Raw genomic sequence first — 288358 nt, forward strand, 5'->3', positions numbered from 1 at the left:
TCAGAGGTATGGGTTTCTGGGTCCTTGAAAAACCTGATACCATGCAGTATACAAGGAAACTGATGCTTTTTTCTTCCGTCTCCAGGTACATCGGTCCTCAGCATGTGTTTTCCTCTCTACATTGTCAAGACCTTTCTTTCTTCAAGTTTTTTTTAACTCTCCCATCTAAGGACAATTTTAAAATAGCCCTAGCCTTTAAGATTCCCTTTCTCTGGAATCAGACTTTGGTTTTCAGCCCTATAAAGAATCCAACAAAAAGATACTACTACACACCTATTAGAATGGCCAAAATCTGGAACACAGACAACACCAAATACTGGTGGAGATATGGGGAAACAGGAACTCTCACTCATTACTGGTGGGAATGCAGAATGGTACAGCCACTTTGGAAGACAGTTTAGTGGTTTCTTACAAAACTAAATTTATTTTTATCATATGATCCAACAAATGCTCTTCTTGGTATTTACCCAAAGGAGCTGAAAACTCATAGCCACACAAAAATCTGCACACAGATGTTTATAGCAGCTTTGTAGATAACTGCCAAAATGTGAAAGCAAGCAAGATGTCCTTCAGTAGGTGACAGATAAGTAAACTCTGGTACATCCAGACAATGGGATATTATTCAGCACTGAAAAGAAAGTGACTATCAAGCCATGACATACATGGAAGAAACTTAAGTGTATGTTATTAAGTGAAAAAAGCCAATCTAAGAAGGCTATAGCATGAGTCCAACTAGATGGCATTCTGGAAAAGGCAAAACTACGGAGACAGTGAAAATATCAGTGGTTGCTGGGGGTAGTGGGTGGTGGAGAGAAGAGAAGAAGCAGAACACAGGAGATTTCAGGGCAGAGAAAATGCTCTATGGAATATGCCGATCGGTATACATTTGTCAAAACCCATAGAATGTATGTAACCAAGAGCGAACCCTAAGGAAAGCTATGGACTTTGGGTGATTGTGATGTAGATTCATCGTTGATGAAAAACACACCCTTCTGATGAGTGATGTTGGTAACAGGAGAGGCTGTGCACGTGTAAGGGCAGAGAGTACCTGGGAGGCCTCTGTGCCTTCCTCTGCATTTTATTGTAAGCCCTCAACTCCTCTAAAAAATAAGGTCTTTAATAAAAAAAATAATCTATATCAGAAATTCCTAATGTTGTGAATTTCCATCCTGACTCTATACATACTTATAAAAATAATGTGAAGTATAAGCTATTTGAGACATGACACAGAGCTCTTTGAGGAGAAAGGCAATATCAAACTCATCTTTGTGTCCTCAAGAACTGAACAGGATCAGGATCTTCCAAGTAATCGGAGTTTGTCATAGTTTTAGTGAACAATAGATGAACACTAAATTAACACTCTTAATTTGCAAATGATAGTATGCTTCAGGATATAGCAGTTTGTACACAGCGTGACCAAGCATCCTGGTTTACTTAGGACTAAGAGGTTTCCCAATAGGTAAGACTGTCTGTGCTAAAACCATCCTAGGCATAGAAAGGTTTGTCAACATATTTGTACACAGGACATGTGAGACAGAGAAGGGAAACTAGAACTCTTCACTAGATCGAAGGAAGGTAAGGTCTGCTTTGGTAACCTCCCATGTAACCCTTCTTTCTTGATTTATTTATTTTTAAGCTCCCCTTGACCAGGGACTCTTGACTCAAGCTACTTCCTACCCTGCCACTTCTCCTCTTTCACTTAGGTAAGGCCCCTTCATAGGACACAGAAATCCAGAGGGGAAGTGCCCTAACCAGCTCCAGCCTCTAATACTCTTTTTCTTCTTTCTGTGCATTGAAATTCACCTAATTTATTCTATTTCTTCAGAAATTATACTTGTACTGTAATAAATAATGCTGCCATACATTCTAATCCCTGTTTACATACATTTACATGTTATTCATTCAACGAATATTTGAGTTACTGACTTTGTGTTAAGAATTGTTCAAGACCCCGTAGACAGTATGAAAAAACAGAATAACAGCCCTCAAAAAAATTACCCATGGGGCTCCTGGGTGGCTCAGCGGTTGAGTGTCTGCCTTCAGCCCAGGGCGTGATCCTGGAGGCCCGGGGTCGAGTCCCACATTGGGCTCCCTGCGGGGAGTCTGCTTCTCCCTCAGCCTGTGTCTCTGCCTCTCTCTCTCTCTCTCTCTCTCTGTGTGTCTTTCATGAATAAATGAATAAAATCTTTAAAAAAAAGAATTAACCAAAATAAATGAATGACCCCTGATGTCAGATTTGGGACCAAAATGGAGAGAGGGAAAATTTTGGATGTTGCCATTGGCCAAAGCAAACAATACGAGGTCACATGTTCAGATATGCTTCTGTTGCTTTGAGATGAATGGTAAATCCTGAAAGTGACAGCTAACAGAAATTTTAGCATAAGAGTTTAGGAGAAGAATCTTAGTACAGATGCCTATTTGGGAATCTTAAGAGTAGAAATGGCAGGTAGAGCTGAAAGCATAAAATAAATTGCCCATGGAAAATTATAGTCACAGTGAATCCTTACATTGCATTATGTCATGATATTGGTGTTATCCTCAATTTACAGGTGGGCCACAGAAAGGATACATAACCTTCCTCAAGTCAAACAGTTCTCAAATTATAGAGCATGGATGTGAACCGAAGTGATATGGCTTCAGATAAATGAGAGTCTTCCCTGAGGTATGTAATAATTTAAGAACTACACAAGATAAGAAGCTGGAAAAGACTTTAAGAAGAATGGCATAGTAGAAGCAAGAACCAAAAGAGACTCATGTAAAGTAGCAAAGATGAAATTAATTTGATGTCAGTTATCAGTGCCGGAGGTGGTAGATCAAATAAGAGAAGAGTAAAAAGTATGGTCACCTTTGGGTCACTGGTTATCTTAGCAAAACGCCAGTTCTTGGTGATTTGGGAAATATGGGGAAGGAGAAGAAATAGATGCAGAAATTGTAGTAACTTTACCTTTAAGCACGACTATACAAGAAGAGATTGGAAGAGATATGACCAGAGAATAAAACTGAGGAAGAAGTGATGTTGAAAATAGGGAAAAGAAGAAGAACTGATGTAATGAGTCCTTGGTGAAGACAGAAATGGATGAGACCCAAGAGTACAAGTGGACAGGTTACCTTGAATACTAAGGTACAGTTAAAGGCCTAAGAAAAGGTGCAGGTGTAATAGAGATAAGAGGGAGGTGGAAGAAATTTGGACCTGGTCAAGTTTTTTCCTTTGAGAAATAAAAGATAAATTTTTTTAAAGGAGATAAATGGCCTCATACTTAGAAAATACAAAACCTACATTTCTAAAAGTAGAGATGCTGAACATCATGGCAGATGAGTAGAAGCAATGGTTCTTTGGTCAGAGGAGAGTTTGTAATGCAGTGTATTAAGGTGTCAAGACGACTGTCAACTATACCTGGGAAAGAGTAGACTCTTTACCAGAACTTATGTTATTTTGAAAAAAAAAAAAAGATCAGTGCTAGGAAGATTTCCTAGGGATGTTTCACTTTGGTTACCTTAAAACAGAGAGTCTCGATCTTCGGTGATGAAGGGGGAGGAATGAGGTCTCCACTCACCCAACGGCTTTAGCTCTGTCCTTCATGCTTTCTTGCCTTCAACGTAATCCCCCAGCCGCTGTCCCCTGGATGTAAGAAATACCAGCCTTTTCTTTACATAGTGGCTTTCATCCCTGTTCTTACTGGGTCCCTCCAGCTGAGGATTACTTCTTCCCCTGGAGCAAAAACCTTTGCTGACCACAACTCCACCGCAGTTCATATAATTCTCCCTGTCGAAAATCCCAGCTTCAGATGTTTTTCTATCACTTCCAAATCAATCTCAGAAATTGAGTGCCACCTTTTCGGCCTTTCTTTGCTTTCTTTCAAGACTTTCACTCAGTTCTCATGTCAATTTCCTACTGTAAGCTCTACTACTGTTGGGGTTACTGATTCAACCTTCCTTTTAGTCTTATCCCACTCTCATTGCTCTTTTCACCAGCCTTCACTTCTTCACTTTGCTTCTCTTAATTCTCGATGGATCACAATCTCTTAACATCTGTTAGATGTGGACACACTGTGTGTGTTTACAAATGGTTATAATGCACAACTACACATGTACTTGATACCCACTCCTCAGTGCATGGGTTCAAATCTACCCAGGAGAGGTATGTGTTAGGTCAAATGAGTATATGGTTGAACATTTCTGACAGGCTAAATTGTGGAGACACAGCCAGGAAGTGTATTGTAAAAGTTCTCCTAGGCGAAAAGAAATGATAGAAATCATATGGGAGATGATTCCAGAAAGAGCAAGAAATAAATCTCTGTCAAACTCCTAGCATACTGAGATCTTTATAAACAACAACAACACACTTTCCCATGCACTTCTTGCTTCTTTTGCCCAGCCAGATTAATTTCTTACCTCAGAGATCTTCAAAACAGAAAAAGTCTGAATGATGAGTAAAAGTTGTCTACACAGGCACACACACACACACACACATGCACATCTGAAGAATTTAGACCCTGTTTATAAAGAGATTATTGTTCTAATGGAATATGTCTGATCCTATTGGTTTAGGGATCTCTGCACTTCAACAATGACATGGAAATTTCCACAAAGAGGTCTGAGAGTGAAGAAAAGATACAGTTTAATAAACCTGCGTTGCTCCACTTTCTTATAATATTGGATGGTTATATAGTATATATTAATCTACAATGTGTTCATATAATAAATATGTCTAAAATAAAAATTTAATAGGACACAATTTGAGATAAGAATATTGGTGGAGTGATGCCAGGCTTCTACTCACCAGACATTTATAAATTGGAATATCACTAATCCCTACTCCCTTTACCTTTTATTTTTATTTTTTTCTATTTTTGCTCCTAGTCAAAGTCTTAAGACAGGCGTTCTCTGTAGTTCACTGCTTTTATAAATACCCATGCTAGTAACTGCCTGCAACTTCCTATTGGAATCCACTCTTCTGTGTGCAATCAGTCCTGTACCTTGGTCAGCATAGAACACGCAGATGCGGTTCTGGAGTGAAGCACAGCTGCGTCTCCTGGTAGTGTTACCTGACAAATGTCCCAATCACAGACTCGCCTCTCTGGAGAGAAAGCAATCTGCACCAAAAAGAAAAAATGGAATTGAGTCCTTTGAGCCTCCAGAAGCGGCTTTCTGTCTAACATGCCTTGTAAATGGAGCCATAGGTCATTACGTTGTACAGACAGCATCACTCTTTACTTCTACGCAGAAGAGCGGTAACTTCTGACCAACAGACCCTTTCAGATTCAGCAAAGAGCCTTGATTTGAGATTTATTTGATACTCTGGAAACCACAATTTTTTTAGCCGACAGGCTAATGCGAAAACACAAAAGCAACTAAATATCTCTAAAAGGGAGGTCTTCAATTTTATGAATGTGAATGAATAACTAGAATGCTATTGACTGATTTTATTAAAGTACATAATTGAACTTGGTGCCACAACTACCACCCAGTTCATTCCACACCATCTTCTAACTCCATGATTGTGTTTTCTAACTCTACAGGAATATATTAGTTTGGAAAATCGTAAGAATGAGACATCACCTCAGGCGAAAGAGAACAAATGGTTAATAATTCTTACATGGCAACATGGAAAATTACTATAAATGTTCTATTATTGTCATCTAAGAGTCATCCTAAGTATAATTTCTTGACTGTGATAATGTAACATATGGCTGCTTCTAGAACAGGGTTTATGGGCTACCCTTGAGAATCAGTGCTTGCTTTTATCAATTTGCAGCTGCAACACAGAACGATTCAGAGCCAACCAACTTGGGTTCAAACACAGTGTCTGCCTGCATGTGGCCTCGTGCAAGTAATTTATTCTCATGGTGACTCAGTTTCCTCATTTGTAAAGTCTGGATGAAAACAGTACTGGTTTCACAGGAAGCTGTGGGAATTAAATGAATTAATATTTCTAGAGCATTTAGAACTGGCACAAAGTATGTCTATGTTAGTATGAGTGAAATAAAATATCGCTGGAAAGTTCATTTAATCTCTGGAATTCCGCATCTTTTCATTAGGAAATATAGATTAAATTAGCATTTACTTTATTAGGTCATTAAAAGAATTGCATACAGGTTGCATTACCTAAATATTAACTTCCATAATGATTAGCTATTAATAAACAGAAACAACTAAACCTCCGTACAGCAGTAAGGAGAACACTCATTAGAGACATTTCTAATTTACAAGCGGGCCAAGAGTCAGGATTGCTGTTATTAACCACTTGGAATTCAGAATCAAACAGCCAGGATGTGACTCTTGGTTCTGCCACTTGTTGGCTTTATAACATCTGTCTGGACATTAGGTCACACATTTATTCTCTGCCCAGTCTCAGCTTCTTCTGAAAACTGTGGATAATAATTCCTAAGTCTAAGTGCAGCCGCGGGCATTAAGCGAGGCCACGTCTGCGAGGCAGCCCGCGCGCTGGATACGCACAATAATTGCTGGCGTAGTAACTCCCAGTTTTGTTGTGTTCCAAAGTCTGAAACTCAAATCACATTTTCCCCAAGAAGCTACCTTTCAAATTGTGGCCAATACCTTGGGAAAGCCCACGTAAGTGTATTTCACTAAAAATGAACACAGCAGCAAGCCGACAGCGAGACCCAGATCTGAAGTCCTCAGGTGCGAATCCTGCGCTGCGCTGCGCTGCCGTGCCAGGGCGCGGGCCCAGCTCCGCAGCGGCGCCCACGGGGAAGGAGGGGGAAGGATCGCCCCGCGAGGGCAGCCGCCGGGGCCGCCCCAGGCAGCCCCCGCCCCGGAAACCTCGGCGAGGAGGCTCGGGCCGGCGGAGTCCGCGGCTGAGCACCGGCCGTCGCGGGGCGGTCGCGGGGCGGGCAGGGCCGCCGTCTGCGCTCCGCCCTCGCCTCCAGGCCGCCCGCGCCCTCGCCGAGCCCGGCAGCGGCCGGTGGCTCTCCCTCGGCCTCCCAGCCTCGACCGGGACTTGGGGCCACACACCTGCTCTCCATCCCCCGTCCCTACCCGCCCTGAACCCCGGGACGTCGGACTGACAAGCCTCTTTCTGACAAGCTCCCCCAGGCCCTCTTCCCGACCACACTCTGACCTCGGGCTTCAGTGTCCATCCTGCACGCCCCGCAACGCCGGGTTTCCTAAGAATCCGGTCGAGTCCGTTCATCGAGACTCTCCCACCACCCTGGGACCCCAGCGCGTCCTCATCCTGCACCCCCCCTCGTGTCATTCGGTGACCCCGGCCCGCCCTCCCCCAGAGTCCTGCTAGGTTGGTTCAGCCTTTTCCCCCTCTTACCTCTGAGGTGTCCTCTTAGGAATATTCTCCCCAGCGACCCTCTCTCACCGGCTTGCCCATGGTAAATTTGGAATTGAGCCCAGTTTTTCTTTTTCTAAATTTCTATAGAGGTTGTCTTTAACTCAAGACACACAGTCCTACTACTTCACTGCTACGGATTCCTTCCGCTTACCTATACTCCTCCCTCGCTCCAGTAAGACAAGAAGAGGACAACCTCTATCTTCCTTTTGGTCCCCTCACACCATCACATTGACACTAAAGAGGAATGAACTGGAACCCGATCCAGGTTGCCAGCTTGGCAAGAGACCCGCAAACCACTTCTCCATGTTGGTTGCTCTCTTGGGAAGATAAAGCGGAAAACAAAGGACACTTGTCTCAATGTGTGTGGCGCCGAGCTCCTTTGTAGGTTCCTCAGATACACAGCTGTATCGTGGAAGTCTCAAACAATTCCCTACATTCCCAGAAATAAGTACTTCTGTATTTTTGTTACTTAGATCATTTGTATACCTGATATGTAAAAACCTGTTGGATACATACATTTACAAATAGCTTTAATTTACATTGTGTCCAAAAGAGGGGAATGTAGTTTGTTTTTTTTTTTTGTTTGTTTTTGTTTTTTTTTTTTTAGCAAATAGTTCTAAATGTGGCTACAGCTAGGAATGTTTGTTTTTCAGGCATGGGGACTTGAAAGCTTGATTTCTTCTGCGAATTACATACATCATTCTGGGTTCAAATTAAAATCAAAACTCCTATATGTCACTATTTCGTTTTTTTTTTTTATTTTTTAAAAAGATTTTATTTTATTCGTGAGAGACACGGTGGGGAGGGGGAGTAGAGGCACAGGCAGAGGGAGAAGCAGGCTCCATGCAGGGAGCTCCACGTGGGACTCGATCCTGGGACTCCAGGATCACACCCTGGGCTGAAGGCAGGTGCTAAACCGCTGAGCCATCGGGCTGCCCAGTATTTTGCTTTTAAAATATATAACGCATCTTTTTAAATTTATTTTTATTTTTTTAATTGGAGTTCAATTTGCCAACATATAGCATAACGCCCAGTGCTCATCCCGCCAAGTGCCCCCCTCAGTGCCCATCACCTAGTCACCCACACCCCCCGCCCTCCTCCCCTTCCACCACCCCTAGTTCGTTTCCCAGAGTGAGGAGTCTCTCATGTGCTGTCTCCCTTTCTGATATTTCCCACTCATTTTCTCTCCTTTCCCCTTTATTCTCTTTCACTATTTTTTATAATCCCCGGATGAATGAGACCATATAATGTTTGTCCTTCTCCGATTGACTTATTTCACTCAGCATCACACCCTCCAGTTCCCTCCACGTCCAAGCAAATGGTGGGGATTGGTCCTTTCTGAGGGCTGAGGACACCCCGCTGTATACAGAGCCCACATCCTCTATCCATCACCTGTCGGTGGGCACCGCGGCTCCTCCCACAGTTGGGCCACAGTGGACATCGCTGCTATATAACGCATCTTAATAGTACCTAAGTGACCGAAATTTCCTTTGCTGCGTAAGAGATCAAATGTAACCAATAGATCTAATCCAATCACATTTTCAGGGTAGAAAATGGACAAAGAACAATGTTAAAATTTTGGTTTGCTTTTATTTAGCCCTTGACTCTAAAGGTCTAGTAGAAGATTTCGTTTAACACTTACATGCTCTTACGTGTAAAACAAACAGGACAAAACTATGGCAAAAATAAAATATCATTTACCAAAGAATATCTGTCAGAGAAATCTATATTCTTATTTTTTTAGAAATCTATATTTTTGACTATGCTATGAACTTAAATCTTTCAAGTTTTCTTTAAAGATTTCTTCAAAGTCCTTGTGCTTAAACAAATCATCCATTACAGATTACATGGACCTTCTCTCTATCAGTTTAAATCATGTACTTTGTGGCATTGAGTCCACCTGAATCAAAGAAAAGCCCCAACGACATGAGTTTGTAACTGTTGTTTAAAACAGACGAACATTCAAAATGAAAATAGACCTTCATCAATTTACCAATTTGATTTAAAAGGAAGCACATGGTGTAGGAATTTCTAAAAATGCTTCCATTTGGTGGAATTTTTTTTTCTTAATAGTTCCTTAAAGAATCACAATAATTTTGAGGGAAACTCTTGTTGTTCCACAACACTTGTTTAAGTCGTTTTCAGTCACTAACCGCGGCTAACTGTAGAGAGGTAGTTCTCAGGCAGTTTGGCTTCTGTGGAAGAAATAAGGAAAATTCATAACTTTGTAAGCTTTTTAGTACTTGGGAAATACCTCACTAAGGTACAGAGAAGTGCATGAGTCCCTAGGTCAGGACGCACGGATCCCGCCTTGCGCCCGCAGCCCGCAGTCGGCGGCCTGAGCACCAGGCTGGGTGTCAGGCTGCCCACGGGCGTCCTTCGAGCCGTCTCGACCCCGTGTGTGATGCCGACACCGCGAGCCCCGGCCGCAGCTTCGCAGCTACACCCCCCACCCCAGACGCGGGCCCCCAGGCCCACCCGGCCGCCTGCGGCCACCTGCAAGCACAGTGCTGAGCCCCTGGAGCTAGGGGCCCTGGGCCCACTTGCGGCCACCTGCGGCCACCTGGAGCCACCTGCAAGCACAGTGCTGAGCCCCTGGCGCTAGGGGCCCTGGGCCCACTTGCGGCCACCTGCGGCCACCTGCAGCCACCTGCAAGCGCAGTGCTGAGGCCCCGTGTGCTAGGGGCCCCCAGCCCACCTCTGGCCACCTGCGGCCACCTGCAAGCGCAGTGCTGAGCCCCAGGCGCTAGGGGCTTCTTTCCTATAGTATACAGAGGAGAGAGTCTAGTTTACGTAGTGGGCACAAGACATTAACGCGATAATAAAATAGAGCAAACATAGCAACGCACCGTGATAAAAGCTGTGGCTCTGGCGGCCCCCGAGCCCCCGACGGCGGCCTCCGAGGCCCCTTGGGCGACGGGGCGGGGGGAGAGAGGGAGTCGCAGCGAGGGGGCTCGCGAGGCAGCCTGGGCCCCGGGGCACCTGCCGGCTCGGCGAGGGCGTGGCACGGGTCACCTTGACGGGCGTCCCCGCGCCCACGGAGAGGGACTGCCCATGACGGACCTCGCTGGACCTCCTTTCTTTTTTCTTTCCTTCTTTTTTTTTATTTTTTATTTTTTTTACTTTTTATTTTTTTAAAGGTTTTATTTATTTATTCATGAGAGAGAGAGAGAGAGAGGCAGAGACACAGGCAGAGGGAGAAGCGGGCTCCATGCAGGGAGCCCGACGTGGGACTCGATCTCCAGGATCACACCCTGGGCTGAAGGCGGTGCTAAACCACTGAGCCACCCCGGCTGCCCCATTTCCTTCTTTTTTTTTTTAAACTTTCATCCACCCAGTTGCAAAACATGGAAATCGAGAGGTCATTTTTTCACTCTGTGTTTATTTCTTATATGAAAATTTGATGAGAATTTCATTCTGTCATCTCTCTGCTTAAAAATACCAAGATGTCCCCCTCTGCCTACAGGCTTAACTCCCTAGCCATTCTGAACCCTAAAATTCCTCATAATCAGGCCCTTGGCGTCCTGTCCAGCTTCCCGTGATTGGCACACAGGAGGAAGTTAGGTGATCCTCATCGTTCACTTTGCTTGTGGCCACTGACACCCAAGGCTGCTTCCAGATGTGTGTTCAGACTAACCACATCAACCACACAAAACCACAACAGGGGATTCTGTTTGTTTTTCAATAGTAAAGATGACCTGTATGAGAGGGCTACAATTAGAACACAATTCAGTAATTGAAAGATAACTGTCCCATCGTACTTGTTTCAATATATTCAAAGCTTAGAGGAATATGGCCCATTAAATAATCCTTTTCCTGATTCTAAATGATAACCTCCCATCCTGTCAATTGGTTTCATGCTCTCCTTATCCAGGTTTAGGTAGTCTAAGCGAATACTCCCTGAATATGCCCCCATACACTCTTGCAATACATATTTAAATATACTAGCCCCTCACTAACAGGCCCCAATAAAATTGAGAATTCGTAAAGGGTAAAATGTTGGGCTACATTTTGGCCTATCTCTACACATAAAGAAAACATCCATAGTAAATTAAAAGGGCAAATTATATTGATATAAAATCTTTCCTACAGAAAATCATGATCTATGGGATCATTTAAAGACATTTGCAAGTTATAAATATTTCTCTTCCTTCTCCAGTTACCTAAAGAGCCTAAGCCGGTTTATAATTTTGATACTTAAGCCAGAAAGAAGAAACTCTATATTTTAAATATCAACCTTGAACAGTGTTCAATGCAAGAAAGGCCAACTCAGCTGTTTGGAGTCTTTTTGGCATATTAAGCACATAGTTGGATATCCCAGTTGCCTTAGGCATTTCCATAACAATAAGGTGTGGCTTTGAAAACTAGACATTATCCCAGGGTCCCTGAGGCCAACCAAGGTCCTAGCTGTCACGTTTTTTAAAAATAATCAGGGTGTCCAAGAAAGTCCATAATGTAAGCCTGGAAGGCTGCATCTATTATGATGGCTGAGTATCTAGTGTTCCGATATGCTAGTTTCTCTTTCCCTCTCTCTTTCAAATTGACTCTTGAGTAATTCGTTCTGTGAGATTTAGAACCTTAATTTACTTTTTATTGTGAAATATTTCAAGCACATTGAACTGTATTGGGAGTGATATATTTAAATTGCAATCCAATGCCCAACTTTGTCAACTATTAACATTTAAATATACTAGTTCCTACGAATGTGTGTAATAGAAATGTAACACTGGGTTTAGATATGTTTTTAAGAAAATAAAACATTATTAAAACAATGGTAGCTCAAATGTTTTTGAATTTGGTTCCTAACTTTTTCTGAAATGATTTTTTTATATGTTTACTACTTACATATGAATGTATGCATCCTTAAGCAGTATCATTTACTTCTTTAAACTTGATATACCCAATATAATTCTGTTTGCATTCCTACACTTCTTGATTTTACTCATTTGACATTGTTTCTGAAATTTTTCTATGTTGATGAACACAGATCTCTTTTTAATTTAAACTTCTGTATCCATTTATCAACTGTACTTCAATTTATCCATTCTCCTTGTGTAGAACATACATATTGTTCTCTTTTTTTCTAGTATAATTAATCCTACAATAACTATTTTTGAAAATGTCTATTATTGCACATGTGGAGAAGGTTCTCAAGGGTATGCACTTAATTGTGAAAAGATGGTTCTTGGTGTATGTGCATTTTAAACTTCATTGGGAATATCAGGTCACTCTCCAAGAGGAGTGTTTGTACCAATACACACACAAAAGACAAGTATATGAACTTCTGAAAGAAACAATGAAGTTATTTGCAGCTTCATCTTCCCAGACAAGACTTTCCAGGGCTAGAAACACTGCTAATGCAGGTAACAACTTGTGTGGTTATAGATACTTTTATTTCTCAAATGTTAAACTCTTGTTTCTTTTGTCTTGAGAATGCCTCATGCACTTTTCTAACTAATACAATTGGAATTTTCTTCATTTTCAATCTTGTGTTATGCCTTATTTACAGTAACGACTTGGACATGACCCTACTAAGGTCCTACTAAGAGTGCCCTATATAAAATTATGTTTTTCTTTTATTCTACATTTACTGTACTCTCATGTTTAAAGATTGTCAGAACACCACAAAACCTGACATTTTTCTGTATAATATCTCTATGAGCTATTTGATAACCATGTTTGGGGAGGTATTATATGTTACCTATTAGAAATATATCTTTCACAAATGTACTGAATTGGCAAGAAATATAATTTTCTCTAAAAGAAATGTCTTTCTAAAGCAAAAACAAAACCTCAGCTAACTCCTTTAATAAGTTATACTCATTTGGCTAAAGATACAGATGAGTATTTTCAAATTTCACTTATTTGGTGATCACTGGAAATCTTAAAAGTAGTTACTTGTGGTAGTAATGTTTATGTCAGTCTGCCAACGTCTAAATTTAGATCACAGTAAAGTGCAACTATATAATTGTATTGGTTGGGGAAAAACATATATTCTTTTCTTTCATAAGAGAATTTACTGCAAACTTAAAATGCAAAATATATTTACTGAATGTTATCAGGAAATATTTTCTTAGGTATTTGATTTAGTGCAATTCCGTGTATAAAATCCAGTTACCATGTTTAGGGTTTGAAAAAAAACTTGCACAAAACCAACATTCTGTTTATAACCATAGAACACCAATGTTTGCGTTTTATTATAATACAACCAAAATATACATTTGACAATATTCAATTATTTTAGATTACAAGACTACATTTCTTTTAAAATACCAAAACTGTAATTCGAAATTGATTGGTAACCACTTACAATACCAGAATTAAATTAAATGATTAACTGATAGATTGTTGCCCTTTCCCAAAAAATCATCTATCTCAAACTTACCATAAATACTTTACACTACAAAATATTTAAATGAGAGGTATAAGTCATGTGCATGTTCCTGTCTTTGCGTTGTCAATATTTAGAATGTTGGAATTTTAGATCTTATATTTTAACCTCAGATGTAAGCTAAGTTATTTAAATATTTTGGTCATTTCCTGTGAGAAAAATATATTTCTATAAAAACATTTCAAATATCTCTTTTTTCCCCTTTAACTGTCCATTCCCAATAAGGCTAATCAATTTTCCAACATGCTAAGACAAATGTAACATTCTAAAGAGAAGCCATTTAGGTTTTAATTTTCATTTGTATTTATGATATATGTATATATAGCTTATATTTAAGTTTAAAATATCAGTGTGTAACTAATGATATTGTTCAACTTAATATTTTGTGGACATCTGGATAATACAAAATTGTCTTTGAAAGTTTAATTTTGATAATGTTGAAAAACAGGCACTGGCCACTGTAAACTTATTTTTTAATTGAGTCTATACAATTCAGCAGGAACGAAACTTAATAGCATAAAAGAACTGAAATACAGACCAAAGACAGAGTTCAAGAGTAAGACCGTTTTGTAAGCAGCATATTCTAAATGAGCATCAGTAGCCAACAGATTGATGAGATTTGGTGAAGATTGCAATTCTTCTACTCTTGTAGCTTTTGCAAATTTCTGAATTTCTCTATGACTATTTTTTCCATCTCTTAAGTAATTTGGTTGGTTTTCAGACTGTGTATTCCGAAAGTAGGTAATATAAATGTAGTGTTTTGAGCTTTTTTGGAGGAAAAAAAAGTTCTACATAAATTACTTAGACTCTTCAGTTCTAAGGAAACTCTTAAAATTCCCAATAAATTGAATGTAAATGTATGCAGAAAGGCAGGATTTCATTTAGCAGCATGAATAGCTGGAATGAAATGCAAGCGAGAATATGCAAGTTAAAGACCGATGTATTTAAAACGGGAGGAAAATACAAAACCAAGACTAGGCAGACATTGTATAAGACCTCTCCATTGATAGCTAATTCCTTAATAAACATACTTGAAGCTATTAACTGTAATTTTATTTTTAATTATTTCAAGGATAATTTGGTAAAGCCTTCAGGGGTGAGGAAGTATATATATTGTGTCTCATTTCTAGACTTAATATATTCATACTGTCCTGCTAAGTGTTCTATGGCAATTAAAAGGTTAAAAAATTAAATGTAGCTTAGATGTCCTCTATCTTTATAAATACACAAAAATCTTTGCCCATATGTTTTTTATTATATGGCATTTTGTTTTACTGAATATTTACTCAATATTTCAAACATATTTTAAGCAATTATCATAAATTAATGTTTTAGATCCAAAGCAGCCAAAATATTAGCTGTAAAGTAAAAGAGGTTGCCTAAATTTTATCTAAGTAATTAAGAATAGAAAGGAGTAATTAAAAAATGGCTTAAACACTCATATTGTGATGAAAACCAAATTTATTACACAAGTCAATCCTAACATTTGAGCTTCATGAAATTTTCCAAAAGTCACCTCTACTATGATCATTACTGTCTGATATACAAATATTAGGAAATCTTAAAAATAAATCATGCTCCCATTTACTTCTTTTGAGCTTACCATGAGTTCCTGGAACATTTAAACCCAGGAAATCAATAGTTAGAAACACTCTCCTTGTGATATTCAAATGGCAGCCTGATTCTACCCTAGAGCTAATCTTATGCATCACTTTTTAAGAGTGATTGTTTCTGGTTCATTTTTAGAAGAAGAAGAAAAAAAAAAGAGCCTTAGTTTTCTGTAGAGTGAAACACCTACAAATATTTACGGGTATCATTTCAAAAGGGGTACCTAACCTGCTCCAGCCATGTGGCTACTTTGAGACAGGTAAGCCAGGCGAAGAGAATGAACCTACGAGCGAATGCTGGGAACACAGAGGCAGTCAGACCTGATGCTGAAACTCCTCTAACCACACAGGTTCTCACAGGCTCTTCTTTCAAGACATGCAGAATCCATGAGAGACGAGCAATGTCTGCTATTCAGTTTTCTGAAAGGCTGCCTTCCATGTGAGGAAGTGACTAATTTTTCATTTCACACTAAAAAGGGCGTGAAGAGGCAAAACAGAAGAAGGCAAAGGGTTTTGTGTTCCAAGAAGGAAAGGTGAGTTCTGCTCCAACAGGCAGGAAACAGCATACGTACGCAGAGAGGGAAAGTTAAATTGGAAACATTCAAAAGTGCTAACAGAATATGAAAAATGTTTATGTTAATGCTGTGAGTTCAGTTTCTTTACATGCATTAGGCTTATTTATTATTAAATTACTTAAACGAGGCTACTTGAATTACAGCATACAATCTCAGAAATGCAAACAGATTGTGTGAAGAAAAGATGTCAAAGAGTTAATTTAACTCTTTCCGTTGTCAACATTTTTGCATTTGTTCTATTGTTCAACAAATACATATCCCCGCTCCCCATCACTGTCTACCTAATTCTATCTTTCTCTATATGTATATATTGTTATTTTGTATTCACTCAAATAAAATCCAATATTCAGGAGAGAATAAAGGCAGTAAATGGAAATAATTTACAGAGTATAATGAAATTTTAGAAAAAAAAGAAGTACTCCTGAAATCCCATTGGTTGTAAATAAATTTGTGTTCATTCTTCCCATGATCTTTTAGAAAATTTACTTTTCCTCAGACTTTCACTAGCAGAATAAGGTAGAATTTTTTCAACAGATGGATTACAAATTGGCACCTACTTATACCCTAGTGAATAAAGCTACATTACATTTTGCCCACTTTATTTGTGATTGTTCTTCCTTTTTACGGGGATATGAGTTTTCCTCAAAGCCAGAATTTATGGCTGTCTTTCTTTCTCTCAACAAATCCCATCTGCATGCCTTCCCGTTAGGACACAGTATACATCATAGTGTTTCCCTTATTAAGATGTTTTCTCATGTGCTATTAAAATATTTATGAAGCGTTTCATCCCTGTGAAGCTCAGCATATATTCTAAAAACAATAACGGAACACCAACTTCTCTCTCTGTGAACCTGCTACTCTTGACAAGTCATAAGAAATCGCGGGAGGAGCATGTAGGTCCTTCAGTGAATCACGCTGCAGTACAGGGAAGGTCACCCCCGTGTCTGACACAACGCACCTCTCCACGTTCCTAAACCGTGTGCCAGGAATGACCGGCTCGCTGGGAAGGTTCCTGGTGCCGGCACGAGCTATAGGAATCTGCGTCTGCCCTCCAATCCCTGCCACAAGGTCGCCAGTTCTAGAGGGGAATGGTGTATCTGTTCCTAAGAACACATACCCAGCACAGTCACCCCACGCTTAATGGTCGTACGAGGAAAATGAAACACCTTATTACAATGTCAAACTGGTTGCTTGCTTAGCTCAATTACTTACATGACATAATCGATTCAAAAACTCAGCACATTGAACGTTTACCCAAGTAAATGTAAAGCCCCTATTTTGAGGATAATTCTGATACTTGGAAGGGACATGTTTCGTTCTTGGAACACGGGTTCAGATGAACGATTCGCCCGCACTACAGCAGGTTCCCTGCAGGCAGTCTCATTTGGATTCTGTTCCTGTGTCCCTTGCCTTAGCAAAGCTCCAGGGAAAGCGCCTACGAGTTTGTATACGGGGTGTACAAAACAGAAGACGGTACGTTTGCAGGTAAAGAATTCTTTTCTTTAAATTAAATAGACAACTACGTGTCCACAGCTCTAGGGAGCTCATCCAGGTTTCTGTGATGTCTTCGATTTCGTTTCTTCTTCATTTCCTGCATGTGCTTCCACTTTGGGCCGCCCTTGTTCCGCTGTCTTCGCTTCTCCCTGTGCCACATCTGCTCGCAGTACTGGTCCAGGCTGAAGTTTGGGCTGCTAAGGATTTGGATGTAGTCTTTGTATCTCAAGCGTGACTCAGCCAACAGATCCTTGACCTGCCCCTCCTCGTGCTCTGCCCTCTGGGTATTTTCCATCTGTTCGTTCTCAATGACATTCAAAGTCAGCCTCACTATGGTGTGGATAAAGGTGTGCTCCTGTGCTTTGCAGTGATACATCCCAGAGTCCTTCTTCTGCAAACTTCGAATCAGTAGCCCATATTCTGTTTTGATGATCCTTTCATCAGGTTTCAACTGCAGAATTGGAAAAAGGTAGGTAATAAATGAAAAACAGAGAGGGCCAGGAGCAAATGAACAGAGGCCACATAGTTTTACTTCAATGAACATAAGAGATACCTTTCCATCTCTGTCATCAAGCATAATATTATCAGCCATAGCTGAAGACAGTAAGAAAAACTCCACTGAAGTAACAGCCCTCAAAGATGCATGTTTGCTTCTCATGATTACCTAACCAAACCCTTGGAATATAGTTAGTTTTTCTCCCAGTCTACAGATAGGAATGAAAAGCTATAAAAACCAATGAAGTAAAACTGGAAACTATCAACTGACCATCTTTACAGAGATTTCAGATACCAAGTGGCATATTAAGAACACCAGTTGATACTTAAATCTCAGAGCTACAAATGAACATCGACAGCCATCGTGTAGAAAAAGCTCTTAGGGCACACTAGTCCTTGTCATGTGGAAATAGAACAATGATTTCAAAAGGAACGTGCTCTGCTTTCTGGATGTCACCCAATAAGTGAGCAGAATTCATATGGAGACTGTAAGTGGTGACTTGTTAAAAGTGTAATGGAAAAGCATGGGTACAGCTTCTTGGACGCTAGAGCTGTAACTGAGTAGCACCATAGTCAGAAGGTTAGCAACATTTAAAGCTGAATTTCCCTTTTTACTATGGATTGAATTTTGATACTGCGGGTCTATGTGATACTTTAAATTATGTCATTTGTGGAAATATTTGCCATACCTCGGTATACTATAACAGAGTAATGTGATTTCAAATGTGAGAAAACTCAGGGAACAAAAAGAACCCCTCCTGAAATGTGATGCTCTTGACCCTTTGAAGCAATCGTACTGAAAGACAATTCAAACATTTAAGCTTGCCTGGCCCGCAATCTGGTGTGAAGAGCAAACCTACCTTCAATGAAACTGGAGGCATGTTTACCGACACAAGAGCCCTGTTTAATGTGGAATATTGCTGAGCGTCTCGGCATTAAGTAGAATAACAACAACAACAAAGAGGTCTGGAAGATTTCCCAGTTTACACATCTGCCCCTGTATTGTAGACTTTTCGTTGATGGAAATCAAGGAGGCATAGAGGCAGCTAAATTAAATTTATTCACAGTGGGTGGACTCTACTCTGCATCTTTATGTGAAAAATATGTAGAAAAAAATCCCTCCGATCCTGGAAATATGAGAAAAAGGAAAAGAAACATCTCTGGCTACCAGCCCAGTTAACTAACAAGTCCATAGCCAACCACCCTCTGTGCCAGAGAAGTGCAGCTGGCGGGGTACCACTAGAGGCCAAAGGCAGGTCACAGCCCAGATCCCTGGTTAATGAGGCTGAATGGTCTCCAGCTTGCCTTCGTTCTACACCGAATCCACTTCACCAGGGTTTTGTTTGTTTGTTTGCTTCCCTTAACTTTCTCCATTTGGTGATTTGGGCGTGCGCTACTCGTTTTGTTTTGTTTTTTTTGTTTTGTTTTGTTTTTTTTGAATGGAGTTGTTCTGAAGGCCCAGGCATTTTAAAACGCTGGTGTAATAAAAACTAACGTTGAATTCACCTAACATTCTCAGAAATTTGGGGAGTCTCGTGCCTAAAATAAATGTGAACTTGAATCGGTAGGATTCTCAAGGGCTAATCTTCAACAGAAATATTAAACCCAAACTTAACACACTACATATACCTTTTCCTTTAAATAGTTTTATTGTAGGAATTATTCTTTAAATTTTAAATAAATCTTGGATCACAAAACTCTGGCCCCGTAGCCAGGACCTGGTCCATCTCTGCAGACTCTACATCCTATGATGACTCATTTATCTTCCCCTACAGGTCTTCCATTTATCAAGTTGGTGACATAGCATATGGTGTATCTGGGGGGTTAAAAGTAAAGCTCTCTGAAGGTTAAAGTGTGAAGTATTATTGGCAATGTCATAGACTACTGCCGGGTTGCTGGCAAGCCGGAGAGGTGAGGTTCAGAAGCCTTTATTTTTTAATTCTTTCAATAGAAAATGGCCCCTGGTTATTAGCGTGACAATCAAAGTTGGTGAGTTAGTTCCAGGCCATCTCTACATCTCCTTTTCATCACTGGGATTCTTGCTGATGCTCAAGCCGCACTTTATGTGGCTTTTAGAGCCGGTCACAGCTCTGACTCACTACTTTTTATTGTTCTCTTTAATCTCCTCACAGGAAGAAATCAGGACTTCGATTTCGCACACATTATGTAACACTTCATCATTATCTTTGCTGCTCTCTTTTTGTATCCTGTTTATCCGTTTTACTCTGAAGTCTGGCTCCCCTTCCCTCCTTTCCAGGCCTGTCCGTCACTACAGGACTCAGAGTTTCATAAACACCTGGCACCTCCTTACTCCAATGCCATCCTGCCTTTTTCCTTTCCTTGTGGAACGCTGAATTTTTCTTTGTTTTTTGAGCTACAGACATAAAACTTGCTGCAATAAATTTCTTTCTGGATTTATCTAATGTTGATGAGATCACTGAAGTGCTTTTTTTCTTTCTGAATCTTCAAAAGTAGGCCTGGATTAGAAATCGTACCTTTAATAAAATACAGTTTGGGATTGATGTATGTTTCTCCAATTTTCTGCGACCTAGAGACAGGAACCTGTGCCGCAGAAATTAAGCGGCTGATTAACATTTGCCTACTTGACATTCCCATTCTCTGTGTTGCTCTATTCCGTGCTGCAATAGGATGCATTATGCACACTGGATCTCGACAGTGAGATGTCAGTACAGCCCATTTAGAAAAGTCAGCTCCTTTACAAAGAGATAATGTAATCTGTGGCCACTGATTTAAACCCATGGAATGTTCTCCACTCTAAAAGTGATAAGTAAAAACCGCTCAGCTAAATCAAAACCATGCTTGAACTGGGGTCAACTAGTCATTTGCCTAATGTGAACAAGGGTAATATATTTGGCATTATTAAATGTAGATCTTCAGTGGAGGGCAGTTCATTTAAAATGAGAAGAGAACCATGGAGAGGGACAAAGGACGTTTAGGTCCTAAGCAGCAGGTAAAGGTCAGGGACTCTGCTCTCTGATAATAGCAGCCTAATGGTAATTCCTCTGCAGATAATTCACCTGTCAGTTCTCTCATAGCTAAAGCATTGCATGTGTCTTGGAAGTGACTAGGCCTTCAAGAATATGTCCCTTCTCCAACAAACACAGAAGGAAGACTTATTTAAAAATAGGGCAGAGGCAACTGACTCATTACTTAAAAGAAAAGAAAAATTTAATGTATACATTTCTAACCCCTAGATTAATTTGGTATCTTCAAGGAAATAGAAAATGTAAACTGCGAGGGTAGTAAAAACATCATAAAATAACTAGAAAAATATATATTTGCTGTTTCATTGGGGAAGGAGTTTCTAAGCATAATAAGTGAGAAATCATAGAGATATAATTCCATAGATTTGTCTAAATAAAATGTAAGACTTTTTGTGAGGAACACACAAAAATTTAGAGATGTAAAACATAACAAGTTACTTCTAATATGTATGAAATTAGAATGTTAACATGTTAACTTTTATATAATATATAAAATATATATATATTTTTATAAAATATATTTATATATTTTTATAAAATATATAAAAGTCTTGTGAAAATCATTTATTTTTTTCAAGATTTTATTTATTTGAAGAAAGAGAATGAGAGAGAGAGAAAGAGAGAGAGCGAGCACGAGCAGGGGGAGGGGAAAAGGGAGAGGGAGAAGTAGGCTCCCCGCTGAGCAGGGAGCTTGGTGCGGGGCTTGAACCCAGGACCCTGGGATCCTGACCTGAGCAAAAGGCAGACGCTCAACCAACAGTCACCCAGGCGTCCCTGAAAATCATTTTTAAATGAATACTTCAATGTAAACCAAGCAAATGATGTGTAAAGCACTTCACCAAATATAACTGAAACCAAGAGTTAGGAAACATAACAAGGTAAATTCACATCTACTCATTTTTCAAGAAATACATATTTACAGGGGCTTCTGGGTGGCACAGTTGGTTAAGTATCCAACTCTTATGTCAGCTCAGGTCGTGATCTCAGAGTTGTGAGATTGAGCCCTGTGTTGGGCCCCACATGCAGCTAGGAGTCTGCTTAAGACACTCTCTCTCCCCAAATCATAAGAGACTCTTAATCATAGGAAACAAACTGAGGGTCCCTGGAGGGGGGAGGGGGTAACTGGGTGACGGGCATGAAGAAGCTCACGGGATGTGATGAGCACTGAATGTGACCTAAGACTGATGAATCACTGACCTCTACTTCTGAAACCAATAATACATTATATGTTAATTCACTGAATTTAAATAAAATTAAGGAAAAAAAGACTCTCTCTCTCTCTTTCCGCCCTTCCCCTCATGCTGCTCTCTCTAATAGATAAATCTTTAAAAAATAGATATTTATATAACATGTTCACATAATATGACATTTTTCATATCAAACTTGTAATTATGTTCTTAAACTGTAATACACAATTTTGCCTCAGGAGTTCAGAAAAAGTACTGATACGGTGATTTTGATGAGAAATTAGCAACATACTGTTGCTTATCAAAAGCCATAAAAATAATGAAAGCCTTTCACGCAGTTATTTTACCTCAAAAGATCTGTCCTAAGAAAGCATTTATGGGCAGCCCCGGGGGCTCGGTGGTTTAGCGCGACCTTCATGATCCTGGAGACCTGGGATTGAGTCCGACGTCAGGCTCCCTGAATGGGGCCTGCTTCTCCCTCTGCCTGTGTTTCTGTGTGTGTGTGTGTGTGTGTGTGTGTGTGTCATGAATAAATAAAATCTTTAAAAAAAAGCATTTAGGAAGGCAGAGGAAGATTTAGATATTAGAAAGTTGACTACTTTTTTAAAGAGGAAACGTGCTATTTAAATAACATGGAATAATCATGAATGACTATGGCATCAGGGTAGCAGGTATAAGGGACAGGAAAAATACAGTATTATAATTGCATCATAAGGAAAAATGCCCACAGTGTAATCATCAGTGGAAAAAAAAAGCTGGAATTGACATCATTAGAGTCTTTGTAATTCTTTATGTGTCACTCTATTTTCAAAACCATTTGTATGGCTTTTCTAAGACAAAGAATAACAATAAAACAAGGACCTACAAGGAGAAAAACACAAATATTTGAAGATATTTTTAAAATGTATTTTAAAAGACACACACACACACACACACACACACACACACACACACACAAATACTACCACAAATGGCATAAGGTACTACCTCTTCTAGTCATTCTGACCCCAAAAGTTCAACAGAAGCCCAGGGACTGCCGATTAACTCGTTACTTACAGCAAAAACATCATCAATTTCAAGAATAGCTTTATAAGGAAGTCAGCAGATAACTGACTCACGACCTCCCCACGGCACCCAACTGTGAAACGGCTCAGTGAGGAAATGTTCTCCTCCTGGCCGAGAATAGGCTGGTGACAGCCGCTGTGCCATGGGAAATGCTAGGCCCTCCCACAGGCCTTCGTTCAGTGGGGGGAAGATTCCAAACTGTGACCTTCTTGGTAAGAAGCAGAAGGCAGCCTGCTGGGAAAAGTGTTTCAGATCTAGTCTGGATCTTGCTCCTTTTCCTTAGCCCAGGCAGCAGGATTGCACACCCCGGACAGTGTGGTAACTCCCTAATTACAAAGGTAGATGAAAATACCAGCTGGAATACTACAGCTAAGATATTTTGAAGTAAAATATGCTATTTCTGCTCTATTAAAATTCATGGAGCATGGTACCACCATGACTCTGTGATACATTCTTAAAAGGTACATTAAAGTAATGCATTGCCTTCTCTGGAAGATGAAAGATGTGAATGCAAACATGAATAGGCAAATGTATGTATCTACAACTAGGTGATTACCCCAAGCAGAGTACCATATTTTTTTAGAAGTCGGATTAAATTTGCCATGGAAGAAACGTAATTATCAAAGAATTATATTTAGCTGATGAGAGATTATCAAAATTTATTGACTGTAAAATTAAAATACAAGTTTGGGACATTTATAAGTAAAATACTGTAATGTAACTAAAAACCTACATGTTGAAAAAATTCAGAAACCATTACTCCAATATTTCTTTGATGAAAAGTTAATGCTTTATGTTTCAAAGTTACATAACCACTTCCAGGTCAGATAATACTTTAACATATGTTGGGAAAAGTTGGGCCCTTAAAGTAAACATTTAGTATAAATATGGATATGCTATAATCTTAGAATTTATGGATGTCAGGAATGATCAAGAATCAAGTTTTATTGAAGAAATCTGACATGACAAACATTTGAGAATCTCCTTGGTATTAACTATGTAAAGAGTCAACATTTCAATTAAAACGTTCTCGGAGATTTCAGATGAAGAAAAAGATACTCCTACTGTATTGGTGGAACATATGTTTATGTCAATTTCTTACGCTAAAATTTGGTTCTTCTATTGTAAAGCTTCTCAACTTCAGAACTACTGAGATTTGGGGGCAGAGAATTCTTTATTGTGAGGGACTGTGAATTAAAGAATTAAAGAAAGTTTAGCATCATCCCTGGTCTCTAACCACGAGATGCCAATAGCATCCTCCACTCCCCCCATCCAGCCATGACAACCAAGAACGTCTCTTGATATTGCCAAATGTGGACACTGGAGCAGCAAAATCGTCTGTGGTTAAGAAACACTATTTTATATTAATGTCTGATTGATTACATATATTATTTTATTTTAAAAAATATTTTATTTATTTATTCAAGAGAAGAGAGAGAGAGAGTGAGTGTGAATGAAGGGAGGAGGAAGAGCAGAGGGAGCAGAGCAGAGGGAGTAGCAGACTCCCTGCTGAGCAGGAAACTGAAGTGAAGCTCAATCCCAGGACCCAGAGATCATGACCTGAGCCAAAGGCAGATGCTTAACCGGCTGAGCCACCCAGGTGCCCCTTAAATGTTTATAGACTTATCAAGGAGGCTGTATCTTAGAGCATTTGGTCTGCCTATTTATATGACAGAGAAACTAAGTGTTAAGAGTAGTGACAATCTGCTCATAAATCCTTAGCAGTCAAACTGAACATGTGATCAGTGCTATTTTATATTTCACACATCTTCCTGATAGAGTGTCTTCAATTTTATATATGTATTTTACACTTGTGAATAATCCTCTGCTTTGAGATTCACATTCCCATCTGTATTTTCTCATTTTATTTTCATAGTAACTTTTGTGTTTATTTTGTTCACATTAGAAAATTCTGGCCTATATGGGCTCAATGATGTTAGTTTTTTTTTTTCACATGCACAGTTAGTGTTTTATTATTTGAAGAATGGTTATGAAACATTACACTAAGTCAGGCTGAAAGGTAAAGTTTAAAATAGTTTTGTAAGGATATAACATATGATTGTTCACTCCACAAAATTTTGACCTTAGAGCTTATGATACACCTAGTTGGCAGTAGCACCCAGGTTTTTCCAAATAGTCATCATTTTTCTCTTGTCTGCATAGAGAGAGACAGGACCAAAGGACAGGACTGTAATGTAATTGAACATCTAATTCTGAATGCCGAGTTCATTCCATTACTCACTACAGTGTTCTGTTTAATACTGAGAATATTAGAACTCTCTACTGTGTCACTGGTTTCTCTTAGGCACTGAAAGAGAAAAATAAAAACTCTGCTAATTACCCTTTGTTTCACAGCACTCAAATAATAGTACAGGATTTCTCAGGCTACCTGAAGTTGTCTTATTAAATTCAATAACATATATAACCTATCTACCTCACAAAATTTCTGTGATTGCTTTAACCTCTATGTATGTCCTAGAAAGAATGAAACAGAAAAAGTCAAAAGATGAAGAGAATAGCCATGTTACTTCTCTCTCTGTTGATTTAATTTTAATACATAAGAGTGAATGGTACATGTCCAGATAGTTATCCAATTTGTTTTATATGATATAATTAAGGTTGATTTTCTATTGTTATATATATTCAAACTTTCACTTTATAAATTAAACACAATATGAGTTAAAATTTAGTCCTTATCCTACTCTACGGGAATATATTATGTTCTTATTTTGGATCAGGGAATTGTTCTAAAATATAGACAATCTATGAGAATGAAAATTTGAAAAAAAATATGTAAATTTCTTATAAAAATCAAATCTGCTTTTAAGTATACTTTATTAATGTATCTGTATTAGGGCACCTGGTGGCTCAGTCGGTTAGGCGTCTACCTCAATGAATACTTGGCTCAGATCATGATCCCAGGGTCCTGGGGTCAAGCCCTGTTTCAGGCTCCCTCTTCTCTGCCACTCTCCCCGTTTGTTCCCCCCTGCCGCCACCCCCCCCCCCCGCTCTCTGTCAAATAAAGAAAATCTTTTTAAAAATATATCTGCATTAAGTTGTCCTATTCTTATCTCAAATGCATTAAATGTCATGTTAGTGAGTATAAATTGTTATTTCCCTTTTTATCAAATAGCGGTAAGAACACTGTATGGCACTAAACATTGAATATCTCTTGCAGCCAAAATTTGATTTAACTTTTACACTGTTTTCTTCAAGGTGATCATTCTCTGATGACTATAACTTACCTCCTCTCGATGCTCATCTCCTGACCGCTGGATATACCACTTAATAGATGCTTGTTGGGATTTAGGTATACATTCCAGAAAGGTTGAATTAAATTCAATGCCAAAAATCACCTTTTCATCAGCAGTTTCATGACTAATGCCTGGAAAGCAAACATGGAATAGGAGATTAACCTTGACCTTATTTTAAAAGCAATGGGAAAATAGACTGATTTAGAACAGATGCTATGGGAGAAAGATTCGTACACCTTATTAAAGAGAAAGGAAATTCATGTGATAATATTGTTACCTAAGAGTCAAATATTATCTAATAGATTGATTTTTAAAACTCTATCCCTGCATTGCAATTTTCCCTCTTTCATGAATATTTGCAACTGTTTTTTTAAAAAAAGAATTCTTAAGACCTAACTCTAAACATTGAATCTCTTTATCTGAGCGAGACGGAATAAAACCATAGTATCTTTTAATGCTTTACACTTTTTAATTTGTATAAAATTTAAAAAGAGGGATACTTAAGCCCAACATGCATTTGCTATAAGATAGTTAATGGGATGCTAAAGCAACAGTGTTTCAGACACCTTATTCTTGTAAATCAACTGCACCATCTGAAATACATTCCATCCAGAGTAGCCAAAGGCTGTGTCCCATGTGTGATCTTAGATCTGTAGCTCAAATTTGATCAAATAAAAAATGACGGCTGCTCAGTCTGGCTCAAACATGCACTTTTTCATCATATATTCAGATGTCTCAATTCTGCAGATGGGCCTACTTAGCATTTTAGGCATAAACTAAGGGTAAGGCGTAAGGGACCTCTGTGAATCCTAAATATAAGCACACAAAATTATCAGCAAATGGCATGAATGCACATTTATTCAATAGTTAGACTTTCCTTTGAAGAAACTTCTTTTGAACTTGTTTGTACTTTACCAACAATGATTAAGTCCAGCGTGCTGACACCATTATGAATTAACCTCATCTAACCTTCAAAATGTGTGGATTCCATTTGAAACTTGTAATATATCCACTACCCCTGCAATTCCATTGATTATATCTATGGTTTTCACAGTTAATAAATTCCTAATGCACAGAAAGATCACCAGTGCCAATCATGGAAGAGAAAGACAGGCATCATTTCATAGCAACGGATGCCATTTTCCTAAGCAAAAGAAGTTCATGAACAAAGCCGGGAGGTTGCAGGCTGATTGTCAGGTGATGGGGCAAGGGCTGGGGAGAAACTTAATTAGACTGATTCAACCAAAGAACTGGTCGAGTTAGGAAAAGATAAATTAGCGAAGGCAACTGGAAAAATGAAACAGCTGATTGTACGAAATCTTTTTAAAATCAGGAAAAACAATGACCCTTTGACACAAAGTCATCAATATGTCAGTTTGACAGGAAATGAATTTATTGTTGTTACCAGTAATCTCTGTTTTATTTCTGACTTTTAAAAAATTCCTATTTTAAACAATCTCATTTATAATTGCATCAACAAGAATGAATACTTGGGAATTTTTTTAAGAGAATACTTAGGAATTAATTTAACTAAGGAGGTGAAGCACCTGGACACGAAGAACTATAAGGTATTAATGAAAGAAGTGTAATAAGGCACAAGTAAATGGAAAGATATCCCCTTGCTCATGGATTAAGAGTTCACATTGTCAAATGTCCACACTACTCAAAGCGATCAATGCCATCACAGTCAAAATTCCAATGAAAATTTTCACAGAAAAGTAAACAATCTTAAAATTTGTATGGAACCATAAAAAATCTCTGAATAGCCAAAGCAATCTTTAAGAAAGGACAACAAAACTGGAGGCATCATGCTCCCAATTTCAAACCATATTACAAAACTATAGTAATTAAAACAGTATGATTTGGCATAAAAATAGACACAGATCAATAGAACAGAATGGAGAGCTCAGGAATAAACCCACGTGCAGGTACTACATTATTTTACAACTCATGAGTTGATAATATACAAGAGGGAAAGGATGGTCTCTTCCATAAATGGTGTTGGGAAAACTGACAACCACGTGTCAAAAAATGAAACTAGACCACTGTCTTAACACCAGACACAGAAATTAACTCAAAATAGATTAAAGTCCTAAATGTGAGACTTGAAACCACAAAATTCTTAGAAGAAAACATAGGCAGTAAGCTCCTTGACATTGATCTTACTGATGATTTTTTAAATTTCATGCCAGGGAGCAAGTAACACAAAAATAAACAAGTTGGACTATATCAAGCCAAAAAGCTTTTGTACAGCAAAGAACGTCATCAACAAAATGAAATATCAACTTACCAAGTAGGAGAAAATATTTGCAAATTATATATCTGATAAGGGCTTAATATCTAAAATATATAAGCAACTCATACAACTCAATAACTAAACTCCCCAAATTATCCAATTTTAAAATGATCATAAGAACCTAAGAAACATTCTTCCAAAGAAAACAGAATAGATGGCCAACAGGTACATGAAAAGACGCTCAACATCATTCATCATCAGGGAAATGCAAATCAAAACCACAGTGACATATCACCTCATATCTGTCAGAATGGCTATTGTCTGAAAGACAAGAAATAACAAGTGTTAGTGAGGATGTGGAGAAAAGGAAACACTTGTGCACTGTTGATGGGAGTGTAAATTATTGCACCCACTATGGAAAACAGTACAGAAGTTTCTAAAAAAATTATAAATGTAACTAACATATGATCTGGCAATTCCACTTCTGGGTATTTACTTGAAAAAAATTAAAATAAAAACACTAACTCAGAATGATATATCACCCCATGTACATTCCAGCATTATTTACAATAGCCAAGATATGAAAACAACAGTGGGTGTCCATCAAAGGATGAATGGATAAAGAAGATATGGCATATAGCTACACAATGGAGTATTTCTCAGTCATAAAAAAGAAGAAAATCTTGCCATTTGTGACAACATGGATGGGTCTTCAGGACATTATGCTAAGTCAAGTAAGTCAGAGAGGCAAATACCACATGATCTCACTTATATGTGGTATCTTTAAAAAGGAAAAGAATGAGCTCATAAATACAGAGAACAGATTGGTGGATGCCAGAGGTGGGAGGTGGAAGGTGGGTAAAGTGTGTGAAGGGGATCAAAAGATATAAACTTTTGCTATAAAATAAATGAGTCCTGGTATCTGAACGTTGCCAAGAGAAGTTCTCATGTTGAGAAAACAATGTTTTGTAACCATATGTGGTGATGGATGCTAACCAGACCTATTGTGGTGATTGTTTCCCATGTATGCAAATATTAAATCATTATTGTTGTGTACTTGAAACCAATATAATGTTATATGTCAAATTATAACTTAATAAAACAATTCCTTCAGATTACAAATACTTTAGTTTGTAAATACCCTCATAATTGCTACTTTAATTCCTATAGTTGATTCTCAGTCTCTGGCTTCTATACAAGTGTCAATTCCTTCTATTTTTTTTTAAATGATTTTTCTTAGAAATATGAAATAATTCCTTATAATCTACAGGAAAAACAAACACTCACAAACTTAGCCCAACCTATGTGAGGTCTTTTTCTGATTTTTATTGTCGCTGCTTCATCTACTTTAAAATTTCTTTCCCCTACAGGGCAGCTAGAAGCTAAGTATCCTCCTCTTTAGCCACGCATTCCGCAAACATTATTCTGTGCCTACAATACAATGTACATTCCAGAGACAGAGACAAAGTCATCAAGTGAATGAATTAAGTAAAGAATATAGTATTTGGCAGTGTTATGCACTACATGTAAAACTAAGGCAGATTAGAGAATAAGAGGTAAAATGAGGAGAAATGTATTTCAGTGAGGATGGTCAGAAAAGGTGTCTTTGAGAAATTAACTTTTGAAAAAAGATTTTGTTTATTTATTTGAGAGTGAGTGAGTGCACAAACTGAGGAAGAGGCAGAGGGAGGGGGAAAAGCAGGCCTGGGGCTCCATCCCAGGACCCGGGGATCATGACCAGAGCAGAAGGCAGACACCCAACAGACTGCGGCACCCTGGCGCCCCAGAAATTAATATTTTATTTTATTTTTAAATATTTTACTTATTTATTCATGAGAGACCTAGACAGAGGGGGAGACATAGGCAGAGACAGAAGCAGGCTCCTTGCAGGGAGCCGGACCTGGTACTCGATCCCAGGACCCTGGGGTCATGCCCTGGGCCAAGGCAGATGCTCAACTGCTGAGCCCCCCAGGCGTCCCCAGAAATTAACATTTTAAAGATACATTTAAATAATGTGAAGATGGAGCTACGTGGACACTTGAAGGGAAGAGTTCTTTAGGTACAGAGGAAATAAATGCAAGCCTACCTGCAGCAGGAACCAGCCTGGGGCTTTAGAACAAGAGGAAGCCAGTGAGTGAGCCAGGTTACAGCGACGTGAGAGAGGGTCAGAGCATGCATCGGGACTAGATCAAGTAGAGTCTGTAGGCCACGGTAGATGCTATGGACTTTTTTCCTAATTGTTCTAAGAAGCTAGCAAAAGATTCTGAGCAAAGGGAATGGTGTAATCTGGTTGAACTTTTTGAAAGGTTACCCTGGGTACCAAGTGGATAGAGATGGGCCAGGGGCAAGTCTGGAAGCAGGAGAACCAGATAAACAGCTCCGGAACGGGGATGGTGGTGCTGGTTGAGAGGGCGTATATGGAGGTAATAAGAAGTAGGAGCAGTTGTGGCCATAGAGCCATCAGGACTTATTGGGAGGTTGGTACTAGGATGTGAAAGAAGGAGGAAAATAAAAAGATGATGCCTAGCTGCTTTTTTCTCCCCCCTAAGCAGTTGGGTAAATGGGCGTGCTATGTATTAATATGGGAAAGCCTGTAGAACAATGGAGTTTAGGAGAGAGCACAAATTCTTTCTCAGATATAATTTGGGATGCTTACTAGGCATCTAAGAGGAGCTCTTGTATGGGCATGCAAGTCATACAAGTCTGGCCCACAGGAGCAGGTTTAGGACTGGATTCAGAATTTAGGAGCCAATTGCCTCTAATCATATTGGCATTGATGATGTTAGGCAGCGAAGAGGCAGAGATTTTATGTTTAGATGACGGGATGAAAAGGAAAGTTTGAGAACATTTGGAAGGAGCAGCCTGTAAAGTAAGAGGAAAACCAGAAGGATGTGTGGGCCATGAAGCCCAACGGTGCTGAGACACCATCTCTTCAAAAACAAAAAGCCCTGATACGTAGAGCTTGCCCATTTTCCTGGGGTAAAAACTCCACCTATGGCTGAAATCGAGCCACAGATGGTTCAAAAGCAGCTCACAAAATTCCTAAATAATAAGCAATCAGCTCTCATGGGACCCGAAGAATTGGCTCTAGCACGTCACTGCGTGGAAGTCAAACGAAGAATGTGTTTTGAGGAGGAGGGAGTTAGACATTAAGTAAATCATGAGAGCTGAAAACTGGCCATTGGATCTGGCAAGGAGGAAATTCTGGGCACCTTGATAAAAAATGGATTGGGGGCAGTGAGGATGACGACGAGCAAAAAGTGGGCGTGGTGGGTGGTGGCAGGAACAGGATACGGTGAGACACCATCTCCACCCTCAGCAGGAACTATGTTTTGTGTCACTTTCTTTTTTTTTTTTTTTAAAGATTTTTTTATTTATTCATAGAGACAGAGAGAGAGAGGCAGAGACACAGGCAGAGGGAGAAGCAGGCATCATACAGAGAGCCTGACGTGGGACTCGATCCAGGGTCTCCAGGATCATGCCCTGGGCCGCAGGCGGCGCTAAACCCCTGCACCACCGGGGCTGCCCTTGTGTCACTTTCTTTACAACACTTACCACTATCTGACATAGAATCTATCTCACTTGTTTTTAAGTGTACTGCCTGCTTCCTCCCTAACACAGCCTGAACAAAAGTTCCACGGATGCGTGGGCTGTTCTCTTTCTTCCTCACGGTGTATCCTCAATACCTATAATGGTTCCTGACCAAGCTCACGTGCTCGAATGAAAACCATATCCACAGCAGCACATGGTCACGACTGGAGACGTCATGAGCGACACACTGGACACGACAGGGAGTCACCCAGGCCTTAGAATAGGAAGTCCAACATACTATTGGACCAGAGCTTATTTTTCAGAAGAATGGAATTATGAATTATAAATAATTGTTTTGTTTTTAACCTGTAAAACTTCTGGGCCTCCTGTTAACTATGAAACTTGGGTTGTCTATTCACAGCTGAGGTGGTCCCTACCAACGTGATGAAGGCAGGGCAGTTTCCTTCCTCCAACTGTGTGGGTGTGCGTGTGCATGTGTGTATATTTTCTATATGAAGGGAGAGCTTGGGAGTGGAAAGTAACCAAAGTTTTGGAATATATACTCTGGGTATATACTCTTATAGATTGTTCTTTCTCTGTGATCCAACTCTCTCAACAGAATCCTCTCTATTCTCCACTCTGTCCCGTTCATACTCAGGCTCTCAAGATCTTTCATGAAATTTTCTCTGCACAATAGAGCCTCTGGTGATCGCTCTCTTTGTTAAACTCCCATATCACTAATTGTGCCTTATGACATCTCCCCAAAGGATCCCAAGCTCTCTAAGGAGTTTCTTTGTCCCAGAATGTACTCAGGACAATTACATACACATGGAAGTCACCTCATAAACATTTATTGATTGAATGAAACCATGAATTGATAACATGAATTCAAATAAAGCATAACAAGTACCTACAGTCTCTTTAGACTTTTCTAGGAGAGTCTCCAACTTTACCCTAAATGTCCATATGTTTTGGACTATATCCTGTTTTATCTTTATTAGCGGTTTTTAAACTTTACAAGGATGGATAAGGCAGTAAAAAGCACCCAAAAAAGGACAGGAATTTTAAAAGACATATGAAACAAATAATGATATAACAAAGGATTATTCACTTAGGCATGTAGATGGGGGGTCAATTTATAAAATCTCCTGTTGCTTTTTCAGAACATAAGCATTATATAAAATAAGAGCTTCCTATATAATAGATATTTCAAGTCATATAATAAAAAGACACACAAAGAGTAGGCTTAAAATTTTAAATGGGAGAAAAGCATATGAAGCCTGTACTTACTGTCTTCTATGTCCCAGCACTGCGTGATTGGGTCTCCATATTTCACATCTTGCCGTCTAGCTCGCCTATGGAAAAGAGATTAAATGGCAAAGAAGGTTGAGCATGATAGCCGGAATATATAAGGTCTGCATCTAACACTAATAACAGTGGCGGAAGCAGAACTATGTTTGTCTTACTGCTCAGCTTAAATGCTGAACAATATTCCCATCACTCTAACATCAATTCAAACACTACTAGCAAAAGAGTCCTAACAGAGTGAATCCTGCTTTGGAAATAAGTTGAGTTGAATTTTACTCAACTCCTCTGACTCTTGATAAATTATTCAACAGTCAACAGGTTGACTGTAAATATAATTCAGGTTTGAGATACATCCAATGGGGACAACTCTCCCTCTCCTCTTTTTTTTCAATCAGTCAATGGGAAAGTAATAAGATATGAAAGAGCTTTACTTTGTGGGTAGGAAAGTAAACACAAATGCCCAATTCCTTACCATATGAAGATGCATATTACATAGATTTGATTAAGCAATAAATTAAATATTGTCAACTCAAATGGGAGTACAGGTTTGACATGATATAAATGGCTCGAAGGAACTCTTATCTGCTGACAGGTTGTTCACACTGTTCTTCCGAGAGTAGAGGCAATGATCATAATAAATAATTCTGTTGGGCATTATTGTCACATATTTTCCTTTAGAGAAAATAGTAGCTATTGCATAAAAAAAGAAGAAACTGCTACATCAAAGTTAAAGTAGTCTTAAAACTCTTGCAGCGTATTTTCATTGGCTTTGGCTATCATATGTTGCTGCGTCGGCAACTATAAAGTCACAGTAAACTCTGCAATATCCAGGGTGTTCCTTAAGGGCATTGCTGACCAGGTGATAACCCCGTACAAGTTTCATCTATCATACACATTTTTGGCTCACATGCACGTTATGTTAAGGTAAGGGAAAATATCACAGCGGCATGTCTGTAAGATCAGAGATACAGTCTTGGGAAATATAAGAAGAAAAATTATGATGGTATAAGGCACATAAGATCAAGAATGTTTCTAAATCTTGGCTTCTTAAGAAACAGGGTCAATTCATCAAACTGAAGGTTCATTACCAACTAATGAGCACTCTTGTTTTTTAGCTTCTAGAAAAAAAAATATATTCCCCAAGGACTCACTCTGATAAGTATATCCCAAGCCAAAAACTGTAACAAAATATTGATGTTTTTTACTTTCGACTTGTAATAATGGTATCTCTCCGTTCACAGCTAATGCAGACATTTCAAGGAATATAAAACGTCTCCCAGTTCTAAGCAGTATCTTCTGTGGTATTATATATTCAATCTGTGACTCCTGGAATTTGAAATTTGACTGATTTGTCAAACAAGAAACAAGTGTGTATGCTCTAGTGTAACTCATTTGTTATCACTGAATTTTGTTAATTTAGACCTAAAGATTAAAAACAAATCCCATATACAATTTGCTGATATTTTACCTAGAGGAAAAATACACTTTGAACAATACTATAGAATACATTTAAAAAATTATTATCATAATATATTTAGCCAGCATCAGTCATGTTGATGGCATTCAGGTTCTTTCTAATAATTTTGCTTTTGCAAACAGTACTGAAACGATCAGTGCTTAAATGACTTTGTGGTGCTTGTGTCCATGTGTGCCTAGAATAAATTTCTAGCTGGGTATCATTGGCTCGAAATAGCATGATTTTTAAGAGCAATGAACATAAAGCAATGAACAACAAACAGCAGGGCAATGTTGGCAGAAGCTGACCAAGTTAGAGTTATTGTAGTAAAAATAAAATCGTACCAAGTCACTGAGATGTGCTGTGAGCTGTGTGTAATCCACACTTCTACAAACACACATACTTGTATATTATTTGCAAAACAGTAAGGCTAAGTATATACATATTTTAAAATAAGGGAAGAAGGGAGGAATGTAAGCAAGGGGAACGTGGTCAAGAAAGACCTTTAATGGTGTTTAACGTAGATCAAGGAAAAGAATATACACAATTTCTCAGCACTTTTAAAGTTCCACATTTCAGAATATCAGAACACTATTATATCTTCCTTCAACACTGAGTTTCATGCAGAAGTGTTAAACAACATCTAATTTTAATATTCTTGCCACAGACTACGTTTGCTATATATTTTCTCTTTAAACCAGAAGACAGGTATTCATGTGACATATTCACTGTGTAGAAAAGCCGGCTTCCCCTGAGCTCGACGTGCCTCTTACCTCTTTGAAGTGGGTGCGTACCTAGAGCATGCATTTCCGTCCCAGGCACAGTAGGGGTCTCTGGCCAGACAACAGTCTGCACAGGCTTTCCCATAAGTGTCGCATCTGTGCAAGGAGAGCTGAACCAATCCATCTCGGGAGCCAATGTACAATTGTTGCTACAAATCAGGCAAAACAAATGAATTGGAAGCATCTTTCAGACTAGTCTTAGGAACTTCCCTTTCTTGAAAACCACACCACAGCCCTAAATCTGCCTCCTCGGGTGTCCCTAGTCCAGCACATGAGCACTTGTGTAGAAACAGAACACAGAGTAAGATAAGTCAGGCACTTCCACTCCTGGCAGGACGGTGGTTTGATGATGTTGACGCTGAAATGGGCAGCATTCTAGGGCTAGAATAACCTTGGCAGTAATTTAAGAAGGTCAAGAACCAGCTGTTAGACTGAGGAATTAAGACGTCAAATTCTTTCCCAATGGTGGAAAATCTGTGTTAGTAGATTATATTAAGCACAGATGCTATAGGCAACGTGGATGGGCCCCCTCTGCTGCGGTTCTTACACGAGAGATGACTGAACAGGGATTTACCCGACTTTCTTGTGGTTTGAACCATTTCATTTGCTAATGAAATATTTACTGACCCCTGAAGGAAAATGGGTTATAAGATGGGATGCCTGGGTGCCTCAGTGGTTGAGCCTCTGTCTTTGGCTCACGTTGTGACCCTGGGGTCCTGGGTCCACTCCCACATCGGGCTCCCCACAGGGAGCCTGCTTCTCCCTCTGCCTGTGTCTCTGCCTCTCTGTGTGTCTCTCATGAATAAATAAATAAAATCTTTTAAAAAATGGGTTAAAGGAGGGAGAGAAAATATTGGGGATCACTTGTGAAGAAAGTATTAAGGAGGCTTGGAAGATGCCACATCTCTAAGGGAAGGTTTCAGGATACTACGACACTTGGCACACACAGTCCCATCCTGAAAAGAAGTCCTGAGAGTAATGCCTTGCTCTCTAGCTGCATTTCCTCGAGGGAATATGTTGGAGGAGGCGGGAGAGGGGTGATGCAGCTGGAGAAGCCAGAGTCTGTGCCTTCGGGGAACTCCGGGTAAATGCTACTGGACCATATCAAACATTGAACAAAGGAGGGAGATCTGACAAAGAAATATTGACACAAACAACATGCATATCCTGGGCCCGTACAGATCAGTCTTCTCCCTCTCTGGCCCATTAAAATGTCATTAGGACTTCCTGGCTGCTGAGCGCAATGCATCCTGCTGAACACTTGTTTTACTTCAATTCCCCGTAGGGTTTGACACCAAGAACGAACCCTCCTTGAAACTCTTCACTTTTCCTCATTCTCCTTCTTCAGTTCTGCCCGAGGCTCTGATCCACTTTGATGATTCCTTTCTTTGCATTCAATGTTAGGTGTTCCCTCTTCTCTATCCTCATTTCTTCACCTTTCTTGGTGTACAAAGTCAGTGGCCATCCTAAAGTGGACGTCCTGATTGCTCTAAATCTAGCCCTGCTCCCCTGCCTCGCTGAGAGGCAGCTCCCCAGTCCCCCCGGGACACAAAGGGGGCAGTTCTCCCTCAGTCAGCCACCGTCTCCTTCCCATTCCCTTACATCCAACTCTCCACCTCCCCTTCTTCCTTCTCACTGGTTCTGCCATTGTCACTGCCTTAGTCTTGGTCCTTATCATTTCTGTCCCAATTAGGTCTAAGTGTCCTAAGATTCCCACTGGCTTCAGCCTTGTTTTCTGGCAACTCCCAGCTCAACCCCAGGACTCAGTCCATCCTCCTGCCACACTAGATGGATCTTCCTAAGAGGAAAATCTTATCACAACATATTCCTGTGGAAAATCTTTAAAGGTTTTCATTGTCCTTACATAAAAAGGATGCATCTAATTTGGCTCTGTCTTAAAATCCCAGATTCATTTCTAGCCTCCTGTGTCTTGCATACACAAATGCCCTTTGCTCTAATTGTCCACAAACTTGTTAGAATAAGCCATGGGCTCTCACTCTTCCCACCTTTCCAGATGTTCTCCTCTTCCCCTTGGCATAGGCTTCCTCATCTCCCTCTTTCAATTTATCTGGTTAACTGAACCATCCTTCATAGTTCAGGTACATGTCTCCTTTTTGCTGTCTTCACCCACTCCACTTGGCTCCCTCAGACTAGCTCCCAGTACGTGCTTCCATTATTGCTCCGCACTCTTAGCATGCCCCTTCATCTCCTGGCTCCGCTGTGAGCTTCTGCAAATTAAGGGCTATTCCATTCATTCATTTCTGTCTCCAAGGACAGTAGTAGGCCTCCAAGAACTAAATGTTGAGGAAACAAATTAATGGAAAAAACCAAAGAAGAATTCTACTTAGATCTTTTCCCTAATAATCTCTGTATCATTTCTATGGCATAGTAGATTAAGACAACGTTAGCAGTACCTAACATATTAAACATATTGTCCCAGAACTTTCGTATCCTAATGCAAGTCTGAACTTCTTGAATCAATCGGGATTTGGAGTATCATATCTAAACTCTGTGGAATCTAATACCATTATTGTTGTTATTATTAGCTACTACTTACTTCACACTTACAATGCACCAACTCTCTGTCTAGAATTTTGCATGTAGCATCCATTTATTAGGAGGCAGATTTTATTTCTCTAACTTCACTGTTAAGGAAATTGATTCCAGGAGTCAGATACTAAGTGGAAGGCTGGAGGTTGCTGTTGGGCTCTTCGCCACCACAGTCCATGGTCTAACTCCTAGACTCCTTGATTAAAAAAATACTTTTAGTGATTAGGGCTGGTGTTCTACATTGATTTCTTATGGCCTTGATAGAAACACATCTTCATGAGACACAGAAAGTGAACTCAGTTTTCAGGAGCCCAGGGAAGGGGGGAATACATCATTCAATTCATGATATTTGATTCTACATCTCCTAAGGCAAGACTGCAACAATGGCCTCTAATCAGTTCATAGAAAACACAGATAATCTAGAGCTTTGTACATCACTTATAATTTAACTTCCAATTTTGATAGATTTTCCCCAAAATGAACTTGAATTCAAGCAATCTGTTGCTTTTGTAGTTAATTTTTACACAAAAATTAGAAAGTACCTGCTTCAGAGACAATTCCATGTTCAAGATGATTGATGAGTGCTGAAAATAAAAGTCAAATGTTAATAAAGACAATTATTAACAGTTTTTTATAGTAGCTAATATGTTGTTTTGTCATGTACCAAAGATCACTGCAGTAAACTTCAAGGGCCTGTTACATAGTGGGGAAAAGGATCTTAATGTTTGCAATTTCCTTCCAATGTGTTGTAATTCTACCTTAGTAGAAATTATCAAAGTAGTTATTTTAAAGTGTATTATTACAAAAAATTACCTAAATGTATGAGGAAATACTCTGCCTTGAAAATCTCCCCCAGTTACCCACAAGGCTTCTCCTTCTAAATCTGCTTATCTTAACTGCTTCCATATAATTCAAACTAGCGTTGACAAGAACATCTCCATAATTATTTATTACCTCGTTCTGTTCTTACTTAGATCAGTAGTTCAAAAACTTGCTCAAGTAGCAGAGTTCTGAAAAGTTATGGGTGAGCATATTCTTTATGCAACACTGAAAGCTACTGATGCACATGATTTTGTGATATGAACTAGGGCTAGCTTTATTTGTAGAAACTATAAATAGTTTGTGCATGCAATATAAAATTAGAAACATGAACACAAAAGCTACCAAAGGATGGAATGCTTGAAAATTTTTTCATCTACTTATCATCTACCTATTTGCTACTCATTCATTTCTTACCAGCTGCTATTTACATACCAGTAAACAGAAGCAGGTATCCAAAGGGTTTTTTTTTTTAATGCATAAAAAATGAAAGAAAAATGTTAAAATGAGAAAGTTTTATCCAATAGCCCTGGGGTTTTTTTGTTTTTGTTTTTTTAATGAAGGAAAGAGGGTCATGGTCTAATCTTAACACTGGAATCCAAACAATTGCTCTTGACCACTAACAGCCAACAAGTAAAACTTATTCTAATGCGACCTATGTATTGTGGGGGTTTATTTTTGGCTTCTGGGTTCACACTTCTATTTGACATGGCTTTTCCCTCAGGAACCACACAAGACTTTGTTTTTGGTAGATGCCAGATAGCGGATCTTGTTCTAGTTAACTCCTTGACCACTATTATCATCACAATGTAAAGGATCCTGTGGGACTTAGCATGTTAATTACCTTGAGCTCCTCACACTGGAGGGCTCTGCTCCATTTTGAGGCAATGGATATTCACAGAGAAACAGCCCATTTTAATGAATTATCTCAACAAAAACGTTATAAACAACATATTTTTTAAAAGCCCCTCTCAGAGATATAATTTTACTTCCAATGTTATTCTCAGAAAACACTTTTAAAATAAACTTCACTGAGCATCTACAAAGAACGCCACAATTCAAATGTATTGTTAAAAGTCAAAGACATTCCCCAAATCCGGAAAACTATTATTTTAAATCTACTAACTCTTTAGGGGAATGTAGCATACATAAAGAATGAAGACTTACTCTCATGAAACCTTAAAAAAAAAATTCCTTACAGAAAAGCAGGGACATGTGATTTATACAGTCTTCCAGTTTTCCCAAATTCAATTGAGGAAAAGTTGAAAAATAAAATTTATAAAGTAGAAAAGCATCTGGATAGTCAAAGAGACCCCAGGCTTTCATCTACTGTGGCGATTTGTCTGACCACATGCTTGGAGAATAAAGTAATGAGGGGAATCCCAGGAGCCCTGAATTTAGTGGCATTCTACAGAGAAATGGGGGTCCCATTACCAGTTGCTTTTAAAACTTTTTTTCCATTGCTAAGGAAAAGGAAAATAAGGGAGTGAGATGCACAGACCTGTTCAGAAGAAACACACTGTCCTGGGTACCGGAGGCTACTAAGTTTCACCATGGCTTCTGGAGCTCTGGACTGTCTTACCTTGAATATCTGCAACTCCTCCAGTACTACTTCTTCCATATTCCACTTCTCCTTTGAAATGCTGACCACTTTGAGGACTGTCCCAATGTCTGAAAAAATACATCACCTATGATCCTGCTGTTTCTGCTTCAGTGTTTGGCTGTAAGTATATGCCTAGCAACCTTCACATTGTTCCCCTCATGTTTCAAGAAGTCAGATAAATAAAAATCCAAGAAGTGAAGCTTAAGTGATATGATTCCCTCCTTCCAAAGCATGGTAGTTTTTAGCCCATAAAACACATATTTATAAAGAAAATTTTAAAAGAATGCACTTGAAGTATATTCCTAGCAAAAGGAATATATGTCTCACTTAAATATTGGTAAAAATTATAACTAAAGTGAAATAACCTTTCTGTAACTTAGTTGAAAGGTAAAAATATGCTAAAATAACTTTTTTTTCTCTCAATGTAAGAAATATTTATGCAGTTCTTATATCCAACTTACCATGAAAGGTAAGATATATACAATTTAAAATCATGTTAACAAATGGAAGAGAAATCACTGAAGCCATCCATATGGGGAAACTGTAGCACACTCATCAAACATTTATTTACAGAAACATTCCTAATTGGCTAGAAACTGAAGTTTTGTTTAAAATTATTTTAGTTTACTTTAAAAGATTAACCAAAATTTGAAAGACTACACACCAAAAATTGACATTTAGTAAAGATGCCTTAAATGGAGGATCCTGTATTGCAGTTTACAAGGTGGCATGCTATTGCAGTAAGTTAATCAAAAGAAGGTTTTAGAAAAAAGAAAAAAATCTCATTTGGAAATTAACTTATACAAAATACATGCTGCCACTGTGGTTGAAGAATATTCACATGTATGGCAATGATCCTATTTGCAAAAAATAGTCTGAATTATTTAACTCTGTTTTTAAATGATTCTAGGATCTTTGAAAAATATTGAATATACATTTTCCAAATGTCATAATTGAAAGTCAATCCATCTTAGTCGGCTACAGTTTTCTCAGTGAAAGTCAGGTAGTACCACCTAGTGGCTGAGTGGCATTTATAACGCTGGAAATGTTGGCCTAGGAACGCTCTAGGTGGGGACTGCAAATTAAGTGGCAAACGCCTTAAATTTATGAAATACTAATTATTTCGAGTTTTGTCGTGTCAGTAGCAATCTCCATAGTCTTGAGAGCATCACTTACTTTCCTGGGTCTTGGCGTTGCCATCTGCTACATAATCAGGCTTGACAACTGGTGATCCTGAAAGCCCTGAGCCTGTCACACAGGCTCCGTAAGAAACCCTACTTTGTAAAGCCAGTGTATTTTAAAAAATAAGACTGTTCTGTAGTTCTGAAAATCTATTTCAGTAAAAATATCCATTTCTTGAAAACCCATTAATTTCTATTTCTTTATGCAATGCCTGATTCATTAAATCATGTAACATTATCCAGGATGGAGTACTTCTGTCTAAATGGTGCATGTTACCTTTACTGCCATTAGAATTCACATTATATTCTTAGAGAATTTTCTTCTTTTTCGAGACATACTAAATAAGCAATACTTCTTTTTCTGGAAAAATATTTTTAATCATTTTATAATTATTGAGTTGAGAGACAAAAACAAATAAAATGGGCTCTAATAATGAAAGTGATACTTAATCCACAAAATTCAGAGACAGGAGAGATAATTTCCAACAAGTTTCTGCTTAAAGATCTTTACAAACTATTGTGTAACTTTTTGAAAAGCCATCTTAAATCAACTTAGTCAGCCATTCTCAAAATTAGGTGAAGGGATCCTTTGAGGTGGCTTATCAAATATCTCCCCAGAGAGAGGAAAATGTGAAGTTCAAAAATAAACATTGCTTAACCAAACTTGTTTAATTTTAGTTAGTCCACAGTCAACCAACAAATATGTGTTGAGCACCTACCGAAGCAGGCATATTATAGCATCTACATGTATATTGTCTGACATACAAATATATCCTGAAATCTCAAATAACTCTAAGGGAGGCTGGGGATATTGACAACTGTCACTTCAAAGCATGTGTTCTGCAATGTTAAGAAATACTGACTAGATATTAGCTAATAATCACTCAGTTTGATTTTGACCAGTAATCTTTTTGAAGTTTTTGTTTTGTTTGTCTAATAGTGAAAAATTCTTTGGAAAGAAAGCATAATCTGGCTCTAGCATACCTGTTCCAAGGAACATCACGTCGTACTGGCCATCTTCTGCAACAACATGATCCACCACGATCTGGGTCAGTCTGTAGTCCACATTGATCCGTTTGAATGTTGGCCCTCCCGCAACTGGGTATATTGGTTTAAACATCACAGGGTGCCGCTTTATGAAACTGATGACGTCATCTGGGAAATCTCGGGTAGATTTAATCAGTGGGTCATAGGTTTTGCTTGGACACTGAAAAGAAATGAGGAGAGGAGTAAAGATATTGTTCATGCACCTGAGGAATTTATGCTTACTTATAATAAAGTGTTTAGGACTTATTATTGATAATATAAAAGGAAAGGTCAATGGGATCAATATACATGTACTTGTAAATAAATGCTGTTTACCTTGAATATATCTATAAACAGTTTTCTCTCTCAAAAATATTTTGATTATTAAGATGGGGTATTATTCAGCTATGAAAAAGAACGGAATTTCGTCATTGGAGACAACATGCATGGACCCAGAGAGCATTATGTTAAATGAAATAAGTCAGATAGAGAAAGGCAAATACTGTATGACCTCACCTATATGTGGCATCTTAAAAACAAAACACCAAACTCATAGCTACAAAGAACAGACTGGTGGTTACCAGAGGCAGGGAGTGGAAGGATTGGCAAAATGGGTGACAGGGACCAAAAGGTAGAAATTTCCAGTTATAAAGCAATCATGTCAGGGGATTTGGTGGATGCCATGGTCACTAGAGTTAGCAACACTATACTGCGTATTTGGAAGTTGCTAAGAGGATACATCTTAAAAATTCTCATAAGAAAAATTGTGTGACTATGTAAGTGATGTATGTTAACTAGACTTACTGTGTATATTTCAAAAGATGCAAATATCAAATCATCACTTAGCACATCTGAAACCAGTATGTCAATTATACCTCAATTTAAAAATTACATAAGTTTTAAGTCCTTTATCTATGCCCAATTGGGATTTTGCTTTTGAAATACTCTTTTCAGCTTCCCTAGCACAAGTGAAAATGTATAATTTCAATCCCAAGCCAGTTGTCTTTTCTTCCAAAAAGTCTGACTTCAGAAAGCTGAATATAAAACCCCCATGCTAGATCTTGCTGTTGTCTTTGGAACTGTTCTCTTCTTGAATTAACTTCGGTTCTCAAAAGACTACCGTCTTTCCTCATCGGCAGGTGAAATGGCTAAAGGTTATCAGAGAGAAACTAGTAAAACAGTATTTTGTTTATTCAGGATTCCCAAAACCTCTCAAAAAAATCCTAAATTACATATATTTTTCTGTATTTTCTAACGTTTCCACAATGATTTCTTTCTTATCAAGATTACTGTTCTTGGGCATGCCTGGGTGGCTCAGTGGTTGAATATCTGCCTTCGGCTCAGGGCGTGATCCTGGGGACTCGGGATCGAGTCCCACATCAAGCTCCCTGCATGGAACCTGCTCCTTTCTCCCTGTACTTGTCTCATGAATAAATAAATAGAATCTTAAAAAAAAAAAAATACTGTTCTCTATGAAGATCTATGAGATTTGAGTTGAAATAATTACGAAGAGAGTGATCTGTAAACAAGGGGATATATGAGAAACCATTATTTTCAATTTATTTCAATTCATTTATGATTGCAGTTTTAAATTAAGCTCATGATTATTAAAAATTAAATGGGACAAATCACCACATCATAAAAATTACTTATAAGAGAGATTTAATAGTTTTCCGCTATAATTAGTCGATTTTTTAAATAACTGGTGTGAAAATTATGCTGTGAACAATTCAACAGCTCCTTCCCTAAAGGATCTGTGGAGAAACCATTCAGAGAATTTTCACTTCTGTCTGAAGTTGCCTCTTCTGCACTTTTGTGTTCGCTGATTCAACAGTTAGCATATCCTGCCCCCTGGTGCTCAAATGCAAAAGTTCAAACTAGCACCAAATGAATGAATTTATCCAAAAAAACATGCATACAAAGAGAATTCTTTTCTAATTTGACTTTTTTCAGCAAATATTTACCCTTCCACATACCAAATCTATTTCATTATTTCAAAATACTGCAATTCAGAAAGTTAATTCGGATAACTTCTGTTATCCCATTTGAATTTTTCATGGCCTAATACATTCTGTTGGAATGGAAAACTTTGGCTCTACGTTGCAGGCATAGAGAAGAAAATGAGTGACATTAAGGAAAGTCTGTAAGAAAGTGCTTTTTCCCTATTTTCATATTTAGACAAGTTGGAAACATAATCTCTACTGAACTGAGCTATTTACACCAGGCACTGATTAGAGTCCAGTCAAGCCTTCAAACTACTTCTCTGGTCCTTAAACTCAAGGGGATCATTCTTGGGGAATTAAAGATACTGGAGTTAGTGACAACATATGACCTGACCTCCAATTTTATAGGAAGAAAATTATAATGGGTCACTGAATTACAAGAAATATCAAACAAGTCGTACTAAAAAATTGTTAATGATGTTCCTTTTGTAATATGAGAATATATCTTTTACAGAAATCTTACATGTCTGTTTTTTTAAAAAACTAATCTTTTCCTGATATCTGTTCATTTGTCCCAGGTCTGCACCAAAGAGGTGCAGAATAGTAGCCATTTGGTGATTACTTAGTATATTCTTAACTGGAAGCTGGTCTAAAGATCTAAGTGCCTTTAGTTCTTGTTCCAGCATTTAGCCTCCGGCCAAGTGGAATCTGTCAACTGTATAATGGAAGGAACCTTGTATTAAATAGATTAAGCTACAACTCAGAAGGATGCGGAGCTCAAGTGATACAAAGCTCTCGCCCAATTACAGGCTGCACGTCTGAGGCTCTGTCAAGGCGACTCGGAGTGGGTTCAAGGCTTACACTGCCTGAGGTACAATCTGGTGGGTCTATCATTAAAATCAAAGCAAAAGCATGATTTTTCTTGCATTACATTTTTGAAACAGCCCTCCAATTTAAGAAAACATTTTTTTTTTTACTTTAACTGTAGTTATGCAAGTAGCCAAATTTTCAAGAGAAATTTCATGACATTCAAGCCACAGTTTTTGATATCAAAGTTTCAAACAATTAAAAATGTTAACATGAGGGACCCCTGGGGGGCTTAGGGGTAGAGCATCTGCCTTCGGCCCAGGGCATGATCCTGGGGTCCTGGGATCACGTCCTTCATCAGGCTCCCTGCATGGAGCCTGCTTCTCCCTCTGCCTGGGTCTCTGCCTCTCTCTCTCTCTCTCTCTCTCTGTCTCTCATGAATAAATAAAAAACAAATCTTAGAAAAAAATGTTAATATGAGAAAAGTATAGATGAATGAAGGCATGAATGATTTAGAAAAGAAGCAAACGTGACAATTTTTGGGCTTGCTCACCTCTGACAAAAAGGTTTAAGGGTAATAGAAGAAGAAAAGAAGAGAAGGGAAACCTGGTTTCTATTGACTATTATAAAATGATCTTTGGAAATGTATTTTTTCCTATGGCAGCGTTTCCATCTGGCATGCTGCCACTGTTTGGATAAGGTCTTTATCCTTTAGGTTGCTGCGTGTGATCTCTGAGGTCTGCGTCTCCACTCTGCTTTCACAAATGAAAATGATTTGGTAGAGTTGCTCCCTGAGGGCTAAGATAGTATAGTTCGAGCTAAATATTGTTATTTTAGCACATTAAAAACAGTGGACTTCTTCCTTTGATATCGTACAGCTGTGCAGCACACAGATCTAAGAAAAACTGGCGATGCCAAGCAACTCAAGCAGGTAGGAGAGTAAGAGGAAAGAAAAATCCCATTAAAAAAAGGAGAGAGACAGAGAAAGTGTGGAAAGGGGCAGCTGGGTGGCTTGGTCAGTTGAGCTTCCGCCTCTCAACTTCGGCTCAGGTCATGATCTCAGGGTTGAGAGATTGAGCCTTGCGACTGGCTCTGCACTTGGTGAGGAGTCTGCTCGAGGTTCGTGCTCTCCCTGCACTCTGCTCCCCACCCCCACTCCTGCTCACTAGAAGTAAATAAATGAATGAATAAATAAACAGATAAGGGTGCCTGGGGGGCTCAGCGGGTGAGCGTCTGCCTTTGGCTCAGGTCATGATCCCAGAGACCCTGGATCGAGTCCCACGTCGGGCTTTGTGCACAGAGCCTGCTTTTCCCTCTGCCTGGGTCTCTGCCTCTCTCTCCCTCTCTCTGTGTCTCTCATGCATAAATAAATAAAATTTTAAATAAATACAATCTTTAAAAAAGAAAGTGTGGGAAAATGGTCCATCTGAAGTAAATGATCATATCAATTAGTTTCCTGCAGAAAACCCTAGGAAACGTTCCCATCGAAGCCATCTATCGAGGTATCAAAGATCTCATGAATTTTTGTGTATGTGTATATCCTCTTAATTTCTACCTAGTAACACAGCCCATCTGACTATAACGTATATAACTATACGGTAGAGAATCATTTATTTCTGCGTCCAGCTTCCTTAACATTTGCCTGATTTCCAACACTTCAGTTCCTGTGAAAGAAATCTGGGAACTTATCTGTATTTCCACCTCCTTACTGAAAAACTCAAGATAGTTTCAACTTTGAGAAGGAAAGAAAGGGCTATCCCAACATTTGAAAATGTATCTTGCTGGAAACAAGAGCAACAGTAGAGTATTCCAGAAAAGGGACCTTCCAGGCTCTCGGTGAGAGGCAAGGGGTAGACCTCCAGCAGGCCGCCCTGGCTCAGCGCTCATCTCCCTGGGCTGGGCGCTGGGACCGTGTCCTGCTCGGCCCACCTGCCTGCTGGTCCAGGGCCTTCAGGAGTGCAGTGGCAAGTGATGCGTAAGAGGAGAAAAATGGGTTTTATCCAAGGAGAGAACTTTGCCCCTTGGCAAGGCACCAGACGGCTGTTAAAAGTTCTCTACAGGTTGCATTTTCCTTTTAAACAAATCAGAGGGTTGACTAACACAAGGGAAGAAAGGCATGGCACTGGGAGGACTAAACCAGGCTTTCAGTTTTAGCAAGCTGAGAAAGATAAGCTATAGATGTAAAGGAAGTCTGACTTTCATTTATTAAAAAAATAAAAAATGTGATTCCGCAGGTGCCATCCCCCTGTTGACTCACCTGAGCTTATAACATGGACGAGGGGAGATCCTATAGTCAACGTCAGAGGCAGAAAGGCCAGGGGTGCAAATAGAGAGGTACGTTCATCTCTCTCTCTGTTTTTTTGCAATTAAAAAACAGCCTTACTGCTGTTATATTGGAACCTTGAATATTCTGCTACGTTTAAAAGATTAAAAAAAAAACAAACCTCAAGCTTCTTCTTTATTGTTCAGTGTCTAATAGAACAGTATGTCTTCTAGCATTTGAACAATGACTTTCTCAGTCGCAAATCTCCATTCAAAATTGTATCTAGAATCAGCAAATGAATTTTAACCTTGGGATCTAAAACTGTAGTAGTGAGCTCCCAGCTTGCACGAAGGTTGGGTTCTGTCTACCATAGTCGGGCAGTAATGAAAAGACAACATTAAATCAACAATTTTGGATCATTTACTTTCTAAATTAAATAGTTTTCAGCTGAATTTAATCTTCTGAGATATTTAACAAAAGCTATAGCACTTTCTCTTTTTTAAAGGTTCCTTTCTTTTAGAGGAATTTCTATAGGAAAAAAAGGAAAACACTACTGAACCAAGTAAGTGGCTTGGGATTTGGAGAACTTCATTTTAAAATAAAACGCTGGCTCCGTGGGAAAAAAAAAGCTGAAAGCCAGCTGAAAAAATTAATTGAAAAATGTTAGAAATGAGCTGCCTCTCACCGTTTCACAGAAACAGCCTGCGTGCAGTTCATGGGAACTGACAATGATGTCACACGCCCTGCGGGCCCTGAGGCGTAGGCAGGTTGGGCACATAGGGTCAGGAGGCCCAGATACACCTGCCTCTGCTTCTCCCTTCTGGAATCAAAACCCTGAAGAGACAGAATTAAAGATATCTGTCGTAGTTTAGGGGTGGTGAAAGTAAACCGTTCATTATCCAATGAGAAGAAAGCCACGCAGGGAACAGATGCTGGGGAGAAAATAAAACTGTGAATTTAAAATAATTGAGGCCTCGATGAGCTAGTGGTGCACAAAACGAGACTTCCCCAAAGTTTCCGCAGACTTTTAATGAGTTAGGAAAGCCTTCCTGAAAGCCACCAACCACCCGGTGTCCACCTGTGGGCAGGTGCGGGGAAGCAGCGGGAGGCGCTGAGGGAGGCCTCCGTGACTCGTCAGGCCCCTCGCGAGGGCCATGGCAGCAACACTGCACGCGTCCAAAGGCGGCTTACGGCACTATTTCTTCATTAAGGCTTTTTGTACGACTTCCAGGGGAGTTAACGTGCAGTGTTACATTGGTTCCAGGTGTGAATATAGTGATTCAAGGATTCTACACAGGTCGCGGTGCTCAGTGGGAGGCGAGCGCCTCAGCTCCTCCACCCGCCTCACCCTCCGGTAACCATCGGCTCGTTCTCTACACTTAAGTCTGTTTTTTTTTTTGTCTCTATCCTTTTTCTTTTCTTCTTTTGCTTTGTTTCTCAAATTCCACGGATGAGCGAAATCACTTGGTATGTCTTTCTCTGACTCACTCACTCTGCTAGCGTCATACTCTCTGGCTCCATCCTGGCTGCTGCAGATGCAAAGATCCCATTCTTTACTATGGCCAAACAATATTCCACTGTTTGTATGTATGTGTGGAGAGATATAGGCACACATATCTGCTTTATCCACTCATCTGTCGGGCTGCTTCCAAAATCTGGCTCTTGTGAATAATGCTGCCATAAACATAGGAGTTCCGTGTATACCTCTGAATTAGCATTTTTGTGTTTTGGGGGGTAGATATGCAGTAGTGTGATTACTGGAACATAAGGTAGTTCTATTTTTTATTTTTGGAGGCACCTCCAAACTTTTTTCCACAGTGGCAGCACCAGTTTGCAATCCCACCAACACTGCATGAAGGTTCCTTTTTCTCCACATCCTCGCCAACATTTATTGTTTCTTGTGTTGTCGATTGTAGCCATTCTGAGGTATAAGGTCATACAGGATATTATTTTTGAATTATGTATTTTTCTTTTTGCATATTATATTTGAAGTTAGCCTTAAAACATTTCTTTTTCTACAAGAAGAAAATCCTTACTTAATTGGGCCAGCTTACATTACAATTCAGAGGTGATTTAGATTAATGAAGACATACAATTCTAGAATCTTCAGCTATATGAAAAAATATATTACAGGAATATGTCAGTGCTCCAGCAGACAGTTTCAGTAGATCAGAAAGAGAAAGAAGATAGGACGCCCATAGAGTTTTGGAACTTGTGGGTTCCATGGTTATACAAGCCCCTTCTCTTGAGAACTTAGGCCAAGGCAAAAGTCGGAATGTCAAAACATTCAGTCTAGTTCTAGGTGAAGTGCCACTGCATACAGCCAGTCTGCTATATACATCAAGCTATTAACATTACGTATTATTATTCTATGATACTATTCCTCTGGGATTTGCTTTTTTGAAGCAAAATCACAAATCAATCTCAGTCAAGGCAGTGATGCTTTGACACAGTAACGTAAAAATGGTCTTCTTAGCACAGGTGGCTATGCCAGGACCCAGAACTAGTCCATGGCAGCATATTTAGTAAGACAAAGTTTCCAGTCAACCTGGAATCAAAAGAATTTTGTGACTTTTTGATGTCTTTTACAGTGTTAGAAAGTTTAATAATTTGGTGGAAATAAATAAGGACTGTTAAACATATCCATACCTACATCCATAGTTTAGGAGATTTTATCTCATAGAAGGGGGGAATGTTTAGCCTTTACCTCTGGAGGAAAGCCTGTATGAGGAGCTGTACACGATGGGGTTACTTATTTAGACAAGGATTCAAAATATTATAGAAAGGAAGAGATTTCATTATCTTACATTTGGTGCTGGTAGTTGAAAAATCACTTAAAGTTAAAACAATGTTAATGTTAATATTTCGTAGTGGGTTGGTTAAATCAAATAGCTAATTGATTAACACACATAAAAAAGATGTCAAATTTCTTTAAAGATCTAAATTCTTAAAATAGAATTGAAGAGGGGAGATGTTTATTCAGTGATTACTGGAATTCTAACAATTCTTAGTCAACTTTTTACAAGATATGAGGGCCAATAAATAGGAACAAGGAGGTTAGCTTAGATTTGATATTTCATGTCACTTAAATGCACCCATAGTCAAATCAAATTATGGAATTGAAAGAGTGCCTGTAACAACCTCTTTTTGCTCCCTACCAAAAAATGGAGACTTAGCTGGGAAATTCATGTGTACATTTTGATCTTTGAAAGTAAAATTAAGGGGAATACTGGGTGGCTCAGTGGTTTAGTGCCACCTTCAGCCCGGGGTGTGATACTGGGATTAAGTCCCACGTCGGGCTCCCTACATGGAGCCTGCTTCTCCCTCTGCCTGTGTCTCTGCCTCTTTCTCTCTCTCTCTCTCTCTCTGTCTCTGTCTCTCATGAATAAATAAATAAATATTTTTTAAGAAAAAGGAATAAAGTTAAAACATTTAATAGTAAAAGCAGTAAGTAGGGGAAAATTTTATTTAAAAAATGAAGTGATTTTTATAAAATGAGAAGTTTAGAAATTGTTGAAAACTGTGGCAAAATGATTTGAGAATAGTGAAATGGACATTTCTTAAATATTTGAACTTCAAAAACAAGTTCTTTCCCCGTTTTGGCTACTGTCAAAAGTATAGCAATGAACATGGGAATGCTAATCTTTTTTCAAGACCCTGATTTCAATTCTTTTGGATAAATACCCAGGAGTGATATTGCCAGATCCTATGCTAGTTCTATTTTTCATATTTTGAGGAACCTTAACACTTAAGGTGGAAACAGTCTAGATGTCTGTCAACTGATGAACAGACTAAAAAATGTAATAGATACATAGGAAGGAATTTTACTCAATCTTAAAAAGGAAGGAGGCCCTTCAGTAGGTGCCAGCATAGAAGAACCTAGAGCCCATTATGCCAAGTGAAGTAAGTTAGTCCAGGAGGTAAATAGAAGTGCATACCTCTGCTTACAAACACAGCCAAATTCCTAAAAGCAAAGGACGACCCTGCGGTTGCCTGTGCAGGGGAGTGCACACTGGGAGGTCACTGATAACAGGTACCCAGTTTCTGGAACAGAACACGTTCCAGTGGCCTGCTGCTCAGCGTCGTCTGCAGGCCATACTGTCCTGTGCACCTAAAAATCTGTTAAAAGTATAGACCTCGCATTGAGTGCTTCTACCAGCATAAAAATTTTTTAAAGCACTTTCTTCTCACCTTTTTGATATGGGAACAATGGCTTACAATCTGAACCTGGCTCCCTAGTGAGCACCTGCTAACCTTTACCACTTGGGCACAAATGAGGACATTCCTCATCCACAGACACTGCAACTACCAAGTAGACCTTTTCTTTTTCTTTTTTTTTTTTTAAGATTTTATTTATTTATTCATGATATATAGAGAGAGACAGGCAGAGACACAGGCAGAGGGAGAAGCAGGCTCTATGCAGGGAGCCCAATGTGGGACTCGATCCCAGATCCTAGGACCACGGCCTGGACCAAAGAAAGGCAGGCACTAAACCGCTCAGCCACCCAGGGATCCCCCCAAGTAGACTTTTTCTAATTGAAACCTTCCGCCTTCAGAAATCTTCCTGGGGGCACCTGGGTGGCTCAGCCATGACCCTCAGGCCAGGTCACGGGCTCGTCGGGGACCCAGCACCCAGGTTTCCGGCTCAGCGGGGGCCTCCACCCTCCCTCCACAGCCTCCGCACCACCCCTCCCTCCCCCCTCCCTATTTCTCAATCTCCCATATAAATAAATACAACCTTAAAAAACAAAATATCTTCCTGACGCCGAGTTTCCAAGCAGCCTGCTGGGGTGGGCCCGACCTCAGACGCCACCCGCCTCCAACCCCGGGACCCCGGGGCAGGGGGCAGGGGACAGGTGACAGGTGCAGGGGCCTCGGGGTACACAGCCCCCCCCCAAGCCCTGCACCTGGGGGGGATAGGGGCCTCACGGGGTACACAGCTCCCCCTGAGCCCAGCACCCAGTGTGTGGGGGGGGCATCACCAGAATTCACCAAAAAAGAATGAAGCAAAAACGGTACACTCCACCACAGAGTTACAGAATGGATTTAATACGATGTCAGAAATTCAATTCAGAAGCACAATTATAAAGCTACTGGTTGCTCTGGAAAAAAGCATAAAAGGTTCTAGAGACTTTGTTACTTCAGAATTGACATCTAATCAGGTCAAAATTAAAAAGAGATTAAATGAGATGCAATCCACACTGGAGGTCCTAACAATGAGGGTTAATGGGGTGGAAGAGAGAGTGAGTGACACAGAAGACAACTTGATGGTAAGGAAGGAGGCTGAGGAAAAAAGAGAAAAAAAAACAATTAAGAGACCACGAGGAAAGGCTTCAGGAAATAAATGATAGACTGAGAAGGAAGAACCTATGTATAATTGGGATTCCTGAAGAGACTGAGAAGGAGAGAGGGAAGGAGAGAGAGAGAGAGACCACAAGGCATATTTGAACAAATCATAGCTGAGAACTTCCCTAATCTGGGGAAGGGAACTGGCATTCAGATCCAAGAGACAGAGAGGACCCCCCCAAATCAATAAAAACCATTCAACACTTCAACATTTAATAGTGAAACTTGCAAATTTCAAAGATAAAGAGAAAATTCTTTTTTTCTAAGATTTTATTTATTTATTCATGAGAGACACACAGAGAGAGTAGAGGCAAAGACACAGGCAAAGGAAAAAGCAGGCTCCATGCAAGGAGACTGCTATGGGACTTGATCCCAAAGTCTCCAGGATCACGCTCTGGGCTGAAGGCAGCACTGAACTGCTAAGCCCTAAAGAAAAAATTCTTAACGCAGTGAGGGACAAGACAACAGCTTCCAGGACAGGCAGAAACTGAAAGAATATGTGACCACCAAACCAGCTCTGCAAGAAATATTGAGGGGGACCCTGTAAAAGAAAGAGGAAGCCCAAAGAAATAATCCACAAAAACAAGGACTGAATAGGTATTATGATGACACTAAATTCATATCTTTTAGTAGTTACTCTGAATGTGAATTGGCTAAATGATCCCATCAAAAGATACAGGGTATTGGACTGGACAAAAAAAGCAAGACCCATCTATATGCTGTCTACAAGAGACTCATTTTAGACCTAAGGACACCTCCAGCCTGAAAATGAAAGGCTGAAGAACCATTTACCATTCAAATGGTCCTCAAAAGAAAGCAGGGGTAGCAATCCTTATATCAGATAAATTAAAGTTTATCCCAAAGACTGTAGTAAGAGATGAAGAGGGACACTGTATCATACTTAAAGGGTCTATCCAACAAGAAGACCTAACAATCACGAATATTTATGCCCCTAATGTGGGAACTGCCAAGTATATCAATCAATTAATAACCAACATAAAGACATACTTAGATAATAATACACTAGTACTGGGAGACTTCAACACGGCACTTTCTGCAAATGACAGATATTCTAAGCACAACATCACCAAAGAAACAAGGGCCTAAATGATACACTGGACCAGATGGATTTCACAGATATTTACAACACTTTGCATCTGAACACAACTGAATACACAGTCTTCTCAAGTGCACATGGAACTTTCTCCAGAACAGACCACATCCTGGGTCAGAAATCAGGTCTCAAGCAACACCAAAAGACTGGGATTGTCCCCTGTATATTTTCAGACCACAATGCTTTGAAATTAGAACTCAATCACAAGAAGAAATTTGGAAAAAATTCAAACATGAAAGAACTTCACGGACACTAATAAAAATGAAGATACAACCATTCAAAATCTTTGGGATACAGCAAAAGCAGTCCTAAGAGGGAAATACATCACAATACAAGCCTCCCTCAAAAAATTGGAAAAAATTCAAATACACAAGCTAACCTCGCACCTAAAGGAACTGAAGAAAGAACAGCAAACAAAACCTACACCAAACAGGAGAGAGATAATAAAGATTCGAGCAGAACTCAATGAAATAGAGACCAGAAGAACTGTAGAGCAGATCAACAAATCCAGGAGTTGGTTCTTTGAAACAATTAATAAGATAGATAAACCCTTAGCCAGCCTTATTAAAAAGAAAAAAGAAAAGACTCAAATTAATGAATCACGACTGAAAGAGGACAGATCACAACCAATACCAAGGAAATACAATTTTAAAAACATATTATGAGCAGCTGTATGCCAACAAATTAGGCAATCTAGAAGAAATGGATGCATTTCTGGAAACTCACAAACTATGAAAACTGGAACAGGAAGAAATAGAAAAACTGAACAGGCCAGAATCAGGGAGGAAATTGAAGCAGTCATCAAACCCCTCTTAAGACACAAAAGTCCAGGGCTAGATGGCTTCCCAGGGGAATTCTATCAAACATTTAAAGAAAGTGGCCCTCCAAACAGTGAGGATCACCAGCTGCGAAGTCTGGAGTGCTACCTGGCTGAGATGGAGAATATTCAGGCCCAGTTGAGGAATGTGGTCTAGAACCTGCAGCTTCTTCCCAGAACGTTGGGATCCTGGAGCCAGTCCCTACCCCTCAAACTACCCTGCATCAACAGAGATACCACTTGAGCTGCCCACCCTGTTCCACGTGGTCTGGGAGCTGTCTTAAAAGGCCTGTCCAACCCCTGCCTCAACCCTACAGTGGCCTATAGTGGAAAGTGGAGCCATATGTCAACCAGTCTGGCATTGTGAGGTTACCCAGTAAAATTTTTACTTCAGTAAAAACAAACAAACAAACAAACAAACAAACAAAAAACCCCAAAACATTTAAAGAAGAAACAATACCTATTCTACTAAAGCTGTTCTGAAAGATAGAGAGGGACAGAATACTTCCAAACTCGTTCTATGAGGCCAGCATCACCTTAATTCCAAAACTGGACAAAGACTCCACCAAAAAAGGAGAATTATAGACCAATATCCCTGATGAAACAGATGCAAAAATTCTCACCAAGATACTAGCCAATAGGATCCAACAGTACTTTAAGAAGATTGTTCACCATGACCAAGTGGGATTTATCCCCGGGATGCAAGGCTGGTTCAACACTCGTAAAGCAATCAATGTGATAGATCATATCAACAAGAGAAAAAACGAGAACCATATGGTCCTCTCAATAGATGCAGAGAAAGCATCTGACAAAATACAGCATCCATTCCTGATCAAAACTCTTCAGAGTGTAGGGATAGAGGGAATATTCCTCAGCATCTTAAAAGCCATCTAAAAGCCCACAGCAAATACCATTCTTAATGGGGAAACACTGGAAGCCTTTCCCCTAAGATCAGGAACACGACAGGGATGTCCACTCTCACCACTGCTATTCAACATATACTGGAAGTCCTTACCTCAGCAATCAGGCAACAAAAAGAAATAAAAGGCATTCGAGTTGGCAAAGAAGTCAAACTCTCCCTCTTCGCAGATGACATGACACTGTACATAGAAAACCCAAAAGCCTCCACCCCAAGATTGCTGGAACTCATACAGCAATTCAGCAGTGTGGTAGGATACAAAACCAATGCCCAGAAGGCATTTCTATACACTAACAATGAGACTGAAGAAAGAGAAATTAAGGAGTCAATCCCATTTTCTTTTTTTTTTTTAATTTTTTTTTTATTTTATTTATTTATGATAGTCACAGAGAGAGAGAGAGAGGCAGAGACACAGGCAGAGGGAGAAGCAGGCTCCATGCACCGGGAGCCTGATGTGGGATTCGATCCCGGGTCTCCAGGATCGTGCCCTGGGCCAAAGGCAGGCGCCAAACCACTGCGCCACCCAGGGATCCCCTCAATCCCATTTTCAATTGCATCCAAAAGCATGAGATACCTAGAAATAAACCTAACCAAAGAGGTAAAGGATCTCCCTAAAAACTACAGAACACTTCTGAAAGCAATTGAGGAAGACACAGAGAGATGGAAAAATATTCCATGCTCATGGATTGGATGAATCAATATTGTGAAAATGTCAATGTTACCCAGGGCAATTTACACATTCAATACAATCCCTTCAAAATACCATGGACTTTCTTCAGAGAGTTGGGACAAATAATCTTTTGTGTGGAATCAGAAAAGACCCTGAATAGCCAAGGGAATGTTGAAAAAGAAAACCAGAGCCAGGGGCATCACAATGCTGGATTTCAGGTTGTACTACAAAGCTGTGATCATCAAGACAGTGTGGTCCTGGCACAAAAACAGACACAGAGATCAATGGAATAGAATAGAGAATCAGAAGTGGACCCTCAACTCTATGGTCAACTAATATTCGACAAAGCAGGAAAGACTATCCACTGGAAAAAGGACAGTGTCTTCAATAAATGGTGCTGGGAAAATTCCACAGCCACGTGCAGAAGAATGAAACTAGACCACTGTCTTACACCATACATAAAGATAAACTCAAAATGGATGAAAGATCTAAATGTGAGACAAGAATCCATAAAAATCCTAAAGGAGAACATGGGCAACACCCTGTTTGAACTTGGCCACAGCAACTTCTTGCAAGATACATTCATGAAGGCAAAAGAAACAAAAGCAAAAATGAACTATTGGAACTTAATCAAGATAAAAGGCTTCTGCACAGCAAAAGAAACAGTCAACAAAACTGAAAGACAATCTACAGAATGGGAGAAGATATTTGCAAATGAAACATCAGTTAAAGGGCTAGGATCCAAGATCTATAAAGAACTTTTTAAACTCAACACCCAAGAAACAAACAATCCAGTCATGAAATGGGCAAAAGACATGAACAAACATTTCACGGAGGAAGACATAGACATGGCCAACAAACACATGAGAAAATGCTCTGCATCACTTGCCATCAGGGAAATACAAATCAAACCCACAATGAGATCCCACCTCACACCAGTGAGAATGGGGAAAATTAACAAGACAGGAAACCACAAATGTTGGAGAGGATGTGGAGAAAGGGGAACCCTCTGCACTGCTAGTGGGAATGTGACCTGGTGCAGCCACTCTGGAAAACTGTGTGGAGGGTCCTCCAAGAGTTAAAAATAGAGCTACCCTATGACCCAGCAATTGCACTGCTGGGGATTTACCCCAAAGATACAGATGCAGTGAAATGCCAGGACACCTGTCCCCCAATGTTCACAGCAGCAATGTCTACAATAGCCAAACTGGGGGAGGAGCCTCGGTGCCCATTGACAGATGAATAGATAGAGAAGATGTGGTTTATATAAACAATGGGATATTCCTCAGCCATTAGAAAGGACGAATCCCCACCATTTGCTTTGATGTGGATGGACCTGGAGGGTATTATGCTGAGTGAAGTAAATCAATCGGAGGACAATCATCATATGGTGTCACTCATATGGAGAATATAAGAAATAGTGAAAGGGATTATAGGGGAAAGGAGGGGAACTGAGTGGGAAAAGTTATAGAGGGAGACAAACCATGAGCAATTCCTAACTCAGGGATATAAACAAAGGGTAGTGGAAGGGGAGGTGGTAATGAAGGTAGATTGTGGAGGTTAATGGCATGTAATTTGGAGTCAAGCAGCGTTAATTTTTCTTTAAAGATATTACTTATTTATTCATGAGAGACAGAGAGAGAGGCAGAGACACAGGCAGAGGGAGAAGCAGGCTCCTTGCAGGGAGCCCGACGTGGGACTCGATCACAGGACCCCAGGATCACACCCTAGGCAGGTGCTAAACTGCTGAGCCACCAAGGGATCCCTCAAGCAGCGTTAAATTTAATCCCACTCTTACACTGCAGACCAAGAAAGAACCTCGCTTTTAAACAAAATAGTAAAACAATATAAACCGCTTCTGACAGTAACGAGGATAGTCGTTTTCATGTGTCTAGTTCTATGGAAAGGACACCATCTTCCCAATCAAAGACAGTACTGTTCTGATGGAGACTTTCTGGAGTGTCTTGCTGTTTCCATTACCAATACGGGCCCGAGTTTGGGCTATGAGTAAAAGTTTACAGATCTTCCTCGACTTGCAGTGGGGGGACTTCCCAATAAACCCATTGTAAGTCATAAATATCGTTAGGTCAAAAGTGCCTTTACTACCCGTAACCTGGCCAAATGGCAGCATAGCCTAGCTGCCCAGCCTGGCTCAGGACCCTCACCGTGCTCTGCAATTGGGCACGCTCTTCCAGCACAAAGCCTATTTTATAATAAAGCATTGAGTATCTCATGTAACGTACTGAATACTGTACTAAACTGAAAAATGGAGTGTTTTTAAGTGCGTGGGTTGTTTACCCTTGTGATGGTGCGGCCGACGGGGAGCTGCAGCTCATTGCCCCCCCACCAGCTTCCCCAGACTCTCGTGCTGCATATGAGTAGCCCATGGAAAGACCCAAATTCAAAATTCTAAGTGTGGTTTCTACTGAATATGCATTTCCTTCGCACCATCATAAAGTCAAAAAAAAAAAATCAGAACTCAAACCTTTATCAGTTGGGGACGGTCTCTAGTCACAAGGCATAATTCTCAATGCTTTGCTACAGATGTGAATGTGTTTACACATTTAATAAAGCTTAGGAATTTCATGAGAATTACTGATGTTTGGAAAAGATAAAGGAAGAACTCTGATAAATGGCACTTTCTTACACCGGATAATATTTTTCCATTTCTAAGTTGTTAAAAAGAAAGAAATAAAGCAAAAACTGGTATGTTTAGTGTGATGAGCTGCTTCTTTCCTCATTGATGAAGAACTCTCCTCACTGACTTTTATGCATTACTATGGGGTTGAGGGGAGGTCACCTGTTCAGCTTTCAGAGCAGTGGCTGTGTCCTCATGAGGAGAATCCTGTGACCTGTGATTCGTCTTTTTTTTTTTTAGTTTTTTTAAATTTTTATTTATTTATGATAGTCACAGAGAGAGAGAGAGAGAGAGAGAGAGGCAGAGACACAGGCAGAGGGAGAAGCAGGCTCCATGCACCGGGAGCCCGACATGGGATTCGATTCCGGGTCTCCAGGATCGCGCCCTGGGCCAAAGGCAGGCGCCAAACCGCTGCGCCACCCAGGGATACCCCTGTGATTCGTCTTTAAGCCTTGTATGGCATTTTCATGGCTCTTCAGGCAGGAGCAGTGAAGTGGTGACAACAACCCCCTCAGCAGCTTTTCTAACTTACACTGTCACCTGAAAAAATATGTAATCTGGATGCATTGGCATGTGATCCTTTTCATTGTTAATTTTAATTCTTTAGTATTATAAGAATCAGATACTATATATATGTATGTAAATTATTTTCTGTAGGGGCACCCGTGTGGCTCAGTTGGTTAAGGGTCTGACTCTTGATTTTGGCTCAGGTTGTGATCTCAGGGTCATGAGATCGAGCCCCACATCAGCCATGCTGGGCGTGGAGCCTGCTTAAAATTCTCTCTTCCTCCCCCTCCGCTCCTCCTCCCTTCTAAAAAACTGATATTTTGCAATTAAAATGTAGATGATTTTAGTCCTAAATTCTCCAGTAACATCCAGATAACTGAAAAAAAATTTAATGGCCTGAATAGTCATAGTATTTTTTTAAAAAACAAACTTATAGAAACAGCTCAGAACATGATAGTCCATGATACTTAACCCTATAGTTCTAGTATGGTGAAATTTCTTCAGCTAGAGTTCCCTGCGAATTTTAACTGTCCTCCTCAAAAAAGCCCCGGATATGTATAATATAAGTTGAAATTCTACATATATTCATTATATATATACATACATATATTCATATATATATACATACACTACAGTTCAGTATACATGTATATAGAATATATATTCAGTAAAAGATATTCTATCGAAGATGAAAATAAATATAATTTAACATAAAAATATTAATATATCATAGTACAAAGACTAAGAGCTTGGACTCTGCTGCCAGAGTATCTGGATTTAAAATTCAGGTATACCACTCATTAGCTTTGTGACCTTGTGCAAGTTACTACACCTATCTGTGCCTGAGATTGCTCATCTGTAAAATGGAACCAACATCAATAGCTCTTGTTTCTTAGAATCATTATGAAGTTAAGATTTGTAGAACCTTTACCTGCATACCCTAACCTACACCTTACATTACTGTTGAAGAAATAAATAAGACAAGTGAGTACACTTTGATGTTCAAAGAAAATGAAAAAGTGAGTCCTACAAAGAAGATGTAGTATGTATCTTCAATAGATTATTACTCACCCTTCAAGAAGAATGAAATCTTGCCATTTGCAATGACGTGGATGGAACTAGAGGGTATTATGCTAAGCGAAATAAGTCAGTCAGAGAAAGACAAATACCTTATGATCTCACTTATACGTGGAATTTAAGAAACAAAACAGATGAATATAGGGGAAGGGAGGGAAAATAAAATATGATGAAAACAGAGAGGGAGGCAAACCATAAAAGGCTCTTAACTCTGGGAAACAAACTGAGGGTCACTGGAGGGGAAGGAGTGGGGGATGGGGTAACTGGGTGATGGGCATGAAGGAGGGCACGTGATGTAATGAGCGCTGGGTGTTATACGCACTAATGAATCACCAAATTCTACCTCTAAAACCAATAATACATTCTATGTTAATTAAATTGAATTTAAATAAATGACTTTTAAAAAATCATATTATTTGCAAGATATTTTTTCCACAAAAGTGAGATCACCTTATAATTAGTCCAGAAAGCATATTTGAAACATATTTCTATTGGAGAATTATGAAAGGGAAAATAGACATAGTTGTAAAGTGTGTTTCCCAAGTTTAATTAGGTTATGTAACCAGAAGATGAAAAGAGAATTCAGAAAGCCTGGCTACCAACTGTGTCCTGTTTAAGAACAAACATATGAAGAGACAAAATTTAGGAGAATTGGATGGATTAAGTCAATATTTTTGACTTACTTATTTTGATAATTATTTTAGACCTCCTGGTAGAAATATTCATACTGAATCTTGAGTGAAAAAAAGGCATTTATCTCTTTTTATCAGATTGATCAGCTAGTCCTAAAGATTTAAACAACTTAAACTGTTTTAATCACATCAACAACAAACAAAACAAAAACTTTCCATTTATAGTGCAAATACAGATTATACAGTGTAAAGTCTTTTTTTAACAGATGCAACATAATAAAGAAATAAATAAACCATTGTAATTGATGTGATCTTTTAAAAGTGGAAATGAGGACCTGAAGACTCTATATAGAGAGCTGTATGTGGGAAATAAATACTTATTTGACATTTTCATTTAACTTGGAATATTTGTCATTCTAGATGTTAAATCATCTTGATTATTATGTAGACTCACTGAGGATAAGCACATGGGATCAGCATAGTCTGCTCCTTAGGATATAATCCATTGTTTCCTTTACTACTTAAAGCTCTTATTCGAAAGAAGAAAAACATTAAGTTCCAGTAAAGGATGGAAGTGCTAATACATCACTGTGAATGGGTAATAGGCATTTTTAAAACCACAGTACATGTTGCTGTGGTGAATAGCATCGTTTGTTAGAATTAGGAAGAGGATATGGGCTTAAGAAAATAATGTGATTATCAAATTGGATACATACTGTGCCAGGTCGGGGATAAGGAATTCTCCCGTCGTACTGCACCCAGCGATGGTCTGCACTTTCCTTGTGAGCATAAGGACCATTGAAAACTGCTCTGATGTCAGCCATGCTGTACACACAAACCGCCGAGCCTCTGAAGATGGAGCTGAAAACCAGCAACATGATCTAATCACTCCCTGTACATCAGGCACTGGACGTTTATTGAGAAGATAAACCGTGTGTGGACAAGCTTAAGCAGCACATTCCATTTAATAAGTGCTGCAGACAAAACGTGTGGCTGTCCTTAAAGAGCTTATAACCAAGTAATCCTGACAAGAGGGTGATAGCAGTTACATTGCAGATAATTATAGTAAACGAAGCAAGCACATAGACGGGTCCCCATACACGGCTGCCTGTTAAGCTTTCAGACAGTAGGTGGCATCTACAGGGACATCTGATGGATACCTAGGAATCACCTAGAAAAACTGGAGGACAGAAGGAAACATGCAAAAAAGAGTATCTCATTTATATATATGCTTTTGAATTTTATTTGAAGGTCTTACAGTGTAATGCCTTCTAAAACCTTATAAAATAAAGAAGTTACATTACCTATTTTTTATAGAGGAACACTTTAGACACATAAGTAATAAATATCTCATTTATGTTTTCTTAAAGTGAGTGAATGTCCATAAATATTGGCTATTAATAACTTCCTCATACTTTTACTAATTTAAAAAAATGTTAAAGCTATTTTGTGCTTCTTCCTGAATTTCTGAATTTCTTGATGTATGCAACTTATTTGCTACTTAAAAATAATCTTAATCACACAGGAGTGGAGAACACATAATTAAGAAGTGGAAAAGCTCCATGGGAATTCCACGAATTTTTGCAAATTAGTGGTGAAAACTGTTAACACTGTCATCAGATGTTTCTTTTTTTTTTTTTTAATTTCTGGAAAATAAAAGACATTTTCTCTGCATCTGAAACTTTCAGGGATTCCTGTTCATAAAACCGAGATCATCCTTTACAATCTAAGAAACATATCATCCCAGCACTACTCAAGTGAGCCAAGGATTCTCTAGCACGAGTAACTCAATCATTAATATTCTTGGAATGACATTAACGGGAAACAGTGGGAGCTGATGGCAAACAGGCAGCTGGAAGGAAACTAGCTGCTAAGAAGGGAGGTAATGCCCCCATAAAAATCACATCCTCTGGCTAGGATATTTTAAAGGAATAATGCATCATGCTCTATGGTGTTGCTCTTGTTGCAGATTGTACTTACATCTTTTTATTGGACAATGGATGTGGCACTGCTTCCCAACATTATCTCGGTCCTCGGGGCGGCATTAAAAATAGAATAATAAAGTACACCCAGAACAAAGAGTTGACTTGTAACTTCGCACTCTGGGTGGGCAGAAAACTTGGTAGGAGAAAAAAGATAACTATCTTGGGGCTATATTTCCCTGGCACATGTCTATGCCTTGTGTGCGGAACACACAGTGACTTCAAAGACAGTTTTGAGGATGGAAAGATGCCAAGAGGACTAGCGCTGAGATACTTAACTTGAGTAACTACGGGCACTTGTTCTTCCTGCATCTTTTTAGCTCAGATATAAATTAGCAGAAAAATGGAATCCAAAGAGCAGCATTCTTAGGCTATCTTCCTTATTTTCATTTTAAATATTCACATTCTCTGGGTCACCTGGGTGGCTCAGCAGTTGATCATCTCCCTTCAGCCCAGGGCATGATCCTGGGGTCCCGGGATCGAGTCCCACATCGGGCTCCCTGCGTGGAGCCTGCTTCTCCCTCTGCCTGTGTCTCTGCCTCTTTCTTATGAATAAATAAATAGTCTTTAAAAAATATAAGTAAATATTCACATTCTTTATCCAAATAACATTTTGTTTTCTGTTATCTTCTGAACTGACACAGTTGGTATAAGGTGTGAGGTGAACTGAATGAAAGCAATGCCACAGAAAAGACTTACAAATTGCCTACAAACTGTTTTAATAATTTATTCAAAAGGAGGCAGTAAGCCCATTTCTCTTATACCAATACCAATATTGCCAATTCTTCCAATACTAGTATCAACATAAACCACAGAGATTGCAGAGCTGCAGAAGTAAAAAAATAGTTCAAAAAAGGTATTGCAGGCAGTAATATGTAACAGAATAAAAGTGTCCCATGTTCAAATGTAAGTTACAAATTAAATGAAATTAATATTAAATAAAATTATGTAAGGTCCATATAATCTTTGAGAAAGCTTCGTGGATGCTAGGAAGACTTTTAAGGAAATCACAGAGTCTCAGTGACAAGTACGGGACAGTATTATATCGGAAGAGGACAAAAATACAAGAGTGGATACTAAGAGAACAGCTTTGGTTCTAACTCACGCAGAGAACAGCCATACGTACTAGTTTAGGCACTGAAGCATTATGCACACCACCAAAGCCCTGGAAACAATGGAGATGTTTATGTATAGGAAGCTGAATAAATAAATTATGGTAATTGATATGGGACTACTCTGCTGCTATAAAAAGAACAAGAGACATTTTATGTATTGATATTAAAAGATTTCTAGGAAACACTAAGTGAAAAAATAAAATGAAAATGTGTTTTTTTCACACAAAAAGAAGGGACAAAGAAACACATAACTATTTCTTTACATGTACATTACAATTGTATAGAAGAATTACAAGCATTTTTTTAAACATACCTGGTTGTGGTAAAGACTCCATATACTACAGGATTTCTTTCATCTCTTGTGGGAAGCAAGTAAATATCCTCTATTAATGGAAAAAAAATCGTTATATTTTTATATTTCAGTATTACATATTTGCCTTTTCTTTAAGAATACAGTATTTCTGAGACTCTAACAATATGTAAAATTGACATAACAGTGAGAGTCATTCTATTATGACATCAGAAATTATGGGCTAAAGACTGATTTTCTCTCTAGCTATGTGCCACTGCACTGGGTGTCTCACTTCCTGGGTGTTTACTCCCATCCCCTGCAGATGGGATTATTTGCTTGCTAATCTCCATGACTATTTCCAGTCAGAGGTATGTGATTTCTTACAGAATAGAAATTAGAAACATACATTGTTTTAACCCTCCAATGTAAAAAAAAGTCTTGTCCTGTAACTGTGCCAACTTACTAATAATTCAATTACCTACTTGCTAGCAATATAAAAATAGCTACCCACGTTATTGTGCAGAATGACGTCTGTAATTACTTGTTCAGTATCTTGTTACTACCTGAGCACTACCGACACCAGGGTAGGTGTAAATAACATCCACTGTAAGGTCGTTGGAGATGTGAGCACGCTTACCTGTAACGTCGGGGATCCACCGTCAAAACTGAACATATAATAGACTTCAACATATAATATACTTTAAATACCATATGGCAAAATCCTTCAATGGTAAAATCATTTTCACATTGCAAGGCAAAAATAGCCCAAAAATAAGATTTGATGATGCTAACTTCATATATCACTGAAAAAAACCTCCTAGAATTAACTTTGGGAGCAGTAAAGAGGGGATATGAAAGAGAATAACCCTTCTGGCACTTGGTCGAGCATTCTTTTTCCCACCAAGTCAGAGGGGCCAGTTCCCCAGTCCCGTGCTCTCCAGCAGAGGGCACCGCAGAATAAGGACGAGTCCTTGCTGCCTGCGAGCAGCTGCTTCGCAGGTGAAGGCCACAGGAGGAGGGGCGGTTCTGCAGAGGCACTGCCAGCAGCTCTGTCTCCTGCTGCAGCCTTGTTTCCTCCTAATTTTGAGGAGGCTGACAAAGAGGGGAATTGCTTCAGGACAATATGCCCCGAGACCCGGAGCACACCCGTGTTCTTCGTGTGTGTGTAAATTCAGTAATAACACTCCCGCAAGCTGTCCTCTGCTATGCTGGGGGCGAAAATAAAGGCCTAATGTATTCATCAGTAAGTCATTTTTAAGACCAAAAAAAAAAAAAAAAAAAAAGGAGCCTGTAACTTACGAAGCTCATCAAAATGAGTATCGGCTCCATCATTTCCAGGAATTGAGCAAATCAATCTGGCTTTAAGGAAAGTCGTCCATTTGTTTATCAGGCTGCGCTGTCCTCCAACATCATTCTGAAAAAAGGAAAATAATAAAGATACAGAGTTAACATCATTGTTTACAAAGTCAGGGAGCCCAGATTCAGGGCCTTGAACTTTCCAATACAGGAAAAGGCTCCTTAACACTGCATGCTTTCCTCATGGTTGGATGAACGGTGTATACAACAGGGCTATACTGAATGAGCAGAGGTGAGTGGGGCGACAGTGTACATGAATGAGGCCTGCAGTCAAATCTCACCTCTGCATATTTTTGCCCCATGGCCAACAAAGGGCTATTTAACTCTCCAAGTCTCTGTTTCCTCATTGAAAAAATATAGCTAATGCCTTGAAATTGGTTATTTTGATGATTTAATGGAAAAATCTGTGTACAGTGCCTAGCACAGGGCCAGACAACATGTGTTCCATAAATACCAGCCCTGACCTGTATATTATACACATGATGAAGATCATGATATACAGCCTTTAGAAATATGCCTTCCTATAGACTTAAAAAGTCTTTTTTTCCAAAATTAGTGCCTTACCAATTAAGCAATAAGGCAATGTAAACATACATATAAACCAATCTTGTTTTAAATGCTAATTGATGTTTTTCTATACTTTGACTCTGAAATATTTCATTAAAATGTTCTTTAGACACTTACCAAACATAAGCACTTAAATCAATTCAGTAAAATAAATTCAATAATTCAGCATAAAAAGATCTGTGTCTTATTTTTAACTTAATACGTTTCTATGAACATTAAATTAATACAATTTGTTATCTGACTGGACTTGATGTGCTATGTTTACAATAAGTAAGATGACACTGTTTCATGGCATAAATACAGGAAGTACTTAAATTAAACTTTCAAAAATTACTTTTAGAGTCACTATTTCCTTTAATGTATTTACATCTAAATGTAAATTATATAAACATTTTTATCCTTCATGCAATCTATGTTTTATAAGATTAATAAAAAGTTCACTATCAAATACTAACTCTGAATATTTAGGAACTGTATTTCCTGTGCTTCTTTAATCTCTGAAAATTAAATGAAATTACAGAAAAGTATGCAAATGACTACTCCAAACAGGAGAATTCAAAGTCATAGAATTACTTGCTCTTCTTCAAGAAAGTGGGGGGGAAGAAAAGGAAGGGGATGGAAGACAGAGAGCCCTTTGAGTATTATCTTGGGTGATGTGGAAATCCAAATTCCAGATGATATAATTTTAGTAACAGAGCAAATTTCAGAAAGCTATAGATTTGTGGGGGAGCTCAGAAGACAATGAAGTCCCTGAGACCACAGGCTGCAGCCAGCCTTAGCCTTAGCACCTAACACCAGGGGTATCCCAGGGCACCCAGAGTGAATGAATCTCATTTTATTTTGTTTTATTTATTTGAGAGAGAGAGAAAGTACTGGGGGGAGGGACAGAGGGAGAGAAAGAATCTCCAGCAGACTCCTCCCTGAGCATGGAGCCTGACTCGGGGCTCGATCCCAGGACGCCGAGATCATGACCTGAGTCAAAAACCAAAGTTGGAGGCTTAACCAACTGAGCCACCCAGGTGCTCCATGAATCGCACTTTATTTCCCCTCTGCTAAACACCAGAATACTTGTCAGTAATAACTCTGTATAAATAAGTAATAATTTTTATTTTTTTGATGTGTTCTTCAAGTTTATAACAATGTAAAAGGGGAAAAAAAGAAATTCAGGACATTTAAATTCAATATTTCACGTATGAACTAAAGTTTGCACTTGAACAAAAAAATTGCACCTCACAGTTTGCACTACGTCTCTCTCTGTTTTAAATTTTAAATGATCCAAATCGATGTGCACTTAGTCTTGGAACACGTGTAACTGAGTTCATGTGTGTTGGCAGATACATAATATAAACTCAACGATAAGTACAGCAATTGTTTGGAAACTGGACCAACAAAAGACCTTTCTGGTAATAGTATTTTGACACTGATACTGTTTAGAATTGCTGACACATGGTGATAATACATAGCAAAGGAACATTTAGTTGATTTTCTCATAATTATTCATTCTTTCCAGAAACCACACTCCCTACTCTTTTCATCCAACACCTACTGTACATGTTACTAATGTCCTGCTTATCAGGTGTTTAATAATACATGTTTGGTTATTAGTGAGTAACTAAAAATACAAGATAAAAATGATAAATATCCTTAGAAAGTATAGATAAATGCCAAAAAATTTAAGTTTCCTTTGAAATGCCTTTGTAGTGGAAAAAAAGAGGACAGGCATTGCTGTGGAGGTAGGTTCAATGTTATTTTTAAAATGAGAGGTGAATTCAGACATTCATAGATTGGAATATTCAGGAAATATTCTAGGTGCTAGAAATTAGAGAGAAAGGACAATAGGTGGAGCACTTCAGAACATGTATGGAGACCCAGGACAAATTTGGTTTAGATGAAGACTGGGATAAAATGAAAACAGGGGAGGAAAATGTTATAAAAGGAAATCGGGGTGCAATCCAGGAAGCCTTTAATACCAGACCAAAGCATTTATATGTCATTTAATAATATGCTATGTAGTACAAAGAATTACTACAAAGAAGTGGAAGAAAATGAATACATAATAGATTTCACACAATAACCCTCTAAAAACAAACATGTCTGTAATTGCTGTTGAATTTAGGTTTTGTAAATGGTGTTTCCACTCTTGCAGTATAATTGCTCAATAATAAAAATAACCAATATTTCAGCCAGCTATTGGATGATTAATGATGGCTGCAGCTGTGAAGACAGATTTATCTAGACATGACCTTTATTTTTACTGCTCACATCCTCAGATCATTTAATAAATATAAATCCAGATGTTAATATGAATAGGCAAAAACACTAATGCTTCCTTCTAGTAATGGTAAATTCTGTGTTAATGTTTAGTAGGATTTCAGGGAGAAATATGTTACCTAGAGTCACTCAGAAAGAAAGAGATTTTTAAATAAATTTAAAAATAAAAAGTAAGATACCTCCCCATCTTTCTCATGAACTTTGATTTATATCTTTTTAAATTCACATGTTTTTTATAAAAATATAAAATATTTTTATTTTAGCAGAGCCCTACCTGTACTAAGCCAAGTTCTAGTTAATATATTTAAATTTTAGTGCATTCTTCACACACATGTATAATATTTAAAATTTTTCATTGCCCATATTTGCATATTTTGAGTCAGCAAGAAATACTAAAAGTGTTGATTCAATATACACAAGGGAATTTATCAGCTACCATTAATTTAATGCCAGGGACTATGTTTGGTTCACTGCCTTACCCCTAGCAGAGTAGTTGCTTGAATTATTTTGTTAAATGAATAAACAGATACATAATATGTGCTTTACAACATTCCTTTAACAGGTGTATACATCACTACTTCATCATAAAAATTAGCAATGGCATTCTCTTTTAAACATTTTGTGAGATAAAAAGTAACAATAAATGTCCATTTTCAAACAGCACCCTCTTTCTATTTGCAGTTATCATCCTATTTAAGACAAACTATGACAAAATTCTAATGATTCTAGGTTCAAATTTGTTGGATGGGAAAGAGTCTCATACTGTAGCCTGCATACTGTAGTCTCATACTGTAGGCTATATATATATATATATATATATATATATATATATATATATATATATTTAACCTGACAAATGGAAATTGGAATCCTTTGAACAAAAGAATCTTTAAATGTTCCTGCCTATCCATCTAGCAGCCTTCTCTGGCCTCAAGGAATAAAGAAGATAAAAAACAAGCAAAAAAAAAAAAAAAGGTCCAGGTCAAAGATGAAAGCCACCTGCTGTCAGCAGGGAAACAAGTATAATTTCTGGGATACACATTCTCAGGAGTGGATTATAAGCACTTAATGACTGGATAGTAACTCTTACAGACATCCAAGAGCATGACCTGGAATGGCAAAGTTCAATTCACAAGGAGTTGTATTTCTCCTGTAGGCAAGGGTCAGTTGGCTGACTGCTGACCAGCTCTCAGCCCCTGGATTTGTTTGGAAAGCCACAAAATCCCCTGAGAACTTTAAGCCCAGAAGAGGGCTAAAAGGGAGGTAACCACTTTTGTACTAAATTGTCACCTCCTTGCTTATTTTTGTGAAGTTCTAAAGAACGCAACTATCTCACTAACACAATAGATTTACTATTGAGATGTCAGAATCAGCAGCTGAGAGTCACAGGCCACTTCTGTGCCTCTACTCCATCACAGCTTCTTTGTGGTCAGATTGCCAAAAGCCTTGACAGTCTCTACACAGAAATAGAGATGAAAGTAACAAAGAAATTAAATGTAAACCAGCCAGACCACATGGGTTCCATCTGGGTGGTGAGCACAGAGGGTGACTATTTTCTTATTCTCTGTGGCTTTTTACATGTTTGTGACATTTCTTAATTTTAAAAACAGAAAAGATGAAAGATGAAACAAAGAACAATTTACAACCTTTCAGCAGCTTTAAAATAAACTCTCTCTGAGTTGGGTGATTGAGTGACGGCTGCATAGTATAAAATACTATGATCGCTACTTGTAGGCTACTAATGGGTAGATGAGTCAGAAAGCAGGTTAATGGTGATTCCATTTTGCTTCTACTGTCCCAGCAGATTCAAGGTCTTATAAATCTTACATAGACACATAGAGTAGCTACAAACTGTCACACATGAACTTTCATTGAGTATGTCTTTTGACCTTTGGGTCACTATGCTGGGTTCATCTGCTAAACACAATGTTATCTGTATACATCATCCTCTTTGAGGATCTCTTAGGATCTCTCTTTATAAATATGGTCCTTTTCACCTGAATCTCAGGAAAAAGAAGTTCTTGGAAAATATAAGAATTGACTTTCAGCTCCAATGCTCTTCACACCTAAAGACTTTATAAATCAATGAAATCACCGACCCTTCTGTGGACATGTTGTATTCCATTATAATATGGGTTAGCATTCAGACATCTGTAACCATACTAATGAGTTTAAGTTGAAAGACACCAGGCTTTTCTGATCAACAAATACTGAAGAATGACCCATCTTAAGCACTTATAAAAAAGAAAAAAAGAAAGAAAGATTTGATGCTGGAGTCAGACTGGTTCACAAATTCTTCTTTGCTTAAAATCAGTTCTTTTGCCTAATGCTTTTCTGCATCTTTGTGCAGTCAAGAGAATGGAATTCCCAAAACGCTTTGAAAACCCTCATCTATACATCTTTTATGCACACTTCTCCCCAGTTCCAGCCATTAATGACATTTAATGTCAGAGATTAATTAATGAATCAATAACATCTACTTCTTTTGAAGTGTAATCTAAGTACTACAATATTGTAAATCAATGAACATATTTCTTCCATAACTGAAACTGCCCCAATTGAGGTAAACACACAGGCTTCCTATTGATCCTTTTTTACGCATTCAATAAGATTAGAGCAATTTGATACTTTTGTGTTTTCAATGTAAGGTCTGCTGTATTTCAATACATCATTCATATTCTTTATCTGATCTGTCATTTGTGAAAACAGCTGTCCTTTGTGGGGTCTAAACAGTGTCCTGCTGGGATGTGGCTCCTAATCGCCTGAAGACCTGTTACACCAAGAAACACTGGAGATGGGACCACAGCAGCTGACATTTCAGAGCAGCTGCCCACTGTACTCCCCCCGTGCTCCCTCAAACTTCACGCACTTATTTCTAGAGACTTATTTAGAATTTTTGTAAGCCTCAATCCAGATGGTCTGTATGGGGCTGTATAAGTAAATAAAAATGATAAGGGTAATCCAAACACAGAATGGCCTGTTTAGAAGCTGGAAACTATAATGGTGGGTGATGAGACAGAAACAAAAAAGTAGAATCTGGAATAAGTGGTTCCAAGAGCCTCACAAGGAAAGCGTGCCATATACACTAAAGGACAGTATTATTATACTGACAGCAGAGCTGAAATGGGGACATTTTTAATACATTAAATAAACTAATGTTAGTGAATTTACATGGACTGAATCAAATGACAGGACCGTATCATTGTATTTTCCTTTTCAGCCCGGATCTTCCCTCGCAATGTGCTGTAACTACTTTTCATCTTGTTAGCTGTTTCATTGATATGCAAAATAATAATAATGATAATAATAAAGTCATGACCACTAAGAAATAAAAGCAAAATCAAGAGTCTTCTACTTCACCTACAAATAATCTTGAATCTCTCAGTGATAAAAGAAACAAAACTATACAAACTCAAACGTCTCAGACAAAGGAAGAGGAGAACAAAATAGACAAAAAAAACGTGTATGGCAGGTATTAATAAGCATGATAATTTTAAGGCATCCATTCTGAAGAAGCTTTCAAGGTAACCTATATATGTTTTTTTATTTTTTTTCTGGAAAGGACTCTAGCGTTTAGCGATGATTGTTTTCAATTTGCCACTGGAGAATCAAAGTGGAAAACATGTTTTTCGAACTACTCCAAAAGCCTGTAAAGATTATTAGACATGCTGGACCTGATGATACACTCTACTAAAAATCTCAGTATATTTCTAAGAATTTAATAGTTAAAATTAGGTAAATCTAGGCACGGTAAGCAGTTTTTTGTTTTGTTTTGTTTTTCAGGTTAGATCAGAGCTTGGTAAATTAAAAAAAAAAAAAAAAGAAAGAAAGAAAAAAAGAAAGCCACAGGCAACAGTATAAATTCTTGCCTAGGAATTTCTGACAGGAAAACAGATGGAAGTGAAGCAAAAGCACATCTGTAGCTCAGAGCTCTAAATCTCTCATTTAGGTTGTAAGTGACACGTTAAAAGTAAGCAAAAAAAAAAAAAAAAAAAAAAAAAAAAAAAATCCCACAACCCGGCAGAGATCAATACACACAGAATGTGTCATCGGCCTAAAAACACAAATCTTCAAAGGCAGCAATTGTCCAAATAGGACCATATATCAACGTGGACAATGCAAGTGGAATTGAAGCAAAGGTCTATTAATTAGCCCCCCAGGCAAGTGCTGGGAAGGACCATCCAGACTGAATTCCTGGCTGGACAGTGGGAATCCTGCAGAGCAGAGGGGAGAGCTGGCCTAGCCTAGGCTGGCACCCAGAGTGGCTTGCACCTCTAAGCAAGCTGCCCACGGTGCTTCCAACGGTGAAGAGAATCCAAGAGTAACGCGAAACAGCCTCAGGCGAAAAGTTGCAAGCAGGCCCCCCTGGGGTGACTGGCATTTCCACCTGGAACTTGAATTCAGGGACTCACACGGGCAGTGACGACCACCCCCCCCAGAGAAGCAGTGTTCAGGGCGGTTTCACCTGTCCTTTTAGGTGGCATGCACCTTGCCGCAGAGACCCGTGGGACCCACTGCTGGCAGGAGCGGACCGGAGTGGCAGGGGCACCGTTGGGCGCTTGAGAATATTGACCCTATGACAGGATCAAGAATCACAAAGCCAGGCGGGTCTTTAGAGACCATCTAGGCTCAGCCTCATGTGATAAAGATGCGAAAACGGAGTAAGAACTTTGCCTGGCAGGTGGGGACACCCCTGAGAAATAAATCATCAGTAAATGAGTTCTCACACATACAAAGATGGACATGCTGAGTTGGAAAGAGATTCCTTAGATGAAGGTACTTATTCTCTGTCCTTGATCAATATTTTTCTAAGAAATGATACCCTAATTCGGCTTCTTTACTGTTTTGAGGGTGTTTCCCTGTCCATGCCTCTTGTCTAAAAATTTCATAGTTCAAATTGTCGACATATCTCCAAATTCTTTTGACTACGTCCAGCAAGAAGATCCACCCTCCAAGTGCAAATATTGCTAAAAAATGAAGGCAAAATAAGAACAATTTCAGACACTGACGCTAATTAAGTTTGCAGTCTTCCCACTAACCCCTAGTAACTGACCTGTCTCTAACCAGCACCTGTCCCTAACATGCACACACCACCCTTCCACTCCCAGCAGCTAGTTGCCCTGGTCCCGAAAGTGTGAATGTGTATGCGTGATGTGTGCGTGCATGTGCCTGTGTGCACATGATTTTTGATATTTAACTCTCTGTAGTATGACAAGGAACTTACTTATTCACACATCAATCTTCTGCATTATTGACTGCTTGAAAATAGAGACCTACGTCACTCTGGTTTTCCAGTACCTTCCTCAGGATCTGCCATATCCCAATGCATACGATCTCATTTAAGTCTTTCATTTGTTTGGTAACGCAGTCATGGAAGAGACAGGTGCCCCCATTTCCTAAGTTAAGGAGCAGAGCTAGGAAGGCGTCTACACCTAGAGGTGGAAGCCTAGGTCTGCTTTCACATTGAATATCCAACCACTCACACTAAAGGTATTGACGATATCCTTACTGCCAAATCTACTTCCTGATTTGTAATCACATTCTTATCTGACTTCCTTTGGGTGTGTGACCTTACTGACAAGTGCTGTCTTCTTCTTCTTTTTTTTTTTTTTAAGATTTTTTATTTATTTATTCATGAGAGACACACAGAGACAGAGAGAGGCAGAGACACAGGCAGAGGGAGAAGCAGGCTCCATGCAGGGAGCCCGACGTGGGACTTGATCCCGGGACTCCAGGATCATGCCCTGGGCCCAAGGTGGCGCTAAACCGCTGAGCCACCCGAGCTGCCCAACTGCTGTCTTCTTGAAACAACTTTTGCCCTTGACTTGTGACACCACTGTCATCCAATTCCCCACCTAACTATCAAGCTATTTTTTTCTCAATTGCCTTAACAGTCCACTGTTTTTTTCTTAAAAATCATTGTCCCTCAGGATTGGGTCCTTGCTCTTTGATCTTGTACTACGTATTTCCCTGGGGAACTTCACACACTTCCATGACTTCAAGAACTATCAGTATATTGGTGATTTCCAAAGTCATGATTCCAGACACTACTGAGCCTCAGGTTCCTATTTTCCACTGACTATTTGGAAAGCACATCCCAGAGCCAGATCAACTTTAACATATCCAAGTAGAAAATCTCTGCCCATACACTGGTTTTGGTGTTTTTTGTCTCAAATGTCAGAAGATTTCTCTTTTTGAATGTTCCTCATCCCTGCTTATCTTCTGGAAATCACAACGACCAAGAATATAGAGGTCCTTGTCTATAGGCAAGTATCAAAGCCTCGGGGGCAGCAGTAAGAATTAAAATGCATCCAGGATCCAACAGCCTTTCAGATGCATCATGAGGTCCATACTTGCAATATCAGTCCTAGATACAAACGGGGAAGATAAGACTTCCTAAGACTTGAAATTTTATGATATTTTAAAGGGGAAGCAATCACTATCCTAATTTTCCATGTATTCATTATGCTTCTGTCACAGACCAGCTCTTTTGACTTCTTAAATGTTTTTTCCCGCCTCTGAGGTTTCACACGTGCTTTTCCTTCTGCCTGGAATATTCTTCTCTATCTCTGTCAGCTTTGCCCTGCAACTCCTTGATTATTTTCAGTATCTGTTCAAAAGTTACTTTCTCAACAGATCTTTCACAGCCGACCTAAAACCCACCCATTTTTCCTAACCACACCCTGTGATGTTTTTCCCAATTTTAGCACTTAACATACTTTCCGATCATACATTAATCTGTGTTTTCTTGGCCAAGGCATATGTTATTTATTAGGCTGCAAACTCATTAGATACAAGTATCACTTTTTATCTTTTATAAAACTACTGTTTACTTAGCATAGAGTTGTGCACAGGGTTGTTAAGTAAGTGAACACTCTGATAGTCTATATTTATACTGTAGCCAACGGCCATGGGATATCACTTATTTATTTTTATTATTTTAAGTTTTTATTTTAATTCGTTAGTTAACAATACATACGATGCTATTTAAGTCAGACTTATTTAGGGGCTCCTGGGTAGCTCGGTTGCTACCAAGGGCTGCCTTGGGCTCAGGTCGTGATCTCGGGTCCCGGGACCCAGCCCCACACTGAATTCGGCATCCGTCTCCCTGCTCCATGGGGAGTCTGCTTCCCCCTCTCCCTCTGCCCCTCCCCACTGTTCCTGTCCTCTCTCTTTCTCTGTCTCACATAAATCAATCAATCAATCTAAAAATCAAGTAAAATTGGTTAAAATTAAATAACATTAAAAATCAGTCTTCGGTCACGCTAATCGAATGTTAATACAGCCACACGGCTACTGTGTGGGAGCCTGTGCATATGTAATAGTCCCATCATCATGTAAAGTTCAATTGGACAGATAGTCGACACTAAGCAATTAATAAGACACTAGCAATAAATTACGGACTTATTAGACATCTACATCTAGATTCTATGCATTCACAGTTCTACTCATTCCTATCGTCTTTGTGGAACCACCTAACAGGTCCCTAGTCCCAGATATTTCTTAATCCAGATGCGTTCCTCAATTTATTGCTAAGTATATCTACCCATCAAGTCACTTCTCTTCTACTAAACATTTATAACTTCTCGTTGCCTACAAGATAAAGTTGAAACACCTTCATATGGAAACAAGACTTCTTTTCTTCCAATTTACCACTCCAATCTCCAATGACATTGCTGCTCATATACCCGCCTTGAGTTCTACTTAGGAGATTTCATCCTTCTGTAAACCAAATATACCCTGTCACATGCTGCCGGAAAGCCCTATCCTTTCCTTTCCTTGATTTAGTCCTCCTCCCTCTGTAGGATTCAATGTTTGAGCTTCACCAAATACACAGTGTTCTCTGCTCCAACCTCTGTCACATTATACTGTGATTATCTGTTTCTATTTCCATTTCCTTCACTGTACTATGAGGTTTCAAAGAACGGGGACAGTGTTTCACTTATCTACCAATGTCTAGTGTATTGCATTTTGTACAGAACTCATATTTTGTTATTGTCGAAATAATGAAATGATATAATAATGAAAGAGTGGGTTATAGAATTGGAAAGACTCACCCTTATTCTATAAACAATTCTTTGCTAAGTTTTGTATAATTTGCCTATTTCCAAAACCTTCTTTTTATCAATTACTATACGCTACTCAGTCTAATAATATTATCTTTGACAGGTCAATAAAATAAAATAACAATAAATAAATTGAAAGTTGTTAACAATTTAAGAGCTTCCTCCCTCTTCAGCTACTAAAGTATAAACAATTTAGGGGCCCAAAGTCATCAGTTACAAATGGAAACAAATAAAAACAACAAAACCAGAACATTTCTAAGTAAATGAGCTGTAGGAATATCCTGGTGGAAAAGACAGTATAAAGGACTCCCACATTACTAAAAGAATTTGTAAACTCAGTAAAGTATAGACAGTTCACTCTTAATTCTCTCTAATATGACCTCTGACTCCTTGGATCTTTGCTTCTATCTATTGAACTAAATTTTGTTTCATAGCATAGACATACATTTATTATTTCTTAAAAACAGAAAAACAATATTGTAATAGCCCCATGGGGGTAAAGAAAAAATGAACCAACGGAGAGAAATAATATGTTCTGAATAATGTCAGAAGAACATTTCTATGTGAAGATAATATATAACAGCAACAATGATGATGCTCAACAGTTGTTTTCTTTAGTTAAACTTGTTACCATTCTGACATAGTTTTTAAAAGACTTCAAGTCATTTTTAATCTTGTCAGTGCAATCTCCACTTACAAATGCTCACTTTTTGCCACACTTTAATCCTAAATTATTAAGAAAAGTTAAAAACTGGCAAGACATGCTGCAATTAAAAACTTTGAAAGATGCATGCAGAACCAAATATTGCAAACATTTGACCAATGGGTCATATGTGTAGCAGGAAATTCTGAAGATGGTACTAACTGGAAACAGTGCCTGGGTGAAGAGATGTAAGAGGGACCTCCCTTCTTTTTTTTTTTTTTTTTTTTTTAAGGAAATTCATCCATCACATGTCCTTATTTGATCTCACAATTTGTTAGCTTTTTATCCAAACACAATGGCATGACAAAATCTTGCTGTGTGGCCTTAGAGTTTTTTTGTGGTGGGAAGATTCCTGTACTACAATTCTCTCAGCCTTTTCAATTCTATAGAAGATTGTTCATAATTAAGATATCCCAGGGCTGATAATTGGAGTTTATATCATATTTTGAGTACATAAGTTTATAAACAGGGCATCTAAATTTTTCTTTAATATATTTTTCCATCTTTAACTTAGCTTTCAGTATATATAATAATGGGGTAAAAATAGCATTTTGTAATGAATGATTTTCTATCAAATGCTTTAGACCTAGTAAGAAATAAGTATTGAACTCATTCACAAAACCTCACTTGTTATGTATGTTCATCTGAAAGTGACTTGTAAATCTTTTATGACATATATAATGTAGCAGATTTATATAAATGATGTCAATGCACGGCCCAGGTTTTCAGGGTGGGGATGCTGTTGTTATAAAGCATGCTTCAGTACACTAACACACTACAGCTACTCCAAGCAATAGCCATTCATCTCTAGGCAAGAGGCTTCAAGAGAAATTACTGTGAATTCTTGGACTCTGAAAGAATGAGGATGCTTTTTAGAGAATTCTGTCCCCTGGGGGTGAAGGGATCAGTGGGAGACAGCATCACTGGCTAGGACACTAACTAGGTAAAGAATGATGTGTGCTCACAAGCTGGCCTCATTCAAAAGCCATGTTTTCATTAGCACTTTTAAGTGCTGTGATGGTTTGTATTTCTGTCCCTGGAAGTGTTCAAAAGCCTGAGGGTACAGACTGAGACAAAAAAGTGATAGGCTCAAATGGAAGAAAATGAAAAGTTTGTACAAGACCAAAAAAAAGCTTCCTATTGAGAGTATTTATTAACTTAACAGCTCTTCTTCTGAATAACAAGAGTTTATGTGGAAGGTGTCTGGCTATTTAAGAAAAGTTATTTCAAGGAAGATAAAACCAACTAAAAAAATAATATATTGAAATCAAAAGTGTGATTCCAGTAGCATTATTATTCTATAAAGCCTATATTCACTCAAATTAGAACCTGAATGGAAAAAAATGGAAGTGTTTCATAGAATTGCTTTCCTATAACTTACATAAAATGGCAATCTTAAAAAATGAACTTCAGTGTTCTTTAAATGTTTTGCATTTCGGTTTATTTGTTTTTCTCCCTCCTTATCTCATTTATTCTCAAAAACCTAACCTAGATAAATGCTCTAGGAAATATTTACTGTAGTATTACTATAACCATATTTTCAACTTATTTGATCCCTATACAGATACATAATTTTACATGTGTGACGTGTTTTCATAAAATATCAGATCTGATTCTGTTAGTGTTCAAAGTACTACAGTGATTATGTTACTTTCAATTTCAAAATCAAATTTAATGCATAAAAGCATTTTAAATTCCATTGACCAGGAAAATGCAGTGATCTTACTGGGAATAGTGAAAAGTGGCAAAGGGATAACCTGTCAACATAAGGAGCAAGCTGCCAGAGATATAACTCAAACCTGAGTAATAGTTCACACTGGGAAAAAAAAAAAATCCCTATAATACTGGAAAATTTTGAATCTTCTTTTTTCTTTTCACTTTTGGATCCGAAAAATTATTCATGTAGATAGTATGAATTCATCCTACTTATGAATGATGGACGTTAACTTCTTCTTCAACATCACACAATTAATTGTTCATACATATACATACATGCCTTAAGTAACATAAATATATCTTGCCTTACAAACTCTTCCAACTCGAGAAAGGATGGTCTTGTCAGAAGTGGTGCCTTCCTGAGATGATTCCCGAAAGAAGAAATATATTTTATCATCATCTGGATTATAAGTGTCTGGTATAGGGAAAGTTCCAATGAATTTTGCTCCTGTTTGAAAGAAAAAAGCTACAAATTAAAATACTGAAACAGTTCAGCCAAAATAGCGCTAGTGTCTTTGAATGGAAAATAACAGCAGAATAAACAAAACAAAACAAAACAAAAGAATGGAATGTGGGAAATGAGACATATAACAAATAAACATGACACAATGTAAAAATATGTATTAGCACACAGAGGTCTGGAACAAGTTCTCTCGGAACTCCAGGTACTCCAGAGAATGGGTGACAACATGACTGGCTGATATTCACGATTGTTACAACCCAACTAAGTTACTTAGAAATTCCTTTCATATCAGGAGAATCTATGACTTTATATTTTCCTTTTATTTGATGGAGTTATTGTTTTTTTTTTAAAGATTTTATTTATTTATTCGTGAGAGACAGAGAGAGAGGCAGAGACACAGGCAGAGGGAGAATCAGGCTCCATGCAGGCAGCCGGACGTGGGACTTGATCCCAGAACCCCAGGATCACGCCCTAAGCCAAAGGCAGGCACTCAACCGCTGAGCCACCTAGGCATCCCGTAGTCACTGTTTCTTAAATCCTATCTCTCCCATTTACTACAAGGGTGGCCTTATATGAATTTTTTGTCTTCTCTATGCCTCAATTTTTTCATGCCTGATATGAGGCTACCACACATACACCTAGTAGGATAACTGATACAATAACCAAATGAATGAATATATGTAAAACTCTTGCTATATGATAGTGCTTGATACATAATAAGGGTTCAATAAATATTATATTATTAAATAAATCTTGAGGATGATAATCATTATTATGAACACAAACAAGAGAATGATAGAAAATTTAGCATATCCACACACTTGTTTGGATAACAGGTAGCTGATAAAAATAAAATACACAGTTCTAAATGTATTAGCATGGAAATATGTCCATAATACATGACAAGTGAAAAAAATATTAGCAACTCAACTAGCCCCTTGGCATTGCACCAATGAGAAGCCAATTTGTGTTACTAATCCTTTGTTTAAAAAGTATTGGGCATTTTTAAGTCTTGGTTTTATAGAATTGTGAATGAACCAGGTAACAGATCTGTAATGAGGTGATACTAATTCAGAAATAGTTCCTTTGATTAAGATAAACAAAGAGAGTGGTTATTGAGGAAGGAAGGATCTCAATTAAGTAGAAAATATAATATGCCTGGAAGGAAGCCCCCCAGAGCACTCTTTAGGAAGTGAAGCAGGAAGCAAGAGAAGACAAAAAAGTTTCAAACCACAACCATCAGCACAACAAACAAAACAGAGAGTAAGTGGTAGGTGAAAAAGATCAACATTGCCTTATTTGTCATGTACCCCAGGAATCCTGAAAATCATCCCCCTGCTAATGTAGAGCAGTAGGTCAACAGCCCAGTAAACAAAACTTCATAATAGCTCTCTTCAATAAACAAAAGTTAATGTTTGATTCCAAGTGATGGGTAGTTCAGTGTGTATCATGTCAGCTACGCTTGGTCAACTGGGGTCTCCTATCCAATCTCTTCTCCACATAAATGGGAAACTTTAAGAAAGTGAGGGGGAATTATGTGCATGAACTTTCTCTCTTTTGTTCTTTATTATTTCCCTGTTCTTTCCCTGAAGTTTAGAACTCCAATGGATTCTTATGCTCTTGATAATCTCACTTTGATATAGTCCTAGGTTACATAAAAATAAATAAATAAATTTTAGAAAACCATGTAGAGTTTTGCAGCTCCTGGGAGGCTCAGTCTGTCAAGTGTCTGACTCTTGGTTTTGGCTCAAGTCATGATCTCAAGGTCCTGGTATCAAGCTTCACAGTGAGCTCTACGCTCAGCAGGGAGTCTGCTTAAGGATTCTCTGTCTCCTGCTGCCCCCCCTCCCCCACCGTGTAGGAGCAGGACACAAAAGGGATAAACTGAAAATACACATAAATTATAGAAATACGATTGGCTTGTTTTATCTTAGTAAATATTTGAACTTAAAATGGGGATTCACACAAGTAGAATTTATCATAGCACTCAAATATAATTCAAATAAAAGTTCAACATGAAGCATGTCACCCTGTAACATTTGTATCTTATCACTTTAGTGATTGAATTTACAATTTAAAAAAACAACATTGTGGTACAGAATTTACATAGTATCTAGAGAGGAAATAAGAATTTAGTAATGTGAAACAGAAAATCATTACAGGTAAAAGTAATTCCAGTGTGAAACAGAGTTGCTTATAAAGCTTTCCTCAGATACTCAGATGGGCAAAGTGGTTAGAGGAGCCAATTGTTAGGTCTTCACTTGCTTAGAGTTCAACAAAAAAATCAATTCTACAACAAATTAGAATATAAACAGTCTGCAAATAGTCCAAAAATATATGACAATTCATATTCTTCTACTGCAGAAATACACAGAAAAACCTACTTTGGATATTGGAAACCTTATCCAAGTGCAGGTATCACCATGTGAAATGGTCAAAGGTAGACTATGACACTAGTCTAACACTCCAGGTGCTTTATCATCAGTGGGGGAAGCAGAGTAGATATTTTCCCAATGTATATTTCTTTTACCTTTCAACCAATATATCACACAGATGATCAAGAGATCCTAGATGTTCACAGATGAACAATCACTTTATTCAGTGACCAATGATTTTATCGGATTCTCTTTTAAGTGTTGGTTCTCTTTTAAGTACCATAAGACAACCATTTTGGAGTACTGTAAAAAACTGAATGATGGAGTTTTTAAGCCAAATGTTTATTATATGAAGAAACATAATCCTGAAAAATGAGTTAGTATCAAATAATACTCTACTGTGTGATTTAAATAATAAGAATACACATGAGTTAAAAATAAATACATTTCGAGAATACAAAATATTTTTCTTACAGATTCAATTGAGGTCCTGTCTTAGAAGAATATTGATGCTAGTATTTTAATATAGAAACTCTTTCCTGAGCTGCTGCCAAGTTTGAGTAAAAATAGTTATCATTTCATCAGCGTATGACGTGCACAGTTGCTACATTAAATAATTTAAAATGATACCAATAGACACCTGGGCTTTATTATAAGAGCACATTTTTCCCCCTTTGGCATATAAAAGACATGCTCTAATAGTGACGGAGTTTGAAATCATGCATTTTCACAAATGAGCTATTAGCATTAGTACCAACCCATGGAGCCTGCAATACGCATCACTTTCGTTTCTCCCTATAAAGCTCTTTGCACACAGATGAGTTAACAAGTAGTGACTGCCTTAGTTTCCTTTACTCCTTCTAGTATCTTTTTTTTTTTTTTTTTTTTTAAGATTTGATTCATTTATTCATGAGAAACACAGAGAAGAGGCAGAGACACAAGCAGAGGGAGAAGCAGGCTCCATTCAGGGAACCTGATGTGGGAATTGATCCCAGAACTCCAGGATCATGCCCTGAGTCAAAGGCAGACAGACGCTCAACCGCTGAGCCACCCAGGGATCCCATCTTTCTAGTATCTTCTTGCTACCACTTTTTAAAAAGTTACCCTTTTTGGTGGAAGGAGAATTTGGAGACAACAGAACTGTCCAATAAAAATTTCAAATGAAAACTGCCTCCATATGTTAAAAATAAAAATTTAAAACAAAAGTTCTTTTCCACTCCAGGAAAGAAAACAAAAACATATGCATTTGAGGCATCTTTGTTTGTTTTCATTTTCCAAATAGTCATACTTCTAAACTTTATCTTAAAATTCTCACAACAACTCAACTGTATTTGAGTAACCACTCTGATTTGTATTTCTTGATTGTTCTAAGATTAAGTTGATAAAGGAAAGTGAAAAAGAGAAGTGTGGAACCATCAAGGCTTCATCTAGAACTGCCCATAACATTGCATCTTTGCAATTTTTCATGCTCCTGGTGAGGTATTTAATAGATGGATTAGTCTCTCAAAGAAGGAGTCAGGATACCTACTTCTTAAGGCTACTGAAACTGGATTAGACAAAGTCCTAGAGAAATTCTGACAAGGATCCCTGGACTGGCAAGTGAAGAGGATAGCTCCTGGTTAATCTCTGCAGGGCAGAGAACAAAATATGACAAATACACAAACATAAAGGATTCTTTTGACTTATGTAAGATTCACATAGGATCATATTTCTTAAAAGGTTAATTATTTAAACATACTCAATTGCAAATGTAATTTTATTCTTGTATTTCACTTTATCTGAATGTAATAATCTACAAGAGTTTATTCCCAAACAGCTAAAAAGTAGGATTTTAAACTAGATGTGAAAGCATAGAGGACAAAATTTAACAGGAAAACAACTCTCAAACTGTCTAACCAGGAATAAAGCACACAACGATGTTACAACACAGGCGAAATGATCTGACACGGACGCTGACTCCATCGTCTGCAATCCCGAACGTGTGTCAGTTCCTTCTACCTGGCGACACCTTTAGGAAGCTGCTGCCGGAGCGTCACGCACTTGCTGCGTGAACAGGGAAGCAAACCCCGTGGCGGTGGGAGGCCCGGGCCCCCTGCAGACTGCACGGCCGACCCTCCGCTCCCGGGGTCTCAGTCAACGTTGCGGGTCCGGGGCGCGAATCCGTCGGAGGGCCCGGGGGCCTGGCGCGGGATCAGCCGGGGAAGCCACACCTCCGCTCCCGTGGGTGCCACCCGGAGGGGCCTCCCACCCGGGACCGCGGGGCGGCACCTCCCCCTCGGGACCTCCGGTTGCGCTCGCACGACGACGCGGCAGGTAGGCACGGACCCCGTAAGTGGGCCTCCTAAGGCAGGGATGTACACTCTAAAGTGCAGAATTTGATCATGAACTACATGATAAAAAGAAAAAGTGTCTAGAGCAAGAAAGACATCCTGAGTTTTAATCTCCCATCTACTAGCTATGAACGATACATCTGGTTTCTAAGCGATCCCCAACTGTAACATGGGAATAGTAACTCTCTCAGTAAATAGAACAATACCTTAAAAGTGCCTAAAGTAGTGTCCAGCATGGCTGCTATATAAAAGAAGTTTGAAGTACAAGAAATTAGCAGTAAGAAAATGAATTAACGAACAATAACATAGTGGCAAGAACCCAGATGCCAAGTGATGAAGACCCGTGGAAAGGTGGTGGCCATGGCAACAACAAGGCCAATAGATATTTTGACGGAAGTAAAGGCTCCTGGTGATAGATAAGATAAAGGGGGTGTGGAGAGGAAGGAATCAAAGATAACTTCAAGGTAACTGGGTGGATAACGTTCAGAAAGTTAAGATAGAAGTCAGGAAACTGGCATTGAAGGCTAGGTTAGAGAGGGAAACTAAGATAATTTTAAGTTAGACTCACAGGATTTTAGATTTTAGATCCAATTAGTCTTTCACATATCTATATCTATATCTGTATCTGCATATATTTAAAGAAACTCAAGCAAAGGATTGCAACCTAAGGAACATGTAAAAAAAAAATCAAAACACATTAGTGGCACTATCAGGGCAGAGGCTTCGATACCTGTATTCACATTATAGAACAATCGATTTTTTTAAAAATCTGGGATGAAAATGTAAGACACCAAATAAATATTTTTAAAGGCTCTGAGTGGCAGAAAGAGGTTTGGAAATACAGTTTCAAAAAACACGAACACAGGAAACAGTTGGAAATCTGAGAGTGGCTGAGCTCACAGAATTATGAAATGTATGGAGAGAGAAATTAAAAGGGGTCAATGGTTACAAATGCTAAATAGATGTCAGTCAACCACAGGGCCTTCAGGGTTTTAGGACCACCTCCCGCCTTTCTTACCTTTAAGAATAATGACAATGAGGGTGATGACAGCATTGACACTGAACTGCTCTTAAAATTGTCTTCCATCAGACTTCCCAATATGACCCTCCCTATACGATCTAAGTTAATCCTCAGAACACCCTGTGACTAAGCACTATCATTATGATGAACTTTTGACAAAGAATGTAGATGCACAGAAAGGTTTGACCAGGGTCACAAATAAGTGATACTCAGGACTTAAACCTCGGTAATTAAATTCCACAGAAACAGAGCTGTGATTTTTGTCTAAACTCGGACACTTTAAAGAGTCATAGAACATTAGAGGCAGCCTGGAAGTGTCCAGAACAAACCAGGGTCTATGGTCTCCTGGCATCAATCACTAAACATTCTTCCATGAATGAGCCATAAATGTTAGTTCCTGATTCCTAGTCATTCGACTGCATTCTATCCATTGAGACTTCTCTTCTATGTATCTTGTCTGCTTTCTTCCTTTCTACTGACTTCTTTAACTGCAAAGTTTTCTCAGTATCTAAAATCTTCTCTTGAATTCCATTCTCATATCGTTGGATTCTTCTCCTCCCAAACAAGTATCTTCTATTTCAAGTATTTATTGCTGTATTTTCTCACAACTGTCTCCACTGTCAAGACCTATCTTCTGGTCCCACCTTTTTCCTGTATCCTTGCTATGGCTACTTTTTCTATCCTCATTCTTAGTCTTCTCTTCATGCTACTGTCAGTTACCTTTATAAAAAACAAAGATCCAGTTCCCTGATTAACATCAGGGCATGGATGAAGGGAGTGAAAAAGCACAAACTTCACCAGTTAAAATGTAAGTCTTGGGGAAGTAATGTACAGCATGGTGACTGTAGTTAATATACCATATTGCATATCTGAAAGTCACTAAAAGAGTAGATCTTAGGCACACACAAAAAATTTCCATCTATGTATGGTGACAGATGTTAATAGACTTATTGTAGAGATCATTTCGCAATATTATCATTTTGCAATACAAATATCAAATCATTATATTGTACACTTGAGACCAATATAATGTTATGTGTCCATTATATCTAAAAAAAAAAAAAAAAACTAAACCATAGCAGCTAACTTCCTTGTGATGTCAGGATAATATTTACAACTTTCCAGCCCCATCTCTCTCTCTCTCTCTCTTCTAATGCTTCATGCAGTCATCATCTATGAGGTCAGTAACCCTCCCAGGGTCCAAGTCCAGGAACAGAACAGCATTCAGTATGCCAAGGGTCCTCAAAAGTTGTTATTAAATGTTAAACCAACTCAAGCTTTCCTACTTTGTAATTCCCTTCACACAGCACTAAGAAAAGCCCATTAGTCAAATAATAGTTGAATGAAGATTTCCTACATTTATTAATTTAGCAATGCTCCACACTTCTTTACGGACATATCACTGTTATGAAATAAATAGAATTATCTCTGAAAAGAGTGGCAAAATGATGTTATTTGCCATTTGAAGATTAAGAAATACAATCTATAGTTAATTTTAAAGTCATAGCATATCTTGTTACCTAAACAGGTAAGTTTTTCTATTTGGTAAAATCCATAGAGTCACACTCTCAAACCGAGTATGTCCACAAAAACATCACTGCTCAAGAAAGATAGTCTTGCCCTGTCTGAATGTAGAGAAATTAATGAGAAATCACATTGAGATATCTTCCAAATTTGTTTTCCCTATTAATAGGGCTCTTTTGGTCCACAGAGATCCCACTGTTGGGTAAACAAATGGATCTGGAGGTTCTGACTAAAGAAATGTTTTAAAGTGTTTTCCCCTTTTGTTTACATTGTCACTGCTTAAATGATACTGAGAGATAGAGAGATAGCCCCCAGCAACTGCCTACCCAGGCCGCCTCCACTGAAACCCAGTATTTATGGTGGGAATGAGAAATTTGTTTGTCTGCATCAAAGGCCGCGTTAGCCTATTCCTGCCATGCTGGATAATAAAGTCCTATGATAATTAGAAAAGTTTAGACGATCATGATAAAACCCAACCTGCTGTACGGCAGGAGTGCATAAACAAACGTAAATTAGTTAACTAATCAATTAATTCATTGGTGGATTTTTTTTAAACTCAGAATACTGCATGACCTCCAAACAAAAAAGTAATCAGATAAACTAACGTCAATATTAACATGCTTGACATTTTAGAGGGACATGCCAACCCAAGTATAAATTATCTTTAAATAAAGAAGTTAGCACTACCATCTAACTAACCCCTTTGTATTAGGCTCACAGACAGTATGTGGCTTAGTCATTAAAAAAACAGACTGCAGGAGAAAGACTGCCAACTTGAACCCCAGACTCTCCAACTGACAAGTTGTAAGGACTTGACCAAATTACTCAACTTCACTCTACCTTTCTACTCATCTTTAAAAGGTACATTAATAATAATGCATATTTCAGATGTCACTGTGAACATTTAAAAACTCAATCAGAGCATGGAACAGTGTCAAGACACTAGCACACTTCAATAAATGTCAGCTATTATTATTATATACACAGCAGTTTCTGGAGATTTATCTAACTTAGTGGGGAGTTATATCAAATGTATTTTATAATGTGAAGCTAAACCACTTATTCCAAAACACATTTGAGTGAGTAATAATGAGTCTCTTATCTACCCGAAAGCAAAGGCAAAAAAAAAAAAAAAAAAAAAAAAAAAAAAGAAAAGTGAGAAAATCACTAACCATTGAGCCAGTAGTGCTCTGAAATGTCAGTTCTGATGTAATGATGGTCGTGAGTAGGCCCAAGGGAACGCGTGAACGCCGTGTCTTTGCCAAGGAAATCAGAAGCTGTTCCAGAGTAGAGGTACTCATCTGAGGGGGAGAGAGAACACACAGGACTTTTAAGAGTGCAGCAGCAGATCCTATTTGCAATATACTAATCTGATTGCATGATACCAAAGATATTTATTGCTTAACACGAGAAGATAATGTTTCCTAAGTTTTACATTCAAATTTTGAAAAATTTGTAGAGTCGAAGACAAGATAACTCAATGAGCTTTGGTGCGCCGATGCTACATAGCTGAAGATAAAAATGGCCAATCTTCTGAATTAATAACTGCACGTGCATCAGCTTCTCTTATGAATAAGCTCTTCCTCCTTTTCCCTCTCCCCATAAATAATTCAAGGATACATCACAATTGGGAGTTAGTCTCTGTAGCAGCACAAAAAAAAAAATACTAAAAAGTAAATGCTGTAATGAGGAATGGATTGTGTAATGAGTATTTACTTAACCGACACAACCTCAATGACCACAACTTTTCTCTGCCTAACCTCTGCTGAAAGGGAGCTTTCAGCACTGAAGTCATTCTTGGTAATTATAACATGTTGCATTCCTTGTAGCTAATCACATCTCTAATGGTTCTGATAAACAGGAATTCCTGAAAAGGGAAAGATGTGGCTATTACTGCATACCGAACTTCCTTGTCCTGTTATTTATGTAAAATGCATATCCATGTTTTACCAGAAAGAGAGAAGTTTGTGTGTGTGTGTGTGCGTGTGTGTGTTGGTGGGGGAGCAGAAGAGAAAGAACAGGGGAGGAAGAAGGAAGGAAGAGATGGGGGAAGAAGAAGAAAAAAGGATTGGGGGAGTGAAGGAGGAAGGCGTCTGTGTTCCCTATTGCTACGCGGCACTTAGAGGGGGAAAGACAAGAATGCTGTCCCTACAGAAGAATATATTTTCCCTTTGAAAGCTAAGCTTCCATTTTAAGAAATCTTTATAGTCAACAATGTTGAGTACACCTAGTAGATCAAAATTTTTAAAAAAGGCTAATCTCTACAAAGCATTTAGATTTTTAAATGGCTAAGTATAAGAACGAGACACTGTTTTATCACTAAAATCCAATTTTCCTCAGAAACATTATCTTTAAAATTCTGAATTTCTCTAAGTGATTGAGATGCTTCCTAAATCCTTTGATTACGTCCACCTAAATAACCTTTTACTGAACTATTTGAATCAAGCAATATAAATAATGACAAGAGTCAATTTCCAAAGGAAACAAAACAAAACCCAGGAGAGAGAAATCCAGTTAGGTAAAGTAAATGTAGATAGGATATCACTTCCATCTCTTAAAGCAAGTCCCTAAAATACATGGTAAAGGACAATATTTCATGTGTGGGGCAAATTTTTAAAAATGGAAGAAAAAAATAACAATATCAATAAAGTTGGTATCAAAAGTACCAACTACTTGGTAAGAGTAAAGGAAACAAACCATTCATCTGAAACATAAAAACTGTGGATATTTGAACATATTGTCAAAAAAAACGGTGTGTTTCAACCTAAAAATTGCATCTGTATATCCAGACTTTAAAACTGTCTTTTTTGTATTTAAATCACTTAGGGATTTGTAAGAGGGGTCACCGATGCCTACAATCCATTGTTTTTATTACGGGTATGTCAACCCCACTTGACAGATCAGGATCCCAAATCATCTATCCCACTCTCTGAGGATAATGACTGAACATCAGTCATACAATTTTCAAAACACACAAAAACACACACGCTTTCACTTCAAAGGAAGATCACTAGTTCTCACTAAGTAAAAATTAAAATGTCATGGTGCTTCACCCTTATCGTCTATTCAAACATTGATAGACAAGTTAAATAAAAAGAGAGTAAAGGCATGAACCAAACCAAGACAAAAGGTGTCCTCATTATGGTTAAAATTCAGAGGTCATGCCGACATTCCACAGAACAGACTGCAGACCACACAGCACTGCCTTCTTTAAACAGGATAGTCACCTCACAAGCGAATTTAAGATGTAGACAAAGCAAGAGGAGACTGAATGTGCCAGCAAAAATTTCACATTTCCATTAATACAATCAGGTTAATGTGAAATTGAGGGAAAGGGTGTTACAACATTCTATTATCTGTATTCTATCATTTGTTTTATTAATGTATCTACTACATCTTATTATTAATCCTTCCACTCAAATATTCAGCATATTTTGTAACTATGTTTCTTTAAAAATATTTTATTTAAATTCAACTTGCCAACAAATAGTATAACACCCAGTGCTCATCCCATCAAGTGCCTGCCTGTAACTTATTATGTTTAAGGAATTGCTAAATTTAACTTCTATAGTAAGCCAAATAGGGACATAGCTTGGTATAAGAAAATCTGAGACATCTAAATATAAAATTATAGAACAAGTATTATGTGTCATTTGCATTAAAAAGAATTCAACCAGAAGCTCATTTAAAAACTGTGTGGAGGGGCATGTGGGTGGCTCAGTGGGTTAAGTGGCTTCATTGGGCTCAGGACATGATCTTGAGGTCCTGGGATGGAGCCCCACATTGGGTTCCCTGCTCAGCAAGGAGTCTGCTTATCTCTCTCCCTCTGCCCTTCCTCCTCCTTGTGTTCTCTCTCCCTCTCTCTTTTTCTCAAATAAGTAAATATACATTTTAAAAAATGTGTAGAAATGAAGGATTGCTCAGGCCTCCCCTGAGGATAGGATGCTAAATATAGATATTTGGCACTGAAATACTATAATCAAATAGCCAGTGAAAGAATATCCAACATAATCTTTAACTCAATAAGAAAATGTGGTTTAATCTACACATACCTTTTCAGAAAATCACCTAAAAGCAAGAACTGCCTGCTGTTGATCTTACCTGTCATTATCGAAGCAAAAGGCTGCTGAGGATCAAAAGGACATTTCAGTCTGCCAGACTCCAAATTATGTGTGTCCAGTTTGAATATTACTTCCTATTATGAGAAATATTAACACAAGTGAGATTTTTTTTAAATAGCAGAATCAGCAAGAAGATAGGAGATAAGAACTAAATTCTAACTCATTAATTCAACAAAAACTGATTGAGCATATAGCATATGCATCATGCTATGCTCCTTAACTCTTTAGCAAATATTATTTCTGGCAAGGCTCAATTCCCATGCTTTGGTCTGTGCTTGCCCAAAGTCATAATGATAAAATTGAATGAATTTTTCAATCGGAAGTAGTGATATAGCCTTCAATTCACTAAATCTGGACCACTCCCATTATAAAAATCACCATCAAGCACACATATTTCTTTAGCCTAGTAACAAATTAATTGAGCCTAATAAGCTAATTTTCTCATCTAAGAAATGAATTTATGGAGTGCCTGGCTAGCTCAGTTGTTTGAACATGTGACCGTTGATCTCAGATTTGTGAGTTAAATCCCACATCGGGTATAAAGATTACTAAAAGAGAGAGAGAGAAAAATGAATTTACTATAATAATTATACTTCATTACTATTGTGGCTTATTTACTCACATATCTGCAAGTACACCAAAATATGTCTTGTGACATTTTGTGATTTTAGAGACCATAAAAGCATCCTAAGACATGCAGTTCATTTACGGAGCTGTTGATACATGTGGGGGAGAAAAAAAAAACAACAACCCTGTGTAGTATTTTCACTATTATGAAAACACTGTACACATTAAAACCACATAGTTATTTTGGCTGGAATATCTATTTTTATAATAGTGGCCACAGACAGAATGACATTGGCAGACTTTTAATATTCAGGAAAAAATAACATCTTAAGTTGAACTTTCCAAGAAAAATATGAATGTATAATGAATATGGCCCCATGAGTCTGAGTGTTTCATAACAATGACAACACTACCATCCAGCAGAAATGCTGATGACTCACCCTGCATGTGCACTAAGAGAAATCCAACATTTCAGACATTTTCTCTAGATGGTGTATCTACCAAGTTATATCAGAACACATGCGTAATAAGAAAGGAACATTCGGTGCTACTTATCTAGAAAGTAAGCAATGAAGCAAAAGGGACAGAGGAAATGAGATTGTTTGTTGCTTTATGTTGTCATTTCAGATTTGTTTCTTCTGAACAGAACCAACAGTAATGACCACCCCGGGGCACCTGGATGGCTCACACGGTTAAGCGTCTGCCTTCAGCTCAGGTCATGATCACAGGGTCCTGGGATCTAGTCCCTCATCGGACTCCTTGCCCAGTGGGGAGTCTGCTTTTCCCTCTACCCCTCCTCCCTGCTCCCATTCTATCTCTCTCTTAAACAAATAAAGTCTTTCTAAAAAACAGTGGTAGCAATTTAAAAAGCGTGATTGGCAATGGTTCTTTCATAGTTTGATGTAAATGCCTTTAATGCTAACCTGGATAGTGCCTGCTGCTAATAGACACTAACTGTGGGCCAGGAAATTTGCCTCCACTGTCTCAGTGAATCTTCCCCACAAGCCTAAAGATGTAGCTACTTTAAGAATTCCAGCTTTGGGCAGCCCGGGGTGGGGTGGCTCAGCGGCTCAGCGGTTTAGCGCTGCCTTCAGCCCAGGGTGTGATCCTGGGGACCCCGGATCGAGTCCCACATCGGACTCCCTGCATGGGGCCTGCTTCTCTCTCCACCTGTGTCTCTGCCTCTCTCTCTGTGTCTCTCATGAATAAGTAAATAAAAATTAAAAAAGAATTCCAGCTTTGCAGGTGGAATATTGAGGACAGAAGGGGTTAGGAAGAGGCAAAGCAGTAGCTTGAACTCTCCAGGCTGTCGTGCTGGCTTCGGCAGCACATATGCTAAAATTGAAATCTCCAGGCTGTCCCCCAAGTTCCTGCTGTGAACCAATCTCATCTCAGAATTTCAAACTCAGGGATTTAAAAATGTGTTGAAATCAATTTATAGACTCACCGTGATCACGTAACATGATCAAATCCAACTATGTTTCGTTAGAACAGGCCAGCTAATGACAAGCTGTGATAGTGAAGCTTTGGCACGAGAAAGGTTCAGTGAGAACCCATTTAGGGCATGCTTCCCAACTGTGAATGGGGCTGGAGATACATGAGGAAAAAAACACCTGTAGGCAGTGGCTCTCACGTGTACTTAAACATCATTAAGGGCACATTATTTTCCATGGGTCAAACAGAACTGTTGACTCTAAAGCCTATAATGGGACATTGTAATGGGAAAAAGTAAACTGAATCCCAGTGTACAGACAATTATAGTAAAAAGCTAAAAAGGCAAGTCCAAGAAAAAAGGAGATTGTCACAGTTGATGAAAAGTACCAGATAAGCCTTCATAATCATACAGACTTCTGTTTTTAAGATGCAACATTTCATTACATTCTCTAGATAAGCCCCTAACACTGATATCTTGAAGGCTTAGGACAAGGTCTCCCTTATAATCTCCTGGAGAAAGGAATTATCAGGAGAGCCAGTTTCCTTAAACCAGAGTCAAGGACACCAAGAGGGAAAGTATGTAAAAAAATAATAGTTGACTGGACTCTGGGAGATAAATGAACTGAATTGCGGGACACTAACTTCTGAGACAGCTTCAGTTTTAGAAGAAAATTCTTTCAGCCTCATTAATTAAACAAAATGTACCTATTTAATCTGCACACAAATATATTGTTGAAGTAAAGAGACAGGATAGGAAACATTTAATGCTCAGGGCTCCGAGGCAGAGTTACTGGTAACACCACCCCTGCCTCCAGGGGCCGGGCGCGGCCGCTGAGCGCCTGCCTGCGGCCCAGGCGGTGACCCCGGGTCGCGGGATCGAGTCCCGCCTCGGGTCCCGCGGGGCGCCTGCTGCTCCCTCGGCCTGGTCTCGGCTCCTCTCTGTGTCTCTCGGGAATACAGAAATCTTACAAAACATAGCCCCCCTATTTAAGGGTGAGGTCCGCGGCAGCGGAGGGAGGCTCCCGGGGCACCTGGGGGGCTCTCAGGCCCCGCCACGCCGCACCGCACAGGTGTGCATTTACCCGCAGACGCCCACGCAGGTGCACGCGCCGCCCGGCACCCGGGGCCCTGCAAGCCGCTTCTCCCCGCTGCGCCCGTGGCTCCGGAGACAGTTCCCATCGTCATCATCCTCATTGTGCTGCACAACCAGCAGCTGGCCTCGACCTACCGCTCACTGTGCAAACGCAGGATGGACAAAACTCACCATCTCCCTCGCCAACTCGTTACTATTCTCACGTCAGGAACACGGCTCTCCGCCGCCCCGCCAAGGACAGAAGCCTGGGATCGCTGGAGCTTTCGCCCCCGCCCTCATCTCCCCAGTAGCCTCCGGAAGGGACCTCCCACGGTGAGGAGATCACAGTTGCTCTTACAAGGCCGGTCCCTCCAGCCACTGCAGGAGCAACCTTATCTATTTGAAAATGGAAGATACTTCCAAATTCCCTATAGGAAGAATAATGAATTATTGGGACTAACAATTCCCTTAAAAAATTAACCATCTTCAAGCCATCTACAATCACGTGTACCCGTGACCATCTACAATCATCTACAACCATCTACAATCACCTGTACCCGTGACCAAGGAGAGGACAAGGCTCACATCCCAGCTAACCCATATCCTCCTATTCACAGAACTTGTAAATCTGACTGCCCCAAGGCTTCTTGACAGTTCCAAGGAAGTAATTAGCTCCATCAAAATTCCCTTTCAGCACTTGTGACTTTTAGGAGTTAAGGAACACTATCTGCGCCCCTCAGCAAGCTGTGACTTTGGCTTCTAGCCTCGGGACTCAAAACACATCCAAGCTGTGAGGCGATCTCCTATAATTACACCCTATGCCAGGAGCTACTGCTATACATTACCCTGCATCAAAGGTAGGCAAGAGGACATTACACCAGCAGCTAAGAATGATGGATTCAAGTTGCCAAGTCTCCTAGTGGTTCAGAGATTGACCTAGGAGGGTTGCTTTATTTTCAAACAGTTGAGAATGGGCTGGTTAGACAAGTTGGTTAGAGAGTAAAATTAATCCAGCCACAGCTGTGGGTTTGACCTCTGCATGAATCAGTTAAATCAATGTAAAGAAACCTGTTCCATAAGCCCAGACTTTACTTTCAAACACACAGCCAATTATCCTGCAAATATGTGTGGTTATTCACAAGTAGTATATACATAAACATGAGGATGACAGTACAACTCATCAAACCCATACAAAGAAACAATTTACAGTGTGCAGCTAAAGCTCACTTGGGCCTGCTTGCTCTAGAGACAGACTGCTTTGGTTCAATTCTTTGCCAGACCACTTATTAGCTGGGTAAGATTTTAGGCATGTTATTTAATTCCACCGAGACTCAATTTTTACTAACTTGTAAGTTGGGAGTTATAAAGGTAATAAGTTCACTTAAGAGTGGTGAAATTTCAAAGAGACAATCCATGTAAAGTGCCTGGCAGAGATACAAAGAAGGCACTTAGGGACACCAGGGCGGCTCAGCGGTTGAGTGCCGCCTTTGGCCCGGGGCGTGACCCCATGGTCCTAGGATCAAGTCCCACATCAGGCTCCCTGCATGGAGCCTGCTTCTCCCTCTGCCTGTGTCTCTGCTTCTGTCTCTCTCTCATGAATAAATAAATACAATCTTCAAAAAAAAAAAAAGGCACTTTAATGTATTAGTTATTAATTAAATTACTGAAATCTATTTTTAAAAATTACTGAAATCTGCATGTTTTTCATTATTAAAATGCTCATTGATAGCTAGAATATATCACTCTTAATTTAGCACATATTTATTTGCATAATTTATTTATTATGGCAATTTGGCCCAGCAGAAATGGCTAGATATTATGGCTATCTGTATAATTTTAAGAAAATAATTAAAATTCTCTGTTCTAAGTGTGCACCGCTGTAACCACATATAATAGGTCAAATTTGCAAGACAGGACAATCGAAATTATAAGATACAATTCCACTTCCACTGCAAGGTCTTATGAGATGTGGATTTTTACTAGGAGCAACTTACTATATAGCTCTAATTACAAGGGCAACTCAAAAGAAAATGAAGACATACCCAGAACCCATAAAAACTACACTTTTAATTTTGATCATCTCATAAAAAAACTTCTGATAAAAAAAAAAAAACTTTTTATTGGGTAGATAAAGTGCATAATCAAAATGGCAATCTAGAAGGTGGTTGGGAACATGAATCTTACACGCTTCAGAAACTATGTGATTCAAACTTTATATTCATATCTTCCTGTGTTATGTCAAAAACATTAAGTGACAAGGTATTAGGACCAATTGTTTTCATGCTATTTCATTATATTACCTCCTTGTAGACTCCAAGATCAATATAACCACATATTGGATGAAATGCTCCAGTTCCACACACATAAATGTGAGTTTTGTTATACGGCTGAAGTACACGGATGAAATTTGCACATTCTGTCTATTGGACATAAACAAATAAAAGCATTAGCACGAAACTCATGTTTTTGAAAGATTATCATTCATACCACCTGTTTCCCGAGTAAATAAATCATCAAGAATAACATCAAAAATGAAAAAGTTTTATGAGACATGCTTAAACATCTGACTTAGCAAAGGAAGCACAACAATCTAGAAACTGTGACTTGAGTGACTGAAGCCTTTTTGAAGTTTTACGGGTGTTGAATGAGTCAGAGTGCTGGAATGCACATCCCTACAGGTATTCGGCGGGACCTAGAGGATGCTGATATTCATACTTTCTTGCAGGACTTACCCAAGAACAAACCCTGTCATGTTCTGATGTTCCCACATTGTCTGTTCCATATAGATCCTACTGCCCACAACACCAACTGTCTCAGCTACACGAATAAAACAAGAACACACTCGTGTATGACCATATATGTAGTCCATTCTTCTTGGATGGAATGGCTTCCACTTTATTCCTATTTTCAATGTTTCAGAGCCTTTAAGATTCAACTTAAATTTGATTTATTGTTTGTTTGAAGAATCTCTTGTTTGTTCTTGCCATATATTTTTTAACACCAAGTCAAATTCTTGAAGGGATTTTTATATTTTTGCTTGCTTTGCATATACTTAGTTCTAAAAATATTTCTTTGCATTATTATTATTATTATAACATATATTATTTCTCCCCTAGTTACTTATAAGTAGTGACTCAATTTTTCAGAGTAGTCATTCCTGTTACTATTTTTTATTTACCTCCCATAAGTAATTCCTTATCTTTACATAATTATTGGAACAATGTTAACCATGGCTTCATGGTTCCTGGACCCCACAACCTCTGAGAAAACACTGGACTGGAAGATTTTATTCTAGATTGACTCTCTCTAGGAGATGGGGAAATGTTCACCAAGAAAGGTATAAACCTATGAAATTACTAGGATTCACAGAAAGTCTAGTTCTTCCCTACCCGAATGGCCATGGGTTCCTCTCCAGTCAGATGTTACCTAATGGGTCACCCTTGCTGGTAGGGTTCTTAGGAAGGAATATATTAAAAAAGAACCCCAAAGACAGAAAAACAGAGCCCTAACTGGCAGGGTGGTTTTTAGAATTAAATACAGCTACCAGAAGGCAGGCAACAACTTAACTAACAGGATTAAGTTAAATAATAGAACATTAATAATTATTTTCTGCCCTGATTTTGATCTAAAATATCAATATCCCAGGGGCTCTTCAGATTTTAGAAAGCAAAGCTACGTCTGCATATGTGTGGTCCAGGGTTCCTAGTCTCTAGGACCTCCCTTGGCCAGCCAGTCTGGCAATTTTGTGTGTCAAGAATTCACAGATCCCGATCCCTGAAATGCGTACATTCTACCACGGAAGAATATTACAACGAACTCAAGGAATCTTCTGCTCTCCGCTTCCCTCTAGGCTGTATGAAAGGACGGGATTATCAGTCCCTCGGGGAGCTGCACAACTCGAGGGTGCTTCCTGCTTCCTTCTCAGGGAGGCAGACCTGGCACCTTTAACGGGGACAGGCTAGGGCTGCTTGGGCTGTAGGATGGGGGGGCACACCGGAGGTGTGTGAGTCACACGAGGGGCATCCCTCTTACCCTGGATATTTCCACGTTTTGTACATGTTCTCAAGCATTCACTCTATGGAGTCTCTTAGGAAAGGAAGACTTTAAATTCACTAGGACAGTTATCTGGCAAATAGTCTTGTTTAACAAAATCGCATTATGTCACCTTTCCACCTTTCCGTCAAGGTGTCTGATAGAGAGAATGATGTTCTGTTTGCACAAAGGGCTCCGCAGGGACTCGCTTCCGATTCTCTCACATCACGGAGGCCAACTCGGAGGATAGAGGAGCCCACGCGAGCCGCGCTCCCGCTGGCCCCACGAGCAGCGCGCAGCAGCAGGAGGAAAGCCGGGGGAGTTTAAAAATGTCCATGGCCCACTAGGTAAACTGCAGTGACAGCTTCGTCACTAGAAAGAGAGGTTTTGGTATTCTCCAGCCTTTATTTTACTCACTCGTGCTCACTGAAGGGACTTCCGCGTTTCTTGCTCCCCCTCCCCCCACCAGGCTGTTCTAGGAGGGTGAGGCCGGGCCAGGCGGCAGCTGCAGGACGCGGGCGGGGCGCTGGGCGGGAGGAGGGCGGGAGGAGGGCGGGAGGAGGGCGGGGCGCGGGCGGGAGGAGGGCGGGACGCGGGCGGGAGGAGGGCGGGACGCGGGCGGGACGCGGGAGGGAGGAGGGCGGGAGGAGGGCGGGACGAGGGCGGGACGAGGGCGGGGCGCGGGCGGGAGGAGGGCGGGACGCGGGCAGGACGCGGGCGGGAGGAGGGCGGGAGGAGGGCGGGAGGAGGGCGGGAGGAGGGCGGGAGGAGGGCGGGACAAGGGCGGGGCGCGGGCGGGAGGAGGGCGGGACGAGGGCGGGGCGCGGGCAGTCCGCCCCAGCCCCGCTGCCTCCTACGCCCGCTCCTGACACAGCTCAGTTTTCACAAATAGTCATAGAATTTAGAGCGTAATTGTTGTGAACTGAGCACTCGTGTCCTCCAAAATTCATTGATTGAAACCCTAAAGCCCCTGCGGGATGATAATAGGCGGGGGGGCGTAATGAGTCCCCGAGGTAATTAGTCTTAGAAAGAAATCCTGACCCTGGGATTGTCCCGGTGGGATTAGTGCCCTTATGGGGAGAGACAGACCTCCCTCCCCCTCCCTCCTTCTCCCTCCCCCTCCCTCCCTGTCCCTCCCTCTCCGTCCTTCTCCTCCCCTCCCCCCCCATGTGAACACACACAGGACGAGGCCACCTGTGAGTGAGGAAGAGGATTTTCATGGGCTGGAACCCAGGGCCTTTGAGCTGCTGTGAGACGCGGCGGCCCGTCGCATCCGCCCCTACTTTCTGGTGTGTTGTGACGGTGGCCCCCGCTGACCACGGCAGCAATCTTAAAATATTCTGAAATTACTATGTGTATAAGGGAATGATACCTCTTCCTCCCAGGTCATAAAGCATGGGGGTCCTCCTGACCAGGGCCTGTGGGAGACTCCACCGGGAGCTCCTGCTCCCCACAGAGGCGCGGCGGGGGCAGCACCCGGCGGGGGGAGCAGGGGAGCAGCGGGGGGAGCAGGGGGGCGGTGGGGGGAAGCACCCGGCGGGGGGGGGGGGTAGCGGGGGAGCAGGGGGGCGGTGGGGGGAAGCACCCGGTGGGGGGAGCGGGGGGCGGTGGGGGGAAGCACCCGGTGGGGGGAAGCACCCGGTGGGGGGAGCAGGGGGGCGGCGGGGGGGCACCCACGGGGGGAGCAGGGGGGCGGCGAGGGGAGTACCCAGCGAGGGCCCTGCGGCCCCAGAACCGCCAGTTCTGCCCGAAGTGCTGGTGGCGAGGTTGGTGGGGGGCGGCCCTTGGAGCCGGGCCAAGGCGCTGGCTGGCGGATGCCGCAAGGGCCACGCACCCGGGCCCCGGACCCCAGAAGAGCAAGTTTGGCTTAAATGGCGGGAGCCACGACTAACTTGATGGAATCCGCTTAGTGACCCGCGTGGCTCGCAATCGCAGTGTCATTTTTCGAGGCGTTGAAAAAGATGACTTTGAGAAGCAGGTTCTCCCTTTCCCTGAAACCTGGCTGACCTGTCGGCTCCCCCACTCCCACAGGCGCGGCTGCCGAGAGCCAACATTTTAGTGAGCGATATGCCCAACCTTGGAAAAATACTGCATTTCTCCTTCCTTCCTTATTCCCCCCACCTACCAAGATTTCCATCCGAAGAAAGAGAGAAAGAGAAAAAAAAAATTTTTAAAGATTTTATTTGACGAGCAGGGGGAGCAGCAGAGGGAGGGGAGAAGCAGAGAGCCTGTCCCGGGGCTCGATCCCAGGACCCCAGGATCATGACCTGAGCAGAAGGCAGACGCTTAACCAACCGCGCCACCTGGGCACTGCCTTTTAAAAAAAAAATTTTTTTTTTAATTTATTTAAGAAGGAAATTTAAAATTTGTATCGACTTTTTAATTCTCTCAAGTAAGATTTCAATATTTTGCCTCACATATACATTTATACACTTACATAATTAAATAAATAAGACAAATATAAGACTGAATTAATACTTGGAAGAAAACGCTAATATATATTGGCATTATTTATTAACCTTTGGAATTTTAGTTTCTTCCTAGATATGTGAAAAAAAAACAAAACAAAACAGAAATATGGTAATTTTAATTCTCTAGACTTATATATAGTGCAATTAAAGCTAATACAGTTTTATATGTATTTCTCATAACTAACTTATAATTGCTGATTTCAATTTATTTAAATTATTTAATTCTCTAGACTTATATATAGTGCAATTAAAGCTAATACAGTTTTATATGTATTTCTCATAACTAACTTATAATTGCTGATTTCAATTTATTCAGGTTATATCCGAGGAGACACTCATGATTTAAGTATCTAGTTTATTTTTAGTTTTGGTATATTTTGCAGAATATAGTGATCATCAAACACTTTTAGTCATCACCACAGACTTGCCACCATGCTACACGTTGGGTTTGTCTAACAGACCTCAGAATGGAATCCAGTCCACAGGGGTGTCCGGGTGGCTCAGGTAAGCGGCCCACTCTTGATTCTGGCCCAGGGCATGAGCTCAGGGTCCTGGGACCAAACCCAGCTTCACCGGCCCAGTGCTCAGTGGGGAGCCTGCTGGAAGATTCTCTCTCCCTCTCCCTCAGCCCCTCCCCTGCCCACAGGCCTCTCTCTCTCTCTAAGATAAAAATAAATCTTACAAAAATCCAGTCTACACAAGTATCTGCTTAGGTCTTGCACTCCCTGAAAATATAATAAGTTGTCCACACTTCAAAATAAATACATGAAAATCCACATATCACATCTCTCTCTTAAAAATTGAAGATATAAAGAAGAAATTTCTACAGAACAAAAACTAGTTGTAGTGGCAAGACAGAGGAAAATATTTTAAGAAAAAAAAGAGGTATGCCTATTTAATATAATACTATTATAATATTATAATATTAATTATTATATTTAATATATTAATATTATAGATTAAAATATAATATTTAAATATTTAAAAGTGTATATATCAATAGAATAACTGGGAAATATTTTTTGTATAAGTTGATCACAAAGTAATACATTTTATACAGATATTTCTTGAAAATATGTATAATAATATGATATAATAACATATATATCTTGATAATCTATAAATAACCAATAAAGAAAAGGCAAACACTAAAATTTAAAAATGAACAAACGATAGGAATATGACATTCCAAAAAATAAGCTGTAATCTTACAACTATATAAAATATTTAGTATTGGGGCTCCTGGGTGGCTCAGGGGTGGAGCGTCTGCCTTCGGCTCAGGGCATGATCCTGGGGTCCTGGGATCGAATCCCACATTGGGCTCCCTGTGGGGAGCCTGCTTCTCCCTCTGCCCGTGTCTCTGCCTCTCTCTGTGTCTCTCATGAATAAATAAATAAAATCTTGTAAAAATACTTTTAAAAATTTAGCATTTATAGTAATGAAAGAATTTCAGGCAAAAATAACTGAAATAATTTTTTGGCAAAGATTAAATACAATTATTTTTCATTTACATATTAGCATTAACTATTAACCATATGTTGTACCCACTATTATCAGCAAGAGTATAGCAGCCTATAGCCTCTCGTGAACACGCACTGCTGGTTAAAGCACAAAAGGCATAAACTTTTGGATGAGTTAATTTTGCAATGTGAATAAAAAAATTTATAGCCTAAAAAAATTATATCCTTTGACCAGTAATTCTACTTAACAAAGATGTTCACAGTATTTACATATAAGATTTTTCATGTGAAGCATCACTTCTAATAGCTAAAAACTGGATATATACCAAACTTCTAACAATAGAGGATTGATGAAATAATATATAAAGGAATGCAGTGTAGCTATTAAAAGTAGTGTTATAAAAAGGAATTTAATGACATGGGAAAATGCTCATGGCAGTTTGCAAAATGAAAAAAAAATGTTTTAAGCGACTATGTATACAATGATTTCATTCTGAAAAATAGTAAATAGATAAGATAGAAGAATAAACATCAAAATGACACCAGCTATCTCTGGGTAATGTTCATGGGGGAGGAGATATTTACAGATGACTTCCATGCAATTTGAAAACTTTCTACAATGAGTACTTTGTTTCACTTTTAGACATTCTTTAAAAAAGAAGAAAGAAAGAATGTAATCATAGAACTTGGGCGATGGAAGATGCTTTGACTCTACGTCATGTCTCCATTGACAAGGTTGTGTGCCTCCGGGGTTAAGATGACAAACACAACCCAAGCTGCCCACATCCTGTCCGCTCTTTCGCCTGGACTGAGCTGTTGACTCCACTCTTTATAGTCAGGATACAGACATTTCTTTAGTGACTTTCTTTTGAATAATATTCTTAGCAGAAACAAAATACTATGAAATAGCTTCCTGGCACTATTTCCTTTCTTTGGACTCAACTGGAAACTGTGGTCAAGGAAGGGGAATAGTTCTCTTTTGTTTCCTCGTCTTCCACTCCCTCCCCACTCCAATTAGCTAACTTTCATTATGGTAAATAATTCACTATTTTTCAGTTATATAGTACCTCTGTGTAAAGGGACAGTCTTTCCAAACACTTGTTAATCCTAAAAACACTCTTGGGAAGTAGGTAAAAATTACTAGAGAGAAGGGAGGAATGAGGGTAATGCCAAAGGTAATAAAAGAGGTCAATAAAACCACACATTTGTCTCAGTTTTCTGTTGGCTAAAATCTATGCAGTGCTGTAAACTGAGGATCTCTGTTATGTGGATATTCTAGAGAGAAGTGATTTGAGGGGTACACTTTTTGGATAAGGTTTTCAGTCCTTATATGTAGGGTTCAGATCTTTATGTATAGATCACAGTGTTGTGTGAGAGCACTGATTATGGAACAAGACTTCTGGACTCAATTGCTGTCTTCACTGTTTACTAGATATGTGATGATATTGGACAAGCCATTTAATTTTTCTGGCCTCAGTCTTCTCATCTACAAAATGAGGCATAATCATAAAATCTAGCATATAATATTGTTACAAGGATTAAATGAGATTATAAAGTATTGGAAGCAGTTCCTGGAACTCAGTAAGTGCTATAAAAGTGTTACCCATTCTTTTTTTTTTTTTTCCCATTCTTAATAATTCCAAAATATAATATTTTTAAATGGCAGATTAAAAAGGAGACAAAGAATTGTATTATCCCTACATGATTCAACATCAAACTTTACAGACTGCAGTAAGAAGAGAAGAACTCCCCCTATCTCTAATCCTGGGCTGGCAGTAGGTGTGCTTAAAGGTTCGAGGTGACAAGTAGCTCCCAAACACAAATGAATGGCAAGAGTACGTTCCGAGCACTGGGTCCTTCCTGCATGCTCTAGAATACCACTTCTAGAAAAGTTTACCACCTCTTGCTTTAACTTAATAATAGGGCCAATGAATTACTATATAACTAGAATTAGTGAACATACGGAAAGGAGAACACTGTCACGATTAAAACCTTCACTGATTGTTTGACCTCGGGTGTTTTCCCCTCATCTTCTCCATGGGAACACTGACATTAGTTTAGTGGAGGAAATTTAAGCCACCTTTTCCTACTTGCCTCCTTTTGAAACAGTTAATACTGGCAAAACACAAAATATTAAAGTGTTCATGCTGTTTATAGCATGTTTGTACTGTTATTAAAATAATTTTGAAAGCTCTCAGAACCAGCACAGTCTGCCCACCCCCACAACTACAAGCAAACATGGAGGATGTGCAGACCTGAGCACCTGCTCCCTTGGGTCCTGAACAGGTGAAGAGATGAGGGACACGGAGGAAGAAGGATATCTTTTAGAATAGTTTGATCCTCTTCATTTCAGGTAGAATGACTGTAAAAACGGTCTCCTGCTGCCTTTGATGCTAATACCCCCACTATATTTCTGTTAACATAAATGTACCTGATAACATTTAACATTGAATGAATACAAAATCGGGCATAATCAAGTTTCCTTCTTTCCTTTTGCTTTGATCACTTTGTTTTGTAGTGTCGTCACTATGTATTAAAAGCTCTATGACAGCAGATACGGCATCCTTTCAGACACCTGCGTATGTACACATTGAGGCTCTTAATAAATATTTGTGAAATAAACAAATACCTGAACAAATGGGTGAACAAACTAGCTGTTTCAAATTCTTAGTTTTCTAAACTTCCTCTCAAATATGTCAGGCATCATGTGTCACGTTGCTTTATTTTTATCACATTGATAAAGTGAGAATTTTTGCATCTAATTATGCTTTCCCATAACACACACTTATTTGTTGTTATTAAATATGAAGGCATTGCTGGCTTAATCCCCCCTGGGTTACAGTGTTTACGGCAACATTACAGAATGTTGCAAAAAAAGCCTCAAGATATCCATGGTTTTGGAAAGTTTAGAACCTCTTTTCATCTTCAGATACATTCAGGAAGTGATTTATTTTGCCAAAAAGAAAAAAAAAAAAAAAGCAATTTTCCCTATCACCACAGTGCAAGAAGTCAGGGCAGGACGCAGGGCATCTGGCCTGAGTCAGAGCCCCGGGAGGGGTAGGAGAGGCAGAGAGGGCCGCAGCGCTCTTCCATCCCCACGGGGGATAAAGCAGGCAGCAGGCGGGCTGGGGGGGCGGGGAGCCAGGACAAGGGGGACCACGCGAGAGCAATTCAGACGGAGCCTCCAGGGCAACTAAGTGGGTCGCGTGTTGCTAAGGGTTTTCTCTGGCTCTTACGGCAGCTTAAACCAGCAGTTTATATTAGAGCCCCATTATTTAACTTTTATAACTTATTTCATATAATTACGCTTAAGTGAATTTTAGAGTAAATTATTTCTAGTTCTTATTCCAGAATGTGATGTCATTCATCTTCACCCCATCGTTCTTAGTGTCTCTACAATGCAACACTTGAAATTTTTCTTCTAAATGCTGTAAGTTTAATTTTAATCCAAATTAACTTAAACACCAATTGTATGTTTGTGATGCTGAACTACTCATGATTTTTTGTGCATTTGCAAAATACGGGCATATAAGTGAAAAATATGCAATACTATAAGTATTTTTCTGATGACTTATTTTTTGATATTTCAAGTGTTTTTCTGACATTTGTGTGAAGAAAATAAGAATATCCAGAATTAACAGTTTAGAAAGTCTTGTATTTCTAAATTTCTGAGAATAATGGCATTCCTTTTGGCAAGATAGAAATATTTTATATTTTCTTGATCTTGACACAGAATGTTAATGCAGCCTTAAAAATAATACACCAATGCTGTTAATTCAATAAAAACCAATATTGACTATCATATCAGTACCAATTTAACAAAGATATTTTTAAAGTCTCATACTTACATTGGCATCTTTCCCAGCTAATTTGCATAATTCCACTCGTTCCTTTGCAGCAGGCCAATAAATCTGTAAAACATTTCAGTGTGTCAGAATCTGAATATCTAAAACACTCTACCATTCTAATTAGGAAAATGAGTGCATGAAATTGAAGAGTGGATATCAAATCAAGTTCAAAGCATGTTGTATGAATTTTGAGATTTAAATATTTTCCAAAGTCACCCTAAAAAGGTTTCTAAGAAAAAGCTATAGAACCATCCATTTGTATATTTTGATCTAGTTTCTTTTTAAATGTATTTAATAAGAGATAAATTATGTTGAGAAGGCCACAAATTCTTATTGTGATGTCAACAGAATGTCAGAAGAGCATTTGCTTAAGTAAGAGATTCTATTTACGCTGTTTTTCTGTGCTTACTCAGAGTGCTGAAGCATATATAAACGTGTGCAGGGAAGTGTGTGACAAAGCACTTTGTTACAAGCATAAGTTAACACTCCGAGTCAAAGATCAGTGTGGATTTGCTGGCAAATTTAACATGTATGGAGCTCAGATGCATCTGTCGCTTAAACATTTTTTATGTATTATCTTATTTGAATCTCACAATGACCCAGTGAGATGGCTATACTAACTCTCTCCATTCTCACATCAGAAAACTCATTCATACGGCCATTAAGTAACATGTCAAGGGCCCCGAACACAGTCACCAGCAAAGCCAAAATATGATGCAAAGTCGGTCTGAAGTACGGGGGTCTCAATCACCACATAATAATTATTATTTGGGCAAATGATTAAGGATAAAGGCAGCAAATCCCTCGGGTGGTAGCTTTTACTCATGCTTTAACTGTCTGGAATTTATCACACAGGTTTTCTTTTGTTTTTAACAAAGTTTAGCACTTCTGTCAAGAAGGTTTTGCAAAATAAGGTTCAAACAGCTACTTTACTCCATTAGCTTAAAGGGAGAAATGCTCTCTACTAAGCTACAGGCAAGAAGAAACAGGAAGAGCAAACTTGGAGTTGCTCATAATATATGTTCCAAGAGTTCCTGACAAACTTTGATGTTTCTCACCAATGTTAGCAGAAAAATGCCTTAATAGGTGAGGAAAAAGGGAAATATCCTGAGGGAATGCACTGGAAGAGACTTGTTAAACCTGGAAATCTCAAATGACTTAGAAGTTACAAAATTTTAGAGTTTCATGTTTCTGGGTAAAGAAGAATAGAGAATACCACTCACATTCCCTTACTAGACAAATTTGATAAAATTACTGAGATTTTTAAATGAAGCAATGTTGTTCATTTAGAGCACACTTTAATAGGCTGCAAATTATAATCCAAAGGTGTGCCTAGGCAGGGTGGCACAGCCAGAGCAGACTCAGGTGATGTGGTTCACAGTAAAGGACTAAAGACACTACTTATTAAAACATGGTTTAAATGGCAATTATATTTTCACACAATTTTGAAAATTAGCCAGCCATAAAATATGAAGGGACCACAGCAATAAAAAATTGTATAGCTGGATCTTAGCAGTTAGTTATTAGGTAAAAAGTATAGTTTCCAAAACTACAAACAGAATGATCCCTTCAGAATAATGTTAAAAACAGCTAAAATAAAAGAGGCACTTTAAAGGTATATGTGCAGATGGAATAAAGGAGCAAAAAGCCGAACAAGACTGATGAATACAGGATTCAGAACCATGGGTGCCCCAGACTGGAAAAAAAGACTTAGGTGGCTCAGTGGTTGAGCATCTGCCTTGGGCTCAGGGCGTGACCCCAGGGTCCCGGGACGGAGTCCCACATTGGGCTCCCTGCATGGAGCCTGCTTCTCCCTCTGCCTGTGTCTCTGCCTCTCTGTGTGTGTCTCCCTCATGAATAAATTAATAAAATCTTAAAAAAAAAATAGAAGGCTTAAATTGTAGTAAGAAGCAGCCATTTACCAGATCTTAGTTTCTGTTCTGGATGATGCCTTTTCAGGTATTTGAATGCATAATTTAAAACAACTGAGTAATACAGATTAATAAATAAATTAATCAAAATGGGCCATGCATAGGGTGATCAACAATAGTCAATCATCAACCCAAAATCATGCGGCCCTAAATAAATGAATGAATGAAGAATAAACACAGAACACCATAGCTGGCAAGAAATTTTAGTTTCTTCCAGTTGTTTTTTAATTGTTTGTTTGTTTGCTTATTTTTAACCACTAGTAGCAAAAACACTGAAGCCAGTGTTCTTTTTCTCTCATAAAAATATCATCTTGATTTCATGGTAGCTTTGCTTCTGATTTGGGCTCATGAGCTCAAGGCACCTTCTCTTAAGACATTTTTTTCCTAGATGATTCATTTTTATTTTTTATTTTTAATTGTGGTAAAATGGACATAACAAAATTTATCATCTTAGTCATATTTACAGTTCGATATTGTCAAATATATTCACTTTGTGCAACCAATTTTCAGAATTCTTTCATCTTGCAAAACTATAACTCTATACTTGCTGATTCTGAATATTATAGTGATTTTACAAAGGACAACTTTGTATCCTTGGACTGAAAATAAGGGGTATGCAGAATACATATCCATGATCTGTCAATGGGTTTAACCTTTAGCTTGTTTTATTTGGTTTCTAGTCTAGATTAATATTTCTTTGAGTCTTTTCAATACATCAGACACCATTCTGTTTTTCATGATGGTAAATTTAATTTCATTTTATTTCTGAAATCCATTTCAGAAATAAATTTAGAAAAATAGCTATAGATATCTGTTCTGATCTAAATATCTTATTGGTATAAATTCTATTTTAAAAAAAAGAAAAAGAAAAAAAAGAAAAGGAAAATACGGAATTCTTCTACATTAAGTAAATAAGATTTAAAGAGGAGAAGGATTATCAAAGGATGTTTTCACCCAACCAGCCTATTGGGTGATGACTTAAAGTGAATCATGAGATAAATGTTTCTAAAACTGATTATGAATACATTTGTTGAGGCTTCAGAAGGACGGTGTTATTTAAAGAGGGAGTCGGGGAAGCAATCCTTATGTCTTCTTTGAAATCTAAATGAAAGTTCCAAAGTTAGCACAGAATACGTATTGTTCTTTAATTATTTGTTTATTACACACATAATTACAAAGGGCCCTCGGTCTGCCGGGCGAGGTGTGGCAGTAAGTCAGGAAGATAGTTCTGCAACAGAGAAGGTAACTGCATTTCTCCAGGAGACACAGGTGAGCAGAGAGCTCCGAGGATCCAGCCACCGCACCCCGGGAGCACTAAAGGCCCGCGAGGGGCCCACCAAGATACAGGGCCCAACTTTTGAGCCATTGTTTTCAATTACTTGCTCCGAACAGTCTCGACTCTAATTTTTTCTTAAGGACTTAACACTAAAATAGTAATTACAGATTCCTTCCTTCTCTTTGCAAAGGAATACAAATCTCTAAAAGATGTTTTAATGGTTTGTTGTACATTTTCAGCTATTAATTATAAGTCATATAATTGTAAATTGAATTGATTGTAAGTCACATAATTGAAAATTGAAATGTGTCATCCTAGGTAACGAAGCAATAAAACTAAAATTATAAGCATCAGAGAATCAGGTTTTTGATTAGTGGGTAAATGTTCTACAAAGATACCCAAGCACTGAGAATTTGTTGAGCTCCAGAAACCAATTTTAATAAATCTTCTAATCTCTGTTTATAGCAGGTATTTGTTCCCAAAATGTTATCTCACTTTTCACCATTTACCTTCAATCCCATAATGTCTAGACCCGTTAAAAACAGAAATTATCCTTTAATCATTATTTTTGCACAGTAATTCTAAGATAGTATCACAAAGATAATTTTACTTCTTAAGATAACATAAGCCTTAAAAATAAAGATTCATTAAAATTATATATTGGCTTATTTTGACACAATGCTGTCAAGAATTTAGGAATCACAAATAGAATTACCTTAATAACAACAACCTAGGAGATATCTGATTATCTTCCAGACTCAAAACATTTACTTTAAAGGGGGAAAAAAGAATCTTTGTAGTTGTGCCAATATTTAAAAGCTATCATTTTAATCATGAGTTATAGTGGGATTTTCTTTTACTTACCACCTAGTCATTAGAATAAAGGGCCTTCTAAAAATATTCCTTTTAATTCTATGTTGGTAAAGAATTTAAAGAAGCAAAATTTCACTTAATTCAATCTAAAAATATAATAAAGCAAAGCAATAAGTAAAAACAACACCAACAAAACCCATGTACTTGCATGGGGTTGGCAGATATATATTCAAGTAATATTTTTGTTCTTCAATAATCTTCTGAAGTGGCATATTTGACATATATATCAAATCTCTGTATCTATATAAAAGTCTTCCATCATTTCCATGTTTTTCCAGTCAAATTGTGTGCACGCATGTGTGCATATATGTGGGTACATGTGCAGGGTGTGCACACCAGTGCATATATGTGTGTACGTGTGCAGGGTATGCATGTGGGTGACATATGTGTGGGTGTCACACATGTCATGCGTAGAGTGTGTGCGTACTTGTGTGCATATATGTGGGTGTGTGCACAGGGTGTGTGCACATGGGTGCATATATGTGCATGTAGCATACATGTGTGTGTTTGTAGGTGGGTAGAGAGAGAGACAGATGCACACAGAGATACATCTAGAGAGAGATATTAACTCTGACTGATTATAGAACAACATATTTCATAAATATTCCCAAGTTTCAGCATAGTCTACCCGAAAGCCCAAGAAGTACCTGAGATCCTCAGAATATTTCAGCCTAGTCACTACACTTAGAAATACAATGTCCACAAAATCCATTTTGGTCATTAGGTAATGTGAGCAGATTTGAAGCAGTGCATTAACATTCTCATTACTTCTGAATTTATTGGCAATAGAATGTCACACGTTTTCTTGCACTTCAGACTGTGGTACGTGCAGTGTCACGCTCTCTTAAAAGCTGCATGAGCAGGACAACAAGACACACACTCCTAAAGTTGATGCGGCTGTACGACTCCCTTGGAAAGTTACTGTGGATATTTTTCTTTCACTTATCAAAAAAAGACACACCAGAGGCAGAGATGCTACTTGCATAATTGCCATATTAAGTGTCCTGAAATAGTCCCATGGGACACTAGTTCTTAACTAACACTGTATGACATACCGAAACCAGGCTGTAAGGTATCATTTTGGTGGGAAGTAGTCTTTGGAACCTTGGTGCTTAGTACAAAGGATCTCAAATATGTACAAAGCTTAGAGCTGCTCTCTCTACCCGTATGGAGGACAGACATCAGAAATCAAATATATGTTCTCTGTGGATCCTGATGAACCCGAGAATTTCTCTCAACATAATTATTCAGGGTGTAATTACTAATTGAACCACTACTAAATAATTTGGGGTTGAAAATTAATTTTGAGTGCTAATCTTGTTGATCAAGTTAATGACAGAAAACTACTCTGAGAAACGAGTAAATTTATAAAATTTCTCCACTTGGAAGTGACAATTTATTGGTTGAGGTTTCAAAACAAGTGCATCTGATAAGTCAGTCTCCATGTCCTATAATTTACTGATTCAACTACTATAATTATGTTGCTTCCATAATATTTCACAGTTGAAACAGAACATTTCCAAAGGATTCATTTGTGTAAATTACACCTGGGAGGATCAAATATTAACATCTAAAAAAATATATATGTAGTGCTCACTTTGGCAGCAGATTTACTAAATGGAATGATACACAAAAGATTAGCATGGTACCTTTGCAAAGATGGCACATAAATTCAATCCTTATTACTACTTTTTTAAAGATTTTATTTATTTATTTGAGAGAGAGATCAAGGGTGAGAGACATGAGCTGGGGGAGGAACGGAGGGTCAAGCTGACTCCCTGCTCAGCGGGGAGCTCAACGTGGAATTCAATCTCAGGACCCCAAGATCATGACCTGAGCCAAAGTCAGACACTTAACTGACTGAGCTATCCAGGTGCCCATTCATATTGTTTTTTAAAAAAGAGAATAAAAATATATACATGTATATGTATTTTTTTCTTTCAGAGTATAGATTCCCAGTATCATAAGAGATCACTCTAAAAAATGAATATTGTCCTCAGTGTCACTGTACATATATGCTCAGCTATTATAGTTTTATTTTAAACATATTTTAAAAGAGATATAATACTGATTTCCTTATGAAAGTATAATGGGAGCTGTATATGCATTTTAAAATACAACCTATGATCTGATTATCTTTTTTTTTTTTAATTTTTATTTATTTATGATAGTCACAGAGAGAGAGAGAGAGAGAGAGAGAGAGGCAGAGACACAGGCAGACGGAGAAGCAGGCTCCATGCACCGGGAGCCCGACGTGGGATTCGATCCCGGGTCTCCAGGATCGCGCCCTGGGCCAAAGGCAGGCGTCAAACCGCTGCGCCACCCAGGGATCCCTGATCTGATTATCTTATACTGATTTTATTTGCTTATCTCTATCCCAAATCCAAAATGTTGTTTCTTTGTTTGTTCTTTGAAGCATTTTCACTTCCCTTTGAATACAAACAACTCAAAAGTAAATACTGCAATGTCTCTAACAATTATTGTTTCATTCATAACTTATGTAACTCATTAACAGTTATCACTTAGTAAGGTGAAATGTCAGGCAATTTATTTTTAATTATTTAATCTTAGGCAAGTTACAGAAACATTCAAATAATGATAAGGCCTATAATGACATCTTAAGGAAATTCTAATTATATCTGTTCTTTGTTACATCTTCGGAGAAGCAATTTAATTGACTCAAGTTAGCCAGTGCAAGGTCAGTCAAATGTCCCTTGGCCTAATTCAGAGAGGCCAGAACTGAACAGAATACACAGAAGGGAAACTTACAACTTGTTCATAAAATTTAACTAAGGATAAAAATTCAGAGCCCTAAAAATGCAGATGGGCGTCTCTATCAAAGAACAGTATTCAAGTTTGTGAATGGTTGTAAAAAAAAGTTGGGAAAATGTTGGTCTACATGCCAATGGTAAAGGGTTAAAGGAGTAAGGACTGCTCTGGGTTCCAGGAACAGAGGGAGGTAGGAGATCTGAGCTCAATGAAAAATAAGGACAACAGCAGCCTAAGTAGAGCTTGCATGATTGAAACTGGCGGGGGGCGAAGTTGCTATAGATGGGTTGTTTTGGCTCTTAAGTTTGGGTATGACTTGCCCATGTTGCTTCCTTCATTAAGTCTTGGGTGAGGATTGTCTCTCCCTTTTCCTTCTCAGGACTCAGCTCAAAGCTTCTTTCACAGTTAGCTTCTTCCACCTAATTTCTCTGAATGCTGATACACTTGTGTTTATCATATCCGTCTGCCACTTTCCTCTTGCAAGTAAATTTAGTTTGGAACCCTTTTCTGGTTGTAAAGATCAATGAAATGCAATGGAATTAGAATACTAAATTCGAGTCCCTACTTCACTGCTCATGAGCAGCTAATGCTGTGCTTTCAAATGTCACCTGAACACTCTCCTCAGAATGAATCAGTTCTCCTTGGAATATATCTGTCCTCCTCTGGATGATCCTTTCTTATATAAGTCCATTTTAATATCACTTCCTCAGAAAAATCCTTCTCTGAAGACCAGCTACTCCACTTGCCATTTGTAGCGATGTGGATGCAGCTAGAGAGTATCATGCTAAGCAAAAGAAGCCCATCAGAGACAAATAACATATGATTCTACTCATATGTGGAATTTAAGAAACAAAACAAACAAGCATACGAGGAAAAAAGAGAGAGAGGCAAACCAAGAAACAAACAACTAAAGAGAACAAATTGCTGGTTACCAGAGGGGAGGTGGGTAGGAGGACGGGTGAAATAGGGGATAGGGACTGAGGAATAGGATGCTTGCTGTGATGAGCACCAGGTGTTGCATGCAAGTGTTGAGTTAGCATATCTACACCCGAAACTAATATTACACTCTATGTTAACTAACTGGAATTTAAATAGAAACTAAAATGAATGAAGGAAGGAAGGAAGGAAGGAATGAATGGATGAGTGAATGAATGAATAAAGTCATTCCCCCCTGACCCCCAGGATCATCACCATAGTTTTTCACTACATTTAAGTGATATTCTCCTATTTGTTTCCTTTTTTCTTCTCCAACAAACACTCCCTTTAGAAACCAGAGGCACCATGAGGACAGAGACCCAACCCGTTTTATTCTCCACCGGACGCCCGGCCTTGGAAGGCCGCTGGAGACATGGCAGGAGCTCAGGAATCACATACTGCATGGAAGGGAGAGGAACACTAGAGTATCCTGCTACCTAAAAGAAATTTTAAGAAATCCACAAAGGGTAATTTTGAATTTGTGGTGCAGTCACACGTGAATTTGAGTGCAATTATGCTTGTGGACAGACAATATAATTCTGTACGAAACCCAGGTCACAGTCTTCATTGTCTTCCTAAGCATATGCCTCAAATATATGACTCCTTGAAATTTCGTGACTACTGACCTCGAGGGACGAGGAGTGCTGCTTTGCGTCCTGCCTCTGTAGTGGCTGGCACAGTGTCACATGCCCAGGAAGCCCTCAGTACTTACTGAAAAGTGATCTGCGGAGTTTCCCTTAAAAGCAGAGACAGAGGAGGAGTTCTTGTCAGCGTTCCGGCAGGAGGCTGAGCCATGTGACAGCACCCTGCCAGCGTGGCACAGTGACCAATGGGCCCCGCACATCAGCACCCGAGCTGGCAAGCCAGCACATCCCTGAACGAGGCGATTGTTTCACCGCTGGGTCACTGGACGGCATGTGCTCCGCAGGCACTGGGAAACAGATTAATCACCCTGAAAATAAGCAGGGTGCCGTGTAACAAAAGGTAATTTATTGGGATGTCCACCTGGTTTCCAATGTTCATATTTTCTTAATACTAAGTATTAAAAAAGGTGGCAATTTTCTTTTTTCAATGTCTTGATTTTAAGTGAGAAGTATTGATTCAGAGACTTTCACCCTAAATAATAGATTTACAGGGCAAAGCATTAGGGGGGATTGTCTTATTCAGCCATGATGTGAGTTAATGGGACTGGAGTCAGAAGGTCATTTGGACTTATAAAAGCATTTCTGCTTGTACTCAGTATAAAGCAAGCAAGTACAGGATCCTCGGGCATGAAAACTCTCTTGTTTTAGACTTCCTTATGGAAAGAAAAATAACAAAGCGCTTTTCATGCATGCTACACAGAGAATGGTGTTTAAATATTCCACCAAAAATTATTGTATTTAAAATTACAAAGTCATTTAGCTTGGTTATTTTCTTAAAATAAGTGCTTAAAAATAGGGGCACAGTTTGATGACCTTCAAGTAACCTAATTTTCATCATCACATACTGAGTCCATGTTAAATAAGAAGAAAAATAATCCAAAAATGGCATTATGATTGTTAGGTGGAAGAAAAATAACAATCACAATTATAAACATGGAATTACTTTACTAACATTCTGCTAAAAAGAGAAAAAAAAAAACCCTAATCCTCTTAAAGTATCTGAGTTCTAGCTTAAGTATTTCATATTGATGTTTATACAATATTTCCTTTTAAATAATTTTGATTATTTTGTGGTTAAATAACCAACAGAGTCAAGTCAAGTTCTGAAGAAAATGTGGGGACCATGTGCAAGGCAAAATGAAGTTATGTCAAATTTTTTCACAAAAATATGGAATTATCTTAGGTAGGCTACATAATTGCCCTCGTACAATGCTTTCTCATTTCGAAATCCATAGGAAAACGTCCTCCCTCGCCTAGAAACATTTTTAGTATTTTTTATATTAGAAATGAACATGAATTACTTTAAATAGAAAAACTTCCTTAACACTACAAGATTAACTAATTAGGTTCTTGGTGGGGCTTATTAAAAGATCTTAGCTAGGGATCCCTGGGTGGCTCAGTGGTTTAGCTCCTGCCTTTGGCCCAGGGTGTGATCCTGGAGACCCGGGATCCAATCCCATGTCAGGCTCCCTGCATGGAGCCTGCTTCTCCCTCTGCCTGTGTCTCTGCCTCTCTCTCTCTCTCTGTGTTTCTCATGAATAAATAAATTAAAAATATTAAAAAAAAACTTAGCTAACATAGCAATTCTTCGAACATTTTCTAATATTTTTAGAAAAGATTTTTATTTACTTGAGAGGGTATGGGGGCTGGGCAGAAGGAAAGGGAGAAGCAGGCTCCCAGAGAGCAGAGAACCCAAAGCAGGGCTCGATCTCAGGACCTTGGGATCATGACCTAAGCCAAAGGCAGATGTTCAATGGAATGAGCCACCGAGGCACCCCTAAACATTTTATATACAATATTTAATTTTGACACATATGAGTTTCAAGAGAAATGATTTTTTAATTAATTAAAAAGGAACAAAGTTGATTAAATATTATCTCAAAATGAAAGTAAACTATTTGAAGATTAATTTCAAAGATAACTGAAAAAATAGAGTCAGATTCCAGCAGAAATCTATGGAAAAGCATGTGAAACAAGATGTAAAACCATATATGTTTTGTTTGAGGCTATTAATAGTTAAAAGGTAAATGATACCAATAATAATATTAATATTTTTCATTTGGTTGCCTCTATGGTTCTAATTTGTATGCTTCAGGAATATATATAATGAGGAATATAATGAGGAGGTCCGTTAAATTTGGAGGTAAAACAACATCCCTTTGAGGGCTCATTTTAAGTAGTAAGTAGTAAGGCAAAATGTTAAAAGAGACGTTTTAGCTGAGCAAAAATTCAAAAATGAGATGGTAGGTTAAGAAGCAAAAAATTTCATTGTAGGTGGCCAAGAATCCTATGGATGATTTTACCCACGATCAGCTATAAATACATGGAAACTGGAAATTAGAAAGTTTTTTCCTTTCTCTAGAGAAGAATATTTCATCTGAGACAGTTCTAGTATGTGTCCTACAACCCCCAAAATGAGGAGTAGGTGCCAGAAAAGGAGCTTTTACGGGACCTCAAGAAGCACTTGCTGTTGAACATGTAGTTAGTGGAACATTCTAGACTAATGTCTAAAGGTGAGAGAGAGACTAACAAGCTGCAGGGAAAATAGAGACCAAACTCAGTGGCTCCACTAATATCAGCCTGAACTTCTAGAATATGTCTAGGAAAAGACACATGATGGTTTTCCATGGAAGAGATGGGAGCCATGCTCACTCAAAAGTGGGATAACATGAGGCTACTTTAGGTCAAACTGCAATCCTTCTCAGGATTAAAAATTAAAACATACCAGTCAGAGAAGAGATGTAGTCACCTTATCCAGAGAACTGCAAAGGAAAGAACTCCAGAAAGAGGAAATCCGCCCCCCACCCAAAAACAAAAAACAAAAAATAAAAAACAAAACAAAACAAAACAAAAAAAACTCACTAAGATGCCTTTGAAAGAAAAGCCATCTTTAAACATCTGACAAGGCCAGAAAGTAGAGAAGTGAGGTCCCTCTGACAATGACAGTAAAGTAGACACTTGTCCAAACCCCTCTCCTCCTCCCTTCTCCTGATTTGAATAGAGACGTAGTAAACTCTGTTTCACAGGCTTAAGGAAGAGGAGGAGTGCTAGGTAGGGACAAAGAGAAGTCTCTGAACACCTCCCTGCCCAGGAGCCTTCCTTCACATGGCATGACCAAATGGGGACAGATAGAAGGAACAGAGCTTGAAAGTTTTATTACATCAGACCTGGACCTTTTAACTGCTACACGACAACTGCCTATTCTAAGAGTGATCTTGAAAACCATGGTTGCCTGTTGGAGTTACTCAACAGGTCCAGAGAAAGGAGTTCCACAGAGCAGACTGAAAGGACTGGTGGGAGGTAAAATACAGTTGTTTATTATTACACTCCGTGAGTTGACACACCAGTCACTGTTAGGTTAGTAGGTAAAATAAATAATAACTGTAGTCTCAGAGTAAGTTTATTTCTCATTGATCTACTTGACTGCTTCTATAGCCCACTTGAAAAAGAGAGAGAAGAAAAAAACAAAGGAAACCAAGAAACAAATCCTTAAATAATATGAATACAAAAGCAGAACTTAGTTTAATAAATCATCCCCTTTGTGATCTGTTTGCTTACATCCTGGTTTAGAGACTCACTCCACCCATTCATGGTTTGAACTGCTTCCAAAGTGAGTTACATTTTCAGATGGAAGGATCCCAACAACTCATTAACTCAGAAGTCAAATTAACTAACATAATCAAACAGAGTACTGGATATTTATATATATACTGTTAACTATGACTCCATTAAAAAAAAATGAGAAAGAGACAGAGAAAGGAGAGAGAAAGAGAGAGACTTTCAGTTTGTATATATAACTCCTGCAGTTTACATAGAGGAGGCTCTGGATTTTATATGGATTATTGCTAGGAGTACTTAAGCCTGGTTGAGGTGGAGAATGTTCATTTATAGTCAAAGTGTAGTGATGCCATCTAGTTTAGAATCATTTGTTTAGAAACCGTAGGCCCTTAAGTCATATAATACAAATGTCAAAAACTCATTACTATTATCTCATGAACAGGTTTCGGATGCATCACTAATAATGATAAATGAATGTAAATGTCTATCTGCCATTGACCATCTTTCCTGACTATTAAAATTATTTTTTCATTTACTTCCTCTGACTCTAGAGAATGGGCAGGATGTTAAGGTCTAGGCCAGGGAAATGTAGTTTCTTTAACTTGAACTGTGAAAAATATACACATGGAAGGGAGAACAACTTTACTTGATTTCTCAAACATGTTTTTCCTCCATCCTAACTTAACAAGGAAACAATAAACTGCAAGTTCCAAATACAAATTATTTTTAATTAACCAGTTAACAACAATCCAGATTTACCCATCCATCTTGAACTAGTTCAAATCCCATGCACATGTGACAAAAGTAGACACTCAACTGATTTTTTAATGAAAAAAATGGAAAAAAATGCTGACTAATGTAGAAAAGAAAAAATATATATACCAAGTTAGTCACTAAAAAGTATCTCGGGGTACCTGAGTGGTACAGTCAGTTAAGTGCTTGGCTTTTGGTTTCAACTCAGGTCTGATCTCAGAGTTGTGGGGTCAAGACCCACTTTGGACTCTGAGCTTAGTGCAGAGTCTACTTGGATTTCTCTCTCCCTCTGTCCGCCCCCCCCACCTCAAATAAATAAATAAATAAATAAATAAATAAATAAATAAATAAATAATCTTAAAAAAAAAAACCCTCCCAAGTTTTAATTCTACAAATGCATATAATTGGTTTCAACCCCAGAGATGGAAAAAATCCAATCAATGGAGCACTATTTTGGGTATAATTCTGCTAAGATACATATTCAATGATGCTTAAGTGATATTAGCTATTTGATTTAAAAAATACATTCTCTGTACATTAAATATTTAGTGGATAATGCTAGCTACTGTACTACAGAATAATAATGCAGTCTTTAACTCTTTGAATTCAATTGTAATCTTACTGTCTCCGAACAATGTCATCCCTCCAATGGTTAGAATATTGAAGGAAGAAAACTTACAGAGTATCAGAAAATTTGATGAGATCTGCAGCAGCCCAGAGTTCATAAAGCTCACATACATTAGAGAGACTACAGAGAACTTTTGTAGAGGCAAATGAACTCTTACATAAGCAAGAGAAGTAAAGGTCAGCTGATTTTTCAATTTTTACCATGTAGGGTGGAGAAAAATAAATGACCTCAAGGATGTTTACTTGTAATGAATACTTTTCAAGCCTATCTCCTAAAAGAAAAATAAATCCTCCCAGAGTAGTTCCTTGTAGAACTAGCTAATCTTAATAGTTCTCTCCAAATAGTCAACATACATTCTTCTTGTTGATTGGCTGAGGAAATGATTATGTTTGCCTCAGGTAGCCTAAGTTAATGAAAAAAAAATTGAGTCCTTTAAATAATTTTTTTCCCCAAAGAATTTGCTTTCTACTTCCTCTCGGTAAGTGTGGTGATCAATGTGATTGATTCCTTTTTTTTTTTTTTTTTAATTTATGATAGTCACACAGAGAGAGAGAGAGAGGCAGAGACATAGGCAGAGGGAGAAACAGGCTCCATGCACCGGGAGCCCGACGTGGGATTCGATCCTGGGTCTCCAGGATCACGCCCTGGGCCAAAGGCAGGCGCCAAACCGCTGCGCCACCCAGGGATCCCCAATGTGATTGATTCCTGAACATTTCTTCCGCCTAAGGTAATTGATTGATGTAAGCAAATCATGGTCTCAGCACCCCTATTTTGAGTTCAAACACTACAATTGACATATTTCTGGCTAATGAGATTTTAGAAAGGATTCTCGAAAGGTTTCTTGCTCCTAAGAAGGAGACATAATAAGTGATAATCTTTTATCCCTTTACATTTTCTTTTCTGAATGTGACCCCTGAAATTGTCATAGCCATCTTGCTACCAACCTAAGGATAACGCCAACAAAGAATGGCAGGTAGAAGAGACCGAAATAACTGGGTCCCTGGTAGTATCATTAAGCAGATGATATCCCATCTCAGTAGCCACCCTGGACATTATTCTTATTATATAATATGATAAATTTTCTTAATTTTCAGATGTCTTTTATTCTATGTGGACAGCATGATAAATTGATAAGCATAATACACTGATCTCACAATCAAGAGAGAAAAAGAACAAAATCCCCAATTCAAAAAAAATCGAAGAAACATATTCTGTAGTGTCTTTTATGTGTAAGACTGTACTGTGTGCTAAAGGAGGATCAGAAATGCATGGAAAATAGCCAACTCCCCATTCAAAGAGGCTATAATTTGGATGGGGGATATATTTATTTATACCAATGAATAATGATAATTCTATCAAGCAGGACAACTGAGACTGATAATGTATATAATGCTCTAATAAACACAAAGAATTGTTATGTCCCTTAAGATAACATGGAATCTGGGGGAGTAAAAGGCTATATAAGAGGGCAAAATTAGGTAACTGCCTTTGAGAATTCAGAGGAGTGAAATGAGCAAAGGAGTGAATGGCAATCTCAGGAAGCTTTTTAGCAAAGGCACAAAACTTGAAAGGAATTTATTTTGAAAGGAACTAACGGAGCAGATTGAGTAAAAAAAAATGAAAGAGGAAGGGAGGGAAGCAGAAAATAAAGTGCAAATGAGGGAATAATGAACAGTGGATAAAAATAAGACTGGAAACAGGGAGAGCTTTAGAAGTCAACAGTAATCTGGAGTTCACTCAACTACATTGGAAATCAAGAACTCCAAAAGTATATGAGCAGAGGAGAAATACAGTCAGATTTTTATTTGTTTAAGAGATAACACTGATAGTCATGGTAAATGGATTAGATAGGGAGAAAATGGAGATTCCCTTTTATAAGATAAACTCAGTTGAATAATGGTATTATCACTTACACTACAGGGAAATATTGAAATGGCTGCCACCTTATCACTTTGGCCTGTCAGCTGAGGCTTTGCTAGGTCTGCATTATAGCTCAGTACTTTCTTTATCTAATACTACTTCCCCAGTGGCCCTCTCACACGTGTTGATCCCAAGAACACTCCCTAACAAATACCTCATAAACTAATCTCCTTCTCCTGGTTGGCTTCTGGGGGAAATCAACCTACAGCACAATAGTAAAAATGGTTCCAGATCTACATTCTTCCCTTGGAATGGGATCATGTTAGGCTTGTTCTGATTATTCCATTTTGTCCCATCAGTGTGTATATCTATCCTAAACCTATTCCACAGAGGGACCCACAGAGTATTCCCTAGCTGAAAAGAGAGGCCTTATGAACCAGTGGCGGAAAAGCCTACTCAAAGTGAGAGATATCGTATCTCCATATGTGCTTACACTTGCCCTTAAATCTGTTAAATCCCTATAGAAACGAAATAGTCCTTTCCTTCAAGAAAAGATCAGAATCTCTTGTATCTAAAATAAACAAACAAAAAAACAAAAAACAAAAAACAAAACCCCAAAACCAAAAAAAACAAACCACTTGGCATATTTTTTGCTTTCCAGAGAGTAGAAATACTCTGAAGGGTCTAATTTTTACTTTCTTCCTCTACAGTCACTTACTTATCAGAGCTTATTAAGCATATACCCATACCACTCATTGTGGAAGACTCAAAATCTAGTTTGAACAAAGATAAGACAAAGGATATTTGCAAATATTTGTTACTGAATTCATTTTGTAAAGGTTGTTTAGTGACTCCACATTGAAGGCCTGTGGCAAATATGAAGTAATGATAGCTATTTTTCAATAGGCACATCCTTGTTTGTACAAAAACTTATAAGCAAACATATATCCTAAATTTTGGCACTTCAACTGAATACTTTCTACAGATCTTGTTTTTAATTTGCCAGAGGAAAATATCCCAACCAGTCAGTCACTCCTAACTCAATTATGTGTTGTAGATTGCTTTAAGTCTACAGAGTACAAAGGACATCCTTCAGACCCACAGAGTCCCAACATGTGTGGTTTCTTCCACAGAGAAGTTTGGATTTTTGCCGAGGGGCACAGAGCCAATGCAAACCACGTAGGTCTAAACACTGCTAAAGCACTACATCTTGACACTTAAACTTGCTACTGTGAAGTACCTTTTAGCACGAGAATGATTCATACAAATTTTAAATGTGGATACCTACATAAACATAAATTATTTCCTTTATATAACCTCTTTATGAATTATACATCTTATAAAGACAAAAGAATATCAGTTAGGCAGAAAATCTCTAGCACAGACCCTAATTTTACAATGTATCCAAATAACCATTTATTTCAATAATATCATAAGGGAAATCAATATTTCATAAGTATTTATTTTATTAAATATTAGCACATTTCAAGGATGGAATGCAGCCAAAGAGAGATTTGCTTAAAATAGTCACATAAGGAAGTTATGTTATCAGAATTTATTTTAAGCAATGATCTAATACACTCATTTCAGATAAATGAACTTCTTCTTCTAATCCCTGAAGGCAGAGAATAGCACAAGAACAAATTCCCTTAAAAGTATGAATTGCTTTTTGCTATTATACTAAAACAGACATATTTGGAAAAATGCTTTGTTAGCTATGTAGCAGCTCTTAAAGTAAAACTGTGAAGCTGACTAAGATTTTCTTTGGTGGTTTTCATAAAAGGAGTTATCTCCTGCTAAAATTGAGACATTAGTTCATACCATCAATAGGCTCTCTGATACAAATACTTATTAAAAAATTTCTAAGGAAACCATATACCCTTAAAGACAAATAGAATGAAACTATAATGGCATAGTGAAGGTAAGCTTTTCAAATTCTAGCATATAATTCACTGTTTATTTTACTTATTGTAAACAATATTAAACTACAGAATAATATTTTTAATAAGATAATCTTATGAGTTTGTAAGTGTATTTGGATTATGGCAAGTCAAAAACAACTACTGGCAATATTTTACCCTTACTCTTTATTCTAGTAATATCTAATACATGCATATACATTTGCACTCAAAGACTATTTCTTTATCAAGTCTGAGCACTCATAAGAGATATCTCCTTTTCTTTTGGTGGGCCTCAAAAATGACAGAAAAACTACTTAAATTTAAGTTATTAAAAGGCAAAAAACATTGTTTCTGATGCAGGCATTAATTAAGAATATTATCAAATATGTAGATAAATATTTTGCTTATGTAGACAAAAGCCTTTAGTCTTAATAACTCAAATAACTGAGCAATGACTATTTAGTTATAAAAAGTATTTCAAAATTAGAGCTTAAGTTAAAGTAGTTATTGTAGATGAAAGCTATTTGAAGATTCAAAGTCCTATGACGACTTATGAACAGCTCTTTGGGAATGGAAAGAATTCTCTATTAATTCAATATTGGAGACTATTGACCCGAAATCTTGTAATGGCTCCTAGTATTTTTTTTTTTTGCAATACTTCTGAAAAAGGAGAGAAGGCAAAAACAATCTAAAATGTCTTATAAAAAAAAATAATAAAAAAAAATGTCTTGTAGATGTAAAATGGGTCATGTATTATGTCTTCTCGTCAGTCATTCAATCCCTTCCAGTCCTAATATCCATTTTGCCTTGCATAGATATTGGTACTTGCTAAAGTACCAGCTGATCATAATTTATAAGGCCTAAAGTGTGGCACTTCCCTTTGGGTATCACGTGGCTAACTGAAAATGTAAAGCATAGCAGCAGCTGCCTTTTGTTTTTTTAACAACTAGCAGATATTTTCTTTTAGTGGTAGATTGTTCTTCATGAGCCCATAGTTGAGGGTATTATTAATCTTCATCCTCTGAGTGTGATTGGGCCATAAGAGAAAACTATTCAGTTAAGAGTGTGAAAAAACTGTGGTGTTAAAATACCACCATAATCAAACTGTCATTTTAGAGTATGGTTATTTGGGGGTGCCAGGGTGGCTCAGTCAGTTAAGCATCTGCCTTCAACTAGGGTCATGATCTCAGGGTCCTGGGATCCAGCCCCGCATCAGGCTCCCCGCTCAGTGGGGAGTCTGCTCCTCTCTCTCCCTCTGCCCCTCCCCTGGCTTGTGCTCTCTCTCGCAAATAAATTAAAAATCTTTAAAAAATGTTTTTTAACGTATGGTTATTTGTTAATTGAAAGTTAATAAAAACGTAATTTTACATTAATTGCTATAGACATAAATGTTATATTTGCCAGCTTTTCAATCTAAAATATTGCATTTCTCTTGTATGATCCCTTTCATTCACATTTTCAAAGGCTTTATTATTATGCTCATTCACTCTTAACAGAGAACATGTATATGTACTTAAATCCACAAAGATCCACAACATGTATCTGAAGCTGGGTGTTCTTTTAATATGTTCTTTTTGAACATGTCAATGACATTTGACATGAGTCACTTAAAAGAGGAGAAAGACATGAATGAAGTGCATTTGACAGAGTCACTTAAAAGAGGAGAAAGACATGAATGAAGATAAACGCATATTCAGTCAACTATACATAAATAACTCACCTTCTTAAAATTTTTGTTTAAGTCAACCAGGCTGAGCAGGAAGATGTGGTCCTTGGCTCCTACAAGCAGCCTGCCCCTCTCCTCATCCAACAGAATGGTTTGGAAATCTAGTCCTTCTGATGAACCCAAAAAGGGAATGCAGCTATTTGAAAGCAGCAAGTCTATGGGAATGTAAAAGAGGAATAGAAAGAAAGAAACAATTAATTAGCAAAATATTTACTTGCCTCAAAACGCACATTTACAAAAACAAAAAACAAAAAACGTACATTTGCGTGCTTTGTAAATGAATATATACAGCATGAATGCTCCAATTTAGATATAAGTAAACAATACACTTTTAAGCACACACTCATTTAGAAATCAATATGATTTATGACATTTGTATTTTATTGATAGAATATTGATCTTACATATGAAAAAATGCAAGATATTAAAATGAGTATCAAAGCAAGTAAATGCAAAATATTTCACAACTCTGGTCATCTTTATAGATTAAAGCATCAATTATTTCAAACTGGTTAAATCAATTAATATATGCAAAGTAAGCATCAAACTAAATATGTAAGAAACCTCAGAGCATTTCTTCACCTCCTACTTTTGATAATGTTAAGACTCATGACTGTGTTTGGAGGATTATACTGTTCCTATTTCATGTATTCAGGAAGTAAAAAAAGAAGCCAAATCCAAGAAAATGGATTCTGAAAGATATATGATCCTGAATCAATATTGGGATCAAAACTGTAAAGCAGAAAGGGACCTTGAAAATCAATTAATACAAATTCATGATTTTATAAATGAAAGTATTTAATTCCTCCAAAGTGAGGCCACATGCCCGAAAGTCACAATATCACAGGTGGTAAAGCACATAATATAACCTCAGTTTCAGTTTCCATTTCTCTTTAACACTTGTCTGTATATCCTAAATTCTTTTTTTCATTTATAGTTGTGATATAGACAGACTCCTATTTAAATTTAGGTCTGAGTTTACAGAAACCCAAATCTTTTAAAGAGATTTTTGCCTTAAATATTTGTCATACCCTCTCATTTTCTATAACCATTTAATATTAAATACTAAGTAAGAGTATCACTCATTACTTATTAAAGTCCATTAGATATTACTGGACTTTAAAACTAAACCATTATTTTCAAGTAAGCCATTATTAATTGATGAGAAAATATAAACGGACAGTGTCTCAGGAAGTATCAAGATACTTCTAAAATGTATCATGGCAGTTTTCAACCTCGATAAAATGGATATTTGAGTCTTTGAAATTTAAAGCCTATATATTCCATACATCAGCTGTCAGCTTTATTATTATTTCATATTTTTGAGAATTCCTCTCACTATTTTCCCTAATTTACAATGGTTTTATAGTATTTCTCTTATTCAGCAAGACGGATTTTGTTCTTCGTTTTGACAAAGCAAAGGCTGTGTGCCGAAGAAGATATGATACTATCTGAATTCTCAAGTGAGCGTGGTCTTGTTAATGTTTATGAATCATGCTTTATGTACACTGGATAAAAGTCTGAGTCTACACTAATTGTTTTCCATTAAGCTAAATGTAACTTTAACAGTTTTTCAGATCACAGACATATGGAATAATACTTTTTCGCATCTCCGAATACAGTAAGCCTGCTTTGGTAGGACTAATATCCGATAAACATTCCATATCAACTGTAAAATAGAACTAAAGGAAGAAAAGTGGAACTGAGTGAATAGAGAAGGCAGATATGATCTAAAGCCTTAACCAAAGAAAATATATCACACAAACCTTTATTCAGTTTAGGTTCCATGAGATTCTCCCTTGTTCAAGAAAGAATAAAATGGGCAAAATGGAAAGCATGTAAGGGAATATCTGAGAGTATATCTTGACCCAATTAACAGAGAAAAGTAGGCTAAATGATATAAATTCTTATTATTTCAAGTGCCCATAGATAATAATCAACTTTATGAACCATCCATTTGCAGTGTTAACGAAATGAAACATGGCGTAGCCTAAAAGTAAGAGTGTAAGAGATGTGTCCAGACCACTGGGGTCATATTGTAGCCCCACAAATCTGGCTGTGATCTAGGAAAAGAAACTTAATTTCTCAGTACCTCAGTTTTCTCCTCTATAAAATGGAGATAATACTATGAACTATTAATAAATCATGGAGGTGTGAGGAATAAAGGACTTAATTTATGATCAGCATTAGAATGGCACCTGGCACCAGTAAGTGCTATACAACTATCAGCTATTACAATGATGATGATGTATTTTTTAAACTTTCTACAAAATCCATAAAAAGGAAGTCATTATATTTCCCAACTCATATAATCATTAGGATGATTAAAGGAGATAATTTATATAGGGTTCTTAAAACAATATCTTGAAGATAGGAAAAGTTCAATAAATATTAACTGTTACTTTAAGTATGATTATTAAATTCTAGTTTGGGTCAGGTAAGTTCTATCAAAGAAGAATATGATCTTGTCTTCCATTAAACTTGACTTGTGAAGATAAGAACTTCTTTGTGTTTTTTTTTTTTTTATATTGGACTAATATTATAAAGCTATTCAAGGGCACCTGGCTAGGTGAGTCGGTTAAGCATCTGACTCTTGATCTCAGCTCAGGTCTTGATCTCAGGATCATGAGTTCAAGCCCCACAGTGGGCTCCATACTGGGCATGGAGCCTACTTTAAAAAAAAAAAAAAAGGCTATTTAGTCCACAAATATTTGTAAGAATCTATTACATGTTAGATATTGAGCATGTAATTAAGGGTGTGGTCATGACTAAGCCCTTTGTGCTTCAAGGGGCTCACAGATCAATACATAAGTAGATATGTATACAAAATACAATATAAGTAAAATAAATTATAATACAAGTATACACAGAAGAAATCTTTTAAGTAATTGTTCATCATCTTATAAAGGCAGATGATAATTGACAACAGTGTTGAAGGGCAAATGGAAGTTCTACAGAAAGATACAAAGAAAAGTTAAAAAAAAAAAGAAAAGTTTATTCAAGGCAGAACACAGGGATATACAAAGGCGTATCATCACATGTCACACACACTGCATTTTAAAAAAAATTAAATATGTTATTTATTTATTTATTGGAGAGAGAAAGAGAAAGAAATGACCAGGGGGAGGGGCAGAGAGAGAAGGAGAGCAGACTTCCCGCTGAGCAGGGAGCCTGATGTGGGGCCGATCCCAGGACCCATGACGTGAACCCAAGGCAGACGCTTACCTGACTGAGCCAGCCAGGCGCCCTCACACACTATATTTTTAACATGTCTCCTGCCCTGTGAGCCCCTTCAGCACAAAGACTATATCTAACCTATCTTTGAATCCCCACACTAGCTCAGTGTCTGGGAGACAAATTATGTACTTATTAAATGTTTGTGGCTTGACGTATATTCAGTATGCTAGAACACACAGACCATGAGAGGCTGGAAAAGGCAGCCTCCATATAATCAGAGCCCAAAATGGGGAGTTTGGTTATCATCCAGGTAACTGGAAGCCTATTGAGCTATATGTCACACAGAACAGTGACAAAGACTTTAATGAGTGTTGGAAAATAGGTCTGGCTACAGTGTTCAGGATGGATGAGAACTGGAAAAGTGGGAGCAAGGAGACTAACCAGAAGTTTCTAAAAGATGACAAGTCCCTGAGTTATGGCAATGCCAATGAGGGGAGCAAGATGTTTAAGAATCTTGCATCTCATTTGTTGTTTCTACGGGTATGGCCAAGAAAATAAAGTTGAGGTAGTCATTTGCCTTATTTTCTTTTACCATTACCGATTCTGTTGGGTTTAGTTTCAAACTTGACAAGGAAAAACAGCTGCGAAATTAGTGACTCACGTAAAGTATTATCATTTCACAATGATTTAATGTTGCCTTGTGACAATGTTAGCATCAAAACGATTAAAGCATGCTTTGCCAATCCTTTGTAGCCAAACTAAATAATTAGACTTAGGCATTACATATGAAAATTTCTCAGGCTGACGCATACATTTTGAAAAGACCTTGGGACAGGGATTGGAACAGGTTCCCTCTTCCCCAAGCAGCTTATCTTTCTTGCATTTCTGCCAAACCAAGCAAAGTCATTTTTGTTTCCACAGGATCATCAACTAAAGCCTAGGAAAAAAAAAGGAGAAAAAAAAAAAAAAAAAAACGGGGGTGGGAGGTGGGGGGTGGTAATTAAGTCCAGAACCTGCATCTTCACACCTAAAGCTAACATACTCCCAGGATTTCTGGAACCAGAAATGGATGCTGTCTCTGCAGGCTGAAAACTCATGAAAGTTAAAGACTAAAACTTTGGCAACACATTTCAGAGATTTATTTTTTTCTTCTCCTAAACTGGCAACTCTCAGACATGTAATTTTTAAGACTGTCCATAGTTTATAATCTCCTTGAACAGAAACTCTGTTCTGTCCGTCTTGGATGGTGGGGCGAGCATGTTGCTTCACACATGCCATTGAGAGGAGTCCTGCCTGTACATACTTAGCCAGCCTCACCTCTGTTCAGATGACAATAGCATTTACTTCTAGGTCCTAAATGCACTCTTTGTTCTATCTACCTAAACTTTTGACCTAATCACCACAATCACTCCTTGTAACTGTTCTTTTAGCAATTCATTGTCCTATCACCCTGTTCTCAGCTTGTAGTGTCACTCAATGTCCCAGGCCCCCAAGTTCCCACTCCTGTTCTAGCAATATTCTTTTGAAAAAGCTACAAGCTAATTATTTCTGAAATAAATGGAACAAGGATTATTCATTTATACCATTAGTTTAAAAATAGAAATCATTACCATAATGCATTTTAATTGAATAATGACATAGAAAAGATGTTCATGCTCCATGATCAATAAACCACTTCAGAGTAACAGGATGGTTCTGGGGATCAAAAACCCTACAAATAATATGATTTTTCATATGTTTGTATGTATATGTGCATTTTTTTCTGAAGGGTAGGTCCAGAATTTTCATCAACCATCTCCTGATAACCTCTTCAAAAGTCACAGAGAAATTATATATTTCCTACATGTAGTTAGTAACCATACTTAGCATAATTTCTCATTCTAGCACAAAAAAAGTGAGTCACTACCTTTATAAAACTTGATTTTGTGTGTTTTTTTTTAAGATTTTATTTATTTATTTGAGACAACCAATGAGCCAGGGTGGGGGGCGGGTGGAGAGGGGCAGAAAGAGGGGGAGAAGCAGACTTCCCACTGAGCACAGAGCCAGATACAGAGCTCAATCCTAGGACCTTGAAATCATGACGTGAGCTGAAGGCAGATGCTTAACTGACTGCGTCATCCAGGTACTCCAAAAACTTGACTTTGAAGGCAAACAACTGACTCACCTAAAACCACCAGATACTTTGCATGTGTTGCAAAGACTCTTATAACAAGTTCCACTCTCATGAATCTTATAGACTAATGCAAAGGAAATGCTCATTCACGACAAAAATGAAAATATGCTTGTGACAGAGGACAACAATACTTAAAGTCATAGACTGTTAAATATATTTAATAGTTAAATGGAAAGAAATTCCTACTGCATCTTTTAGCAAGGCAAATAATGTTACTTCAGTTCTCTCCTCATTTTGTATGGGTGGAGACATGGAATGGTCTCTAAACTCCTTCCAATACCCAAGTTCTATGGCATTAGAACATTATGCCTAACTTTGTTAACATTAAGGAGGTATCAAATAAACTCATTCACCTACTATACCTGGGCATTGCTATGTTCCTTGGAGCAGATTACTCTTAAGCTTTGGGAAGAACAGAAATAGAGCATAAAGAAATTCCAACTAAAAGGAATTTCTATCAATTCTATTGGACTCACAAGTTACCAATTTAGTGAGGCCCAGAACGGTTAAGGGGGGTTCACAAAACCGATTCCCTCTTAATGGTGAAGCTCAGCATGAATGAAACTCCTCACTCACAGCCAGATGCCCCTCCACATGAGGGAAAGGCTACAGATCCCACAATCCCTGCGCTTATTTGAAATAAACATTTGTTCTGAAAAGAATTCTTTGTATCTCCTGTTTAGTGTCCCTTAATACAATTGTTCATTCAGGCCGATGAACATTTGACCTGATGGTCTAAAACTCTTCCTCTTCACCCCAGAAAGGAAGGGAGTGGTTAGTCACATTGAATCTAATAAATTTAAGATTAAGCAACACAGACTTCCTCAATGTTTGACTGTTAAGTGAACAATTTCTCATACCCTTGAAATCACATTTATTGCCAGAAATCCTGAACTAGGTGGAGATGACAAGAGGACTACGTAGCCAAAAAAAAATGGCTTCCCACATCCTTTGACAAAGAACACTTAACAGCTTTTATTTTAAAGAAGATAAAGTTATTAAAGGCAGAACTTCATAGGAGTAAAAAGAAAATCACCTTTGAGGAAAATCAATATTCAATTGACTCCAATCTAAGGAATACAATTCCTCAGCAGAGAAAGCTTCCAACCCAAAATGGACCCAGATCAAAACCCAACTGCTTTTCCCTACCATCTCAAGATGTTCAGCACAAATCCTTGCCGCAGCCACTTCTGTTTTTCCTCAAAGGAAATCACCATTGTATTAAGTAAGGCTGTTCTAAGTTTCTTGAAATACGGTCACCTCTCCCGTGTGTTCTTTGCAAAGCTGACTAAGTAAAGGAGTAAAGGAGTTTTTATTCCTGTCTTCCCCGTAAATTCAGCTTTCTTCCCTTGATGATGATCTGACTCCCCAGGACTTTCATGCTGTTAGTATCTAAAGAATCCTGCTATGGAATTCCTTCTTCCCATAGTTGCCAGAAAACTTTTGGCTACCAACTCCCCCGCCCCCTTCTCAGTTTGAGTCAGGAATTGAGTAAAAGGAGCAAGCTATTCATTCCAACACGAAAATTAGTCCCTAATGTTGTGGCTCACTGAGTTCCTTTGGCTCTCTGTGAACTTTTATTTGCTTCCTCAGCTTTTGGTCCATGGAAAGGCATGGATTCTGTTTTGGAATCAAGCTTTGGAAATTTAACTTGTCTTAAATTGGCCCCACTTGACTTTCATCGGTTTTCTGAGGCTTGAGATCATAGGAAAAGATTTTGGTTAGCAAGATAGCTCACTTCTACCTATCAAAAATACAAATTACTCTCTATTTATGTACACTCAGTCTCCATAGCTAAGTGCTCAAATGATATCAAATATATAAAGAAAAAAACAATATTCAAACCTAAAATCCTTAGAAAAGATGAGTTCAAACTAAGTGTGTATTATATTATATTTATACTTTCCTAGGTGAGAAGTCCAGTCTTGTTTTCTTCCTTCTAAATCAGGAAAAAAGAAAATCAGATTTTCATTTGCTCTTCTGCAATGGAATGTAGAAGATCATTCTGCTCATTAGGTCTTAGAACATTATCTATGTCAGTAACAAATTAGACGGTACCATGTAAGGAAACATAAATTAGAAGCAAATAAAGCCTATTATATCATCAGAGCTTTGTTCTTGCCAGGACAGGATGTGCAGTAGAGTGTGGCAATTTTACACTGTCACATTTCCATCTACATCCATGCTTTTAAATCACAGGTTTATTCTTATTTGGCTAGCTTTCAATAGCAGATGCTTTCTATAATCCATCACATGTGAGATTCGTAATTTATGATTATGAGTGCTTTTAAATTCTTACTTTGAATTAGTCCTTTTAAATTCTCAAATACTTTGCTATGATATTGTTTCCCATTGACCTATAAAAAAAAAAGGCTGACATTAAAAGTACCTAGTACATTTCCAGAAAAACAACGTCATAATAGAATAAACTTCCTCAGAAGTAGTTGACAGCATAATTCCGGCAAGATTGATTCTACTCTGACAATTATTTTCTTAACTCCCTTCAAGGTTTTGAATATTTCTCCCTTTTCAAATTTGAATGTTTTAAAATCAAGACACCATGTCACAAATGAATATACATTTGTTTTCAATCAAGTATGTAAATTTAATTTTTACAAATCTCAGAAAGTCATACCTTAAAATCCATAGAATACTATGGATTCTAAATAGCAAGACAAATACAATAGGAAAAAATAATTCCTCAAGCTAAGATCATGATAAATGAATGTACATAGAAAAGTTATGAGAATAACTTTCAAAAAGGACAATATTTTATAACATTACTTTTTAAAATTACTTATATTCATCAAAATTAAGCGTATGCATACCAAAAAGTAACATTAAGAGGCATACATAATGGCCATCTGTCTCCTCCTCCATCTGTGTCCACCTCCAATCTAGTCCTTATAAAAACACATTTAGTAGTTAACTTCTTATCTCTTTTTATATTTCTAAGACTATACTACTATCTTTTAAAACATTATTTCCAGACATTTTCATTGAATTCCCATTTACAGAAGTTGAGAATTTTAGCTTTTGGATGTCAGCTCTTTCCCTCCAACCAAGCTCCTAACATAGTACCCCTTTTATGAAAGTTGTATTCAGTGAGCAGTATCATCATCATCATCATCATCACATTATTATTGCAATGTAAATATTCCTCCCTACTCTGAAAAGTAGTTTTCTTTTCTTTTTTTTTTTAAAGATTTTATTTATTTATTCATAGAGACAGAGAGAGAGGCAGAGACACAGGCAGAGGGAGAAGCAGGCATCATACAGAGAGCCTGACGTGGGACTCGATCCAGGGTCTCCAGGATCACGCCCTGGGCTGCAGGCGGCGCTAAACCACTGCGCCACTGGGGCTGCCCTGAAAAGTAGTTTTCTGACTATACTTTATTTCTTGAAAAAAACTGTTGCTTTTATTAATAATATCCCAGTTGTGACATTTGCTTAGTTTTAAAATTGTGATCAAATCTTTCCACACTTTCTGAAAAGTGCTTCCCTAAGATTCTCAGATGACATTCTGTCAAACTGTGTTTTGGGTTTCTCCTGGCGACGTCTCTCCTGGGCCCGTCTTCTCCCTACAAACTGGAACAGCTTTCTCAAACTCCCTCTACCTCTCTCCAATGATGGATCCATCTTTCCTAGATCCTGTGTCTTCTTCCTTGACTTACTTTCTTAATTTTGGGGAGCACATCTCCAGAAGCTTCCTAGGAAAGGATGACTGAGACTTAAATTTGTGAAATTTTCAATGTGTAAAAATGCCTTTAATTTACCCTCATTAACAGGGGGGCTAACTACAGAATTCCGGGGTGAATAGCATTCACCCTCAGTGACCTGAGGCATGTTAATATGCTCCTCCAGCCTTCAAAGTCATGATTGAGAAGCCTCGTGTCATCATATCCCCAGCCTTTGAATCTGTCTTTTATTGTTTCTGAAAGTTATCTGAATCACCTCTTCACTCTTGCTATTATGAAGTTTAAAATAATTGGACTAAATATGTCTTGGATTTTGTTTTTGTTTTTCATTTATTATGCTGGGCACTCAGTGTGACATCTGGTCTAAAATTTAATTTCCATTGATTCAAGAAAATTTTAGTTTGGTTTTTCATTCTGAACAGATGTCAATTACCCATAGAACTATTCTCTAGGCTTTCTCCAGAAAAGGTCCTCTACTCAGTCTCAAGGAAGATATTCCTGGTAGACGTGTGCAGAGAATCCACATTAAAATATGCACACAGACTTCCAAGGGGGAGACTAAAACTACAATGATAGAATAATGTTCTGAATTTCAGGCAGTGTTCATAGGGCATAAGCAATGAAATAATGTTTTCCATTTATAGTTTCCTATAATTATTTCTGTCTCACAAATCACTAGAACTCTGCTGATGACTTTGAGGCAGACACCTAAAACTGTGCTCTCTCAAATCACAGTTCAGAATTTCCAATAGTCTGCTTGATGTTGCAGTTTTTCCCTAATCAACAGATCTTACTGATTCTAATGGCTTACTGACATGACACGATGTAGTTCTCAGGCTCAAAATGGCAGGATCATGTTTAGTTTCCCTTCCTTGGTCCCTTATTCTTTTTTCTTGTATTTAAATAACTGGTACTTCTTAGTGTATTTCACTCCCCTCACAGCAACATCCAGCTAAATTTAAAGTCTTACAGATTCAATCATGCAAATTTTCTATTCTTCCTCCTCAAATATTTATTCCTATTGTCAGCCAAGCCAAGATCCCTATTATTCCTTCTCTAAACTACTATAACTGACACATAAACAGTTGTGTTCTGTGCCCTCCTTCACCAATCTCTACTACATGATGCTGTCTCTTCTGCTTTTCCTCCTAAATCACAATTAAGTTAGGTCAATTTCATGACCAAAATCCCCCTATGCCAATATATATACCTCATTCAATAAAGTCTAGGTTTTGTCCAAAGTCCCGTTTCTTACTCAACCTTCTTCAAACTTCTTCAATGGCATTCACTTAAAAAATGTCCTATTCCTATGGCATTAATAGGTTTGCAATTATTTTGTCCCTTAAAAAAACTGTAAGCCCTTTCAGATAAGAATAGTGTCTAAATCAATGCTGTAATTCATCACCACTTCTTGCACACAGGAAGTCTAATAAACATTTAACTATGATTTTCAACCTAGTGATTCTTCTGTGTGTTGGTTTACCTACCTTCCATCTAAATCAGAATTTATTACAGGCTTATTGATAATTTAGAGAGGTTAGTGTGCCATTAGGAGACCCAATTGTGGGGGCGCCTGGGTGGCTCAGTGGTTGAGCGTCTGCCTTCAACCCAGGGCGTGATCCTGGAGACCTGGGATCCAGTCCCACACCGGGCTGAGTGGAGCCTGCTTCTCCTTCTGCCTGTGTCTCTGCTCCTCTCTCTCTCTCTCTCTCTCTGTCTGTCTCTCATGAATAAAATAAATAAAATCTTAAAAAAAAAAAGGAGACCCAACTGTGGCTCCAATGCTTTGCAGTCATTAAAGGTTCCTGTTACAGGTTCCTGTTGCTATCTCCAAATGCTTGGGGGTCAGGGTGAGGGGTTGGGGTGGGGAAAGAGAAGGTCTGAAACAGACCACTCTAGAACAATGTTTCTCAGGATTTAACATGCTTTCAAATTAGCTGGGCTTCTTGTATCTCATTTAGAAGAGGGTAGGTGCTGAGATTATGCCATATCTAACAAGCTCCCAAATTATACTGCTGCTACAGATCCTTAAGCCAAAGTTGGAGTAGGATAGCTAAAGTATAATGTGGCCCACGGCACTGAAGAGAAGGGCTGGACTCTTCCTTCTCCACACTAGAGTTTCTCTCAAACACTTACAACATGTCACGTCATATGTTAATTTATGTAAAGTGGCCAGGTTATTTTTTTTTCCTTTACAATCTACATTAGTCAAATCTGCACATCCATAACGTAATCTAAATTAAGCTAATTAAATTATAATCAACTTAATTGCTAAATAAATGATAAATGATCTGCTTAGTTTAAACCAATGCTATATGAACTATCCCCCCTCAGTTTTCTCTTACAAAAAAGAGAAATACATATATTTAATATGCATTAACCTGAAAGGAAGAGGCAAAGATGACAAATAATGATTTATTCTTAACTTTCAAGTAAATTTCCTATTACCTGCAGCAGCAGAAATTCTACCAAAGTTGCCTAAATATAACTGTATTTGTAAAGATCTACCATTTTTACGTCAACTAATTCAATAATATATCGTTTGGACTCACTTCAAAATCTGTCATAATATTCATTTTGTGCTTTGGAACATTCAAGAAGCTTTCCCTCCTTTATTTAATTTGATCCTCAAGGAGAACCAGAGGATTATCACTATTTTCCTGATGAGAAAACCTATAGACTCAGAAAGATCAAATCATAGTTCTAATGGTGCGTGGAGGCTACATGCCAGAGAAAGAGCTAAAATCTAGGTCTTTGGACTTTAAGACTCATCAACCATTACAACTATATTTTATATTAGAAGATTTAGCATTACTTAGAAAAACAAGATTCTTTTTCAAAACAACTCTACTTATATTTTTACAGAATGTCCCCACAGACAAGTTCTAATGCTTCTTCCACTTCATCATTCCTTTGGGATTACTGAAATGTTTATCTTATTTTCTAGACTGTGTCTGGCTCACTGTGGCTTCAGTCAAATAAACTTCTTTATGAGTATCTTTCTTTGGACATTAAAAGCACTTAGTTCTAATTTATGCCTCTTTTTTAATTAATAGGATTAAATCAGCATGTTTCAAGGACTCTTACAAAAATGCAAAATATATATTCCTAGTTCTTAAGAAGTAGGGAGGCATTTGTCAAATTTTCTGTGAAAAAAAGACATCCATTTTTAAAAGGGCCTTAAATTTATATTTTCACACATGTACTGAAAGAATCTCATTCTAAAAATTCCTTTAGTAAAACTCAAAGAATTGGACCCAAATTTTAGGTGGGTGAAGTCCTAAAACAAGTAGTCGCATATACAAACTTTTATCTCCTCAGTAATTTATAGTATAGTAAGCCAACCACGTAGAAGATCTGTTTAAAAGGAACTTTTTCAACTGAAAAAGAGTTGACTGGGCTTAATCCCAGAAAAAAATTACCTTTTACTTAAGCAACTACCATCCTAAAGTCCCTTCCATGTTTATGCATAATGACACAGCCAGAGTGTCTCATGAAGTAACTCTCTTTTACCCTGCCAGGAGGGCACTGCTGACCTTTGCAGATCTCAGCAATTATTATATATCTTCTCAATTCCAAGAATGATTTTTTGTGCGATACTTCTATGGTAATATTAAATCATAAGTCATATTTTACATTATTGTGTAACTTCCATCACCTTGTGAACCTCCACAGATCAATAATGTTTACAACAGTACTCAAATACAATGTTATAGATTTTAATTATTGTTAATTAATAGGCTTGGATGTAGGCAAATTTTAGTATAAATACCATTGAACTGAAAAGCAGGAGACATGGATCAGTTGTTTTGTTTTGTTTTGTTTTGTTTTGTTTTGTTTTAATTATCTCTTATGGAACTTTGAGGTTATCATTTCACCTTTCTGGAGTTTTCTTTCCAAATCTTTATGTATCAATTTTCTAAACTTATAACCTGTATCACTATATCAAACTGAACACATTTTAAAGTAAGCTCCATGTCCAGCATGGAGCACAGTGTGAGACTTGAACTCACAATGCTGAGATAGAGGATCTGATGCTTAACTGAGTGAGCTACCCAGGTGCCCCAGGATACTTTTGGAACATATGTTAATGAAAGTGGCTTATTTTGCATAATATACTATTATCTGGGTTATTGTCAATGTCACCTATTGTGTAGATGAAAAGAGAGGTCAAACAGAAAACTATGTTTAAGGAGGAAGGTATTCAGTTTGATATAGTGATACAGGTTATAAGTTATAAGATAAAATAAAAATAATAATAAAATAAAATAAAATATAAAAAAATAAAATAAAATAAAAAACATAAAAGTAACCTGTTTTCAGAGAAAAGAATGGAGTTTCATCAATATTTTCTTCAGTAAGGTATGGATTATCTCACATCTCTTCTGAATCATTGTTATTCTCCCCTAGATGATTTCAATTGACATATAAATATGGTGTTATTTAGTTCATGAAAAAAAAACCCAAATCACTTGATTTTATTTTCCTTCCAGTTACTACTTCCTATGTCTCCATTACAGAAAAAATCCTTGAAAGAATTATCTATAATTGTCTACAGTCCCTGAGCCCATGCTCTTATGTATCCATCCTAATTGTGCCATGAGTCCCACACTCAAAGACACTGCCTTTATCAAGGTCAACAATGAACATTTGTTGTTGAATTCAATGTTAATTTTTACTTGTTATCTTTGAAGACACATTAGCTGAATAGGATACTGCTGATAATCCCTTTTCCTTTACTTTCTTCATTGACTTCCTGTGTATTATAACTACTGATTTTTCTCCTACATGATTTTTCTGGGCACTTCTTTTCAGCTCACTTTGATGCTTATTCCTCTTTTCTCTGCTTTCCTCACTTGAGAGAATTTCAGAACTCAATCCTTCAAATTCTTCTACATCCTTTAGTTATCTCATGGAGTATCATGGATTTAAAAATTTCTATAGGCTAACTGCCAAATTATATCTTCAATGACATCTCCCATAAATTATGTACTCAAGTGCCTTCCTGGCGTTTCACTTAGAAGACATCTACTAGTTTTATTTTCTCAAACAAATATGTCCACTTGATTTTCTCCCCAAAATCTACTTCTTTCACAATCTTCACCATCCCAACCAATGGTACTTCCATCCTTCAATTAAAAAAAAGAAAAAAAAAAGATGAAGTCAGATTTGACTTCTCTTTCATTTCATATCCAATCATCAAAAAGTCCTATTGGCTCTACCTACTTATCATCCTCTCCTCCTACCTCCACTGCAACTAGTCTGGCCTACAGACGGTCATTTCTCATCTGCATTCTCAAAATATGTCTATTTCCCTATGTTCTATCTTTCAGTATTTTTATAACACAGAAACCAGAATGATACTATAACAGTGAGAGTCAGGTTATGTCACCCCCGTGCCAAAATTCTCCAGTAGGATTTCAGTAACACTCAAAGCCAATATTTTAACAATGACAGCAAGGAAGGATCTAAACTTTTTTAATCCCCCTACTATTAACTCATGATTTAACCAATCTTCTTTCCCCCATTCAACTGTTTTTCAGCCATATTGTCTTCCTTAGGATCCTTAAAGGTGGCAGACACATTATCACCTCATGACCTTTGCACTGGATGCTCCTTTTGCCAAAAAATATTGCTTTTCCAAGTATCTGCATGATTTGCAACAGCAATTTCTTAAAGTATTTGTGAAAACATCACTCTCTCAGTGAGTTCTTTCCTTACCACCATACTTGACTATCACACTCCCACCATTCTCTAGCTAAGTTTCCTGATTCATTTTTCTCTATAGCACTTTTCCTTCTTTTCTTTTTAAAGATTTTATTTATCTATTGACACAGAGAGAGAAGCAGAGACATAGACAGAGGGAGAAGCAGGTTCCTCACAGGGAGCCCAATGCGGGACTTGATCCCTTGACCTCAGGATCACGCCCTGAGCCAAAGGCAGATGCTCAACTGCTGAGCCACCCAGGTGTCCCTTTATAGCACTTTTCATCTTCTACTTTGCTATGCAATGTACTTATGTATGGTCTTTCTTTTCATATCGGCATACAAACTACATGATGACAGGAATTTTTGTCTCTTCTATCTGGTGATATATCCCCTTGTTACCAGAACAAGGCCAGAAACATAGTGGGCACTCAGAAACTATTGTTACTAACTGTTGACAGTTAAACATCACATACTAATAAGATTATCCTTGAACTCTTAAAAGTACAGGAGCCCAACTGAACAGCCTCAGTTTAGAGAAAATACATTTGGGAAAACAAGTGACTCCATTCAAATATGGCACATTAACCAAAATTAAATCATCAAAGATTTGCTTTATAGAAAAATACATATATTACATAAGAATTCTTACTATAACGTTGATAATGCTTCTTCACTAAGTACTTTAGGGGGAGGTAGTCAGAGCAAGCCAGCTTCTTTTCCCATGAATTTCACAATAAAAATGCCCACTTTAGATTGCATCATGTGGTTTGAACCCCTGAGTGATTTTATGATTCATTTTAACCCACTCTGAGGGCTACCTACCAATCAAAGACACCACTCTTATCAAGGCCAACAATGTTCTTTTTTCACTGTAAGGGCTTATTAACCACTAGAAGACCACAACAGTAAAAACACTGGAAAGTACCCTTAATAAATTCACAATCTGTGGGTGGTTCTTAACCGAAGGAAACTAACTTTGGTAGAAAATGCTTTGGGAGTAGCTGGAAGCAATTTTGATATGTGCTGTAAACAAGAGGGAGCTACAAAATAATTTTCAAAGTTGTTTCCAAAGGGAAACCTTTGGACTGCAGCCATTCACACGGAGCAAGATAACAACATTTCACAAAAAATAATAATTGATGGCATTTATTAAATGCTTCCTATGCCAGACACTGAGGTGCTTAACATCCTGACTGGAAATACATTAAATAAATCGGTAGATTAATAAATTAAAACTAAATTAATTTATATTTATTGTTACATTTACTGTGTTATGAATAAGAAAACGGCAGCAGAGAAAATAAATATCCAAATATCTTACAACTAGTAGGAACCGTTAAGACCTAAGCAGTTTAGGGGATCCCTGGGTAGCTCAGCGGTTTAGCATCGCCTTCAGCCCAGGGCATGATCCTGGGGACCTGGGATCGGGATCCAGTCCCACGTCGGGCTCCCTGCAGGGAGCCTGCCTCTCCCTCTGCCTGTGTCTCTGCCTCTCTCTCTATCTCTCTCTGTGTCTCTCATGAATAAATAATTAAAATCTTAAAAAAAAAAGAAGACCTAAGCAGTTTGGCTTTCTTCACTGTTAGATCATACTGAATCAAGATCATAGAACTAATGTTAGACTAGTCAAATCAAACAAATCACATGAGTCAAATAAGCATCAATCTCTTCTTGAGACACATGCTGCATTTCACAATTAAATAAAGCAACTTATAAAGAAAAATACACAGATTAGTCCACTCATTTCTCAGAAGATTTCAACAAAACAAAGAACCATTCTATCAAATGCATTGTTTTAATTATACAATAGAAGAAAAAATTGTAAAGGTGATTTCAAATTTTTCTTGTGTATGAAAATACATACAAGTTTTGGAGAATCAAAAAGTAGTTCTTTGATAGTTATTGAGAAGAACACATTGCCAAAAAAGTAATGGTGAAACCTTATATATATTTTCTGTATCTTGATATCTGCATTCCTGGATATGTAATGTTTCCCTCAAGGACACCAGGTGGCAAAAGCATGGGCCTTGGAATAAAAACACACAACTCCATTCTGACACTTAATATAAGCTGCTTGTTTGGGGACAAGGCCTTCAGGCTCTGAGTCTCAGATTTTCCTAAAACACAGGTACAAAACCAGTGGTTTTCAGGGTATCCTAAAACAGATACAATAGAGTCCAAGTAGGGTCATTGGAGCCTGTTATTCTCCTGTTTTATATTCTTTAAAAAATTTTTTTGTTTAAATTCAATTAATTAACATACAATGTATTATTAGTTTCAGAGGTAGAGTTCACTGATTCGTCACTCTTCTACAATACCCATGCTCATTATATTATACCCTCCTGAATATCCATCACCCAGTTACCCCATCTCCCCATCTTCCCATCCTCTCCCCTCCAGTGACCCTCAGTTTGTTTCCTATGATTAAGAGTCTCTTGGGGGCAGCCCCGGTGGATCAGCCGTTTAGCGCCGCCTTTGGCCCAGGGCCTGATCCTGGGGACTTGGGATCGAGTCCCACGTCGGGCTCCCTGCATGGAGCCTGCTTCTCCCTCTGCCTGTGTCTCTGCCTCTCTCTCTCTCTCCCTCTGTCTCTCTCTCTCTCTCTGTGTCTCTCATGAATAAATAAATAAAATCTTAAGAAAAAAAAAAAAAGGAGTCTCTTAGGGTTTGTCTCCCTCTCTGATCTCATCTTGTTTTATTTTTTCCTCTCTTCTCCTATGATCCTCTGTTTTTTTTCATTGTTTTATATTTATCATAGCACTTCCCACTATTTGAGATAATATTCATTTATTTGTTTACCTGTTCTTTGTCTTCTTATCTGGAAAAGAAATTCAAAGGGAACAGACCTTTCTCTGACCCAATGAACATAGTGGTTGCTCCACACATATTTGTAGAATGGGTGAATACATGCTAACTATTAAGTGGGTTAGTTTCCTTCCTCATCTCTAACATGTGGGACTTCAGTGTTGGCTAGCTGGTGTTTTGTGTGTTTACTATGATTCTTTGAGACAGCAAGAGTTTTAGGGGGAAAGTATTCAAATGGAATGATTGCTGAATTCTCGTTATGCTGGGTTCAAAAGGATGCAGTAAAAAAGAGACTATATGTATGAGCTATATGCATATACATGTATCATACATATACATAGGCGTAATACACATACACATACATATACATACACATATTACTATATATATATAGTCATTCACATGTTAGTACTAAAATCTAAAATTAGGAAAGGAAAAAGAAATGCCAAAGAGACTATGCAAAAAAAAAAAAAAAAAAAAAAGTATGAGAAAAGCCCTACAATCTATCGTAAGAAATGAGACTTTATTAGCTAACTTTCATTTTTCTTTTCCTGTTCCAAAGTTTTTGTCCATTTCCTCTATATCTATCTTACCTACATCATTTTCTGGTTTTCCAAACAAATAACTTTGCAGATACTAGTGATTCTTGGATATAAATAACCTTAACGCATATGAATTCCCTCATGATGATTGTGAAATAGAGAATGTTTACACTATTGGGGACTTAAAGGAGGTCATCTCTCAAAAGTTATTTTACTACATCTGCAGTATAACCTGTACACATCACTGTGAGAAGCCCACCTTGTAGGGTAAAATATATGTAATAACCTTATAACATGAAATCCAGAATTACAGAACATCTTGATCCCTGAAGTTCTTTATTTGTTAGTCAAGAAACATTTAGTATGCATACATGTGCAAGAATTCAAAATATGCAACTGAAGGGAAATCTCTTTACAAAACAATAGAACTAAACAAGCTCCTGTGGATTCAGAAGTTCAAAGCTAAGTCTTTATCAAACAGCATTCTTTGGATAAAATGGTTATTATTATATTTTCTCTAGGCCTTTAAGAAATCCTTCAAAATAATCTTGCAGCTGTTCAAAGTAGCTAACTCTACTGATACTGGCTGCATCTCTGGTCAGCATCGAAGGAAGTATGAACCATGGAAAGCAAAGAAAATAATGCTAAGTCGGTGACTATAAAAATTATTTTTGAAAATAAAATTAATTTTTCACTTTAGCTGATTTTTCTAACCTTACATTCTGGCAATGTTTTAATGCCCACAGCTCAAACTTTTTGACCCTCCCAAAGCTGTCTAAGCAATGGGTGGTACTAGATGATCTCAATTCATTAGTCAGAATCAGAAGAGAAAGACAATGCCAAGGGAGAGTTATGATCATTATCTCAGAAGTAGGAATGTGGTATAGAGGCAGTTTTTGTTACCATAACCCCAAATTAGCAGGAATTTTTATGTCATAACTATTTATTCTGGAATAGCCCACTTAAAAATATTAGGGTTTGAACTATTTTCTTCCAAAACTTTCAGATATGGTATAGAAAAGGTGTTCAGGGAAACTTCCCATGTTTGGAAGTGGATGAGAAATGTAGACTTTATAGTGTTGAACTGATGATTTCCGAAGAGAAGATGCCATATTCTTTGAAGTGAAAGAAGGAATGTTCTATAAGGGTTATGACTACTTCTCCTGGGAAGATGACTACTGTAATGTTAGCATACAATCTGGACATGAATGGCTAATAGTAGCTATGGGGACCTAATAGGTGTGTGTGTGTGTGTGTGTGTGTGTGTGTGTGTGTGTGTGTATTTTTTGAGGGTAATTTGGGAGATTTCTGTAATTCCTATCCTGCATTCAATCTCTGCTACTGCTTACCAGACTTTGACATGTAAATTACCTAAATGTAGATAAAAATGTGAAAAATACGATACTTGGAAAGTATACTTAATATAAGAACCATCAAAAGAGTAGTTCTTATTGTCTTTAATCCAACACTTAGACCAGTTCTTCTTTTATATAAGCACTAGGTGTTGAGAGAGTGACAGGCTATATAGAAATAAATAAAACAAGATTTTGAACTCACAGGGTTGATTCCAAGTTCAAAAACATTCATACAAAAAAAAAAAAAAAAAAAAAAACCCTGAAAAACCAAAAACCCTCTAACTAGATAAAATAATTAGTAGTAGCTAGGTGGAATTAATTAATAATGTTTTTCTATTTGTCCAGATTGATTTGTTATTTTCAAATGATCAGTTTACCACATTTGAGTTAATATTTTACAATCACTTGTATGAAATTGTGATTATGAAGTCAAATGATCACTATGACAATCTATTTGTATCCATACATTTATCAAAAGACACAACATCTCACAAGGCTATAGGTCTCTTTTGGTCACCCAGAGATCTTAAATAGAACATGCAGAATTCTTCAACTCTTAACTCTGTTAATTTTGACAACTAAAAATCATATAGTCAGCCAAATACGAGCATGGTGCTTCTGTAAATGTTAACATTCACTCTGGTTGGTAAGTGTCTCAGTGACAAACTGCTAATGACCAGGACCTTATGAAGCAGGATCAGGGCCCTGGCTCCATGCTGCATGAAACTGACTCCGGACACGAGGCATGACCCAAGCTGAGACCTTGGCAAATTTCTCAGTTTCCTGGTACCTCAGCATCCTCACACATAGGAAGAGGATGATAATAATCCCCACCATCCAGGTGGTGGTGAGGATGGCATGACAACACACAGTCCTTAATGTCTTGCTCATAATGAATCATCAGTAACTGTCAACTATTAAAGTTTCTTTGCAAGTCTGATTTATTTTGCATTGTTCACACATATCAATGCAATGTTCTAGTGTTATTTACTGTATCATAGGAACCAGATAATGTTTCCTTTTTTTTCCCTTCAACTTCTTTATTTTCAAACTTTCTCTCTTTCTCTCTCTCTCTCTCTCTCTCTTGTTTGGAGTTTAATATTTGTTTTCTGTTCCTTTCCTTAAGGTGAATTTTAAATACAGGCAAATGAACAAATCTGATTTGTGCATATGATGGGTCGTGAAAAATTCATATACTTGGGTCATCACATCTCTTATTAGGATAGAGAACTCTTCCATAATTCCAGAAGGTTTTTCTTCGTATCTCTTTCCAGTTAATCCTCCCCTCAAACACAGAGGCAATATTCTGGGGTTTTTTAAACCTGCTTAAAAAATCCTAGAAAAATATAAGAACTCAAAAATAATATGTTTCCCTAACTCTTTAATTCATGAGATATAAATTCCAAACAAATGCCAACATATGAAATGTGTAATGAGTACAATGCTAAATCCACTTCCACCTCCACTCTATGTCAAGTTAGGTTTTATTTTTGATATTTCATTTGAGTTCAGAAAATAAGTTGTCTTAAAGATCAGAGGATATTAAAACTGCAGGCATAATTTTTTCCTCCCAAGTTCAGAATAAAGGAGTATAAGTCTCCTACATTCCTCTCATTACTTGAAGTATTAAAGAGGCCAAGAAAAGAAAAGAAATAAATCTTTAAGCATAAAACTTAGCACACGCTCTCTCTCTCTCTGTGCAAGTATCTGTGTATCTATCTACACAAACATAAACAAACTAAATATACATGACATAAACATATACATGACTAAATATAACTCATATAAACCTTGCTTTTATGTTAATTTAAACATTTAAAACAATTAGCAGATGTCATTTCTTAGTTTTTATTTCTATATTTCTAGCTTTTCACATGGCCTTTCTAAAATATAAATATATATGTTTGAGATCTTAAAGGTTATCTCAGTGGTTTATCTTTTTTTTAAGATATCTTGCTGTGTTTAAAAATAAAGTACCTCTAACGAGGGATAAACTAATTAGTATGAGCCATGTGAAATTAATGTTTTTCCATTTTTAGGGATTTGACTTGTTTTAGTATAAAACTGATTATAACCTACAGACCAAAATCTCCTAATTATGTTAACCAGTAGTTGATAGTTGTAAATAATAAGCTGAAAAGTGTGCATGAACACCTCTGGCACCATTCTCCTCACAAAAATAAGAAATAATTGGGCTTTGTGTACTATAATAATATTTTTATTAACTGATGCCAATACCATAAACATGTCACTGAAGTCAGTATGCCTTTCTAAATAAAAGAAATACAGTAATCAAAAAGACAATCTGGAAAACATTTACACACTTACCTTTGTAAGTCAGCTTGAGTCGTGGAATATTTTGCTTAGAAGTTCCAATGACTGGAAGAAACAGCATGGTCATGCTTAGCATCATCAAGGCATGAAAAAGGTGAAAATTGTGGCTTCTGGACTTCGGTCTCTCATTTTTATTAGCACTCATGTTGAAAACAATGTCTTCTTTCAAACAGTGTTAGTTTAATCTAAAAAATAAGAAAATAGCTATTAATATAGCAGTTTTTAGATTTTCCTAGACTTACTACATTATAATTTTCTGAATGTATGTAGATTTTAAAAAGTAATTGCTCCTTCCCTCTTGTTTTGATCATGCAAACTGTTACAAGGGAAAGAAATCAGAATTGAATAACAAAATTCAGGTCTGCCTTTACTCAGATGCAGAGATGGCAGAGATGAAGACATAATGAATTTCAATTCTTTATGATAATTAGCATTTCTTCCTCTATTAAAGTTTGTTTTCACACAAATGCAGAAGGAACCAACTCTTTCTGACTTGAGAGTACTCAGGCAAGAATACTAGTAGAACAGGACGCCTGGGTGGCTCAGCGGTTGAGCAGCTGCCTTAGACTCAGGTCATGACCCCGGGGTCCTGGGATCGAGTCCCACATTGGGCTCCCTGCAGGGAGCCTGCTTCTCCCTCTGCCTGTGTCCTGCCTCTCATGAATAAATAAAATCCTTTTAAAAAAATACTAGTAGAAGCCATTCCTTCCTCATATCATCCCCAAACAAAAACAGATAAAAGCTATTATTTTCAGGGAGTTCATCTCTTGTTTCTGATATAAGGGTGTTTTAAAAGTCCACTTAAGGGTGCCTGGGGGGCTCAGGTGGTTAAGCGTCTTCCTTTGGCTCAGGCAATGATCCCAGCGGAGTCCTCAGTGAGGAGTCTGCTTCTCCCTCTTCCACTGGCTTTCCCCTCCCCCTTCTCCCCTCTTGCTCATGCTCATGTGCATTGCATGTGCACACTTTCTCTCAAATAAATAAATAAATAAAATCTTTAAAAAATAAAAATTAAAAAAAAGGTCTAATTAAAATTGGAAAAAATAGGAATGATTAGGTCTGGGCCACCACTACAAGTTTTAGGCCTGGGATAATACAATCTTACCTGTACCCTATATACTAGTCCACACAGGGCAGTACTGAATAGAAAAACCATAATATAAAAGGGTTTATAAAAGAGAGGAAGTTGTTATGAACCAGGTTGCCATAAATAAGCTCTTGGTTATCTTTTTTTGTTTAAGATTTTATTTATTTATTTATTTATTTATTTATTTATTTATTTATTTATTTAAGAGGGTAAGAGATCAAGAGCAGGGGAGGGCAGAGGGACAAGCAGGCTCCCTGCTGAAGCGGGGAGCCCAACACAGGGCTCAGTCTCAGGACCTGGAGTCAACTAGGTGCCCCAATTGTCCTTCTTAAGACATGGAATAAATTGAACACATAGTTCAAACAAGCTTGATAATAATTATTATAAATAAGAGTCATCAAATATTTATATTCAATGTTTTAAAGCGCTTTTTGTTTTGAAGTACTTTCCATAAATGAAAGGACTCAGTGCTGTTAAATTAACTTAAACAAGGAGACCTTTAGACTCAGGTGGCTCTGATGAAGTGGTGGCCAGCTTAAGCAAATGGAAATCTAGGTGTATAAATGCCTCAAAGTCACAAAACAAAAATATTAGGGATAACCAATCGCAAACAACTGATGAGGCCTTAGGCTACAACCAGTTCCTTCTTTGCTTCAGCACTTTCTTCACACAAGTCTTTCCCCGGGCTCCTGAAGGCGCAGGACTGCTAACCACTTCCAGTTTGGCACTACACAATTGGAATCAATTATTTTTCAAAAAAAACTTAAAATTTTAATATGTCTCAGTAATCTTTTAATAATGCTACTACCAGCAAGGCATAAAGGGTGGGTAATTATTTACCACACTTCACAAATGAGCTTAAGTGGTTCTCCCAAGGTCATATGGCAGATAAGTGGGTAAAAACATGTGGTCAGGACTTTAGCTATAGCTGGCTTCTTAAACTAAGTCTTTGGGTGCTTTTCAATATGGTAAAATCATATGATCTTCAACTCTTACTGTCTTCAACTTCTTTTCTTTCTGCACAAAGTTACAGATAGGATTTTACTATGCTTACATCCAGGAAAGACTCCAGATGTAGTACCTGCTTTAACTTCTGTCCCAATAATTTCTGTAGTTCCTTGGTAATAGCTGTAGCCATAATAAAAAAGTCTTATACTTTAATAAATTTTCCAATTACTTAATATCAAAATATTCTACATTTATATGGCTTAGTTTTAAGATAAGTTCTAATATGAGTGAACTGTCTTATGAAAGATCAACTCTTTAGTAAGTGCCTTTGCACATCAAGGATCTAGTTACCTTGAATCTCAGAAGTTAAGATCCACCTGGGAAAGTGAAATAATATAAAATTTAGGGATGTATTGATTTATGGTTATATATGACAAACATTTTAAGGACCGACTACAAAATTTATGTTGTTTCTTCATGAAATGTTGAATACGAACGCTTCATAAATTCTATTTATATATATTTATATATTTTAAAATACATTTTTATATTACAATTTACTGTAATTACCTAAGTCTTCTGTCTTGTGTGTGATCTGTGCATATTTAAATCTCTGATTGAGAAAATTACTGCGTATGTGAATAATCAAAGTAATTTAGATACTCATTTAAGTGTAGCACCTGGGTGGCTCACTCGGTCAGGTGTCTGACTCTTGATTTTGGCTCAGGTCATGATCTCTGGGTCCTGGGATTGAGGCCCACGTTGGGCTCCACACTCAGAGGGGAGTCTGCTTGGAGACTCTCTTCTCCCTCTGCCCCTTCCCCGACTCATGCACGCGCACTCTTTCTCTCAAATAAATAAATAAATCTTTAAAAAAAAGCGTATTGTAATAAATATGTCACATATTACCTATTTTATTCACACCTACCTGACATTCCTTGAGAGGTATTATTAGATATAATTTGAAAGAAAACAGGAATGTCATTCTGACCAAAAAGATCAGTAGCACTTTATGAAAATTTTAGTTTTTAAAATTTCTTTAATACATAAAATAAAACACTAATAAAGTCCTTCTTTAAATAATATTTAAAAAATAAATTCCTGGGATGCCGAGGTGACTTAGCAGTTGAGTGTCTGCCTTCAGCTCAGGGTCTTGGGATCGAGTCCCACATCGGGGTCCCTGCATGGAGGCCGCTTCTCCCTCTGCCTGTGCCTCTGTGCCTCTGCTTCACTCTCTTTGTGTCTCTCATGAATAAATAAATAAATCTTTTAAAAAAACAAATTCTTAAAAAAATAAATAACTGTATTATTTTACAGCTAGTAGGACAAAATGTTTGTTACTGCCACCCATCACTGTAGCTGGTCCACAGAAAAATTTACCAGGATTAGTTTTAAATTACATGAACTTTAAGTTAATCTCTTAAGAAATGAATCTTGCAACCTCTCAATTTGTCACTTATACCAGTAAAAAAAAATAGATATAATCTTTGACTTATAGGTGCTCCTGAAAAACTTACTACTTTTATACAAATAAGAACATATGTATAAGAATATATATATAACAATCATTAAATCAGAGCTAGTCCTCAACCATTTATTAAGATGAGGAAAAAGGTAAGACTCTTTTCTGAAAGAAGTGATTAATTATATACAATAATTAAAGCACATTACATTATTTATAAAATCAAGATATTTATGGGATGTTATGGAAGATAGCTCAAAGAAGTGTCATATAAATCTAAGCAAGACAAAGATAGTTTTGATGGAGGACAATGAGAGGAGAATGGAAAGCAAAAAGAGAGTTTCGGAAGACAGTGAAAACTCATTAAGGGTTCTTGAAAAGCCAGAACTTGCTTAGATTGCTATGAGGAGAAGGGAGGGATACGGTAGCATAATCCAGAGACGGGAGAGAGGACACCAAAGATGAACTTGACCTAACGGCTAAATGTGCCTCCTGCCTGCTCTGGGACCTAATACATTATTACTTGACCGGCTCTTGCTTCACACCACCTTTGATATTAGATCGTTTGTGCTGATTCCATCCAAATTCATGAGCGACTCTCTAACCCCATTGGCCTGTTCTTTCATTTTCCCCTAGATCTACACGTTGGCAGCATGTAGGTATCTGATTATAGATCGTAGCCTTCCCCTACAGACAAGTATTCCTCCACCTACCTTCCTCTCACTCCCCCTCCCCTGCAAAATGAAAGGCAAATTGAATATGGAGTTTAAGGGTATTAAACTTCTCATTAGGCTTAGTTTTTTTGAGCTTCTGGGCCCATGAAATCCTACCTTTTTCTTCATGACATGCAACAATCCATGTAATTTGAATGTATGTTTAGGTACACAGGCAAAAGAGAGGGAACTTTCCATGTGTGCATTTTATTAGCAATAATGACCTCAGTACAGGACCTCTCTTGGGAATTAATGACCAGTTGGGGTTAATGGCCCTTGGTTATATATTGAGATATCTACTCCTCCAACTGATCATTAATCGCTAAGACATGCCCTGTGCCTCCAACACTATAAGTTAAGAAGATTGATGTTTTGGTTTTCAATGAACAGTAGTCATACTGTTCCTTGTAACCCAACTCATTAATACTGTTAAATAAGTTAAAAATCAAAGTGCTGTTTTCCTTGCTATGTGACATTCCAATAAGTGCATGCAAGTGCTGTTACATATGTTAAGGATGAGAGACAAAATAAAACAAAAATCCTGAAACTGCTGGAACTTTCTTTTTAACTTTAAATATTTTTCTACTATAAAACAGTCATTCTCTATAATCTGCTTTCCTGATTCATTGTTTTTCTTCCCAACAATCCTCTGAATTCAATAGTTAATCTTTTAATTGAGGCAATTTATGGGTTAAATGTATAACCAACAACCTCTCCACTAATCTATTGATATTTGGCCATCTTCCTTTCAGTAAATGTGGATGTGTGTGTGTATGTGTGTGTGCGTGTGTGTTGTGTCCTGCATCTGGGAGGAATTACAGAGAGAAGTAGGTGTGATTTAACCTAAAGTAGGTGGATTTAGTGAATTGTATAGGTTATACTGCGTGCTACTGTCTGTAACAAGCTCGACCTGGAGCCAATTAACTGAATGTAATCTATTCCAGATGTTCACTGGAACAAACAGCACTCTTGGGGATCTTCAGATGTGGAGCCAATAGAGAGTGTTCTGATTATGAGAGATTTTTACACACTGTTCCACTAAATCAGAGATCCAAATGCATAATCTAACATTCAAGAAGGCCTTGCGCCACTTCCCAAAGGAATACAAAGAGACCAAAACTTATTGGATGGACAGTAACTCATCAAAAATATTATTTGAGGAGCAAGGGATATAAAATTTTATATGTTAACTTCACTGATTTGCCTTATTTCTTTATATTCATCTATTCAAAAGTCATTAAGATAAGGTATAATTATGGTGGAAAAAATATATTCTACGCATAGGACAAGAATTAAAAGGTCCAGGTCTTGACATATAAAAAACCTTGGACATTTAGATTTAGGATTTTTTCTCAGGTGTGTGTGTGTGTGTTTTGAGGAAAATAATCCTTGACTTCATGGTAAGGATATGGACAAGATACCAAACAGAAATTATAGAAGAAACTTGAGCGTCAAGGAGACCATACAGGCAAACACAGAGCTTTTTGTTTGCAGAGGGCTGTCATATTCCATGGATCAAGTACAGTGATAACAAAGTAGAACACAAGTGGTATGTGTGAAATCCATACATTGGAGTGCTTGGAGCTTGGAGTGCTAAAACTTTTATATACATGTATTTTATCTAATTCTTTCTAAAATTTTCTTTGTATATTTTCTAATATATCTAATACCCTGCTACTTTAGCACAGTCAGGAGTGTGCAGTCACTGCTCAAGTGTACAGCGCAATCATCAGTGAGTAGAATTTATGCAGCAGGAAGTTTTCATTGAAAACTTTTAACTGTCCATTAATGGACTTTAATGTTTCAGACGTCATGAATTCCTCAACAATTAATATATTCCCATGGAGTCTGAGAGACTATCTGATTTTTCAGAGCCCATGAAGAACAGACTTAACATTTAATTAAACGTTAATTTACTTCCTAACATCCTTATGTGATATTTCACTATATGCCAAACTAAACATCATCAGTAATTGGCTGTAAAGTTGAGCTGAACTCTTCGTAAGTAGAGGTACATTACAGCAGTTACATTTTTATTTTGCAGCGGTTTAACCACAATGTCTACATTTCTAAAATACACTGATAGTATATCCTATAAGTACCAGCTCAACAAAAGCACCATTGTTACATGTTACTTGGGTTATTGTGTCTTATAGCCTTGTACTTATGGCCAGATCAAATTATTTAGGATCTCAGTCCAAATGAATCCAGTTCAGTAGAAAATAGATTTCAGAACATACAAGTGTAAACTGTTAGAATTACTATCCTGGGTTGTACTTTTTCCCGAAAATAACAGTAACAATAACACAATGCTTGTAAAGAGGTCCTAAAGACATCAAGTGTCTCCAAGGTCCAAATCACTCAAATAATTAACACATTTACCAAAAAATAATAAAATACTGCTATAAGTGACTTTACCATCTTCCTTATCCTAAATTTCATATCATTTTGCTACTTAAAGAAACACAGTTATTATCTTGTAGGATCAGAAAAAACACCAGCAGCATAACCTTAGTTGATCTCTCCTTAAATTTATTAATCCACAATTCAAAGATTTAAGATTTTGCTTTTCAAATTCTCATACTCCACAGTGTTTTAATCAGTGCACCCTCTCATGATCAAGGTCATTTTATTTCTCACCTTTTGGAATTCTGATATGCATTTTGAGGATTACAGAATATTTATAGATATTCTACAGAAATATTTATAGAAATTATAGAATACTTTGCAAATTTCAATGTCTGCCTTTTATTTTCAAAGCATAAATGTATAATTATTTTAACTGATTTTTTAAATTTAACAATCTCCACCTCAAATATTCTGATATTTGACTCTCACAGCTCAAAAAAAGAGTTTTTTAAAATTATTTTTTACATTTTTTAAAAGATTTTATTTATTTATTTGAGAATGAGAGAGAAAGAGAGAAAGAGAGCACACGAGCAGGGGGGAGGGGTAGAGGGAGAAGCAGACTCCCTGATGAGCAAGGAGCCCCATGCGGGGCTTGATTCCAGGACTCTGGGATCATGACTTGAGCCAAAGGCAGATGCTTTACCATCTGAACCACCCAGGCATCAAAAGTTGTTATCATTCGTCTTTCTTTCCTTCTTTTCTTTTTTCTTTCTTTCTTTCTTTTTTTCTTTCTTTCTTTCTTTCTTTCTTTCTTCTTTCTCTCTTCTGTTCTTTTCTTTCTTTCTTTCTTTTCTGCTTTCTTTCTTCTTTCTTTCTTTCTTTCTTCTTTCTTTCTTTCTTTTCTTCTTCCTTCCTTCCTTCCTTTCTTTCCTTTCTTTCCTTTCTTTCTTTTTTTTCTTTCTTTCCTTTCCTTCTTTCTCTCTCTCTCTCTTTCTTTTCCTTTCTTTCTTTCTTTCTTTTCTTTTCTTTCTTTCTTTCTTCTTTCTTTCTTTCTTTCTTTCTTTCTTTCTTTTTTTCTTTCTTTCTTTCTTTCTTTCTCTTTCTCTTTCTTAAAATAGAATGTTAAATAAAGCAGAGTAGGAATTAATGCAATTAAGATGGCAAAACAATTGTATTCTTTTGAAATAATAAAATAAGAATTAGCCGTGTGTTTATTATTGAGAGGATCTTCAAGTTTATTTTATTGCTTTTATCTTTAAGGAATGTCATTATTATCAAAACTGAGAGAAATTTTGGTAAAGATCCAAAAATGTTAACTTCCTTTCCTGAAATACACATCTAGTTATTAATGTAGACATTGAGCTGTATGTCCAATACTTTCCCAGACTTTATAATATTTATCTAATATTTTTGCTAATGTGAGCAGTAAGTGGATTTAAGTCTTAAACTGGCTCTTTAATGATAAAATATATAAAATATTCTATATACTAACTAATGTAGTGTCCCAGTGGCCTCTGTGTCAACAGAAATAACCATGCATTTGGAAACTTTTCTGTCAAAGCAACATAGGTATTTTATTATATCAAAAAATATTACCATGGTGTTTGCTTCAGCAGCGCTTATACCTATGTTGAAGCAATGCATAGATGCATAAAGAGAAGAGCATGGAATCAGCATAAGAATGATGGACAAATGTGTGGAGTTAAGAATTCTTTATTTCCTGACCTGCAAGGTGGTCCTGATCTTTACAATTGTCATATGTGTTATATTTTCCAATTAAAAATATTTATTGAGGGATCCCTGGGTGGCGCAGCAGTTTGGCACCTGCCTTTGGCCCAGGGCACGATCCTGGAGACCCGGGATCGAATCCCACGTCGGGCTCCCGGTGCATGGAGCCTGCTTATCCCTCTGCCTGTGTCTCTGCCTCTCTCTCTCTCTCTCTCTGTGACTATCATAAATAAATAAAAATTTATAAAATATATATATATTTATTGAAATAATTAGTTATGTTAAAAGGAGGAAATATAGAGTTTTTTATTACTTAATGCATACTTTCTAAGACTGTGAAGCAGGAAATTCATCATGTCCTCAGAAACAAGATACAGAGGCTATAGTTGCCAATCTATAAAAATTATATCAGCTTTATACAAAACCATTATGTATAGCAAATAGTATTTAAGTAATTTCCTACAGTAAGTCTAAATTAAAACATGGATTCACACTATAGTTAATTTAGAATCTTAAGGTTGTAACTATTGGAAACTAAATATTTACAAATAAATTAAGTCATGTTTTAACACATTTAATATAGAATAAATATAAGGATGCTCTGTAAAACTCCTCACATTTTTAAATGAACAGACCAAGAAATCCAATCAAATCTACCAGTAATTCCAATATTTAATGACAAACTTTTTAAGCAAAAAATGCTTATGGCAAGAAAAGCGTGACCTTGAATTTCATAGTCACATAAATTCTCCAGTAATGCATGTACTTTTAAGATCAAAATACTTAAAATAAGTTAAATGATTCCTGTATAGTCTTTTTTTTTTTTCAAGGAAAAACGATGTACTAAACACATTAGCACTACTTGTTTAATCACTATTTAATGAAACACCTTAGGGAAATAAACTTTTCTAGCACCATGAGGCATTCATTCCATCCGCATAGGGAGGAGAGTTTAAGTAATTCACTTCATAAACAACACTACCCGGGAATAAAAATAGGCAGTGTGTGAAAGGAAACTTAGTGTCATATGCAGACTTCAGTAACCCAGTCTGCATATTAGATTTGAATTTCATGATACTTGAAATTTCATGACTTAACTGGGCTAAATGGGTGATGGGTATTAAGGAAGGTACTTATGGTGATGAACATTGGATATTATACACAAGTGATGAATCATTAAATTCTATCCCTGAAACTAATATTACACTATATGTTAACTAACTATAATTTAAATAAGAACTTGGAACAAAAAATAAATAAAATAATTTTAATGTAATCAATGTTGTTTTACTTATTTTTAGCACATTGAATTCAACACAACTGAAGACTACACAAACAACAAGGCAGCCTTTCAACAAATAAAAACATTTCCAGCACTTTTGGCAGCAGTAGTTTTTTAATGATTATTGTTTACATTTTTAGTGATGATGACATATGTTAATGGGTTTCATCTTGGTTTAAAATGCTTCATATGCAATTGTTCCAATCTCTGTATTTTTATTTTTACTCAACTGTTTTGAGCTTGATAGATGAGGAAACTGAGGCAAAAAGACAGTACGTCAGTGGCTCCTGATCTGATCCTCAGGCAGGATCAGATACAGGTCAAGTTACCACACACAAAGCTCCTCTAGGAATTTGCAAGGTGGATGGCAGGGCAGGGAAGAGAGCCTATCCTGGGGTCCACATTGTCTAGGGAAGGTGTCTGGAGATGGAGAAGGGCTCTCAGCCTAGGAGCTGTGACTGTTGGCAAGCCCCCAGTCTTTACTTAGCAATGTCCATTAGAACATTCTCAATGAAGGCAATGCTCTGTATCTTGTCCAATATGGCACCACGAGCCACACATGAACACTTGAAAGGCATGAGATCTAGAAACTGGATTTTAAATTTTAATGAATTTAGCTCTTTTTTTCGTCTCTTGCTGATGTGCAGGTCAGGGGCTAGTCTATGTAATCTAGAGTAGTAAAAGTAGCATTTACTGGGTAATAATAGTAACCCTAAGTGTGGGACATTAAATGCAAGAACAGAACAGGAGAGGGCAGAAGCATTTTTTTTCTTTTTTTTTTTTTTTTTTTCTGGGTAAGAAAATATAGAATAGAAAATTGAAAGAATATTAGGCACAATTTATCTGTTTTTTAGTTCTGAATGGAAAACTAACACAGATTAACCTTAAAATTTTCCATTTTCTTTCCTGTTAAACTTGTTTGAATATGATGATAATAAAGGTACTTTTCATCTTTTTACTTCAGTAGCATTGGAAACTAAGTTTATACAAGAGTTATTTTTTTCACTATTTGCATTTCTAATTGTGTCTCTCTTAAGTGACAATTGCGAAAGAAGTTTGTATGCTCATTGTAGGAGGGCTAGTCCAGAAAACGGCTAGGTCTCTGGAAGGTTATCCATAATAGAAGTCTGCAAAATTTGTCACAGATTCCTTACCAGCTACTACCAGAATTCAAGAATTCCCCAAACCCTGACCTAGTCAATATTCTCACCTGTGGTTTAGTTCTACTATTAAAATTCTAAAAATAATTTTTGAAATACAATTATAACTTTTATAAACAAACTGACATTATAATTTCCATTTTTCTACACTTAGATGGTTGCATTGTTAAATTTCTTTTATTTACATTTCTAAATGTAAATGGTCCCAGTTACAACTATAACTCCTGAGGGTCATATCAGAAATAGAAAAGAGGTGATTAAGCACTCAGGCACAAAGCCCAGGTCTGCCATAGGCCTCCTGTTTATCAATAAAATTACTTATCCTTATTGTGTCTCACTTATTATATCTGAAATAGTAAATAATAAGAGTATTTAACTCATTTGTTGTAAGGATTAAAAAACCATTCATTCTGTAAAGAAAGCACTATACAATGCCCAGTACAGGTGTAAGTGATCAATGAGTATTAGACTTTTAAAAATCATTATATTCAATGTGTCTTTTCTACTAAAATTCTTTTTTTTAAGATTTTATTTATTTATGAGAGACACACACACACACAGAGGCAGAGACACAGGCAGAGGGAGAAGCAGGCTCCATGCAGGGAGCCTGATGCAGAACTCGATCCCAGGACTCCGGGATCACACCCTGAGCCAAAGGCAGATGCTCAACCACTGAGCCACCCAGGCATCTCTACTAAAATTCTTTTTAAGTACAAATACAAATGATGGCTTTAAAAGCATTTAATAATGATCTGAGTGTATGTTTAAAAATTTATGTTTTAAAAATCTGTAAAATAAAGATGTCTTAGGAAAATAATACATAACCTCCAAGAATATGAAGACAAAAGAAGAAAATAATTAAAAGAGATCATCAAAAGAGACAAATGAACATGCCAGTAAATAAACTCCATTTCAATGGTTTAAGAGGAGGCTATCAGTGATAGTTTGAATCTTGTTATGAGGGATAAGATACTGTATCTCTAGTGCTTCCAGTTCTACTCATTTAAATTAAACCATGCAATTTATCAAGAAAGGGAAAATAGATAAATATCCAATAAAACAGTAATTTTAAATTAAATTTAAAAATTTATATTTTACTTGGTGTACTATTTTCCATTCCAACCACTAGCTTTTATTTTTAAAATGGTCATAAAGATCTTTCATGAATTTAGTTCTTTGTTTTTCACATTCTTTAAACAATTTATTTACTATGATGCCACTGAAGAAGTTTACATACTTCATATATTTGGTAAGTTATGACATCCTTGACATATATATAGGATTATTTTAAATAGTTAACTTAAATAATTTTCCTGTATCAATAAATAACCACATTTAAATGTAGCTATATTTTATCCAAGACCAGTTTTTATAAGTATTTCTTATTTACATTAAAATTGTTACTTTATTATAAAGTGAATTTTGAAATTCATATCAGCTTACAAAACATGGTTGATTCTATTAACACCCTATGATTATATACCATAACATAGAAAAATTTTGTGTGATATGTAACAGGAGTTAAAATATAATTTTTAGTTTATAATAACCCAGAAAATAGCGAAGCAATAAATCCTGGCTGAAAGCAGAGCAAAATGAGTTGTTATGTTGATATTTGATTAGGTTTAGGTAAATTAAAAAGAAAAAAAAAAACCCTTACTTTACATTTTAAATTATTCCAAATCTGTAAACATGCCAAGTATTGTTTATAATAGTTTTCAAAATTGCTGTTATTTATAGCATACCAAGGATTTGATGTTGTCTGTCCCACAACTTCAGAGTTATTGCACCTCCTAGAACAGCTTAATATATCTGCTAGCTCTAAGATGGAACATTAAAAGCACATATTAAAAAATTTCTTGCATATTCAATAACTGTTTCCATATATATTTGCACAAGTATTCAATGTTTTTATAACATGAGTTCTACTGTCCTCAAGGTGCATATTTCAATTCATGTTAATTAAAAATTAATAAAAATACAAATAAATGACAATGTATTGTGTAAAACCAAATAGCATTACTGTAAAGTGATTAAATATTGTTTTATAATTAATACAGGTTTTAAACTTTCTGTATTTATACCTTCATATGAAGATATTGTACTTTTTGCCCGACACAGGAATTGATCTCACGACCCTAAGATCATGACCTAAGCTGAAACTAAGGGTCAGCCCTTTAACCCACTGAGCTACCCTTGCACCCAGAAGATAATATCCTTTAAAGTATGATTCAGTAACTGATTCGGAAACAATGTTAGATATACTAGATATGCAATGTGGAAGGACAGTGCGAACCTTTTAAAAGGGCCATGGGTAATAAAGCTAAATTAATCCCTCATACCTGAATTATCTTAATAAATATAAGGGAATAGTTCTTGGGCTCATTTGCTTTCGAAAAGTAACATGCAAGTGCCCAGTAGTGAGCAGTGTGCCTACGTAAAGAATGGACTGGGTGTCGGGTGCCTGGGTGGCTCTGTTGGTTAAACAGCTGGCTCTTTATTTTGGCCCAGGTCATGATCTCAGGGTCTGGGATCAAGCCCTGCCTTAGGTTCCACACTCAGTGGGGAGTCTGCTTGAGGACTCACTTCCCTCCTCTTTCTGCCCACCCCTCCCCCCGCCCCCGCTAAAGTGTGCTCTCTCCCCTCGCCCCTTCTAAAATAATAAATCTTAAAAAAAAAAAAAAAAAAAGGAATGAACTGGGTGCTTCCTTATAAAGTGAGACTGATAAATTTCTTTATCAGGCAGCCAGCCCCATATTTATAAACACTCTCTGGTCTTTCTCATGTAAGCATATTTTGCCTTTTTAATTAATTAATTATTACATAATTGCTCTTTTAAAGACTATTCTGAATATTTGACTATCCAGTTTCCCCTTCCACCCTCACTACCATCCTTATCTAGTTCCCTATTAACCATTATCAACTTCTTTTCTTCTTCTTCTTCTTCTTCTTCTTCTTCTTCTTCTTCTTCTTCTTCTTCTTCTTCTTCTTCTTCTTCTTCTTCTTTATTGAGATATAATTGACACACAACATTTATCCATTTCTGAGCTGTGCTTAATTCCATCTTTACACCCTCTGGTGTATTTGAAGAACTGGATTTAAATGGCCATCCCAAATCTTTCTGTTTCATTTAGGATAAACAAGGAATTCCTGCATTTATCACACAGCTACAGATGGACTTTTCCCCATTTTTATTTTTTACACATTTCTCACCTAGAAAAAACATTTTATCTACATGACCCCTGAAGTTTCACTAAAAAAATGAAACTAGCACTATACTCTCGATTTTTAAATGCAGAATTCACTTTAGGTAATCACTCAAAATCCTCAATAATTAAACTCATTTATTTTTACCACATGTTATAGCAACTGTTATAAAATTCTTGAGTCTCCCAGAGGTAACACAGACTAAGAAATCAGGTCTTGGTTGTGCGATGGTTCAGGTTGCAAATCCCTGTTTTGCTATTTATCAGCTTTACACCCTAAGAGAATTCACTTAATTTCTTTAAGTCAATTTTCCTCATCTATATGGCCAGAATCTCAATTCTTATTAAATATAATTATTGCTAGAATAAAATGAGATAATGCAAGGAAAGCACTTAGCACCTTGTCTGGCACCTCGCTAGCTCTCAAAAAATGCTAGCACAAAGCTCTTCCATTTTTGCATGGACTGTGATAGCAAGTATTTTTCCAAAGATATTAATGAATATAAAACTTAAAAGGAAGCCTGGAAACTCCCATGCACTCCTATCATGCTTGCAAATGTGTTTGTGTAACTTGGCATAAATGTTCCTAACCTTCATTCCACAATGTAAATTTTTTCAATGCATAATCAGATAAAATCCCTATTAAAGTAATAAAAATACATTATTTTCTCTAAACTTCCAATTTGTTGGGCCATATGCACTGCCAAAATGAAACTCCAACCAAAAGAACACATTGAATTGCTTTATAGGATATGGAAATTGTTAGAAAATAAAAATAAAGGCAAAGTAAAAAAGAAATATTTTTGTTTGAGAACAATTAACTTGAAGTTACCAGATACGTTTGCAGACAAAGTCTATGGAGGAAGTCTTAGAAGTGCGATTAATATTTATAAACAGTTTTGACAGTAAGCCAATATAAAGTTACTTTTGAAAGCTTATTTGGATATTGTTAAGAGCTTTAATTATAACTGCTGTACTTTTCAGGTTAGTCAAAACACTGAACTGTTACAGCAGAATAAAATCACAATTTAAAGACCTTTCCAAATAATATTTAAGCCATTCTGTACATCTCACAAGATCCATATCTGTACTTTCCAGAACAAGCCTAGTTTCCATCTAGGGACACTTGTACTGTTTTCAGCCACATGAAGGCAAGGACATCAATCACATTCACCACTCTATCACCAAAGCCTAGCACGTTGCCTCACAGAAGGTAGGAGAGCTGCATATGTTTGTTTAAGACATGAAAGAAGCAGTCAGTCTCCTCTTCGCTTTATCAGCCCACTTCTCTGACATATGGTAATAAGCAGCTCAAATCTCTGTGTATCATTCCTGTGTGGATATCATGAAGACTCAAAAAATCTGTGCAGCCTCAAGAGTCCTAGCATCCTATGGGAACTTTGGACCAAATCAGAATGACCCATAGCTGCTACAAAGATTCATATAAAAAATTAAAAACAAAAGAAAAAGAAAAGGAAAAAAATAAGAGGGATGACTGAGTGAGTCAGAAACATTCTTGGTATTTCTGTGTATCTTTTTTTCAAGAGTTTTCAGAATCTGAGTTTTCTTTAACCTCCCTTGAGAATGTTATGGAAAACCCCTGTATGTAGAAAGAAGCCATGAAAGGTGAAGAATTTGAAATTTGTAGTCAGGTAAGCTTAGGTATGAATTCCAGTTTTACCACTTTGTGAACAAGATTTTCTTTGAAATTTAGGAAATGATGTCACCTTGTTATGCTAGTCAATGTGAAATAATACATATTAAGTAGGTGTAAAGCAAACATTAGCCATTAGCAAGATTATTCTCTATTACAGATTAAGATAGCTCCATTGCCCCAGTTGAGTGGGTCTGTCAGTGAACACGTTGATACTTAAGATTTGGAAGTAAGCAAATGCTCGCTAACTATTTAGAAAATTCTAAGTTTCACCCCCTTCCTCCAACCCCATGGTCTCAGTGGAGAAACTTTCATAATAAGAAAATGATATTTTAATGTGATTCTTCACGATCTCCTTTATACTTTCTGTTTCTATCTTTCTGTCAGCTATTGAGCTTTATGCAGAAGACAAAGTATAAAAGTGAACATAGGTAGAAATGAAACACATATTAAAAATTCCCCACCAAGGGCCCCTGGGTGGCTCAGATCGTGTCTGCCTGCCTTAGGCTCAGGTCAGATCCCAGCAGGGCAGCAGCTTCTCCCTCCCCTTCTGCCCATCACCTCAGCTCACACTTTCTCTCGCTCCTGCTTTCTCTCAAATCAATAAATCAGACCTTTTTTTTTTAAAGAAAAAAAAAAGAATTATCTGCCAAGTATTCATCCTGCCTTTACAATTTGCACATTCCTAGAACAGTCACAGCACAAGTCTTACTCAAATAAATGCACATCCAAATTAAAAGAGGGTGGGAGAGTAGTGTCTAAGTGGTAAAATATGTAAACCACTTAGAGAAAAAAGTAGAGAAGTAAAGATCATTGCTGTCTTAGGCAAGAAAGAATGCGAACTCCAATTACAATACCACATGCATGTGTCTTTTGGAATGTCAAAGAACGGCAAAGAATTCTTGGTCATAAAACAAGGAGAAGAGATATCTTCCTATTTTTTGCACTTCAAAATTTCAGTTTTTCAGACCTCTCTTCAGTAAGACCGTGTCTTACATTACTAATAAAATCAAGGGTTTTCTTTTCAAGTTACCTTGTGTACTCAGAAAGCGCTGCCATGGACTGTGATAAGCATTAGTATTAAGTAGCCATACAGGTTTGATTGTTCCAATACTGCATGTGATTCATCTAAAACAAGCATATGTAACATCGATCTAACGCAGATTTGTAAATCCATACACCTTGGGAAAAACTGTCACAATCTATAAATGGTATTTCAAGTGTAGAGCAAGTAAGTTCTACATTTGCCTATAATACTGATTTGCTTCAAACACAATAAAAAAAGGTAAAATCATTACCATCAGAAGGCAAATCATGCCTTATTGCTGCTAAAAAATAAATTGACATCAACTAGAAGACAATTCCAGTACTTTGCTACTTGCAGATTTTTGTCACACAAATTCAACCATTATATTCTGACTTTTTTTTTTTTTTAAACTTTTTTTTTTTTTTTATGATAGTCACAGAGAGAGAGAGAGGCAGAGACACAGGCAGAGGGAGAAGCAGGCTCCAGGCACTGGGAGCCCCATGTGGGATTCGATCCCGGGTCTCCAGGATCGCGCCCTGGGCCAAAGGCAGGCGCCAAACCACTGCGCCACCAAGGGATCCCTATATTCTGACTTTTAAAATATATCCCAGCTTCTCTAGTTACTAGTTTACAAAGGATGCAAAGACCATGAGCAAGGATGAATCATGTTATAGCACAAAGAGCACTGAGTTAAGAGCCTACAGACCTGACTAAAGTCTGGCTTTATCTCACACAGAACATCTCGTCTTTAGGATTTTAATCAGCCACTCAGAGACTCCTTTTATGTAAAGTTAACATGCTGACAGGTCACTGATCTAACATGGCTATTACATAGTTCTCGTGAAGTGCATACTAATATTTCAAAAATGGTTAACGGGCAATATACACAGACCTCACAGCTTCTTTAAAGGGGTTAACTTTTTTAAGCTTAATTTCAGAAAACCTGCTTTTAGATCTAATTTCTTCTTTATTGAATAGACAAGAATACACACACACACACACACACACACTCTAAGAGAGGAAGGTGAGGAAAGATCTGTTACATTTGCTATTTAATTACCAAAGTTGCCATCTGTGTCAGTGATGCCATTTCATAATGTACTTGTTATTTCATCTCTAGGATTAATTTTTCCACTCCAGTTTTGAGGCCACTAACAGAGCCTGGATTATGATGACTGTATGCCTGAGTTACTACAATTGGTATTCCGGACTCTGCCTGTAGCCTCCAATCTAGGCAGTGCCTGATGTTTCCAGATTTGTTTTCTTAAATGTCTGCTTTCAAAATGCCATCTCTAATCTAAAATATGAACCCCATGGTTTGGCATGCCAGTTCCTTCTTTACATAAATCTCTGTTCCTCGATGTGCACTCCCTCTGTTCCAGGCAAGATGGTCAACCAGTACATGCCATCCAAGTCATGTTCATTTCCTTCTCCGTGTGCATGATGGCCTGGCTTCTCAGATCCAATCTCATCCAAAAAGCATTCCTGGATGAATTCCAGGTCACAACATTCACTCCCTATCAGGATCACTATACTACATTTTTCTCTACCACACTAACTTGCAGTCAAATTATCTTGTATATGGTTTGAATTGTGCACATCTCTTCTCTCTCCAAAAATGCTGAAAGATGCTTAAACACAGAAAATGTATATATGCTTTAATCTACCTCAAATAGCCCTTAGAACATGATGAGGCTCCAAGTAGAAGCCTAATAAATGGTATTAGGTAGATAAGGCATGAACCAATTTATAAAGGAAAACAGAACAAAAATATCTTCTCTCCTGGCCTATTAAACTCTAAATTAATTTTGGGGATAGAAGCCTCTATAAATTTTCGAAGAGAAAAGATATCCTTTAAAAAACCTAGAAATCACATGTAAATTTGTGATAGAGAAACTGACAAAATACAGTAATTATTGTAAGGAATTAGAGACAGAGATAGATTTTGCTTTACTGAGAAAAGAAAACACTGAGGTGTGAATGAGGAGATAGCACACAGGTCCACAGGACCTGGGGATGGCTATGCCATTCTTCACTTTAGGTCTGACGATATCCATTTCTTTAAGATGTTTAGCCATACATAAGATGATTTGATTTTAAAACAAACTCTCATGTAAATTGGTTTTCCAAAAATCTTCCAATGGTTTTATAATTCAGCCTAAAATAACTGCATTTCAGATAATATATCCAAAGTCATGGTTATGATTTACATGTATACACACATAGTAACTTGTGCAGTTCTTAGCAAGGGGTGGTTTGACTGAAAACCTATGATGAAACCATACCAAAAGATACAAGTTAGCTTTTAAGTTTACAAATGGTATTTTCTTTCAAAAACAATCTGTTGGTATTTTTTAAAAATAATCTCTATCTTAGGACAGGAGCATATGGGTATGAGCAGGACCTGGGGACTGTTCTCAGCATAGAGTTCTATTTCACGTCAGGAATGCAAAGGTACCAGCCCCTAATTTGAGCAAGGCACGTGGTGGAGGTCACGTTTTGCATCCTTTCTCAGAGCTGGTGAGATAGGGTCAGTAAAGACTCACTAATTCAAAGTGATGTGTATAATGCCCTTGACATTTCTTTAAAATAAATTGCTTACCTCCACTCCCTTTCACGCCCTGTTCAAACCAGCTAGAACATGGACCAGGTGCTTGTAAGCTGGCTGTGGTAACACCGCAGCTGAGGGCAACCCTCTGAGGAACTCAGGGCAAGAAGACAGAAAAAAATCTGGGGGCAAAACAGAGCCACTGACTCACCGTTTATCTGTCCTGCTGTATAACAGAGAAACACATTACTGTCTCGCTTAAGCACTGTATTTGGGAGTCTTTTTGTAAGACTTTTAAGAATGGTTTAAAACCTACAGATATAAAATCTCTGATAGGTTTTGTACCTTCTATTACTTATAATACATTTCATAATAAAATTATTTTAAAACAACATAAACGTAGAATATTTGCCCTAAAATTATTAGCAAGTGAAGTTTTAATATTTCTATCATGTGATCAGAAGACAAGAATCAGTAGATTAGATTCTCTTCAGTCTTTGTAGAATTTCATGCTTCTCAGCCCAACATAGTTCAACGGTACTTCCTCAAGAGTGTTCTAGGTTTGTGTCTTTCTTTGAGCTTAGAGATGCTCTCACTTCTTTCTTTATTCATTTTTGCTATGGAATTTCACAGACATGTTCTCTAACAGCAACCACAAAAACAATGCTACTGCTGAAACACTGGTTAATAAGCTGTTAATAAATATGGATCAAAAGTCTGAAATGGTAATTGACATGGAATTGATTAGAAGTTAAGAAAGAAAGAATGGGAAAATAGAACTCATGACTTCATTTTATGGATAACAGTGTATGTGCCACTTGTAAACATGATAAATGCAGCCCACCCTTAATCAGTAAAAAGTACACTATGGAATTATTTTATAAGTTAACCTCAGAAAATGTTACTTATGCTCATAAAAATATAGGATGCTCTATAACTAAATCTCCTGTACATAAATACCACCATAGTTACAATACCTTTCATTTTGTGTTTATTTATACACATAACATCATGTTAGAATACTTATGTAATATATAAAGAATATTTAGTAAATATGTAAGTTGACTTCTAAGCATTCAACATTGAAATCTATGGGAAACTGATACCAGACTAGACAGTAACACCCATTCTCGGAACACCTCTACTTCAAAACATATTTAGCGTAATCAGAAGAGTCCTCACACAAAGGGACCCAAGAAACCTCATTTTCAGCCTCTTAGAATTTTTCATTCTTTTTAACAGCAACCATAACTGACAAACATCTTTTTGTAATGATACAATAGTCTTTAACTGAAAACAAACCTTTGACTATCAGTCTGAAGAAAGCAGTTTCATCATGGGTTCCTGACATTAATTTGAGGCCAGTTCTCCCACCAGCAAGTCTTCTGTCCTTAGGTAATTAATGAGACCTTGCTATGTTCTAGATGTTTGTGTCTCCCCGCCAAATTCATATGTTGAAATCCTAAATGCCCACAAGTGATGGTATTAGGACATGGGGTTTAGGAAGGTACCTGAGTCATGAGGACAGAACCCTCATGAATGGCTCAGTGCCTTTAAAAAGGAGGCTCTAGAGAGATCCGCAGCCCCTTGTAGCAAGGAAGGACACAGGGAGAAGTGCCAACTGTAAGCTGGGAAGAAGGCTCTCGGGAAAAGGCAACCGTGCTGGAGCCTTCACGGTGGACTTCCAGCCTCCAGAACTGTGAGCTGTTAGTCTCTGTTGTTTATAAACTACCCAGTTGGTGGTATGCTGTGGAGCAGCCCAAGCAGACTAAGACAGACCTCTCTAAGCTTTACTGTCCTTTGCTTTACTGCTCTTTTCCTTAAAATAAGGAAACTGGAACCCTTGGAATGCTAGGGTCTCTTCTAAACCTAAAACCCCAGCATGGCAGGTCTGGTCATGTTGGAGCGTCTCCCATTTTCCCAAATTAAAAAGCCACACAGATAGAAAGAAAAGTTTATTGGTAACAAGAGTGTTTGCCTTATATATAGATTCTTCCCCCATATTCATCATATTTACTAAGTGAAGTGTTGAATATGATTTTGTCAAAATGTTTGAGTGATTTAAAAATTTCAGATTTACTCAAGAAAAACAAAGTATATCACAGATATAATCAATCAAGAATTCCAAGACAGAAACAAAGCCCAATGATGTTTCAATAAGCATTCATAAAATTAAAAACTGCTTTTCAAATAAACTGCTTTACTGCAAAGCTTTAAAAAATGAAAACACTGGGGACACCTGGGTGGTTCAGCAGTTGAGCTTCTGCCTTCAGCCCAGGGCCTGACCCTTGAGACCCGGGATCAAGTCCCACATCGGGCTCCCTGTGTGGAGCCTGCTCCTCCCTCTGCCTGTGTCTCTGCCTCTCTCTCTCTCTGTCTCTCATGAATAAATAAATAAATAATCTTAAAGAAAAAAAAGAATGAAAACATTTTATTATGCCAGTGTTTTAAACTTGAAGCTACAACAATATGACATTGGTGTAACAAGATACCTATTCTTTTGGTTACAGGATGCAAATAAAAGGGGGGCTACAGGATGCAAAGTTGGAATATAGTAATTAATTTTTTAAATTATTAATGTCAGTATAATCTCTAATCATATTTGAAATGGCTGGACATTTGTAATGAAGAAAACAAAGGGGCATCTCTAAGTAGCTAGTCAGGCTTTGGTTGAAAGCAACATGTTAATATAAAGAAGAATGTTAAAAATTTATAATAAACTTATTTGTGGCAATGATAATACATTTACTTGTTTGATATGATTACAAGTTTTAGCCTAAACTTATAAGTGAAATGTACAATAGAGTTTAGTAATATAGCTGGGCTAATTATTAGAAGCACTGGAAAATCCTATGTTCCAACAGGTATATTTCTTTGTTAGAAGACATTAAGAAATGTTGGAAAGAAAAAAAAAATAAAATTTTTAATCTTAATAATTGAATTTTTATTTCTTAAAAAGTCAGCCATAATACCTAACATCAGATTTATTATTTTTGTCAATCTGAGAAATTATTACTGATCAGAACTAGATTTTAAAATGGATTATATTGTTCACAGTATTTGTCACTTGTACTATTGTCTTAAGCATCTTATCCTGATATTACCATAAATAGCAACGCAGTGGTAACATTATCACACTGAATCCAGATAATGCTTTGCATTATCATTTATTTGGTTACACATAAGGAAGGGGAAGTCAGGAAGGGTTTATTTAGACAATGCAAAAGCATTGTCAACATAATATACAATAGTTTGCTATATTATAATTCATCCTTGGGAAAAATCTGTTAAACTATAGTATGAATAAAGATAATCCAAAAATTGTGTTTAATAAAGAGTTGTCATAAACTTTAGATGCACAGCTAACTAAAATAGGTGCTCTATGAACCATAAGTCTGAAACACACACTAAATAATATATTTTGCTGGAAGGAAGCAAAGAGGAGCAGTAAGGAGTATTTTCGATGGTGGTAATGCTGAAGTTTTAAATTTATTCAGCTATGATTTATAAAGCATTTACAGTGTGACAGAGATTCTTGTAGGTTTTGGGGATAAAACACAAAAACCAATAGTGAAGTTTCCACTCCCAGTGGAGCTTTCTTTCTATTAAGGATGAGTACAAGGAGGCAGATAGTAGTTAAAAGACATATTGAAAAAAAAAGACATATTGCATAGATTATGACAAGTGCTACAGAAAAAAAAATGTGAAAGAATAAAGCACAGGGAATGCCACTGTTTCGGGTCTGCAATTATAAGGAAATGCTTATAGAAGGTCTCAGTGAAAAGCTAAATTGAAGCAACGATCTGGAGAAGGTTAAAATTCAGTGAATGAAATACCCAGAGTCTTAGCTGTGGAGGTGGTAAAGCAGTGGTCAGATTCTGCATGTGCTCTAAAGTTGGAGCCAACACCATTCATCAAGAGCCTGGATATGGGACGTGAGGGAGCAATGCTCAAGAGGAGGTTCCCTAGAAGATCAAAATTTGGGTTTTGGAGATGTTAAACACCTAGAAGGCAGCTGAATTAAAGTCAGCAGGTAGGGGAGCAGTCAGGGACAGAAGTAGACCTTCAGGAGTCATCGGTGGGTAGAGGGCATTAATGCGAGGGGAGCTGTCAAGGGCAGGCATGCAGGAAGAGGAAAGAACAGAGGCATGCACTGATCCTGGACATGCTCTTTTGGGCAAAGTGCAGGGAGATGAGTCAGAATTGGCCACCAAGCCTGGGAAAAAGTTGATAGTGATGGAGTAGAAAAGCCAAAGGTGTGTGGGCAGTCTGGATCTGTGGGAGCTGTTTAAAGGAAGGTGATGTGATTATGAGAACCTGTGTGTCAAATGTTACTAACGCGTCAAAAAGTAAGATCTGGAAATTGACCATTGATATAAATGGTATTAAGAGTTGTGCAGTAACTAAAAAATCAGCTGCCGTTCAAACAGATAGCTATTTTTATATGCTTTTAACAAGAGAAGTATCATTTTGCATCAGCAAATGCCTTAAATTTAAGGCTTACAGCAACCTGAAATCAGTGTAAGAAGACAGCATTTCCACCTTTCTCACAAAGAATCTAAAGAATAATGCCCTTAATACATTGCAAAAGCATATGTAAGGAAGCAAATTAGTATTATTTACTCTCACTTACTTAATGCAACCTAAGCCACTCTTAGGATATACATCATTGTGTTCGGTCTCACCAAGACAAAAATGTTGCCCAACCATGATGCGCCATTGACTGTATGATACATCCTGTTTTCAGAATTGTTAAAATGGGAAAAAATACCTGTATTAGAATTCATAAAATACTATACAATTATCCCCTTTTTGTGGCTAGACTAAGTTTGACATTGTTTCCCAAAAAATGAGACAAATGATAAAGACTATAATTTATAGTGCTTTTACACCATAAAGCATCACTGTCACCACACAATAATAGTAACAAAAACACTCATCATCACCTTTTTCTCCCTGTGAAAATCAAAACTCTGTAAACTATCAACACAGCAGAAAAAGTAAGAAAGATGAAAATAAGTAAAATTAAATAAATGTGGTGCATGCTGTAACTAATTATCGAGCAGTTAACATGCTACTACAGGCTACTGTGAGTGAGTGTCCCATGAATTGTAAATGTATGTATGTGAAGGACATTTACTAACCTATTGGCAAATTTAAGTTTATGAGGCATGATTTATAAGAGAAGACAGACTATTACTATGCCTGAAACCAATTACACCATACATGTTCACTAACTGACTTCAAATAAAAACTTGAGGGGTGCATGCGAGGTTCGGTCGGGTTGGTGAAGCGGCCGGCTCTGGATTTCGGGCCAGGTCTTGATCTCAGGCCTTGAGATGGGGCAGGAGCTGGCCTCCGTGCTCAGCAGGGAGCCTCCCCTCCCCCACCACTGCTCACAGTCTCTCTCTCTCTCTCTCTCTCTCTCTCAAATAAATAAACAAGTAAATAAATCTTTAAAAAAAAAACTGGAAAAGGGAAAAAAGATGACACAATTTTACAAATATAATACCTACAGAGAAAAAATATTCTATTTTATCTGATTTAAAATAATAATTGAGCCACTACTGTGAAAGACTATTATTTAATTATTCAGTCAAGGAAGCATTTATTGAGCACCTTCTAAGTGTCAAGCACCTTTCCAGGCATCGCAAATACCGAGTGAACACAGAAAAAAAGTCTCTATTCAAACAGTTTGCATTCTAAAGAAAGGACAGAAAAAAAAAAGGAAATGACATATGTATCAGAACGTGGTAAGCGCTATGGAGAAAAACAGAAGCGATAAAAAGGTGGAATGGGGAAGTTGCCGTGTAAATAGGATACCTTATTTAAGTGACATCATGTAGGCTTACTACGAACATTTCAAACATTTCCCCTCTTCTAAAGAGAGCACCAACAAAGCCTGAATTCTCATTTGGAGCACTGCACTTCCTGGGCATGTAAGGGTAGGGCAAAGTCTCATTTCCTCCACTTTAATTGGAAAGAGAATGATGCTTTTTTAAAGTGAAAAGAAACTGCCTCTGAACTCTCTCTGTTACCTGGTATCGCTTCTCTCTGTGTATACCAGATGAATGGTTAAGATGTCCAAATGTATTTTCATGACATGGTTACAAGCCATAATATCTCAGACATGATGATTGAAAAGACAAATGCAAAACAAGTTTTTGCAGAACATAGCCAAGAGTTGTCTCCTTTTGAAATATCCAATTTAGAGTGAAAATATAATCGGCCTACTCATATTCAATCAATCTTGAGATGAGTAATGAGTGACTTCTGGAACTTGTAATTCTTCCAAGACTTATACATTGTCTGAATCTGAGAACTAATTAAATTAAATGGCATTTATAATGCCATGTGTTATATAAAGGGCTAAAGTAAACCCGTAGCATCAGTGGAAATGAACTAAGGTTCTAATGTGCGTGAGATCAGGTATGGTCAAAAAACACTGGAGACAGTCTTCTGCATGAGGCCACTTCAAATATCAGCACACGATTTCATCCAACTGTCCTCTTACAGCTAAATTCTTATTTCTTATTTCCTGACTTTATCATCTATCACTTATTGTATATAATCAGTGGTCTAAAACCTGCAAGACACAAACACATTGTTAACAGTTTCTGATTACTGAAGAGTCCTTATTAAGGGCCAAACCTATAGAATCCAAGTTTCAAGAAATTTTCCTTGGGTGAATGCCTAGTGTTAAATGAATGAATGTATAATGTGACTAGGGATAGGAGGGAGTGGGGTTTGAAAACACTTTTAATTAGAGCAATTTTTTGGCTTTTTTTACATAAAAATGATAAAATTCAAAATATATTCAGAATTCTCAAAACAAGAAAAATAATTGCTTTAATCTATTTCTTGCTGTAGAGACAGAGACTTGGTACTTTAGCAAAGTCTGATTGTTGTTCTTTGTACCAACTAGTTTACTGTCAAGAAAAACCAATTTTATATCATTAAAACAATCTCTGGAACTTCACAGCACAAAACAAAGCTCCCTGCACGGACTAAAGTCAAAGGGTTCTTTACATTCTCTCACAATGCACAATATCTTGGTGTAAAATTCAAGGTAAATTATACTGCTATTTCATTAATAATAGATTATAGTTATTACAAAAGTGATATCTTTGCATTCTACACAATTCAACCATAGAGAAGCAAAAAGAACGTAAAAACTTCTCAGCCCTATTCACATTCCACTCAGAGATTGTCGCTGTTAAAATTTTATCTTTCTGTATTTTTCTGTGCATGTGCACAGATACACTTTATCACTGTGAGATGATATCAAATACTCTTTTGTAACCTTCTTAGAAGTTAATTTATCTTCATTTTGCCTGTCAGTAACCATTTACTCCATTTAATAGCCATTCCACATTAAAATTTTCACGATTGCCCCCAAAGTGTTCTTTAACTGGTTTGCCCAACTTAAGATCCAGGTGCACGTGAGAGACACACTGTAAATAGTTGTTGTGTCTCTATCATTTTCAATCTAGGACACAAATCATCTCCCTTTTCTCTTTTCATGACATTAACTTGTTAATGAGACATAGGTTCAAGTTATCTTTCTAAAAATGCTTTAACCTCTCCATAAATTTCAGTGTTATCATGAGTTAAGAAGTTATTTGAAAACCATGTGTTAACTAACTGCACAGTGTGCCTATTCTCAAAGCTTTTGTTGGAATCCAGAGAAAATTAATCACTGCGCTATGGGGGATATTGCGCTAATTTTTAAAAGATTGAGTGTTCTCTTGATCTCTCTCCACTGGGAGAAGGACACGGTGCATGCCTCCCTGACAGAGCGGCACCGGCCTTAATGAATGAGCATGAAGGTTTGTAAGGACACAGTCTGAACTATTACTTACATGCACCTTCTTTGTGGTCTGTACAAAGCAATTTCCGCCACGAACTCTTTCACCCATCAGAGGGAAATCTAAATAAGAGTGTACTCCTGTTGGGCTAAGTAGTACCAGTTTACCTAAATTAATGTTTATTTAGTATTAATAATGTTTTCTATAGAGAGAAGTTGGGCTCTGTTTTCTCAAGGTTTTTGCCAAGTCTCATAAATCTGGGAAAAACTGGTCAATGTAACCCCTCCTAATAACCAAAGTGGCCACACACAGAATAAACAAGGACCCAGTTTATAAAGTCGTCACTGAGAGACCCTATTGGAGTAAATTTGGATTTCTCAGTATTAATTTATGATGTGTGCAATGCACTTTGCACCCAAAGAAGGAGAATAGGAAAAGAGTTACAAATTGCACAGAGTTACAAAATGTTTAATGTGTTAAACGGAGCTTTAATGCATTAATGCACTATTTAAATTTAACAACCACCCTACCCTCCAAAAACAGAAAAGAAAGAGAAAGAATGTGTTTCTGTGAATTACATGGAGATTGGCTATGCATTTGAACTGGTCTGACCGTGTAAGAATTTCTAAACAATGATAGACAACATCACTAAAAACAGACAGTTTGCAAGGTATTTCTCCCCCAGTTTTTGAATTATTTGATTGCTTACTTAAAAGTTGAGATGTCATTTCTTTACCAACATAACTGATTCTTGAACCAAAAATGTCTAGTAAAACATTGGGAAAGTGCTTAGCTTTATCTACAATTTCAGTATCAGCTAGAGTTAATTCTATATGAATTTTATTATTTTAGTAATCAAAATTTATTTTTCTGGACATGAAATTAAAACCTTATTTGGGACGCCTGGGGGGCTCAGCCATTGGGCATCTGCCTTCAGCTCAGGTCATGATCCCAGGGTCCTGGGATCAAGTCCTACATCGGGCTCCTTGTGAGGAGTCTGCTTCTCCCTCTGCCTATGTCTCTGCTTCTCTTTCCGTTTCTCATGAATAAATAAAATCTTTAAAAAAAAAAAAAGAAATTACAACCTTATTTAAAACTCCATAATAAAAACTTTCTGAAGATGTAATAATTTATTTATAAAAGACAGAGACCACATTAGGGAAATAAGGACTCTAAGTGTCTCACGGTGGTCCTAATTTTATGTAATCCTTCTTCATGGTAATACATTTTCCTCAATTTGCATTCACATGGATCTCAGAGAGCAGACACATTTTAGAAAGAAGAGTAAAGGCTTTTGGTATTTGTTTGGTTTCAGAGATCCCAGAAAGAGGTTCTTCATAAGAAAGGAAAGAGGGATGGCATAGCTTAGTGTCTGAAAATCCTGTCAATGTTTTCTTTAATTTTATGGCTCCTTTTGTTTTCTCACTAGAAAGATTCCCAGACAAGCAACATGATGTGAATGTAATAACCTTTTCTCTTCTGGCTGAGTGATGGTTTCTCAAAATAAATATAAACCATCTTATATATCTTTTTTTCTTGAATATTTCTTTCTTGAACCATAACCACAAATTGAAAAGACTTTCCCTACAAATGCCAAGTGCTAAGATATCACTCCCTTAATTAAGACAAGTAAAGTCAAGAGCAAGTCTACTTCAAGATAATTTGCTAAATTTTTCAAAAGGTACCTTGCTGGAAAATATGGGAGTACTGAAAATACAACTCATAGAAAAGAACTTCCATAAAAGGAACAGGACATTATCAGGAGTCAAGCTCCTCACTGAACAAGATAATAGAGATAATAGAGTGTGTTTAATAACTACCCAAACAAGCAAATCTGTTAGGGAGAAGGCCCTATGTTGGGAGGAAATGGTAATGCGTTTGCAGAGAAGTTATTTTTGATGACTCAAACACAAAACTGTGAGAGATTCAAAACACATAGGCATAAAGAAAGAGCACTTGGTATAAAAGGATAATTCCATCTACCTTATATTTATACAGTATTCCATAGTTTTGTTATATACACATACAACATACCCTTTCCCATGTTATACTATTTTAAATCCTTTACTTAATTAGGCCTTTAAGATGGCATGTCATGGTATTGATTTAAAAAAAAAAGCAGTCATATTTTCAAAATAAAAAACCCAGTTTAGTGGCAGATACCATAGATAGAAAAAATGGAGGAGTGGGCTTCTCATGTATTTACCACTGTAGATAGGTGGAGAAATGCACAGCGAAATCTCCAGGTGCTTTGGGCAACACAGCAGCCCACTTCGGAAGTCTATAAAAGGACGCTGCTAATCTGCGCGGGCGCTCAGAGGAGCAGCAAATTTAACACGGACAGCTCAAGAGAAGAGCCTCAGGAATGAAAAGGCCAAAAGAAGACGTGTTGGCATACCAACTGGGTGAAGTAAGCCACCCAGGAGAACGTGCCGTCCAGGGAAGGGGGTCGCCGTGCTGCCAATCACAGTGTTAACATGAACTGCCCATGGGCGCTGGGCTTTCAATCATCCTTGTTTCTAGCTACCTGTAAATACGTCTCTAACTACAGACCTGTTATAGCTACCTAGCCAGAAAGCCATTCAATACCAATCACTGAAAGCGTGTAATACCACAATCAACTGAGAGGCAAACTACGGCTACTCATATAGGTACACACTTGTATACACAGAAAGCATGTGCTTCTATTTCTGACATTTAGGGGATAGGATTTCAAGAAATGGAAAAAATCAAATTCTTTTTCTTCCAGTACCTTATTTTTACATGTTTTATTTCTTTCTCCTAATGTTTTGCTTGCCTAGATACTGCACATCACAGTATCAGCCGATTTATTGCTTTCTGCCCATGTAGTTGGATCTGAAATAATCAGAATCAGTCCTGGACATATAACATAGGTGACGTGTCCTTCCCATTACCTTCAGAAAGCTTTCATCCATATGACCCACTCCCTGCTGTCTCCCACTAGATTCTTAGGACTCTTTCTTTGCTGAGAGAATTCGGAAGGTCCCAGACAAACCTGCTGAGCGCTAGTTCTGGTTTTCACTTCCGCAGACACCTATTACATAGTAGAGGGTAAATGATTTCAACCAGTGAATAAAAATTAAGCGCATGACACCTGCTACTAGAGCCCTGCTGCTACCACAGCAATTTGTTACCAATTTGTTAACCAATTTGTTACCACAGCAAAAGATGATGATCTATTCTTTAAAGGCTTGGAAACTTTGTTGACAAAGTGTGTGGTAGGAAATTAGCATTGAAATGAACAGGTGGGAAAAAGTTAAACTTTGATTTCAAAGTCATAAGAATTTCGGTGACAAGGAACAAGTATCAACATTAGCCTTGCCCTGCCTGAGGTAAGAGCTCTATGCTATTACATTTTCTATTTTTCTCTTTTCAATTAAAAATTGATTTCTACCTCTCAGGATTCATTTTATTATAAATTGACTTAGTTTTCTGTTCTGAGCCTTCAGGTTCGGACACTCATTAATTACTTTCATGGTTGATTATGAAGGAAACAAGTATGTAGTTTAAAAGTTCTCATATGCGATTTATTCTAACGACCCAGATAAGATCCACCAAGAGTTCCTCGCTGAGGGCAAATACACATTTCTGTAAGATATTTGTTTTTAAAAGGAAACAATGTTTATATAGTTAACTGGGTTACTGAAATGCAAAAATGAGATAAAATGGAAAATTAGTTCAGATCCTCTGACCCAGAGCACACCAGGGTTTCTGTGTAGTTAAGACACACACGTGAGAACATGGAAACTCTCAGTAAAATACGGCTCATATGGATTGTCAAAGAAAAAAAAAGTAGTGCTTCTGAGTGAAAAGTGTCATCAGAAATGCTGAAAAACAGCCCAACTCTTAAATTGCCACATCAAAATTGTAAATGGCCGAAGAGACACTGATAACATTATTTTCTTAAAAATGCACAGGGAAGAGGTGGCCCGGGCCGTGATGTGAGGGTCGTCGGGCATCTGGGGCGGGGGGCCAGCAGGCTACGGAGGTGGGAGCCCGGGGTGAGGGGACGCGGCACCAGATGCTTTTAGTTGCTTTACGCTACTTTCCACCCTCTGTGCCTGAGGCTTCCTGACTTCTGCATTTTAGGATCCGGGGCAAGGACTGGTCCCCGCGCCCAGAGGTGGGAGGGAGTCCTGAGGTGCAGGCCGGGCAGCCGCGGCCCTACAGCCCCCCTGACACCCCCGCACACCTGGGCGCCGTGGGGCAGGTGCGCGCCAGGCAGCCGCGGCCCTACAGCCCCCCGAACCCCCGCACACCTGGGCGCCGTGGGGCAGGCGGCCACCTCAGGGCGGACCCGCACCTGCACGTGTCGGGCTGCGACCTGGCGCCGCTCACTGGGTGGCCGGGAGGGGACGTCCCAGCCTGGATCCCGAGCCCCCAGGAGGCGCGGACAAAACGTAAGCGGCTGCGGGCCGCCCGTGGAGCAGGTGAGGAGGCGGCGCCGTGTCCAGGGGGCCCAGCTGCCCAGAACCAGGTGCGCGCGCCAACGCACACACACACACACACACTCAGGAAGTAACTGTGCTTGTTCATGAATGCAATGAAAATATTGATTATATTCTTTCTTTCAGTGTAGTTGAACAGGACATAAATAACGTACTAACTTGTTTGGCCTTAACTAATAAGTTATTTGGCTGCAACTAATGAACAGAATTCTTGGTTTTTGTTTGTGGCCTGGTGGTGCCTTAAAAATATCATTGAGTTGCTAACATATCATGAACTGAAACACTCTGGAAACTTGTAAGTGCTTTTCTAAAAAATTTTTTTAAAAAATGTACCCGGGCGCTTGGGTGGCTCAGTCAGTTAAGCATCTGCCCTTGTCTCAGGTCGTGACCCCAGGCCTTGTGTCCACCCCCCCCACCCCCCCCCCACCCCCACCCCCACCCCCCGGTCCCCAGGAAGTCTCTTCCTTCTCTCCCTCTGCCTAGGCTCCCCCTGCCTGTGCTCTCGTGCATGCTCACTCTCTCCCTCTTTCTCTCCCTGCGAAAGAAAGAACGAACGAAAGAAGAAAGAAAGAAAGAAAGAAAGAAAGAAAGAAAGAAAGAAAGAAAGAAATCTTAAAAAAAAAAAAAGTATCACAGCAAATAGGATCACCCACCAAATCATGCCTGAAGAAGGAGTTGTGCATGCAATAGACTAATCAGTTCACCACTTAAATCTTCAAGCTCCGCTGTGATAGCTCCTTCACTCTATTCCACACTTTCCAGCTTTTGCTAGATTTATAGCCAGAAGATTATGGTCATTGGAACTTTTCCTATATTGCTGTTTTCTGAGTTTATGTCTGAGTTCACTAGGTAGGGAGAAGCCTGGTCTAACAATGTCCTCATTGTAGCACCACAATTAATCCCTTCTGGAAAGAGTCCAAAGCTGACTTTCTTCACACTGACTTTCCTCTGCAGTAATGATGTTATTTTGTGTTTCCTGTGAATTCCTTTCATTGTGAAGGTGGTATAAACAAAGTAACATTTCAAAAAATGTTCCTAAGGTTTTAAAAATAATCTAAACCAGTCATAACATACAAGTTTAATATTTGAAGCTTTCTTCAAATGCTAAGCAATATAAATGTTTAAATAGCACGGTTACCTGCAACAAAGAAATACACACACACACACACACACACACACACCTATGGAGTTAGAGAGATGATCTGATATTCCTGAGACCAAAGGCAAGTAAAGCTACATAAAAAAGAAATTGCCACAGAAATCCTGTGTAAAAATTGAGTAGAGGAAAGAAATTGTCATCTATGAAGTTTATTGACTTTCTCACTCCTTCTTTTGGTCCTGTGGAGTCTGGCTCTTTTCCTTATTTTGGAAATCTTCAATAAAACCAGGTAAACTTTCCTATGTTTATGTATATATTAAAAATTCCTGGAACTCCTTTCCAATCCCCAGTTAAAACAAAACAAAACAAAACAAAACGAAGCCAACACACAAACAAAAACAGTGTGATGTTCTTAATGAACGTTATAATAGATTCTTTTCAAAATCAATTCCAAAAAGCATATAGTTCCTCATCAAAAGTCAATAATCAGATAAGATGATATCTCAATATCATTTAAAATTGAGCTTCATGGTGGATTTGTGTGTATATGTGATGATCATACAGGCATGTAATTTTTAATTCAGTTATTGGAGTTGGTCTGGATACTATTCTACCTTCTCAAAGCATCTCGCATAATGCTTTTTGCATTAATATTCTATATTCAATTTATTGTATTGAATTGAAGGTTCTAGGGCATCTTAAGTTTTTATCTTAGACTTTTCCTAAAGAATGTTAAATAATTTTAATTCATATTATAAATTTACAGATTTTAGGTCCTCCCCAAAAAAGAATGAAAAGTTTCTGAACTTACTTTGGTCAAAATAATGAAAAATACCACAAAACCATTTGAAAAGAAAACCCCTTACAAATATGGTGCCCTGAGTGCTTTTCTTTACTTCTAATTATATCAAATGTTCATTATCATATGTATGCTATGTCCTGATAACAAAATATAGAAAAATATCATCACTATACAATTTTCTGTTTCCCTCTGATTAATTAACCACTTGTCATCATTATCATTTAATCCCTTCCTTGCTTTGTTTTTATGTTTTATTGTGCACCTATACTTGCTTGTAGAAAAATATTTGCTTATCCAGAGTGCTTTTTGATCTCAGGTTTTGATCATTTCAACTATCTGTTGGACAAATTCTGCTGAAATGTACAAATAAGTAACAACTGAATTGACTTCCTACTGATTTTTTGGTTAAGTCAAAGCTGTATACAAAAGGATCACTCTTGGGGATCCCTAGGTGGCTCAGCGGTTTAGCGCCTGCCTTTGGCCCAGGGTGTAATCCTGGAGTCCTGGGATCAAGTCCCACGTCAGGCTCCCAGCATGGAGCCTGCTTCTCCCTCCTCCTGTGTCTCTGCCCCTCTCTCTCTCTCTCTCTCTGTCTATCATAAATAAATAAATAAATAAATAAATAAATAAATAAATAAATAAATCTTTAAAAAGAAAACGAAAGGATCACTCTTATCCATAAGCAAGTAAAAAGAGTATCAATATATGCAAATAAAGTTGATCAGATAAAAAAAAATAAATGATTTGGCAGCCAAAGACAAGCTGTTCTTGACCAAAAAGGAATAGTCTATACTAAGAGGACAACATAAGCCTATGTTGGGTTTGTGGAGATGACAAGTTGGCAAGGATGAAAATTACCTCCTGCAGAGTAAGTGCTTAAAAGGTTAATTGTATCTTATAGTGAAAGAAAATTAGGAACTGTTGAAAACAGTGGAACTGTTGAGAAACAGCAAAACTACACAACGCTACCAGCATATAATTAGAAACAATTTAATAACGGAAGGGCACTGATTACCCTAGACAGCATTGCAATGCCTTCAAATATGTATTGATAATCTCATTATCAAAATAATCTCCATAAAAAAAAAATGTGGTTTAGAAAACAAACACCAAAACGATCACCATGAGAACACCACCAGTGGCTTGTAGCCCATACAGCCGATTGTATTTTTCTCTGAAACTAATAAATAGGAGAAAGGCCTGGCCTGGTCAGTCTTTCGCTCTGGTTCTCGGGCAAAGCAAAGTCGCCTGCAGTCGTGCAGATGGAGCAGGAGCAGAGCCGGGAAAGCCAGGGCTGCTGGTCCCGGGGAGGGAGGGAGCTGTCGTGGGTACCCCGAGCCTAGCACCGAGCGCGTGGCTCGGACCCAAGGCATCCTCGGGAGTTTACCCTGTATTTGTCTCAGTGAAAAACAGCAGTAAAGTTAGATGGCAGAGACCAAACACCATCTGTAATCCAAGGTCCTTCTGAACTGATCATTTCCATGGAGTATGGCAGGCGGTACCCACACAGGTCCCCGAAGACTAGCTCCGGGGTAAGCCAGCATGTGGGACCGTCTCCTCTGCCGGCATCACCTACGCCGGGGGGGGGGCCTCCCCTGCGGGGGCCTCCCCTGCAGGCATCACCATCACCTCGCCCATGGGGGCCTCCTCTGTGGGCATCACCTCGCCCATGGGGGCCTCCTCTGCGGGCATCACCTCGCCCATGGGGGCCTCCTCTGCGGGCATCACCTCCACCCATGGGGGCCTCCTCTGCGGGCATCACCTCCGCCCATGGGGGCCTCCTCTGCGGGCATCACCTCCGCCCATGGGGGCCTCCTCTGCGGGCATCACCTCCGCCCATGGGGGCCTCCTCTGCGGGCATCACCTCCGCCCGGGGGGGGGGGGGCTCCCCTGCGGGCATCACCTCCGTCCAGCCCACAGTGCCTATTGCTCCTCCCTGCCGCGGGCTCTAAGCTGCAACCCCCCGCCCCGCTGAACCCACAGATGCTCAGACGTTATCGATCTCAAAGCATTTCTAAGCTTCTAAGGCCCGTTTTCTCTCCCTGTGCCCCGGTTTCTTAGGACTGTCTAGGACATACATGAACTAAAGCAATAGTGGCTGGTGACATTGGCCACTTAATGAGACACCTTGAATACTTCATTTTAGAAAGGTGGAACAGACCTGAAGGCAGGGGGGCAGGGCAGCGAGGTCCTCTCCTGATAGCCCATCCAACCTCACAGGTATCCCCATGTGAGGGGCCTGGGGCTCCCTCTCCCGCAAGGCTGGCCAGACTTTTACTTATTAACACTTTGGAAATGGCCAGGGACGAAGTGCACTTGCTCAGTTTATTCGTACTTTTTACTGCAAATGAAGTAATGGTCGCTGTAGCAGTGACTTGAAATACCGCAGTAGACTGTTTCCTTGTTTATAGGGAACTAGAAAGGAGGCATAAAGTGCACTTTGTAAATGGACCAGAGAGAACCATTAAAACTGAATAAGCCCATTGATGAAAATACAACAGAAGGTGATAACTTTAGGTTAGCTCTAAATAATAGACAACCATAAAAAATAATTAGGTTTGAACACATAATCTACAGAAAAGGTAAAACTTCTTTTCAAAAAAAAAAAAAAAAAAAAAAAAAAAACATGACCTAAAGGGAATTTAACTAAGGTTTAGATGTACTTAAAAATACACATCTCATTTTAAAATATGGCAGTTTGTCTTTCTACTCATAAGGAATTATGTTCTTATTGGCATCTCCCTTTATGTTTTATCACATTGATTGCTTTAAAATAATGTAATATCCCTTTTTATTCTGCAAATTTTTTTTAGTTATAAAAATTGTCAAATATACATAAAAAGTGTACAACAGACATCTATATCCTGACACCTGGATTCTATAAGCAACATTTTTCTTTACTTGCTTTAATGCGTATCTATCCATCCTGCCAATCTATCTGATTTTTTAAATGTTTTTCAAAGTGAGATGAAGATATTATCAGTATACTTCACCACTAAACACTCTAGCATGATATAAATACTTTTATTTTGTTTTATAATTTAAAAAATACATTGCTAAGAAATAATGATAATTAACAAACTATGCTTCTTACTGTGACTACATCACTAGGCGGCTGGTTAACTTGTCCATTAGAGTTAGTGCTTATGAGGCTGCGTTCTTAGTTTTAATCTCCCTAATGGGTCAATTAGTTATTTTTTTTCCATGGATACATACTAAACCCCTAATAACATTTAGTCTAACTGAAACTTAATGTATTTTCAACAAGGGAGTAACATGCAAGAATACACTAATCTTTAGTTATGGGCAAACTGGTGAGCAGCCCCTATTGATGATATTAATTAGGACATCTCGTGAATGATTCATTTGTATAATTAGTGACTGTGAAACAACTATTATTTGAAAGAGTATAATAAAATAATTATAGCTTGTTTACCTTTGAGGTATATCAGATATGAATGCTTTATTTTAGATATTTATTTCTGAGAGAGAGAATGAGCAGGGGGAGGGGCAGATGCCCCGCTGAGGAGGGAGGCCTGAGCGGTGGCTCCATTCCAGGACTCTGAGATCATGACCTGAGCTGAAGGCAGCACTTAGCCAACTGGGCCACCCCAGCGCCCCGGATATCTGCTTACTTCTACTTATTTCTAATGCAGGTTAGATCTTTAATAGAATGCAAATTAATAAAGAGCCTAATAATTACTGGGCTGATCTTCAAACCTATCATAAGACAATGAACAGTCCTTGATTTCTCATTAAAATGAAGGCGCCTTAATGAACAATTTCATGTTGAGCTGTTGAAAATAATGAGTGAACAATATGACTTATCACATTTATGCAGTTCCCTTTATTTTACCTGATGTGCTTTTAAGTCCAAATTTATCTGGATTTGTTCAGTTATTTTAATCTTTCTTCTCAAGTTCAGTTGTTTTCATCATCTATTGCTGATAGCTTAGAAAATATATATATATATATATATATATATATATATGCTTAGAAATGCTACACACAGACAAAATAAGGTATTAATATACTTCTATTTCATGTTATGCCATAAGATAAATAATTAAGATTGTGGGGGCCAAGAAAATTAAGGCCATTCCACTTTAAGTTCAGCGTTAGCACAAGTACAGCCATCCCAGGCCCCTGTGAACAAGAGCTGAACTTTACCTTACTTCAGTTACAGGAATAAAACAGCTTACAGCTAAATGTCCTAGAAAGCCCCATATTAGAATAAAAACAGAGCCCAAGCCAAGGGCAGGAAGCCCCCTATTAGAATAAGAACAGAGCCCAAGCCAAGGGCAGGAAGCCCCTATTAGAATGAGAACAGAGCTCAATGCCCTTGAAGGCCCCATATCAAAATGTAAACAGAACTTGAGGAATTGCTCCACCCCTTCTGGAGGTCCCCTAGAGGAGTCCTTAAAACTAAGCTGAAACCCACCTGGGGTCCAAGTTCCTGCTCCGTTGTGTCGGACACACTTGGACCCAAGCTCGAGCTTGTAAATAAACCCTCGTGTGTTTGCATCGGTGTCGGCTCCTTGGTGGTTTCTCGGATTTGCAATCTTGGGCACAACAATAAAAAAGCCTTCAATTTTCATGCATTTCATAGAATGCTAGAGCTAGATTGAATGAAGGAATAAGGGTATTTTTAAGAAGGTAAAGTTCCAAAATTGCCTCTTGAGAAAAACAAACCTTCTTTAAGACTTAGGATCTTGATGACATTCTAATTTTAAGATACTTACCAATTTAGAATCAAACCCCATCCCCTTGTATTGTTTACATCCCCCCCGAAAGTTACTGCCTATATGTCATCCATATCCATTTAGTATAAAGAATATGTATAAAAAGATAGCAAGCCGTAAGTTAAGCAATTGACATTTCTTTATTAAAAAAGACCAACATGTAACCCAAGAAAATCACTAGCATAAGAGATAGTTAAAAAAAAAAAAAAAAAAAAGTTACAGGGACACCCGGGTCAGTCAGTTGAGTGTCTGCCTTTGGTTCAGGTCCTGATCCTGGGGTCTTGGGATTGGGTCCCATACGGGGCCCCCACAGGGGGCTTTCTTCTCCTTTTGCATATGTCTCTGCCTCTCTCAGTGTCTCTCATGAATAAATAAATAAAATCAAGAAGCTTCTGCACAGCAAAAGAAACAGTCAGCAAAACTAAAAGACAACCTAGAGAATGGGAGAAGATATTTGCAAATGACAGATCAGATAAAGGGCTAGTATCCAAGATCTATAAAGAACTTATTAAGCCAAGAAACAAACAATCCAATCATGAAATGGGCAAAACACATGAACAGAAACGTCACAGAGGAAGACCTAGACATGGCCAACAAGCACATGAGAAAATGCTCCGCATCACAGGCCATCAGGAAAATACAAATCCAAACCACAATGAGATCCCACCTCACACAGTGAGAATGGAGAAAATTAACAAGGCAGGAAACAACAAGTGTTGGAGAGGATGTGGAGAAAGGGGAACCGTCTGCACTGTTGGTGGGAATGTGAACTGGTGCAGCCACTCTGGAAAACTGTGTGGAGGTTCCTCAAAGAGTTAAAAATAGACCTGCCCTCCGACCCAGCAATTGCACTGCTGGGGATTTACCCCAAAGATACAGGTGCAGTGAAATGCCGGGACATCTGGACCCCGATGTTTATAGCAGCTATGTCCACAATAGCCAAACTGTGGGAGGAGCCTCAGTGTCCATTGAAAGATGAGGGATAGAGAAGCTGTGGTCTATGTATACAGTGGGATATTCCTCAGCCATTGGAAACGACAAATACCCAGTATTTGCTTCGATGTGGAGGGACCTGGAGGGTATGATGCTGAGTGAAGTAAGTCAATCGGAAAAGGACAAACATTATATAGTCTCATTCATTTGGGGAATATAAAAATTAATGAAAGAGAATAAAGGGAAAGGAGAGAAAATGAGTGAAAATATCAGTGAGGGTGACAAACCATGAGAGACTCCTAACTCTGGGAAATGAACAAGGGGTGGTGGAAGGGGAGGTGGGCGGAGGGTTGGGGTGACTGGGTGACAGGCACTGAGGGGGACACTTGGCAGATGAGCACTGGGTGTTATGCTATATGTTGGCAAATTGAACTCCAATTTAAAAAATTAAATAAATAAATAAATAAATAAATAAATAAATAAATAAAATCTTTAAAAAAAAGTTACACTACATGAATATCTTATTAAACTCAACAGCCATTCATGAACTCAAACCGTTCATGGAAATTCCCACAGGAAACCTATCACATAAAGTAATGATTCTAACACATTTTGTTTGGAATAGTGATGCTGCTAACACTTAGCACCACAGTTCCCAAATGCAAGTGAGTTTGCATAATAGTTTACTCTTTATAAAGATAAACACAGTAAGTCACTGTGCAGAGAACCAGACCTGCTTTAGGAATAAATGCCAGGTTAACATATAGAAAATCTCACTATCCCTAACACAAATGTACCCTTTTATTCAGTTAAAAAAAAATACAAGTTTTGATTCTGTTCCTTTATAAGAATAAAGATTGATTCTTGGGATGCCTGGATGGCTCAGTGGTTGAGCACCTGCCTTTGGCTTAGATCCTGATCACGGGATCTGGGATCAAGTCCTGCATTGGGCTCCCCGCAGGGAGTCTGCTTCTCCCTCTGACTGTGTCTCTGCCTCTCTCTCTCTCTCTCTCTCTCTCTCTCTGTCATGAATAAATAAATAAAATCCTTAAAGAAAGAAAAGATTTATTCTTATTTCCTTAGAGGTATATATAAAGTCACTACTAAAGATATGACAGTAAATAATGTTAATGTCAAGCAAGGTAACAATGTTGATGTTAAAATACTGATGTAGTTTAAGTGAAAATGACTTGAATGAAGGATGAATGATTTCAAAATATTAACAGAAAAATTTTATTTCCCCAAGTGAGACTAAGTTCCTAAAGAAGATGCTTCTATGAACAAGTCAGCAAGTTGGTATAGTTTTTGTGTCTTCCCTCCACCTTTTGATCCTTGCCCCAAACTTTGTGCATAATTAATATACCATATAGTCTTTCAGTAGTACAGTATGGATTATCAGTACAGGTCTATCTAAGGAGCAGTCTGAGAATGAGGAGAAACTTGACCTTGAGGTATACCATCTTTTCAGATATGAATGCTTTATTTTAGATATTTATTTCTGAGAGAGAGAATGAGCAGGGGGAGGGGCAGATGCTCTGCTGAGCAGGGAAGCCTGAGCTGTGGCTCCATCCCAGGACCCTGAGATCATGACCTGAGCTGAAGCCAGCATTTAGCCGACTGGGCCACCCCGGCGGGCAGCCACTGGATATTTCCTGAGGGATCCTGGTCTCCATTAACCCCCTCTGGCTATCCCTTCTATTCGTACTCACACTAGTCCCTAAAGCTACCTTATTTGGACAGTGACTGCTCTTTGACCTCAAAATCTTCTTAACCAGTTATAAGTATATAAATCAACTGAGGGGACTGTCCCGATCAGTTTCCAGATGGCCATCTCCAAATATTCCACACCAGCAGGGTGCAGAAGGGGGTTCAGAGTCTAGATTAACCATGAAAACACCCCAAGTGGTAAAACTCAATACAAGCAATTTGGACCAGCTACTCATTTTAAAGTTAGCTCCCAAACTCATGGCACCACACTCAAATTTCCTCCATGCTCCAATCTTTATGGACTCTATTCTCTGTCTAGTTCCTGGACTATTACAACATTTGCTAGCTCGCTTTCCACCTCCCTCACTTCACTTCTCCATTCATATACAAATCATACTCATGCTCTGAAGGTGTTTTGACAAATTTGATCGGGCAGGCAATGAGAAGACTTTCACTCTTTGATGCACAGCTTTTCAAGTTTTCAACATCCTCCTCAATGATCCAAAACTTCTTGGGGATTTATCTCTCACTATTCCTATAAGCTGTGAATAAAATACCTTATTCTCAGCCATCATATTTTTGAACCCAATTCTTGTTATGTATGAGGACATAAGTGACAGAGTGTGAGCGATCTGATGTAGCTACACAGTAATCACCGTTAGAGCAGAATCTAGAATTCAGGGGCTGCGTTCCATCCCTCACACCAGCCTGCAGACGGCAGGATGTCAGTAATGATCATGTGACTGGAGGGAAGAAGGAAAAAAGGCAGGAACAAATGGAGTAAAGGAAGAAAGAGAGAAAGAAAGACTAACCAGTGTTTAAGAAACACAAACCATAATTTACAGTGTAAACTATTCCAGAGATATCACACCTATCATATCTTTCCCCAAAATATATAATTTATGGATAAAAACCTGAGCTGAATGCCATTTTATTAAGTTGCAAAGACTAGTATTGAAAATAATTTATAGCTCTACTCCCTGAACCACTATGATAAAATTAAGTTTTCAAGTTTAATGCTTAACAGAATCCCAAACCACTGATCAATTTGATCCCCCAAAACAAACAAGGCAACAACAGAAATGAAAAAAGGTAAGACATTAGATAAATGTGAAGGAGTAAGTGTATTCTTTGCCATGGAGGAGTAAAGGAAGTTGATATGGTTAAGAGATAAGCAGTGGCAGAGACTGCTATTAGCACCAAGTATGAAATTGTGGAACTGGGAAGATGTTAGGTTAGATCAAGAAAAAGAGAGAAGGAGGGAAATAAACACACAAATTAGACCATGAGTCCAGCAGGATGAGTAAAATAAAAACAATAAGAACAACAGAGAGCTAAAGAATTATATAGTGAGAGCTAAAGAGCAAAAAAATGAAAGAGAGAAATTGAGATTTCACCCTGGAAAAAGGATGAGCCAGAAGGGAGTTGCAAGGAGAATGGGGGAGATGAAGCGTGCTGACTCTGCCTGTAGAGACAGGCACGGTCTCTCTAATGAGTACCTCGGGGAATCAGAAGGCATTCTAGCAGCACTGGAGGCAATGGGACCCTCCTAGACAGGACTGGTGCGGCTGCACCTGGTGCTCAGACTCAGGCACCTCATTATCCAAAAGGTGCAGAGAAGTTGGAAGGAGTTCAGAGACATGATGGAAAAATGATTAAGATGCAGAGGAAAAGAATTTTTGATGCAAGCTTAAAGTACTAAACAAGCACTAAGTTTGGCTGAGCAACAAGTTGATGGGCAGAGAAGCTATCTACAGATAAAAGATATGAATAATCTGGAGGAAAAACATTATTACTTAGCCAGTACCAGGAGGAGTGGTTCATGGAGAACAACTGCGATAAGAAAAAAAAAGCAGCCTTCAGATTAGGAAGGGAAGTATAAACATGCAAGGGATAAATCTGTTTGTCTGATAATGAACAAGGCACTGTCCTGGGAAAGAGCTTGTATCAGTCTGTATGTGTAAGATACAAGCAACCTGACCACAGATGTTGCCAGGATTCTAGAAAACACAATCAACAGAACAAAGAAATGTTAGAAGCATACTAACAATTCAAGCTCGAGTCTCAAAAGGACTCAAAAATTTAGCTTTATCTTCCACAGTGTGTTCATATTCATTAATGACTTGAAATGTAAAGTAGTTCAGCAGTTTCCAGAAAGGAATAAAATGGGTTAAGTCCTTTCAATATTGCTTCCAGTGATTCTAAATGTTGGTTTGCAATACAGTCTTTTTAAAGATTAAACCGTAAATGAATCACTTATATAATTAGACATGTGGGTAGATATAAAACCTTGAAATCACCACCCTTGTGGGAGTGAGATGGCTCCCCACAGAAGGAAGCAAAGAATTCCCAGGTGGAGCTTCATCCATAATAACACATGTTGCTGCATGTCCGTGGCGGCCATCTGTGTCTTCCCTGTGAATCATACTGGAATACCCATCCCATCACAGGAAGAAACTGTGAACTACCCACACAGGTATTATTTTTGGATTATGTTCTCCAGGTCAGCAAAACGAGTATGGTACCCACCCACCACTTCACACTCCAATATTCACAGTGGTACCTAGAAATCTTCTTTTATTAAATAAAACCCAAGGTACAGATTTCACCATTTTGAGAAAACTCCTGATGTTCAATAGAACTGAATCAAGTCAAATTCTTATACTGATCTAGTCATATTTTCCATTTGTTTATTTTTTTAAGATTTTATTTTTTATTTATTCATGAGAGACACACAGAGAGAGAGGCAGAGACACAGGCAGAGGGAGAAGCAGGCTCCATGCAGGGAGCCCGACGTGGGACTCGATCCCGGGACCCCGGGGTCACGCCCTGAGCTGAAGTCATACACTTAACCCCTGAGCCACCCAGGGCGTCCTCCGTTTGTTTTCATTAAAAATTTTTATGCACTTGACAAACTTCCATCTCTGCACTTTAAGAATCAATCATCTGTACCTGCTGGGTAGCAATTTCCAATTTTTAATACACATGTGTGCTTCTTATCTCATCTAAACTTCACCTTCGAAGTTAGGTATTATTATTAAAACTCCAGTTTACAAATGCTAAGCTGAGAATCAGAGAAGTTACTGAGAAGCCAAAGTCAGGTTGACAAGAGGAACCAACAACAACAGAGACGGGCCTCTTCTGACTCCATGTCCTGTGATCCTTCCACTGCACTCTATTTCTGATGGGATTCATGTCCTCAAACACAGCACCAATAAACATTTAGAGTTCTCACAACAGCAATTATTGTGTAAAGCCACATCATCATGAGTTTCTGGGGAGTCACTAGAGCAATTTCCCTAAAAGTATTACTGTTAAAAAAAAAAAAAAAGGAATGAAAGAAGCAGATGAAGTAGATGAGGTAAAAAATAAGAACAAAACTTAGTGGCTTAAGTTTCCAGAATATGTAGCCGTTTGTTTTACAGAACGGCATTTCATAGTTGATTAAAATACTACTCTTGGAAATGACAGTGGAAGGTTCAGGTACATTTAAACATTTGGAACAACAAGATAATCTGACGTGAACTGGGGTGGAGTGAAAACAATGTGGCAGAGGTGTATTAGGAGGGTGAGGCAAAACTTACGGAAGAAGAATGTGGAAAAATAGTGGAAGCTCTGTCAAGTTTCCAGGAACTGAAAAACAAGCAGATGCACAAAAAAGAAACTTGGCAACTTCTCTCCAAATGCACCAAGGAGCAATCTGCAGAACAGAAGGTTCCAGTAGCCGAGAGGAAATACACTTAGAGGCAAACATCATCTTGGAACTGACTGAAAGGAAAATAACATTTAAAATGTTCAGATTCCTTGGAAGACAGAAGTAAAGGAACTGATTCGACTGTGGAATGTCACAGGGCAGAGGTTTAGAGGCTGGGGACATCCCCAGCGGTGAGCTAATGGCCTGGAAAGGACAGGGATGTGGTATGAAAAGTGAGGGAGAGGAGAGGGAAAAGCAGTATATTCTAAATGGTAATTTACATTTGAAGGGAAGGGGGAAACTCCCAAAAGAAATGTGCAAACATTAAAATATAGAGTGAACAAAGAAGAAATTAAAAGACAGTGCCTCTCCAAGAACTTTAGTATTTGCGTATTTGAGAGCCTCAACTCAGGAAATAAACTGCCTGGGTCCATATCCCGTCTTCACCTGTTAGTCGGAGGGAACTACAAGTTATTTAAACTCTGTGCCTCACCTCCCCTCACCTGTGAAAAGTAGAAAATAGTATCACTCACCACGTAGTAGAGTAATAACTCAGTAAGACAATTCTTGTGAAGAACACAGTGCTCATGAGAGAGCAAACAGTAAAATAAAACTAAATTTTAAAAAATCATGAGTATTTGTAATAGTTGAAAAGTAAGAAATAGAATTTTAAAAAAACAACAACAATAAAGGCTATAAAGACTGAAAGTCTAAATGGTAAATAAGAAAGAATCAAGTGTCCAACAGAAAGGATACAAAGAGACTGAGAAAGATTAAGGCTGCTCTTTTTTAACGTAATAAGAAAAAATTGAGAGATGTTACTTACAGTTTATCTGATCCAAGGCAACTTACTATGAAAAATGTGAATTCATGGAAAATGGGCAAAGCAGCCCCTTATTTCTGAAAGAATCAATTCAGAAATCCAGCTTCAATCATCCAGAGGTGCCCTTCTCCTCATTCTCAGAATGGTCTTCAACTAGCCAAGTGTTTCAATTCTGATTCAAGTAAATAATCAAGCATTTCGTGTTGGAATGCCCTTTCAAAAATACTAACGAAAAGTAATTCCTATCTTCCAAATATAAATTGAATTAAGTCATAGATGCCTGTTCCAACAAAGAAGTCTTAATATTTATTTTTAAAATGGAACAATCAATAACAATAATAACCAACTTTGTAAAATGCTCATTATGTGCTAAACCCAACATATTTCATTTCCAGCTCCTACAGATAGACATTATTTTTAACCCAAAATAGGTTGTGATAAAATTGATACTCAGAGCAGTTAAACTAGTACTTCATTTAGGCCATGTAGTCTTTCAGTAGTACAGTATGGATTACCAGTACAGGTCTATCCAAGGAGAAGTCTGCTCCGTTAATAATGTTTCCATATCAAAGATTTTTTTGAATGATAACTTGAACTAAGCCACTACATCACATAATGCCAATTATCTTAGATTTTAAGTAGTTATTTAAACCAGTATTTAAAAAAATAATTTTTAATTTTGGTAAAACAAATGTAACGTGAAATTTACATCTTAGCCATTTTTAGGTATATAATTCAGTATCAAATGCATATTCACTTGTTGTGCAAGAAGCTCCAGAAATTTTTCATCCTATCCAACTGAACCTCTATATACCCATTGAACAAGTCCCCATTTAAACCCTCTTCCAAGTCCTGGAAACCATCATTCCACTTTGTATTTCTTTCAGTTTGATTACTTCAGATACCTTATTTAAGTGGAACTATACAAAATTTATCTTTTTGTGACTAGATTATTTTACTTTAGCATAATGTTCTCAAGCTTTATCCATGTTATAGTATGTAGCAGGATGTCCCTATTTATAAAGGCTGAATAGTCTTTCACTATATATACATGATACCACATTTGGTTTGGCCATTTATTCATTGATGTACAATCGGGTTGTTTCCACCTCTTGACTATTATAAATAATGCTGCAATGAACATGGACGTGCAAATATCTCTTTGATATCCTGTTTTCAAGTCTTCTGGACATATACCCAGAAGTGGGATTGCTGGATTATGTTGTAATTATATTTTCAAAAATTTTTATGGAAACTCCATACGGTTATCCTAAGATGCTTCATGAATCATTTTACATTTCTATCAACAATGCACAAGGTTCCAGTTTCTCCACATCCTCACCAACACTTGCTATTTTTATTGTTGTTGTTTGGATTGCAGCCATCCTAATGAGTGTGTGAAGTGACATCTTATTGAAGTTTTGATTTGAATTTCTCTAATGATCAGTGATGTTAAGCATCTTTACATGTGCTTGTTAACCATTTCTTTTCTGTGGAGATAAGAGAATGTCTATTCGAGCTTCTTGCCCTTTCTTTCAATCACGTTATATTGTCTGGTTGTTATTGAGTTATAGAAGTCCTTTATATATTCTGAATATTAACCCTTTTCAGATATGTGATTTGTAATTATTTTCTCCAATTCCTAGGCTGTGTTTTCACTCCATATCTCCTTTGACAGAAATGTTCAAGTTTAATATAACCAAAACTAGTATATTTTTACCCTAACCTCTATCTATCTATCTATCTATCTATCTATCTATCTATCCATCCATCTATCTAAACCCTTATGAATATGGGCAACCATATTTCATGAAAACCAAGAATATAGACTTTTTGAGCCATTTAGCTTTTAAAAGATAAATTCAAGAAAAAAAATAAAATGCCCTTAGTCATTTTCATTTCTCATAGTCTGAGCATCTAGCCAAGCTGTATTTGATTTTCATGTTTAAAGATCCATGGATTTTTTTTTCATTCAACACACAGCCTCTAAACATTAGCCAATTACTTCATCTGTTCTGAAGTGAAAAAACAGTGACTTGATCCAATGCAGAGGGAAACTTTCAGTGTTTCATGCTGTTGAGAGACTGAATGTCAGCCCCTGATGTGGCACATAAACTCTGTATAATACATTTTATATACTACTTTAGAATATAGAAACTATATAACATTCAACCCTATTGTATTTCTTTTATAGCTGGCCAATAAAATCTAGTCCTTTACTCAAAAAGATAACAATGTAATTTAAAAATGTATACAAACAGCTGAATTTTAAGCAAAATGTAAGTGCTATAAAAGAAATAAAGTATAAGTGAAATAGTTAAAAATCATATCCTGATTGAGATGGGAGGGAAATGGAGCGGAATCAATAAAAATTTCATAGTAGGGAGGTCATTTAAGCTGGAATTTTAGAGTAAAATTTCAAGAGACACATAAGATATGACATAGAGAGGTTATATCACAGTTTTATGTGGCTAAGATCAGCATGATCTAAGCTGCACAGTGAGATTACAGCCGAAAGCATTTAGACTGGATTCTGCTATCACTTAGGGCAAGAATGGGATGACAGCAGTGGCATCTGAGCATGGTTGATAATGAGGGGATCACACTGGCAGGAGAAAATCATGTCTTACCCAGAATGGTTTCATTACTTGTGGATTTTCAGTAACCTGATGCATATGTACATCAACATCTAAAAACTCACAACATTTTAAGTCCACTTCAGGTCATTTTCTTTTGACAAAGGAAGAGGCTTAACTGTTCCTGATCCCTCTCATATAAAATAGGAACAAATGTGTGTAGGAATTGCAAATCATGAAGAGAATATGTGGTAGAAAAAAATAGAGATATATAGAGATATATGGATATACATCAAGGAAAAATACAAACTGGTTCACAAGTTCTTAAAAAAATGATACAAACTGGTTCACAAGTTCTTATGTTTTCCATAACATAAAATTATATAAATACATACCCAAGCATATTTGCTTCAGGAATTTTTAATCAACAGGAAAAGGTGCCAAGAAAATAGCACCAAACAGATTTAATAACCATGAGTATCTAAATTGGTTAGAATGAGGATGCTTTTGCTTTTATCTAATACAACATTGCATACACCTACACAGACATACCCATACACACACACACACACACATATATATATACATATACATATAATACTTAATGTTTTAGTTTTGCTTAAATTTTATATTTTTCTATAAGACCTTGATCCTGTCAAATATATTGTTCCTAACCTAGATAAAGGTTTGGAATGCAACATCCTAAATTTGTTAGGGCTTATGATTAAATGAGAAAAGGAATATGAGTTAGGAGACTATTAAAATAATTCAGGCAAAAGATCATGAAGGTTTGAATCATGGTGTTGGCAGTGAGAATGGAAAGGAGGGAAATTTTAAGAAAACTTGATGAACTAAGTGGAAACAGAGAGCAGAGGAAAGTGATAATAATAGCAGCTAACATTTACACAGGGAACAGACACTATCCTACACTGTGAGCTAGCTCACTGGTTTATTTAATCCCCACAGTAATCTATTAAATATTCTTATTATCCCATTTTATAGATGTAGACACTAAGAGAGATATAATAAGGCATCCAAAAGCTATAAGCCAATAAAGTGGCAGAGTCAGAACAGGAACCCATGTCGACTAAGCCCAAAACATATGTTCTGCATTGGATTAGAGATGACTATTGTGCAAAATTCAGGCTATTCATTGGATGGTGGTAATAGAAATAAAAGAGGTTAAGAAGTTTAGTAAAGAACACAAAATATTAAAAACCCCTGGTTAATTTTACACATTTGTATTAAATATGTAGAAGGCCAGAATGATCTGTAGATAAGAAAACAGGAGAATGAGGTTTTATACAAGAGGATATAACAGATTATGACCAAAGCAACTGATTATACCATTGTTTGAATAATGGTGCACAGGTGCTGTGAACGTTGAGTAGAAATCACCAAATTTTCAAAAGTTGGATGAGAAAATGTCCTGAAATCAACACATATGAATTGGCCCGAGAGAAATATCTACCGAGGGTGGCTGGTGAACCAGAAGTATGTCGGAGAGCGAGACCTCAGTGGGTAAGAGAAACAATAAGAACAGGACACACATAAACAGCAACAGCTTTATGCATGTGGCAAAAGCCAATTATTCTTGGCATCGGTCAGTACCGAAAACAGCACATGCTGAAAACAGTAATGATGGTGACTAGAGAGCCAGGCCTGCTGAGCTCAGTCTCCCATCGCCCGCAGGCCCCTAGTCAATGCTTCTCTGAGACCCGGGCAGACAGTCACGTAGGCAGTTCCCTGCTGCCCCTCACCTGATACAGGCAGGTATAAACCACTGTGGAGATCATGGAGCACTAACCAAATTCTGTGTCACTGTGCAGGAAACTACATCAACTACATCAAAGCAGCAGCATAAGAGATGTTACAATAGGCTGATTTTGTTTTGTTTAAAATGCCTGATGTAGAGATCTAGGCTGGATACACGGACAAATAGGACCAAGAGTCTCTGGAAATATGGAGGACAGTCAAAGGTAGAGATGCTCTAAAGGACACACAAAAAAATTCAGTCGACTTGAATAAAAGAAATAAAAGAGCTAGAATAATAAGAGTTTAAATTAATGTAAGTTTTCACATTTAGATGATAGCAGACTTTTTTTAAGATTTTATTATAGAAAGTACATACACACAGAAGAGTAAGCATGAGTAGGGGAGCAGTAGAGGGAGAGGGAGGAGCAGGCTCCTGGCTGAGCAGGGAGCCCTAGGTGGGGCTAGGACCCAGGACCACGACCTGAGCCGAAGGCACGTGCCTAACAGACTGGGCCAGCCAGGCCCCAGTAGTAAACTTTTCTATGAAGCTGATACTATTGTTGGAGATCCATTTGTTTATATTTTAGTAGGGATATGATTGTTTCCCCTAAAAATTCCCTAGGTTTGTTTTTATGCCATCACAGAAATATCCTCAGGAAGAGTTATAAGCAATCAAGCTCTACCTACATAGAGCTACAATCAAAAGACCAATACATATAAGAAGGGAGAATGTATTTTCATATCTATTCACTTCATCGGCTTAAAAAAAAACATATAAAACTTGGGGAATTATTATTCCAGGAAGGTTGGAATTTCCCTCTACAGGAAAATATCCACAACTGAAAGATGTAATGCAATAAATAAATACATGATTAAGAGAAAAATAAGACTGCACATCTGCTTCCTGGTAGAATTATGATGAATACATTGGGAAATGTTGCTTTTGGTTTCTATTATTAAAGGTGACCACATCAAGAAAGTATGGTATTGTTAAAAATGTTATCTTTGTTCACACAAAGATGATAAATGGACAGTGACAACACTTCAGATGTCTATACCTCCCACAAATAAAGAGCCATTAACAACAAACCCATCACTGTACTGCATAGTGTTAATATGAATGTTTTTGATGAGGATATTTATTCTGGATTAAAGTCTACACTATAGTTGAATAGTTTGACAGTATTGCATACCAGAGCTTCTTACTTAATACATGTGGAAAAGGATGTATGTCTGCCCGCATAATCTATCCATTACGTAGCATTTTGGGGTGGAGGATGAGTACAGTTAGACACCATATACACATGCGTATGTATACTATACATGTACTATACTCCTTTATTTTTTAATAATGAAAAGTAGCTAGATAGAGACTAGATCCACGGCAGCTCTCTTGCTTTGGAGATCATAAGCAGAATAAGAGTCTTTGGTTACCAGACAAAAAATAATTTGTTCTTTTGGAAATGGTCATGATTATGTGGCTACTAATCATCGCCCAGGTCTATTTATCAACAATTCTGGTAGAACACGTGGTATGTCCTTTCTCCATTATCTGTCAACACATGTAAGAAGGAGGATGCTTTCTCTGATAGGAGTGAAGAGACTTCAATTATAAGCTCGGCTTTGTAACTACACAGTTGTATGCCTCCAAACACACGACTACTCTACAGACATGGAATATGAATTTCTCAAGCTGAGGGCTGTTCTTCCCCAAACATTCAACACTGATCTTAGAATACCGACGTTGTTCTTTTATGTTTAAAGAAGAAAAGAAAGGAGTGAGAACAGGAAGGAAGAACAGCAAGTAAAGAGGAAGGGGAGAGGGAACTCACATGATTTCATCCTCAATCTTCCCTGTAAAATTAAGAAACTGCAGTAGACATTCTCTCAGTTTATTTTTTAAGATTTTATTTGCTTGAGAGAGAGAAAGTGCATGCATGCACGTGAGCTGGGGAAGGGCAGAGGGTGGGGGATAAGCTGACTCCCACTGGGAGTCACCTCTGAGTCGCCCTCTGAGCCAAAGGTAGATGTTTGACTGACTGAGACACCCAGGAGCCCTCTCAGGTTTTGTTTAATTTTTTTTAAGTTCGGAAATATCATGACTCAATGAGACAAAAAAATTTTATTATTTATTTTTAATAGATTTCCAAGTAAACATTCTGAGATTAACCATTTATCTGGCCATTTATCTGGTTTACCTGATTATTTCCAAGGCTGGAATTAAAACTATACTAGTTTGGTTAAATAAGTTTTATTTATTTTTTTTTTTTAAATTTTTATTTATTTATGATAGTCACAGAGAGAGAGAGAGAGGCAGAGACACAGGCAGAGGGAGAAGCAGGCTCCATGCACCGGGAGCCCGACGTGGGATTCGATCCCGGGTCTCCAGGATCGCGCCCTGGGCCAAAGGCAGGCGCCAAACCGCTGCGCCACCCAGGGATCCCTGGTTAAATAAGTTTTAACAAAATATATCATGTTGGAGAAACTGAAAACTTCTGTACTGGATATGTAGATTCTATATATTCTATATATTTAGACTGTAATACAGAATTTTAGGAATACTATTTTCTGAACACTAGCAGGCTCTCTGTTACTTTACATAGTATTTTTTATTGTTAACTGTTATTCTGAATGCAGGTAATCTAAAGCCAGAATGAACTGATAGTAAGGTGGCATATTTTCCTAGTTTATTAACTTAATAGTATATGTAAGGCTATAAAAACCTCATCCTAGCACCTGACATTTTTTAAATTAAATAACTACTGCTATTTTGTGAGACTTATTTTAGATTATTTGATTGAAAGAAGGACAATCAACCTAAGACTTCTTGACTTTCTAACTAAAACTGAAAAAGAAGAGCTAAAGTATGGAATTCCATTATTGAAACAAAATACTATTTTGCTGATGCAACCTATGACTTGGGATCTTATTTTGGGCTCTCATGATTCTACTTTGATTTTTTTTTTCATTTGCAGTGACAAATCAACAAAGATTGATTGCTAAGTTATCAAGCTTTGCTTGTCCACAAAGATGTGGACAAAGTCCCTACCCTGAGGAGCTGCTAGTTGGTGAGGCATATAAAATGTACCCATATAAATTAATATTAAATCAAAATAATTTATTATACAATGTGAATCTGTGTGACAGTAAAAATAAGTTACTGAACTTAGTTATGTTTCGTGAATTGTTACCCTGGTAAAGAAGGTGAGCTTGAATTAGTTTTGAAAAATGGACATGAGGGATCCCTGGGTGGTGCAGCAGTTTGGCGCCTGCCTTTGGCCCAGGGCGCGATCCTGGAGACCAGGGATCGAGTCCCACGTCGGGCTCCCGGAGCATGGAGCCTGCTTCTCCCTCTGCCTGTGTCTCTGCCTCTCTCTCTCTCTCTGTGACTATCATAAATAAATAAAAATTAAAAAAAAAAAAAAAGAAAAATGGACATGATACTGAGAAATTTAAAAATAAAACAAAACACAAAGACAAAATGAAGGAACTCCATTCAGAATGAACAGCATGATCAACAGTGGATACCAAATGGTAAACATATATGATAACAAAATAAGGATTTACTATTTCATTTCACAAACTATTTAGGTAAGGTTGTCATAGGCTTCTATTCTTGATTTCATGATAGCTGCTTTAAAGTTGCTCTCTACACGAGCTCTTCATCTTCTGTATCTAAAGATTATTTCAGTGGGGTGCTTGGGTGGCTCAGTCTGTGAAGCATCCAACTCAATCTGGCTCAGGTCATGATCTCAGGGTCCTAAGATGCAGCCCTGCGTTAGGCTGCACTGGGCATGGAGCCTGCTTAAGATTCTCTTTTTCCCTCCCACCACCCCACCCACCCACCCCCCGCCCCCGTACTTTGGCTCACATGTGTTCTCTCTCTCAACAAATAAATAAAAATAAAATAATGTGTAAAGATTATTTCAATAACCTAAAATATTCAACTTCCTTTAGCAGGAAAAAATTAATTAGGTATTCTATATCCTGCTGGAATCAAGTCGGACCTTAGACCTTCTATGTAGGGAGATATTATTTGTTCCTGTGAATTCTGGAAACAATATACATTCATTTCAAAAAGTGTAGTATCAATGAGAAAATCTGAAGGTTAACACATATAGGTCCTCAGAAAAATATAAAACAGTTCTTAGGCTGAGTGCAAAGTTCTCGTTGTAATAAAATGCTCTGAATATACAATAGGACAAAATCATGAAATACACAAATAACAAACAAAATACACAAATTACAAAAAGTCCAATATAATAGTCTCAGATTTCTCTGGTACCTTTACTTTCTATTTTCATCACCACTGTCTAGTCCTTATTAGATCTGTGAAGAGTCTCTTAATTGGTCTCCTTGAAAACTATTCCTAGGACTATCTTCCTAAAACATGAAGCCTTGGTTATTACATGGTTCAAAAACTTTTATAGCTCCCAATTACCTATGTAATAAAATCCGGTCTGTACCCTAGCCTTTCAAGGCTTTTGCAACCAATAGAATAGCTTACTGTATATTGGTGAGAAGAAATGAAACTATTAGTGCTGTTTCTTTTAAATAACAATTGTGTCAGGTACTGGGAGAGGTTCTTTATCTGCATTTTCTCATTTAATACTCACATGTATTTCGAATGCAGGGCTGCCATTTACTCCACTTCAGTGTGAGTAGACCAAAATTGACCTAGTTAAACAATTTACCAAATTTTCCCAGATGATAAATTGTGACTTCAAAGTGCACTCCTTTTCTGCCACAATATAGTGTAAATACTTGTGTGAATAAAATCATAACCACGATAGAAAAAAGTACACGGTGACAACATAGTTAGTTTAAACTGCTTGCCAAGTAGATGATCAATAGCCCTAGACTGAAACCTACTGGAAAAAGCACTAGCAGAGTGACCAAGACCAGGGGGGAGTTCAGGGTTAGTAATTTATGTGTCCTTCCCATTTAAGTAATAACTGAAATGAAGAAAGTGAATGAATCAGTGAGAAGAGTCTGTAGAAAGAAAAGACAGACTGTACGTAAAGTGCAATTAGTGGGAGGAAGAGACAGGGGAAATGATCAAGCTGAAGAAGGAGCAGATACCGTCCAGGAATCATAGGGGCCCCAAACTAACGACCCTCACAGTAGCCCAAGGGTATTCCATCTTCCCTACCTGTCTCCAGACCTGGGCTACAGATCTGGAAAAAGAATCATGATCTTGACCCAGATCCCTCTCTTTCTAGTTATCCTGGAACTCCCTGAAAAACCCACTACTAGCCTGGCTGGTCTCTACAAATAGCCCCTAAAAGTAATCATCTGAAAAACAAACCCTTCTTGCCCCAGAAAAATACATGGAAAAGTAATATAAATTATCACCTTTACTTAAAATTTCATCAAGACAGAAACCATATTTGTAAATATTCATTCACTAAAATAATTAAAAAACAATAGGAATAAGAGTAAAGTCATAAAAATAAAACAGCTAAACTGACTCTTGATTCTATCTTTAAAATTGTTCCTTCTCTTGATTTGCTCTAACAAAATTACCCTTAAGTCAGAATAGAAAATGCCACATTCTAAAGGTATATATACAGAAAGAGTGATATATTGAGAGAAAGTGATCGGCTTTATGATTATTTAGAAAATATTTAGAAATTATTTCAAATAAATCCTATTTATCCCATCTCTAAAACATTTTATTTCCTATAAAATAGAATCTGGTTTTATAAATCACTATTGATAACAAGATATATAATTAATATGATACACAATTTATAAATTATTATTACATATCAATGAAGATTCCTATGCAAAGTGGCAATTCAATGAACAGACTAATCTGAAACAGTACCAAGACAGGCATTAGAAAAGTATTTTCCCATAAAACATTATTCAGTTTCACTTCCACTTGTGCAGAAGCTCAAGTGACCTCTAAGTTCAATTTCTGGAAACTATCATTGATTAACATACTTGCTGCTTCTCTTAGTTATATTCCAGTGAACTGCCAAGGAGATGAAGCAACATGAAACAAAGATGTTCTTTGCATGTTAGATTGCTTACATCCCTGAGATGCGGGAGTTACTTATTTATCTCCCAGCTCTTCCTAAACTTCCTCCTTGAGAGATAAGGTTTAGCTTCTCTTAGTGAGCTTCATCCCTAAGTGCTGTACTGCAGATTTCTGCAAGACCCCTCAAGCCCAAAATTTAGGGAGTAGAGATCCAGGGCTCTCTTAGTAGTTAGATAGCTCAAGTAGGGCAAGTTCAACACTGGTATGTGTGGTCTGGAAAAGGTCTAGTCCCTGGGCATCAGACTGAAATTAAGGAGAACGTGGTGGGCCAATTCCCAGCCCCTCTAGTGGCGGACAGTGAATTTGGTCACTTTGTTTCCCTTCACTCTCTACAAAGGGGACTAAAATAGAATATTCTGAAACTGTGGCATAGTAAGAGCATTCGATGAAAAGTTTCAAGAGCAATAATACTTCATTAGGAGATATACAGTGATAAAGTAGTGGAAGCAAGCAAAGGGATGAAGTTGGCAGCAGGCCCATATGGGGGGGTGGTGCTAAAGAAATACCTATGCATTGGGTAAGAGAAAGGAAGGAGGGGAAGAAAAGCTGTTGAACAAATCCATATTGCTTACTTGGTGATGGAGCACAGCAAGGATATATGAAATATTACAAATCAGCAGTAGACAGCTGCATAAGAAAGGTGGGATGCTAAGAAATAAGTCTGGAAATTTAGATGGGGTGCATAAGGATTTTATTACTTGCTATTTAGCCTCTATAACTAGAGGCTGTCTTCTGTGACAAAACTCGTATTGATGGGTCCCTTTGCCCTGGATTCTTCCAATCCTTGTATCACGGCCTGTTGCAATGTTCTACCCAACTACAGGCGACCCTTGAACAATGCAGGCACTGGGATGCTGATTTCCACACAGTTGAAAACCCTTGTGTAACTTTTGACTGTTCAAAAACTTACCTGCTAATAGCATACATATGTATTATATACTGTATTCTTACAATAAGTAAGCTAGAGGACAGGAAATACGGTCAGGAAAATCAGAAGAGAGAATACACTTAAGACAGTTCTATACTATACTTACCTATACTGTACTTATACTATACTTACTATAAGTTATATCCTCTCTTTATAAGATGAACCATCAGTGCCTACATCAATATTGTCTTATATGGTACAAAACACTGTAGATGTTATAGTATTACTAACATCAGATATCAAAAACGAAAAGGTAACGTGAAAAAGAAATTCATATTTATTTACCGGTATAACAGGTCATGTGCTGATAATGAAGAAGCAGGTATATGATTGCTTTATGGTAGCCTAGTGTAATCAATATAATTGTTTCATGGTAGCCTAGCCTATACACGAATGAGTGGTCATAAATTTTTATGGCATCCAGTATACATTCATAATACAGTATTGGAAACATTGTTATATTTTTTAAACCACTTTCCTGTGATGACTGGTGAACACACAGTTACTCCATTTACCAGAGAGAGAGGCATACTGTCTGGTAATAGAACTCTTTGAAAGCAATGTTATAGGACAGTAAGACAACACATTATTAATTTTATATTAAATATCACTCACCTTACATACACAATGATCTACAGGATGACTATGATGATGATGGTTACATAGAAATGTCTCATACGATTCTTGTCATATAGTTACTAGATTTTCAACAAATAGAGTCACACACATACACAACAGGCTTATTAACCATGTGGCATGATGATTACTTGCTGTTCATTAAGTGGAAGTGGATCATCAAAACATTTTCATTCTTATGATCCTTATTCTGTGTAGGCTGAAAAGGAGGACGAAGAGGGACGGTTGGTCTTGCTGTCCTAGGGCTGGCAGATGTGGAAGAGATAGAGGAGGTGGAAGGGGAGGCAAGAAAGGCCGGCTGACCTGGTGTGATGCCATGGAAATACACTGTAATGTCTGATTTTTTTTTTTTTTTTTGCTTTTTCATTTCTGTAAAAAAAAAATTTCTACACAACATCAACCTTTCTTCTGCTATTTGCTTTAATTTCAGCGCCCCTATCGTAGAAGAGTCCATGCTGTAACAGAAGTCCAAAGCAGTTTTGGATGACTGGACCTCTTCTGCCGGATTGTGTAATGTCAACTTGCTCTCTGCATTGCTTCTTCTACGTCTTTGTCCTCATCTGTCCGGCACTGCTACAAAGGTACTCATCTTCATCAAGTTGTCTTCTGTTAATTCCTCTGGTATGGTGTCTATTAGATCTTTAGTTTCTCCAAGATCCATACATATCTCAAAGCCCTTCACCTCCCACTTTTTTTTTCCCATATCCACAATCTCTCTCATGATTTCCTTGATTGACTTGGTCATAAATCCTCTGAAGTCATGCACAACATCTGGACAGTTTTCTCCAGCAGGGATTTATTGTTTCAGGCTTAATGCCTCTCACAGCTTTTTTTTTCTATAAGGATGACATCTTCAATGGTATAATCCTTCCAGACTTTCGTGATGTTCTCTATCAAGGGTTTCCTTCCATAATGTAGACAATCTTTTCATTAGAGTACCATGTGTAATGAGCCTTAAAGTTCTAAAGATCCTCTGATCTAGAGGCTGAATTAGGGACATTTGGTTGGGGGCAAGGAGGTCACTTTGATGCCTTTGGTGTTAAGTTCATGGGGTGCTGGGTGGCTATCAAAAGAACTTTCAAAAGCAGTCCCTTACTGACAAGGTCCTTCCTGATTTCAGGGGCAAAGCATGGATAGAACTAATCCAGAGAAAGGTTCTCAGTTGTCCAGGACTTGTTGTTATACAAACAAAGCCTGGCACCTGATGTTTATCTTTTCCCCTTGAAGGCTCAGGGGTGAGCAACTTTACAGAAAAGGACAGTCTTGATCATAATTCCAACTGCATTTGCACAAAACAGTAGAGTTAGTTTATCTTTTCTTGCCTTAAATCCTGGTGCTCACTTCTTTTCCCTACTAACAAATGTCCTTTGTGGCACTTTTTCCTGGAATAAACTCTTTCATCTCCATTAAAAACCTGTTCAGGTGGATATCTGTTCTCAATTTTTGTAGTGGTGTCTGGGAACTCATCTGCCTCCTCTTGGTCAGCAGAAGCTGCTTCTCCTCTTGCCTCGACATTTTTTAAGCCCAACCTCTTTCTAAAATTATGAAATCCTCTGTGGCATTACATTTTCCAGCTTTAGATCCTTCACCTTCTTTTTGCTTTAAGTTGTCGTATAATGACTTCACTTTTTCTCAAATCATATTCGAGTCTATAGGTATGCCTTTCTTTTTTTTTTTTTTTTTTTTTTTTTTTTTTTTAAATTTTTATTTATTTATGATAGTCACACAGAGAGAGAGAGAGAGAGAGGGGCAGAGACACAGGCAGAGGGAGAAGCAGGCTCCATGCACCGGGAGCCCGACGTGGGAATCGATCCGGGGTCTCCAGGATCGCGCCCTGGGCCAAAGGCAGGCGCTAAACCGCTGCGCCACCCAGGGATCCCAGGTATGCCTTTCTTATAGCAACACTTCACCCACAAAAAGCTGTATTTTCTTTTCTTTTTTTTGAGGGAGGGTTACATTTTCAGTAATAGTTTAAAAAGCTGTTCTTCAAAAAGTGGAAGGTTTTTTTGAACCTGCTGATATAGCTGCAATGATGGATTCATTAACTTCCTTTTCTTTTTTTCTACAGTAGTCCTTACACGGGATTCATTTATCTTGAAATGGCGGGCAACTGCAGCTGCAGACCTCAATTTATGGTACATATCAAGCATTTCAACTTTGTCTTGTAACATCATGACTTTTCTTTGCTTCCTGAGGGTACTTCCAGCATCACTAAATTTCATATGGTTTCCATGGTTTTATTGTAGGTTTACGGTATCAGACTAAACACCATGAAAAGTATGCGAGAACCACAAAAGGTCACTTTTTGCTATGATATGAAATTTACTGAAGAGACCAACTGTTCACATGGAGATGGTTAGTGTCACATCAAGTTTTTAGTGGATACTCCCAACACTTGAGATCACTGCAACAGCAACAGGATGTGGCTACAAAATTCTTTCAGTAGTACAGCACATATTACAGTTAATTTTATGCAGTTATGATTTAATACTGCATCTTCAAGTTTGTTTACATTTCTCTCGAGTGTGAATGGCACCATGATAAATTGATAAATTTTAACTTTTTATAATAGATCTGTGTATATTTTGTGGTAAATGGTAAACTAGCATCCCCATATATTTTATGCATTCACGACATCACTTCTTAATTTTTCAATTATTCTATGCTATGTGAACTTTCTCAAATTGTAAATTTCTGAAAAATGTTCTGATAAACTTATCGAAAAGATATGTGCATCTAAGCGGACCTGTTTAGTTCAAACCCATGGTGTTCAAGGGCCAACTGTATGTCTCTTTAGATGCACCTCTGTGCAAAATAAGGAAGTGGCAGCAGTTCAGTCCTAAAAGGTCACTCTACTATCCAGGAACAAAACAGTGAGGTCACCAAAGGGTGGGTTTTTAAATGAAATGAATAGAATTCAGCAGATAAAAAACAAGAAGGAACTAGGAAGAGTTTGTAGATAGCGTGAGAATCTGCCCTGATGTGCAATTCGCAGAATCAGAACAAGGGTAAAGGAGAGGGAATGCTCGCAGATAAATGTGCCATGCAGCATTTGATGTTCCTAGATTAACTCATTTAATCCTCGCAATGCCCCTACGAGGCCAGCCCTTCCATCACCCCCCAGATGAAAGCCGGGCAACAGGTGCAGGAGGTGCAGTACCGAGGCCCGAGCCCACCCGTCTCTCTCACGGGGCACAGTCGCCACTATTGCACCACATTCGCTCCCACACTCTAAAGCCTCAGTTTAAAGTTACACTGATCAAAGGCTCTGAAACTTTCAGCTACCAGAGAAACCTCCTTTACAAGTGGAATATTGAGCAATGAAGGCCAACCCACAGGCGCTGAAGCGGTGTGGTGCAATAACTGGGACCCAAGAGAGAACCTGGGGCTGGAGATGACACTTGGGGCGTAAGCGCCACAGAGAGAACAGCAGAAGTTAAGGAAGAAGAGGACATAATTTTTCAAAAGGCTCTAGACCAACAGTATGAATAGGACCCTTTTGTTTATTGTATTTAAGATCCTAAAGAGATTTGATTTGACCCATAATGATAATGAATTCTTTTATAACTGTCCACTCCAGGGGAGCCATGGTTTCCATCTGTCTTTCATCAGCGACTCTCACAGTGCCCAGTACAAGCGCTGGACAAATACTTTGCAGAAGATGGAATGGGATGGAGACGTAGGAAGACTCAAAAGTAACATGGATACATGTGAAATAACCTTTGTGATGAAAGAATGTACACGTGAAAGGAATTTTATGATGAATTACATATCTAGAGCAGTGAGCAGGAAAAAACAGAGGCAAAAGATTCCAAATGGAATAACTTCTTTCTTTTTTTCTTAAATTTATTTATTCATGAGAGGCAGAGAGAGAGGCAGGGACACAGGCAGAGGGAGAAGCAGGCTCCACGCAGGGAGCCCAACATGGGACTAGATCCGGGGACCCCAGGATCACACCCTGGGCCCAGGGCAGGTGCTCAACCGCTGAGCCACCCAGGCGCCCTCTGAATGGAATAATTTCAATTCAAGTATTAGAGATGGTACACTTGTCATACACAAGACTTGGTGATATGCCGTGGGAACCTGAAACATATGATGTCTCAGAAACAACCATTCGATCCTTATCCTTGAGAAACTTAGTCTTGTGATCCTAGAAGTAAGAGAGAGGGTGATAGTTACTGGGAACTGGAAAAGATCTTAAGGATGGAATAAGGTGGAATTTGAGCGTAAAGCACTTTTTCAGGCAAGATTTAGGGGACACATGTGAAGGTGCAGGGAGAATGGGCAACAGCAAGGGGCCCGGAGAAGTGGTGGCAGTAAAAGGCAAAATCGTTTCAAGTGGAAGGAGAAATCAGTGCAAAGCCCCATGAGGAAGGAGTACAGAGAACACAGGCCCATGAGGTTGATGCTGGCTTGGCCTGCTTATTGATTTGGGGAATTTACAAGACTTTTCAGTTTTGCTTGTCCTGATACATTATCTACTTAAAGCACAACATTTTCAACATGGCTTGTAAGCAATAAATTAAAGGAAGAAAAGGAAATTCTACACCATCATTTCTGATTATCAGAAATAACCAAAGGTCACAAATATATAGAAAGGATGATCGCTGGCTATCACAGAGATGATGGTTGTGTGACTGATAAATATTAGGGAAAAGTAGATCTGAATGCAATTGTTATTTTTAATAAATTTCAAGTGAAAGTGCACAGGATATGAAATGACTACTCACTATATTCTAAAAATTTTTGAAATGTGAGCCCAAAGTACCGTTTCTTGGAATCTGAAAAGGCCTATATGATAGTAACACAGCACAAGGTTCCTAAACAGTCAACATCCAGAGACGGGGGGTAGGGTGGAGTGAGGAATCCATAACATCTCAGCCCAAGCTCTCTGAAGGGTTTATTAAGTGCACATGTGTACGCAGAGCATTTCTTTTCTATGCAAGCTACTCCTGCCAAAAACTTGCCCTTTTTAAAACCTGAACAATGAACATTCTCTGCCAAACCTCATCACAGTGCAGTTTAAGACAACAATCCCCACGGCTCTGTGAAGTGAAATGTTATTCTCTCATCTGTGTATCCAGCACAAATGCTTTTGAACAGCTACTTTACAGGTGATAAAAGTCTTAACTTCAAAAGTTGATTTGTATTAACTTCCCATTTTAATATTATAAATAACATCTTACGTGATTTCATCACACAGATACCTCTGCAGACAGAATTGTCTGGCTTTAACTGCCTACCGTCCAGCCAGGAGAGCAACCTGTGACACACTAATTCAATTACAATAAGGGAAATACATGAAACTACGAGACCGACGCAAGTGGGGCCAACAGAGTGGATTCTGAATCCGTATGCACGTCAATGATTGAACTAGTAAGTATACAATTGCACCACGTATGGATTTTGTCATCTGACAGAGTCAAATTTCAAAATTGGTAAGATTTTAGGTGATTATTTTCATTTACAAAGACTTTTAAAAATGTACTCTACTGATAATTCACAAGCCATCAATGACTTGAAAAGCCATCAATGACATGGATCCGAAGTAAAAAAGGAGGTGACAGGATAGTCTCTGGCACGCATTTTGAGATTTGGGTCAGAGTATTAGATTTCTCTATTCCTCTTTCTGACTGGGTTAAATTACCATCAGCAGGATCTCTCTTTTTTAAAAGATGTATTCTTTTGTGTAACAAAAATGAACACCCTGAATCTAAGATTCTAGTGAGAACCCGGAACCTATTAGTCATATTGATCTGGGTCTTTCTCAGATACTTTCTTTACTTCAGGAAATTCAGCGGGGTCATACCCAAAAAAGAGGGCCTTTGGTCACATATTCTGGGATTGGTTTCCATGACTTTTCCTGAACAAGTTCTTCAAATGTATTTTTTATGCTATGACTCATACAAACTAAAAACAGAAAAAAAAAAAAAAAAGCATAGCTAAACTTTTCAACAATTGCCACAGTAGAACACAAATTCAGCAGGAACTATAGTTAACTATGAAGCACAGAGCCAGGTAATTGTTAGATAATTATAAATACGAGGTTAACACTCAAAAATTAGATACCAGGGCAGCCCGGGTGGCTCAGCGGTTTAGCACCACCTTCGGCCCAGGGCCTGATCCTGGAGACCCGGGATCGAGTCCTACATCGGGCTCTCTGCATGGGGCCTGCTTCTCCCTCGGCCTGTGTCTCTGCCCTCCCCCTCTGTGTGTGTGTGTGTCTCATGAATAAATAAATAAAATCTTAAAAAAAAATTAGATGCCAGTATAAAAGCTTAGATGAGAAAGGTAGTATGGCATGTCCAACTGTAAGAAGAGCTTACTCCAAGAGAGTAAAACTCGGATTTTTAAAAAATATGAAACAATCTGGAACACAGGGAAGAGAAGGAATAACATGTGATTTATAGAGAGGGAAACATGAGAAACACACACGGTGAAAACCCACAGACTCGTAAAGGGAAACAGTAGCTTGTGCATCCTCCGTACTCTACACTGGCTCGGATGCAGGGGAGTCTCAGCCTCTGGGAGCTTTCTTGGAACAAAGAGGCCTCCTAAGTATATTTAGAATTTTCAAAGTAGTAATGATACGTGTATTACATATATAGGATTGATAGGGACTAATATTTAACATACTTAATGCAGCAGAGATCCTTTTTTTTTTTTTTTTGCAGCAGAGATCCTTGAGATTCAACGAGGGATAAAAAGAATAGTCTTTGCATGATTCTGGCAAGAATTTTGGAAGCATAAGCATCATCTAGAACTGAAGACATCCGGCACGGGTGATGGATCTTGTCAATATCAATAAAACAGTAAGGACAGAAGTAGAAAAAAATTTGCCCTCTCTTTTAATATTTAAGATTGATTCATAGGACATGACAAATACACAGCTTTCTTTGCATGGAAACCTATAATAACGGTAATCTGGATGTTGTTTAGTAATCCAAAAACCACATTTTCTTTCAAAAAAGTAAGTATGAGAAGAACAACTAATTCCAATTATGTGTTTACTTCTAAAGATCTATAATATTTAGCATCAAAAATATGTCAGAACAGTCCTATCCTGACCTGGGCAACGACACTAAGCATTTAACGGAATGACATCAGCCTAGCTGGCAGAGAATGGTTCCCGTCTTCAACTGTTTCTCACCATGCTTACTCTATATGCTTTCAAACATAATTTTTTTCCAATATAATTTTTAAAACAGTTTACACTTACAAAAACATTGAGAAGACAGCACAGAGTCTCCCTAAACCCACATCCTATAATGGTTTCCCCTATTATTTTTACATCTTATGGACATTTGTTATAATTAATGAAGCAATACTGATATATTACATGACTAAAGTCCGTAGTTCATTCTGACTTCCTTAATGTTTACGTAGTGTTCTTTTTCTTTTCATGGATCCCATCCAGGATACCATATTACATTTAGTCCCTGTCCCTTTGGCTTTCTTCCTCCTGCCTGTGACAGCTTCTCATAATTTCTTTGGTTTCGATGATCTTCACTGCTTTGAGGAGCACCAATCAGTTATATTGTAGACTGGCCCCCTGTTGGAGTTGTCTGGTGCTTTTCTCATGGTTGTGTTGGGGTTATGGGTTTTCAGGACAGAGATTACAAGTTTCCCTTTTATCCCGCCATATCAAGAGTACGCACCATCAACATGCTTTATGACTGAGGCTGACCTTGATCACCTGGCTAAGAGAGCGTTTGTCAGGCTTGCTTACCCCCTAAAAAAAAAAAAATTCCCTCCTTTCCATACTGTACTGTTTGGAGGAAGAGACCATTCTCTGCATACATTTCAGAAGTAGGGAGTTATGCTCCCCTTCTTTGAGAACAGAGTATTTACATTAATCATTCAAAATTCTGCATGAAAGATTTGTCTCTTCTCCATTTATAATGTATTCAATCATTTATTTATATTAACATGGATATTTATTTTCTATTTCGAGTTATACTTCACACAACTTTCTTTTTCTTTCTTTCTTTTTCTTTCTCTTCTTTCTCTTCTTTCTTTCTTTCTTTCTCTTTCTTTCTTTCTTTCTTTCTTTCTTTTTCCTTCCTTCCTTCCTTCCTTCCTTCCTTCCTTCCTTCCTTCCTTCCTTCCTTCTTTATTCTTTTTTTTATTTTTTGCTCAAACTACTTCAGCTTTGGCCACTGGGAGCTCTTTCAGTTGTCTCCTCTGTCTCTCTGACATATCCTATGATTGCATGCATGTGGTGGTGGTGGTGGTGGTGGTGATGGTGGTGGTGTGTGTATGTGTGTGTTAAGCACTTCTCTATTTTTTGGCACTACAAGAAGCTCTAGGCTTAGGATATAGATTTCCTACCCCAGTTCTTGAATCAGTCATTTCCCCCAAGAATTCCTTTTATTAGAGAATGGAAAACAAGACCTAGGCACTAAGTGTCACATATAGCATTTATTTTTCAAATAAATTTCATGTTCAATAAATAAATCAATAAATTTCATATTTAAGCTAAGAATTAACATTTGTAGGTTTATGAAAAAAGTTTCACTAAAACTTCTCTATGCTTATCTATATTTTCTAGTTTTTCAGTAATGATCAGGAGCTATAACTGTGATGCAAATAATTACTATAAAAATAAATGATCTCCAAAAAACCATGTGTCCAATTTCAACAAGAAAACTCAAATTAGTATTAATTTCTCCTGACCCAATATTTAGCATTACAAGTAAACTGAGAATTCTAAGAGCTCCAAATATCCATCTTTGAGATGAAGTATTATATTTCAAAATTCCAAGTGTCTCCAAAGAAGAATGGTATTCATTTTATTTTTCTTTAAAGATTTTATTTATTTATTCATGAGAGGCAGAGAGAGAGAGAGGCAGAGAGAGAAGCGGGCTCCATGCAGGGAGCCCGATGAGGGACTCGATCCTGGGCCTCCAGGATCACGCCCTGGGCCGAAGGCAGGCACTAAACCACTGAGCCATCCAGGGATCCCCTGGTATTCATTTTAGAAAACACTTCTCTCTTTCAGAGAACAATAAATTCAGATATTAGGTGCAAACATTTGTCCAAAAGCAATGATAATAAATACCGAAACCCAAGAACACCTGAATTTCATGTGGCACAGACTGGTCTTTACGATAAGGATAAAAAAAAAAACAAAAAAGTGGGAGTATGAATTTCACTGATTTCATACATTCTATCAAAGAAAATCAGACTATTTAAATACAATTCAAGATTATGATATCATCAGGCATGGGTTCAACTATCAACACAGTATGTGAAAAAAGGCTCCCTGAAACTAAGCAACTCAAGAGGGCACTTTGGACTTTATTTTTAAGTGGGTCATACATGCTGATAATAAATATATGGAGTAGGATGCCTGGGTGGCTCAGTGGTTGAGCATCTGCCTTTGGCGTGGGTCATGCATGATCCCAGGTCCTGGGATCGAATCCCACATTGGGCTCCCTGAAGGGAGCCTGCTTCTCCCTCTGCCTGTGTCTCTGCCTCTCTCTCTAGGTCTCTCATGAATAAATAAATAAATAAAATCCTTTAAAAAAAAAGTAAATGTATGGATTATACTACTTCTTCACTAAGGCAACTGTAGACAAGATCTCTACTGAGCAATTTTATTAGTCTAACTTCACTAATGTAGTATGTTTGCAACTACTGATATTTAAAACTCAGTAATTAGGTTATGCAGGCTCATTACTGAACCAAATATGACACCAAAATCTTTTAAAAGCTGTCTAAGATAAACAAAGGATAACTGAAAAGGAGACCTAGTAAAATGCATAATATATATAGGAAAAATAAATCAGATATCTAACAGATGGTAGATTAACACTGTCACCTTCATATTCCTACATCATTTAACTTATTTTCCATGAAAGCAAGAATACTGTATTTCTTTTTAGGACTCTCAGTAATGTAGACATTTTTGTTTATTTTATTGACTGTGTTCTTAGTAGTAATAGTACCATTTAATAATGCTTAATTCTATTTAATTAGAAAAATATAGCAAATGTTTCCATTTTTTCCCTGTGACTTGCTAGTAAAACCCACTAATAGAAAACACTATTAACCATCAGTTTTAAAAATATAAAATGTTGAAGTTATAATGTTAAGTGACTCACAGAAGAAAAACGGAACATAAGGTAAATTATTCCTAATTTCTGAGAAAGACACCACATCTCTAAAAATATGATAAATTCAGATAGATGCGGACTCTTCTAGGAACACTTGGTCACTTAAGTCTCGGTTTATTTTATACATTTCTATAGAAGGGTAATACTTGTAGCTTTTTGAACTTTGCAAAAGAATGAGCAAAGTGGGGATTCCTGGGTGGCTCAGCGGTTTAGCGCCACCTTCAGCCCAGGGCCTGATCCTGGAGACCTGGGATCGAGCCCCACGTCTGGCTCCCTGCATGGAGCCTGCTTCTCCTTCTGCCTGTGTCTCTGCCTCTCTCTTTCTCTCTGTGTGTCTATCATGAATAAATAAATAAAATCTTTAAAAAAAAAAAATGAACAAAGTGTCTAAATTCACCAGATTAATCAATTTGTTAAAGATGCCCTGGTCTACAACTATTAGAAATCATTTAAATATTATTAACATGGAAATAAAAATACTAATGAAGATAGGTTAAAGGTAATTAAAATTCTTATATGAATAGTATACTTATATTCATACTTATATGAATTGTATACTTCATTACATATTCCAGCTTCAAGTACCTATTATTCTGTTTTTAATAATTTAAAATAGTCTAATCATTTAGGTATATCTCATTATTATTAAATTTCAAAATCATTTCAAAGGCATTGCAGCTGTTTATCAGTGCAGTTCCTGTTTGTAGTGAATTTTACCTTAGCTATATCCTCCTTTCTTATTATTATTTAGATACTTAAAGTTAAGGAGAATGGAGATTCTCATGCGTTAACTGGATCCTTCTAAAAAACACAAGAAATTTGAAAATGAAACTAACTTTTTGTAGCATTCAACACTTTACTAAATATTCTTAAGTAGCTATTCCATATGATCATTACAGCAGTGCTGGATGTTATGCATTACAAAACACTCAACATCTCACCACTTTTTCTATGAAAGGGTAAAACTCAACTATAAGAGAAAACTGTCCTTTCTAAAAATCTCAGAAAAAGTAAGGAATAATACCAATGATCTTCAATCTGACCTTTTATAGGCAATAAGGTGACTCATATTCACTGTATTGTTTAGTTAATGAATTAGACTTTGGTATATGTTAAGCATCTAGAATATGTTTAGCATGGTACTAACCTAAAGGTATAAAAAGTTAAAGACCAATTCCTTCCTTCAAGGTTCTTATGATCTAGTCAAGAATCATAAACAACAAAAGTAAAGAAGAAAACAAATTATTGGAAACTCAAAGAATTAGCTTGAAAGGCATGATGTCAAAACATGAAGTAAGTGTTCAGGTCACGAAGGCAAGAGATAGCCTAAGGAGAACTCCACCAACCTCAGGAAAGTTTCTCAATACAGTCATGGGGTTACTATTTGACAAAATACAAATCTTTTTTTTTAATTTTTCCTTTACAGATATTATTAAAGCCACCAATAATTCCTATAAGGTACAGTATGACCTATGTAAATAGAAACCATTATAAAAATGATATAAAAATAAAAGGATCTTGGCCAAGGTTTCCTGGATTAGTGGAGTATTTTTTAGCCCATTTTGTGGGAGGAAGAAATGTGATTAACAAGCTTTGCCCATGGTCAATCATTATTATTGCTATTACTATTTATTTCACAAATGTGGATATTTCTTTTTTCTTTCAAGGAAGATGTTACTGAGTGTTGAAATACTATTTTACTGGAGTAATCTGTATAGCTCCAGGTATTTATGGAAAGAGTAAACTTTCAAAATAGAGCCATGGTTACTCTTATTCATTAAATAAATCATTTGTTAATGGGCAAGAATGCTTCCCAAAGAACATGTCAATACACCATTATACTTCCCAGACAGAACAGTAAAGTTCACATTTGTTTTTCTCAAAATAACAAAGCTGTAACGAGCAATCTGAAGACAAATAAATATTTATTAAACCAGCACCAACTGAAATGTTTTTCTCTTGAAACTGAAATACTTAATAAAAATGGGGATGACTTAATCCAGTAACTCTGTACAAACAGTATACAAACACCACTGGTCCACAGAGATCCTTGCCAATTCCAGAAGACATCTTCAGGGTCTGTGATAAACCTCTTTATGGTTAACAAATGCCCAGGTAATGGAACGAGAACACAGTGTGAAGAATAAAAATGAGGTACCCTGAAACTTCCTGCCTTAGTTTAACCCCAACCCCAAACAGTGTATTTCCTACTTTTAGAAAATAAATGATATGAGAGTAATTTAGCTCCATGACTCAAGTTCAAACCTATGGTTGATCTATTAGCCTGTCATTGGAAACGGTACATGTGCTTCCTCTGACTTTCCTACCCACAGAAAATAATTCTCACTCCCACCCTTACCAGCCCTACACAGATGCAGAGATTAAAAATTCAATTTATCGTTGTGCATTTTTCCATGCAAAAATATAAAGCAAACTCATTAAGATTTACCTCTAAAGGCAATTCTGCAAGAAGGCAAAATAAAATCCACATAATTATTTCTCTACCTTTTACCCTTAGTTTCTGCTGGCATTGATTACGGTTTCCTGATAATTCCAAAACATCTTGTACTGCCATATACTTTTCCTCGATCTCCTCCTCTCAGAGAGTCAGTGGGAAGGTAAAAGGAATCACATCATTACTTCTTCTAAATGGATGGGCAATAGACTTTGACAAATGTGAACCAGTGGTGTCAAAACATGAAGTTTTCAGGTCACGAAGGCAATAGATAGGCTAAGGAGAATTCCACCAACCTCAGGAAATTTTTTCAATACAGCCATTGGGTTACTATTTGACAAAATATTTTTTAAAAAATTTTCCTTAACAGACATTATTAAAGCCAGTAAAAATCCCTATAAAGTACAGTATGACCTGTGTAAATATAGACTATTAATATCCCATGTATATGATTCTGGGCCTAGAGACTTGATGTGGCCTGTACCAATCTTCAATCATGGATTCCATTTTAAAGTCTTGGATGCTCTTCTCTGGTAAATTATAATGTACAGATGCAATATCAAAGTGATCTCAGAAAGGTCCTCCCTGTAAGTGGGCTCACAAAAATCCTCCTGAAGTCCCTGAAGAGGGAACCACAGTGAGGTAAGACAGTTCCAGCCTCTGCTCTGCCCCTTACCAGTTTATATTTGGGCATATCAATTAACACCTTTATATCTCACTATTCTTCTTTTTTTTAAGATTTTATTTATTCACAAGAGACAGATAGGCAGAGACACAGGCAGAGGGAGAAGCAGGCTCCTCGCAGGGAACCCGATGTGGGACTCGATCCCTTGACCCCGGGGGTCACACCCTGAGCCGAAGGCAGATGGTCAACTGCTGAGCCTCCCAGGCGTCCCTCATTATTATTTCTACAATGAGAATAACTGCTTTACCTACTCTCCTAACCATCAATTCAATTTATTAAAGATTTTATTTATTTATTTATTTATTCATGAGAGACACAGAGAGGCAGAGACACAGGCAGAGGACCCCATGCGGGACTCGATTGGAGAACGCTGGAATCATAACCTGAGCCAAAGGCAGATGCTCAACCTCTTTGCCACCCAGGTGCCCCACCGGCCGTTCCATTTTTCAGCATGATGATTTGTCAGGACTGCAAAAGCCAAAGAAAGTGGGACACCACCCACTCCTAACTCTCTGCGTCTCTGAGTTATTCATCTAAAACAATAAGGAGAATAATGACATGTTGTGGAGTACTCCTTGGAGTACTAACGGTGACCATGCATAAAGCACCTAGGACGCGGTACAGCGTTGCACACACGCCCCTTCCCTGCCACCGATCTTCCATCTCGCAAATGGGCCGCCCGCAGGTTAGACGCCGGCAGTGCCTTGGTGCCCAGTCGCTGTCGCCGCTACCCGGGGCCCTGTTCTCTCCCCCACCCCCTGCCCGCGTTTCCCGGACCTTCTCTTCCCCCGGCCGCGGCCCTCTCTAGTTCCCCCGCCGCCCGGCATGGCGCACCCCAAAGCCCCCGCGCAGCCCCGCGCAGCCCCCCCCCGCGCCCCGCGCAGGCCCCGCGCAGCCTCCTGCAGCCCTGCACAGCCCCCCCACCCCCGCGCCCCGCGCAGCCCCCCGGCCGCATCCCCGCGCAGCCCCCTGCAGCCCCGCGCAGCCCACCACCCTTGCGCCCCGCGCAGCCCCGGCTCAGCCCCGCGCAGCCCCGACGTGCGGCCTGGGGCAGGGCGAGCCGGGGCGTCGGGCGTTGGGGACCGGCTCCGGCCCCGCCCCCCTCCACGCGCGGATCCCGGCCCTGAGCGCGCGCCTGGGCCACGCGGCAGCCGCCCGGGCCCCGGAGGGGGTCTCGCCCCCGCCCCCGTCCCCGCCCCCCGGGGAGCCGCGGCGACACTCGGGGCTGCAGGGGCCCGGGCCTCCGACCGCGGTGGGGGGCGCCTCGCTCGGGGGTAGAGGGCGAAAGGGTGGCCGGCCGGGGTCGGACGCCGGTCACCGGGCCGGGCCGCTCCGAACCCCCGGCTTCCAGCTCGGGGCCGCAGCGCGCGTGTCCTCCGCTCAGGGCCCTGCGCGCCGGCAGGGAGCGGCGGAAGCCGAGTCCCCGGGCAAGGGCAGCCCGGCGGGGAGCCGCCGGCCGCCCGGGGGCGGGGGGTGGTGCCCGGCGGGGCAAGTCCCGGCCTCTCCCGCGCAGGACGAGCGGCCGTCGGGGCCCGCGGACGCCCCCCCCCCCCCGCGACCCCCGGGCCCGCAGGACGCGCTCGCAGCGGGCGGAGCCCCCCCCCCCGGCCGCAGTCCGCGGGTCCTCGCCCAGGGTCCCCGCCGCCGGGCCGGCCGTGAACCTGCCGCCGTGGGGAAGCGAGGAGCCCGGGGAAGCTGCCGGGAGACTCAGGAGGAAAACTTTGCTGAGTCGTGGCCGCAGGAGGCTCCGGCGGAGGAGGCGCGGGCGGCGGCGGCGGCGGCGGCGGCGGGGAGGGGAGGGGGAGGGGGGAGATGGGGAGGGGGGAGATGGGGAGGGGAGCAGGTGGGCAGGTGGGCTGCGGGCCGGGCTGCGGGGATGGGGGCACGTGGGCAGGTGGGCTGCCGGCCCCAGCGCGGGGTGCCCAGGCCGTCCGTGCTCCGGGGCGCGCCCTCCGCGTCGGCGCCCGCCCGCCAGCCTGCCTGCCCGCCGCGCGCTGGGCTCGTCCGCCCCGGGCCGCCCTCCTCCGCGGGGCTCGCGGCCGCCCCAGCCCCAGTCGCCCCGCTGGACTCGGCGGTCCCGGCGCCCGCCCTCCGGGGGCAGGTGGCCAGAGGCAGCCTTACCTGCCGCGGGCTCTTCTCCGCCCGCCGGGGCCGGCCGTCCGCTCGCGAAGCCGGGCAGGGGCGCGGGGCTGCGGGCGCGGAGCGCGGGGCGCGGGGCTGCGGCCGCTCGGGCCGGGCGGGAGGCAGGGGGCGCTGCGGCCCCGGAGCGGGCCGGGCCGGGCGCGGAGCCAGGCGGCAGCCGGAGCTCCGCGGAGGCGAGCGCAGCGGGGAAAGGCACGCTCCGGGCCGGAGGGCGGCTTTTAAGTTCGTGGTGCGACCGCAGCAGCTGGGGCGCCGGGCGCTCTCGCCGGCGCACAGGACCCGGGGCTGCCCCCGCCGCGCGCCTCCTCCCCGCCCCCGCCCCCGGCCCCGGCCCCGGCCCGCCCGCGCAGCCGCTCAGCGGGCTCGGGCCGCGGGCCGCGCAGGTTGTCCGTCGGCGGCGTCGCGCGCTCCGAGTGCGGCCGCCGGGCTCGGGCTCGGGCTCGGGCCCTTCGCGAGCACGGGGAGGACGCCCCACGGGAGCCGCCGGCCGAGCGCCGCGCGGAGGCCGGGCCTCGAGACCCAGGCCCGGGCCTTGCTGGAGCAGGCGTCGGGGGCAGCGGGGGGACCGGCCTCCCCGGGGGCTGGCGGACGCGGGGGGAGGTACGGGGTAAACGGAAAACGACAAAACACCCCCAGATGGAAGTCTCCTTGCCGCTTTACCTGACATTGGCCATCTCTCCCCGCTTCCCCTCACAGACTCGTGCACACCTGGGTGCAGGAGGAAACCCAAGTGCACGGGGACCAGGGACGAGTCCACCTTCCTGGAACCTGGAACTTACACAAATTGGAGGTGTGATCCTCTTTAAGGAAAACAATGCAGAAATAGCTTAATTTCTACAGATGCCACGAAAACAACCGTGCGAATTTATCTAGGGTCAGGCTGCCCCCGGGGTCATGGAAAGGGCAAGTGATGAGTCCTGAAGCTTGGGCCGCATTAGCTGCCTGGTAGAGCCGCCTGCGATTGGAAGCCTAGGCTTGGAGTTGCACACCTTGCACTTATTAGTCCCATACAGAAAGCTGACTTGGGGGTAGAGCCATAGGAAAAAAAGCCACCACCGGATTCTGCATTTGTCAGCTTGATTTAAGAGCACAGCTTGGAAGGTCCCAGAGCGCCTTTGGCAAATGACAAGTGGTGTTTTAGTTTGAGGGTAGGAGCAGTCAGTAACGACAATGGAAGAATTGGAAGGCGGGAGGAGACTCTTCATTCAGCATCTGCAGCAGGGATCCGAGGGCCACAGAAGCTAAATGAGTCATTGCAAGTTGCAGATGGTTAGTGGCAGAGACAGGCTCAGGAGGGATTCAAGTTTCCTAACTCTGACCAAGGTTCTTTCCTGTGTCTCATGCTGCCCCATTTCTGTAACCTTAGTTTTCACTTTCCACCAACCAACCCCGTAATTTTCCTCTTTAGATACAGGAGAATTTAAGTCCCTACAGACTATTCTGACCTATAGCAAGTTTTTTTGAAAGCTTCCTATTTAATGTTATACCACTCGTTTTGTAATTGACCATGCCCTTGGTGTGTTCATTGCCTTTTCTTGTATGTTTTATATCATTTTATTTGTTTATGCCATTGCCCCTTGATCCAAATTGCAACCTCATTGTAAGGACAAAATACCTCTTTTGTCTCCCACAGCATAGCTTATAGGGCTTTGCACATAGTTGACTCATGATAAGTAGTTTTTTACTTTTAAAAACTCTCTACTTATTAATTGTCTAATAATTTTGTCAGTTTATTGGCCAGAATACTGTACTTAACTAGAATTACAGTTAACTGGATTTCCCCTTTTTTCCTCCTGTCAAAATCCTGTCTTAATACACTCAAGCCAAACAGCATCTCCCTTTGCTACTATTTCCACCTTTTCCACAAAGCCCCTACAGAACTCATCATTCCTTCCTGTTTTCCCAAAGCACTTTGATTTCACTACTATTGTAAGTCCTTTTCATGTTATGTCATAATTAGTTATGTGTGGGTCCTCATCTGGGCTTGCATGTTGTCTTCCTTTCCCAAGCCCCTAAAACAATGCCTCTGAATTTGTGTTAACTGGCTTAGTTTGGAATACAGTGACTTAAAATTTAGGCTACATTTACTAGGGCATCGGGAATGTGCCATGAGAAGACAACATCTGGGAACTGGATTCTTTTCATTGCTCTGAGCGCACAGCGCGCAGCAGCACAATCAACTGTGCAAAGTTGTGACGCAAGGCCTCAGCTGTGTCCACGGCTTTGTAATCCCCAGGGTAGTTCTCCAAAGTGTCTTGCATATGGTAGGTGTTCAACCAATATTTTGGTGGTTAAATTAGGTACTGAAAACAGTGGGTCGTTGATGATAACCAGTTACTGCATCTACTACTGAACTTTCACTAAGATACAGGATCGCATCAGAATGGTTCTACAACACTTTCTAAGAGTCTGAGACTCACTGCCGTGGAAAGCAGTTTGTAATCTGTCCTGTTGGGCTAATAATAACCTATCTAAATCCTTGCAATAACGCCTAGTGGGAAAAATCTTCTTTACATTAGGTTTTGTTAAAATGTAAGGTGTATCATACAGCTTAGCATATCTCCCAGTGTGACTATTCAAGATTCAACAAGTGATCCTTAATTATACTGAACGAGATGTGTATATCATCAGTTAGAACCACCGAATTGCTGTTCTATGCCTGTTTCATTCTGAGGGTGGAAGGGACAGGAAAGAGGGACTACTTTCCAGTTTCCAGGTGCTTAGACACATTTTTGAATAAGTACATTTGTTTTGAGGGCCCAGCCTCTTACTCTGTGCTATACTACATCTCACCCATCTCTATTTATGGAAGCTGAGTAAGTCATTATTACTGTATGGTAGCAGATATGTGTTAGATTATGTGAAATAACACTATTTCTCATAGGATTCCATGTTAGTACTTCATGAAGCCACTTTCAGGACAAAGTTCTAATTGTACAGTTTCAAGAATCATCAATCTATATTGGGAACCATAAAGGAAGGTAGCAGGAATGGCTAAGAGTAGAATAGGTATATTCTAGGCTTCTCCAACTCCACATATAGCTACCTTTGCTAAGAAGACAGGAGAAAGATAATTACTGGGTCCAGGATTTAAATGTAGCAGGATCTCAGAGGATTTGGCTGCACTTTCAGCAGAAGGTAGTAGCTTGCCATTCTGTTCCAACAAAAATCTACAGTCTTAGTTCTCTCTGTACTGTCATGTATTCACAAAAAAAGAAAGAATTTTAAGGAAAAAAAAGGATCGATAAAAAAACCTGTGAAGTTCTATGTACAGAGTTAAGGAAAATGGAGATAAAACTCAAGCATTTAGTGATCACATCTATAAAACGTGTCATACCTTGGTCATAGATTAAACCTCTCCGCCTTATGATAAATATATATTACTTTATGAATGTTTTCCCACATACTAACATATCAGTACTAACAGATAAACGTTGTTATGCTCATTAGAGAAAACTGGAATGTATATTAGTTTGTGTCTAATTGGAACAAGTGATGGCATGAGTTCAAAGTAGCTCACCCACCTCCTTCTCTATCAGGTGTTTTCCCTTTATAAACTTCAGATTTTTTTTTTTCCGTTTGTTTCATTTGATCATGGCAATCCACTCATCACTGGATCATTAGGTAGTTACATGTTAAGATCATTAGATCATACGTAGTGATGGAAAAGAACACACTTTTCATCTTTATTTCAGTATTAATTACACATACATAGAACTCTCAGAAGTAAATGTATCTCTGTTTTTCATCTTTAAGACAGAAGATAGTTTACAGTTAATCAGAATGTAAAACTATCAGAACTTTGCTTAACATCTTTGAGTTTTAAACTCTTTTAACGTCACAAATAATCATAAACATTCAGAGTTAGGAGAGGCCTCAGAGACCTACCCCTCATGTTATACACAGGAGAACCAAGGCCAAAAGGTGGAGTAATCATCCAGCGCCTTCTAACTCCTGTTCTACACCCTTTGCGATACAGCACCCTGCTGTAGAGACTTTACTTGAGGAAGAGGAAGAGGAAGAGGAAGAGGAAGAGGAAGAAGAAGAAGAAGAAGAAGAAGAAGAAGAAGAAGAAGAAGAAGAAGAAGAAGAAGAAGAAGAAGAAGAAGAAGAAGAAGAAGAAGAAGAAGAAGAAGAAGAAGAAGGAAATCAGCTATTTTGCAAAACCTTTCCAAGCCAGAATCTTAAGGTTATATTTACTTAGCTGGTTTGGGGTGTGGTGAATAATTAAATTCAGCAGGAATGCACTTCAAAATAAAAATAAAAACACAACCCAACCCCTTTGGCCCAAGTCCTGAGACCTCAGAAAAGAAAACCTCCTTGACTAGGAACATTTGCTGGAGGTTAGAAAGCCTTTCTGAACCTGGTATAGGAGTCCATATAGCCAGTGCAGGATGGAGGAGTTTATAGTCAAATAACTGACTCTTTGTTTTTTTCTTTTTTAACAGTGTTCTTAGATCAACAAACAATCCCCAAGGAAGGATTTTAAGGAAAAATAAACACCTTTCTTATATATCATATAAGAAAAAAAATCGTCTTTGCGTTTGCTTTTCTTAAAGCAAAGCCACCGCCACCCAAGCCACCACCACTCCACCCTCAGAGCATACCTTAGAAATAATGTATTTCTTCTAAGAAAATGGGGGAGGGGAGGGACTCCTGTGATACCTAATCAAGGCAAGCCTTATTTATACAAGGGTGATGAAACCAAGAAAAATATGCCCTCTTGTGGCTTATTTGTTCTAGTTCACAACTAATCAACAGTACTCTATTATTTCCTGAAACTCAAACATACCTATATCCCAAGTGGAATTAAACTATTCCTTTGTGCAGTAACTGGAGAGGACAGGTCCATGCAGACGGCATGAAGGCATTCCAAGACTTCTGCTTTGTCCAAGGTCATATGCAGCTGCTTAGCCACAAGGAAATCAGTATCCCTAAAAATGGGGGAACATTTTCCAAAATAACCCACAGATTCTTTCAGATCTTATAAAAATACCTTTCAAATAAATGCATTGATAGAATTTCTTTCCTAAATAGTGAGGTTTGTTTTGGACAGACTTAAACTATCAGTTTCCACAAATAGGAGAAAATTCATAATTTCCTGCCCTACTGTATTTGTGCCTCTAATATTTCTTTAACTGTAGGATGATGCTTATTTTTCCACTGAGAAAAGTAAAATATGAAGCAGTTAAGAGCATGCTGATTTTAATTCTGTGCATCCTTCTTTCTCTTCTTTCCACTTACTTTACTCAGAAATGAGGCTATAACAAATGTCTTATATCCAATGATTTACAGATACAATTACTTTCATTTTATGACAAAAAAAAATGTCCACCATGTTTTTCTGAAACCATTAAGTGGTGGTGAGTTCAGGGGAAAGTGACTTCTGGTGAGCAAGAGAAAGACTTTCACATAACTGTGATTTAAATAATATAGTAACTAAGTGAGCATCAAAGGCTTTAAACAGGCCAGGTTGTTAAATCCTTAGTCTAATGCTACTGTAATAATAATTATGATTAACATTATCATTTTACATACAGAGAAACCTTAAGTGACTTAAATAACACATTTTTCATTTGCCTGGATCTGCTTGTATATGAAGGGGGCCAGTGAGCCATTTCCTTACCTCAGCACCTTGCTGAAGAAATAAACCACATTGAACCTTACTTAACAGAAAGAAAAATGTGACTTTCCAAACTGCCCAATTTAAAACATGGAAGTGTTCTTTTTCTAAGTGACAGGCTAAAATGGGATCCTATTCCTTTAAATTCATGATCATTCTGACCCTTGAAGCACAGACATACTTTCATTTGCATTACCATTTGAAATCAATCATAAAACAATTCAAGATTTTAAATTCTATTTACTTTAAATTTAATGAAGAAAAGTGAATCACTATAATACTACTAACAAATTGCATTCTCTTTCTACTCCATACCTCAGTAAGATTATCTTTCTTTATGTATAAAAAATTTTACTTCCCCAATTTTATTCATGTATTTGCCAATAATGTCTACATTAAGGGGATCCCTGGGTGGCGCAGCGGTTTGGCGCCTGCCTTTGGCCCAGGGCGCGATCCTGGAGACCCGGGATCGAATCCCATGTCAGGCTCCCGGTGCATGGAGCCTGCTTCTCCCTCTGCCTGTGTCTCTGCCTCTCTCTCTCTCTCTCTGTGACTATCATAAATAAATAAAAAAAAATAAAAAAAAAAGAAAAAAAAAAAGAAAAAAAAATGTCTACATTAAGTCTATGACTATACGTACATTTTAAAAATTATCTCTAATTTTATTATACTTAAAACTTCTAAGAATAGAGCCCATTTTAAAAGACAAAAACATGGTCATTTAAAAAATGTATTAAGGGGATCCCTGGGTGACTCAGTGGTTTGGCACCTGCCTTTGGCCCAGTGCGTGATCCGGGGGTTCTGGGATCGAGTCCTGCATGGGGCTCCTTGCAGGGAGCCTGCTTCTCCGTCTGCCTGTGTCTCTGCCCCTCTCTCTCTCTCTGTGTCTATCATGAATAAATAAATAAATAATTTTAAAAAACAAAAATAAAAAATAAAAAATGTATTAAGAAATTAACATTTCACTAATTAGAATAAAAGAGAAGCTGTCCATAATGATGAAAGTCAATATTATATTATGGATGGCATATCCAATGTCAAAAATGATGACCTGTCAATATTAGCTATTAAAACATTATAAGTTTATGGTATTAAAACAGCAAGGTACTGGCTAGTGAATGGATAACCAAGCAAAGCAATTAAAAGTCCAGAAGACATATATACATATATATTTATATATAAACATATATATATTATAATTCACACATGTAACGGGTATTTTTTTTTCTGGCTCCAAACTTGAATGGACAAGAAATGCCTTCCTTTCTAAAAATTACTTTTGTTATGTAGTATTTCCAAAACAAAAAATAGCGTGTACCCACACGTGCCCACACAAGAAAACAGAATCGACACTCAAGAATATGTCATCCAGCTTAAGAATTAGAGTATTACAAGTACCTTCAAAGTTACCTCTGTGTTCCTTCATGATTCCCTTTGCCTACCACACAGAAGTAAGCAATACTCTAAATTCAATGCTTATTTTCCTGTCCTTTTCTCCCCATGTATGTATATGGCTCTAAGGAATGTCTGGCACGACGTGAAAAGCTATTGTGACAGCTGTGTATAAATAGCATCAGCTTCATAAAAACGGCAACTTTCTGTGATTTTCTTTACTCAACACTAAGGTCTTTCTCCCCTGGTGTGTTTGCTGTTGTTTTGTTCTTTATGGCTTGTCACGGTGCCGCCGTGTGAGCCTGCCCCGTGTCACCCACTCGCGCTGGTGGCCGGCCTGTGCTCCCGACCCCACTCGAGCTCGCCGGGCGCCGGCCGTGAAGGCCCAGTCAGCCCAAGGAGGCGAAGCAAAGCATCTGCGTGGGGGAGGGAGGGAAGAGATGCTGCAAAGCACCGCGAAAGAGAGGAGGAGGGCGGCTGGCGCGAGGAGGGGCAGAGCGCCCTGGAGGCCGACGCCGCGGCGCGCCCGGAGCGCAGGGGGCCGCTGGCCGGGGTGATGCGCGTGCGGCCCAGCCGAGGTGCCGCGCCCCGCCGAAGCCGCCGACCCGCCAGCCGCGCCCCGCCTCGCCCCGCCTCGCCCCGCCTCGCCCCGCCTCGCCCCGCCTCGCCTCGCCCTGCCGAAGCCGCCGACCGGCCAGCCGCGTCCCGCCTCACCCCGCCTCGCCCCGCCGAAGCCGCCGCCCCGCCAGCCGCGCCCCGCCTCGCCCCTCCCCGCCTCGCCTCGCCCCGGCGAAGCCGCCGACCCGCCAGCCGCGCCCTGCCCCACCCCGCCCCGCCCCCCGCCCCACCCCACCCCACCCCGCCGAAGCCGAAGCCGAAGCCGAAGCCGCCGATCCACGAGCCGCCCCACGCCTCACCTCACCTCGCCTCGCGGAAGCCGCCGACCGGCCAGCCCCTCCCCGCCTCGCCTTGCCCCGCCCCGCCTCGCCTCGCCCCGCCCCGCCTCGCCTCGCCCTGCCGAAGCCGCCGACAGGCCAGCCCCACCTCGCCCCGCCGAAGCCACCGACCGGCCAGCCGCGCCCCGCCTCGCCCCGCCCCTCCCCGCCTCGCCCCGCCCCTCCTCGCCTCGCCCCGCCCCTCCCCACCTCGCCTCGCCCTGCCGAAGCCACGGACCGGCCAGCTGCGCCCCGCCTCGCCCCGCCGAAGCCGCCGACCCGCTAGCTGCGCCCCGCCTTGCCCCGCCCCTCCCCGCCTCGCCTCGCCTCGCCTCGCCTCGCCTCGCCTCGCCCCGCCGAAGCCGCCGACCCGCCAGCCGCGCCGCGGGCACCTCCACCGTCTCCCGTGCGCACCCGCAGCTCCCGGAAACCAGCCGCCGCCGCCCCGTCCCGCGGCCGCCGCACGTCCGCGCTGGGGGTCTGGCCGAGGCGGCCTGGCTGCTACAACACGTCCCGTTCGGATTCCGGCTTGGAAAGTATAAGAAAGGGCAGATGTGGCGTCCGGAGAGAAAAGGCCCAACAAGCAGCACGAACCTTGTTTCTTCCTAAAAGTAGAACATTAACTTCGCGGTTTCCAAGTAAAGTCAGTCACTAATTTCTTTTAACATTTTAATGACATTGAAGGCTAGAGTTCTGCAATTCTTTACTCTCTCTCAATTCTAGTATTTAAATCCCAAAGGGACCTAACTAAACCCAGCGGCCGAGAAGCGCCTAGTTTGCCTGCGCGACCCCAGCAGTGCCGCAGCCTGCGTGGCGTAAACAGCACAAACGTATTTTCTTGCAGGTCTGGAGGCCAGAAGCCTGGGGCCCGCGCCCGGCAGGGCTGCTTTCTGCCAAGGCCTCTCCCTGTCCCCTTGGCCTGTAGATGGAACGGAGCCCCCTCCTGGAATTCGGCCTTTTTTCTTCTATGTCTGTTGAATACCCGTCACCTAATCATAAGTTCTTCTCAGGCTCTTTGTTCGAAACACTGGGCTCCTCTGAGATCATCAGTCCCCTTCGAGATGCACGCCGCGTTCTCCCTGGATACTCCGGCATCTGTGAAACATAGGGATTTGGGAGCGATGGTTACTCTCTTGGGTCCTCCTGGGGCCAAACATGTTAGTCTCTTGTCCTACTTATGGACTCCACACCATTGCATTATGGGACGCAACTGTGAGGCTACTAGCTCCGGAGGCCCAGAAGCACGGTACTGATCCCCTTTACTACCATTTTAACCAAATATACAGAATATTCTGTTATGCCTAGACTTTGTCAAACACTGGCAAGCTGGAAGAGACCCATATTGTTTTGCTAAGAGACCTAATTGTTTTGCTGCTTCAGCTCAATCACAACTTTTCATAACTGTCAAAACTTCTTACAATCCCTGAGTAAGGATAATCTGTGTGTGTGTGGTTTTTTTTAAGATTTTATTTATTCATTTATGAGAATGCACAGAGAGAGAGAGAGAGAGGCAGAGACGCAGGCAGAGGGAGAAGCAGGCTCCATGCACCGGGAGCCCGATGTGGGATTCGATCCCAGGTCTCCAGGATCGCGCCCCGGGCCAAAGGCAGGCGCCAAACTGCTGCGCCACCCAGGGATCCCTCTGTGTGTGTTTTTTAAATCAATTTTCTTTCTTAACTCTTGGTGATGGCATATACTTTATTACTCAGGATTTACAAAGTTGAAAACCAACGGAGTTTTTTTTGTGTGTGTGTAAATGCAAAGCCTTGCTTTTTGAGATCGTGCTAGGAGTTTCAAGAAATCTATTTGGAGGTCTTAAAGCTGAGAGTGGACTCTTTATTTCCCCTTGAATTCTTTTGGGCGTTTCATTAATGACCCCATAAGGACATAGAATACTAGTGACTCACTGCATGATGGGTTCTGAAGTAACCAGGAACTGCTGAAATAAAAATATTTACACCCCAAAGTTGTTATCTCTAAAATACATTCCATATATAACCAAAGATGGTCTTTCAAATTAGTGAAACAAATATAAACAATCAAGAATTACTAGAATGTAATAATTAAATATTGAGAAAACAGCATTTTTTACAACACTCTCTCAAATAGAACACATTCATTAATGGCTTGGGTGTAAAAATGAACCAACAGATTCTCCAAAAATTGAAGATTCAGAATTAAAATAGAAATGAATCAAGAACCCTACTTTACCCATATACAAAATAATTGCAGGTTAGTTTCAGGTCTCAAAGTGAAAGGTAAGATAATACATTTCTTAGAAGACAGCAGTACCTCTTCGTACTTTGGAGTAAACATGGCTTGAACAGTACACAAGCCCGCTGGTCACCACGGAACACCTTACAAACTGGACACTGTTGGGTGGAGAGCTCCGGACATCAGGCACACCACTAATAAAGTAAAATGCCAGGCTATAGGGCCAGAGAAAACATGCAATTTATATATTTCACAGAGTCTCGTATCCGTAATATGTAAAGAACTTCTTTAAATGAATAAGAAAAAGGGTCCATGGTCTAAAGATTTGGGCAGACTTTTCATAAAAGAGGCTACTTAAGGGGCACCTGGGTGGCTCAGTGGTTTAGCGCCGCCTTCGGCTCAGGGTGTGACCCCAGAGTCCTGAGATCGAGTCCCACATCGGGCTCCCCACAGGGAACCTGCTTCTCCCTCTGCCTGTGTCTCTGCCTCTCTCTCTGGGTCTCTCATGAATAAATAAATAAAATCTTAAAAATAAAAAGAGTGGATATTCAAAGGGCCACTAACTTCTGCAGTAATCAAGAAAATGCCAATTAAAACCACTGTGATTCCTACATACCTGCCAGAATGATTAGCATGAAAAACACAAAATCTGTAGTTGCTAAGGATAAATGATTCAGAATTCTTACACACCTTGGGCAAAAGGTGTGTAAGAATTCAACTGTGAAAACCTCATATAGAAAATTTCCATGCAAGATTGGAAGGTTTGACTCTTCATGATCTTGACTCTCCCAAACCAATTAACAAGGAACATCACTGCATTTGTTCAAGTTTATTTCTGTGTCTTTCCATAGTTTTAAAGCTTTTTTTTATATAGGTTTTGTACCTTTCTTAATAACATTACTCCTAAATATTTTACTTTATTTCTAATATTGTGAATGAGGTTTTTTTAATCTTCTAACCAGATATTGTTTATATGTGTAAACAACTGCTTTCTAAATATTAATTTTATATTCTGCTAATTTTCTGAATTCTTTTATTATTTCTTGTATGAATTCTTTTGTGTTTTTTCACGAATACTGTCATACAATTATTATCTGATCTATGGTGTTTGGTGAAAGTTGTTTTGGTGAAAAGTTCTAACAACTTCTTTATAGAAATTTAACTTTTCTATCTCTAGTAGAATACATGTGAGTAAATTTTATTTGCCTAGAATGTTATCGTTTTCATTTAGGCTTACATGTTTATTTGCTTAGAGTCAGAATGACAGTCACTTTTCATTTTTTTGTTTCAATGATTCTTACAAGTTGTAATCCTTACGTTTTCTTTTTTATGTTTCTTCTATTTTAAAATTCATTTTTAGCAGTGCATTGATTATTTTCCTCTTGTTTTTTTGAGGTGTCTTTTTTTAAAAGATTTATTTATTTATTTATTTATTCATGAGAGACACAGAGAGAGAGAGAGTAAGACACATGGGCAAAGGGAGAGAAGCAGGGTCCATGCAGGGAGCCCGATGTGGGACTTGATCCCAGGACCCCCGGGGTCATGCCCTGAGCCAAAGCCAGATGCTCAACTGCTGAGCCACCCAGGTATCCCGAGGTGTCTTTTTTTAAGCTTTTAGTTTAACTCAATCATTTTCACTCTGATTTTTATGAATATAATTTTGTGAAGCTATACATTTTCTTCTGATTATCATTTAATTAGAGCCAGTAGTATCTGACACGTAGGATTGAATTATTATTTTTCAGAACTTCTGTGTATCTAGTTTTTATTTCCTTTCTCTGATGAACATGAGTTAATCTTTTTTTTAATTCCATGAAAAAGGAATATTGATATTGTTTAGTTTTAAATTGTGGTATTTTCTAAATCTATTGTATTCCTGTAACAAAATGTGGTTTTATGCATTATAGAAATATGAAGGATTTGAAGGATAAAGTACATGGTCAATTTTCATGCCTATCTTTTATGCACTCAAGATGAAGGCACTCTATTATTCTCTATATTTCCATAATATCTCTCTTTTAGATTATGTTGCTTGATTCTTTAACTTTTTTTTCCCATCCATTTGATTTCTGTCACACTGATTGGTAGTTTCCTGCCTTTAGTAATTACCTATTTCTTTTGCATCACCTGTTGGTTCTACTTTATGAAGTTGGCTGTTCTGATGATCTGTCCATAGATAACCAAACATCTCCATTGTGTATTGTGGTGTCTAGTATTATAAACTCTTTGAATGCTTTTTCTCCTATTCTATTTGTTATCACGATTACAACCAATACTTTCCTATTACTTACTTTTCCTGATACATCTTTGCCCTTCTTTTTTTTTTTTTAGCCTTCTAAACAACATCATTTTAGGTTTGTCTCATGAAACAGCATATAATTGACTTCTACTCTGTGAGGCAATTTGAAAATGTTTATGTTTTAATCCATAGGTTGCGCCCATTTATTTAATGTGGCTAATTTATTCTGACAAAATTTAATATTATTGTGTGCTCTCTGTATAATGTTATGTCTTGTAATTTTGTTCTTTATGTTTTCTGGTTTCCTTTTATTTGCCTCTCCTTTTTTAAAAATATTGTTTATTTTGAATGGGAGTGATTTTCATCAGCTGAAATGTTTTGATTTTCATTTTCTGCTTTCTTTTCAGAATAACTATATCTATATCTATGTTTTCTCTTCAGAATATATATGTATATATATATATATGCTTTCTTTTCAGAATATATACTCTTTCTTTTCAATTATATATATATTAATATGTTATATATAAATAAATATATAAATATAACTATATAAATATATTTTATAAATATATAAATATATATAAGTATATATTATATATTTATATAAGTTATATATATATATAACTTAGAGAAAAAATATATATTTGTTAAGGTTTCTTACTTTTGAAAGAACAGATTTTCCTAAACCAGTGAAAACAGGTAATTCTCTATGAGGAGTTTAGGTGGTGACTTTTAAGTTTTTAGTTCTAAAATATACTCTTCTTTGGTTCCATTAAAGGTAGGTTTATTCACAGATGGCTCTTTTTATTTCAAAGGTGGAGAGGATGGGTAAGTCTTCTGATTTTGTGATTCTCCTCTGCTTCCATAGGATGCTTCATTTATACCCTTCATCGCCTTCTGTCCCACCAGCACCAATCCCTCAAAGAGTGCCTCCCTCTTTCCAAGAGGTGTGTCTTTCCAAAACTTCTAGTTTTGATCCTGAACTTTTATTTTTTTTTATTTTTTATTTATTTATGATAGTCACACAGAGAGAAAGACAGAGGCAGAGACATAGGCAGAGGGAGAAGCAGGCTCCATGCACCGGGAGCCCGATGTGGGATTCGATCCCGGGTCTCCAGGATCACGCCCTGGGCCAAAGGCAGGCGCTAAACCGCTGCGCCACCCAGGGATCCCTGATCCTGAACTTTTAAATCCCTTCCATAATTCCCCAGCCTCCATGCTGTGACCCATCCTCATTGTCCAAGCGTGGAACTCTCTCTCGTGGGTCATTTATGTCATCTGCCCTTGCTCACCACACCACCCTCTCTTTGTTTCTGTCCAGTTTGTTCCTCACTATCAGCTCCAATGTGGGCTCTACATCAAGTCTTACTCATTTGGGAATATTTTTTTCCTTACCTAAATATAAATTAAAGATTGTGGTATTTTCTGTCAAGATCTAGAAATGAATTAAGGGTGGTTTCATGTACCCTCCTTCTGCTTGCCTACTGACTTTTAGAAGTTGCTCTATATGGATTTTTAGAGGTTGCAGAAAGAAATTCCAATGAAGTGGTTGCCATTATTCCACAGAAACCCAGAAGATTTTCCTTTTTTCCATAAAAAACAATTATATCGTGGTTTTATTGATGGAAATTATATAGTAGAGATAGAAAGACATATGATGCTGTGGAATTAGAAGAGAACTTCTGGAATGACATCCTTGTGTAGGCAAGAGAGAATACGGTCTAGTGTCCAAGTAGAAATGTTACTGTTAATAAGAACAAGGAGAATTTGTGGTAAAATGAAGGAGGGCAGAGTTACGTGCATTGGGAAGCAGGTCAACAGGTAGGAGACTTGGTGTGAATTTGTGGAAGGTCTCTTCTTATTGCCTATTTTTTCTTAGTAATGTAGGATTAAGATCAGTAGCTGAAGTGAAGATTGGAATGGGTGTAATAAGGAGAGTCTGGAAGTATGCAAGAGGGATCCAGAATAGCATGGGCTGCTAGAAAGAAAATCAGTGTAATTGTATATTTTTATCTTAATTAACTTTGGAAACATGAATGTATTCACAGAGCATATGTTTTCATGAGTCGATTAAATGAAGTGTTAGATTGAACCAGAACTGTAATTTTGCCGTACTTGTCGAAGATAGAAAGGTATATTTCAAAAAAGACTAAACATAAAGTTCTGTTGAAGTTCAGAGAAAAAAAGACCTAACTTAAGATTGTGCAGAAGATTGTGCAGAAGAGATGACAAAATGTGAGGATAAAATGTAGTAAGATGGCTTTCAGGCAAGGTCCTGTGGAATGAGCAGAACATAAGCATCGGGAAAGCATGGGGGTGTACGTGGGGGAGGTTGCGAGGTATGGCTCTTTGATGAGAAAACAATTGAACAAAGTCCTGATGTGAGAATGTGGACTGTGTTGGTAAGGGGAAAATGAAAATGCCCAGTGTTACTAGAATGAAGATCTATAAAAGTGTAGAGGGGAAAAGAAGACTGAAAAAGTAGATGTGTAAGATATATTGCAGATTTGGGATGCCTAAGAAAGCTAGGGCTATACAAATTGAACAGGACAGAGAGATTAAAAAACAAACCAAAACAAACCAAAAAATCAAACTTTGAACAAAGTAGTGATGTCAGTGCTCCTCGCGTTAAGAAGTGCCTGCCCAGGGATCCCTGAGTGGCGCAGGGGTTTGGCGCCTGCCTTTGGCCCAGGGCACGATCCTGGAGACCCGGATCCAATCCCACGTCGGGCTCCCGGTGCATGGAGCCTGCTTCTCTCTCTGCCTGTGTCTCTGACTCTCTCTCTCTCTATGTGTGACTATCATAAATAAATAAAAATTAAAAAAAGAAGTGCCTGCCCATAATATGTGTCAGAAGTGGGATAATTTAGAAGCAAGGAGTCCTTCTAAGAGATTATTACAATATTCTAAGGTCATAAGGATTGAAATTCAAGGAATAACCGTAGAATCAGGGCAGGATTCAAGTTTAAGAAACAGTTGAAAATTCTGTCTTATGTAATCTAGATTAAACAGAGAAAGTTGCTTTAAAAATGAATATGTCTTTCTCTAGAACTAGTTCATAATACAGAAGACTTTTTACAAACTTTGAGCTCTTAAAAGATAAATTCATGTTTTGGCCTTGGCTGAGGAGGCTTGGTAGACCAGAATAGACTATTACTTAATTGACCTTTTCTGCTTTAATCATCTGAGGGCAGTGACTTTTCCAACTTGCTAAAGGCATCTGAAATTGACTGAGAATTACTCCACAGCACTTGAATGAATAGACCTTTGAAGTGGCAGCTATTGGTCTCAAATGGTAAGAAGACACTGTCAGCCACTTAAAAATTGTCTCCCGAAGTTGTGTAGTTGATTTGGTTAGACTCAGAAACTAATCTTTCCTAGAAACAGCCCCCAGACCTAGGCCAGTGCAATACAACCTAGAGTTGCTAACAACAGCTCACACAGGGACACCTGGTGGCTCAGTGGTTGAGCATCTGCCTTCGGCTCAGGGCATAACCCTGGGGTCCTGGAATCGAGTCCCACTTCGGGCTCCCCGCAGGGAGCCTGCTTCTCCCTCGGCCTATGTATCTGCCTCTCTCTGTATCTCTCATGAATAAATAAATAAATCTTAAAAAAAAATAGCCCAAATATCTACGGAGAAGGCATATTTAGTTCTTTTGGTGTGGGATGATGAGAGGACTTCTAGCAGTGAAGGGGATGGGTGGTTGCTCCCTCCATAGGGCGGACTTAACACAATCAGAGGGAAGAGGCTTCTTGCACAGTGGAGGAAGCGGGGTGTCCTGAAGATTGGCTTTTGGAAGTAAGGAGACTGGAAACAGGGTTGGGTTCCCAGTCTCACTTGGCATCTTCTTTCTTCCTTTAACCTCAGACCCAGAGATAAACTTGGAGATATTGTGAAATTTTCTAATGAATTATAACGTCGGTAATCAGAGGGAAATTAAACAAAATGTTCCTGTTATCTTTTCATTCTTCCCATCCCTTTCACCTTCTTTTGCCACCCCTTTTCTTCAATTAGCTTTGTAAATAAATAAAGTTTCCTTTTAAGTTGTTTTCAGTCTCTGGATAAAATAGCACCCAAACTCTAGGACAATGTGTCCCTCTCTTCACCTCTTTCCCTAAAATCATGGCCTGGCGCTTGTATAGCCTCAAGGCAGCAGGGAAGTACCAGAGGCCTGTAAGCGTCTCTGGCTTCTTCTGTCCACAGGCCATTCCCCTTACCCACGTGAGGGAGCCTCGACCTATTGGCTTCTTGGCTCAAGCCCATGATTGAAGCTAGCGAGGTTTTGATTTCATCAGGCCCAGACTGACTGTCCCAGAATTAACTCAGCCCTCACTGGCCCTGTAGGACACTCTGAGATCTCCCTCCTCTCCCCTGTAGCCACGACTCAGGCAGTGTCTTTCACACCAATCAGTGTGGAGTTTCTCCTTAGGACATCTGGACTTTCCTCACAGTCTCTCCAAGCTCTTACCTGTCTCTTTACTTGGTTCCCATGAGGAGTATAGATTCTGAGGCAAATGACACCTCAGGGCCTCCCTCAGACAGACCACCTGGCTGATGTGAATGTGCCCAGGCTGGCACATGGTTGAGGCATAGCCTCCTTCCACACTGACTTATCTAATTAACTTTCCCTTCTCCAGGCCTACGTTGGAATGTACTAGAGCGCTTCGTGACCCTGTTTGCATTGTCTTCTCCTCTCTAATCCCCATTGCCCGCAAATCACCAACGTGTTCCTTCTCTCCCTCGCTCTAAATATGTCTAATCTATTTTATGTAACACTCTTTGGTTCAGCAAGCCAAGTTTGGCTCTGAACATGTTAAAGGATGAGGGGAAAAAGTAGACAACTCTCTTTCTGGAAAATCCAGCATCCCAAAACTATTGTTCACTACAGAGTCTAATCGTTGAACATCAGATGCAGAATGATGTTCTTTTTCTATGTATGATTTCTGAAACTCATGATAGGGCTCCAGGAAACACTGTGGGGAGACAAGGAGAAGCCCAAGGGCTTGGAGAGATCAAAGGGAAACACATGAAGAGCTATGAAAATTTTACTTTTGTTACATATACCTAGATGCTAATGAGGTAACTTTCAGGTCTAAAGATTAAATTCAATACTCAAGTGCTTAAAATAGTATCACCTATATATTAGGTGATATATCGTATATTAAAGTATATTAAAATAGTATCACCTATTTGGAAGAAGATGAACAAAAGATCATCTAAATGGCATTTCCTCGTTGGCATATGGGCAAGCCCTGATCCTGACCTGAAATGGAAGAGGGAAAGATGCTATATAATATGTGGTCATTAAAGTTTAGCTTCAGACTCAATGTTTTACCCAAATATGCTATTTGCTAAATGCCTACTTCCACATGATTTTTGTTATACATGAACCTTTGCATGATCAATGACTCTATGATTAATAGATTATCATCATATCAAATAAATTTTGTTTCTGCGTCACCTTCTAACCATAAGATTTTTCATCTCACAAAAGCAACAATATTTATCGTGTGGAAATACAGTAATTGTTATACAATTGTCATAGAGAGTAGAACAGATACAGTGCAGTTATGATTAACTGAGAAATCATAATCTTAATTTTTCTTCACATTCTTTAGTTGCGTGTTTACAAAGTGGGTAAAGTGACACATGACGGGAATATTGGTCATCAGCAGAAACAGTGGGATGTGTTCATCATTTTCCTTCCGCCAAACTCCATAAAAGAAGAGAGGTTTTATAACTGCCTTGGCATTTATTTGTGCAAGATGTTCCACAAGATAGAAACTCTCATATAAAAAAGAATACCTACAAGTGTGTTCATGCAGCACTTTTCAGGTAACATATACTAAATAGCATTCAATGGTTGCTTGCAGAGAAAGTAGTCTGCCGAAGCCAGCTGTAGTAGAAATCAAGACGATATTTTTCCAGAGTGCAAAGGTTTCTGATGACACCTGCTCTTACGAGTCTACCACTCTACTCCAGGAAAGATATTGAATAAAGTTTACATTCAGTGAAAGTGGAGATTTAGAGAGAAGTTCAGAAATGTTATTTGTTTTTATCTTGCATGCCAATTGCATTGATGTGTAGTCAGATATCTACAACCAAAGATTAAGGATTTTTTTTAGGTGATTCTGTGGAAGCAGCAAGTACATGCAAATATGAATAAAAATGTAAGTTAGGACAGTTATGTTAACTTTGTGAAAACATTCAGTAAGTACTTCTTAATCACTGAAAATTTATTTAATCTGTGGATTTTTTTCAATGAAATATCTTTATTACCTGACTTGAGGTTCTGGAGCTAACATGGAGACAGATTTTTATCTTGGTCATATATTATAGGAAGAAAATTTTTTTTTTAATATTTTATTCATTTATTCATGAGAGACACAGAGAGAGGCAGAGACACAGGCAGAGGGAGAAGCAGCCTCCCTGTAGGGAGCCTGACGTGGGACTCGATCCAGAACCCTGGGATCACACCCTTGGCCAATGGCAGATGCTCAACCACTGAGCCACCCAGGCTTCCCAGGAAATAGTTTAATAAATTAGTCACAGAACCACTATTTACAGTGCCTACTGACAGAGTTGAATGAAAATGTCTTGTTTCTTTTACTGACCTCAGAAGAAAGTAAGCATCTGCTTTCAAAATTTCAATTTCATTTATTTAAAGAATTTACTAAATGTATCCTAATTTACTTGAATTCAGTTTTCCAAATTGTACACACTAATTTAAGAGAAAGTACAATAACACTTTACTAATTACAAAACATCATAGACATTTTATTTACATAGTTACATTTATCCAGTAAGTACATCATTTGGAAAACATGGCCTAATTTTAAAAATTTAACCTACAGATGTGTCAAAACAAGTTGAGACACTCCTTGCCTTATTTAATCATTGTATTATAATCATCATATAACCAATAAGTATCCTATCTGAGCATCCATATGATACTGCAAACTTACATAGTAGCGTAAATGCACAAAGGAACTGGAGCAGTGCTAATAAACTGGCACTTTAACCACTAACATTTTTTTGGAAAATAATTTTTTTAACAGTGTTTCCATTTTTTTTCTTGTTTTTTAGGAATTCACTCCATGCTGATGAGATTTAGATTTGGCCTAATTTTGATTTTGCCACTTGTTCAGTTGGCACTTCCCCAAATAATAATTGAGCATATCTTTATCACAAATTCAACAAACTGGAAATCTGAGCCAGGAGAAGCAATGGACGGGACTGGGAAGATGACAAGCTGCCCTTCTGCCTGATCGGGTCTCACACACACTGCCCCTGGGAAATGGGAGAAGGGGGGGCAGAGTGCTAAGTAAGCTAAGGCACTCATAAGCTGTATCCATCCTTGTCTGACACACATTTATACACATAGCTTTCAACAGCAGAGAAAATCCACACATCATTACCAATCATCTAGGCATGTTCATTGGAAAAGGGAGATTTTGTTTCAGACTGAGAGTGATGGGTGCCTCTGAGCAAGGACAAATGCGTGGTACATGAACATCCCAACTGGATGTAGCCAAGGACAGTTAGCCTTTTTACACTCCACTTGCTTTACTTCACTCCAGATCTACACAATATATGGTCAACTTTTATATGTAATAGATAGTAACAAAAAATATATATTAATTGAAATTTGCGTAGAGAGTAGTCTGAGCGTGAAATTTCTTTAACAGAACAAACTCAAAGTAGATCTACTGTGATGATTGATGGCAAAACCATCTGTGAGAGGACCACTTATTTTTTTTTTATAGATTTTTTTATTTATTTATGATAGTCACACAGAGAGAGGGAGAGAGAGGCAGAGACACAGGCAGAGGGAGAAGCAGGCTCCATGCACCGAGAGCCCGACGTGGGATTCGATCCCGGGTCTCCAGGATCGTGCCCTGGGCCAAAGGCAGGCGCCAAACCGCTGCGCCACCCAGGGATCCCACCACTTATTCTTATACTGTATAAAAATGCAGGTTTTAGATATAACACACACACACATGCGCACACATGGAAGTGCAACTGGTATAATATACCAAAGCTTTGTGCAAATTACAGTTACCCACAGCTCACGTACACCATCTGGTCCCCTGGGTAGATGCTCATTAGACATTTGTGAATCAAGAGGATGCCTTGGAAAGTATAAGAGAGGGAGTGGGGTGAGACAACACCTCACAGTGCACCACTGCTGAGTACATGCTCTGTTTCTCACCAACCAATTATCTAAAAGCTCTTAAGAGCAAAAGAATTGTTATTCTTTATTGACCATCTCCTTTTTCTCTATCTTAACCCTCTCATCCCCACTTTTTAAATATTTTGTAACAATTCATTTATTTTTCCCCAAATAAATGTTTATATCAACAACCAACCAGTACAAACTCTAAAACTCAAGTGGTTCAGTTCAATATATTGAGATTTTTCAATAATAAGTGATCAACTAGTTTTTGAGCTCTTAGGCTCTAAACATTTTATATTTCGTGCCTACACATTTAATTCTCAAGATCAACTAAAATGTTTTCTTTAAAACAAAATTCAAAACTACTCTTTGCTGTAATTCTCACTCTTTGTTTTGGTTATTATTAAACCTGGCAAACTTTACAGTGTATTCAAATTCTCCATTCAAAAATTTGCAAGAATATCAGAACTGGAATGATAAACCCTGAGGCTGCCATAGAAAACTGTGAAACTTTTGGTTTGGAATTTATTGATCCAAACTCCTTATTTGCGGGATCCCTGGGTGGCGCAGCGGTTTAGCGCCTGCCTTTGGCCCAGGCCGCGATCCTGGCCACCCAGGATTGAATCCCACGTCAGGCTCCCTGCATGGAGCCTGCTTCTCCCTCTGCCTATGTCTCTGCCTCTCTCTCTCTCTCTCTCTCTCTCTCTCTGTGATGACTATCATAAATAAATAAAATAAAATAAAATAAACTCCTTATTTGCAAATGAATAAAATGAGAGTCAGAATGATTTGCCCAAGGTTATACCATTAGCTAGTTGGGAGATCCTGACCTAGGATCCTGTGATACACGAAGCCTCTCATAGCAAATGCTAATTTTAGTAATATCACAAACCTTCCTTTTGATAACAAAACATACATACACCTGAGAAGATAATCTATTGATTAATCTTGACTTTGTTTCTCCTGTCAAAATATTGATTAACCATTATGTAGTCAGAACACAAATGATTTTTTAAATGAAGTTATTTTTAAACTACTTTATCTATACAAGCTAGCATACTCCTTTTTATTTAGTTTGTGTTTTTAGTGATTTCCTGAAATCACAATCACTTGACACTGTAAAAGCTAACTGGAAATCATCCGCATGTGCACAAACTTTTAGGATCATTCACAGTTCATGCAGGAAAGGTACAACGAAAGATTCTGCATAACTAGAAGCAAAGCAGAGGACTGAAACGAATGAAATTATATCATGGACTATACTTCTTTTACATTAGTAGTCAGCTCAAAGAGCTAATTAGTGTATTCACAATATATATAAAAATAAATATTCAATAAAAGTAAAGATATTTTGAAAGAGACCGTTTTTAGAGATGGAAACTTTTATCTATTCTGGAACAACAGAGGGTGAAAAATCAAAAGTTACTATGGTAACTCACATTAAGCATTACTCCACTCTAATTTGTTTGATCTGCAAATACTGTAAGATATGGATCAATTTATGATCTTCGGAGCTATTAGACTTACTGGTTACTATGGTCTTTAGTGGGATTATGCAAATGGATTTTATCACAGTCACTTCAGCATTTATTTATTTTGTCATTAATCAAATATTACAATGAATGCCTACTCTGAGTCAGACGGTGCTACAGATGCTACAGATAAGTGGTGAGCAAAAACAGTCTCTCAACTCAAGGTTTCGTTGAGAGACAGATACTATCAAATTAACTCCCAAATGAATGTAAATTGGAACCGTGCTAAGTGTTGGGAAACAAGGTGCTATGAGAGATTAAGTAGGGGGTTCCCTGGTTCTCTCCCGTCCCAGGTCTGTCTCCCACACAGCACTCGTCAATACTGCTCACCGAAGGATGAATAAGCTTAAAGCAAGTTTAAGGAATTTCTAAAAAACTGAGCCATTAAGTTTAAAATGAGTGAAAATACAAAGAGAAGTAGGACCAATTCTAAATGTGTGTTAACTCTGTTTCTCTGCTCTGATTCTCCTTTGCTGCCTGCTGATCCCTGCTGACAGCCTTTTCCAGATTGAAGGCACCAGTTGCTTCTGTCTTTCTCTTCACTGACATATTTTAGAAAGGATCACGCAGCCCACACCTCTAGGTGAAGATAGAGCGCCTCAGCTTTTTCTTTTGTGTGATACTCGGATTTGTCACATCAAGGCATTTCAACAGAGCAAAAATTGTGTTTGCTGGAAAACCCCCAGTCTCAGAACAGCAGTGCGTACCTGTTAGACTAGTAATATTCCTGAAGCGGACCACAGGGCTGATGGGTTCCTGAGTCTGGGAAATGTAGGACCTGTGTGGTCTCTCTCATTTTTCAGCTTTGATAGGGGCTTAGGGTTTAAAAAAAAAATTAGTCTGCCTATGAATTGTGTGCACGTGCATGTATGGTGGGTGTGTTTGTGTGATTAGACATTTGAAAAATATTCCTCTTTTTAATATAAACATTTTTACAGGAATAAATTTATCCTTATTCAATGATTTATCAAAGATAACATGTTTGATATTACAACTTCAGCTTTGGTAACAAGGCTTCCTTCCAAAATCTAATTTACAGATTTATATTATTATTTTTGAAATATGCACTATTATTTAATTTTAGGTGTTTTTCATTTTCATTCAATTTATAGCAACTTTTTACCATGTGATTACATTACAGGCAACATATCTATTAAATAAAACCTCTTGTAATAATGGTTTGTACAGTGCAGAATCACAGACTTGCCTAAATTTTGCCTATAAGAAGCTTATTTTGTCAAATATTAGAACAACTATTTTGTATTCCTGCAGATTTATCCTAACATTATCAGTTTATCCTAAACATTATCAGTTTGCAATAAAACATATTAAGATACATTTGGATATTTTAATAGTAATATTATTACAAGATGAGTTTTTCCAAGATGTTAAGCAATGTATAATACTGATTATTTTTATTACAATTGTCATTTGTTGGACAGTCCAGATATGGCCATTGTCTTTCTTGCAGCCTATTTTATCAGTAAGCAGTTTATTAAATATAGGGTGCTTAGTTTATAGACACACATATAAAGAATTAAAAATTCTATTTTCAAAAGCATGTGAAAAGGCTTTATCAGATTTTTTAAATAATTTCTACAAATGTTGAAATTGCCCAAGGAGATACTAAGCTTTATTAGTCGGAATGAATTTCCGTATGACATCTTTCACTTCATTTATATGTTATCAGGTGAATTACATATAATTGCAAGGGGAAGAAAAACCCTGCTCTCCAACAAGTTTCAGGTAAGAGTATTGTTATTATTATAATTCTAGAACATGTGTTTGTCTTTTAAAAAGTCACCCTTTAAATTCTGTATCTCCAGGAACTATTCACTAATTAGTGTATTGATAGTCCTCTGTGTGTCCCACAAGCTATATTTCTTCACAGATGGATAAAGGATCTTCTTCCCTTTAGTGCTATATGTTCCCTTTAGGGATATGAGCAGACAGTATTCTGGATCAATGAACAAAACTTGCTCTCCCTTTAATCATTTAATATAAGTGCATGATGTTTTTAACCTTTGTGACCTATATAGTATTTCATCAGTCCTAAAACTGCATTCGATACATATGTTTTATTTTTTATTTTTATTTTGTTTGCACAACATTATGCTCAACTTAATTTAGTCTACATCAGCAACATTTCTAGATGTGGCTCTCTTTGGCTGCCTTTCAGTCTCATGGGCTATATAAAAAATACATAAATTATTAAGTTTAGCATCATTGAAAACATGTGCATCTATGTAAAACTGTCATACATTCAGTGGCTCCATCTGTGGCTATAGTAATACAAACCATTAACGTGCACAATCCTGTATGTTAATTCAAATAAACAAAACCCAGTTGGATACATAACCTGATATTGTGGTTTGGGTAGGTACCATTTTATTTTGTCAAGCATCAAATAGGAAGAGTAATAGAATACATGTATTGTTTGGGTTTGTTGGCATTTCCTTGTTCTAACAAATGTGAGCCACCCTTCAGAGTAAAATCACTAATTCAGTGTGGTGGATTTGTAACAACAGGACCTTTTCCACATCCCAACATTTGTCATCATTAGAACATATGCTTCAAGTGCATACATTTATAGTGAAATGTTTGCATTGTGTGTCCTAGGGTGATCTCTCTAGTATCATTTGTTAGGGAAGGGAATAGATAAATGACAAATAAAGAGAAAGATGTTATTTAATTTTAGTCTGGTGAGAGTAAGATGATTGTTGCTCTATTAAATTCTTTTAATTTAGCATCTGTTTTTTTTATAATGACAATTTAAATGGTTACCTCTACACATAAACCCTAAATCAAGCATTCTAAGGATGAGTCAGACTTTCTTATGATTCCTTTTTTTGGCCTGTTTCTATAACAATAATTTGTAATATGTTTTTCCATAGAAAGAATAGGGAAAAATCAGTCTTTTCTGTAGCAAGTTTATTTTAAATTTGTATTTCATCACTGATAATTTAAGAAAAGTCTCTTCAGTCTAATAAACGTGTTGTACCTAAGGTTATATAAACATTTAAGATTGTTACCAAATTGGAGGAAATTCTACTAAGTTTTTTGTTTGGTTGGGGTTTTTTTTTCGTATAAAAGCTATAAAGTTTCAGGACATATCACATTTTCCTTAACAGTAAAGAATCTCTGCTTTCCTTTGTCCTGCAGTCATTAACTAGGGCCTTGAAAGGTTCCAGTGCAAACCATAGGGCTTTAAACATAAGCTTTATTTCTTTCATGTTACATCTACTTCTGTGAAGGCCCCACAAAGGATGTGTTATTGTTATTTGCATGCCAGAAATAAGGATGGTGAGGCTTAGAAACATCAAGAGATTGCCCGCTCATACCACAGATCAAGCAATCTGGAATTTCTTGGATTCGGGGCCAATATGTTTAATCTGTGATGTACCTTCTTATTCTCCTCCAGTTACCTACGCTTTTTTAGCTCTAATGCTGTAATTTCTTTTTATTTAGAGGCTTTCAAAACTAAACTGGAATTTATTTTTACTCTATCTAAATATCACTAAGTGACAGTGGCATATGCTTATTATCATGCCAGACTGGTATATTCAGTCATTTATTCATCAAATATTTATTTGGTATCTACTTCATGTTTACATACTCTTAGGCTCTGAAAAGATAAAAATGAGTGAGAAAGATATGGTCCTTGCTCTCAAACATCTTTTAATCTAGTGAAAATAATGATGAGAGATTACAGACAAATGAGAAACTAAGATACTGTGTGCCGGGCCACTAAATTCGATAGACAAGGAAGACTGATAAGTGGAAAGAGTCAATATCATAAAGAAGTCTATGATTTAGCCAGTACAACAGAAGGTAGATGAATGAACATGTTCTAACTCCCAGGGATCAATATGTGAGGACCCTTTTTGTTGTGGTGTTTATTTGCTCAGGAATGTCCTTTGCCAAGAGGTGCCTAAGCAAATACCTATGTATTTGCCAAGGACCAGTAAATATGTTATCTCTTATGAGGGCTTTTATGACCCTGCCCAGCTATTTGTTTTCTTGATATATGTGTTTTCTCATTTATATATGGAGAAAATAATTGTCTTTGATGAACTTTTAGCACACTGCTTGCTATACAGCTGTCATTAAATTATTATCGTCATCGGTTACTACTCCTGCTCTGTGGTCTCACCATTTTTGAGATTCACTTGTGGTATTGATAGCATCATATACTTTAATAATAATCATTAGTTAGCTAATTATTTTGCCATTTACAGATTTATCCACAAAAGGGGAAGTCATTCCTTGGCATGACTAAGTACCTGAGTAGTCCCACCTGGGTTAAGAGTCTCAAAGAAACAACAGTTGCTCATTTGAGATAAGGAGATATTTAGTTATTCTTCTCCAAACAGGGGTTTCCTGCATAAAAAGTGGAAGCTTTTTGAGGGAATATATCCTTTAATTGGATAAAAAAATAAAGTCTCTAGACTATTCTGACTGTACAACTCTTCAGGTAACCTCGGTGTCCATTGAAAGATGAATGGATAAAGAAGATGTGGTTTATGTATACAATGGAATATTACTCAGCCATTAGAAACGACAAATACCCACCATTTGCTTCAACGTGGATGGAACTGGAAGGTATTATGCTGAGTGAAGTTAAGTCAATCGGAGAAGGACAAACATTATATGTTCTCATTCATTTGGGGAATATAAGTAATAGTGAAAGGGAATATAAGGGAAGGGAGAAGAAATGTATGGGAAATATCAGAAAGGGAGACAGAACATAAAGACTCCTAACTCTGGGAAATGAACTAGGGGTGGTGGAAGGGGAGGAGGGCGGGGGGTGGGGGTGAATGGGTGACGGGCACTGAGGGGGGCACTTGACGGGATGAACACTGGGTGTTATTCTGTATGTTGGTAAATTGAACACCAATAAAAAATAAAATTATTAAAAAAAATAAATCCATAACTAATAAATTTAAAAAACAACAACAAAAAAAACAACTCTTCAGGTAAAAACTACCTAAATACATCCCAACACATGTATATTTATTTTTAAATGATGTGCATTTACTATTGTACTAGTACATTATGCACATTATAAAATATTCATGAAATAGGAATTAGGAATAAAATAATTATTAAAAAAATAAATTTGCATGTACTTTTCACTTTTTCATTAGAAGTATATCAGTAACTCTCTTTGATGTGACTCCATATTTCAAATAGTCTTAAAGTTTTAGATACCTTTCTATGACTTTTTGACATATCTGATGACATCATCATTGATTTTTACTTCATGGTGCATAGTTCAGGGAGTTTATGCTTACGGAAGACAAGTCAGCTCTGCCTCTCTTTTCTGTTTGTGTTTCATCTGTGCTTGTATTTGTAGTATAATCTTCAGCCTAAGTCTTAAGATGAGATAATTTAACTCTCCATTTATTTTAGATGAAGATTAATATTCATAAAAGTTGAAATATTATATTTCTGTCATGACCAAGCCAGTTTTTTTTATCTACTTTGGAGGTCACTGTCCTGGAATTGTATTTACCAGCTGTGATTTATGACTGTATGATAAGATTTTGAAGCAGTTTTTATCACTTAAGAGTTTTTTTTTAAATGGGAGTGGGAATTCCCACATCCCAACTACCATAGATTTGATTCAATAGACTTAACTCAATTTTAATGTACTCCCTGAATGATTCTAAAACACAAATGAAATTGAAGGGTAGAAGACATAAATTCTAGAATTGCCTATACACTTAAAAAAAAAAAAGCTCTCCCTCTTTCTTACTCATGGTTAGTTGTAGAATGGTTAAGTAGAATATGGCCATGTTTACATTCTGGGTGTCAGCAAGTGGTGTACAGCTTATAAGGCCACATTCTCTATAAACCCAGGCTTAGGTAGTAAAGAACACTAGGGGAAGGAGTTTGTAGTGCCAGCTACCAGAGAAAAATACTGTCGATTGTCCTCTAGAGCTCAAAAAGAAAGGGAAAAGAAGAAAAATTTAGAAGCCCTTGAGAATGTGAAGCGATTCCTACTAATAAATGGAAGTGGTGAGGTGGCTGTGTTGGCTTCTCTGACAACGTACTCAATGAGTTAGAGCTCAAGTGGAACTGATCATATTTTATTCATGTTTCTATTTCAAGTGCTTTATTCATACATGGTACATGTTAATAGTATTATAAGATAGAGGACATTTTGGTTTGTTCAGCAATATGTTATTATTCTACAGTTATTCTCTATCATATAGTAATCATATGTGAGTTCAATTTATCTCATAGATGCAATATATGTAGTAAAAGTAGTTAGATAGTTACATTTAAATATTTATCTTTAGGGGGTCTCTGTGGGGCTCAGCAGTTGAGGGCCTGCCTTCAGCTCAGGGCGTGATCCCGGGGTCCTGGGATCGAGTCCCACATCCGGCTCCCTGCGTGGAGCCTGCTTCTCCCTCAGCCTGTGTCTCTGCCTCTCTCTCTGTGTCTCTCATGAATAAATAAATAAAATCTTTAAAAATAAATAAATAAATAAATAAATAAATAAATAAATATTTATCTTTAAATAAGATTCCTAATATAAGTATGCAGAGTCATAACTCTTGCACCCACACACAGCATTCACTCATAGGAAAACTATTCCAGAATGTAGAAATTTTTCAGTGATGTGAGTATAATAAAAATATATGCTTATTATTGGGTATATAGTAATATTGGTAGAAGATTCGCATAATTCTATAATTACACATACAGGTATCATGATATTATACCTAGCAATATGGTTTAACCATCACAAAAGAAAGAAATAGAAATTACTATAAACAAATAAAAATAAATAAATGTAATAAGTAACAATTATTGAATGAGCAAGTATTTATGTAGAAATAAACCACACTTAAAGTTTCCCATAATTGACTAATAAGATTATTTTCATCAATATTATTCCAATTTTGTCAATAGGAAATTTCAGATGAGCAAGGCTTAACAGTGTACTCTGGTATGTCATTAGCAAATTATCATTGAACTCCTCTACCAATATATTTGTTTGCTTCTGACTTTTTAAAAAATATTTTATTTATTTATTCATGATAGACATAGAGAGAGAGAGAGGCAGAGACACAGGCGGAGGGAGAAGCAGGCTCCATGCAGGGAGAGCCTGATGTGGGACTCGATCCCCAGACTCCAGGATCGTGCCCTGGGCCAAAGGCAGGCACTAAACCACTGAGCCACCCAGGGATCCCTGCTTCTGACTTTAACAATAAAATATCAGCACTTTTTTTTTTAAGTATTTTATTTTTTTAATTTACTTTATGTTCTCTTTTTTTTTTCAGGCATTATATTCTTTATATTAACAACTGGTAATATATCTGAAATGTTCTGAGTCAGATCTGGACACTGTGTGTTGTGGCTATGTGCCTAAACAATTTACTTTTCTAGTGACACTGGTTTCTTGGGCTATATCAATAAGTAATCTAGAAACATTTTGATAAAAATAAATATGGGTGATGGAGTTTCAGAGTCATTTTTTTCCTCTCCAGGCAAAGTTCTATTCATAAATTTGTGTTCAATTTATCATTATGTTATTTCTGGTCACACTTCTTCCCCTAAAGAGAAACAAAAAATGTTTATTGGTACTGTCTTCCTTCATTTTGATTCACATTTTATAAAATGACTTTTTCTCAAGTCATTGATTGATTTATATGATTGAGTCATATGATTTTGGAGAAAAAATTAATGGTTTCTGATTCAAAAAACCTGAGGTTATATCTCATTTTTTACCTTGCCTACTGTGCAACTTTGGGCAATTAGTTTAACGTCTCTGGGTTTTAATTTTCTTGCATATAAAATTAGAGTATAGTAATACATTGTCTGCATTATCTTGTTGGTAGAAGGGATTAAAAAGATAAGTATACATGGACTTTGTAATGCCTAAAGATGACTACAGATTTTAAATTAGTGCTTCACTTTTGCCCGATAAAGAGACCATGCTGTTTGAAAAACAACTATTGAGATGGTGTTGACACAGAATGAAAGGAACTCTCTGGTTCTTTGATCCAAATAGTGATCATTTAAACCCATTTAAACTGGTACTATCAGTTGGTTCAGGTCAGAGGGGCCAGGGCCTGATTATAGAGAATCATGCTGCACAAACTGTAGGACAAAGAGTTCAACAGAAAACTGCATCAGACCAGTTAAGAAGTTGAAGCAGCAAACTGAACTTTTTTTTATATATAAGGGTCAGGGTCAGGTAGAAGGGTGAAGGCCTGAGATCTTTTCAAGCAGACCTGTGCTCCAGTATTGCAACCCTAGCAGAGAAACAGGCAAAATTAGCATGGAGCCCATTGAACCATTAGAGAAGACATGATTAAGTCCATATCTAAACTATATATTGTTCCACTAGCCAATTTCATTTTGGAAACAGAGGAAAATATGAGTCAAAGGCAACTTTAAAAAAAAAGAATGTGATTAAAATGCAAACTAACATGCAGAAGGAGGTAAAAGAGAAATTCAGGCAACATTTTATTGTTTGAAGCAGAAACTAAGGCATTTTAAAGATTACAACTCCAACACACCTTCCCTTTGCAGCTGAGAAAACCAGGCCTGGAGAGGGTAGGTCATATGCCAAGGTTCACACAGACCAGGATTTGGATATAGTTTTGTCTGGGGTCAGACCCGGTGTTCTTGAACCCTACATCATACTCTCCAAGATGACTGTGAAGATGTTCTCATTTGGTGGTGACCAATAACAGTTTATTATGTTTAGTGCTCTCAAAATATAAGTAAATGTAAAACAGATAGTTAAGTATGTAATAGCTCAATTTCTCCTGTTGTCATCACTCACACGAAATGTATACACAAACACATACAGACAAATAAGATGTCTCATGGAAAATGTCAAATGACATTATGGGGACCTTTAGGAGAAAGCAAGAGGGAAAACCTATGTTAAAATAAACTTAGAAATCAATATTAGAGGGTTCCCTGGGTGGCGCATCAGTTTGGCGCCTGCCTTCGGCCCAGGGCGCGATCCTGGAGACCCGGGATCGAATCCCACATCGGGCTCCCGGTGCAGGGAGCCTGCTTCTCCCTCTGCCTGTGTCTCTGCCTCTCTCTCTCTCTCTCTCTCTCTGTCTCTCTCTGTGACTATCATAAATAAAGAAAGAAATTTAAAAAAAAAATCAATATTAGAAATAGCACCAAAAAGTGAAGAAATAATAGAATTGACTTAAATGTCAAATTTTTCTTTCATGTTAAAAGCCACCTTCTATCATTAAAGAATTTCAACCTGGATTATTTTACGCCACTAAGATTCAGCACATGTAGGTTAATAGCCATCAAACAGGTCTTTCCTGAAGGCAAGGCACAGAGGCAAACATAATAATCACTGCAGATAATAAGACTGCCAAAGGTTGCAGTGAGGTTTAGAAATCCGCAGTCAAATTTAACTGTCTGTTCTCAAGGTGTGTACATTACCAGGCCAATTATCCTAATGTGTATTCTCATTTATAGAATACACACCCTCAAAACTTAAAAAAAAAAAAAAACTGAAAGTCTTTATCTCTCAAATTTAATTTGTTGCCACTTTCACCCCTTGAAAAGCTAAACATTTCGTTGTGTTTATACTTTTGACAGTGAATTGGTATTTTATTTAAACAAAGCCCTTTTCTAAGTAGCGAGAGATAAAGTTGGAATTTTGTATTTAAATGTCGAATTACTTTAATGGAAAAAACTACCTAAGGTGGGTGTTTGCAGATAGGTAGAAACTAACCATTCCGATGCAACGCATGTATTAATTTTAAAAAGGACTCCCTCTCTGTTCTCTCTCTTCTCTCTCTCTCCATGTGTATCTACTAATGGCTAAAGGTTAAATCACAATATAATTTTCCATCTTTTTTAAAGATGAATTCAGATGGTTTCACTTTTCTGTAGATAGAGGACCTGAGCCGTCATCAAGATACGGACAGAATTAAAAGTTGCTTTCAAAGCTTAACTGGAGAGTTTTCCCCGCCCCACCCTGGAGGAGTGCGGGGGGGGGGGGGGGGGGGGGTAGCAGCCCCCCTGCTTCTCGGAAGTGAAGGCAGCTCTGGGCGGGAGCGCATCATCCAGAAGGAATGTGACTCTGGCCTGGGGGCGAGGTGCAAACTATAAATTTGCACTTCTGCTGCCTCTGCCCCATTGTCCACAGAGAGCGTCCTTATACTACGATGATAAGTGAGGAAAAGGTTAGTGACCATGTCATGGTCTCTTAAAAATAACTTATGTCAGCAGATTTTTGCCTAACTTCTTGATAACACTTTAAATAAAGGAAGTTTGTTAGAGCCCACTAGTGATATTGCCCACTAGTGATATAAAGTGTGCACCAACTGGACTGTTTATAGAATCGCTGATATCAGGGCTGCACAAAATCTAGAGATAGTTTTGCTTTTCTTATAGGCAAGGCAACTGAAGTCCAGAGACTTTTTTTTTTTTTTTTTTTTTTTTGAAGTCCAGAGACTTTAAGTGACCTTGCTGAGTACCTCCCGACACCCGCAGTAGAGTGGCCCTGGAACCCGGCGGAGGACTCAGGCTGCGCTCTTTCATCAAGGACATGCTTCTCCTCGGGTAAACGAGCGCACCTTCCCCTTACAGGACATCCCTCCGTGTGTCACTGGAAACACAGTGGGAATGTTCTGGCTGGAAGCAATTGCAGAGTTCACCTAGAGGAGTTTCTTATTTTGCAACTAAGAAAACTGAGGCCCACAGAACAAGTAAAGTAACAGCAAATTTGCCTAAAGCAAGGACGACAGATGTGGGCCTGGAATGTGCACGTTTTAGCTACTAGTCCAGTGTCCCGGTATCACGGTTTATCATTTTGTTCATACATGTGCAAAGACCAATCATATCTATGGCTCATCCCTTTTTCTCTTTTTTTCCTGTGCTCTACTCTTTCCTTTGCTCAGAATAATTATTTGAGTATTATAAAGAACCATTGTTACAGAAATGGTAATTCCTTAAAGAATCACCAGATTCCTGTGCCGTGATACGGAAAGTAGTAGAAGTAGCAGGAGCCCCGCCTACCCTTGTGTGTGCATCTGCGTGAGCCAGACTGCTGTGGGGAATGGAGAGGGCAAAGGAAAGAGCCTCTTGTGTCCCCTGCAGATGGGAGGGGAAGCCTTGAAAGCCTGCAGTGTGAACTGTAGGATCACGGATACCAGAACAATCTCACTCCACCATGATTGCTGTTGGCGTGGGGCAACGCCTCACAGAGGACCTCACGGCTGGCCTTGAGACGTGTGCCAGGTGCTACTGCAAAATCTCATGGTCACAGTTCGTAATACAGAAAAGTGCTCACAAAACTGATCCTATCATAATCCAAAAGTAGTAATTCAGGAGAATGTTTAATAGAAGTTCAAAGACACATAATGTACATTAGAGAAAAGGATGGTTTAAATCTCCCTTGGGGTTTACTGACTTTTCCAATTTTAGAGCGAAATAAGAAGGTAAACATACCAACGGTGCTCCGGGCTGTTGAAGCATCTTGCTACTCCGGGTCCAGCGCACACAGGCTGTAGCCACTTCCTGAAGTCACACTCCTCCCTCTGTAAGTTACAGCCGCACCCTTAACTCCTCTTGATATTATGTTGTTGTTTATAATATAAGCGTCTAAACCAATTTACAAAAAATGAATGGCAAAGAATGTAGCTACTGATTTTGAAATTGTCTGTGCTCACAAGAGACCTTAAAATAAAAAAAAATATTTTCCTATATTTCATCATCACCCTCCTACTTAGTAAGCGTTACATTAATATTTCAAATTAAACTACTTGAAAATACACAAAATTTACAATGCACTGTGTTTCAAATTGGTCTAGATAGGTAGGATAACATTTTTCTGGTAATCAGTTTTTTAGTGCTAGAAATTAGGATCTAGGATCTTCATTTCTTTGGTTTTATTGCAATGGCTACACAGAGATATCGATTTGCTAAGTCATCCACTGTGTACCTATGGCTCAAACTAATACATGCCACAATTTCTTGTATAGAGAATTTTATATATGCTCAGAGATAAAGTTTTGCCTTTACTTTCCCTAAGTTTTCTTATTTGGGGGGTAAAATTCAAAGGATTCACTTAGTCCTTAGTTTTCCAAGGCTTAAATCACTCAGCATATAAATTGAGGAGTTCTAGGATATTTTTTCTGATGCCTTTTTGGATAATTAAAAATAAGAAGAGAGGGCACTTAAATACTTAGCTAGAAAGAATATTAAGGCATACTCTCTTTATTTAAAGAAAAACAATAAAATTTTCTCTTTGAACCTGGAATAAGATAGAGTTAATAACTGTTTATTGAAGAGATGAAGAAAAAGATTATTTGGAGGAGAACAACAAAAATAAACATAAAACCAATCCTAACCCCAGAATATAATGATATTTTAATCTATACCTAATCAGACCCTTTTCTATGTACATATGCACAAATATATACATATATTCCTTTGTTTTTTAAACATAAAACCATGTTTATGTATACTGATATATACTAGGTTTTCACTCAAAAAGATAAAAAACAGTTATTTCCTAATCAGTATCCCAAATTGTTTTTAAGATCATAATATGTCCCATCTTGTGACTGTGAAATAACTATTCATCAATCACTCTTGTATTGTTGGACCTCAAGTAATTTCCATTTAAATTTTATTTATTTATTTTTTTTACTTTTTAGAGTGAGAGGTAGAGGCAGAGGAGAGGGAGATAGAGAATCTTAAGCAGGCTCCATACCCAGCAAAGAGCCTGATGCTGGGCTCGACCTCTCCACCCTGAGATCATGACCTGAGCTGAGATCAAGAGTTGGATTCTTAACTGCCTGAGCCACTCAGACACCCCAAGTGGTTTCCATTTTTAAAAATTTATACAATTATCTTTATTACTATCACTCAAAATTTGTGTATCTTCTGATTTTCTTAGGAAATTTTCCTTAAGATAAAGTATTAAAATTGATAATACAAAAGACATGTTACAGTTCTTAAAGGCTTTTCCCCCATTTTTAAAAAGTAATCTCTACACCCAACATGGGGCTCAAACTCACAACCTCAAGATCAAGTGTTGCACACTCTACTGACCGAGTCAGCCAGGTGCCTCTCAATTATTTCTTAATTGAAGCAGAGCATTATGCTGTGGCCGCCAGTTATCATTTTTATATGTGGAAATAGCCATGTCCAAAGTCGCCCAAATGCAGGAGCAAGGTCACTAATACATGGAGTGGTCTTAAAACTCTATCAATAATATCTCCTTTATTTTTTTTAAGCTTTTTTTTTTTTTTTTTTTTTATGATAGTCATCACAGAGAGAGAGAGAGAGGCAGAGACATAGGCAGAGGGAGAAGCAGGCTCCATGCACGGGGAGCCCGACATGGGATTTGATCCCGCATCTGCCGGATCGCGCCCTGGGCCAAAGGCAGGCGCCAAACCACTTAGCCACCCAGAGATCCCTAATATCTCCTTTAATAATGGAGGCATTATAGCTTTCCACTCAGTTCATTTCTGATTTGTTCACATATTTTGGATGTATTTAATAAAAACTAAGAAAACAAAAACAAGAAAATGACTTTCTAAATGAATAATCATAGATTTTCCCAAGTAAGTACCCAAAGTACACAATACCTTCACAAGTACCCAAATACCTCCAATGTAAAAGAAGTTTTATGATATTAAACATTATATATGTACATACATAATGACATTGAACAATATATGCAGCGATGTCAAAGATATATATATATATATAGAGAGAGAGAGAGAGAGAGAGAGAGACTAAAAGAGAGAGAATTAAAATTTAAGGGCATTGAGGATTTCCTGGTGTTGAATTATTTAAGGGTCATCTGTCTTTCACCCTGTAATGCTGATAAATGGTGAGTGAAATAAAGCCAGCAAACAGGTATTCCCTAAAACTGAGATATCTGTCTCGTGTGACAATATTCTAAAATCCATGCTTCATTTGGATAAATATAAAAATCTCACTTTTTCCTCATCACCACAGGATCTTATCCTTACCCAGGACGATTTTGCCTAGCTTCATTTTGACTAGTTTGTATCTTGAAAACAATATATTTTTTTTCCTGCTCCAAGTACAGAATTGTATATTGGCCATGGCTTTCAAACCTCAGAATCTGTGGCATTTCCCTCTTCTCTTCCTGAGCAATTTAGCCCTGCCGCCTTTAGGTGGGGCACAGCACAGTAAGCGAGGTATGAGCTCACTTTGGGGTGGCCCTAATGAGCAATGTTTAGAATCAAGCGGAATGAGTAAGTCATCCCTGTGGAAAGGGTGGGGTAGCCTGGTGTGGGACATCCCTGCAGAGGGATGGCCGCTGTGGGGTTTCAGAGCCCAAATAAGGTGGGAGGATGTCTACGTGTGGAGTGGATGAGTGTGAGATATTACACCTTGAGTGAGGTGACGGTGGTGTGTATCCTAGTGCAAGAGCTGCCAAGCAAAGTGTCTACACGGGATGTGTGGCTGTGGTAGTGAGGGATTGGTTAGCATAGGGAGTGAATGAAATGTTAACAAAATAAGAATAATGGGACGTAGCTTTCTCACTGTCAGAGAAGGAAGTTATGAATAGGGAGAGGGAGTAAACTAGAATGAACCCTAAGATGTGATTGGAAGTGGGTTGTGAACTCATGGATTCCAAAAACTACGATAGAGAAAAAAATTCAAATGCAGACACGTAATATATGTACATACAAATTGGGTTAGAGCTGTAAGTAGATAAATATCAACGTGGTTAAAATGCATCCACAGTACTTATTCATGAGCAGGCCTTGGAGCAGCAAGCTAGGCCGCAGCTCCATATTACAGGGAACTCAAGTCTGACAGCGAATGTTTTAGACTTCCCATTCCCTTGTTGAGCTGGATAATTCCCATGGATCCTGTAAAACCGTTCCAAGCATCCCCCTCCCTGGGAGCCTTCTTTGCTGTTCTCCAGACTGTCAGCTGTCTATTTCCTGCTCCCCGGGCCTGCTTCTATCAGAGCATTTATTACTCTGCTTCTCTATTCACTTCTCTGATCCCACATCGCTCTGCTCCTCCCTCATCGCTTTTCTCCCACAGAGCTCATGTAGAATGGACCCCATCGTGGTTTGTTCAACACAAATTTGAAGGCATATGAGAGAAAGAACACATTTCAGGTGAAAGAACACAAGCTTTGATACTCGTGAAAATCTTGGTTAATATCTTTCTGCTGTAACTTACTGGTTTGGGAAACTTGGATGCGTTTCCTAATTTCTTTGAGCCTGAGCTTCTTCATTTGTAAAGTTTCAATAGTAGAACTTCCGTATCTGGCGATGTGTGATTTTTATTTTGAGAGATATAGAAGAGTAAGTATGTAATGAATAGATACATGAAATTTACTTCTAAATTTTCATTGTTATGTGAGGAATGATTTCTATTCCATACAGATATCTACCCACACATGAAATAATAACCTGCTTATGAAGAGACAGTCAATGAAACAGTGGTTGGTTGATTATAGATGCATAAACATTCAGTAATTCTCCCTTTACACTATGGCTTTGTTTTCATTTATTCTTTTCATATTTTAAGAAACCTCTCATTTCTTAGTTTTTATAAACACTCTTTGGAACATGAGTATTTTTCTAAAAAGCTAAATATTTTCTAAGAAAGAAAATGAAACACTTTCTGAATGCTAACTCCCAAGACATGAATCTGTTTTTCACCCTGTATGTCATTTTTACACATACATACGTACTTTTTACTTGAAAATGCACTGAATTGGCTAACAAGTCATATCTAGCCAAATGGAAGTGTAAAAGCTGTTCTAGATAACTATCAGCAATTTTGATTTAGATCATTGTTCCTCTACTGAACTGAAAATTGTGATAACAACAGCAGTCTTAGTCGGCTTGGCCTATCATAGGAAAATACCAAAGACTGGGCTGCTTAAACAACAAAATCTATTGTCTTACAGGTATGGAGACTGAAGAATTCTGAGATCAAGGTGTCAGCAAGTTGTTTTCTGGTCAGAGCACTCTTGTTTGCTTGTAGATGGCCATGTTCTTGCTATATCTACTTCTGACCTTTCCTCAGTGCGCATGGGAGGAGAGAAAGCAAACCCCAGTGTCTCTTCTTCTTCTTTTTTTTTTTTTTTTCCAGTGTCTCTTCTTTTAAGGATACTAATCCTATCTGGCCGGACTTCCAATATGACCTCTTTGAACCTCAGTTACTTTAGAGGCCCCATCTCCAAATAAAGCTAGCTTAGTATTTAGGACTTCAACATATGAATTTTGGTGGGGAGGTACAGTCTCTACATAACATCAGTATTAATAGGAATTAATTTCTTCTTTAGTTGTGCTTATTAAAAAAATAAAATTTATCAGTCATATGAATTTGCAGGCATTATATTAAATAAATCTGATATATGGACATCTTTATTTTCATAACCAATATTTGCCAATGATTTTATTTCTAAAACGTTATCCGACTAATATATTTTAAGAAGTTACAATGATACATATGTTCAAGGATTTTCGTTTCAGCAATAAAGTAATAAGAAAAAACTGGAAGCAACTTAAAGGCTTACTTCTAACTAAATTATTAAGTAAATTTTAATATATTAATATGTTTGAAGAATATGTAGCTGTTTAAGAGAATGGGGGAGATCTGTATGTATTAATATGGAAATATGGCTAATCTATATTTTTATTGCAAACAAAATAGTTGAGGAGAGTTATTTGTTAAAACAAATTATTTGGGCAGCCCGGGTGGCTCAGCAGTTTAGCGCCACCTTTGGCCCAGGGCGTGATCCTGGGTACCCGGGATTGAGTCCCACCTCAGGCTCCCTACATGGAGCCTGCTTCTCCCTCTGCCTGTGTCTCTGCCTCTCTCTCTCTGACTCTCTTAAAAAAAAAAAAAAACTTAAAAAAATGATTTATGTATATACAGTGGCAATACTAAGTATTAGCCAGAAAATGTATGTAAATAAATATATGTCTTAGAAGGAGACCGTAGGAGGAAGGAGTTAAGGAAGAGATATTTTGCTTTATTCTTTAATTTTTAAATTATGTTTACAATGAGTATACATTATCTTTCAAATAATTTTTCAAAAGATGTTTTTATAACTTGCTAGAATGATTAAATAGAAAGGAGTGGAAGCCATGAGGCCTGATCTTAAAAACCTACTCTAACCAGTGGCATATATAGGTCTAACACACAGATCTATTATTAAACATATATTTAGTAGCTACTTCTATTTTTAGAACTCTACTTTGTCTAAAAAATAGAACTGTGGGGACGCCTGAGTGGGCTCAGTGGCTGAACGCCTGCCTTCGGCCCAGGGTGTAACCCCGGGGTCCTGGGATCGAGTCCCACGTTGGGCTTCCTGTAGGGAGCCTGCTTCTCCCTCTGCCTGTGTCTCTGCCTCTCTCTCTCTGTGTCTCTCATGAATAAATAAATACAATCTTTTAAAAAAATAATAAAAGATAACTGTGAAGTTATCATAAGATTTGTAAAATAGGGCAGCTCAGGTGGCTTAGCGGTTTAGCCGCCTTCAGCCCAGGCCCCCTGGACCAGGGATCGAGTCCCAGGTTGGGCTCCCCACATGGAGCCTGCTGCTCCCTCTGCCTGTGTCTCTGCCTCTCTCTCTCTCTCTGTCTCTCTCTGTGTGTCTCTCATGAATAAATAAATAAAAATCTTAAAAAACAAAACAAAACTTTGTCTTTAAAAAAATTGTAAAATAAAAAATTGTAAAAAAATAAGCCTACTATTAAAAGCATAGAGGATCATTGGTAATCAATGCATTTATGCTACATCAAAGTTTGTCAGTATAGATCAAGTCTTGAATTTTACTAGGGCATGTTGCATCAGCACATTTTTAAGCCCTGGATGTTAGCATGCATTTTTAAATGAGCAGAAATGGATTTACGATTTCATGTTGCAAATATAATTTCTTAGGAAAGGTAATTACTATACTGCCTTAAAAGTTTACTTACTATACTATGCAGATGCTCAGCAAAGGCTGAGCATCTGCCTTTGGCTCAGGGCCTGATCCTGGGGTCCCGGGATCGAGTCCTGCATCAGGCTCCCTGTGGGGAGTCTGCTTCTCCCTCTGCCTGTGTCTTGGCCTCTCTCTGTGTCTCTCATGAATAAATAAATCATAAATAAATAAATTAAATAAATAAATAAATAAATGTAGGAGATATTTTCCTTAAATTACATTTTTTTTACCAATTCATCGTTAAATTGTCAAAATCCTTATTTAGCCTTTCCTCATCAAATTCCCATATTTTTCTACAAATGCAGTATTAATACATTTCCCTACAGCATTAACTCTGTTTAAAATTCCATGGTTTTCATGTTTTATTCACTCTCTTCTGTAAACATTCTTTATCCGTTTGAATTTGAATTTACATGACAGTCTATTAAACAAAAAGCTTTTTTTTTTTTGAGAAGTGAGTTCAAGAGTTCAGTTTCAAAAAAACTTGAGATATACTTATCCTATTCTTTTAATTTTTTTAGGTTTGACAAATTTACAACAGCAATTTCATGTTGCAGATGAAAATTATAATCATTGGGAATTTTTTCAACTTCAATCCAGAGACAATTCAGTACCCTTATTTTTATAGAACTAGTTCACATTCTTTTTTTCTGCCCCCCAATATGGAACGCTTCACAAATTTGCATATCATCCTGGCACAGGAGATATGCTAGGCTTCTCTGTATCATTCCTTTTTTTAAAAAAAAATATATGTGAGGAGAGCACTCACATTCTTATTAAATGACATATTGTATACTCGGTGACCTCTCTTTTGCTACTTAAATATAGAATTAAACTATAAATGATAGCAAATATTCCTTCAATTTCTGTGGTTATGGAAGAGCACCAGATAGCATATTTGCAGGCTTTGTGGTATAGTTTTGGTATCAAAAATGATTTTGAGCTTGTAGTTTGCTTTGATGAAATGACTACATGAAGCAGAGGGCAGTTTTCCAGTCTCAACATTAAAAGCCTAAGATACTGATTTTTTTTCCTGTTCCTATCCAAGAGAAATCTTTGTACCGTAAGCCAAAGACTTGCACCAAATTAGTTAGTATTGTTTAAAGGGAAGGTTGAACACAATCTCTTCTTTGGCATAGAAATATTATAGATGGCAAGTGCAGATGTTTCCAGAGTGCATGCCATGTAGCCTTTTATTGAGTTTATATTGTGGAAATTTATGGTACTGTAAAGATTTATCCAGACATCAGTGGGTAACAGATAGCAAATGAAAAACCTTATAGTTCTTTATGAGGCATGTGCATTAAGAGCAATGACCTTTGTGCTCTTTCAAATAAAAATAAAATAGAATTATAAAAACAATAATTGAGATCCTTGTCTACAGTTTATCTTTTTGAAAACTAATATCCAGCTAATTGACTCTTTATCCTTTGTATTTATCTTTTACCACAAAGTTTTTATCCTCCTGGAAAGTATTTCTTTAAAATCATAAGAATTCTGTCTATACAGTGTAAGGATTAGGGCTGAAAATGTTTGAATACAATAAAAATATCCACATCACTATCTTTGAAGCATTATCAATTTATCTGACCTTTAATTTGAAACATATGTAATATATGTATGAATGAATACCTCTCACGTAAAGTCTACCGATAGAAACTGTATTCTTTATAAAAAGAAAACAAATATGTGCTGATTTCATAAATTAGAATGGTTTACCATTTTGTTGTGAAGAAATTTTAAATATTTTCTTTCTTTTTAAGATTTTTATGTATTCATTCATGAGAGACACAAAGAGAGAGAGAGGCAGAGACCCAGGCAGAGAGGGAGAAGCAGGCTCCATACAGGGAGCCCGATGTGGGACTCGATCCGGGGACCCCGGGATCACGCTCTGGCCGAAGGCAGGGGCTCAACTGCTGAGCCACACAGCGCCCCTGTGAAGAAATTTTTTTTTTTTTTTTGTGAAGAACTTTTAAAGTAAGACATCATTACCTGTAACAAGTGCAATCTCTTTCAGATTCTTTGTACAATAATACAAAATTCTTCTATTTGCTTGTGATCATTAACATATTTTACCAAGACAAATTAAATTAAAAACAATGATTAACATTGGCAATAAATATGTGAATCAAATAATTTATGGATTAAGAAATTGTTCTTGTCTACTTTCTTATTTTCCTCCTAAGCAACTTGACATAGAGACATAAGAAAGCATTAGCTTCTAAATTTTTATTATATGTATTAAATTTGTAGTAAGTACAATATTTATTTATTTTGTACAGGACAGCAGCATATATTTTCACTTATAACTGTGAGTACTTTCCGACGTACTTTGAACTTTTGATGTTTGTCATACTGATAGATGTCAGGGATCTCTATTTTTGTTTTTCTTATCAAATGTTTGCCCATAAATTGTCAATAAGTATCCTGCAAACTACACATTTGTGACTGAATAATTTCCTTATGCCCAGATAAAAAGAAAGAAATAATCATCTAGATATTTTTCTACACAATACATCAATTTTCTGAATGATGACTTTATTTTTATTTTTTGAATGATGACTTTGTCATCAACTAATCAGTATATTTATTCAAAAATGAAACAAACCAGAAATATCTCTAATCTATTCTTTCTATCAATCAATCGATCTATCTTTCTATCTTGACAAAAATCTACTGGTCTAATCTACAATGATCTAATATTTACTTCCAGTGTAAGATCTGAAAATCTCATCGGATAACTTGTGTTGATGCTTTCCAAGCTGCAGAGTTGAAATTTTGTTATACTTTCATGCAATTTTTAGATTTTAACCTTTCTTTGACCACCTATGTGTTCTAGAAAATTATTTTTCAAAAAGAATAGTAATTCTTTATTTTCTTATCTTTCATTTTACCTCCTCTGTTTTTATTATTTTGCCATCTGAAAAGCTGCAATTTTTTTGTGATTCCACTTTTTATGAAATATTGGACAATGAAGAAATGGGTGAAGACAGAGGAAGGCAGATATTTGCTTGACCACTCATTGTTCCAAGTTATGACGTAAAAACAACAAACTAAATGGAGTCTGTGTCTTGCGACCTATTTGTTTACAAGGCTGGTAATCCTTGAGGACAGCCGAGTTGTCCAGTTTGTACAAAGCACAGCCTAGTGGCCGTAATAGACTCTGTAAGGTTTCCATAAAGTAAAAAATTAAAAAACAAAGAAAGCACCTGCACTTGTTTCAATGTTTTTGTTTTTAATTCAGTTTAATTCTTAAATAAATTGAAACCTCAATTTTTTAACTTCTCTTTGAAAACTGCATTTCTTATCTCCATTGTATTTATCTTTTCTTATCCAAGCATTGTTCACTATAAAAAAGCGGAAATGTCTGGTTATAAAATAGAACCTCTCATTTTCAATAGAAAGAAAATATGTGTCATGATATTTTAGAAATCCTGAAATCACATATAATCTTAAAACTTCAGAACATAAATATCTGTAAAAAAAAAAGCACAACACATTAGTTCATTAGATAATCCTTTTGTCTTAAAGACTTCACTCTTAGAGTATGCCCAATACTTTTCAAAGTATGTTTGAAATGCTGTACTTCTCAGTAAGTATCTTGATTCATTGCTAATTTAATATTTTTATTATTATTTTAGTAATTTCCACACCCAACGTGAGGCCTGAACTCATGACCCAGAGACCGGCAGTCTCATGCTCCTCCAACTGAGCCAGCCAGGCTCAGCATTTCATTGCTAATTTTTAAAATGTCTGCCAAAACCTGAATATTTTGGTTCAACAAAATCATATGAAAATATTTCCCATATTCAACAAGAACATTTGATAGAAATAGGAAATACTCCTTTGGACCTTGTCCACAAAAATGGTCATTATTTTTAATAAAATAATTATTTATAATAAAAAGCATTATTGCGAACTCTAAATATTGCATATTCTTGTTTGGTAGTATGTGTCTAGCTTTAATATGAGCATATCTTTAAATGTCTTTTATGAAAAATCAAAATAAAGTGAGTAAAACTTTATAGTCCTATTTTATCCTGTTAGCATTCCAAATGGAACACTGGAAATGATTACTATAAAAACTCTTCCAATAATAGAATTTTACATATTAACATATTTAGGATTTCCCCTCTAACATGTCACATTGAGCCTATTTCTAAATCTTCTAGTCCCTTATTCCTTTGGATCATTTTTTCCCAACTACCAACCTTCCCAGCCTCCTGCTTATTTTCAACCCTATCGTTTGGATCCTGGTTTTAAATGCAAGCAAGCTCCAGTGTACATTTCCTTTCCAAACAAGACAGAAATAACAACAACAACAACAACAACAACAAAACAAACCCTTTAACTGCTTTAAATAAAGCCTAGTTATCTTGAGCAGCAAAACCTGGACATCTTCTGTTTCTGCAGTTCATCGGCCTTCACTCAGTGTAGTTTCCTTCCCCACCACCACTGGCAGATCATTGCACGAGACAGTTTGTGCCTGTACCTGTGAATCTTAACCAGTGCCTTCTTTTCACATTGCTGACTCCCTCCTTTCTCTTAAACTTCTTCTACCCACTGTGAGGCTCCTCTGTGTCTCATTCAGTAAACATTTTGGAGCCCTTAGCAGAATCGCACGCCTCTACTACAATCAGCCATTTCAACCACAATATTGCTCAAATTCTAAAAATCTCTTATTTCCTTCACTTACTTTACCAAAATCAAAACCTTGTGTGTCTATCTCTACACAATATTTTCTGTGTCATTTGTTTTGGGCTGCTCTTTGGGTTCAACGAACATGCATGAATCAATCCTATAAGGACCCTCGATGGTGAAGACCTACTGAATCACCAGTAGTGTTTCAGATCATTCTTATCTCCTGTAATTATGCCCTACCCCTGCGAAGGTAGTCAACATATCTCATTTCTTACGCTATAGAAATTGAGGTAATCCAATGTGAGTTGTTTTAATACCTCTCCTCCATATCTATTTTCTAGCTTTTCTTAAGATTAATGTCCCAATTAATATGGTGAGTGCCCCTTTGCTCACTTGTTTTAATTTAATCCATTAATGATGAATTAAAGGTATTCAGATCTTCTCTCTTCCTTTACTGCTTGCTGCTTTTCATGCATGCCTAATTCAACTCCACATCGGAATGGCTTCCTTCAAACTTTCTAGGTGTTCTTGTGGTCATTAAACCACTCTCCTTCCTCTCAATGTCAAAGGGCATGAAGGAGTAATCCATACTTGACTCTCGAATTTTCCTATCCCCACTCCGCTTTCCTTTTATCTCTTGTTGCCTATTGCAACAATCTCCATAAGAACACCAGCTTCTCCCTCCCAGTGTGTTTTGGTCTCAGCCTTTGAGCACTTTGAGCTCAGTTCCTGTGATATTTTACACCTTCCCCTCCATCAGGAGTATTCTTTCATTGATATATTGTTTGTAGCTCTTATAAATCTTTTCTAATCCTCTCACTGCACCTTTTTTTTTCTTTCATTCTTTCATGGGTTTCTTTCCATTCTCTTCCCAAATGTACACATTCCCAGGATTCTATCCCTTGCTTTTTCTTGTTTTATCTCCAACCCTTTTACTAAGTTATAATACTTACTCCCTTGTCTACATCCATCACTTCTGTGTGGATTTGTTCCTAATACATTTCCAGGCCGGCTTTTCTCCTAAACTCCAGAAACATATTTCCAAATGGTGGTTAGAATTATCCATCTTGGTGTGTTGTGAGCCTTGAGAATTCGAATTTTGTAATTCCAAGTTAATCATTAATTTTCCTGAAGTGGATACTCTATTTTTGTTTTGTTTTGTTTTTTTAATACTATAAGTTTTCCTAAATACTTAGGACTTGTACTCTCCAAACTGATGGGGGGACAGGGGGCAGCTGAGCAGAGGCGGGCCCTGCCGAGTCCTGGGAGCAGGCGGGGACCTTCCCGAGGGAGCCGGCCGCCCCGATGCCCCCTGTGCTCGGCCCCAGCCCCCCCACCCCAGCCCGCGAGTCTCCTGAGCCTTTCCTTAGGGCGCCCCGCGTCTGCGCCCCGAGGCCCGTGGTGGCAGCGCCCGGCCCGCGGCCACCGCCCGCATCTGGGGGCTCAGGACGCAGGCTCCAGCGGAGGGCAGCCCGCGACCTCCCAGGCCCAGCCAGCCCCGCGGCCCCGAGGCCCGGCTTCCAGAAGCCCCCAGACCCTGGGCTGTCCCCAACCAAAGACGTCTCAAGAATTCTTTCTGGGTCGTCGGCTCCGGACCTCACCTATATTCCAGAACTTCATCGCAAATCATCATTGAGTTCTTTCGACTCTTGCATCAAAACTAGCAGTAAAGCCCCTGGTATCAATCTTCACTGAGTTTCCTATGTCCCAAGATAATATGTTGAGATTTTACTTTTTATACTTTTTCCTTCTCTTATTTTATTACATGTGATCCTTCTTCAAGATATCCAGAGGTTTCACATTGGCTGAGGGAATGGCATTATTACATGCAGAGGAAAAAGAGGAAAAACAAAATTCTTCTTTTCCTTTAAAAAAAAATGCGGTCTCTGTGTATCAAAAGGAACAGTAGAGGAAAGCAGAAAATAGGTTAGAGAAGAGCCAATGTGGGGGTGCCGTGGTGCAGTTATTTAAGCATCCAACACTTGGTCTCAGTTCAGATGGAGCCCTCGCATCAGCAGGGAATCCGCTAGGACTTTCCCTCTCCCTCTCCTCCCCCACCGCCAGCTCTCTCTAAAATAAATGAACGGATTTTTTTTTTTTTTTTTTAAGAAATAGAAAATAGGGATCCCTGGGTGGCGCAGTGGTTTGGCGCCTGCCTTTGGCCCAGGGCACAATCCTGGAGACCCGGGATCGAATTCCACTTTGGGCTCCGGGTGCATGGAGCCTCCTTCTCCCTCTGTCTATGTCTGCCTCTCTCTCTCTCGCTCTCTCGCTCTCTCTCTCTGTGACTATCATAAATAAATAAAAATTAAAAAAAAAAGAAATATAAAATAGTCAAATTGGAAAGAAAATGAGGATTCATCCACTCCATCTAAAGGACTAGGAGGTGATTAGAGGATTATATGGGCTGGGCCAGGGAAGAAAAACACAGATGGGAACATGGCCTATATGAAGGATTCCCAGAGACAAGAGAAGGGGGCAGTGGGCATTGGGAGAGAAGCAGCTTATCCTCAGACGCTGCCCCTCATAATCAGCACTGGTGAACCACGGGAAAGCTAAGCCAATATCAGCTGACCACATGTCACTGCTTGTAACCTTGGCAAGATTGGTTGTGGAGTCTGAGCTCATGACTTCAAATCATCATCACACCATCCAGCAGAACCCCAACCACCCAAACATTTGACTAACCGTAATGAGAATTTTCCTTCTTTTTTTAATGAATCAGACATTTGTAAGACCCTCTAACAAAATATGGATACGCATTACACCCAAAGGAGTGGTGGCAGTGTGGGCGGATAAGCTTGTTATCTATGCTTGAGTAAAGGCAGACAACATCTTCTTACAAATGGGCCTTGATACACCATTAACTTATGAATCTTTTGCTACTGGAGTTGCCTCACTCACAAATTCTTAACCAGAAGGCAAAGAGAAAGTGTGTACATATATGATGTGGTCAGATACTCTGTCGAAGGTGCACAGTCCAAAGGATTATTAGATAAACACCCTGGCAGGTTAAATCTGATCTCCACATTGTTTACCTAAACAGAGCATCCTCCTCTGCAACTTTCACTTATTAATCTTGTTCAGTTATTGATTTTGATGTGGAAAGGGAAAAAAAGGTAAGATATTGGTAATAATCTTGCTATGGTGCCAGCATGGAGGCAAGGGGCTAGTTCTACTCTGTTGGCTGACATAGAGGAAGAGATATCAGTAACAACAATAAGAATAGAGAAAACAATAATAAAGTTTCTATTCCTACAAAACCGTAGGCCTGGGCTTGAAAGATACCATGGTTGTGAAGGACAAAGAAAGGTTGCAGGAGTGTTCTAGGTCAAAGGAGACTAAAATAGCACGGCAGCAAAAGGCAGTGTGCAAGGGCTTGAACTGGATCCAGATCAGAAAAATGTCATAAATGATATCATGGAGCATCTGTCAAAAAACTGATGACGGAAGTGTATCAGATAATAGTATGTCGTCAATGTCAAGTCACTTAATTTAATCATTTTACAAATGTAAGAAATGTAAGAAAATACTGTTGTTTTTAGATATTACAGGCTGAAATTTTTAGAGCGGAAAGGCAATGCTATCTACAACTTTTCTCTTAAATGTTTCAGAAAAAAAAAAAATTAAAACTTCAAGGGAAGCTTTTTAAACTTTTGAAAGTAGAGTGAGTGTGGTTTGCTGAGACCCCAGAGGGGCCACCTGGGAAGATGAAGGACTTGGTATCTAACTCTTATCTGTTATCTTTGTAATGGCCCTGAGCATACCCCAAAGATTATGATAAAGAAGAGGAAGATGGAAGCTTTAGTAAAGTGTTGGGAAAGGGCAAAGAGATTTAAGTCCAAACCTTCTGTGAGATGAACCAGAGTAGATTCATATCATGCTGTCCATCAAGATACTTTCCTTCAGGATGGCTGGGCCACAGAAAGAGGCATGTGTGAAGCAGAAACCATTGGAAGATAAGTAAGATACTGTGCAGAGATCAGTGGTCCTATGGCCAATGACCGTGTCACTGGAATTGCCCACTGGCAAAAATCTGAATCATCTCCCAAGACAATTGCTTGAAGGCTGCACCTATGGAGCTTAAGCTTAAAAGAGCTTAAGAAAGGCTTAGAAAAATTCCTAAAAGGCTTATAAATGAACACTTTTCCCTCCGAATCATGCATAGACAGAAATAGATACCTACCATACAATTTATTTTCACAGAAATCATGTTGAAAGATAAAGTTATTTTTTTAAAAAACTAAAATGATTTTGGCAGTGCTAAGAAATAAGGAGGTAAATGGAGTTATTCATTTTGTTCTCCCTTTAAGAATTTATAGATTGGCAAAACAAAGTCTGAAAAATCCGGGGAAGCAGATAGGGGAGCAGAGAGTTTCCCTTTGCATCACTGTCCAATTCTCTGTCATAGATGTGTCTGGGCAGAGGCTCCTTCACCCAGCACTGGCTAGCAGCCCTCAGGGGCTCAGATAAACACTAATTCCTAAGAAATTTCTCAACTGTTTAGGGAGTGAACTGAGCTTGAGAGGAGCTGACCCAAGTGTGCATGTCATTAACCTCAGCAAGGTCTTTAGACAGGGCATAGCTGCCCCAGGGCTGCTCAGTAGCAACTTTGGGCATATTAAGGAAGAGGGAAATAGTAGTGGTGGTGGAAGGTGTTATTTTTTCTTCTGTAGAAAAATTCCCTGTCTCAGATCATCACTGTACATATATGTGTGTGTGTATGCATGTATATATGCAGGCACATATATAATACAGTAATAGATGTATACTATAATTAATAAATAAAGTATATTAAGTATAGATATATCTCTTCCATATTTACCGAATTAGTTCTTTGGGGTGTATGAAATTATTCTTCTTTAGCAGAATTTGAGTGTCCTACTAAATGTGTTAGAATAGGGTATTTTATAAACCAAAGAGTGCTGCAATCATTATGTAAGAATTCATTTTTTTCTGAAAACACATCTAAATACCTGAATGAACTTATAAAAAGAGAAGTCTGCTAATTTTACCTTGTATTTAAGGAATCTCAAATTTATGGCTATTTTTCAGAGAACAAAGGAAGGCAATGTTTGGTAGAAGATATATATATTCAAGGGAAGGATTTTGTTTGCTTTTTTTTTTTTTTTTGATGAAGGAGCTCTGAGCAGGCATTAGCTAAGGATCAAGAGTCACTTAAGAGGGTTAGATGCATGATATAAATGAAAGAGAAAATAAATACTGACAGAAAATTGTTCAAAAGCAATAGAGTTTTTGATCTTGAAGCTCAAGTCGGGAATAATGAGGCAGATATTTTTAAAGATTTATTTACTGGGACACCTGGGGGTTCAGTGGTTGAGCATCTGCCTATGACTTGGGTCATGATCCCAGAGTCCTGGGATCAAGTCCCACATCGGGCTCCCTGCAGGGACCCTGCTTCTCCCTCTGCCTGTGCCTCTCTCTCTCATCTCTCATGAATAAATAAAATCTTTAAAAAGATAATAAAGATTATTTATGTATTTTAGAGGGAGGGAGAGAGAGAGAGCCATCAAAGAGTGACCGTGCCTGAGTGGGGAAGCGTAGAGGGAGAGAATCTGAATCTCCAGCAGATGCTTCCCTGAGCTGAGTGCAAAGCCTGTTGCAGGGCTCAGTCTCATGCCCCTGAGATCATGACCTGAGCTGCAACCAAGAGTCTAAGGCTTCACTGACTGGGCCCCCCAGGTGTCCCAAGACACATTTTTAATTGTGTATCAGAGGATGAGAATGGTGACCATGTAGGCACAGTTGTAGGTGAGACGTGTTTTCTTGGGGAGTAGGGAAGCCAGCATGAGGAGGGCATCAGGTGAGGCAAATGGGAGAGGAGACTGGTCAAAGTTCAATGTTTGCATTTTGTTCTAGGGACATTATAGTTTCTTCAATCTCTAAACTTGAGAACAATTTATGCTTATGCAAATCTCTTAGATTAGGAGTATTTTTGTGCAACTAAGATTTGTGAGTTTCATGCCATTCTGCGGGATTTCCCCTAGATTTTCATATAGCGCTTCAGATACCTCACTTGTTTGCAGTTGCACACTGACACCTCCAACTGGCTTTCACGTACCAAATTCAAACTCGTCTGAGCAAAATCGTCACATTTCAAGCTACTCCTTATGACACTCGGCAGACCAAGAACTTTTTACAGTATCGTCTCTATCAGAACAGCTTGCATTTGTTCATAATGATTTAAATCTTTTAATTTTTCAGTGCTTTCTCTTGAATTTTTGCAAAATGAATGGAATATAGAGAAATGAAAGTGATATCACTAGTATTAATAACAGCAACTCATTAAATGAATATAATGAGATAAAGTGGAAGTAATTAGATGTTTTAGAAGGAGCAAACCTTTGACCAATAAATGCATTCAATTTCACTTAAACTAGTCAACTTATCAATTTTGAGTAAAGTACTCAAGAGAAAGAAAAGGCACAAGATACTGGAGGCATGTAATTAAAAATTGTCTAGAGAAGGAGGCAGAATTAATGGATTTGTATTTTGAGGTAACTTTATATTCATCTGCAATTGCAGGAAATAGAGAAATCCAGGGCATTCTTCACCCAAGTTCCCAGAGGTAAATTTCGCCTCACTCTGCCACGAGGTTAAGCCAGGAATTGGACCCTGGCAGATTTCCCTGGCATCATTTAGATGTCGCCAGTATTACGTGCACTCACAGTTACTGGATTCTAGAACTTTTTTAACTAAATAAAAATGCAATCTTTGAAATGAAACGTATAAGTCTATGGGAAGTTTTAAATATTTGACATGTTGCTCTTTCAGGAATGCATCATGTAGGAAGGGTATGAGATGGCTTTATCTTGAATTTATTCTAACATCTTTTACTGCAGACTTTGTCATTTCAGAATTTCATATTTTGTAAATCACATCTGAGCAATCTCTTATTGGCAGTAAGAACAGTAAGCAGCATTAATGTTCTTTATTCCCTTTAAGAAAATGATTTCTTGGGACTCCTGGGTGGCTCTGCGGTTGAGCGTCTGCCTTGGGCTCAGGCAGTGACCCCAGGGTCCTGGGATTGAGTCCCACATGGGGCTCCCTGCAGGGAGCCCACCTCTCCCTCTGCCTGGGTCTCTGCCTCTCTCTCTGTATCTCTCGTGAATAAATAAATAAAAATATTTTTTAAAAAAGGAAATGATTTATTAATAGATAAGTTATGGGGATATAATAAGCTTAGAATATAATTTATTGTATTACCTAATGTACATTTAATGTACAGTTTCTCTATTCTTCATAATAATTTTGTGTTAGTATGTTTATGCTTAAAAAACATTATTTACTTTGGTGCAAGTCACATGTAAATAAGTAGAAAATATACTGCAAGACTCACTTGGGAATAGTCCAGGGAGATATCTGGCTGTCTGAAGTAGAAGTAACAGAGAATGATGGGTAGTGGAGGGATACATTTCAGGTGATAGTCAAATGTAGACAATAATCTTCCAGGAAAAATCCTGGGTAATCTACACAATCTATTATATTATTGAAGTGAAGCATGAGCGACAAACCTTCCTTTTGAAGGAGAGTAGCAGTGATTTGCAGTTTACAGTCTGTTGAAAATGTATATGTAACAGTTGGAGACACAGAATCTAATGTGCAAGCTTTGGAAAAATAAAAAACCCTGACACAAAAGGGTTCGATTCAAAACCACAAGGTTGGGAATGGAATGGTATGAGGTCAAAAGGAGAATCAATGAATGGGGAGTGTAGAACCAGAATGACTACAGGACCAGCAGATCTGCTGAGGCTGGGAATAGAGATTCAGTGCCTACATCGTGATGTACAAAATAGAAAAAAAAAAAATCTCCTACAGAACAGTGCCTGAAAAAGCACTGGTAGAAATGTAAATACGGGTTTCCATTGCAAGGCATTATGTAGTCACTACAGGTATCTGTGTGCCTATTTTTAAGAAATAGCACAAAGAAAGAAAAAATCCTAAAAGCTTTAATCAGCTATAATGTTTGACTTTCTCAAAAAAAAAAAAATCTTGTCTCAACACTACTTGAATACCTTCATTACTTGTGTTTACTTTACATTAAATCAAATTGAAATTGCTGTAACCTTTGGTTTCCCATCCTTAGTACATACATGAAACTTAAACATTTGTCTTAGGACTTTAAGCTTTGAAATAACTAGAACTAAAAAGAGGTGGACTGATTAAATATGTCAGCAATCATCATTCTTTTACATAAAATTTTTTTGTTTTATAAGAAATAAATGACTAAGACAAAAATACTATTTTAGAAGCTATAGATTATTTCCCATTGTGCCTTCTCTTAAAAAGATTTACCTGTTACAATTATTTCTCATAGAATAACAAAATATGTATATACTGTCTAGACTTGTTATCTTGTCTTTGCCTATGTCATAATTTGAAAAAACTAGGTGAGATTGGAAGAATAACAGACAAACCAGTAAATCTACTGAAAATTAAGAATTTGTAACAAAATATAAATAAAACTGAATATCTAAGATGTAGAAGATATGAGTAAAAACTAGTAAAACTGGAATAGATGTTAGTAAGTACATTCATTACAGGTAAATGTAAAGGAATGATAAGTTAAATAAAAAAATGAATTCTTAGGGATTATATAAAGATAAAATTGATTTAGTTGGTGTGAAGGCCTAGTAAACTTGGTTAGCTCTCAGAGAATAGAGGCTACGCAAAAGTAATTTGAGAGGATTATTAAACTGTGATGTACTGACTTAATGCTGCCAGTGGGTACCTCTAGGTGAGTACCCCAGAGGCCCATGTGAACTTCCGTATCAGAGAAATGGTAAGCTTCTAGAGTCTAGGTTCAAGCAGAGGGTAGGATGGAACTCTATGATTTGAGGCTACTTAGGTTTAGGTAGCATTGTGTTGTGGCTGGTATTATAGGACTTACACATTGGAAATTGGACTCCAAATCAATTTATAGCACCTTTCCTTCCACCTCCTTGGTGGTTATACCTTTACCAAGATGTAAAAAGCTAAGGAAAAGAAGATTTCATATGTTTCTGAGTGTCTCACCAACCCGTTCACTTTTTAATATAATATTAATAACTTCTAAGACATAATCCAAATGAAGCTTGAGTACGTCTCAACATTAATCATTTATATAAGAAATTTTATTCTTTCAAAGAAGTTTTTGGTTCACAGCAAAATTAAGCAGAAAGTACAGAGAGTTCCTATATATCCCTAGTTCCCCCAATACACACAATACTGCCACTACCAACATCCCATGTCAAAATGGTACATTTGTTGAATTGATGAATCTACACAGATACATCATCACCAACCAAAACCAAAACCCAAAGTTTACATGTGGTTCACTCTTGGTCTCGTATATTCTATGGGATTGACAGATACATGATGGTATGTATGTAACATACAGAAAAGTTTAATTTCCCTGCAAATCCTCTGTGCTCTGTCTATTCATTGTTCTCTCCCCTCAAATTCTTGGCAACTACTGATCTTTTTACTGTCTCCCTGTTTTTGCCTTTTCCAGAAAGTTGGAATCATAAAACTTTCCAGATTAGCTTCTTTCACTTAGTTATATGCATTTAAACTTCCTTCATGTGTTGTCAAGGCTTGGTAAGATTAATTTTTAAAAGATTTTGAAGGAAAAATATGTAACCGGAGAGAAGTAAGGTAAAAGAATGCATTTTACAACTTTTACCCAAGGCTGTCTCCACTTTGTCATATAATCTGCACAGTGAGCCTTCCTTGCTACTTGACACACAGCTCACAAAACAAGAGTCAGAACACAGTACTGTAAAGCTTGAAGACAGATCAATTCACATTTCCTTTTTGTTTACTTGGCCTAGGTATCCAAATAAATCAGATTGTGCTAAAAACTTTGAAAAATAGTAACGTGTACATACATCAGACCTTGCTGTGAAATCTACTCCTGTTCCACACTCCTGTTAGTGATATCACCAGTCACCAATATCAGACACCTGGTATTTATCTTTGACTCTTCCGGTTTCATCACTTCCATGTCAGATGGTCACTAAGTCCTGTAACTTCTATTTATTACCTATTATCTAACATGTCACAGTCTCTGTAGCGCAACTGCTCCTCCCATAGTTCTGTTTCTCATCCTTTCCTAGCTCACTGGGAACGTAGTAATAATCCTTTAGCTGCTCTTCTTCTCAGTACTGCATTCCTCTTTGACATTGCTTCTAAAGTTAGCTATCTAAAAATAAAATCCAGTATTGTCACTAACTTGAAGAAAATACTTCATATAATTAGCATGATGTACAATGTGCGTAATGATTTAACTTTTTGCCTTTGATTGTTTTGTGCCCAACCTTCACTGTAGATTTATATCCAACTGCCTGTGGTTCTGGGAATATTTGATGGTTCTTTGGTATCCATTTACTCTTACAATGTAAACTTTGTTCCCTTTTTCCAGTCAGTGAACTTGTATTTATAAAAATATATTCATTCGGGCACCTGGGTGGCTCAGTGGTTGAGCATCTGTCTTTGGCTCAGGGCGTGACCCTGGGGTCCTGGAATAGAGTCCCACATCGGGCTCCCTGCATGGAGCCTGCTTCTCCCTCTGCCTGTGTCTCTGCCTCTCTCTCTGTGTCTCTCATGAATAAATAAATAAAATCTTTAAATAAAAAATACATTCATTCAATTAGTCCATAAAAACTAAAAACTTAGTCTGTGCCAATCATGGTTCTCACTGTGGGATGATCAGTATAGAACAAAATTGAGAACACAAGGTAGGAAAAAAAAAACCCACATCAAAATGATGGTGCTTACATTCTAGTGTGGGAGACCAAGAACAAATAATAGAGGAAAAATAATCATATAATTATATAATTTTATATGATGCTAAAATAGGAAGTCACTGAATTCTGTGATAGAACATATCTGTGGGGCTCTGAGGGCCTATATTTGATATACTGATTGGGAAACACTTACTGTTATTTGAGCTTATAATTAATGATAGGAAAAAGGTAGGCATGGAGAATTTAGGGGCAAACCACACAGGCAAATAGAAATGTGGGGGGAATGGCAACACATAGGCCCCATGCAGAGGGTGTCTATCTGTGCCAGGAACTAATGGCAGGCTGGTGTGTCTTGGTGTAGAAGGCGTGGATGGGATGAGGTGGTAAAGGAAACCAGGAGACAGATCACACAACCTCATGAGTTATAATACGGAATTTATACCTTATTGCACGTGTAGATGGAAACCACTGGAGGTTCGTAGAGAAACTATGGTCTGATATGCATGTTAGTGGATGTTGTAATTTCTGAATGGGGAATGAATGGCAAGGGAAATGACATAGAAATGAGACATCTGTTTGAAAGTAATTAAATGTAGTCTAAGCAAGAGACGGAAATGGCAGGAGCTAGACTACTAGCAGCAAAAATAGAATGTACAAATATCAAGTATATCACAAAGCTAAATACTAAAACTCCTTATGGTGAGAAATGAGGGAGAAGGTGAATGGTGGCAAAACAAAATTGAAAGGGAAAAATAACTAAGTTATTCGTAAGTAGGGGACATTGTAAGTAGGGGACTGTAGCACCATTTACTAATATGAGGGAAATTATGGAAGAATTAGATTGAGGCCTAATCCAGGAGTTATATTTTGAATAATTTAACTTTGAGTTTCCCTTAAAATACTCGACTCAAAATATCAAAGGGTCAATTAGTTATAAAAATTGGATCTCTGAAGTGAAGGCTTCATCAGAGAAGTAAAATTGTAAGTTAGCATATAAATATTATTTAAATCTATGTGAATAAATAAATAAATAAATAAATAAATAAATAAATAAATAAATCTATGTGAATAGAATCATCTTGCAGGTAGAGAATGTAAATAGATGTGCCAGGAGGTCAGGACTGCACCTGAGGAACTCCTAAAATTTGAGAAAAAAAAAATTTAGCCAGCAAATAAGTATACTGTTAAATTAAAGGCAAAGCCAAAGAGCATATTAGAGACGAGAATTTCAAAAAGGAGCAAAAAGTCAATCTTATATATCACACCAAGAATCAAATATACTGATAACCAAATAATGTCACTTGGATTTCACAATATGGTATGCAAGTCACTGGGGGCTGTGACACCACTGAAATTGTAGCTACATGCATTGTATTAAAAAAACAAATGGGGCAGCCCGGGTGGCTCAGCGGTTTAGCACCACCTTCAGCCCAGGGCCTGATCCTGGAGACCCGGGATCGAGTCCCACGTTGGGCTCCCTGTGTGGAGCCTGCTTCTCCCTCTGCCTGTGTCTCTGCCTCTCCCTGTGGGTCTCTCATGAATAAATAAATAAAATCTTAAAAAAACACAAATGAGAATTTGTGAACTGGGGTTAAGCTGTATAAACAATTTTTAAGAGTTTGTTTTTGTTTTTAGAATCAGAGCCAAAAAATTAAGCAGTCTCTAGAGGATGCTATAGGTGGGAAGGAAGACTTATGGTAAGTCCTAGAGCAAATAGAGGAAGTAAGAAAGGATGAATTTGAATATTCCAGGCAATGTTTGAATATATCTTTTGAGAAGTTTGTAAGAGATGGAGTCTAGAGTAAAGGTGCATGGTCTGGAGCTCCCTGGGATAGACGGAGGGACATTTTCGCCTTGGAAACCTTTGCAGGTGCTGTTTCACTTGTACATTTGGTCTAGAAAGATGAAGGAATTCACGCTTGAAGTATGAGGCCATTAGCCACAAGGTTGGGTGAGAAAAGGGTCAAGGTTGGAGGATGTCCTTTTCCCTGTAAGTGAAGCTCCTGAAATTGTTGATGGTGGGGCCCCTAATGAGGCAAGAGGTCAGAGGGGAGAAATGTAAGCCACTCATCCAGAAGCAGAGTATTGGGAGGCTTACGGGGGTGTAGCAGGGCCTCCCTCTGGCTGGCATTGTTTGCATGCCTCAAACTTGTGATAATCTAAAGCGAAGTCAATCACCTCAGTTTCTTAATGTTTTCTAGAAACATTTAAGAGCCAAGATATAGGCCCAGAAGAGGTGGAAAATTGGGTTCAAGCCCAGTGGGACTTCTGTTCCATAATTATAATACAATTAGAAGACAAGTGTGCTAAGATCATCTACAGTGTTGTGCTTATATTAACAAATCAGAATTTTAACCTGAAAAAGAAAAAGAAAAGAAAGCGGATGGTGAAAAAATGGTGAGCTCAAGGTCAGGGTGAGCTGGGGGGGGGGGGGGGGGGGGGCGGAGCCCGGGACCTGAAAGGGTGAACTCGGGAGGCCAGACGCGGAATAACTGGGAGCACCGATGGGACGTGATGTCCGGTAACGATGGGCCTATTAGGCGCGCAGGGAGCGGAGCTGAGGGAACGCGGCCAAGAAGGGCCCGCGGCTCTCCGTGCTCCCGGCCTCCCGGTCCTGCGGCCGCGGGATCGGGACCACAGGGCGCGGCCGGGCCCCTGGGACGGCTCTGTCCCCACCTCGACTTCCACCTCAGCCCTGAGAATCAGGTTGGCGGGACTATGAACACACGTCCAGGGCCCCCCCCCCGCCTCTGCTCTGTGCCCGCCCTCCCTGCGGGGGGACAGGGACACGAATAGGGACAGGGACACGGACAGAGACACGGACAGGGACAGGGACATAGACACGGACAGGGACACGGACATGGACAGGGACACAGACAGGGACACGGACAGGGACAGGGACACAGACAGGGACACGGACAGGGACAGAGACACGGACAGGGACACGGACAGGGACAGGCCACCGAGCAACCTGGCCCCAGCTGTACGTCCGCCCTGGGCACGGGGCAGCACTTGGGGCCCTCAGGGGTGGGGTGGGGGGGCAGGGGCCTCGCGGGGTCCACAGCTCCCCCTGAGCCCGGCACCCGGTGAGGTGGGCGGGGCATCTCCCCAGGTGCACACACCTGAGAGCACAGCAGCCCCGCCCCGGAGACCAGCTGGAAGGTCAGGGGAAGAGCCAGGTGTGGACCCAGCAGCGCTGGAAATTCCAGGGGGAGGCGAGGGATTTACAGTCTATAGAACCGAAGGGTCCCCCTCCTATTTTTTTTCCTTTTCCCAGTACAACTCACTTTTATATTAGACTGTAAATTTCCATTTTTTTCTCTTTTCCCACCTTAACTATAGTATTTTACCAGATCTTCATTTTTAAGTTTCTTCCATTGTGACTGTCATATTTCTACAACTACAGGTCTTAGATATATTTTTCACTTCTGGATTCCCTTCAACATACTCAACTTAATTTTGGGAGATATAGGAGATACGGTTTTCTGTTTTGGGTTTTCTGTTTTCTTTGTCTCATTTTGTTCAAAAAAGCAGAAGTTACTACCTTCTAAAACATGACCAGCACGTACCCAGAACCAAGGGGAACACCGTGCTGGGTCATTCTGTGAGATTATATTCTCCCTTCCTTCCCATTCTGCTCCCATCTTTGATCTCCTTTATGTTGTGGTGGTCACTGTGGGGCTCTCTACAAGTATTGCTGGTTTATATAAATTTGGGACTCAGCATCTTCTAACATATAGAACAAAATACACTCAGAACCAAGTGTTCAGAACCAAGAGGATCGCCCTCTAGGACCTCTCACGTAGACTACATTCTCCCTCTGCTACAACTTCTTCACCACCATTTCCCAGTGGCCCCCCCCTTTTTTTTCGTTTTTCTTTTTTTCCTCTTTACTTTTGTTTCCTATTCTCTTCCTTTTTACATTTTCTTTTTTTCTTCTTTGGGATTTTTGGCCTTTTATTTTTTACTACTTTGTTTTAGAATTTGTTTTTCACTTTAGTGGTCCTTTTGTTTTATTTTGTTCTAATCTTTATTTTCATTATCTGGTCTCTGACCTCATCAGAATCATCTAGGGTGTATTTTACTTAGGTTGTGGTTCATATTCTTGACTCAGCCCACTCATACAGCCACTCTGCACTGAGCAAAATGAGTATAAGGAAGAATTCGCCACAAAAGAAAGAAGCAGAAACAGTCCTCTCTGCCACAGCATTACAGGATATGGATTTCAATACGATTTCAGAAAACCAATTCAGAAGCACAATTATAAAGCTACTGGTGGCTCTGGAAAAAAGCATAAAGGGTTTTAGAGACTTTGTTACTGCAGAATTTAGATCTAATCAGGCCAAACTTAAAAATCAGTTAAATGAGATGCAATCCAAACTGGAGGTCCTAACGACTAGGTTTAATGAGGTGGAAGAAAGAGTGAATGACATAGAAGACAAGTTGATGGCAAGGAAGGAAAGAGAGGAAAAAAGAAACAAACGATTAAGAGACCATGAGGAAAAGTTAAGGGAAATAAATGATAGCCTTAGAAGGAAGAATCTACGTATAATTGGGGTTCCAGAAAATGCCAAGAGGGACAGAGGGCCAGAAACTATAGTTGAACAAATCATAGCTGAGAACTCCTGTAATCTGAGGAAGGAAACAGACATTCAGATCCAGGATTCAGAGAGGTTCCCCCCACCAAAAAAAAAAAAATCAATAAAAACCATTCAACACCTTGACATTTAATAGTGAAATTTGCAAATTCCAAAGATAAAAGAGAAAATTCTTAAAGCAGCGAGAGACAAGAGATTCTTAACTTCCAGGATAGGCAGAAACTGAAAGAATATGTGACCACCAAACCGGCTCTGCAAGAAATATTAAGGGGAACTCTGTAAAAGGAACAGGAAAAATCTACAAAAATAGGGACTGAATAGGTAACACAATGACACTAAATTCATATCTTTCAACAGTTACTCTGAACATAAATGAGCTAAATGATCCTATCAAAAGATGCAGGATATTGGACTGGATAAAGAGGCAAGACCCATCTATTTGCTGCCTACAAGAGACTCATCTGAGATCTAAGGACACCTCCAGCCTGAAAATGAAGGGGTGGAGAACCATTTACCATCCAAATAGCCCTCAAAAGGAAGCTGGAGTAGTGATCCTCATATCAGAATAATTAAAGTTTATCCCAAAGACTGTAGTAAGAGATGAAGAAGGACACTGTATCATACTTAAATGGTCTATCCAACAAGAAGACCTAACAATCACGAATACTTATGCCCCTATTGTGGGAGCTGCCAAGTATATCAATCAATTAATAACCAAAGTAAAGACATACTTAGATAATAATACACTAGTACTGGGAGACTTTAACATGGCTCTTTCTGTAAATGACAGATATTCCAAGCACAACATCACCATAGAAACAAGGGTCTTAAATGACACACTGGACCAGATGGATTTCACAGATATATACAGAACTTTGCAATTCGAACGCAACTGAATACACATTCTTCTCAAGTGCACATGGAACTTTCTCCAGAATAGACCACATACTGGGTCATAAATCAGGTCTCAACCGATACCAAAATATTGGGATTGTCCCCTGCATATTTTCAGACCACAATGCTTTGAAACTAGTTCTCAATCACAAGAAGAAATTTGGAAGAAACTTAAACACCTGGGGGTTAAAGAGCATCCTGATAAAAGATGAATGGGTCAACCAGGAAATTAGAGAAGAATTAAAAAGACTCATGGAAACTAATGAAAATGAAGATACACCCGTTCCAAATCTTTGGAATACAGCAAAAGCAGTCCTAAGAGGGAAATACATCACAATACAAGCCTCCCTCAAAAAAATTGAAAAAAACCTCAAATACACAAGCTAACCTTGCACCTAAAGAAACTGGAGAAAGAACAGCAGGTAAAACCTACATCAAGCAGAAGAAGAGAGATAATAAAGATTCGAACAGAACTCAATGAAATAGAGACCAGAAGCACTGTAGAGCAGATCAACAAAACCAGGGGTTGGTTCCTTGAAAGAATTAATAAGATAGATAAACCCATAGCCAGCCTTATTTAAAAGAAAAAAGACTCAAATAAATAAAATTATCACTGAAAGAGGAGAGATTACAACCAACACCAAGGAAATACAAACAATTTAAAAATTGTGTTATGAGCAGCTATATGCCAATAAATTAGGCAATCTAGGAGAAATGGATACATTTTTGGAAAACCACAAGTTACCACAACTGGAACAGGAAGAATTAGAAAACATGAACAGGCCAATAACCAGGGAGGAAATTGAAGCAGTCATCAAACACTTCCCAAGACACAAAAGTCCAGGGCCAGATGGTTTCCCAGGGGAATTCTATCAAATGCTTATAGAAGCAACAATACCTATTCTAATAAGCTATTCCGCAGGATAGAAAGGGACAGAGTACTTCCAAACTCGTTCTATGAGGCCAGCATCACCTTGAATCCAAAAACAGAGAAAGCCCCCACCAAAAGGAGACCAATTATAGACCAATATCCCTGATGGACACGGATGCAAAAATTCTCACCCAGATACCAGCCAATAGGATCCAACAGTACATTAAGTGGATTATTCATTATGACCAAGTGCAATTTATCCCCAGGATACAAGCAGCCTTGCACACAGCGTAAAACGTTCATAAAGCAATCAACATGATAGATCATATCAACATGAGAAAAAATGAGAACCATATGACCCTCTCAGTAGATGCAGAGAAAGCATTTGACAAAATACAGCATCCATTCTTGATCAAAACTCTTCAGAGTGTAGGGATAGAGGGAACATTCCTCAGCATCTTAAAAGCCATCTATGAAAAGCCCACAGCAAATATTATTCTCAATGGGGAAAAACTGAGAGCCTTTCCCCTAAGATCAGGAACACGACAGGGATGTCCACTCTGACCACTGCTATTCAACATAGTACTGGAAGTCCTCGCCTCAGCAATCAGGAAACAAAAACAAATAAAAGGCATTTAAATTGGCAAAGAAGTCAAACTCTCCCTCTTCGCAGATGACATGATACTGTACATAGAAAACCCAAAAGACTCCACCCCAAGATTGCTAGAACTCATACAGCCATGCGGCAGTGTGGCAGGATACACAATCGATGCCCAGAAATCAGTGGCATTTCTATAAGCTAACAATGAGACTGAAGAAAGAGAAATTAAAGAGTCAATCTAATTGACGATTGCACCCCAAAACATAAGATACCTAGGAATAAACCTAACCAAAGAGGTAAAGGATCTAAACTCTAAAAACTACAGAACACTTCTGAAAGCAATCGAGGAAGACACAGAGAGATGGAAAAACATTCAATGCTCATGGATTGGAAGAATTAATATTGTGAAAATGTCAATGTTACCCAGGGCAATGTACATGTTCAATGCAACCCCTACCAAAACACCATGGACTTTCTTCACAGAGTTGGAACAAATCATCTTAAGATTTGTGTTGAATCAGAAACAAACCTGAATACCAGGGGAATATTGAAAAAGAAAACCATAGCTGGGGGCATCACAATGCTGGATTTCAAGTTGTACTACAAAGCTGTGATCATCAAGATACTGTGGTCCTGGCACAAAAACAGACACAGAGATTAATGGAACAGAATAGAAAATCCAGATGTGGCCCCTCAACTCTATGGTCAACTAATACTCGACAAAGCAGGAAAGACTATCCTCTGGAAAAAGGACAGTGTCTTCAATAAATGGTGCTGGGAAAATTCCACAGCCACGTGCAGAAGAATGAAACTAGACCATTCTCTTACACCAGACACAAAGATAAACTCAGAATGGATGAAAGATGTAAATGTGAGACAAGAATCCATCAAAATCCTAGAGGAGAACATGGGCAACACCCTGTTTGAACTTGGCCACAGCAACTTCTTGCAAGATACATTCATGAAGGCAAGGGAAACAAAAGCAAAAATGAACTATTGGGACTTAGGATTAAAGGTTTCTGTACAGTGAAGGAAACAGTCAACAAAACTAAAAGACAACCTACAGAATGGGAGAAGATATTTGCAAATGACCTATCAGATAAAGGGCTAGGATCCAATATCTATAATGAACTGATTAAACTCAACCCCCAGGAAACAAACAATCCAATCATGAAATGGGCAAAAGACATGAACAGAAATCTCACAGAGGAAGACCTAGACATGGCCAACACGCACATGAGAAACTGCTCCGCATCACTGGCCATCAGTGAAATAAAAATCAAACCCACAATGAGATCCCACCTCACCCCAGTGAGAATGGGGAAAATTAACAAGACAGGAAACAAGTGTTGGAGAGGATTGGAGAAAGGGGAACCGTCTGCACTGTTGGTGGGAATGTGACCTGGTGCAGCCACTCTGGAAAACTGTGTGGAGGTTCCTCAAAGAGTTAAAAATAGAGCTGCCCTACGACCCAGCAAATGCACTGCTGGGGATTTACCCCAAAGATACAGATGCAGTGAGACACTGGGACACCTGCACCCGATGTTCACAGCAGCAATGTCCTTAATAGCCAAACTGGGGGAGGAGCCTCGGGGTCCATCAGCAGATGAATGGAGAGAGAAGATGTGGTCTATGTATACAATGGGATATTCCTCAGCCATCAGAAACGACAAATACCCAGTATTTGCTTTGACGTGGAGGGACCTGGAGCGTATTATGGTGAGTGAAGTAAGTCAGTCGGAGAAGGACAATCATCATATGGTTTCACTCACATGGGGAATATAAGAAATAGTGGAAGGGATTATAAGGGAAAGGAGGGGAACTGAGTGGGAAAAATTAGAGAGGGAGATAAACCATGAGAGACTCCTAACTCTGGGAAAGGAACAAGGGGTGGTGGAAAGGGAGGTGGGCGGGGGGATGGGGGGACTGGGTGACAGGCACTGAGGGGGGCAGTTGGCGGGATGAGCACTGGGTGTTATGCTATATGTTGGCAAATCAAACTTCAATAAAAACAAATGGAAACAAAATAAAAACCAGAACTGGGGTCCACATCTGACGTGGTGGAAGGGAGCCATAGAGTCAGCCTTAGCTGTGAATGTGTCTGTTTGGGGATGGGGGTGGGGGTGGGGGTGGAGAATAAGCTGTTAGGTGGTATGGAGGGTTGAGGTCGCTTATTCACTCAGGCTTTACATTTTGCTGAGAAAGAGTCAATGTAATGCTGCAGCCCTGTATGGCCTTGCTTAGGGAATTCAACCCAAACATCCCCCACTTACCTCTGCTGTCTGCAAAATCAACTCAGTCGCTACTTCTTCCTTGCTTTGTAGCCTCTCCAGCATTGCAGGTATCAAGAGTAGTAATTTCGTGCTTACTAGTTTGTACAGGGATGCTGTGTGCCCTTTGAGGGCCGGGACTGTGCCTGCTTTTCATCTTTGTGACCTCAATGACTAGCAAATGAAAGGAGTAATTTAATATTTTTTGAGCACCAAAAAGAACACAAAATTGTGCAAATTATTGGAAGAAACATGAATAAGACACTGTTTCTAACCTCACAGAATTTATAGGGCAACAGTAAAACCATAAGAAGAGGAGCCAGGAAAATAGTAACAAGAACCAGCTCAGGAAAAGGCTTCTAATTTTGCGCTGTGGAAGAAAGAAACAGATATTACTACTGAGGAGCCCTGAGGTCCAGATTCACAGGACCCATTGCCTAATGTCACATGTACTTGGAGTTCCCATGCCACCTCATGTGCAGCAGGTCACTCCTAGTTCAGCATGCCCTGTTTTGGATGGTGTTTCCATCATCCAAGTTTTTGTAAAAATAAGTACTTGGCAATCCCCCTGGATGCTTCCAACCCTCTCATCTGTAGCCACTCAGTTGGGGGTACTGGGTTCTGTGAATTCTACTTCACATGTATTTTATACATCTATCCTTTCACTTTCTGTCCCCAATACCATTTGTTTAATTCAGGCTCCTGGTCTTTTTTCCGTGGATCGTTTCACATATCTGGTTTCCCTGCTTCTGTTCTTTGCCCTCTAAACACCTCCCCAAATTAATTTCTCACACTATCCCTGAGTGTCATTTCTAGAATGCAAAGGAGACTACATTGTTCCTTTGCTTGGTAACTAATACTTGGCCATGTTGACATAACCACGTATAAGACCCTCTGTGATTTAGCCCGGCTTCATCCACTCTCAGTATCCCTGTCCAATTTTTACATTTCAGCATTACTGGATTACCCCTAATTATGCATGATGTCCATGTGATTACAGCTTCTGTCTCCACCTGAAACTGCTTAGGCTGCAACTGGCTTCCACACCACGCCCATTCTTGGTCAGCCATACTCCTCGTTAAGTTTCCAGTATTCCTGAGATCCTTCTAGCTGCTTCTTCCATAGCATCCTATGCATCTCAGCCTTATTAAAATGTAGCTGAAACTATCTGATTGCCTGTATGCTTTTTCTTCTAGATAAGCTCTGCAAAGCATGTACGGAGCCTATTCATTATTTAAATACACCAAATAGGAATCATGGGTGTTCAAATATTTGCCAAATTGTGACAAAATAGTATGAAGAGTTATCAGTGATATATTTACTTGATAAAAAATACTTGATAAATTTACTTAAAGATTTATTCCTCAGAGCAGTTTTTGATAAACTATTATCTCAATGTCTTAAAAATTCATCCAGTTTAGAGGTATATGCATTTTAAAAGTAGGCTTTTGATTGTGCAACTATTTCAATAAATAGTGAGTTTTATTTTCAAAGAGTGAGGCTAGTTGCCAGGAAATTTGGAGGATGTATTGTCAAATCATTTAGATGATTTAATTTTCTATCCTTCTAATACTTATAAATGAAATGGTAGTAGATTATAATGACTAATTAGCCCAATTTAAGAAATCCGCTTAATTTTTGAAAAGCAGAAAAGTAAAAGTCAAAACACTCAACCATAAAATTAAATAGGGAGAAAAAAGAGCATCAAGAAGGTAAAATAGGAAAAGATGTAATTCTCATGCTTTAAAATGATTTATACTTTACATGAATTGAATAAAAATATTTGAAAGTTCTTCATATAAAAATGGAAACATTTTGAAATTATTAATTACATTAGGTGTGAATTTGTGTAGGTTAATTAAATTTCAGTGAAAACTTGTTTATAAGACGTTATCTGATTAGACTTCAAAAAACTTGTTAGGAATGTTTCCAGATGTGTTTTTTCATTAAATCTGACATTATATCAGATTTTGTTTAGACTTTTTAAATCATGTAGGTTTAGAATACTACAAGAGAAGAATGTTAAGCAGCGATTTTCTAACCTGAAAATCCCCACAGAACTTCTGTAACTCTTCTAGGAAATTTTATTGAGAATATTTGTGATTGTGTATCCTAACGGATAAAGTAGCCAGTGCGATTCCTGAGCAGAGCAAAAATTTAAAGTCATTAAATTAAAGGAAGCAAGACAATCCATAAGTAAGAATACATAAACAAATTTCCCCCACGTGCCTAATGGAGGGGGATGAGTAAGGACTTTCAGGCATGGGGTGGGCTCAGGGCCACACTCTGCATACCAGAAATCATTTTATAGCTAAATCTTTGTTCATGTTTCACCCTCAGGAATATAAAGTGCTCTCTACCTTTTGGGTGCAGAATGACACAGCAGCAGAGCCCGTACGACACCATTAAAAACATATTAGTAAAACAAGCTGTTGCGTGTTATGCTGATAAAATAACAACTTAGAGTGAGTGATGACTAAATGCTTCATTTTTCTTTCAGATTATCTTACCACCCAACACACCCTCTTCTGAACTATGCCAGAATGGGAGCAGTGCCCCACAGTCCTAGCAGTGCACTTACAGGCCTCTGTAAGGGGAATGCAACCCTTCCTCCTTGTCAGAAAACCAGCGGGTCATTTCCTACTGAAGAGTCTTACCATTGACGGACCCATGTTTCTTCCTCCAAACCTATCCTCTTCCAAGTACATAAAACAACATACGCGCCCTTTTCTGCCTATCTCTTGTCCCTGTTGTGTGAAGCTTGCTTTACTTGAAACAAATCAAAGTAGGAAACCAAAGGTAAGGTACTATACTTACATGTGTGGTTCATATTTGCATATATAATCATTAATTCCCAAAGATGAAAACTGAAATGGAATTATTATTTACATCCAGTCTGTGTATTTAGGATGGAGATAAATCTATACACAGTTTTGTGGAGGCTGATAATATCAATGAGGTAGTCAAATAAGGATTTGGGATAATTGTTTACCTCCTAGATCTTTAATTTCCCCCAAATTAGAATAATTCCTTATATCAACCAGGAAAGGTAATAAACTTTATTACCTCTCCATTCACAAGACGGAGGGACAACAATCAGTAACGAACAGTGAAAATAGGGGGAGAAAAGATTTCATAGAAATATCCAAAACAGGGCAACCCTCTCGGATCCCCTCCCTCCTCAGGAGCTTTGTACTATCACTTTGCTATTGCTCAGTAAACTTTGCTTTGCTGCCCAAGAGGAAAAAAAAATCCATAACAATGCTGATGAAAACAACTACGAAGTATCAATTTTTTCATTAACTCTCTTGCCAAAGGAAGAGGAAGTTGCATATGATTGGTGGAACTATAATCAGACAGTCTTTTCAGAAAGCAACTTGCTAATGCAAAACCAGAATATAACTATATTCATATTCTTTATCTGCTGAATCCAAAATTGTTATATGTATCCTTCGGAAATATGGGAAAAATATACTAAGGTAATTTTCCTTACAATATTAATTTTTATTCAAAGAAAATGGAAATTGGAGCTTTAAAAAAAAAAGATTTTATTTATTTATTTATTTATGAGAGACACCCAGAGAGGCAGAGACACAGGCAGAGGGAGAAGTAGGCTCCCTGCGGGGAGCCTGATGTGGGACTCGATCCCGGGTCTCCAGGATCAGGCTCTGAGCCGAAGGCAGATGCTCAACCACTGAGCCACCCAGGGATCCCAGAAATTGGCTTTAAAGTCCAGGATTGGTGGTAGCTAAGTAAATTTGGGGAGATCTGATTCATGACAACATATTACCTTGCCACTAAATATTATGGCTATTATTTCTATTCTTAAGACATGAAAATATTTATATTATTCAGTGAGAGAATAACATTCCAAAAAACTCTCATTTTAAAAAAGAAGCTACGTATATATGGTGACGACAAACCAGAGGGAAGTGAACTAATATACTATTAATGGATAATATAATGAGAAATTTCCATTTATTTTCCATTTTATTTTCTTCAAGTTAAGAGAAAGTGGTTACAG

The 288358-nt window shown here is 38.4% G+C and overlaps 1 protein-coding gene, 1 long non-coding RNA gene, 1 other non-coding gene and 1 pseudogene across 9 annotated transcripts; 2 read left to right on the forward strand and 2 right to left on the reverse strand.

Moving 5' to 3' along the window:
• Positions 1-3577: 3577 nt before the first annotated feature.
• On the reverse strand, positions 3578-220551 carry SEMA3D (semaphorin 3D). 7 transcript variants are annotated; one of them, XM_035701533.2, is made up of 19 exons: positions 219632-219762; positions 147068-147258; positions 125276-125436; positions 106388-106450; positions 96877-96996; positions 91484-91577; positions 88555-88683; positions 79975-80117; positions 66290-66404; positions 65012-65081; positions 62318-62462; positions 42827-43049; positions 40641-40729; positions 38782-38823; positions 35681-35838; positions 33434-33498; positions 26368-26507; positions 4977-5093; positions 3578-3619 (listed from the first exon to the last, which is right to left on the reverse strand). In XM_035701533.2, the coding sequence occupies exons 2-19, from the start codon at positions 147216-147218 to the stop codon at positions 3593-3595; spliced, it is 2052 nt and encodes a 683-aa protein (XP_035557426.1). In that variant the 5' UTR covers positions 147219-147258; positions 219632-219762; the 3' UTR covers positions 3578-3592. The 7 variants fall into 7 exon arrangements, with proteins under 7 accessions (XP_035557426.1, XP_025305074.1, XP_035557424.1 ...); XM_035701531.2 differs by lacking the exons at positions 3578-3619; positions 4977-5093; positions 219632-219762 and adding exons at positions 13462-17821; positions 159545-159620; positions 184854-184921; XM_025449289.3 differs by lacking the exons at positions 3578-3619; positions 4977-5093 and adding an exon at positions 9123-9498.
• On the forward strand, positions 65236-92939 carry LOC112661304 (uncharacterized). Its single transcript, XR_003137592.3, has 3 exons — positions 65236-65358; positions 84407-84820; positions 92698-92939. It is a non-coding gene; the product is annotated as an uncharacterized LOC112661304 (long non-coding RNA).
• On the forward strand, positions 112057-112161 carry LOC112661552 (U6 spliceosomal RNA). Its single transcript, XR_003137783.1, has one exon. It is a non-coding gene; the product is annotated as a U6 spliceosomal RNA (small nuclear RNA).
• A 39816-nt stretch (positions 220552-260367) lies between the features above and the next one.
• Positions 260368-260465, reverse strand: LOC112661551 (U6 spliceosomal RNA; annotated as a pseudogene).
• Between the last annotated feature and the right edge of the window lie 27893 nt (positions 260466-288358).

The sequence above is a fragment of the Canis lupus genome, chromosome 18 (genome assembly GCF_003254725.2).
Source record: "Canis lupus dingo isolate Sandy chromosome 18, ASM325472v2, whole genome shotgun sequence".
In the NCBI taxonomy this organism is placed as follows: domain Eukaryota; kingdom Metazoa; phylum Chordata; class Mammalia; order Carnivora; family Canidae; genus Canis; species Canis lupus.

What these genes read in the sequence shown, in the direction of transcription:
- SEMA3D (XM_035701532.2), bottom strand. Translation starts at nt 147,218, where the DNA reads ATGAGTGCTAATAAAAATGAGAGACCGAAGTCCAGAAGCCACAATTTT. An exon ending in TAAACAAAAATTTTAAGAAG is followed by an intron (nt 106,451 to 125,275) that starts GTGAGTTATTTA and finishes AATGTTTTACAG; the next exon opens with ATTTATTGGCCTGCTGCAAA. An exon ending in GAGTTGGAAGAGTTTGTAAG is followed by an intron (nt 66,405 to 79,974) that starts GCAAGATATATT and finishes TCCTTTTTTCAG; the next exon opens with AATGATGTTGGAGGACAGCG.